The sequence below is a fragment of the Microtus oregoni genome, unplaced genomic scaffold (assembly GCF_018167655.1).
Source record: "Microtus oregoni isolate MIOR12 unplaced genomic scaffold, Mior012 000008F_ref0000371, whole genome shotgun sequence".
Lineage (NCBI taxonomy): Eukaryota > Metazoa > Chordata > Mammalia > Rodentia > Cricetidae > Microtus > Microtus oregoni.
The window spans coordinates 7137110-7358315 of NW_024543067.1; the positions used below are offsets into that span (position 1 = coordinate 7137110).

At 43.1% G+C, this 221206-nt stretch overlaps 1 protein-coding gene across 1 annotated transcript; it reads right to left on the reverse strand.

Moving 5' to 3' along the window:
- Window positions 1-493: 493 nt before the first annotated feature.
- Svep1 (sushi, von Willebrand factor type A, EGF and pentraxin domain containing 1) lies at window positions 494-154979 on the reverse strand. Its single transcript, XM_041657727.1, has 48 exons — window positions 154268-154979; window positions 129251-129506; window positions 125890-126066; window positions 98293-98451; window positions 97170-97349; window positions 91289-91468; window positions 88344-88538; window positions 86198-86316; window positions 79454-79583; window positions 76617-76724; window positions 75595-75726; window positions 74140-74334; window positions 72889-73010; window positions 68837-68945; window positions 67292-67456; window positions 66488-66721; window positions 64349-64510; window positions 63920-64081; window positions 60227-60388; window positions 59531-59622; window positions 58451-58547; window positions 56671-56784; window positions 55382-55495; window positions 54617-54818; window positions 52798-52955; window positions 50316-50517; window positions 47747-47922; window positions 45279-45403; window positions 44073-44196; window positions 42953-43123; window positions 41851-42024; window positions 41110-41229; window positions 40205-40381; window positions 39903-39987; window positions 38363-38554; window positions 37106-37273; window positions 27774-28446; window positions 23177-25935; window positions 21213-21438; window positions 19510-19665; window positions 15384-15447; window positions 13316-13489; window positions 12035-12211; window positions 7075-7245; window positions 6108-6203; window positions 3964-4059; window positions 1968-2061; window positions 494-850 (listed from the first exon to the last, which is right to left on the reverse strand). Exons 1-48 carry the CDS (start codon window positions 154799-154801, stop codon window positions 829-831), a joined length of 10680 nt encoding a protein of 3559 aa, XP_041513661.1. The 5' UTR covers window positions 154802-154979; the 3' UTR covers window positions 494-828.
- Window positions 154980-221206: the final 66227 nt, after the last annotated feature.

The following is a 221206-nucleotide window of genomic DNA, read 5'->3' on the forward strand; positions in this document are numbered from 1 at the left end:
CCTCCCTCCCCCCTCCCTCCTCCCTCCCTCCCTCCCCTCCACCCCCCTCCCTCCCCCCTCCCTCCTTCCCTTCCTCCCTCCCTTTTCTCCCCTTCTTTCCAGGGGGCTCAGGAGCCACCCCTGAGAACTTTTTCAGAGTCCACTCACTCATAAATCGCAATCATTCCACCCCTCACCACTAAAGTGGGGTCTAACCAACTTTCCAATGTGGAAAAGGATCCCCCACGTTCACCCTCACCACCAGGACAGGCTTTTGCAGAGGGCACTGGGTGCGACAGTTGCCCTCTTAATGAAGAAAGAAACCTTTGCAGCCACACACTTTAAACAAGACAGAACTAAAGGAGAGGCCTCCTTTAGTAACTGTTTAATGCACACACTTCTTGTGATCATGTGCTACGCCAGAGGACTAGAAGGGAGTTCACGAGTCCTCTTCTTTGTGCCCCAGCCACCTCAGAGAAACACTACTACCCAGCAAAGTCTTATTTAGTAGCAAAATATATTTTAATGGAAAGTCATTTAAGTAGTTGAATAAAAACGTGTTCCAGGGACTTTCTCAGCGGGCGGCAGAGTATGTACATCTGGTGAGGGTGGAGCAGCATCTGTTTAATGTGACTTCCATATAGAAAACGCAAGCGTATTGAGACAATGGAGACACATAAGAAAGGACGTCACGAAGAGTAACAGAATAGATGGCAAAATGAAAAAGTCCACCTCAGGCTTAGAAAACACACAAGCCCAAGCGCCGTGTTGGTCTTCCTTGCTGTGAGTTCCAGGAGCTACCAGGAGGAGATGACCCTGCTTCCGGAGAGGCGGTGGGGGCGGCGTGTGTTAAAACCCACTTCTCCTTCTCCTGAAGAAAGAAAACAACAAAACCAATGGTTCAAGAGGAGAGATGAAGTTGAGGTAGGGAGAAATTCTGGGATGTTCATGGAGAGGGGACAGTAAATTTTAGCCCAGCAGGCATATCTGTAAAAATACTTGTGAAGGATGAGGTTCATTCCTCAGGAGAAGGAAGGGGCATGGAAAAATCAAAGTATTAGGAAACATTTTTATCAACTTTAATAGTGTTATTGTAGACAAAAATCTCAAACATTGGCTGGGGCGCTCTCTCTCTCTCTCTCTCTCTCTCTCTCTCCCTCCCCTCTCTTCCTCCCATCCTTCTTTGTATTATTTTTTTTTAGACAGGGTTTCACTATATAGTCCTGGCTGGCCTGGAACTTGCTTTATACACCAGACTGACTTGGAACTCACAGAGATCCTCCTGTCTCTGCCTCTGGAATGCTGGGATTAAAGGTGTGCACCATTATACCCTACTTTGCTAGGACATTTTCAATAAAAATATGTTAAATTTATTATTTATTCTACATTTTACGTTTAAGAATATTATTTTTATCATTTGTGTATATTTTTACTGTTTTTAAATACGTATGTGAGTGTGCATATGTGTGTGTGTGCACACGCGTGTGTGCGTGCGTGTGCCTGTGTCACAGCTCATGCCTGGAGAAACGGATACTCTTCCCCTACCGCATAGTTACAGGAATCAAACTCAGGTTTTCAGACTTCACTGAAATCACCTCCACCTGCTGAGCCACCTCACCAGCCCTGAATTATTTTCTTTAATCATGGAAGTCTGCCCCAGGCCTTGGGAGCTTGAGGCTGGAGGATCGCAAGTTCCAAATCCATCACTGTACACAGGGGCCACATCAGCCTCCCTATGGCTCCAGTTTTAGTGTATGTACCACTGAAAAGGCAATACTGTTGACTTTTGAGATCTCGTTTTCTTCATCTATCCCAACTTAATCTTTTCTCGCTTTGGATTTAGTAACGGTTTAGAGAGAATACCTCGATATCCCGTGCTTAACCAAGTTTACACTACAACTGGAGATACCTTCTGGCTCTTGAACTATGGTCGGCCCTGAAATACAGTCCAGGGATTATAGCTCAGCACTTGCTCTGGGCTGTCTTACCTGGAGCAGTCATGTCCTGTCCAGGCTGAGAGACAATGGCACCGGTTTGGTCTTATGCATTTTCCGCCATTTAAGCAGGGAGACTGGCAAGTAGCTATGATAAAAAAAAAAATGCATGGATTCACTTAGTCAATACTTAGACATTCTAAAGATGCCACAGAGGCTCATGGGTAGGACCTGCCCTTTCTTCCCACCGAGCTATCCCTGGCCATCCCTCGCACACCTTACATCTGTATGTGAGATCACCGCCCCTCCAGAGGATTCAGGTTTTCACATCAAGGCCACACACTAAGATCACCTTTACTAATCATGTCAAGTCCACTGGGTTTTATTATTATTATTTTAACGTATGCAACCACTATGGCACTTTGTTCTGAGTTCTAAGTTTTTCATACACTCAGTTAATTTGTGGTTCTCTGTGGGGGTGGAGGGCAGCAATAAACTCTAAAGAATATGTCTGTCACACAGAGTGCCCAGAACAACACATGAGGCTGGAGAGACAGCTCAGTGGTTAAAGGTGCTGGCTACTCTTCTAGAGGATCTCGGTGTGATTCCCAGCACCCACACATTGGCTCACAACCATCTGCACCTCCAGTTTCAGAGGAACTCATGCCTAAAAGGGATACAGATATATGTGCACACAAAACACTCACACACATAAAACAGGTGCCCAAGAGCCCTTTGTGCTTGGCCAGGAGACACATCTCATGCTCTTTTAAATAAAACAACTGACCAACGAACAAACCAGCATAATCAGAATTAGAGAACCTTAATTAGGGTTAAAATTAAAATTATTCACAGATGAGGCCCTAGAGAACATCCAAAGATTGGGCATCTTTTCCACAAGCCCACAAACTAACTCATGTGCACAAGTCTGCTCCTTAAAACACCATGGAGTCTAAATACTGATAGAAGTACATTGCCCACTTAAACCTGTCATGAGGGAAGGCGAGTCCATACGGACCCGTCAGTGGAGAGCTGACCTGAGTTTTACTTTAGCACAGTGAGCCGGGCCTTTTCCTGGATTAAAAAAAGCCCATCCTTCATAAAATACAGTGAATTGTCTGCTGAGTGGGTATCGGGCACAAGCCCCAGGGGTGAAGAGGAGAAGGGAGAAGAGAAGTAAACAGGAGACATTCCCCTGCAGGATCCTCTTGCTAAGTGTGAGTAAGAGAGTGTCAGCAGGGCACACTCACTTGCAATTTAATCAGTGTGGGGAGGATGAGCTAAACAGAACAAAGCCTGGCAAAAACTGAAGCCCGAGTGTTCCAGCCCAAGACCCAGCACCTTTCTGTTTGCTGAGCTGAGAAACCGTGACTCTCAGGAGCACTGCTGGATAGTCCCTATCTGGACACATCGTTAGTGGGAACCAGTTCCTCCTTCCTTCTCGTGCCCATGTGGTCACCCCTGATGCCGCGGTGTGTTCTGTACAGCACCGTTCCTTCCCCCCTTTTATTGACGACATACAAATCCGTCTTCAATCTAGATGTGTCTGCTGGGAACCCACACTATCATGAGTCTGCGGTTCAGACTGCTGTCCTTGTGTGTCCCAGACTCCTCTAGTTCAACTCCGTGTCTAGACACTAAGCTGTTTCCCCTGGCTCAGTAAATGGTATTGGTTTCAATCCCAGAGGCCGAACTGGAAAGAATAGAATCATCCCCCCCCACCACCACCAACCACATCAGTATCAAGTAACATTGATTCTGCCTTTCCAGCTTCTCACACAGCCGCCACTTTTTATTTTAACATCTCTAGATGTTGCTACTTCTTGTGTAGAGTGTACTTATAACTTCCCAGCTGATTCCTTGCTCCTGCCAAAATCACATTTTCTTAAAAAACCCCAAAGCCTTTTAAATATATGGGTGGTTTGCCTGCATGTATGCTGGTACCCTTCTGTTGCAATTTTACCTTTCAGTCCGAGTTGAGTCCATTGGTGTCTCCTGTGGTTTCATGAAACCAAACCACTAAGAAAAGAAACCATGGAAGAAAGCCTACCTGTGTGACAGCGGGACCCAGTCCAGCCTGCCGGGCAGTCACACTGATAAGGAGCCACACAGCGCCCGCCATTCAGACAGGGAAGTATGCATATTGCTAAAAACCAAAACAAAACAGATAAAAATGCGTTGACAAAGGATTTGATCACAGCACGCATGTTCATATCTGCTTAGATGTTCAAAATCCGTTTTGCTGGAGGAGAAACTTCTCATGGTTCACTGAGATCTTCCCGTATGCACTCGGCTTACTAATGACCATTGCCAGGAAAGCACAGCTGGGAGGAAGTCTGAGCCTTACGCAGGTGTAACCAGGGAGGTCAAAAGCACTCTTTCCTTGAGGGCGCTGTCCTGGCTGTTTGCTTGGCACTTTGCTTTCAGTCTTTGCAACACCGGCAAACAAACCCCATTTATCATCATTTAAGATTTCTTCTGAGAATTGTCTAAAACACCGTGAGAGGATTCGGCTGCCTCAGGCTTTCTTCTTGAACTACACGTGAGACTGGGAGGAGGCTGGGCTGTCCCGTCGTCTCTTGTCTGTAATAGTTCAGCAGTAATCGGAAAGCTCACTCATTAGTTCCTAGGAACTGAGGCCTGGCGGTTACAGGGCCAGGCATTACCTTCTATAGCAATCACCTCTCCAGAAGAGGCAGAGGACGCTTCATGTATGTGAGATCATTGCCTTGCGTGAACTAGGAGCTGGTTAGAAGCACAGACTCTCGGGTCTCATTTCTGCTCAACCGAACTAGTCTGTATCTTAAAGCCTCTGCAAACTGACTTCTCTGCAAACTAAAATCTGTGATGCCGAAGGGCCGGCATACGCTCAGCCAGCTAGACTAGTTAATCCTGGCTTATGGCTGGAGTACCCCAGTATCTTTGAACCCTTAGTATTATGGCATTGAAGCCTAGGAGCCAGCCCCATATGAAAAGGAATGAAGACAGAAAGGAAAAAATATGACATTTTTTCCCTTATTCTTGTGAAAACACTTGATTTGATTAATTGATAACAGCCATTATTTATTTTCCTTAAAAAAACAGCGGAAAAAGTCACACTGAGTAAATTTTAGAGTTGGCCTTATGTGGAGGGGGACGAAGGCCCCAACTGGGGCCTTAATTTGACTTCTGTCACAGCAATGACTCAGCATGGCCTATCCATACAGAAAGCTGCTTTATCCCTACACATGAGGACATAGAAAAGGGCAAACTTGCAGCCGGGCGGTGGTGGCGGCGCACGCCTTTAATTCCAGCTCTCGGGAGGCAGAGGCAGGCGGATCTCTGTGAGTTCGAGGCCAGCCTGGTCTACAAGAGCTAGTTCCAGGATAGACAGGAGAAACCCTGTCTTGAAAAACTAAAATCAAAACCATAATAATAATACCAATAATAACAATATATAGTAAAAAAGAGTAGACTTTAGATATTAAAAATCATTTGAAACAACTTATTGAGGGCCACTCAGATGGCTCAGCAGGTAAAAGCACTTGTCTGGCAAACCTGCTGACCTCATTTTGACCCCCCTCCCCAGGTCCACTGGTGGAAGGAGAGAACCACCTCCTCGGAGTTGACCTCTGACCTCCACCTATGCTCTTTGCACATGCATGTACACAAATAATAAAATTAAAAAAATTAAAGTAGTTATTTTTATACCCTCAATAAACTAAGCATAGGTTAAGTAAGAATAAAAATCCTATTCATTTGCTAAGTATTATATAGACTATGACTTCCAATTTCCCCTATTTTCGTAATTAGGAGTTATTCTCTGATAACCAAGAGCCACGGTGGTCTCATGAGTCCCCTGGAAAGCACAGCGCTCTGTGGTGCTGCAATCCTTCCAACTGTAGCAAAGGCTGGCTGGTTGTCACTGAACTGAGGTAAGGGAAGAGAGGGCTGCAGCAGTGATCACAAGCCCCTCCCCTAACAAGGCACGCGAGGCTTTGGATGAGGCAACTGCAAACTCCAAGTCAGAGATACTGTAGCTAGATCTTCTGCAGCCTAGTGGTCCCTGAGAGTAGCCCTGCACACTCGGGTCTGCAGCAAGGATTTGAGGCAACCAACTCTGCGAGATAGCGAAGGCATGCCCAGAACCTCCCATAAGCCAGCAGTGTCTCGGCAAAGGATGGGGTGCAAAGGAACATTCAGAGACAGACTCACGCTCTTCACAGAGACGCCCCATCCAGCCGTCCGGGCAGGAGCAAGCATTTGGACGTTGGCAGACACCTCCATTCTGGCATGGGAACCGACAGACAGCTGGAAAGAAAACAAGGTGAATCCTAATTGAGTGCAGGATTTCTCATTCACAGTGCCTCAGTGATGCAGGCTTTAGAGAGGAGACATGAAACACCGAGAAAGAGTTCCAGCATGTGAGGAGAGGCACATACTGCTGGCTCTTACCCTGACACTCGACCTTGTCTTTATGGAGGCAAAATAGACAATTGCGAACTGTATTGACAACTTAGAACTTGATAGCCTGTTTTATGCGTGTATTATAAAATCAGACATAGTTGAGCTAATTGCCATTTGCTAGCACACATAATTACCAGTTCTTTCTCCCTCTTTTCTTTTCCCTCCCTCCCTCCCTCCCTCCCTCCCTCCCTCCCTCCCTCCCTCTCTCCCCCTTTTATCCCTCCCTGCAAATTGCAAAACTACAACACAATACTGTTAACTGCAGAGGAAATGCATCAGATCTTCAGAACATGCTCACCTTAACTAACTGAAACTTTATATTCTCTGACTAATGTCTATCTGCCTCTTCCCTTGGGGCCTGAATCACACTGCACTCCGCAGTCTCTGAGTCTGACCACTTTAGACTGTCCGTTCAGTAGCACAGTTCTCGATTTTCAATGAATGCTTTCACAACAAATGACACAACTGTGGTTTCCCAAACCATTCGGTTGTTGTTAGGAAAGCAGCAGCTTTAGAGGCGTGTGCTTGGGAGACCTTGTTACCTGTTTCCATTGTGAAGAAACGAGCAGGCTTTCAAAAATGTAAATTAGTTCTGGAAAATGATGCCGCTGTTAAGCCCAATTTAAGGCCAAGCCACACACTGATGGTTGGTCATGTTGACCTCCGTGTACCCATCCCTGCAGCCTCACTTGGGAATGATCAAATAGTCTCTTACCTCTGCAAACAGGAGACGGTGTCCATGTTCCATTTTCTAGGCAGACGCTCCTCAGGGAACCTTCTAGCATGTACCCACTGTAACAGGAGTAGGTGATCATGTCCCCATACTGGTAATGGACACCTCGAGCAATGGCATTTTCTACACGAGGTGGAGGACCACACGAAATTTCTATAGGAAGAACAAATATCAATTGAGCCTGTCCAACTAGCCAAGACTGAGCACAACCTTACCATGGAGACTGACATCAGTTTAAGGATCATAGATAAAATACATAGATGAAATTCTTTCACCTACATAATGTCTAGAATACTAGGAACCGAAAGAATAATCTGCCGTTTTAGTCAAATTAGACCATAATACCACATGGTCTTTGTCCCGTGATTCAAATACCCAGACTGAGCTGTTTGAAACCCAAGGAAGACACGAGGCAGAGAACAAGGAGGAGCTCTCAGACCTTGCCAAAGAGGCGGCTGCCAGAGAAGGTGGAAACAGAATACTTACCAAATGAACACAGGGAGGAAAGGAGCATGGTAGCCTACCATTTCAGAGGAACAACCATGGATTATGAAAGGTTCTGTTACTGTCTAGAGTAACAACCCTACCAGAGCTCACTGTGTATTTAGAGAATGAATGGATGCCAACAGCAGCCTGTGGCTGAGTTCCATGAAATTCAAGACCCCTTCTTGAGACTGCAAAGTGTCTCTGGGCATCTGTGTTAGACTGAGTAACCGTCCTTTCTTCAAGAGTACACGTGCTGTATATTTAAATCAGGATTGGGACAGCTGTTTTCGCTTTGAAGATTTTTATAAGCGGTCTCAAGATCCTTCTGGTGTGTGCTGAGGCCTGGGCTGAACTCAGTATTCTACCATGTACCTAGTTCCTGTAAACCTAACAGGTGCTCAGACCACATGACACGCTTACAAAAGGCCATTTTGTTACCATACTATTGTTAAGATTAGTAGAGGAAATAGGACATCTGTGTGATGTTTCTATATTTCCTTTTCCTTCTGGGCTAGACAAAATGCTTATGAGAAATCAGAGACTGGGAAGAAATAAATGCCACGCTTTGTTCAGATAACTAGGGAAAGGCAGGCACATGGTACAATGAGCCTCCTGTGAGCTGTGCCATAAGAATAGATGGCATGCCATAAAAACATCGAGACAAATATAACCACGCTAGAGCAGTTCAGGTATGGATCACAGGGAAGGTTTCTAACTGGGACAACGGTCTATAGAAAGATCACAGGGAACCAACAGCTGGCTTATAGCAGTTTGATAATCAAAGCGCCTACCTGGGAATCATCTGGGGTTTTAAATACACATTTCTGGAGGTTTCTGCCTTGGGAACCTGCATTTTACATACCCACCCTAGGTGATTCTCATGTGCACTAAATTCGAATCTCTGGTCTGTCGGGATTAATATGAGAAGCAGGTAGTCAGGAGGGGGAAGGATGTGTGGTTTTAATCCAAAGACTTCCTGGCTGATAGAAAACATGAAAGAGGCTGGAGGATTAACAATCAGGGAAACCGTCTCCTCTCCAGGGCAACTCGTGGTTCATGCTAGAATACCGAACGTCATCCGGCATGCACAGAAGGCGCATTTGTAACAAACACACGTCTCTTCCGGCTCTTACTTCCAGTGGTCTGAATGGCAAGCATCAGGGAGCCAAGAACCAAGGTGAAGATGTGTGGGCAGAATGAGGCCACTTGGCCTCATTCCCTTCAGGCAGGTGGCTTTAAACTGGACCAGAGGGTCAAAGAGAAATCCAACGGATGCTCAGTTACTTCTTTCCCTTTCATTAAGGGTAGATTTCGTAAATGTCTGGGAACTAAATCCTAGATAAAAATATAGTGTGGAATTTTCTTGCCTTTTTTTTTTTTAAAGTCTAATGCTGCAGTAGGCTGGCAACTAGCTAAAAATTCTGGGAGTTGGGAGGTCGAGTGACTGGGTACCTCTTCCCATCCAGAGAAACTGCTGATGCAAACCCATGAGATGAGTAGTAGTGTTACTATTAACAAATGAGAACCCTAAGATCAAAGGATGCTAAGGCATTATTGTAAGTTCAGAGTTAGAATTTTGGAGGCTAGAACTCCAGCCTAGTCTTCATGCGCATGTGGCACAACCATATCTGATGGGGATGGCAGAAGTCATAAACTCAGGACAGCTGTTTGACAAAGACCCAGCAGAGCTTAGCCACATGATGGCTGCCACGCCACCTTTGCTTTGCATCTCCACTTGTTGCATACTTGAGAAACTTTTAGTATTTGTACAATTTGGGAATGGAAAATTTCTTATGAATCATTTATGCCTTCTCCCAGGAGTGCTATTTCCAAGCTTCCCCAGCCCCTGCTTTAAGGAGAGATATCCTTATCTACTTGAGGTGTTCCTTCCGCCTTGAAGGTTGTGGCACACTTAAAGAAGCCAGAGGTCTCTTTATGAGGCTATGAGGCATTTTTGAAAAATCCGTCCTTGTACTTACTCATGAACAAGATAACCAAAGCAAAGTAAACTTAAAAAGGTCAACAAGATTCGGTGGACTGGAGGAGCTGGCCACAGTTCAGATCACAAGCCTCTTCCACTATACACTCAGGCGATTATGTGGTAAATACAGAAATAAAGTTAGATTAGCTGAAGTTACCTCTGTCCTATACAGAGACTTATACTGATGGGCAAAGAATGATGTGGAAAGATGATAAAACTATTCTATAAAGATATAAAATATATAAACATTATGTTATGCCAGAATTTGAATAATAAATGCAGCAGTTTGGGCCTGAGGATATTTCTTGGGCACTCTGACCATTAAGAGTTAATAATACACTGCTTGGGACATGGCAGTATGCCCAGGATGGCTTGAAGATTGCTTTGGTCAAATGTCCTTGTAGTCAAAAGGGTAACCAGCCTGAGAACAACTTGTCATATGCCTCTGGATTCCTAAAAATTGGGTTATGGGGTTGATGAGTAAAAATGATAACTCTGTTTATCAATGATGTCAAAACTTGAGGGAAAATGATTGGAAATGAGAACTCTGTTCTGTCATAGTTTATTGACTAAAAGATGAGCAGAAGGAAGTAAAACACATGTCCAAAACCGAAAATGATACGGTCTATGTTTTGGAACAACATAAATGTATCCCTAATTTCTAAATGTTGTATAAATAAAGAAGCACTCTGGCTGCTAGTGAGACAGGCTGCAAGAGTCTCCTGACCATGGCCTGGCTCCCTCCCTCCCCCGCCAACTCCTTATGCCCTCCCCTGGGACCTGTCCACTGTTGGGGGTGGCTCCGGCACGCACATCTGTTGCTTCACTAATCGCAGTACAAGTGTTTGAAGATGGACTACATCTCAGGCAAAATATTCTCATGTTATGTACCCTAGTACCTTGCATGTGGTTAGACCCAAGGAACATTTTCATTGAGTGCTGTTGACAGAGTAGCTTGGGCAACAAGGGAGACAAGACGTAGGATGTTGGATGGGGAGATGTTTAAAGTAGAAATGGGGAGTAAGAGATGCCAGGAGACAGTCACAGTTAGCAGGCTAACTCTCTAGCCTGCAGAAGGCAGGGTTGTAACCTGGATGGATTAACATGGTGCTGGACCAGCAGTTCTCAAGTTACGGCTCGTGGACAGCAGTATCCCTCTGCCTACTCATCACTGTGAACAAAATCCCTGTCAGGAATGGCCTAAGATATGAAAGGCTTATCTAGGCTCATGGTTCCATATGGTTCAGCCCACGGTCGGTGGGCTCCTGTGCTTGGACAGAACCCTGTGGCCATGGTGATTCTTCACCTCACAGCAGTTGACAGTGAGAGGGCCAGGGGCCGGGGGAACAAGGTCCTGCCCGAGGGACCTATTTCCTCCAGCTGGGTCTCACCTCCTAAAGTTCCTAGCACTTCTCAAAATACTGCCACTAGCCGGGCATACAAGACATTTCCTATTGATACCATTAACAACCTCTGTAGGGGACACCCAGGAACTGTGAGAAACTGGTGTTATCTAGCCTCACCTGAGAACACAGAATCAGAAATGGGGGGAGTGGAGCCTGGCTATCTGTGTTCTAGAGAGCTTCTGAAGTTCTACTGACATATGCTCATGATTGAGAACCAGCTCAGGGTAATTTTTGTTTGCATAAAGCACCCGTAGCCCATTAAAGGATAACGTGAAGACTTCGGTGATGTCGAGGGAAATCTGTGTTTTAAACTTAGGGTCACGCTTGTTCTCGGAGGAGCACATTTGACACATCGACTCAGTGAATCCTAATTCTCCTGACCAGGAAGGTTTTAATTTGGTCTGGAAAAGTCATTTTTTTAAAAAAGTGTTCAGTATTCAACCCATATTTTTGTCATTTTTAAGAATCAATGCAGAAGCTAACTAAGAGAGCGCAGAGTTAGATAACTACGAACCAATCAGTGACTTCACAGGGCTAAAGAGACAGTGCAGACATATGTGCATCTACTGCTCCTGCAGACCCAGGTTCCGGTCCCAACACCTGCGTGGCAACTCACAGTGATCTATAACTTCAACTGCAGGGGACCCAATATGCCTTTTTAGGCACCAAAGACACATGATGCCTACACATATGCAAACCACTCATATACATAAAAAATTAAAAAAAAAACATTGCTGTAATGAAAGCAGAATCAAGTATTAATTAAAAACAGAAATAACCCCCTCCCCTGACTTCACATGCCAGGAACCTGGCTCAGCAGGCAAAAGTACTTGCGAAGCATGTATGACAATCTGAACTGGATCCTTTGGCCCTGACTGTCCTCTGACCTCCTTTCCACATGGATGTTTTAAGTTACACCTCCCTTCTTTCTCCTTGCTTCCCTCTCTCCTTCCTCCCTCCTTCTTCCCTCTCCACACTAATAGTAAATAAAATATACGTTAAAAAATATGAGAAATGGAGGAACCTTCCACACTAGCGGGCCTCCACGGGGCTCTGCCCATCCACTCACTTTCACACTTGGCGTTGGTCTGTGTCCACGTCTCATCCGGGTTGCAGGTGATGACGCCGTTGCCTCTGAGCAGGAAGCCTTCCCTGCACTTGACAGACACATTCTGGCCAACGTGAAACTCTCTCTCAGAAAGCAGAGCGTTCTCAGGGATCACAAAAGGGACAGGGCACGGGTTTGCTGTGAAAAGGCGGGGCAGGTGCTTACTGAGATGTCTTTTCTTTCCCTAGCTCATCTCTTTAAAGACAGAATAGGGGCTCGCAGAACAAAGATTCTCAGTGACAATACTAATACAAATATATTTTTTTTTAAATTTCGAACAATCTGATCTCAAACACATGCTCCTCCTGACTCAACTCACCACGCTCAGCAAAACCTTAACAATTCAGAACTGCAAACATTAAGCACAGATTTGCTTCACGCCACATGAAATTATGTGTGCAGATTAAAGGTCAGGCATATAAGAAATCAAGGACCACGCTGAGTATTCCCTCAATATTTGACGTCAACAGCGTGATAAATTCTGCTGAACTCCTTTCTTTTGCTGAACATCCTTCAGAGAAGATGGACACAGAGAGTCATCAGACATCGCTGTGTGAGTTTAGCCTGACTTCAGTACCGTTCTGTGAGGAACAAGATGACAGACCTTCATGTTGTGTTTGTGGCCCACGGTTCTGAGGGACCCACAGGAAGTGACGCCAGTGTGCAGCTGTGTTCAGGCGTGTGTATGCCCCACATTGACACAGGCTTCAAGCTATTGCAGTTTTTTTTCTGATTTTAGGTGGGTATAAAATAAGTCGCACTGAGGTTAAGGGTCGCCTTAATTCTAAAGGCTCCATTGTACACAACAATAGCCAGAGCCTTCTGAAGTTATACTTCATTTGTACTGTTTTCATTGAGGTGGTCAAATTACCTCTATTTACCACATTTATATGTTTCATATCAACATCAGACTTTAACCATATCTTCTTCTTTATCTCTTTTCTTCCTGTCAATAGAATTCACAGTATCTTCATTTCACAATACTTTCACTAATTTGTATTTTTTCTGAATGCCTGAGTTTATAACCAGCCAAGGAGTCTGATAAAAGCTGATTCTTAGAAGGCTGTTATAACATAATACAAAGTAGAGTTTGATAATATCCCATAAAGTTGTGCTTACTGGCCACAGGTGGCCTTCCTTGGATCAATCTCACCAACTAGTGTTTCCCCTTCGTTTAAGACACGTGGGAAGCTAACTATGAAGCCAAATATGATTAAAACAGCTCTTAAAGTCAACACACACGTTTGCAGAGGGGAACCAGGTGACTCCAAGTTCCATTTTCAGTGCAATGGGCCTCAGGGGACCCTTCCAGGGTGTAGCCTCTGTGGCAGGAAAACAGCAGGCTAGGTCCAGATGTGGTGTTGTCCAGGACAGTCTCGCCATTCAGAAACTCAGCTGGAGCCTCACACCTGTTCTCTGAAAGGAAAAATAAAGCCTTGCATTAAATGTTTTCCCACATTTCCTTTGCTTCTCTTACTATATTTGCTGAAGCTATTTTTGTAGTGTGTGTGTAATATGAAATATATACACACATATCCACTATCCACACACACATATATATGCCTACTTATGAATTAAACACAATAATATTTATTGACACAGAAAAAACATACTGTATATTTCTATTGGACTACCATGTGAAGATTGCTATTTAGTCCTATGTATTCCATTTGTCTTTATGTATTTTGCTAATAGTGATGGATGTGGTAGTGGTTTAGATGAGCATTTGCATGAAATAAAGGGATGTTATGGCTGTGAACTTCCTATATGATACCAGTTTTACTATTATGCTTAATAACACTTGGTTTGTAAGACCAGATAAAAACACAGAATTCTCAGATAAATTAGAATGTCCTATAAATAACATACATTTTATCATAAATACTTCTTAAATATTATGTGGTACATATTTATATTCAATTTTTTCATCTGAAATCAAAATTTGATTGAGTATTATATATTTTTTCCTTCCAAATCCAGCAGCAATTCTGAGATGAGCTCAATAACACTTAAAAAAAAAGTGAGTCTCAGAAAAGCTAAAAAACTTGATCAAGACCACGCTAATTTCTTAAGTTATGTGAAGATTTATGGGTTGGATTCTCTCTGTCTATACTTCCATCCCCACAAATATTTGTGGCTTAGAGTATACCTAAAAAAAACATATAATAGCAGATATCAAGAGGTTTTACTCTGAGTGGTGACCTTAAAAATATTTTCCTGATTTGTCTTGTCTGATTTCTTGAAATTTGTATAACTAATAACTTAAAAATGACCACTCATTAACACCTTGGAGAAGTTCGTTGACAGATATGTGGGATTCCTCTTTGTTTCCACTCCTATGTCCTATACAACAAACTCTTTTTGAACATGAGCAGTTTAGATAGCATGCTACTGGAGTTGGGATATACAAGTTCAACACATGGATAAGCTTGTATAAAATGCATTCATATAAAATCCACGCATAATGAAATATAAAATGCAAAAAATTAAGTGATAGATAAATAGAGAATGTTTGTTACTACTCTATATTTTGACATATGTGATTTAATTCAGATATTAATAAAATATACCTGAAGTCAAGAGAAACAAACTGGGATAATTTAAAAAACAAAATGTTATTAAGGACTTCCCCAAGTTAGAAACAAAGGTATTTTTGTGACTTGATATTACTGAATTTTTAAAAATGTTTTCATTATAATGTTTACCCAAGTTTTTGAGAACTAAGAAAAGCCATTTTCTTCATTGAATCACAATCATATAATATTCACTTGCACATTTAAGGTTCTTAAAGACACAGAGTTAATTTTCCTCTTCTACCTCTGCACATATGGCTGAAACAGAGGGAAGAAATGGTGGGCATGGATCAACCCACACACTGCTGGAGAAGCTCGGCCACTCTCAGAAATCGAGTTTCTGCAACACCTTGCTCAACCATGGCTCTCTCTTCGACTGATGTCCCAGCACCATTTAAGAATAATGTCATTAAGGGCCAGTTATTTTATATACAAGCAACAGTTCTAAGCCTTCTATTTTATGCTTATTTTTGGAGAAAATACCACAAAAGTGCAAATAAACACAAGTTTCTAAGCAAACCATGTGCTGTTGCTGAACCAGCAATCTTATGCTATACTCCAGCTAATCTCTGGTCCTTAATTGGTTGGGGCCCTTGAGCTGAAGCCATTAAGTGTTCTCTTGTAGTTTATGTGTTTATTTATTAAGGCACAAATGGATATATAAAGAAAATGGAGACACGCTGTTATCCTGTGTCCTTGGTACTATTTCGGGGACCCTTAGGTGCCACTTAACTCACCTCTGCACACGGCCACCTGCCCACTCCACTGTCCATTCTCCTGGCAGACTCGTTCCCTGGTCCCCTGTGGAGCAGCAGAGAAGGGTCATGAACAGGATGCCAGTTTCATAATAGAGAGACAAGAAGGGACTGTGAAGCCATCTTAACTGTGGCCTTGAGTGACTTAGTACTGAAATGCCGAATGAATCTATTAAATGAATGTACTGTAAAGTTGAGAGACTCTCAAAAACAATTTCACCAGAATTCCTCCCTGGCAGAATCACGTGATGAAGACAGACTTAACTTTATCTTCTATTTTAAGTGCCAGTTAATTATAATCCATACCGAGGACTCACAAAGAATGGGTCAGAAATGTCAGGATGAATTTGTTCAGTACATTTAAAACTATTTTGAGTTGCATTGATCTTTTCAATACTTGATACATCAAATAAAGCATGAGTCCCCATCCAAATTTCAATGATGAGACTTATCTGTTACAACTAAACGTATTAAAGGCCAATGTATTTAACATTTTAAATAATCTGGGGAAAGTCTAAATTTACTTCTCTGCCTTCTGCAATATCTCTTTTTTGAACAATAATTTGTAACTATCTGAATTTTTCAATATCCTGTATCTTTCAGGGCTATGTATCTATGGAACTATTCTTTGATTCCTGAATATAATTTCTGTAGATCCTGTTTTTCTGTTATCTCTTAACAGAACCATCTGTATTCCCAACTTATATTATGTTCCTAATCAACTATGAAACAATCCACTCATTTCCTCCTTAGTAACTGGCAATGTTTATCATGCAGTTTTCCCTTTTACTTTCTCTTTCCCTGCCTTGCTTTTTCTTAAGTGTGAGTTTTCCCCGCTGTTGTATCTAAGTTTCCAATCAACTTACACAGATTCTTGTATGACGCCTTAGAGCCTTAACATCCATTTTATTATTCGCTGGTGGTGATTTTTAAAATAATCAATCCAGTCGCCAGTTGTTTATTTTGATTTATCCTTTAGTTCACTTTAAATATATTTTTCCTAATTCATTTCTTCAGGCATGGTAATTTTTTTTTTTTGAGATTCAAATAGCTCACAAAAATCTATTTGCCTCACACTAACGGGGCCGTATTAACACAGAAGAACACAATATAGTTTATATTGGGTATCTTGATTGCTTTGCCTGCTTTGGGTAGCAATTTGAATCCTGGAAGTGGATGATGATAATCAGCCCGCAGAGACTTGGGACAATCCAGAGAGGATGGTACTTGCCACTGTCATTTGCCTGCAGCCATCCCAGTCAAGGAAGCCAGGAAGCTTCTGAGGGTGAGCAGGTCAGTGCCCCAGGGTCCTTCAGATCCCTCAGCAGAGCAGACAGTCTGTCCCAGAAGTCTGCTGGAACTGATCTGGAGCCACTCTCCCATCCACCAGCCTTGGGGGCCGGATATTGGTTAAAAATGCAAAACCGTTGACCTAGCTTGCTTTCTAGGCCTGTGATAAACCCCATGACCAAAAGTAACTTGTAGGGGGAACAGGCTATTTCAGTGTACAGCTTAGAGTTCATGATGAGAAGTCAGGGCGGGAATCAAAAGGCAGGAACCTAATCTTAGGAACTGATGCAGAGACCATGGAGGGATGCCACTTACTGACTTGCTCCCATGGCTTGTCTATTCTGCTTTCTTAGAAAACTCAGGACCACCTGCCCAGGTGACGCTACCCTGGGGTACGCCTGGTGGGCTGGGGCTTTTCAACATCTATCATTAGTCAAGAATATGTCAGACAGGTGTATAGGCTAAGCTGACGGAGGCATTTTCTCAGCTGGAGTTTCGTCTTTCCTGGTGACCCTATCTTGTGTCAGGTTGACAGAAAACTAACCAGCATGCCTCTACTGAACACCATAACTACAGTAAATAATATGTCATATATTTTTAAAAACCATGCCTTCCTAAACCTCTAGTTCCTTCTGTTTCCCCTGTTCTTCCCTGTCCACGTATGTGTTTCAGGTCTGGAGGTCCTGTCATCTGTTCTGCTGACGTTCCCAGACACACCGCTGCTGCCTGTCTTACATGATGTCACCGATACTACTTAGCAGACTGAGCACTTGATAAGAACAAGTTCATTTTCTTCCTGGAAGGGAGCAAGTCATCGACACATATTCTATCCAGCGACCTAAATGGCTACCATCTCTGTTTTGTGGGTGTGACATCAATAGACACAGTGAATCAAAGCCTAAATCCAGTAGTTCATAAGGATTGCAAATTCTGGTCTTCACTTGGCATCTGGTTATCTGTGTCTGCAGTCTCCTTCAAGGAGCGAATCCTTCCTCTTCAGTTGTGTATTTTCAATACTGGTTTGCACAGCAGCATCTGCTGATAGTCCCAAGTCACTGTGTGTCAGTGTCGTGAAGAGTCTCCTATCTGTGCTGTTTGATGTGTGTCACTGGGTTGGGATGATCACCTGTTTTGCTGTGCAAACGGCTTTCGAAACTTCCTCTAGTTGGCACCATGTTTCCTTTAAAGGATCACTGAGTTATTTTATGTGTGTGGGTGTTTGGCTTGCACATATGTCTGAGCACCATGTGTGTGCAGTGCCCAGAGACTAGAAAAGGGCGGTGGAGTCCCTGGGACTGGAGCTACAGACAGCTGTGAGTCACCATGTGGGTTTGGGGAATTGCATCCAGGTATTCTGAAAGAGCAGCTGCTGCTTTTCACTGCCGAGCTCTCTCTCCAGACCCCTCCAGGTTCTCACTATTTCAGGTGATGAGAGTTTCCAGGAAGTCTTTTCCATCTCTCGCTATACACCCGTATTTGTATTTCTCCAAGTAACTGGGCATAAATCTTTTTGAAAAGACTCAGGTGATTTTAACGATTGGTTGGAATGAGAACAGTTATTAATAAACTTTCAGCTTTGTAGTTAAAGGCAGGCTGTTTATCCCAACATTTTAAGTTAAATTACCAACTTCTTCAAATTTCATGAATTTGTGGTATATTTTGTTTCCAAAAGCGTTAAGAAATTTCAAGATCAGGAATCCCAGGTGAAGAATGTTCCAGTTTCAAAACCAGGAAAATTCTCCGGTCACAATGTATATTAGGTTGCCATCATCCTTTTCATGTTTAGTTTTTTTATCCTTTGAAGAAATAAACTAAGAACCACAGAAATCTGGTTCCAGTTTTTATGGCCCTTTCTTATGACAACTCTTTGATTTTATACACACACATACACACACACACACACACACACAACCAAAACAACAACAACAAAAAAGGGCCGCACCGCACACATTTAGCAGCCGACTGGTAATGAATGCGTCAGGTAGCCTGTCCTCACACACCACTGCAAACACTAAGAGATTCCTGAAAAGCCGGATGACAATCTCTTGTTGTTGACACCAGCCCTCCTAGACAGCGTGGATGGCGAGATAATAATCAGAGAAACCAACCTCAGTGCTCCCGTTACAGCTAATAGGGAGATGTAGGTGCTGCCCACAGGACTATAATACTGCAGTCGGGAGTCACTTAAGGACAAAGTTGGGGTTTTCTTAGGCGAGTTCCGAGGAGTTTTGGGCTAGATATATCACAGGGGAACCTGATCTCAGGTAAGAGCTTGCCAGTGCCTGTGTGCTCGCTCTTGGTCAAGGCCTGGCTTCACTCAAGCACCCCCTTGTTGGGGCTGTGCTATAGTGACGCATCATGGGGCTAGCTGGGAGCTGCCTGACTGGGCGCTGGGAGCCTAACTCCCAACTCTATGAGGTGAGTCCCAATTTGTTCTTTGAACTCTGGATTGAATCAGGAGATGTTAGATTAGCACCCTGCCCCTGAGCCACACCCTCCCTTTCTTTTATGCCTCTTTTTTTGGTGACAGTTGTCCAGGCAGATGTTGAACTTGTCACCTTCCCATCTCTGCCTTTGAGTATCTGAGATCACTGGGGTGAGTCACTACACCTAGCTCATGTTTTTTGTGTGCTTTAAAATTCTAAGTCTTCTTAACTATTTTTCCAAAATGTGTTAAAAGAATTAAAAAAAAAACCCAAAATATAACAGGGTGTTTTCAGAACCGTGTTGGTAAAATGAACTTATTCAAATATTAAAAAGAATCCTAAGCATATCGGAACAGCACATTAATTTTTTGCTGAGCAATTTGTTACTGTACCTCTAATTCATAGCCAGAATCACACCGGTAAGCGACGATGCTTCCAAAGCTGTATAGACTGCCAACCACCGAGCCATGCTCTGGACTTTCAGGGTGCCCACAAAAAACTGGGGTACAGGATTCATCAGAAAATGGTGGCTCCCATGTGCCATCGGGCTGAAGAAGAGACCACAAATTGTATGTCATATTTAGAAATTCATACGTGAGTGTTCTATTCATATGGCAGACTCACCCCAAAGTGAGAGTCTGAGGACCAAAGGCTTCCCTTAACTTTGTTGCTGGTTATCTATCTGTAGTTTTTCAAAGCCCATTGGAGACATGAAATAATTTTATCCTTTCGATGAGCACAGACTTACAGATAAACAACCTGAAGGATGATGTGTTGAGGAAACTCCAAATCTGAGTGACGGCCATCTAACCCACACGCTGGGGAAAAGGGCATGCCTGTGTTATGTAGGCCTCCTCGTCCAGCCCCCAGCCTAACTTCAGCAAATGAAGGGAAGCCGAGGGATTCATTTTACAGACTTGATGTGGAGGCTAGGAGAAGGGGCTCTGCTAGGAAGGCCTGTTATCTGTGGGGCAATTCACATCTTTAACAAGGTGATACAGTTAGCAAGCTATTCAACTATGCACAGAAAGCACTTCATGGTAAACTAACCGCAAACTTTATGCCCAAAAAGTGTCCTGTGTGCACAAACTGGCTGATGACTTTTGAAAGATCAAAGTTCGCAGAAGTCAGGTGTTTCCTCCATCACCGCTGTGGTTTTGCACAACAGTTATATAAAGTAAGTGTTATTTTACACACTTGTCTTCCAATAAGGAAACCTGAAGTATAGATTCCTCCTCCCCCATCTTGTAGCCCAAACTGTCCTCAAACACCCTCTGCAACATCTGCTCCTCAGACCTCCCTCCTAGATTCTGCCTTGCAGGTGGGCATCACCACACTCAGCTTTCTGTGATATGGAGAGAAAACCCGGGGCCTCAGGCATGCTAGGCGAACATTCTAGCAACAGAACTATATCCCTTCCCCAACCCTATAACCTCATAGTCTTGATACACAGCCCAGAGAGGTCTGGTGATCCTCTTGCCTCTGCCTCCTGAGTGCTATGTTAGTACAATGGGCCACCATGCTGGAATCATGGGATTTTCTAAAGTAAACAAACAATAAATTGTGGAGGCAGGATTTGACTACGGTTTCCTGTCTGCTGGTGCAGCTTTCGGGCCTTCCACTGAGACCACCACCGATTGCAATGGATATCTCATTATAGGTGTTTTTTTGTTTGTTTGTTTCTAATATTTTCCCTAACATTGGCTCTTTTAAGTTCAAAGCTGGAAATATTAGGGGGAAAACATGTATTTTTTTCCTTTTTGTTAAAAATTTTATTTTGTACGTGTGGGTATTTTGCCTGTACAATTCTCTGTGCACATGGGCATCAGATCCCCTGACCTATAGTTTCAGACAGTTGCAAACTACCTAGTGGGTGTTGGAAACCAAACCCAGGTCCTCCGGAGGAACAGTCTGTGTTCTTAACCACCGAGACATCGCCCCAGCTCCACCTTCTATTAAGAAACTTGTCAACCCTTCGGGGGCGAATGAAACTTGCGCATTTGTTTTTCTTTCTTGGCCAGCACGAAGTGCCCTTGTTCATAGCTATAGCCGTCACAGTTAGACTTACAGGCCCCACTCAGAGGCAGTATCTTACCTGGCACGTTGACGAGTCCGCTCCTTCGTAGGTAAACCCTTCTGCGCAGGATATAGAAACTTGTTTATTCACCCGGAAGTCGTCTCCGTGAACACGCATGCGTGTTGTGTTTGATGGCACTGGGCATTTTCTAGGACTGCAGGAGATTCTTTCAGGGACCCAATGGCCGTCTTGCTCGCAGGTGAACGTATCTGTATCTGTATCTATCACGTACCCTTCCAGACACCTGCAATGCAGACGAGAAAATGAACCCGCAGAAGGTAGCACGCTGGGCCTGACGTATGCTCAGATTGAAGGAGTTGTCGCAAGGCTCAGGAGACATTTTATGAGAAACCTTAAAACTGGCTCAAAGGTCAGATGGATAACATCACTACACAAAAACATTACTATAACAACACCCAGATTAATTCTTAGTGATCCACCTTCAAGATGAGCAGAGAGCAAAGTTGTCTTAGATGTGGCTGGTTAGTTTCTTTAATTTATCCATTCATTCTAAAACAGTCACCAGTTCAAGAAACTATAGAGAAGTACAATTACTGCTATACTTAGGTACTGGTAGGAATATAACATAGTATTTACGGTTTACTGTGCAACAAGCACTGTATAAGGTCCTGGACTAGGTACTTCTAAGCTTGAACATTAAGCATTGCCACTGCTATTGCCTAGTTTAAACTCAAGTCAAATCGGCTCTAAAGCCCCCGCGACTTAAAAGTGGGTATACTTATGCAGCAAATGGTTCCGTACAATGATCAGTTTCTGGTGACCCCTCCACATGCTTTACACATATCAAGCCATCCAGTTCTCATGTCCACGCCACTAGCAGGTGCCATTAGGACCTTCATTGCCATTTGGCATCGATGAGGTTGGCACCAGAGCGATTAGGTACCTTTCTTGAAGCCACGTAACTTCCTAGTTTGTGTGGGATATGGTAAGACTATGTACTCTAGAGGGAGTGTTCTAGAACCCATGCTCCTACCACTATCACATGCCTCCTTTTAAATCAAACCATTTAATCACTTCATAGTAATCATTGGAGAACACAGTTTAAATTCTGAATATTACCAGGCTAGGTAGGAGACAGAAGTCCTATACAATTGGAACAACCCGATTAGTAGGAGCTAAGTAAAGATCTACTACTCGGTGTCATCATCACACACCAAGGGGAAAACCCCAGGGGAATAACGACAAGCAGGTGACACTGTGGCTCTCAAAATGCCTAATGCATCGACATCCACACGGAAGTCTTAAAATGTACTTCAAAGTCCAGGCGTGGCCCTTTGTTCTCCGTTCTGTGCACAGGCCTCCGCCGCGGTCCGGCTTCCCCACACGCCAGCCTTCCACAGAGTCTATTTTTACTACAGTTAGGGAACAGGAAGGCAGGCTAAAATGTTCACAGCGGATCGTCCCAGAAGAGGAGCTAAATTATCGGTCTGAGGTGTAAATGCCTGGAAGATAGCCCACGGTTCACCAGGATGGTAAACAAAGCCTCAAGACAGTTGAGATGATTTGAATGTGATGCTTACTTATTCCAATAAAAATTCACAGATTCATTCCAAATTTTTACACCCTTCATTTGAATATTTGATAATCCTATCCAGACAGGAGAGTTTCCATTATTGGAGCAACATATACTTAGTTTAAGTAGTACAGGCTGGGTAGTCTCTTTAATTCAAATTGCTCATAGATTCAAAAATGAATGAAGCTAGTTAGGGGACCTTGTGATTTCATGAACACCGTGAGGATTATGTTAGAAACCATAGTCTGGAAAAGGCATACATTTATTTTCGCAGTAAATGAATTTCTACATGACCCTGAGTAATTAAGTCAAATGTTACAAGCTTTGGGCTTTGGAGGGAGGTCCAGGGACGGAGGGTCTCTCCCAAACAGCTCCATGTTGACACCTCACTTCATTTTATAATCCTGCCTACACTCCTTGTATGTTTTATAGCCACCCACGGTCTTACCTGAGTTTCACTTTGCTTTCATAGGTATATGTCTCTCCTGTTACCACTGCGTTGGCAACAGGCGGTGGGGGTCCACAGGACAGGGGCTCACAGACTGGGTAAGGCTGGCTCCATGTCCCTTTCTCTGTACAGATCAGATTTGAACTGCCTTGCATGATGTAGCCAGACCTGCAGCTGTAGGTCACCACGTTGTCCTCCAGAGGACTACTCTCACTGACGACTGCATTGGGTATGGCCGGGAGAGAACCGCAGTCCGCATGCTCACAGAGGGGCAAGCCAGACCACTGGCCATTGGTGTCACAGGTGACTTCAGAAAGTCCAAGGAGCTTGAAGCCTCGGAAGCACTCAATCTGGACTGTCTTTCCACAGGCCACATCGGTTGCATTGACCATTCCGTGCTGAATGAGGGGCGTGGAACACCTGCACAGTAGGCAGGAAGGTGAGCTGCCGCTCCAGGAACCGTTGGCGAGGCATCTTCTTGATGGGTTTCCATGGAGCTTAAAACCAGGAAAGCACTGATACTGTATGCGACCTCCGTGATAAAAGGAAAAGCCATTAGGGAAGCCCTGGGGAAGATCGTCGGGAGGACCACAGGCCGCTGGTTTACAGACTGGAACCTCTGCATCCCAAGTCCCATCTGCCTGGCAGGTCAGTTTAGGAGCCCCGTGTAACACATAGCCCTCTAGACAGCGGAATGCTACTTCCTTCTTGTACCCATAGTCTACGCCATCTGTCACCCCATTTGCCACTTGCGGTGGGGCAGTGCATCTGACAGGCGTGCAGGTGGGAGTGGGACCACTCCAGCTCCCATTGGTGAGACAGACGCGGCTCCTGGCTCCTTCAAGGATGAACCCTTCACTGCAAGAGTACGTGACCTCCTTTTGGAACGTGAACTCTCCCTTCACTTGGCCATTGTTGGGGACTGGGGGTGAGCCACAATCCACAGGAACACACGTGGGCTCGTGCCCATCCCAGTCTTTGTTTTCCCGGCATGTTCTGGTCTCAGTTCCATTGAGCACATAGCCAGGGTCACACTCATAACGTAACACAGCCAGGTATGAGTAGTCGCTTCCTTTGACGAGTCCGTTCCTGAGTGGGTTTGGCTTGCTGCACGAAACAGCTTCACAGTGTGGCGCGGCACCGCTCCACTTCTTATTCTGCAGACAAAGCCTTAAGTGGGAGCCTTCTAAAACGTGCCCCGGCTTGCAGCTATATTGCACAGCGCTGCCCATGGTCGTCTGTGTGAAATGCAAAAAGCCGTTTTCTGGAGCAACGGGCAAATCACACTCGATTGAAATGCAAGAGGGAGCACTCCCATTCCACGTTCCATCTTCCTGGCAGATCAGCACGGGGTTTCCCAGCAGCTCATAGCCGGGGTCACAGCTGTAGGAAACCATGGTGCCGTATAGAAAGTGGGACGCATGCGCAGCAGGGGTTTTAGCTGTTGTTTTCAACTGCTGAGGGCGGGGAGTCAGATACGGGACTTCCATCATGTCATCTTCTTGATCGAAATATTCCTGGCCGTCTTTGACTTTTGTACAGTCTCCAAAGTCTATGTGAGGAGGGAGACCACAGTCTATGGGTACACACGTTGGGCTGGAGCTGGACCATCCTGACTCTTCACAGGTCTGCATGGCGTGACCAACCACCTGAAAGCCAGGGAAGCAGCTATAGATAATCATGGCGCCATATCTGTAATCCGCACCTTCTACGAAACCATTTTCGATGGGCTGTGGGTCACTACAGTGGATGGCAAGGCAAGAGGGGGCATCCATATCCCAGTCACCTGTCTCTAAGCAGGTCAGGGCTTTGGGACCTTCGAGCCGGAAGCCTCGGTCACAAAAGTATGTGATGGTTTGTCCATACTGGAAGCTTATGTAAGAGAACTGGCCATTTAAAATCTCTTTGGGCTCCGGGCATTCAATGGGTTTGCACACTGGTTTTCCTCCAAGCCACTGGCCGTTTTCCCCACAGAGGGTGGTGGCATTGCCCACTAACTCGAAGCCTGGTTTGCAGGTGTAGAGCGTGGTGCTGAGATAGGCAAGCCCTTGCACGTGGATGATACCGTTGAGGAGCTCCTCAGGCTGGGGGCATTCTACCGGGACACATTCGGGCAACGGAGAACTCCAGGTGCCGTCAGCCTGGCAGAGGATGGTTGGATCACCTCTTAAGAAAAACCCATCGACACACAAGTACTTGACAGCGCTTCCAAAGTGAAGAGCGCCAGAAGCAGGGAGGCTGAAGGGAATCAAGGGAGGCGAGGGGCAAAGGACCAACTTACACACGGGAAAGGAACCATTCCATTGCCCGGATGGCATGCACTTCAGGATGGAAGGACCTTGCAAGGCATGCCCCTCTTTACAGGAAATGGTCATCACGCCCACCTCGGAAGTTAATTCCTTTAATACGAGCTGGTTTTCCAAGAGGGGAGGCTCCGGGCACTTGGTGGGGACACATTTTGGGCTTGGCTTCTTACTCCATTTGCCAGATTTCTGGCAAGTCCAAGAATTATCCCCAACAAGCTCATATCCCTCATTACAGAAGAACTGAACCTTGGACCCCAAGTCAAAGCTTTCTCCTTTCATGAAGCCATTCTGGATGGGAGGGGGTTTCCCACAGTTGAGAGGGGTGCAGGACAGAGGGGCCTCACTGTGCCAGTGGCGATTGGCTTGACAGACAAACACAGGACTCCCAGCTGCTTTATAGCCTGGATTGCACTGGAACCTGGCTTCGCTCTCAAAGGTCCTGCCCGAGGCGTGCTGAACAACACGGAGAGAAAAAGTCAGTACAACCCATGGAACAGGCGAGCCAACAGATGGAGTACATTGCTAGCCAAGCAGAACTCAAAAGCCCACATTCACAAGGAATTCATCAGGACGTCCGTGAGTAAAGATTTATGCTGTTTGCGACAGGTCTGTCCTACGTTTTCTAGGAAACAAAATGTGGAAGTAGAACGTGGAAGATCTAGAGAGGTAATTTCCTCTGGAGAAATTCTTTTGGAACCCAAAGGAGAGAAGATCTATCTATACAGGTTGATGAGTTGAAGAGCAATAGCAGCAGAATATATAGAGGACTTGGTAAGATAAAAATAAAAAGTATACATAGATGCTTTAAATCTGCTTCACTCAAAATTTTGGCTATTTATTTATTTATTTTGGTTTTTCAAGACAGGGTTTCTCTGTGGCTTTGGAGCCTGTCCTGGAACTAGCTCTGTAGACCAGGCTGGTCTCGAACTCACAGAGATCCGCCTGCTTCTGCCTCCCGAGTGCTGGGATTAAAGGCATGCGCCACCATCGCCTAGAAATCTTGGCTATTTAAAATGGCACCATGGCCTTTGACTTGGAAGACTAGACTATCTTCCCCTCCTCCTCCTATTCTCCTCTTTTGGTTTATGTGGGCGCATATGTACAGATTCCAGGAGTCAACCTCAGCTGTTGTTTCTTCAGCACCATCCACCTTGCTTTTCTTTCTTTATTCTTTGAGACAGTCTTTAACTACTGCTTGCCAGGCAAGCCAGTGAGCCCTGGAGACCCCCATCTCTGCCTGGCCAGCGCTGGGGTTACAGGTGTGCAGCTCAGTGCCTGGCTTTTCTTATGCTGGGCTTTGGAGACCAAGCTCACACACTCTTCGAGGAGAACACGCTTTCCCCTGAGATACCGCTCGAGCCCTTGCTCTTATCTTCCTGACACACTTACTGGGAAGATACGTTAGCGTGAAGCAGGTCATATTTGTATCATGCCGAACAATTTGTGCATCACGGTGAAATCACCTCTGGGTATCTCAAAAGGGCAATGTAAAAACAGCACCTCACATTCCATTTAAAAATCAGAGTGACAATAAATATCTATGAGTTTCATGTAGGTGACAAATTATATAAAAGCAAAATTTTATTGCAGTTGTCTTACTCTAACTTCATGTTTAAGACTAAGATACGGCTACAAAGGGCCTTGGGATATCTGTAGGTTATTATAATGCAGAAAGATGTATATTAAGGAGGCTGGAGAAAAGGCTCAATGCTTAAGAGCACTGTCTGCCCTTCCAGGGAACTAGGATTGGATTCTCAGGACTCACATGGAGACTCATAGCTGTCTGTAACTCTAGTCCCATGGACTCTGCTGCCCTTTTCTGGTTTCCTTAGACACCAGGGACGCACATGATGTACAGTCATATATGCAGGCAAACATGGATGCACACAAAATAAAAAATTAAAAGATATATATGTATATTGTTAATGTTTCACAATTACCTTGGTTCATTTTTATTCAATACATGCCATGTATAGATTTTAGTTACTTCTGTTTCAGCAATCAAACTGTTGACTGCCGGGGCTGGAGAGATGGCCCAGTGGTTAAGAGCACTGACTGCTCTTCCAAAGGACTTGGGTTCAATTCCCAGCACCCGCATGGCAGCTAACAACTCTCTATAACACCAATTCCAGGGGACCCAACACCCATGGCAAAACACTGATGTATATAAAATAAGAATAAATAAATTAAAAAGAAAGTTCACTGCCTGTACTTCTAAATACTGGGTTAGCCACTGTAGACGGCCCTATGAGTGATGAAATTATTGATCATTTGATAGTTAAATCTCTTACCTCCAGAAAGCCGTTCTCAACCTTAGGTGGTTCACTACAGGATACAGGGTGGCAGGTGGGCATGGGTCTACTCCACTGTCCGGTGGCCTCACAGGTGCTCTTCTTCTCCCCTTTGATATAGAACCCCTTGTGGCAGCTATAAGCCACCACAGCCCCAAAACTATAGTTCGCCCCACTTGCGTATCCATTCACGATGCTCGGAGGCTCTCCGCAGCGCACAGGGATGCACTGGATTGACAAGGGAGAAGGGTGCCACTCTCCGCCTCTCAGGCATTCGATCTTGGCTGAGGTGTTCAGCACAAAACCCTCCAGGCACTTAAAGCTCACTACTGAGCCAGCTGCAAATTTGGCTTTGCTCACGGATTCCAAGATGCTGTAGGAAACAGATGGGGGTTTTTCACAGAAGTGGGCTATACAGCGGGGCACAGCCTGGCCCTCGGGGGGAACCCATTTCCCCTGGGCATTGCAGATGAGCTGGGAATTGTCTGCCAGGCTATAACCATCGGCGCAGTAGTAGAAAGCAGTATCTCCAAAGAGCCGGTGAGCAGTCTCTGGAGAGGCGTGGTCCACAGTGGGGGGCTCATCGCAGGAGACAGCCAGGCACTGGGGGTTACTTGAATTCCACTTGCCATTGGCTAAGCATATGATGGTGTCAGGACCAGCAAGGGTGAAACTATGGGATGGAGGAGAAAGAAAACTCAGTGTAGAATTGAGAAAAGGCATTTCGTCTTCGCTTTTTTATTTTTGCTTTTATTATTTGTTTTTAAAAACAATATTTAGCATTTAAATATTGAGCTTATTGGTCAAATGATTTTAATACTTGATCAGAAAGGAATCAGAGTTAAGACTTTTGCTATTTAAGGAACTAATGATTGTTACAGATGAGTGTGTGTGTGTGTATGTGTGTGCATGCGCGTGCACGCGCAGTTGTACATGTGTAGATGCTTGGAGAGGTCAGAGGTTATTTTACATCTTTAAAATAAAAATGATAAATAAGCTTTGGTCATGCTTGACTCAATTCAATACTAGACCTTGGTAGCTTTGATAGCTTTAGTCTGTTGATTTTAATACTCATATTTTAAAAAAGCTTCAATGAGCCATATTTAGCCTAGACACAGTGTCTAGTTGCGCACTTACATTCAGTGAAATTTAAAACAGTGATTATAATTTGAGGCTCCAGTATTTTCAGAACCTCTGCCCATGTGGTTAGAGTTAAAAAGCTTTGTTCTGCATATGACTACGCCATGCAATGAGTGCATGGATCCGTTTTGCCCAATACCTCCCAGCCTTTCCTTATGTGCCAGGTATTTGCCTATATCTGATGACAGACTGATGATACGTATGCTCCCCAGGGCTATCTCAATAAAACAGAACAAACCAGTAGGTTGTGTGGTCAGTCTCTTAGACAACAGCTGTCAAGGGGTATCTAACATCCACTCAGTCTGTGTTTTGATATTAATAACGAGTAAGAGAATGGAAAGGCCTAATTGAGTCTTCATTAGACATTGTGATGGGTTCAGATGGCTGAGTGGTGAAGAAGACAAGCCTAGTCACTTGCCGAATAGCCCAGCTGTTGGCAGAAGATGTCAGGTCTGAACTTGGCTACTAGATTCCAGGACTTACACATTCCCCACAATGCTGCTTTCTCTCTTTGCTTTTCTTCCTTTCAGACTAGTGAGTTAAGACGATGTGTAGGGGCTAGCTATGGAAACTACACAGAGCTGTCACCGTACAAAATATTTGGCCCATCTTTCGGCAAAGATTCTTAAGTCGTCGGTAACCAAAACGTCCACTGAGGTCCCTTTTAATTCTAAAAAGAATAATCCATTAGAGAAAAACTGGGATTCCATCATCTTCCCCAGAAATATTCATAATATCTCTAGGAGACTGATGGACAATTCAACATAAGTGACATATCTGTAGAAGACTATAATCCACCTTCCCTATGATCATGCACCATGCAACGCTCAGAAGTGGTTTCTACCTAAACACTCCTAGGTACTTCCAAGAGCTGAGTGAAGTGTCCACTTAGGTCCCTCCCAGGCCACAGTTTGGGGAAAACTCAGGTCTTTGTCAGTAGATGTGGAATTAGCAGGTAATTAGATGACATCTTTCTTAACAGTTCCAGGAAGGCACCCACAGCGGTGTGCTTAGAGCATCATCTCATTATTGAAAAACCATCACACCTGGCCTGCTGATCTGCCTGCTCCTGCACAGGACATAGACTGGGTGGAAGGTCGACTTAAGGAGGCTCCTCTTGTTTTACAGCTCAACTTGAATCATTCACACACTTTGAAACCTGCGTCATCACGGTCCCCGGCCCTTTGATGTGGCTGGCACTCTCCACTGACTGAAGTTCACGTGCACAAACCCAGACAGCCCTGATTTATAGGAATCCATTGTACCTAAAGAGTTTCCTTTAGTCCCTGGCTCTAGACGCTCCAAGGCAGGAGCATCTGTCTCTAGAATCTTCCTTACTCCACAGAGCATCTTGAGAACATAAAAACAGTGTTTTATAATTTGGCAGCACTTGGTGGGGGCTCTGACCCTTGACCTCCTGATAACTCTCCACCAATTTTCTTTTTTTTTATTGAGAAAAGAAAAAAAAACAAATTTCCTCCTCCTCCCAGCCTCCCATTTCCTTCCCCCTCCTCCCACCCTTCTCCCCCTCCTCCCACCCATCTCCCACTCCCCCCACTCCTCTCCCCCTCCCTCTCCAGCCCAAAGAGCAGTCAGATTTCCCTGCCCTGTGATAAGTCCTAGGTCCTCCCCTCTCCGTCCATTTCTAGGAAGGTGAACATCCAAACTGGTTAGGCTCCCACAAAGCCAGCACATTACGTAGGTTCAAAACCCCGTGCCATTGTCCTTGGGTTCTCATCAGCCCTCATTGTTCGCCATGCTCAGAGAGTCCAGTTTTATCCCATGCTTTTTCAGTCACAGTTCAGCTGGCCTTGGGTTGGCAACAGACTTGAACCTAGAGTGGCTCCCAGATGCCCAAGCCGAGGTCCCCAGTTAGTTCCTTGGGCAGCTGAGGTTGGGGAACCTGAAATGACCCTATCCTATAGCAATACTGACGAATTTCTTGCATATCATCATAGAACCTTCATCTGGTGATGGATGGAGACAGAGACAGAGACCCACACTGGAGCACTGGACTGAGCTCCCAAGGTCCCGATGAGGAGCAGAAGGAGGGAGAACATGAGCAAAGAAGTCGGGACCACGAGGGGAGCACCTACCCACTGAGACAGTGGGGCTGATCCACCAATTTTCTTAATGGAAAAAAAATACCTCAAACCAGCTGTCTAATAGAATAACAACCACTGAATACACGTTTTTAAGATATATAAATGTAAAGAACTCATTTTTAGAATCTTCAGTATCCCCCAATTTGGATTAAGGCCTTTGATTTTCTTTATGCATGTCAGGCAATACTGATTTCTTCACGCATGACTCTTGGTAGCCAGCTGTGGGCCAGTCACTTCCTTGGGGCATAGACGCTGGACTAGAGAAGTACTTGTTTGCCATGGCCAATGGCATGATGAGGCAGGCTGAGTCCTACTCAGTGGGATGCTGTAAGATACATACTCAGCCTCTGCCGTGTGCTTAACATGGAGTCCCTGAGGCCTTTGCGATTTCCCAAGTGCCAGCATTCCAGGGATTTATACCTCAAGACAGTGTGCTCAGTGAAGGTGAGGCCGGATGATAAACAAAGATAATTTTTTTAATGTAATGACTTTAGAACGATAAAGGAGGATATGTATTCTAAAAGACACAGCAAGGCAATGGCCATAAACTGCAGCTCAGTCGCTTAGCAAAGAAAGCCAAATCGCTTGTGCTATTTAATTCTGTTAGAAGTTTGAAAGTGCATTCGGGCCATAGGGGACATCTTTATTCACTTACTTTCTGAGGGATCATTCAGAGGATGATAAACCTTTTACGGCTGATAACGTGCCTTTAAATGCTGGCTTCCAAATCGAGAAAATGTGAACCTGGGCTAAGTCTGAATTTTGAGGAAAAACTTGGAATTGATGCCAATCTGAATTGAAGGGATACTCACTTAAACTCTTTGTTACGAAGAGTTTTGTATTTTTATTCAAGAGGTCTTGGGGACAATCTTTTATACTTTTATTAAACATCATCCACACACACTAGGTTCCAGGTAAGATGGCCCATCAGTATCCCAAGGATGCCCTAGGACCCTGGCAATACACAAGCGTCCTTTGAAAACGAACAGAATACTTTTCGGATACGATTTTTCAATAGCTGGATTTACACGCCTAGAGGAATCTTACTAGCCAGCATGGGCCCTGGGAGCTTTATGAGTGAGCTCTGAGAGCGACGTCGGATTCCTTCCTAAAAGATGAAAGCAGCTTATTAACAGCTGCAGGTTAATGGCAGAAACAGAAAGCGTGAAGAAGCATCAGTAATTGATATTGTTTCAATTCATAACAACAACTGAAGATCAAAGCTGTTGCCTTAATAGAGCCAATAATTCCACTTAGAAGCTTATATGTGAGAAGAATCAGTGAGATTTTCTGTGACATCATTAACCCTTCCATGCCTCTGAGTTTCACACCAATGAATGTCAACCTAAGGATGAGACAAAAGATGAGAAACAAATGAACACCCGTATATTTGACCGAACAACTGAAGCACCTCACCCCTGGCATTTGGGTGCCGATAAAACATTCAAGAAAGCCGGGCGGTGATGGCGCACGCCTTTAATCCCAGCACTCGGGAGGCAGAGGCAGGCGGATCTCTGTGAGTTCGAGGCCAACCTGGTCTAGAAGAGCTAGTTCCAGGACAGGTACCAAAAGCTACGGAGAAACCTTGTCTCAAAAAAAAAAATTAGGAAAGATAAATGTTTGGGTAAAAGATAAAACTGGGAATGGTGAGTCTGATGAAGCCACCTGCTCCTCTCCTTTCCTGGCATTAACTATTCTACTCTGGTCTCTTGGCCTTCTTGCCTCCTCACTGTAAATGTTAAGACTGTGTTTTGCTCCCATGATTCAGGGAAAGACTCTATCAAAGCTCATTACCAGTATAAAAGTTAAAAGCAATCAACCTGACACAGTCCAGCATCCATCCCTGGCTGAAGAGCTACTGACAGATGCTAAGTGAAGGAGAGACAGCTTTCTTTAAGGGTGCGGTCCCCAGTAGGTGGTCCATGCCTTAGGGGACAGCTCTGTATTCAGGCATATATGGGCAGCACAAACCAGACTCGGTGGGTGGTAAGCAATGAGAGCAAAGCAGAGGCCATGAAGCTGGGAGGAGGGTTTAGGGAGCACGGTTAGATCCTAGAGGAGTTATGGGGAGGAGTGGAAGAATACGGTCAAAGGACATTGTGGGCATGTATGAAATTCTCAAAGAATGAAGAAAAAGAACAGCAGTGACACCAGCAGGAATGTGTGTGTTCATGGCACACGGAGGTCTGGGTGACTTATCCAGTATGGAGGGCAGAGGGAAGGCAGACTTGAGACTCAGAAGGGAGTAAACTCCACTTTCACGGGGGGTGAGAGCATCTCAGGATGTGGAAGGAGGCAGAAAAACAGGCTACATTCCACAGAAGTCATGGCTTGGATATAATGGTGCTGTTCTTAAAGTAACAAGATGCAGGGGGTGTGCCAGACGAACTCCTGAGAGGCGAATGCAAATGACAGAGAGAGGACGGGAAGGGATTCCTGGTTCCGGCTATCAACCCCACAATCTGCAAAGGCTCTCTCAATAACACTTGATGAAATATAACAGACATCATTTTAAACGCATAGCCAAGCTATCCAGAAAGGAAATCTCCATGTTCCCATCAAGAAGCAGAAACTGAAACCAGAAAAGCAAGCTTGCCAATGAACGCTGTGGCTGCTTTTGGATCAGACAAAGAAAGGAACCAGAGAGGAAAAGAAACACCGCCTTAGAACTGAATTTTTAACCGGAGTGTCTGTCAGGAATCCGCATCCTAGAAGGAGGTTTGCTGACACGGTGAACCTTCAAAAAGGTGATCCACCTCTGTGTCTTCAGAGGTGCTGGGCAGAAAACTGAGGCCCCAGCTAATTATAATTCTGTAGCAGATATGGATTTCACACTAGAATTCACAAGACTCGCTTTGTATGCAAAACCTTTCTGACTTACAAATTAATTATGAAGCTGAGGGCCCTGGGGTAGCTAGTAGAAAAAAAGAATTCAGGGTTAGCTCATGAGGGGTTGTTTAGACACAGCCACCCTGAATCTGAAAAGACAAGACACACGGGTGTCTCAGTTAGGGTAGCTATCGCTGTAATGAAACACCACGACCAAAAGCAAGTTGGGAAGGAAAGGGTTTATTGGGCTTACACTCCCAAATTGTTGTTCAACACCAAAGCATGTCAGGACAGGAACTCAAGCAGGGCAGGGAACCTGGAGGCAGGAGCTGATGCAGAGGCCATGGAGTGTGTTGCTCACTAGCTTGCTCCACAGGGCTTGGTCAGCCTGCTTTTTTATAGAACCTAGGACCTCAGCCTAGGGATGGTACCACCCGCCACGGGCTGGGCCCTCCCCCCTAATTAAGAAAATGCCCGACAGTCTTGCTCACAGCTAAGTCTATGGAAGCGTTTTCTCAATTGAGGCCGCCTCCTCTCTGATGACTCTAACGTGCGTCAAATTGACCAAGAACTAGCCAGTAGATGAAAGTGTTTCCCATGGTGAAATGTTCAGCGCACACAAGGAGCTGCCGGAATAGGGCAATGAGATACTAGAAGAAAACAATATACTGTTTTTTGTTTTTTGTTTTTTTTTTTAAAGAAGCTATTGTTAAAGCTTAGAGCCGAATGCTGGGTGTCAGGGACCAGGAAGAGCAGTCTGGGAGGCAGGAGAAGGTTGATGAGAAGGCACGAAGTTACAGGTACACAGAATAGAAGATGAAATCGCAGGTGGCAACCGAGCACCCTGCATTTCAATACGCTACAAGAAGGGGTTTTTGAAGTTTTCAGTCTAAGGAGATGACAGTAGCTGAGAAGAGAGGTATGTTCAGCCTGGTAGAAGCTTTACACTGTGCACATATGGACTGGAGCATCTTATGGTGCCCCATCACGTATATCATCCTTGGACTTTCCTGTCTCAGTTTTTAAAAATACCATTTCAAAATTAAAATATAATAACATCATTTACTCCTTTATCTCCCCTCCTTCCAATCTTTTATATATCCCTCACCTCATCCCCTCTCAAATTGATGATCTTCTTTTCTTTAATAATTATTATTGTTATCTATATATGCATAGCTATATAAATACAACCCACTGAGTCCATTAAAGGCTGCTTGTAGGTATAATTTCAGGGCTGACCACTTGTTAGATAGCCAAGTAGGGGGCTCATCCCTAGGGAAGACTAATTCTCCCTCATTCAGGATTCTTGAATTACCTATAATTCTTTGTCTATGAGTGGGGTCCTGTGAGAATTCCCTTTCTGTTTTAGTATGACTATCGGTATTGTTCTCGTGTGGGTCTTGTTTGGATAGCCACATTGTTGAAGTATTATGGGTGCAGCTTCCTGACATTTCTAGAGACTCAATACCACAGCCAACTTCCTGTTTGCTGCTTCTCATCCGCCTTCCAAAATAGATTTGAAATTCCAGATAGCTGTCGATGGCAGGAACCTCAAAGTTTTCTTGCCAGAAGGTGTTGTCGCCACCTGCTGGCAAGTGCTTGTAAGTTCCACCTTAATCGGGCTGGCAAAGTCGCTTTTTAATTTAGCTGTTTGTACTATCTTGCAAAGCTCAAAATATGAAAATCCCATGATCGTGGTCATAACTTGCAATGTCTAGGCCAGGGATATCCATCTCGTTTCTATATGTGCTGGGAAACACGCAGGAGTAGTCAGTGCAGCTCTGTTTTTATTAGCAAATAAAGTGGGAACAAATGAGCCTACATCAGTAGAGATGGGGGTAATTTAGAGATGGTGCCTGTGCACATGTGTGTGCACATGAGGTGTGTGTGCACGTGTGTGTGTCAGATGTCTTTCTCATGACTTTGCAGTTTATTTTTTGGGACAAGTTCTCTACTAAGCCTGGAGCTTGCTGTTTTGATTAGACTGGCTGGCCAGGGAGCCTCCAGGACCTGCTGCCTCTGCCTCCACAGCCCTGTGACTTATGTTACACTATGCGCCACACTGCTTGGCTTTTCACCCGCGTGCTGGAGATCTGAACAGCAAGCACGTGACCCACTGAGCCATCTCCACAGCCCAGAAATGTCACGTTCTTACGGGGTGTGGTTTATAGCAGTGAGAAAGTAGTTCCGCTCACTAACGTGTATCTGGGAGAGAAGATTATTATTCACATACACACATATACATAATTAAAGATAATGTAGCTATTTAAAGAGAGAAGTCATTTTATGTGAAAATGAAAATTTAAATTCTACTTCTTCAAAGACGCAATATGTGCAAATATACATAAACAGGTACATTAAAAGTATATATTGCCTATGCAAAATGTGTATGTAATAATGGCAAAATTGGCATTGTTTCCTTGAGAAGAGTAGAACAATATTGAGAATGGCTCTCAGGAGAATCTTTCATATCATATTTCTTTCATAAATTGATTTAATTATAGCAAATATTTAACATGTACTTGTTATGGAATATTAGTTGAAGATGTGTTTGTTACATTTATTTTTGCTGTGCAATATTTCCTTAATGATGCAGTCTTTTTTTTTTTGTTTGTTTGTTTTTCGAGACAGGGTTTCTCGAACTCACAGAGATCCGCCTACCTCTGCCTCCCGAGTGCTGGGATTAAAATGATGCAGTCTTTTATGTTGCATTTGTTTAACTCTGTGAAGCTGTGTTACTTTGCCTGTCTAAAACACCGGACTGATCTAATAAAGAGCTGAATGCCCAATAGCTAGGCAGGAGAGGGATAGGTGGGGCTGGGATACAGAGAGAATAAACAGGAGGAGAAATCTAGGGAAGGGGGTGAGGATAGAGGAAAGGAGAAGGGGAGGACACCAGGGACCAGTCACTCAGAGACACAGTCAACCTTGGAGTAAGAAGGAAAGAGATACAGAGCAGAGAAAGGTAAAAGCCCACAGACAAAAGGTAGACAGGATAATTTAAGAAAAGCCAGCTAGAAACAAGCCAAACTAAGCTCAGACATTCCTAAGTAAGAATAAGTCTCTGAGTATTTATTTGGGAACTGGGTGGTGAGCCCCCAAACAGCGAGAGTAAGAGTGAAAAAGTCAACTGCATGTATGCCTCCTCTCTGCTCTCAGAAAATAAGAAAGAGCAGGAAGCTCTCAGGTTTGGCTTCCAGGAAGTTTCATTTGCTGTCCTTGGCTCTCCCTGTTCCTCTTCTCACAGGCTTTACTTACCCCTCTTTGCATGTGTAAGTGACCAGGTTCCCAAAAGTGAAGTTTGTGCCAGTGATGACAGCATCTTTGAGGACTGGGGGTTCTCCACAGGAGACGAGGTGACAGGTAGGTGGTGGTCTGTCCCAGCGACCCGAAGCTGTACATTCAAGAAGGGCTGGGCCCTGTAAGCTACAGACAGGAGAGAGGGCTCAGGTCATCCCTTTGACTGGGTGATTGACCACTGCTGTGGAGAACTAGAACTTGGAAGGAGATATAGGCTACAGGCTGCATGATGAGTTTTAGTGCCCAAAATAATGCTTCTTCACGTTGCACTACCTTTTATGAACGGAAGAGAAATTTCCATCACCCGGACCACTTAAAATAATGAACGACTCAGGAAACATAACAACCACTTGGTGCAGCGTTCAAGTCTGCTGCCCCTGTTGGTGGAACTGGGATGAGAAGGGTTAACAGACTAATTATTAACCGACTGGAAGGTGGACACCTGGACAGGTGATCAGAGCGACCGAGATCAAAGGGCACTGTCTTCCTAGGACCTGGGGTCTGGGTTTTGTAGCTCAAGACTCTGACTGCTAGTGATCATTTGACTTCACCAACCCTGCGAGCGACGTCATGGCTCTCCACCGGTGCTTCCAGCATGACTCTGACAGCCTCGATGATTTCTTTTCAAAAATTAAAAAAAAATTATTTATTTTTTTACTTGTTGGGTGTGTGTGTGTGTGTAGAAGTCGGAGGACAACTTGAAGGAGTCAGTTTTTTCTTCCCATCATGTGGGTCCCAGGGATCGAACTCATATCCTCAGGCTTGGGTGCGAGCACCTTTATCCTCTGAGCCATCTCACTGGCCCTTAATTCTTTCCTTCCTAGCCACACGATCTGTTCACTTCAGAACCTGTTTCATGTCTTTCTGGGTATAGCCTTCTCTCCGATGTTCCTTCTGTTCACACGCACACAAGCAACCAATCAATTAATCAACCAATCAAATGAACTCACAGAATTAAGGCCTTGCCATGCTTTTCCTATGCTATGTCATGCTGCTAATAATATAAATACAAGGTGTGCATATAAGAAAATATCCACGGAAAGGCATTTCCTAAGGTATCATCTTCAACCAACTTGGCTTTCCTCTTTAGAATTTGGATGCTCAAGAAGCACACACATTTGAGAATACCCCGTGTTTGCTTGGAAAGTCAGCTGGTTCAGCCACTCCCGCCTAGGAAAAGCAGGCGACGACAGGAAGCCCCGGCCCATCCTTTACCTGTAGCCGTTCTCGCAGGAATACGACGCAATGGAGAGGTAGGTGAACCCACTTAAGATGTATTTCCCATTATCTATGGTCTCAGGACTGGGACACTTCACCAGCTCACACACGGGGAACGAATGACTCCATGAACCGCTAGCCAGACAGGCTGTCTCCTCATCTCCAGCCAAAGTGTAGCCTTTATCACACCTGGAGAAGACAGAGGAAGTGACGGAATAGGAACAGCTTTATTATGCATACTTTACAATTGTGTGAGCGTGTCATGTGTGTGCATGAGTGTGTGTTTGTGTGTGTGCGTGCACATGCCGTGTCATACACGGAGAGACCGAAGGATAACCTCAGGTATCCGTCCTTGCCTTCCGCCTTGTTCGAGACAGGGTCTCTCTGCTGTTTGCTGCTGCATATGCTAGTTGAACAGGTTTGGCAATTCTGGGGTTTTTCCTGTCTCTGCCCACCTCTCAGTGTGGGGGCATGAGGGTTACAGATGCATGCCCCGGCTCCCAGCTCCTGAGCTCCTGAGCTCTAGGGATTCAAACTCAGGTCCTCCATCCCAGCCCTGTTTTGCATTATTTTATATGTACCAAAACCCTTAAAAAACACAAGGAATAAGTATTTAAAGAACTTTTTCACATTGGAATGATTTAAAATTGTGTTTTCTACAAGGCTGAATGTCGTACGTCTTCCCATAGTAACCTTGGGTAGAAGGCAAAAAACAGATGTTAAGAATTTGGCTTGTCCCCAAATGTGCCATGGGTGATTAGCTGGAAATGGACTATTCTGGGTTTGAGAGTGGTGTGGGCTAAGCCCCTAGACTACAAGGCTTGGACTCTCAACTGGTTAATAATCAAGGTTACCCATTAGTTAGGAGTGCCTTCCATCATGATGCCTCAGGGGGGCGCTATCAGCAACAACAAGCTATTGGCCAGGAGACTTAAGGATATGGCTATCAGTAGGTTATCAGATTTGATTCCTTTACACTATACTGAACCCAATTAATTCTATAATTAATTAATAATAATATTTATAAAACCATCTGGGGAAGCTGGGGAATTGGTTCGGAAGTGAAGAGAGTACACTGCTCTTAGAGAGGACCAGAGTTTAGTTCCCAGCATTTATATTAGCAGCTCAGAATCTCCTGCAACTACAGCTCCAGGAGATCTGGTGCCCTCTGGTGCCTTCATGGGTAACTGTGTACTAGTGCATCTACTCACCCAGACATACAGATGCATAAATAAGAAAATAAAAATAAATCTCTATAAAAGATCTCTGTGATCATTCCCCACCCCCCCCCCCCCACTCTGCTGGCATGCCATTAGCAAGTGTTTTACATCTTTTGTTTGTTTTTTGTCTTATTGCTTTTGTTTTTGGAGACAGGGCTTCTCTGTGCAATAGCCCTGGCTGTCCTAAACTTGCTTTGTAGACCAGGCTGACCTCGAACTCACAGAGATCCTCCTGCCTTTGCCTCCCGAGTGCTGGGATTGAAGGAGTGGGCCAGTGTGCCCGACCTTGCGCTACAGCTTTATGGTTAGGCACTCACCTGTACGTCACCTTACTGCCGAACGTAAACACTGACCCAACAACACCACCATTTTCAGGAGCCGGTGGGGCGCCACAGGAAATGGCTGGAGGGAGGGAAACAGAAAGGGCGGCTTGCTGAGACTCCATGCAGAGGCCTCGGAGACTTCACAGCTTTCTGACTGCATCCCCTTGCGTTTAAACTTGAGCCCAACACCTGGCTTGCAGAACAAAGACTGACAAGACCTAGAATTTACCAGATCAATCATTTTATCTCTCTAGAACTGCCCAACACAGTAACTCCCAGCCATTTTCTCCAAGTACCTTCACAGGACGGTCTGACGTGATCCCACTCGCCGCTCTCCAAACACGTGACTTTGCTCACGCCCAGCAGCTGGTACCCCTCCTCGCAGGAAAATGTGACTTCGGCACCCACCGTATAAATCTCGCCCGAGGAGTGGCCATTTTCTGGATCTTCTGGAGCCTTACATTTTACAGGTTCTTGAAGGAAAGTTTTTGTGGAATATTTGAGTGGTGCTCACACAATCATGCAAAGTCTCAAAGTAAAAGAAATCGACAGTAGCTAAGGGGACTGTAAACATGGGGCAAAGGTTCTCGAAGGAAGAGGCACAAAGGCCAGGGACTTGCTGGACGTTAGCCAGAAGATACATTGGATAACATTTAAGTAGTATTTTTTAAGTCAGTTTGAATGTTTTCAAATGATTTATTAGTCTAAATTATGTGTATCGTCTGTGGGTAGGCACGCTTGAGTGCTGGTGCCCATGGAGACCAGGGCAGTCAGATCCTCTTGGAGTTGTATTTATAGGTAGTTGTGAGCTGCCCAGTGTGGGTGTTAGGAATCAAACTCAGGTCCTCTTCAGAAGCAACATGTTTTCCTAGTCCTGAGTGTGTGCATGTGTGCACGTGTGTGTGCCTGTGTGTGTGTGTATGTACACACGTGCGCGCAGATGCTCGTGAATATACTGTTATTCTTCTACTATGTGACTTACTTTAATATCCCACAACATTGACTCAATTTTGTGCTTCTGAAACTGGGAAGTCAGGGGAAGTTCAATGCCAATTAATTCCATCTTTCATGATTGCTATGTGTCCTTGGTAAGAATGCTATATCCCTTTGGCATTTGAACATGAAACTTCTGTCTTGTTTTAAATAACGCACCCTTAAAATACACACTTGAATTGAGCACCAAAGATAAGAATTTCAATACCTGCACAGTTTTTACCGTCTCCCGTGTATGGTGGGTCGCACGAGCAGATGTAAGATCCATTGGTGTTCAAGCAGGAGGCATGTTTGTTACAGTCTGACCCTACTGCACACTCATCAACGTCTGAAATGAAGACAGATTACACATGGTTCAGTGGGTTTGTTGTTCTTATGTGTCAAGCATTTGGTTTTGCCTCTAGGTCACTACATATCACGTAACACATAGCACTGAATGCATCCATTAATATTCTCTATTTATATTTCATGTATGAGTGTTTGAGTGCTCTGCATATATCCCTGCAGGCCAGAAGAGGGCATCAGATCCTATTATAGAAGGTTGCGAGCCAGCATGTGGCTGTTGGGAATTGAACTCAGGACCTCTGGAAGAGTAGCCAGTGCTCTTAACCCCCAAGCCATCTCTCCAGACCCACTGTATGTCTTTTCATGAAATTTAGATGCACCCATGGTGATTACATTGCAAATAAACAATAGCATCTACTACTTCCTCAGCTGGTAGGCAAGCAGAGAAACAGGGATGGAGAACACAGTCTTAATATTGAACTTGATTAAAACGAGGAACATTTTTGGCTCCTTGGGGAAGAAACAGCCACTTTGCCGTTACCCCCTTGTCCAGGGCTTACTGGGGTGGGGTCAACGGGGATGCCAGGAGAGCCTTGGATTTGTGGTAAATGTTTTCCAAAGACTGTGACCGAATCCACACAGCCGTGGCCAGTATTCATCTCACCGAGACAGGATGGTGAAATGCCATTCCAGCTCCCGTTGTCTGTACAGAACATTCTGGAGTCGCCCAGCAAATAGTAGCCGTTGTTGCACTGATAGGTCACAGTGCTGCCAGCATGGAAGTCCTCAGCTGAATAGAAGCCGTTCTCCAAGGCAGGAGGCAGCCCACAGCGAATACCTGGACGGGGCGGAGGAACACACTGCAGACGGAGCAAAACGCTCAAAGGACAGCAAACCTCTTTTCACACAGCTGCCTGGGACTTTCCCTACTGAACACAGACATTGGCTGGAGAGTGCTCCGCATTGTTGGGGCGACGCAAGGGCTGTCAGCATGTGGCACACTGTCTGGTTCACAGACGCCATGAACTCATTCCTTCTTTAATAACACCCGTGGCACTCTTTCTACCCATCAGGCCCTGTTGTAGGTGCTAGATTTACATCAGGGAGCCAAGTAGAAGGGATCCCTGCTTTGCAGCACTTCTTGTCTGGTGGAGTGGACAGACAAGATGATAAACGCACAGTGTGTGGGCCGAGAGCTGCTCTTCTCTATCCGAGGCAGCAGTCTTGGCCGCACAAATCTCCACACTTCATCCCCCTGGCCCCGCCGCTTGCTTAACTTTCTGGCCTTTATCATTATTCTTCATTATAAATAAACATTACCGTGTGCACTTGCTTATTTTTTTTTCTGCCTCTTCTGCCAGAATGTAAACACAAGGACAGGGCCAGCCTCTCTAGAACATATATCAACGTGTAAATAAGGTCAGTATTTTAAAACTTGGTGAGGCAGTGAACGAGCAGATACGCTCAGCTGAAGACGTGTGCTCCTCTTTCCTCGTCCAGCAAGGGCACACCTGAGGGCGGCTCTCCAGCCTACAGCTCCTTATTTCACTCCTCTCTAGGTCCACGCTACCACCTTGGATGTGTTTGTGAGGGGTCTCTGCGTCCTCATCATTCACCTCCCACATGGTGCCTGGCCTAGTCTCTTACACAGAGCAAGGACTTGACGAATGTTTGCTGGGTTTGCTACAGCAGAGCAGGAGCACGTGCTTATATGGGTCCCCTAACTTTCCAGAGCCACCCAGGTGAGTCGAACAAAGACTGCTCACGTTCACAGTGAGGGAGTGGTTGTGTCCACTGCCCTTGGTTCTGACAGTACTGCACAGGATTCCCGACTATCTGGAAGCCGGGATCACAGAACAGGCTGACTTTGGAGCCCGGCTTTCGATCTCCTGACGCAGTTCTCAGGTGTGGTATGGTTCCTTCTAAAGATGGGCAATCTGAGGACAAAGAACACAGGCACGGAGCATGTTAGCAACACAGCAGCAGGGCCGTGGAGTCAGGGAGCTCAAATTCTCTTTTGCACAGGAGGGAACCAGCTTTACCGAATCAAAACAAGTTTTCATGCACCCCGTCACTGACAAAGAAAATGGTAAGAAAAGATTTTATTTTTATTAAGTAATTTTTTTCCATCCATCTGTAATTTGTCGGGTATTTTTAAAGGGACAAATGACATTGTGGGACAGAAGCACACCAGTAATTGTCTAAAGCCATGAATTCCACAACACTTTTCAAATGAATCCATTGATTTTTGGAAATAGTTTGGATTATCTAGAGGGAATGTCCAGGGTGAGGATGAGGATGGGCATTGATTTATCTATTTCACAAAAGTATTCCCATCTCAAACAGGAACCTAGGGATTTGGCGATTATTATAAACAAAGAGAGGCCTGGAGAGATGGCTTGGTGGATAAGAGCCCTGGTTGCTCTGTAGAAAACCAGGTTCAGTTCCCAGGACCCACACTGTTGTTCACAACCACCCTTAGCTCCAGTGCCAGAGGAACCAGCGCCCTTTGCTGGCCTTCATGGGCACCAGGCACTGGTGTGGTGCATAGACATACACGCAGGGAACACATATGTATAAAAATAAAATTAAAAATCTCGGAAAGTAAAAACAACACAAACTCAGAAATCCCCATCCATCTTTGAAAACTTATTTTATCTTCACCCAAATATCCTGCCCAATTACTTTGTAGTCTGCTGTGCAGAAATAATGTCAATAATCAAAACACCCTTTGGATGAACATGAGGTAGAGGTGAATTCCAGTTAAGCGGCCAGCTGACAGGTGCCATGATGCAGTCCCAAGAGAATTCTGAATTACGTGCTTTCGACAGAACATTCCAGAAAAGCCAAGACATGGCAAAGTTGGTGTAAGAGAGAAATGCTCACCAGAACAGAATATGCTGCTGGAGTCAACTTTCACCTTCCCCGTGATTCCTGACAAGAAATCAGGCCAGGCTAATACATTTCCCCGACTGAGTTCCTCTGGGCAGGAGCTGGCCAGCGACTTCACCTGTGAGTTTAAAACATGCTTTTAGATAAAAGTTCTACTAACCTGCAGCTTGCACATCACACTTCACCCTGTTGAAACAGTCACAGATGGCTGTGGCAGAGGCAGAAACATATTCTCGTCTAGTATGATTGCAAAGGCCACAGGAAATTTCCCTTCTTTATCCAATCCCCACGATTAGGTCTTCCTAGTATTTCTTCCACTTAAAGACTCATGGTTGCCTGCAATTCTGAAATCCTTTGCATAAAGTTTCTTGTCTAGATGTTAAGGTTGGTTAAGCCATAATGTTTTTCAAAAGATGTTACTTATGCTTGTGCGTGCGTGCACACACACACACACACGCACACACCACCTGTGTGCAGGTGCTTGAAGTGACCAGAAGAGGGCATCATATTTCTGTAGTTGGAGTTGCAGGCAGTTGTGAGCTGCCTCCCATGGGTTCTGGGAACTGAACTTGGGTCCTTCGCAAGAATCGCAAGTGTTCTAGACCTCTGAGCTATCTCTCCAGTCCCATCTATCAGCATGATTTTTGAGAGTAAATACTTATCAAACCATAGCTGTGGAATAAACAATCCCACAAGCATGTAGGTGGTCTTTTGTTAATGTTGCCAAAACTCTTTTACATAGATGTCTTTCTCTCTCCTTCATAGTTAAGAAAAATGAAGGATAAGGAGATGGAACAACATGATCAAAGTCATCCCAGAAAGATTGGGTTGAGCTGTGCTTGGATCTCAGGCTGTTTGGATTCAATCCCTACTTGACGTACAAATCTGTTGACATCTGTGAATGTTCTGACACCTGTATTCTCAAAATAGTCTCTAGGCTCTTTCCATCTAAGAAATGAATATTCCACAGGATACACATCCCCATTTAAGCGTTAGAACATCACTGAAAAACTAAAAGGGTCATGACTGGAAATCACTGTAGATAACATCCGCCTAACAGACCACGCTCTCCAAGATCAGTGATAAATCTTGCTAATTAGGAGTTTATGAATATATAAGGTCATCATTAGACTATTTGTGGTTTTGCTAGGTTTGTACCTGTGTATCTCATTACTGTCATACACTGAAAATGGAATTGACCTGCTGTGGAGACAGGACATAGTCCCAGAGGTTGAGTTGGCTTATGGAGCCCACAAAAGACTCAGCTGGGTTGAATCCCTCTCCTTTTTTGTCTTGCTCTTGCCCAAGAACTAAGGCACCACCACCTAGAGAGAGAGAGAGAGAAAGAGAAGGGGGGACGCAGCATGAGAATAAAGAAGAAGAAAACTGGCCTCATGGTTTCTTGTTCCCCAAATGCTAATGTCACGAAAGGATAGGTAATACGACTGTATGCCGGTGTCATTGAAGCTCAGTTATGGAACTTTACTGCATGGCCTAGCAACACGGACAGATTAAAATCATGTTTGTGTCGACGGTCAAAGGCAGTTGGAGGGTGAGCCCATCAGGCTCCCTGCCTCTGATCTTAGAGTTTCTTACATCTTGGATGCCTTTACCGTTTTTCTTGTCTAGCCAACTACACCTCAGCCTTCAGTGAAAGCTCGGTGAATGTGGCAGGCACTTATGCAGCTCCCAATGATGTGCCAGCCGCAACACCAGGGTTGGAAGTGCACGGGTGTGAAAACAGCAGAAAGCTTTTCTGCCTGCGAGACTGTAATTCTAAGAGGTGATATGAACACAAACCCCTTTTCAGTATAGCTCGGGGAGTACAAACATGGAAGTATTCAGAAAGGAAGACCTGTGGGGGTGAGGGAGAGGGGGAAAAGGGAGAGAAGTGGTTATGAAGACATGTTTGACTAAGGGTTAGTTTTATTCAGATAAAAGATGCAGTTTCAGGGCAAAGGAGTAAAATACCAGAAGGACTACAACTATATGGTGTGTTTTCACACACACACATACACACACACACACACACGCACACACACACACACCCCTTATCGCTTCATTCTGACCATGCCTGGGATGACTGCTCCACTTTAAAGGGCATTAACTTTAGGATGAAAACCTCAATTGTTTTCTTTTAATTAAATTATATTTATTTATTTTATATGCCAAATACAGTTTTTCCTCCCTCTTCTCCTCCCATCTCTTCTCCCCACCTCCATTCTACCTCCCTCCCCCATCTGCTCCTCTTCCTTCTCCATTCAAAAAGGGTAAGGCCACCCATGGGAGTCAACAAAGCATGGCGTATCTAGTTGAGGCAGGACCAATGTCCTCTCCCCTGCATCAAGGCTGAGTGATGCATCCCACCACAGGGAACAGGAAAACCTCGGTAGCTAATCTGCCCTACAAAACTTTGTATGGTTGGCCACGACCCTTTTCTACAGGCTCGAGCAGGGCACAAAACATCTTCTTGTCTCATCTGCATTCCAGATTTTGCCATTTGGTCTTCGTTTAGTTCGTTTAATGAAACCTAAATCTCTTCATTGGTCAACATTTGGCTAGCCTTAGGACTCAGGAAAAACACCTCCTTAGCCTTCATTAGCATCTACTCTATCCAGTTCCATGACTGTGGGCTGTCATGGAGCTATGTCCCATTCCTTGACAGTGATTACTTCAGCTTGAACTGCATGGGATTACGGATCCAAAACAATATATCACCCTTCTACCATCATTTAAAGCCTTTTAGAGGACAGTGATGACATGAGTTTTTGCTTACCATTAGATATTCAGTACTTTCATGAGTGTTGACCTTACTTGGGGGCAGGTTCTCAGTACATGTTCTCTATTGTCATAAATAAATGAATTTTAATGCCATTTCTATTATCTTTTAGTATTATAAAGTAAAAAAAAGAAGGGACATAGCTCCTAAAATACAAATTAAACATCTGTTTTGCGGCCTTGCAAAGGCGATCTCATCATGTTTCCATGAGGGTTGATCTTTTGTTATATAATTATTATATTTACCTTGGTTCAGTATAACTTGCTTCTAGAAGATAATCATTCATTTTTAATATTTAAGTTATTTTAGTTGATTTTTATTTTACCTACTGTTTTTAAGTATTGGAAACATGAGGAAAGTGAAGGATAATGACATCTACACAGCTCTTCCATGGCGGTATCTACACAGGTCAACTTTCTTGCCAAGGAAGTTTTTGGTAATTTTCAAATGAAAGCTCCCTGAATATTCAAAGTGACTTCAGATGAAAGAGTTCTACCTGAGAAAGGACACAAAAGCTGGAAAATGTGCCATGTCTCAGCTTATATACACAGTCCCAAAACAAAACAGAAAGTCCCTCAAAAACAGTAAGCAAGCAAGGAGGGTCCATCAATAACCAATCACTTCCTCAGAAGACAGCTTAATAAACACTCTTAGCTCAGCTTGCTTCTTGGTCAAACCAACATCCCCAAAGGCATTGCTTACACAGTCATGCACTTCACTCGCGAAAAGGGTCTGACAGCTACAGTCTAGACAGCTGATGGTTGGTGAGAGACATAACTGTGGATCTTTGTCTGTAAGCATTGACCACAAAGCTGGCCAACGTCATGTCTGTGAAAGCACGGCTGCCTCCAGAGTCTCACACACACGTACTCATTTTACTAAAACATACCAGGTATGGCTTTGCCAATGGAGAGGCCGGTACCACTGTCAGATAATTTCCCATCGATATAGACCCTCCAGACTCCTCCAGTGCTTGTCCATGTGATTGCAATATGATGCCAAGAGCCATCATTTACGGAGGGGCAGTTGGTGATCTTTTCTTTTCCATTCACGTAAAGGACCCAGCTGAGGAGAGAAAGATTCCAGGGAATATAGTCAATGGTCACTCGGTTCTTTCCCTGGGGCATGTTACACTTTATCTCATGTGTGTATTTGTGTGTGGGTGTGTATGCACGTGTGAAGTAACTTGTGTAATCTATTAGTCATTCCTCCCTCCATCTCATAATATTTTAGAAGAATAACATTTGAGTTACTAATTACACTAAATTCTAGCTCAATCAATGTAAACACTGATTAGTGAGAAAAATCTTAGGATAAGCCAAGATAATTGAAACAATTTACTGCCCTTTGGAAAGTCAAGAAGGAGCAGGAGCTGCTGAAATGTCTGAGAGCCTTCCTCGAGAATAGGTGTTTTCCAAAACCAGGAGCAAACTTCTGATATCCATAGGAAGATAGTATGTTTCAGGGCTTCTACTATCACCTGGGTATCTGTGTTCCCTCAAAAACTGTGTGTTCAAAGTCCTAACCAACAATCTGTCAGTATAAGAAGAGAGGCCTTTGGGGGTGACCAGGTCCTGAGCACAGGGCCCTCTGAACAGGATTACCGTAGCTTCAGAAGAGGTCAGAAGGAACCAACCCCTTGCTGCCTCAGCCTTTGAGGACACAGGAAGAACATTCTGGGGAGACTCTGGGAACCAGCAAGGGGCTCTTCCAAGTCACTGATTCCGCCACGACCTTGATCATAGGCTTTTTATATTAGCCTGAACAGACTAAGGCAGTTGTCAAACTGGTCATAAGGAAACCCAAATACATCCACCCAAATAAAAGAACCAAAAGAAGGTTACAGAGACCCCCACCACTCAGGGGAGCCGTGTAAAGACAGTAAAGAGTGGAAAGTGTCCAAAGGCAAATGGAGATGTTGGTGGAAAGCAGAGGGGGAGAATAAGTCTTCTCAGGCACTAGCAGCAGCATCCACAGGAGAGGAATATTCTTGCCACACTCTTTCTGCTCTACATGTTTTCCCCTTGCCTCTCTCTAGCCAAGCAGGCAACAGTTCATCACTTTATGTACATTTTACCTCAAGTGCTGGCCAATGCCTTGATTGTTTTTCTCCCTGAAAGTTGAAGTTCACTAAGAAGACTTGTGTTTGATGAGGTTTCTACCAAAATAATGAGAGTCCCCTAGCTTGAGAAGAAGGAAGGTTCCAGTTGGTAGGGCCCATGAGAAGTCCCACAAAAGACCACCAGTCACATATGGAACAAGCAAAAATGCTTTATTAATTCCAACATGTTGGGGTAGCACGTGGTGACCACAACAGAAACCCACAGGCTCCTTTTAAACCAGATTAAGGGAATTCCAGAGAGGAGAGATTAGTCTGGGGGCTGATTGGTGGGTGGAAATTAGTCTGGGGGCTGATTGGTGAGGGGAGAATAGTCTAGGGGATATAGTGGTAAGGAACTTTCCAGCAGGAGGGTAGGGAAAGCTATCTTTAGTTATCAGGAGACTGTGATCACCTGCTGAGCCAGCAGAAGGTCAAGGGTGCGCCTGTTGATTGGTTGTTCCTGAGTTGTGGTTTTCCTTGAGAACTGTTTGCTTAGCTCCAGCCACCTCCAATAAACCGAAACTAAGGCCTGGTCCCTGGCAGGGGCTATTAGAAACCTGTCTTGGCTGTGATCTGGCACAACGGCCCTCACACTGGGAGGTTCATTAGGCCAACATGATGGGTGAACCTGAGAAGAAAGGGCCCTGCGGAACAAGGGCTGGACTTGCAGCCTCACTGAGGAAGGCAAGTGTGGGAAAGAGTGGAGGGTCTTCATAGGACGACAGAAGCTAAGCCGGGGGGCAGCTCCACATGACTAGTGTGGACAGGCCACCAGTGGTGGGGGCTGTCCAAGTTCGTGGCTCATCAACAAAACTCTAGATACAACTGGAATGACTTTACAGACAGTGTAGAGGGAAGGACTCTGGAGTTAGATTCAATTGCTCTTAAAGGAATACAGAATGCCCGCCCCCTTGGGGCTGCGCGCTGGTTCTTACCCAACACACCTGTCTCCCACAGACAAGTGTTGCTGATGACCCTAATCTTTGGATGTCCTGCTAGGTAAAAAAGAGTATCAGTCTCTTGAGAGTTAGACCTGACCTTCCCAAGAGATGACTTGTAGGGGGCAGGGCATGGCAAATTATTTAGACTTTTTGAAATGTTGTTTTGCTGTTTATAGAAGGGGCAGTGTTTCCTCCGGGCGTTGTTAAGGTAAACTAAAACAATACCCATGACAACACCCATGCTTGTTTTCCCATAGAGCTTGTTTAGGAGTTCTAGCTGACTGCTGTCAATCAATCCTCCAAGTACCCTCGTTCCCAACCTCAGTGTCAGAAGGTGAGCCCTATGCAGGATTCAGTTCTAACCTGGTGTCAGGAGAAGCCTTCCCCGCCACATCCATCCTAACATTTCTGCTTACCCATTATAATCGGTCAGGAGGAAGGTGTTGTCTTTGTCACCATCAAGAGCATAGGAGATTGGCGTCCCATAGTTGATGACGTCAGAGGATCTCATCCAGAAGGCGCAGGTGATAGCACGGAGAGATGGAAGCACTCCATCCAGAATGACATACCCATAGATGCCAGACACTTCAAAATCCAGGTTAAAGCCTGAAGGCTGTTCTGCAACAAATAAGGAGGGTGTGCAGAATGTGGCATTCCTGTGCACTTCCAGCTGTCTGGGGAAAGCAGTGGGCAAGAAGCTCCAAAGAAGCTAACTATGAAGATGTTGAGCAGAAGTGATTTCAAAATTAAACAGAGAGTTCTTATGAAATATATGTATTTAATCTATATATATTTAACTAGTGTGTAGATATAATAACAGCTGTGCAAGGGAGCAGAAGAACAGGGTTGTAGGGGTAGAAAGGCTGAGAGCTGATAAGGGAGTGGACTCTGATGGGAAGGACTGTGGGGAGCGAGGGGTTGAGGCTACAGAGGAGGGAGAGGCTAACTCAGGGGCAGCATCTGCCCTCACGCAGGCGTCTGCCTTTTCCATAGCTGACGAACAGCTCAGTTCTTCCCCTGTTCAGCTCTGCAAAGCCTGCTCTATCACAAAGACTTCTGTCTCCTGTGTGTGTGGGGGGGAGGAGATTAGCATTGATTTATTGCCTCTCTGACCTAGCTGTCTCTCAGTCTTCATTGCCTAAGCCACATGGCTTTTAAAAGTATCCTTTCTAGACACATGGAAGAAATAGAGATGATAATTAGAAGTTCACAGTCTCAGAGATGATACTCGTTTGGTTCATTTGCTTGAGGTCAACTTCATTACATGTTAAATATGGTTAATAACAGCAAACACACAACTCCAGATGGCTGAGAGAACACTTTAATCATTCTCCCAACAAAACATACGAAGCAATTGGGGTAATAAATAAAACTAGATTGATTCAAATATTTTACATCGTATTCATAAGTCATAACGTGCTCTTCATAGTCCAATAAATTTATGTAACTGCAATTTTTCAACTTTCTATTGTGAAAATTCCATTAAAATTAACAAGATTGGGGTTGAGGGGTGAGAGTTTAGTGCAATGGTTCTCAACCTGTGGGTCACAAGGTTGCCTAAGACCATTGGAAAACACAGGTCTTTAATCACGGTTCATAACAGTAGCAAAATTACAGTTATGAAGTAGCAATGAAATAATTTTATGGTTGGGGGTCCCCACAACATGAGGAACTGTATTAAATGGCTGCAGCACCAGGAAGGTTGAGAACCACTGGCTTAGTGTGTCAAGTGCCAGCTTATGCAAGCTTGAGGACATGATTTCCCAACCGTAGCACCCACATAAAAACCCAGACAGGGTGGCACGTCTATAATCCCAGGGTTGGGAGGCAGAGATGGAGGGATCCCTAGTACTCATTGGTTTGCCAGTCTAGACAGTAAGCTCATTGGTTTTCCAGTCTAGACAGTGAGTTCATTGGTTTTCCAGTCTAGACAGTGAGCTCATTGGTTTGCCAGTCTAGAGAGTGAGCTCATTGGTTTTCCAGTCTAGACAGTGAGCCCTTGGTTTAGCGAGAGACTCCATCTCAAAAAGAAATAAAGTGGAAAGCCTTTGACATTGATTTCTGGCTTCTACTCTCACATGTATGCACACATACATGCACACACGCATACACACACCTTCAAGAGCACAAAGAAGGAAGACAAGGAGAAAGGAGGAGGAGACATAATAATTGAACAGCTGGTGTGTGGCAGAGCCTGGGTGCATGCAGAAGGCTAGAAGGGAAACATGGAAGGCTCTGTCAAATGGTTTTCTGCATTTCCCTCCTAGATGTCTAAGCTTCAGTTTCGCCATCCACACTGGTGGGGATAAGGACACAGTACCCAGCTTATAGATGGCCATGAAGATGAAATAAGGGCCAGGTGCTTAGCAGAGCCTCTGGTGTGTGGGCAGTACATGGCATAGGCCAAAGTTGGCCCTGTTCTATAATTATACTAAATAATGCTATCAGTCATTCTGAGTTCATACACACCTGTCTCATGCCCGAGTTCATACACACCTGTTCCATGCTCGAGTTCATACACACCTGTCTCAAACCCGAGTTCATACACACCTGTCTCACGCTTGAGTTCATACACACCTGTCTCATGCCCGAGTTTATACACACCTGTCTCATACTTGAGTTCATACACATCTGTCTCACACCTGAGTTCATATACACTTATCTCACACTGAGTTCATACACACCTGTCTCACACCTGAGTTCATACACACCTGTCTTGCACCTGAGTTCATACACACCTGTCTCACACCTGAGTTCATACACACCTGTCTCACACCTGAGTTCTTATACACTGTCTCACACCTGAGTTCATGCACACCTGTCTCACACCTGAGTTCTTATACACTGTCTCACACCTGAGTTCATGCACACCTGTCTCACACCCAAGTTCATACATACCTGTCTCACACCTGTGGCCTGAAAATCCTGGCCGACATTTACAACTGTATGCGTTCAGCTCATCCACGCAGGTGGCCTGGTTCCTACATGGGTTGGACTGACATTCATTGATGTTCAGTTCGCAGTGTGGCCCCGTGAAGCCTGCTGGGCACTGGCATCTGGAAGAAAATAGAATGCAGCACCAGGAACCATTAGAGGAGCCATTAGAGAAACTGTGTCCCTGTCTTAGGACAACCTGTCTCAGAAGACTTGGAAGACTGAAATGCTGAAACCTATCCTGTAATCCAGAAAGCACTGAAGTTGCGTCTAATTTTCCCTTTCATCTGATTGTGACTGAACACCCTTAAGACACTCTGCATCATAAACAGAACAAAATAAAGTAAAAAGGAATTCTGATCCAAGTGAAATCTGGTTTATGTGAGCTCTTTCCCCGCAGAAATTCCTAGGGATACATGTATAGTTCAGGTCTTATTCTAATGCCTTTTAGTTTATTATGCCAGTTCTGTAGCAATAACATAATGTTGGCATCATTCCCACCATGCCAACGTCACTCCCACTGTGATGACATCACCCACACAATAATGATGTCATTCCCAATGTGCTGACATCATTCCCACTGTGCTGACTTCATTCCCCCTACGCTGACATCATCCCCACATTGTTGACGCCATTCCCACTTTGCTGACGTCATTCCCACTGTGCTGATAAGTTAAAGTTTGCTACGGCAGTTACATCACTCAAGGAAGCACTGCTGTCACTCGGGTGGCGTGGGAGTCTCAACCTCATTCTTACTCTTTGTGGCCACAACCAGTTGTCTAAACACACTCCAATAAAAAATACATCCCATGATGACAAGTGCCGACCACCGCGTTGTGAAACAGAAAGTCTGAGATGGAAATTAGAATCCCAATTTCACAGCGTCAAGGGCGGTTGAGAGCCTGTCCACCAGAGCCCTGTGCATCTACTACACTGCACGAGAGCTGCACATCCTGCATCCTGTGTCCGTGACGACAGCGCTCTAGAGGGACAGATGGGAGAGCACGCCCCGGTACACTCACGTCATGGATACTAAGCAGCCGTTATGACAAACGAACCACGGCAAATGCATCTACTTGACAATACTTGAAAACAATGCTGGGTGACAAGTGACAAATGGTGTGATCCACTTGTCTAACATCTGACACACTGTAGGCTGCTCAGGAATGTGATTTAGGCAATAAATATAAAACATAAGTGAGTTCTATCTGCCTATATAGGAACTTCACAATATTGGTTGACACTAGGGATGAGAACGTGTGTGTGTGTGTGTGTACAAAGTATATCCAATTCTATATTTAGAAAGTATTCCTTAAAAAGGGTACGAATCAAATAAGGTCAACTGCAATATTTGCTAACCACAGAGCTGAAGTCACATTTTTATTCTTTGCAATTTTCTGTGTGATTGGAATACTTTCCTTAAGGAGGTCATATCATCAACACTAGCACATTCACCTAGAGCTGTCTTTGACGATGCTCTGAAGGTGACACATAGACACACACACACAGAGAAACACATAGACACACATACACAGAGAAACACATACACACACACACACACACACACACACCAATAAAGCAACAACAACAACAAAAACTATAGGCTCACATCTTGGCTTAGCTTTGCATTGCAAGTGGTGGTGAGCTTCTACTGTGCCTATCTTTGGGTGGGCATGTGAGGATATCTGACTGGGGGCTTTGCAGCTAATGTTTTTCTGAGACTGAACAGTGACGGCTCAGTCAGGGAAACAAACGAAGCGAAACTCTACACTTGGCCTTTTACCTGAAACTGTTGGCTCCATCCTTACACGTGGCTCCGTTTTGGCACGGATGGCTGAGACACTCGTCCACATTTTTTTCACACCGAGTACCCAGAAATCCAGGTGGGCATTTGCACAAGAACCCGCCAACTTGGTCTTTACAAACTGCGTTATTTAGGCAGGGGCTCGAATGGCATTCATTGATGTCCGTCTCACAGTGCACACCTGGGAGGGGTGAGGACGAGAAAGAGCTCGGATGATTTCCCTCCGGAGGAAAACTGAGCCAAATGGGACTCCTTGGGTGCACCCACAGAAGAGGGGCTGCAGAGCCATGGCCATTAGCCTGCTCATGGTGCCCCTTTGAATAGCCCTGAGTTCGTGGGTCATTTCAGGACTTTGGAGTTTTGATACTTAGCTTAGTTTATCTTCCTTCTGAAACTATGGTTAGCAATGGACATCGAACTGAAATAATGTTTAAAAGGACAATAAATTAGTTCCCCTTTTCTTCGTTTCTTTGAGCTCATGTTTTTCCTTCATTAGCATTTTACCCCTCGGACTTTTTCCCTAAAAATGAAGTACGTATGTCTTTAACCACACTGCCTTCCTAAGTTTGCAAAATATCACATTTTGCATCAATTTACATTCATTGAGTGAACATCATTTGTATGACTTATCTCCAGTAGTGTGTTCATAAAATCCAAGGATAATATTTAGATATTGTATTAGTAGACACACTAATTTTTATTTACAGAATTTCGAGACAAAGGAGAGAACCGCAGACTTCTTACCAGCATATCCCCTCACACAGGTACAGTGGTAGCCGGCCAAGCCATCCGTGCAGGTTCCTTTATTCAAGCAAGGGCTGGAGCTACACTCATTTATGTTTTCTTCACATAGCTGGCCTGCAAAAAATCACAGAATCTCTGAGCTGGAGAAAACATTCAATTTTGTTCAAATAAGCTGTTTAGAATGACAATGGAGTGACCGGAAATCATGGCCAATGAGCCTGTGAAAGTTTTTGCTCTTGGCCAAATACATGGATACAAATATTTACCTTCCATATTTGAATTTCGAAAAACATGTAGCCAGAAATGTAACACATTTGGTCTATTAAAAGGCTGAACAGCCAATAGCTAGGCAGGAGAGGGATAGGCAGGTCTGGCGTGCAGAGAGAATAAGTAGGAGGAGAAATCTAGGCCCGAGAGAGAATAAGGACGAGGGAACAAGAAGGAAAAGAGCAGGATCAGGAGTCAGGCGGCCTCCAGCCAGTCAGACTTGAGAAGCAGCGAAAGACATACAGATGGAGAAAAAGGTAAAAATCCCCGAGGCAGAATGTAGACAAAGACAAACAGATTAAGAGCTAAGATAAGGCCAAGTATTCATAATTAATACGACGTCTCCGTGTCTTGATTTGGGAGCTGGTTGGTGGCACAGAAGAGAAAGGCTGATACACATTCTGTTCCATAAGACTCTATTATCAATACTAGAATCATTATGATGAAATTCAACAAGGGAACTGACAGTGAGGGTGATGTTCTGAACGATTTTAGAGGGAGGCTATGGAAGGGCTGCAGCTCTCTGACGTAAATACGATGCACCCTTTGAGTGTGAGAGTAGAGCCTGTAGTGACAAAAGTGACTGGTCTGGAGGAACAACCACACACACACACACACACACACACACACACACACATAGACACACACATACACAAAGTTCACGATTTCAGTGAGGTGACAGTGGAGAGGTCCTGGTCCTGGTCTGGCATTCCCTGAGGACAAAGTCCCATCTCACTTCCTCATCTCCACTTAGGAACCAGAAAAACAGGCTCAGGGACATTTGGAGGTTCTGAAGTCGCACATGTTGTAGATAAAGAAGGAACTAGGTCTGCCCATTTTAGCATTTTATAAGCCATAATCAGTTTCATATGGACAAATTGATACCTTGTTCTCATAATAAATATAATATAATATAATATAATATAATATAATATAATAATAATGAGCCCTTTCCAAATGTACACACATAATCCAAAACAAGACTCGGCTTATATTGTAAAGACACTGATCTTGCTCCTTACCTACATAACCTGATGGGCACTCACAGGTGAATCCCCCAACTTGGTCTGTACAAATTCCACCGTGGAGGCAAGGCAGTGAGCTGCATTCATCAATATCTGTTTCACACTTTAAGCCTAAAACGCAGACCAAACACTGAATGATAAATCCAAATAAGGGAGTATTAAACATGCGTGATCACTTGAGAGCAATGATCTTCATAATCTAGACCTAAAAGGAAGAGCTACCATCCAGTCATGTTTAATGAAGGCACTTCATGTTTCCACATAGATTTGATTTAAGATACCTTACAAAACTACATGGAAAACAGCTAAATATCTTAAAACATTAAGAGGATGGAGAGGGAAGTTTGCAGTGATTAAATAGAAGCCATAAATTATGATAACCATAAATCAAAACCCACAAAACTATATAGTGCTGCTACCAAGGTCACCTGGCTCAAGGGGTGAGGAGGGGTCAAGTTTCTCTAAATCTTAGCTCATAAACCAGACGCCCTATAGTGCGCATTGTCTTCCCATAGGGTACACACAGGATGTCTGCGCTAGCCCTGCTAGAAACCTTCCCTACCAGGGGACTGTGATCTTCAGCATCAGCATCACCTTCAGACAGAAGAGAAACACTGCATTTCAAGTCATACCCTACACTACTGAATCGGAAATGCTGGCACTGCCAGACTCTGCAGGGCCCAGCGATCTGCAGCTTGGCAAGCCTTCCAAATGACTACGGCATGCACTAATGGATGAGATGCTCTATCCTATACACCTTTAACTACCACTGAAGTGTAGAATTCTCAGATAAAAAAAAACTACCCCCTCCTGCCCTCCCTTCCTTTCTGTCTATTAAGATAGGATCTCACTGTGTGTCCATGGCTGTCCTAGAACTCACTTTGTAGACCGAGTTGGCCCTGAATTCAGAGAGATCCCCTGTTCTCTGCCTCCCAATGCTGGGATTAAAGCCATGTACCACCGTGCTTTGCAAATTCCATATATCCTATGAAACGTCAGAACTTTTTTTTTTCTTCAAGAACACATATACATGAGTCAACTGTGATAAATGAAATGCCAATATTCTTGCTAGCCTCTGGCTATCTTTTGTTTCCAGTTTTCTTTTTGCTTATTACTTTTTTGGTGAATTCTACTTAAATATAATTTTCCATGAAAAACTTTCAGAATTCATTGCATACTTTTTTGAAGCAAAAAACCCATTTAGAGAAAATAAGGGATTGTCTTAAATTAATTGCAATTAAAACTATCATTTATTTTCTCCTAAAATTGTTTCTGAACACATTGGTAAAGTGAACCAAACAGCAAGTAAAAAATAATTCTTACTTATTCCTACAATCTCTAGTCTGGAGTCATGGAGTTCTTCTGAAGCTAGAAACAAAGTAACAATTCTCGTCTATGAACAAGAACTTCCATTCTTGAGTAACCAAGGAGAGAAGCCAGGAATTTGTTCTAAAATGTTTGTGTTGGACAAAGTTGAGTGTTATGCCTTTAATTTGTGTTAGAACAAAACCTTGGACATGACTGGGGACTGTATTCCAATTAACCCCCCCCTAGATATAGTGTCAGCTTTCATAGTGAAGAGTTTCTTCTTTTTCTCCAAACTGTGCACAGAAAAGCTGTTAACTCTGCACACCTTTTACCTTGTTCAACCCAATATTTCTCCTCACAAACATGGCCTAACATGTCTTATAATCTGTGTTAAGTATTTCAAAGTCTGACTCAATAGCTACACCAATTTCACATAAAATGTGTTAAAATTAGCATTCCTTTATGTTACCTGTATATCCGAGTGGGCAGAGACAGACATAACCACGGCCGAGCTGTTGGCAGGTCCCACTATTGTGGCAAGGGTTTAAGAAGCATTCGTGAAAGACCTACCAGGGCAGAAGACATGTATCACAGAAAAGCTCTCGGTTCATTTCAGAGCACCTCTACCTAGGGGCCTTAACGTTGCCATGTGGCTTCCAGGTGAGTTCATTCAAGCTAGCTAGGTCACTGCTGTATCGTAGGAGCTGCTATGCATGGGCTCAAATGATGATACTTCAGTGAGGTCGATGTATGCAGTGTTCCTAAGAGCTGGTTGCATATTGCATGTTGCATGCCAGTTGCATGTTGCATGCTGGTTGCATCTCCATTAGAGATGTCTTTGAAATACAGGAAGTACAGGGCTCAACCAAGGCCAGGTAAAACAGAGCCTCCAATGTGACATCCATACGTTCTTATTTAAAAGTGGCCTGTGGACTCCATCACATCACTACTTTAGCAGTTCCGACAGATGTCTGTGCTCAGCGAGCTCGTTTTCAAATGCGATGTAGGGAGCCCTTGCAGCTTCCTCCATTGGTCTGTAGGAGTTTGGCAGAAGATATATAGTATCATTGGTTTAAAAAAATGTCAGTTGCAAGGGACTTATGACCCTTAGGTAAGATGAATTAAGAGTAATGGCAGAATCTACCCACAATGTCATCTCTATTTAAAAAAAAAACACACACATACATGCATGCACATAGGCACATACACACACTCACATACACGCACACACACACACATACACACACACACACACAAGAAAAGCAATTAGTTTAGTTATGCTAAATACAATAATGGTCCAATTAGTTGGATCAAAGCCTCCCACATCTACATACTGTTGAGCAGGCTTTTCAGGGAAAACAACTCCAATTTTTGGTACTAAATGTTGCACTTTTTGAAAGTGCTTATTAAGAATCATAACTAAATATTCCTATACAGTATTCATAACCTGATGAAGGTTTCACGCACAGCTTTCTATGTTATGTAAAATAGCAAATTAGTTTCTAAGCGCCCCATCAATAACAATGCTCCGTGCAGGGGTCAGACTCGCCTGGCTGCCGACTTCATACTTCTTCTGGGTGTATCCAGGAGCTGCAAGGGGCACTATGCTTTCTTCTGCTGCAGAGAAAGTGGAGCTAAAACCTAACAAGACAAACAGGCAAAACTGTCAGCAGGTGATGGGTGAGGCTCGTAATTAAACGCTCTCCACATACTGAGGGTAAGATCTGGTTGCAGAGTGAGTCACGCCGCAAGTATTCTATTTCAGTACTACTAAACAGGAAAGCAGCCATGGGTGGCATGTCCTTCTATCCAAGACTCTGAGAGAGACACTTGGAAGTTACCAAGTGCAAAGTTTCCAAAATAATTCTTCCAGTCTTGTCATCAAAAAGATCATAAAAGGGGCTGGTAGGACGGCTCCATGAGTAAAAGCACTTGCCATCAAGAATGGTGGCCTGAGTTCAATCCCAGGACACACATGGTGAAAGCTGTAAGTTATGATTCCTGTAAGCTGGTGTTTGCCCTCCACATGAGTGTTGTTGGATACACGTGTTTATAGGCACACATGTGCACAGACATACACATGCATGCGCACACATGCATGCGCACACATGCATGCACACAAACGAGTACGTAAATAATAAGTGTACTAAAATTGATTTACGAGTCCACCTGAGATGGTGATGCTCAGCACAGAAGAGACCAGAGAGGCACAGGCAAGACCCCGGCATAAAGTCTGAGAACTCACTTGAGCAATCCGTGATAGACGTGGCACCAGTGATGGTTGTGGTTCCATAAAAGGGACAAGCTAGGCAGAAGGACTTCCCTGCGTTGGGCTGGTAATAGTCTCGAGGGCATGGATAGCAGGGTGTGAGCCCAGAGCGGGAGAATTCTCCTACTGGACAAGGCACTATAAAGGAAAAAAGAAGATTGTCTGTGTGTGTGTGTGTGTGAGATGACTCTACATTTCAGATAAGTTCCCTAGCTGTTGCTTGTAAGAAAGCTATTGAAACACTTGCATCCCCTCTTTCTATTGAAAAAGGAAGTCCCAGACACCTAGTTCAATTTGCCAGCTGATAGTATAAGACAAAAAATGGAACTGGGTGGTGGTGACGCACGCCTTTAATCCCAGCACTTGGGAGGCAGAAGCAGGTGGATGTCTGTGAATTCCAGACCAGCCTGGTCTACAGAGTGAGTTCCAGAATAGCCAGGGCTGTTGCACAGAGCCCTGCCTCAAAAAATTAAAGAAAGAAGAAAAAAGAAAATTGAAAAACGGTACATCTTTATATATTCAGTAAACAAAGGCACATGTTTTCATTGCAGTATGATTTAGTACATAATATAAAGCTAAACATACATAGAACATGCATGTGTTAATGTCCTGGCCATGGGGAAAGAATGCAGCAATTTCCTTTACTACCAATATTAGTAGTAATATTGATAATAATAAGTCAAATTTAAAACAGTACACCGAAGCCGGGCGATGGTGGCGCACGCCTTTAATCCCAGCACTCGGGAGGCAGAGGTAGGCGGATCTCTGTGAGTTCGAGACCAGCCTGGTCTAGAGAGCTAGTTCCAGGACAGGCTCCAAAGCCACAGAGAAACCCTGTCTCGAAAAAACAAACAAAACAAAACAAAAAAAAAACAAAAAAAAATAAAACAGTACACCGAAATGGCCTGGGAAAAATATTACCTTGCAAATTATTGTTAATTGGTGGTGTTAAGAACAGCAAATACAACCATGGAGCTTAATAAACTAGGCCTTTAAATAAATGTATTTGACACTTGATAATACTGTGTTGTAATCTGGGAAGTACAGAATTCAGAACAGATTTCAGGAGCCACCCCACAGAGACGGTGCGATGCATGAACTTGTTGGACTACAGTGGGCATATAAGTATGATAGCATCATGCCACATGCAACACACTTTAAACACACAAAAATGAATAAAGGAATAAGTTAATATGTTTCCAAAGACAAGGCCAGAGGTCAGTTAATGCACCCTAAAGGGTCAGAGCGAGAGGTGGTATCATTCTGGTCCTCATAAAATATAAATCCTGGTCCTTTGGGGTGGATGCGTCAACAGTGACGACCAGGTGTCGTTTATGGGACCAAGAAATTTCAGATTTTTAGTCACAAGCCAAAGGACATGTATGTAAGAAAAGATAAGACGTATACAGGTTGTATTGTATAAGCATGGTAGTAACGCATAACATACGGTTGTTATAGTGATTATGACCATTTTGAGCAGGCTGAAACAGCAGGTATTTTCTTTTTAAGAAATGTAAGTTAAACTCAGCAAAATACAGAATGACACATCTCTAAACATCAAACAATATAGAAAGAAAGTAATAATGAAAGAGAGACAGATGGAGCGAAGGAAAGACAAGAAAAAGGAGGGAAGGAAGTTGAAACCAAGAGAGAATCTGCGAGGGTCAGTTGTAAAGTACAATAGTGCTGGCCCTAGCCCACAGAGAGAGCTAAGTTATCCCTGCTGCTCGCCCGTGTTGAGAAGAATGTGGCTAGCTGTGCTAGGAACACTTGGAGACACGGGGCATTTCCCAGAATTTCGGCCACATTCTGGGAACTAGAATTGCTTAATTGCAAAGCTGGCACTAGACAAGCCTCAAAGCTTATTTAGAAAGCGAAAAGAAAAGTCAAATACGAACTTGCTTCCCTGCAAAAATTCCAGTTGTTTTGTGGTTGGAGGGTGTTGGAGCAGGGGCAGAATTATTTTCCTGCAGACTTCCTTTCAAAATTAGTTCACATATTAACAAAATCAAAGAGTGTCTAGCAAATCCATTTTAAGCATAATGTGATTCTTTGATTTTTTTCAATAAAAACACAAATTGGAGGTTGCTTTGACTCAACAGGCATTTTTTATGGGATGGGCTTCAACCACGGTCTAAAAAGTTCTCTTCTTGACTCTTGGTGAAAATTACATTGATGAACTCTACTCAAGAAATCTGTCTAAATTTTTTTATCTGCCATGACCCTAGTACACTGAGACAGTTTAAACAAATGGGAAGATGTATAAATCTTATCATTCAACGTCCATTCTCCTACGTCCTATGGCTCTTAACTTCTGAGGACAATGTCTCGTTAGACGCAGCTCTGGCATACCCTTCCACTGCTCCAGGTAAACTGCCCACTTGGCCAGCAGCGAGGAATCTCAGTCTCTTTCTGGTTGCTGTAGCTGTGTATGGCTGTAGCTCAGTAAGAATGTGTGTGCATGGCTTGCTGTGTAGCCTGGAGAACTGGCACAGAGCAGGCTGGCTCTTAGGAACAGCAACCTTTCAATAAGAAACCATTTTCATACTCTCTGGCTTGCCATAAACTTTAGGTTTTTACGCCAGAATAAGCGGGATGGGAGGACGCACTAAGAGCCACCATGCAGGCCTGCTTGCAACTCTGTGTGGTACTGTAGAGACAGCCCTGCAACCTTTCCTTGTGAACACAGCTCCACTAGCATTACAGGGAAATGAACTTTCGGAGTTTCTAGCAACAGGCTGGTGTGTGTGTGTGTTCGTATGTATATACACATTAGTATGTATTCATTTGTAGGTATACATTTGTGTATGTGTTCATGTGTATGTATATATCTGTATGTGTTCATGTGTGTGTATGCATTTGTATATGTGTTCATGCATGTGTATACATTTGTGTGTCTCTGTGTGTGTATCTTCCTCTGTCACTATCCATCTTATTGTTTAAAACAGGGTCTCTCACTGAACCTGGAGATCATCGGTGGATAAGAATGGCTGGCCAGTAAGCCCCAGAGATCCTCCTGTCCCTGCCTCCCACTTCTGAGATTACACGTGTGTTGCCATGTTTGGCTTCTCACGTTGGTGCTGCTGATTTGAACTTAGATCTGCATGCTTGTACAACAAGCATTCAGTGACTGAGCCACCTCCCCAGCCCATAACTGACTCTCAGTTCTGGTTTTGAGATAGTGTGAAGCTTTTAATCTTCTAGTTTTGTTTACATCTCCAGGAATTTCTAGCTGGCTGACTGGCTGGCTGACTGTACTCAGTTGGGGTATTAGACATATTCAAAGTGGAGTGCTGAAGCCAGTGTTTGCCACAGTGTGATCCCCGAACTTGTAAAAGTAGGTATTCCCTGAGTACCAGATAGAAATGCACGTTACACCCAGTGAACCAAAATTCTGGGGACAGCACCCAGAAACCTGTATTTCTATGGTACCAGGAAGCCTCATGTGTATTACTGAGGCCTGGGATAGAAGCCTTGTGCTATACACAGAGAGCCCATTGTTTATCCTGAAGTGCCGAGCAGCTGAGAGAAAAGAACTCCCCACAAAGAGACAGTTATTTACATTCTTCGCATACTGTGGACATTTAGTTTTGTTAAAAGCATCCCACTCCTCCACGCAGAGAACTTAACATGTAAATAAATATAAACATCCGAGGCATCAATGATAACCTCCGCAAGCAGAGATGTCTACAGCTCCTCTTTTTACAGTCGTGGTGGTTTCTGGGCATACGAGGCAGCTCCTGGATCCAAATTCTGGTTGATAAGTACCCAGCGGACACGACTCACAGGTCTCGAGCCCACTGGAGGAGTAGGTGCCTTGCTTACACTGAGCTGGAAAGAAGGGTAGGACACAATGAGCAAACTCATCATCAAACACGGCATGACACACACATTTCCTAGGTTCGCTGTGTCTTCACGTCTAAAGGCTCCCGTGCCACTTAACACGTTGATTAAATCAATGAGCTTGATTGTCTCCTGTTAATTTATCTTTTGATGCAGGAGCCTTGACAAGACCAAGTGACAGACAAAGAAACCTTTCTCCCATTGCAACTGGACACGAAATCCAGCCGGTCTCAGTCCAAGCCTGTAAGCCTGTACCTTTGCATTCGGAGATGCTTCTCGAGTGGAGATACTCCGTGTGAGTCCTGGGGGGACACAGTTTACACTCCAGCTGCCCTTCCTCATCTTGATAGGATCCCATCAGGCAGCTTTCACAGGTGGAGTGCTCCAGAGAGTAATAGGTTCCCAGGGGGCAGTTGACTGTGGAGAAAACAGCCAGGAAATTCAGATCCCTGCACCATGACACCCTTGGGTTCTTTTTTTCTTATGAAGCTTGTGTCTAGGTACTATTATTCATGTGTGAAATTTTACTGTCAGAGTTTTACAGCCATAGTGAGTAGACCTTCCAGAAATATGTTTCTACAAACCCAAGTGGTAGATATTTATTTTGAGGAGATGCATAAGTTTTACTGACCAGTTTTAGTGTTGCTATAACAGGGCTTTAAACAATGGAGGAAAGCTATGACCAACCATAGCATTATAGAAAATACATAGTTAACAACAACAAAAAAAACTGCCAGAAGACAAGGATAAAATAATGAATATTTAGATGAGCTCGTGATGGCTTTGTGATATTGCAAATGTTTTCTAAATTGTCTCTCTGCATGCTCCAGGCTCCCATAAAACTAAACAACATGTCCATGACAGTGTCCTTTCTAGAGACAAGAGACAAGTCGATATGGCAGGATCGAAACAGGTGAGGAAGAGCCTTCACCATGTCTAGAGGAGTTCTCATCCTATGAAGGCATCCTCTAATCCAGGGGCTCCAAGAAAACAGGCCCACTTTATAACTTGTAGTAGCATGGACATTCTGAGGTCAAATAGAAAAACTCACTGATCTGGCTATTAGTAAAGAGAGATGCTTGAACTCTATGCCTGGTGACTTGGGGACGCTCGTGGTTACAACTAGAACCTGGGTGCTTGTTAAAAACAGATTTCTAATTCTCCATCCCCAAACTGCCATGTGCAGGCTATCTGACATGGCCCAGGCTTTCTGACACAGCGCAGGGTGTCTGAAGACCCCACCGAGACGGGAGAAGTAGTAGTCAAGACGATTCCTGCTTATTCTCAGAGAGTGGAAAAGAGACCCGAGTAGGGTCATATTAACAGCTCTGATGAGCTGATTTTGACACACCAGGGAAAACACAAATGACATCAGATGGCAGTAAAAACTGTCAAAGGAGTTTCCCCAGACAGAATACAAGGGCATGATTTAAGGGAGACTAACATGGGATTTATGTCATTGACTGTCTTTGTGTGTGTGTGTGCGCGCACACACACGCGTGCATGTGCAGTGGCCCCTTTAGGAATCAGGCTGGAGTTAATCCAGATTGTGATGTAGCTGTATAGTGTAGGGTTAAGGAGATAGGGAGGAAGAGTGGGGAATGACTAGTGAGGACAAGAGTTTGAAGATGTTCTGAAAGTAGACAGAAGTAATGGTTGCACCCTGAGAATGAACTTAACGCCATTTAATTGTACATTTTTTGTACTTATTTGTGTGAATTTTGCCCTAATTGAAAAAAAGTCAAGATTTTAGAATTGGCTGTGTAGTTTGGAAATCTCTGCTATATCACTTTCTGTGAGTATGTCCTTAACCTCTCTGGCTTCACTTTTCTCATCTATACTGTGTATTAATATTAATCATACACCATAGAGATGCTGAACAAGATTAACTGGAAGAGGTGTGTATCTGATATACAAAAAATGGTCAAATGTGTGGGCTATTGTTGAAATAATAGATAAAATGTCATGAGGCTTTATTTGTTTTTAAGATTTATTTTTGTTTACTTATTTATTTATGTGTGCGTGTGTGTGTGTATGTGGTGTGCACACAAGTGTCAGTGGGACCCAGAAGAGGGAATCAGAACCCCTGGAGCTAATGTTCCCAGTGGCTGTGAGCTGCCAAATGTGGATGCTGAGCCATTTCTCCTGCACCACTATGAGGTTTAAAGAACTAGAGTTGAAAATAAGATTTGTTTCCCCCACATAAAACACTTCGCTTGTCTTCAACAATGGTGCACACTCAGGTTCTTGAGACAACATGGTGTAGTGGCAGCCACACAACAATGTAAAATGCCTGTTTCATATCAATGTTCGCTCTACACACTTGGAAAAATATCTGTGCCCAGCCATTTGACCCTGGGCGCAGTAAACAGCTGGGTCCCAGGGGAGGCTTACCGCACATGCGCCCCCTCAGCACAGATCCCGGTCTGCAGAAGAGAAAGGCCTTCTCTGTCTCCAGGGAATTGCTGTCAGCCACCACCATCTCCGAGGCAAGCTGGAAAGAGTACATGGGCTCCTTATTCAGGGTGTTTTTCAGGCGGTTGGTGATGGTTTCCAAGGTCTTGATGAGTCGCTGCTGATTTGCCAATTCAAGGGTATCATTTCTCTCCTCCGGCAGGGGCACACTAGCTGAGATAAAAACACAACACAATTAAACATGCATGTGCACACACACATTCACACTCACACACACATGCACTCACACCCACGCAAAGGGTCTGTTAGGTGCTAACTGTAATACTCATTTTTGCCGTCAACGAAATCGTATCTTAAAGTCCTTCAGAGAAAGAAATTAATTCAGAATAAGGCCAATCAGTTTTCACTAAATAGGTCACATGTGGGCTGTATTAAGAACGAAATATGTATGTTTGAGTCCTTTCCTGAGACACTGTGTTACCATCACCTGTTGAGGGAACTCATCATGACAGGATGAATTAGTCTATACTCTTACTGTTTAAAACAGGTCTAAGTTCATCCTGTCAACATTCAAGTAAAGCAGGTATTGGTTACTGCAAGGATCAGAAAACGCATCTGTGACCCTAAACCGCAAACCGTGGCCACATTTAGTTGGCCCCGTTCTCTCTAGTTCTCTCCAGGGCCACCTCCTAATAAACACAAGGCACGAAAGAGTTCAGAACGAGCTTCCCAACCCCAAATTTCACTTTCTACTCTTTCGGCAAATGGAAAGTTTATCCTTACCTGTGATGTTAAAAATTAGCTGAATTTTGGGGTCAGATGATGGGGCCGATCTTTTCATCCGTGCCGATCTTGCTTTGCCCACACCTGGAGGTGTTTCTTGTACAACATCCAGGAAGTGATCGTAAGAGTAATCCAGCCTGTTACCTGCACCCCAGCCCCCTGGTCCTGAGGCAGAGAAACAAGAGATCAGACAGGCACATCTTCCTCCGTGTTCAGGTTCTAATGTCACAAGTCAAATTGCCTGCAGTAACTATTCAATTGCCCCCGGCGTACAGTGGATTTGGCCCATCACCTTAAATTGTCATTGTGGGGGTATTTTGCTTTTAATTTAGAGACCATTACCCATTTACCTCTGAGAGTATATAGGATTTCTGGCATCTTTCAGTTCCCAGGTGATAATTCTCACCTCAGAGGGAAATAGGGAGGAGGTACGGGAGTCTCATCATTTCCTATTTCTCTTCTATATCCTTCCTCCATTTAAAAATGGCTTTATAAGCTTAATGAACATAGTAAAAGATCTGCCTCCTGTATTCAAGGTGGGGAAGCTGGCAAGGGCAGCTTGTAATGTTAGTGTCGCTGGAGAAGACATGGCTGTGTGTGACTTGCGAGGTGCCCCTGCTGGCGCTGTGATTAACAGCCAGACACCAGATTTTCACTCCATGAGGTGTGACGCGCGATTGTATAACCTGGGCCAGCTGCTTTCATCTTTCTGAACTCTGATTCCTTCATTAATAGATGGAGAAATGAGCCTGACTTCATTGTCTGTAATAAGATGGGACAGTTTATATGCAGCGCCTGGTTTAATATCTGACTCATTACAAAACCCCAGTGTGTCAGCCAATTAAGTGACATCCATGTTGTCCTGGCCACACTGACCTTAATTATGTCCTTTACAGACTTGCTGTGTTCATGAGCCTGCCACCTAGGGAAACTGTCTTCAAGGATTTGTTTGCTTTCTGTATGTATGTAAAAAGCTGGGGTCGATATTTTAGTGATTTCAGCTACATAGTTCCCCACAACTGCTATGGGACAATTATGGAAAATTGATTTACCAGACTTAGAAACTCCTGGAGAGAAAATTTCAGTCTATTTGGACTGAAATTATGCTTAGACTTAGATATTAGATTTTAATAACTGGATTTTATAACCTGGGTGAGAAATATGGATACGTCTCATGTATAATTATTTTGAATCATTGGCTTACTTGCAAGGCCAATTGGATGGATGCCAGATAAAAATCACTGCTTAAATACTTTCTGACTGTTATGATTACATTATGTGATAAGCCAATTTTTAAATTGCCATCACAAGGTGACCTTTATCCTGAAGCGCTTTGGCTAATATTTGAAAGTGGTTCATTTCATACCAAAATTTATGATATTCATAATGAATTATTACATGATCAAATTATATAGCCATCCTAAAACACTTGAAGAATAAATTAATAAAAGCTAAATTTCTTTTTCTCTTTTTCACCACTCCTATGGAGTAATTTCATTTTGTTGATCCATCCTGCACCCCACCACTGCTACATAATGCCATTACCAATTGCAAAGCCATTTTCATAGTCATAATTATATTCGATGCAGTATTTTTTGGTCTGGTCCTCCAGTCTGCAGTCAATGTCACCAGCATCACTACAAAAGGACGGGACCTGCAGAGGAAGAGGAAGAGCATGGAAATCACATCCCCTCTGTGCTTCTACTGAGCTCTTGGCTCTCCTGGACCTCACTTCCCATTAGCCAGAGAAGAGGAAAGGCCCTTCGTGTTTCCAGAACTCTACATGTTAGGAAAAGTTCTTTGTCTCCCTTCCTCCCTCCCTCCCTCCCTCCCTCCCTCCCTCCCTCCCTCCCTCCCCCCTCTCTCCCCTCTCCCTCCCTTCCCTCCTTCCCTCCCTCTCTCCCTCCTCCCTTCCTTCTTCCTTCCTTCCCTCCCTTTCTTTCTCCTCCTTTCCTTCTCCCCTCCCTCTCACCTACAGCCTCTCACTGTCTCAGGCCATCAGGATTAAACTCAGACTTTTTAATCTCCATTTCTGTCACCCACCAGAGGAAGCCCAGGACTCTGACTTGAGACTACCATGGTATAGATTCTTTAACCCCTGTGCTGGCTAATCTTATGTCATCTTGGCACAAGCTAGAGTCATCTGAAAGGAGGGACCCTCAATTGAGAAAATCCCTTTGTAAGAGAAAGCTGTAGAGCATTTTCTTAATTAGTGACTGGATGGGAGAGGGCCCAGCCCATTGTGGATGCCTCCATCCCTGGGCTGGTGGTCCTAGGTTCAATAAGAAAGCAGACTGAACAAGCCATGATGAGCAAGCCAGTAAGCAGCACTCCTCCATGGCTTCTGCAACAGCTCCTGCCTCCAGATTTCTTCCCTGTTTGAGTTCCTGTCCTGACTTCCTTCAATGATGGACTATATTGTAGAAGTGTAATCCAAATAAACCCTGTCCTTCCCAACTTGCTTTTGGTCATGGTGTTTCTTTGCAGCAATAGAAACCCTAACTAGGCTGGGCCATGGTGGTGTAGGCTCTTCAAAGCTACAGAGAAACCTTGTCTCGAAAAACCAAGAAAGAAAAAGAAAATGAAAAAAGAAAAAGAAAAGGAAAGAAACCCTAACTTAACTAGGGCAACTCCCTTCTGTAAGGTTCTGTTTTCCTCTCCTCTTCTTCCCCAGCTCTCCTTTGTGTTCCCTGAAACTCAGGCAGTAAAAGAAAAGTTGCCAAAGTCATATTTTCTCTACATTCTCTTTATCTTTGCTCCAAATGAAGCACAACTTTCCAGATTTCGGGACTATTTTTTCAGAGGATGGTTCTGGAACCATCACAAACCCACATCTTGCAGGTCTGCAAGTGGAAGCATCGTCCTACACTTTCCTCCTATTTCTAGGTCATCCTGTTCCCTGTTGCCTCCTTGAAGCCTGGAAGGTTGCCAGCTCCGCCCTCGCTGTCCTTTGTAGCTGTGCTGTTGTGAACACCATTTCTTACTCAATCGTTCTCGCTCCTGGCTGCTCTCCCATCCCTTAGCTTCCTCTTCTCGCTTGTCCTCCAGTTGTCTGACGTCACCACTCCTGTGGCCACTTTATGTCACCACCAGCAACACCATCCTCTCCTCTGCTCAAGAATCCAGCACTTCTTTGGCCTCCTTGGAGTTTGTATTGAGTGAAGTCTCTTGCTTTCTCTCTCCCTCAGCCCCTCCCATCTTCCCTTTATCTGTCTTAGATTCCATCCACGGTCCATTCCTGTGAAATAACCCCTTCCTGGGAAATGCCTGCTCACTTGGGTTCCTTCTTACTCTGTTTGCTAAATAACCGTAAACAGGTTGAAGTGACTACTTCCTTTCTCACCTGTTCCCCCCCATCCACCTGTCCTTCCACCCCCCCCCCTTCTCACCTGACTATGGCTTGAGAGAATCTCCAACCTCTGCTTTTTCCAATCCTATCACATTTCACTCAAGGTCAGTTAAGGTCAAATAAAAACTGCCCTGCCTTTCTCTCTCCTCATTCTTCTCCCCTATTCCCCATCCCTGTACACTGGTGATCACTTTTGTTCCACGAGTCAAATGAAAGTCAGTGAAGGTTCTTCTTTCCTTCACTTCCAGCCCACATGGGAGCACACAGCCTACAGCTGTGCTTTTGTCTGTCTGTTCTCTTCCTTTCATAGTCTGCATCCTGTCCCTCAGCTAGATCAACAGAGTCTGCTGATATCCTCCAATGCTCCTATTTCTCGCAATTGTTAATGCTACCCAAGCCAACACCCTTTAGTTTTCTGTGTGATCATCTAACACGCTCCTACCTTCTGCACCTCCTACTGACCGAGGTGGTGAGAAAACTGGCCTATGTCCATGGCTTTCCATCACAGAGTGCAGGGAGTCTTGGCAGTGGTTCCGATGGCTCCCCACAGTCTGATTTTCCTTGTCACTCTTGTTTTCTCTACCTCACATGAACTCTTGGAGCATCTCTTACCCTAACTTGCTCCACTACCCTCGCTACACCTGCTCTTGCCACTTTGAACTCAGTAGGGTTTCAGATTCCCAAACACATTCCTGCCTCAGGGCCTCTGTGCTTGCTGTTTCTTCTGCCTGGCTCAGCATCTTATCCCTTTAATCCTCTTTCAAACAGGATACTTGCTGGTGAAATTTCCCACACTCTGCATTGTTTTATCCTGTAGCACTTGCCACCTGGCCTGCTGCATAGTTCCTCTGTAATTTATTAATCCTCTATTCATTAGGATGTGAAATCTGAGTGCATAAGGCTTGACCAGCTTAATCCCATAAAACATAGACGTTGACTAAATACTAATTAAATGAATGTACATTAATAACACATTCTGCTCCATTTTTACTATCTTTAACCTATTACTGTTTGTTTTAGACAAAAGAAAGCCACTTCGACACAGTCACTTCGACACAGTTTTCAATTGTGAGTTCTATTTATTACTTGAGGAATAGTTTGGGCTAGGGTGCAATGCTGTGAGTGTATCCTTGCCCTGTACTCGCAATGACCAGATGAACACAGTGTTCCCTCTATTTGCTGGCAATTATGTCTATGATTTTCCTATTGGGAATTTGGTTCTACCAACTTAAGCAAAACATTTTAAAACAAGAGCTTGTTAAGTCTATGCCAGCTAATACATTGGACATCTTTATAACAACACTTGGCATTTCGCAAGCTGCGCTTTAAAATGTGTATTAGCAAATCCACAAATCTTCATCCATCCTGGCAGACAAAAGCACGTTTCCTGCCTTCTAGACATTCGATTCAGTTACGTGCATTGCGCTGCTGTCTCGAAACCAAAACCACATAAAATAGAAAATCCTGTTGAATGGGGATGTAGCTCACGTGCTAGAGTGCTTGCCTCGCACGCATGAAGCCCTGGATACAATGTCCATAACACATACTGGGTATGGCGGTACATGTCTGTAACCTTCCTAATGTTGTGACTCTTTAATGTAGGCCCTCATGTTGTGTTGACTCCCAATCACAAAATATATTCATTGCTACTTCATAACTCATTTTTCTACTGCTATGAATCATAATATAAAGACCTGATATGAAGACGGTCTTAGGTTCAACCCCATTGAGGTTGTGGCCCACAGCTTGAGAAATGCTGCAGTGTAATCCCATTCCTAGGGAGGTGGAGGCAGGAAGACCAGCAGTTCAAGGCCAGCCTTGGCTACATAGTGAGTTAGAGGCCAGGGTGGGCTACCTGAGACCCTCTCTCAAACCCCAAAATCAAACCAAAATGCAACAACAAAAAAGAAGATCTTTAAAAGTTCGATTATTCTTATCATAAAATAATATAACATAATTTTGGACATTTTCTATCAGACTTTAAATAATAAGACAAGTATTTTTAAATCACGAAGATCCTAAACTCTTTTTAAGCCTTTTGGTTCATGGTATTTCAAAAACTTAACATTTTAATGCAGACTGAATTCAGAAGTCTAAACTCAATGAGTAATTCTACATACGAATTTGGATCCTAAAGACAGGCACATTCAGGACTAGGAACGACAGTTGCAAACAATCCAGAGAAGTTAAGACAGCCTAGTGGTGTCCTAAGTGTCCCTCATAGAGCCAAGGCCCCCTGGTGACATACCATTTTCCCCAGGGTGGTTTCAAACGCTGCCGAAAACTTCTTAAGCAGATCCACGTCGTCACAGCGAGTTGTTTTGTACAGCATCTCAAAGGACTTGAACCCGTGGTTTGCAAAACGTTTTACTAGAAAAGTTTAGGGGATGCAGCTTCAGTTGGGTAGAGTTTCCAAGACACATGCAATTACTCCCCCCCCTTCCCTTCCCTCTCCTCTTTTCCTCTCTCCTCCCCTTTCTCGTTCTTGTGCTAGATAAATGCTCTATCACTGACCTATATCTCCAGTCCAGAGGTTTAGCTATGAGAAAACGGAATCTAAACCGGGATCCCAGAGGAGGACCAGTTCTACAAAGGGTCATGACATATGCGTGGCAATTGCACAGTGACGGCTAATGTTTTGTATGCCAACTTCAGAAGGATTTTAAAGTTGATTTTCTTTTGTTTCTGACAAGATTTATAAGACTGTGGAGAGGTAGCAGTGAAGGGTTCCAGGCATCCACTGGCCACAGTAAACCACAGCCCGGTGACGCTGGGCTCCTCTGCCCAAATGAGTTTGCTTTGACCGAGTATTCTGTAACCTCCAGTTCTATGAGAAAAGGAGCACTGAGGAGACTAAGAGATCCTTTGATCTTGACTACATCAAAGTTGTTTGCATTGATATAAGTTTTTATCATGTGTTTTTATTTTCAACTAACAGACATTTAAAAGCTTTAACTGTTATGTGTAGTCATAATCTTTGAAAGTATAATTTCTACAGAGGCAACTTTGCTCTTGTAGCAAATATGCATTGTGGGCATTGTACACTGTAGACTCTAAAGTCTAGGATGTTGTAACCCAGGAGTTCGAGCCCTAGCACCCCCCCCACACTCTCCACTTACCACCACTCTTAGAATTAGCAGCTCTGAATCAAAGTTAAATCTAAAAACACCACACAATCTACTGTATTATATCACCTACATTGGATATTAAGTTACATAAGCTCTTTCACTAAGAAACTTCATATTCATGCTTTCACACTGAGAATTTCATGTTCATAAACTTCTTCAAGCATTTTTAAGTAACTCAAAATAGTTCTGCCTGGGCAAGATAGTTACCCGCTCTCCAAAAGACTCTGGTGACTAATATTTTAAACCATACACCTTGCCGATTCATGACACCCTCCCTGCTAATTCTCATTATAAAGCACTTTTTTTTTTCTGTGTAATGCGCAGAAAAGCACACGATGGTGCCCTTGGAAAGATGCAGAACTGGAACTTACTAGCACAGTCTGGCCACTCAGTAGAATACGGCGGTCTCCAGACACCGTCTTCAAAGGCGCAGTAATACTTCTCCATAGAGCCTTCTGTGAAATCATAGCCCTCCCGGCAGCTCAGGGTACAGTTGACTCCAGCACTGTCCTGGGCACAGACAAAGTCCCCGTTTATAGGGGTGAAGGGAACCTCACAGGGAGAACCTGTGTCAAAATAACACTGTATTATTCAGTTATAGTTCTGGGGCAGCATAGTCCAGGAATTAAAGCCGAGCTAAGAACTCCTCCTGTCTCCCGTTAGCCCTAGGAACATTTTCTCAAGGGTCCTCAGCTGGGAGAGTGGCACTGACTACTTTTGGTTCCTTGTATTGTAGGCAGACATTGGATGGTTGTACCCATGTGCAGTGAGGAGTCCTGCACATTTTATGAGAAGGTAAACATATATCTGACCTTACACTGTCATTTCTGGCATAAGTGCTTGAATAAAAAAAACCTGGGTAACATTATGTGGCAAAGACATCTTTGGGGTCTTTTAAGCAACGCTTTGCATTGTCAGGGGGAAAGGTTCAGAAAGCTGCAGTTGGGATGGTGAACCTTGACTGTGAACTTGACTGGGTGGAGTGACGCCTACACTATTAGTAATGTCAGAGAAGGTGACTGGCAAATGGGAGAGTCATCAACAGGGGGAAGGACCTGCCCTGAATACACCAGTCCTGTCCGATAAGCTGGGAGGCGGGGCGGGATAAAGGGAGGAAGAGAAAGCAAGCAGGTAGGTCCATTCTTCCGGAACTAGTGCATCTGCCATTGCTGATGTCACTCCTGGACGCACCCAGGTTCTTTTTTTTTTTTTTTTTTAAATATTTTTTTATTTATTATGTATACAATATTCTGTCTATGTGTATGCCTGCAGGCCAGCAGAGGGCACCAGACCCCATTACAGATGGTTGTGAGCCACCATGTGGTTGCTGGGAATTGAACTCAGGACCTTTGGAAGAGCAGGCAATGCTCTCAACCTCTGAGCCATCTCTCCAGGTTCTTGCAGCCCTCTAGTATCCCAGTGACTCTCTGAGGAACTTCCAGGCCTTCATCACTGGACTGGGATTGCATCCGGAGGATGCAGGATACACCCTCAAGCTTCCAGTTTCTTGAATTGAGCAATGACTGGATTCTCTGCATCACACAAGTGTGCGGGAACCACAGTTGGGCTCTCCAGTCCATATCGTCTAAGACAACTCAAGAAATCCCTTTCTAACTGGTTCTTTAGTTAACACAGGAATTAAGGGCCACCCTCAAAAAAGACCTGTCATAAGCTCAAGGGTGCTAACTGGAAACTTACAATGGGTCACTTGAAGACTCAGCACTCACAGCCTATCTCCCCCACCCCCAAACAGAGGACGGCAGTGATCACACAGACCAAAGGACAGCTAGGCTGGGGGAGGGTCTGGCGGAGAGAGGAGAGAGTACCTTTTATGATAATGTGGATGTCACAGGTTCTGTTATTGCCTGAGGGATCAGTGGCCGTATACCACACAACAGTTTCCCCGTGAGGAAAGAGGTCTCCTTGGGTGTGACTTTTGGTGATGACCAGTTCAGCCCCTAGGATGGGAAGAAAAGGTGTGATTCCTGAGTCTCATCCCTCCACAGTTCTGACATTGCCCTTTCATCTGAGGCGCTTTCGTTTTCAGTTCGTGCAAACTGGCTGAGCAAGCCACTTAGCGTGGCTTGTCTGCTACTAGAGAATACAAAATTTGATACTTGGGCTGTAGCAGAGAAACAATAGACTCAAAAGTCCTACAAAATTAAGGACTTTTGATGAACAGAAGTATCTTTGACTCGCTCTGTTAGAATATTGACAGTTTAAGAAACTGATCCAACTTTTCTTGTTGTCTGAGGGAAAGTTTTCTTTTTTTTTTTGGTTTTTCAAGACAGGGTTTCTCTGTAGCTTTGGTGCCTGTCCTGGAACTAGCTCTTGTAGACCAGGCTTGCCTCGAACTCACAGAGATCCACCTGCCTCTGCCTCCTGAGTGCTGGGATTAAAGGCGTGCGCCACCACCGCCCGACTGAGGGAAAGTTTTAAAAATGAATTTCAGTGACATTTGCTTGGCTTTCCTCCAACCTTCCTATGACCTGTTGTAATTTATTCATCTAACACTTGGGAATGAAAGTGAATACACAGAATTTGACTGGGGATGCCATCAGGAACTCATCTTTTATATTTCCAGGACACCATAGACTCAATTTAGTAAACCCATTAAAACCTGTATGTTCAAAACCTAGCAAAGGTTTAATAAGGCCCAGTGAGTATTAAATAAAGAGACCAACAGCCAAGCAAGATGCTAATGTTCAATTGCATGTGTATCAAAATACGCTAATCGGTGCCATTTCTCATTCTTCTTAGCTGTTATGTATTTTGCCATCTGAAGACATTTTTAAGAGTAAAGTCTGGCCAGCACAGTACCCAGCTGACAAGGTCTGTGCATCCTCACCAGAGTTGTCTGAGAACTGAGGCTCATCCCAGCTGGCAGAGTGCTCCTTCTCTAAGACCTGGATTGGAGGTGGAGATCGGCACCAATCTATGACAGGTGGTTCCACGTCTGCAGAACAAAGAATCGGACAAAGAAGTCATGACTGCTCTTTAGAACAACTGTAACCAGCTTGGTAGAAACGAAGGTCTTCCAAGGAAACCCCTGTACCTCCCAGTTTAGCAGACAGTGAAGTAGCAGACCCTAAAAGTTCCCAGGTAATCTTGTGCTCGGAGAAGGGGAAGGCACCAGCCAGAGAGGGAGCTTGTCTCCCAGAAAGAGATTTCACACAGCGCTAACAATTTGTTGGACATCTTCCAGGATGAGGCCGAAGCCCAGCAAATGATGGGTCAGTGGTGGGTGGGGCCACTCTTTGAAGTGAACTTCTTAGATGTTCAGATGCTTGGTCAATCACTTAAACTCTAACCTCACTTCAGGGCCTCAGAGACAGACTTGGGGGGTTTGCTGGATCTCTTTATCCATCTTTCCAATGTGGCCACAGTGAATTAATTTTTTTCTTTCTGATACTGATCTGACTCCTTTAACTGGCTTATTAAAGATGAGCCGTCAAGCATGGTTGGAAGCACAGACTGTGACCTTCAAGTTCGATTACTACACATTAGAATTCAGATCGAAGGGTGGCATGCTGGTGAGTTTTAACCGTCAGTTGACACAACCTAGCATCATTTGGGTCTCAGCTGAGGGGCCATGAGCTGTGGGCCTGCCTGTGTGAGACTGTTCTGGTTCCCATCTCAACAATGGGGAGACGCACCCTAACTGTAGGTGGTATCACTCCCTAAACAGGGGTTCTGAACTGTGTGAGCACGAAGAAAGCCAGCTGAGCAGAAGCAAGCGAGCAGGCAGCATGGGTGCATTTGCTTCTCTCTGCTCTTGGCTGCAGATGTGATGTGACCAGCTGCTTTGGTTCTCTCTGCTCTTGGCTGCAGATGTGATGTGACCAGCTGCTTTGGTTCTCTCTGCTCTTGGCTGCAGATGTGATGTGACCAGCTGCTTTGGTTCTTGCCTCAACTTCCCTCCCAGTGATTAACTCGTAACCTGGAATTATACTCCAAACAAGTCCTAGCCTTCATTAAATGGCTTTTGATCAGGGTGTTTTATCACAACCACAGAAGTGTGCCTGGAATAGATGACGTTGAGGTAGGATGGGAATCCACGTTTTAAAGTACTGATTGAATGGAGTGAAATTATTATATATATTTATACACACACACACATATATACACACACATATAAAATATATATGACAGTAAAGAAATTTCACAGGAAGGAATTACAATCTGGTTATAGATTTTACATGTTCAAAGTGTTCTTAATTATACACCTTTGAAGTCTGAAGGAGAGAGTACAAATTACTATATTTTTTATGTGAGACATAGGCCAGACAAACTTAAGGAATTCACCTGAGGTTATTAAGTTAATAACTTGTAGTTATTAACTACACTTGGCACTAAGGCCAAGACATTTGGGTCTGTGCATAAAAGCACATTCTGAAATCAAATGAGTTGTACCCCCGGAATATATGTAATTCTGTTTTAACCTATATTTTACATGTAGATGCTCAATTTCTGTCTTTTTTGCTCACTTGCCATTTCATGAGTATAGTAATGTTGGCTTAGGGGTTTTAGATTGCCAATCATAAACCAGCAATTGAGTCCCTTTTGTTCATACGCAAGTCTCCTCTGGACAGCACAGCACCTGGCCCCTAGCAGGCACTCAAAGCAAAGAGCTTAATAAAGCAAAGAAGGGAGAAATGCTCCTCGCAGGTCAGAGCTCTTTGAGAACACCGAGTCAAGTCAACTCCTGGTTAACCGTGGAGTCTGGAAAGCAGTCATCATTTACCCACAAAGAAATTACAAATCAACATTCCGAGATCATCTAAGCGTATCTGTTTTTAGATGAACATTTAAAAATGGAATTGTAGGTACAGAAGGACCAAAGGGTTAGAGAAGAGAAAAAGAAGAATACTTAAGACAAGTGTGTGTGGGGGGGGGAGGGGAGGGAATACCCAGCAAAGACTGACTACAGAGAAGCCACGGGAGAAGAAAATGCTGGCAAGAAAGCAGTGACTAACAATAAACTCTGAGGAAAGATCCTATAAAATAAGAACTGAAAATTGCACAGTCCGAGCACACTTGATCTTTGGATCTCAGGATGACTTTTAAATGCCGCCATCGTGTTCTGTATAAAGTATAATTTCTTTCAGAAAAATATGACAGCATGTTATATAATAAACATCATAACCTTTGACAAGTTTAAAGTATTTTTCAAGTTTGATATTTGTTGTTAGGTTGAAAAGTTAAATGACACCTGAGTAAAAGTACTTCTATAGTGAAATATGTTTGTTTCCCATTAGATTTTTTAAAAATTCAAATAAGCTTAAAGAACCCTTTATGAAGTGATTTCATAAACATCTGTATGTATTTTAAAAAATGATTAAGAATCTCAGATGTTCAACATTCAAACATAGGTCTAGAAGGGGATCACAGGAATGGCAGAAGAGATTGCTGGCAACTTTGGCAATAATACAATCCTAAGGCATAAAGGGAACAGAGTCTAGGCTTGAATGACTGGGGATAAATGGTAAGAAAGAAGAGAGAGGTAGCAGCCATCCGGAACTTTCCAAAGTGCTCACCTGGCAAGAAATAGACACAGTGACAGTTACAGGATACGTAGGGCTTCAGTGAGAAAGGGACCTGATGGTTTTAATTCCAGGAGGAAAGACTGGGCAGAGGACACTGATTGTTTTTGTAAACCACCCGCATGATTTGGAGAAGACTTACCAATAACCCTGACATGGAACGTGCAGCTGGCTTGGTTACCAGATGAGTCGGTTGCGGTATAGGTGATGGCCACTTCTCCAATTGGGAAGAGGTAGGGTGGGGTAAAGGCTGGGTGGACATGGACTGGCACCTGACGGAGACATAAATATTTGACAAGGTCAGCAGTGCAATTATCCTCTTTTGATTTATATGCTATCAGCAAAGGAATGGGATGATACAGTATTTCATAAAGAGGAAGGGGGGAAGGAGGCACTTCCTTGGGGTGTAATTTCTAACTACTCTTTCCACAGTTCATACAGGTGGCATACATACTGCTCCATATGTTTCAAGCATAATACAGTAGACCATTTCTATACTCTCGAGTGATCTCTGGATTTAAGATGGCTTTTAAATACCCCCTCATGTTCTGTACGAAATATAATTCCTTCCAGAAAGATACGTTGAAGAACTTCTAATTTGGGTTCCAAATTTTACTCTTGGAAACAGTTTTTATTTATGTATTTATTTATTTATTAAAGATTTCTGTCTCTTCCCCGCCACCGCCTCCCATTTCCCTCCTCCTCCCCCAATTAAGTCCCCCTCCCTCGTCAGCCCAAAGAGCAATCAGGGTTCCCTGCCCTGTGGGAAGTCCAAGGACCACCCACCTCCATCCAGGTCTAGTAAGGTGAGCATCCAAACTGCCTAGGCTCCCCCAAAGCCAGTACGTGCAGTAGGATCAAAAACCCATTGCCATTGTTCTTGAGTTCTCAGTAGTCCTCACGGTCCGCTATGTTCAGTGAGTCCAGTTTTATCCCAGGCTTTTTCAGATCCAGGCCAGCTTTTATACACCAATTTAAACATATTTTTTTGCTATTTCCTTATAATATCTCTTCAGGCATAGACCTGCCTGACCTCAGACGATCAACATTGTATTAAAATTTCTTTCCTAAAGTGTGGTAGCTTGCATTCCCATTGTCTGGGATGTGGTGTTGGTGTCAGGGTTCTCAGGTCTATGTTAAATAACTTCAGCTGTGCTAAGTGAGAAGGATGGGGCTTTTACCTCAGTCATGTTTTTATTTTAGGGTATTTAATATACTTGTTTTCCATTAGATTTTGTAAAATCTATTTCAAATAAGCTCAGAGAGTCCTTTATGATGTGATTTGGTAAGCATTTGTATGAATTCGATGGTACCTTTTTAATTAATTAATTAATTAATTTTGATTTTTTTCGAGACAGGGTTTCTCTGTAGTTTTTGGTGCCTGTCCTGGAACTAGCTCTTGTAGACCAGGCTGGCCTCGAATTCACAGAGATCCGCCTGCCTCTGCCTCCCGAGTGCTGGGATTAAAGGCGTGTGCCACAGACTCAGATATTCAGCATTCAGTCATAGGTATGGGAGGGGCTTATCACAATGGCCCCTCCTATGGGAGTGAATGTCAGCTGAGGACTGCCAGTGGTCACGAAATCATTGTCTTCAGTGCTGTAGTCACTGGCAAGTTGGCCATGCTCCAGAGGTGGGTCAGGGGAGCTGATGAAACCCAGTAGGTCACAAAGCAAAACAACAATTGCTGGGGAGAAAATACTCCAATGGTGACAAGGGCAGACTGGGCAGTGACCTCTAGGAAGGCAGATTTTGTGAGCGGTCAGTCAGGCTGGGCAGACTTTCTGGTTACACAGCTGCCTGTGGGCCACTAAAACAGTAAACTCTTTTACCAAGCTAGACAGGTAGCATTGCTCCTTTGGTCTCTCCTCGGTGCCCTATTTGGGGGTGAATAAATGTTAATATTCACATCTTCCCAGGAAACATCCGGACATCCTTGGAAATGCAAGTAGAACGAGAAGAGGAGGGAAATACTCTAAAAATACAGAAGAAAACTGAGCTGAAGAAACCGAAGGTATGGCTGCAGAGAGTACAGAAAGGGCTCTTGATGTGTGAGGAAAAATCAATAAAGGGTGACCAGTACCTAAGAAACTCTTAGACAATTCTGTGCACAGTGAAAAACTTCCACAAGACCCAGTGGGGGCATATCACCTCCTACCAAATTCTCTTTATCCTTAATTGTTAGCCTGGAATAAGAGAGCTCTTGGACATGTGGAAGTTCTATAAACTTACTACTGCTCTCTCTCCCTCTTTCTTTTTCTCTCTCTCCCTCTTTCTCTCCTTTTTTTGAAGGAAAGAATTTTAAACACACCAAACAAAAGATGAATCTTAAGCCATCACAAATAAGGAAAGTCCTGGTCCCCTGCTATTAAAGGACTGGCTGCAAACCCCACAACCTCACGACTGTGGACTTTCTCTTAAAAGGGCTCATAACTGTGGCTATGAAACAAACATGAAAAGTTATAATTTTGGGAAGGGAATATACATAATGTGAATAACTAATAATTAACCAATAATGAATTGGAATAAGAATTGCACATTATAACCAACAAAACTCTAAAATGGCTAAGAAGATCAACTAATAAATTTGATTATTTTGCTTGGGAGAGATTCAACCAGTAATTTTACACTTCTTCCCTATTGAGAACTAAATAATTATGGGTTTCTACATATTTTGAGAAGGTTATTTAAAAGACTGTATATTTTTTTTTCTGTACGTGCTTGTAACTAAAGTCCCAGAACAGAGGATTATAGAGACCAAATAGTGCCATGTTCTACAAGAGCCCCTTTGAACAGACAAGCTGGCAGGAGCTGATACTCAAGCTGTCCGTGGCCCGCACTCCCATCAACACACTGGAGCTGAGAGGTTCTGTGGAAACAGGGGCTCGCTGTGGTAGAGTTCTGGAAACTTCTGTTTTATCCACAGGGAGAGTGTCTGCCTCAAATGGAGTGGCTGCTTCAGACAATCCTGCAGAACACCCATAGTGCAGACTGAGCTGTGTGGGCTTCTGCCCTCCACCTATAGATGGAAGCTTGCTGGGCCGTGGAAACCCACGTAGTCTCTCTACTGCAGTGAGATTGGCCTCCGTCTCTTGGAGTTTAGGGACAGATGTGAATGTAGACAGGTGCCTGCTCTTCCTCGGGTGAATGATGCAGGCAGGAGGTTTGGCCGAGCAATGTGGGTGGCGAGGGAGAAAGGACACTGCGGTGGTCACAAGGAGAACTGTTTCCAGAAGCTCAGGTATTTGAACACTTGATCCCAAGTTTGGGAAGACAGTGTAGACTTTCTAGAGGAAGTACATCGCTGGGGGTGGACTCTGAGAGTTCATAGCCTCACCCTACTTCCGAGTCACGCTCTGCTTTGTTGATGTGTTTGAGGATGTGACCAATCAGCTTCGACAATGCCTGTAGAGTGCTGCCATGCCTCCTAACCATAATGGATTCTTATCCCTCTGGAATCATAAGCCCCACATAAGCTTTCCCCCTCCCCGCTAAGCTGCTTTTGGTCCTGGTGTTTTATCAGCAACAGATACAGATGCTAATACAGATGCTAATCACGAGTTAGCCTTAGATCCTTCCGGCATTAAGAACTTGCGAACCATAACACAGGAATTGAAGGAGTGGGCAGACAACATTCTGCTAGAGCACAGTGTATGTCCAGGAACTGTATGAGGCAGAGAGAGGGCACCCTGCAAGGAAGGTCTTCAGCAGATTCTGTGTACTGGAGGGATGAAAGGCAGTAACTGCATGCTCACTTCTCTGAGTATCTCAGTGATATTGAGATGATAACAGCATTAATTAAAGGGGAAAGTGAACCTGTCTCAAAATCGCTCCTCGCTCAACTGTTGCCTATTGTCATAACACAGTCCTTCAAACTCAGTGGCTTCAAACAGCACACACTTATTGCCACGGTCTTAAGAATCAAGATGCTCATAGCTCATAAAAGGTTGAGATCAAGGTTATCAGTAGAGCTGAATCTGGTTCTCTGCTTTTCTAGCACAGAGGCTTCCAGAATGGACTTCCAGAATGGACCCTCCCTCCAGCTTCTAAAGCCAGCGATGCAAACACAGCCCTTCTCACTCCGCATCTTCTAGCTCCTCCTCCCCCAGAACATCTCTTTCTAGCTAGAGCTGGGACTGGTGCTCCTTTCTTAAGGGATGTGGTAATCAAGCAGGGCTCATTTAGACAATAAGAAATCTATTGTCTACTAATGCCTGTAGAATCCCTTTGCCATATAATGAAGCATTCACCGGGTCTGGAGGACAATGACATTTTTTGCATGACCATGATCCTGTCAATTATACCAACTCTGGCTCTAGGGAAGCCCAAGCAGGGGTGGTGACATAGAATAAATAAAAGAGCAACCACAGAGCCAACTTTCCAATCCCCTGGGTCAGCTCTGGGCAACAGCAGGATAAAGCTTTGAAGTGCATATGAGATTCAAATTTTTATTTAGACAGCGAGATTCTTCTTTTTAATCCTTGAGAGTGGATTTTTAACTACAGAAAGAAGTTATTTTTCTATCCCAAAGTAACCAAGCCACCAAGCCTGTGTGTGACAGGGAAAGATAGTTATTTTCTATTGGTATCTGTTCCAGTTGAGTTTGTTCAAGCTGAGTCACACAGTTATAGTTTTGACTGCAGTGTATCTTTAATTTAGCATCCTATGTTCCCACCAATAACCCCCTTTTAAAACTGTCCCGAGGAATGGTCAAGGCAGCAGTCTAGAAAAGGGTTCTCACAGAAGCCTCACTTAGTCCTTCTTTCTTTTACCCGCTTTGAGTTTGTGTCTTGTTGTGCACTGTTACTGTAAGTTCTGGAATTGCCTTGCCTCTGTCTCTCTTTGCTATTCTATATTGCTGCAGAAAAGCCTCCTCACCTGCTCCCTTACGTCTGTTCTAAAATATCCTACTGGTTCTGAAGATATTAACATGACCGTGTAGATTAATCTCGCTAGAGTGAATGATCACTGATCTCAGATCGAACTGAACACTGTCCAATAATCCTGTTGTATTTCTCTGATGGGCGCTATCTTCCTCTCTCTCCTCAAACTTGCAGAATCTCTTCCTCTCTGGCAGACCTTGCCAACTGTGCTTTGAGTCTGACCATTTTCTGACCACGAGCCACACACGATAGCTTTTCCTTGTATACCCAACTTCTCCTTCCAAAAATGGACCCTTCTATTTCCTGTCTCTTAAGCACATTTGAGCTATTCTCCACTGTGGTAGGCCCAGTAACAGTCCCTGGAAGATATCCATGTCCCCTCCAGAACTTGTGAATGTTACTTTACATGGAAAAAGGCATTTAGAAGATATGACTGAATTAAGAATCATACAATGAGAAGATTATCCTGACTCACCAGACGGGCTAAATGTAGTCACCTTACTTCAGTGTCACCAGACAGAATGACGGTGATGTTGAGACCGAATGTCCACAGGGCCATCTTACTACTGAGAGCCTCCTTTAGTGGCAGGAGGCTCTTCTTTGACGCAATGTCTGAATTGCTGAACAGGGGGCATTGAGCTAACAAGCCACAGATTCCTAGGCAGGATTTCTGGTCCTCCGTGCCTCTGAACAGCACAGGATCCTTTGAACCAGGACAGGCACTGCTTTTGTGCAATATCCTGCTTCCTTGGATCCACTCTTCCCGACATACAGAGCTTTCCTAAAAGGACCACACATACCTGGATGTGGCTATCCCAGGAAATTCTGCATGTTCTTCCAGCTAGCGTTTGTTGTAGGAGATGAACTGTCTGACAAGGTGACAATGACTGGGTTGGGAGTCAAGAGTCAGGTACTGGAAGTGATTTGTACTCAACTGTATGCATTGATTATAAGAACATGAGAAGTTATTGAGAAAAACCAAGGTAACACTGAAGCCATCCTGGCTCTCTTGGCAGCAGGGAATGAAAGACAGTGATGTATTGGCACAGCCTTTGAGAGCCTGCTGAAAAGCAAACAGGGGAAATGAAGAGATGCTTCCTGTTGATGCTGGCTGGGCTGACTTTTCTCAGAGACTAACCGATGCATAGTTTCTCCATCTGTAGACACACAGGTGCTACATTTACCTGCAGTGTCTCATCAGATCCTAAAATGCACCCCTTTTTGCTTGGTATTGGTGAGGATGGCGCATAACTGTACGTTTATTAGAAAGTAGTCACATAGTACCCAAGGACATCTCCTTACGTTTAGTCCCAGAGGTCGGAATTTTAAAAGCTGCTTTGAATGTAAATATATTCAATTATATTGTCAGGACAATTATTATTGTCTTGCTTCCTGCCCCCAATATATCCTGCCTGGAAGGTTTACATATATTTACATGCAGCTGTGAAAGCAAAATACTGTTTAACATTATCTGCCTACTTGTGGACACAGCCCAGCTGTAACAGGAGACGGCATTCCTGATTCCTAAATGAAGCTCTTCCCTAGCAGCTGATGGTTGGTCACTGGTAGCCAGTGAGAGTACATATAAGGTTAAAATACCAAGGAAGGTTGGATTTAGGAGCACTCAGTAAGAAACGCTGGCAGCCCACCCTTCAGCTTGGTCAATATGCCATCCATTCTTGAAAAGATATGTCCATGACTAGGAATCCAGGTGGATTCGACAGCTTTCTTTTCTTAGATTTTTTTAGAACTACCCATGGAGCGAAGAATCATCAATGATGGGTCTTAATGGAAAGAACAATATGTCAAACTCAGGGAATGAAAAATTTCTGTCCGATTTTTATCTGATATTTTTATTTAAAAACAACGCTGGCGGTTCTCTCAGATGAGGCACTAGAATTTAGCGTGAACTAGAGAGACAGTACTGTACGTCACTAGGGTACACCAATTTTCCGCGCTTAGAGTCCATTCAGAAGGGATGCGGATGTTTAAGCCAACCTTACCTTTTCTCCAGAGTTGTCTTTAGCTGTTGGGATTTGCCAGGTGATGTTGGCAGAGTCTTGCTGTTCCCCAGTCTTAGCCTCGATGTCTTTTGGACAGCTGATCTGTGGAGCTTCCACATCTGATTCCCCCCCCCCCAAAAAAAAACACAAATCAATTAAACACCACACCCTGACATGTACTTCTAAATTATTTTTAAAAGGTGGTCAAACAGGTTTTATTAATACTTTATAATTTTTAATATGCTGATTACCAATTATTAGGACGGCACAACTACTTTGCATAGTTTATCTTAGGTGGCTTAGGAGCCTCCTGAACTGGGCCCGCCTACATTCGCAGTCCACTGTTGGGAACTCATGCTTCACATGGGATTGCTGTGAGCCCGTGGAACTCTGTAGTCTGCCCTGTACTTGGTCTTTTGCCTTGGTTCTTCTCTTTGTCTTTGCCTGCCTTAATGCCCAACCATATCCTCCCCTGCACCCTGGCCAAGAGCAGCTGCAGGTCCTTTCATCCTAAGTGCGAAAGCTGCCCCTGGCTCTTCCCAACCACCTGGCATGCTCACTCCCTGAGCCCTCATAGCCTCTGTTCTTCCCAAACAGAAAACTCAGCAAGCCATGGCGAAACAGAAGTTCCTCGCCTGTTTACTTGAAGGAAATGAGTATTTCTCTCCATGCTGTTTTATTCAGTGCCTGGCATACAGTAGGAACTTGGTCAATGTTTTGTCTTTTGAATGAAACAGAGAAATAAATGGAAGAAAAAGAAAGCTGACAGGGGCAGAAAGTACACTCAAAAATGGGGCCGTCGATCAGAATTAATTAGCAGCCCCAGAAGGTACTATCAAACAACAAATTAAAGCTAATGATACTTTTGACAATGGAAAAGCTTACACACTACAAGAGCTGAATTAAGCCTGCTAGCATTGAAGTCAACTTCTTGTTATGGGTTAGAATACATCTTTTATTTCTACACGATGGTGAATGAGGGCTGCTCAATTTCCCAGACGGATAGATCTGAATTGCCTATACCGTGTCTCATTTCACTGCCTCTCTGGAATTTTATTCATTTTCTGTTTCCCCTATGAAGATGCACAGCTGCATACCGATAATCTGAAAAAAGAACGACATTGCAGTTTTCATTTCTAGTTAAGTAATAGTTTGATTGGATTTGAAATTTGCTTTTTATTTACTTTCCCCTCATCTCCTGAGGCACGGTTGCTTTTCTCTCTGTAATGTGAATCAGACTCAGCTCTTTGGTAGAGTTTCTCTTTCTGCCTCACAGACTCTGCAACTTAGGCTTTATCCTCAGAGGAAGTTTGTCAGCCCCAATGCTCAGGGGCTTTGCAGGCTAAAGTCCCAGATCTTTCAGGGAGGCTTTTCTATAGTAGGAAGGACAAAAAGGAAACTCATCCCTTTCCGGTTCAGTTTCTGGTTCTCTTCATGATGTAAGCATTGTGCTCCTCGATCTCATTCACAATTCTAAAATCAATCTCTTTGGGTTGATCAGTTGAGGTATTCAAGTTTCTTATTTAGTACTTGTTTATTCCCAAGGGATTTTCAGTTTGATACTTCAAAATAGTGACATTTCAATAATATCCACTCAAGCAGTTATTTTTATACTTTCCCCTCATCTTCTGGAGCAGGACACACACACACACACACACACACACACACACATAGACACACACACACACACATTTTTATTTTGGAGGACTCAATATCTACACTATTTTTTACTTCTCAAGACTCTTGTTTTTAACACTTTTTTTTCACCCTGGGTTGCTCTTGCTGTGGGGTAAACAATAATGTAGCAAGATGCAGGCTTCAAAGTGCTTGTGGCCCATTCCTGTGAGCCAGCACTGTCCAGCAGGCATCAGAGGTTCTTCATACATCACCATCTCCCAAAGGGAACTCTCGGCTGATTCTGGCCCTAGCATCATCTTCATTTTCCTGTTTCTTCCGTCATTCTCTCCCAGCTGGATTTGCATAAATTCACTCTTTGGAACCAGAAGCCATTCTAGTTCTTACATGTTTTTTACCTGCCATTTTACCATGGACTTGCAGTGAAATTCACAGAGGGGCAACCCTATCTGACACTCATATGCCATTATGTAGGAATCTGGTTTTTCTCCTGCCCCATGCAGGCACCTACCTTTGCACACAGCGGTCTGAACCTTGGCACTCCACTTCCCAGATGTGGCACAGCTCACCTCTCTGGCCCCAGACAAAACGTACCCCGGGCGGCAGCTCAGCTGGCAGATCAACCCAGGCTTGGCCGGCTGCTTGCCGCAGCTAGGTGGAGATATGAGGACGCCCTTGGGCTTCTGGAAGGTAGTGCAGTGGCGTTCTGTTGCAGAGAAATGACAGCACATCTTTGGCATGTCCACAAAATAGAAACAACAGTCGTTTTACCTCACCCCCAAGTATAACTGTGCTACCTTAGATTGACATGCCCCACACATAAGTGATTGCGTGTGACACTGTGTGTACAATGTATTAAAAAGTGTGGAACTATCTCTTTGGTTATTTCTTCTTTAATTTGTTTGTGTTTTGTTGTCTTTATGAGACAGGGCCTCACATAGTCTGGGCTGGCCTCAAATTTGCCAGGCAGTTAAGAATGGCCTTGAACTTCTCACCTTCCTGTTTCTATCTCCTTAGCATTGGGATTGAAAGCATAGACTGCAGCTCCTGGTTTTATGTGGGATGAAACCCCAGGTTTCCTACAGGGTAGGCAAGCATTCTACTAACTGAGCTATATCCCCCGACCATCTTTTGTTATTTCTCCATCATATCAAAACTTTGAGGGGGCTGGAGAGATGGCTCAGCGGTTAAGAGCACTGACTGCTCTTCCAGAGGACCCGGGTTCGATTCCCAGCACCCACATGGCAGCTCACAACTGTCTGAAAATGCAGTTCCATGAGATCTGACACCTTCACACCAACAAACATAATAAAGTTAAATAAATAAAAAAAAGTTTAAAAAAAAATCTTTGAAAGTCTCTGTATATGTATTGCTCTTATGGGTTGATGAATAAAGTTGTTTTGGCCAATGGCTTAGCAGAGTAAAGCCAGGCAGGAAATCTGAACAGAGATAAATAGAGTAGACTGAATCAAAGAGACACCATGCAGCTGCTAAAGGAGACAGATGCTCCAGAATCTTACTAGTAGGCCACAGCCTTGTGGTGATACACAGATGAATAGAAATGGGTTAATTTAAGATAGAAGAATTAGTTAATAAGGAGCCTGAGCTAATAGACCAGAGAGTTTTGTAATTAATATAGTTTCTGTGTGATTATTCAGGTCTGGGTGGCCAGGAAAAAAATGAGGACTTGCTGCTTACAAAATGGCACCAGTGTGGGGCAAATCCATCCACATAAAAACTGAGAGAGCTTGGGAAGGAATTCTAGGCACAAAAGAACAGAGTGAAGCACAGCTTCTTGGTAGTCACCTTTTTTTTTCTTTAGATAGGCTCTGTTTGCTGGCAGTGAGCAGAGGTGCTGCTTCTTTAAGAGAAGGCTTCCTGACTCAGCATAAGCAGCAAAAACTGTGAGGCTTTCTTAAAAACAGCTTCCTGGTTTGTGCTGGCAGAATGAACTCTGGCTCTTTTGGGAGGTCCTGCATTTAAATGGGTTTGTGAGCAAAGTGCTACTAGTTGCTTAATGGTGATATAAAACCACTGTGTCCCTGGAGCTAGGGCGGTGAGCATGGCTCATAGAGGTGGTGAATGTATCTCCGCCATGTTGGACTGGGCGGAACAAACAGGCAGGACTGTGGACTTGGTCCTAGCCATACCTGCTTAGCATTAAAAAAAAAGGCACTCCTGGTCAGAAAATGATTACAGATATGCAATAAAGACAGATATAGACAATAAAAGACTTCTGAACAAGACACAGTGTGTTTAAAAATGTACATAGGCTTGGCAGAGATAAAAAAATAATAAATAGTTTTGGAAAACAAAGTCTTTAAAGAGACAGTAAAAGTAATATAAAAGAGTATAGACAGTCATTGATTAAAGGAATAAAAAAATAAGCCACATAAAGATGGAATATACACAAGAGAGTCTTGATTATGTATATATTGTGTTTTCATTAAATGTTTTGACTGCAAAGAGACATTTGATTCTGAAGGCTGCTAAGTTAAACCAACATAAAGGTATTTTGACTTCAAAATTTGAGTCTAAGGATATGTTACTTGGAAAAGAGGTTCTGCTTTTGTTTCCACAGAAGATGAGAACCTGTGGATTTCTTCCTGGCTAATGTGGTTTGATGGAACAAGACCCCCTGAAAGGTATCTGTGTACCCTAAGAATACTTTGCCCAACAAACATCAGGAAGCAGTTTGGAGAAAATTATACCCAAATTCCCAAAATGATTGTTTATAAATATTTAAAGGGGGTTATGATATAGAAATGAATACTTTACATTGGTATGGACTTTGATTTATTGATACAAAGTTAAGGACAATTTTCTAATATGTATATTTTTACTCTTGTTTGAGGTATTGTGTTTGTGCAGCTCACTTAAAAATGTAATGTATAATTTAAAATTACAAATTAATAGATAGTAATTTATAATATCAAACTTGTAGTTGTGTTAGTTAGGTTTCCTAGATATGCAGAGATATATTTCAGTTAATCTTCAACACGTCAAAGACCTACAGAATATGGCATTTAAAATGTTTTAAGAACATAGACTTTTCTCGGCAGTGAGACATGTCTACTTCTGGTAGCACCAATTACTTCAGAGAGGTTGATGGGCATTGAAGAAACTTGTTATGGAATTTGCCTTCAGTGTGACAACGCTAGTTATTTGGGCAAGAAACTGCTGCTGCCTGGACTGTTTGATGGTATGCTTTATGGACTAGACATGCATGACACACAGAAAAGTGACTGCTGAACTTTTCAAAAGATGGGATGATCCTTCAGGATTCCTGCTAGAAGGATTGGAGTGATTTAACAATGTATTTGACAATGCATCTACAGCTCCACAGATATGCATATGCACATGTTCGTATGTTTCAGGAGAATGTGGTCTGTTCCAGTTCCTTGCAGAATCCTGAACAAATGAACTGCTCACACCTCACACCTTCTGGCCACTTACCCACACACCGCGGTTCTGCACCATCCCATTGGGCATTTCCTTGACAGGTGAGCTTAGCACTTCCTTCTAACCTGTATCCTTCATTACAGGTGACCAAACACAGGGTGTTGTAGGACATTTCCACAGTGGAGCAGCTGATGTAGCCATGTTTGGGCTGGCGGAGATGGGGGCATGTCCTCACTAAAGAAAATGTCAACAATGACATTTTACTAAATACAGAGAAAAGCAGAAACTGTTACTTTAATAATGGCTTTGTATAATAACATGACTATTACCTGTTCTTAAGGATGAGGAGATAAAATAACCTCTTTTTTTTTTAAATGAAGTCCTTACAAACCTACATTTTATTTGCACCATTACAAATGTAGTTTGTAGCCCATGGGTGGGGAATTTAACTGTGTGAGGAGTCTATCTCTGATTAGATGAAGACAGCTATGTAACAACAAAGATTGTTTCTGTGCCAGAGCCTGTGAATTACACACTGACTCAATTTGGATTTTTATGGTTGTGAAGAGATACCACAACCATGGCAACTCTTATAAAGAAAAGCATTGGGGCTGGCTTACAGGCTCAGAGGTTTAGAACATTATCATCATGGCAGAAGCACGGTAGCATGCAGGCAGGCATGGTGTTGTAGCTGAGCGTTCTGCATCTGGATTGGCAGGCAGCAGGAAGAGAGTGACACTGGGCCTGGCTTGACCATTTGAAACCTCAAGGCCCTCCTCTAGTGACATACTTTCTCCAACAAGGCCATACCTTCTCCAACAAGAGCACACCTCTTAATAGTGCCAGTCCCTCCGAGCCTATGAGGGCCATTTTCATTGAAAACCACACCCACTCAGTAGCCACTCTTCCCAGCATGACACAGCATCATAATGTGCCCATCATAGTTGCCCAACTTCACTGCCATTAATGAGAGTCAAGGAGATACAGCTGAATTTGGGTGAGACTTTCCAACCAATGGAGTGTTTTTTTTTTTGTCTTCTCTTTGTCCTCTTCTTTTCTTCCCAAATAAAGGCATGAGAGAGACTACACCAGCCAGCTGTTGCGTATTTACCAGCACTACAGGAAAAGTACCATGCATTAGAGGATGGTGTGGAAACATGAAGGAATCCTAGTCTCTGGTGATGGTGGGGTTCTTCCACCAGCTTGGGATTATCTATACTATCTTCCTTTAGGCCACAGGAAAGCCTGAAACCTTGAGGCATTGGTAATTAGAATTTTGATACTGGGAGCTATACACAAGTCAAATTCTTTCTATGCAGTACCAATTTGTTCATTCCCTTTATCAATTCTCCAGGGAAAGATACTGAATAAGAAGCAAACAAAAATACCCTACAAAAGAGCTAAGTTCAGGGTCTAGAGACAGAACTGTGCACAACACTGAAGGCCAGAAGGTTATACAGCAATCGCTAAAGAATCTTCAGCGCAAGGCTTGGAAAGCAAAAATATTGTGTGCACTTTTATGTATGAGCAAGTTTTTTTTAATAGAAGAAATGTATACTTGTTTATTTTGAAAACTTTAAAAGAACAGGAAGGAAAGCTCATGCGAAATATTCAAGTGTGCATTCTACTGGAGTTACTGGCAGACTTTATTCTGTGGGAACACATTCAAATTATATCAGTTGGCAGAGCATAAGTATTAAGTGAATTAAATATAAATTTCAGATTTATTACTCCATAGGGAAAATTCGAGAACTGAATGAGAGGAGAAATACAAAACCGTGTCCTTTGCTATCCCTGGGACAAGTTGGCCTGAAGTCAACTATTAATTAAATATTTATCCAAATGTCTGCCTGCCCTGGGGGACTGTTATTGAAGGAGTCCATCATGTACCGGGTCATGTCAACTGTCTTAGAAAGTAAGGGCAATAAATTCCTCTGACTGAGATACATAAAATGGAAAATCACATCAGGCAATTGCTTTTCATTTCTTAAGCACTCTATATTCTTCTTTCAAGAATAAGTATTTATCACCGGTTTTCATAGATACACATTTAATTACTAGATTCAACTTACAATTTTTTTGTTCCTCAATTTATATTTGTTTCAAAGAAACTCATATATAGTTGATGAAGAAAACAGCAACTTACTCTAATTTGATCATGTCACACTGTATACATGTATTGAATTATTCTACACCATAATGTACACAATACTATGGATAGATTATATAGCAACTAATCATTTAGAAAACATGACTAAAATTGAAAAATAAACACAGAAACTCAGTCTTGTAAAAGCGAACAATCTACGACACAGACAATGACAGACCTACAAATTTGCTGTGGGTTTCATCTTGAACATGAATTGGACTTTTTTCAGATATATGCTTCTTGTCAATGTCCAAATTTTGATTCTGTCTATTACCGGAAATAATAGAGAAAAATCTGATGTAAAATGCAGGCATCTTGCTGTTGAAATGGTTTCTCAGGAGAAACACTAGTATTTCCGGAGTTCATTTACTGTGCTGCCAGGTTTTAGCTAGTTTTTACTGAGGCATCACCTAAGATTCCCTTAGTGGTTTAGAATGACATATAATTCAATGAAAATTAGAAATGACTCTAAGTGCTTTATGAAGGGGAACAAGCGTTCCACTAAGAGAAGCAAGAATGAAGCCTTGTCAATCATCATTCAACATTACATAATATTGACAGTGTAGCATAAAACATGTAAAAGACAATTTCTGCTAATCGCTCTTTCCTGACTCAATTTTACATTTTTATAAAAACAATGATAGAGTTAAAAATTATCCTCTGTTCTTTAAGCTCTATCTATAAGCTACTTGTATATACTACACCACTCCTAGAAACAGAAGCCAGCCTTGCCCAGGAGAAGCATCTCAGAGCCCCAGATATAACATTGTTTATGTGCAGCTACTAAAGCCACACTCATGCCCATAAGGCTGTTTACTGCTGCTGACTCTAAGGTGTGCTCCAATTTTACAGATAATAAATAAGAAAAAACACATTTTAGAGTTGATGACATATAGTATATGTTTTGTTGTATTGGATCTCAAGTAAATCCATAAGGTGTTGATAATATGGTATAGAAAGAACCCAATCTTCATTCAGGGAAACTCTACTTATAGGTGAGGTAGGTAGTGACTTTGGTGGTGAAGCTGCAGGAATTTTAGGACAATCCATGGTTGTGGAATATTATTTTACCGGGCAATGGCGTGTTACATCTGTTTATGTACCGGAATCTTACTTTAACCGTATAAAGGTGTGTTACATTTGTTGATGCTGCATTTATTTAATCAAGTAAAGATGTGTAAAGATGTAAAGATGGAGTCGTGACAAAGTCGCTGATACTCTTAACTTATCTTCTGGGCTTCCTATTTTCAGTTTCCTTCCAAAATTGTGTAGGGTTGGATTCCAACACGAGTTTCTAACCAAATAACATGCATGCATCCCTGAGTGAACCTGACACCACATACGGGCTAGAATGAGGGAAGACTGCAGTGAACACCTTAGGGCCACACCTATCAGACTGAAGAGGTTAATGAGACACAAGCGCTTATGCAGACGGATATCAAAGGCATCATACAAGGCTTACAAAGGAACAGTTTTCCAAGAGGCACCGTGGACTTCTATAGCTGTTAGTGTAGGGCAGAAGGTTTGGGTTTAGACTATAGAAGACAGGGAGTCAAGGTTAGGACCTTTCTCTGAAGGGACGGTGGGCTGTCCACTCTGCTTTCCCCCTTTGAGAAGTCGTGTGGAGAAAGTTAAAATATCTGCTTTCTTCACTGTCCACTATTTGGAGAAAAAAATAGACATTTCACAGAGACCTGGGAACTGCCAGTAACTGGTGGCCTCAAGGAAAATATTTTAGATGTGGTCAGAACAATTATTTTAGTGAGGATGTGTGGGCTTTACTGCTTGACGGAAAATGGCCTTCCTTTGCCTTCACACATCAACAGTGGCTTGAGACTGGAAATCAGTATTCTGAGTCCTTTCTCTCAGAGTCCTACATCTCCAGACATTTTGAATGCCCACTAAAGAGCCTCGGGCTGGTCGGAGCCTCTTGGAGGTAATGATATTTGAAATTAGGAAGCCAATGCTGTTTTGTGTTTTTCTGGGGCATTCAAAAATGTCACTAAGATTATTTCCAGACATCGATCTGTTTTTTATACTCTTTTCTGGCATTCACTAACTGATTTTGAACTAGATTAGAAGGTTTTGGTTGTGCACATTTGTTTCTGAGATCTCATCTTGGGAGTATGTCCTTTGATCTTCTGCTGCAGCCGCTCCTCCGCCCCATCCACTCTCTGACTTCCTAACAAGAGAGGGGCACTTGTAGCGTCTGCTCTTCTGTCAATTTACGCGTTGTCAGAATTCTGTTATCTCTGAAATTATCCTCTACTACTTTCTCAGGTTTTATTTTTCAGTTTATTAATCTGGCTGTTGAGTATGCTTTATTGTGCAGTAGTTTTGACCCCCCCTCCTCACTCTAAGGTTTCGTGACTCTTTGACGTCTCCTCGATTCTTTGGAATCCTAGTCTTACTTTATTTGATGCCATTGCCTTTGAGGCTCAACTCTTGAATTTTTCATGCTTCCCTGTCAGCCATTTTGGCCATAGTTTGTCCTCGACTTTTGGCAGGCTGCATGATAAAGAGCTGATTGGAATACTTTCCTATTTATTACTGGGTTCGGTTTTAGTAGCGAATAAACACAGACAACGGATGTCTGTAGAACTTTCAAATGCTCTTGGAATGCAAGTCAGTGAGCGCCCCTTACGGTTATAGATGCACAGAGGTTCTCAGGAGGCAGCACCCTTTACCCAGTGATCTGGGTGAAACTGTGGCACCTTGGAGAAGTCAAGTCCTCAGTGAAGGACATTGATGATGGACAGAGTAAGGCTTCCAGTTTCAGTCATGAAGAAATCAGTCCACCAAGATGTCCAAATAAGTCTGAACTTCAGAAAAATCAATTATTAAATTTTACATATACTTATATCCCAAATCTAGTACTCTTACAGAGTAGCATTGGGGGCCAGGCAGTTGGAGGGAGTCCTCAAGTCCCTGACTTGCTTTTACCTTTCCTTGGGAAGCCTCCGCCTTCCTGCCTTGTGAAGCTTTTGAAGGCTGGGCTATGTAGTTGTAAGAACTAGGAACTCAGGTAACAGATGGTCAAATTTGGGGGGAGGATTTGAGACACCATTTTGTCCTTGCTGTGGAAGCCATGACTCCCACTGCTGTTCCCACTCTTTCTTACTGGCTTGACTTGGCTCCTTGTAATCTCACCATAACCCGTTCTCCACTTCCTAGAGCTGGAGACATTTGTGTTGAGGTGCTTCCACTGCAAAATTCTGGTGTGACGCAAGTCCTGTCTTGTGGGGGGGAATCCAGCCTTCACTCTGACTATCCCAAGTCTTGGCATCTTTCCTAATGTTCTTCTTACCCCATCTTGACTATGGAAGTTTGAGTAACCTGTCCATTTACCGCTAGACCAGCAGTTTCCAATCCGTGGGCCATGGCCCTTTTGAGGATCGAATGAACCTTTCACAGGAGGCACCCATCAGACATCCTGCACATCAGATGTTTACATTACTATTTATAATGGTAGCAAAATTACAGTTATGAAGTAGCGATGAAAATAATATTATGGTAGGGGTTGCCACAACATGAGGAACTGTATTAAGAATTGCGGCATCAGGTGGGTTGGGAACCACTGCTCTAGACAGACATCTTTGCCTGTTCATTAAAAGACTATGAATGGTGTAGTTGGCAATGATGGGGTCAGTCAAGCTTAGTGGTTCTCAGCCTTCCTCAGTTTTCCCTTTCTTAGGAGTAGGAGCAAATAACTGGCCCATTAGACTCCGAACTGTGAAAGTTGGACAGGACAACCAGGAAACGACATGAACTGGCCGGACTGCATACCTCTACAGAAGCTCTCTGTCCCGGACCACAAACCGTTGGGTTGACACAAATGGATGCTGCTTCCCACGAGGTCAAAACCAGGACGACATCGGACCCCACAGGCTGCATTGAAGTGGTTTTTGCAAGTGTTTTGTATAAAAAAACCATTTTCAGGAGGCTTCAGGGCAGGGCAGTGGACAACTAACAGAGAAAAAACCAAAAGCAAAGTTAGATTTTTGTCTATGTAACTGAATTGCTTCAGTTTATTTAGCAAAGCATGCCATCTGTCCAATGATCTGCCTGTCTGTCTCCATATATACATCTTTATTTCTAGATACTAATTTCCCACAGTCTTCCCGTTTGGCCCATCCAATTTTTAAGTATGTTTGGAACAAGAACCCCTACATAGTAAGTATTACTACCAATTAAAATGTAACATAGGCTGGACACTGTCTTTTAAGCTTCAAAGGGTTTTATTTTTATACTGGTACAGATGAATGTAAGATTTCGTAGACTTTCTCTCCAGCTCTGGTGCTGGACCCCAGGACTTCATGTGTCTAGGCACATGCTCTACCACCAAGCTATATTCCCCAGTCCCTAGTTCTTGACTTTCATAGATCATTAGATATTTTCCCTATTAATAAAGGTAGAATAAAATAATGAAGAGATAAAGAGCCAGGTGTGGTGGCATACACTTTTAATCCCAGCACTCAGGAAAATGTCACAGCTTCTGCCATGCACTATATACTATGTAAATATTTCTACTTTTGACACAATGGAAAATATTTATGAAAAAAAACTTTTTAAAAATGAATTTGAGTACTACCAGGTCCAAGACAAGCTGATTTGCCGTTCAAATTCATTGCTGATGTTGTAGTATTGCTCATTTCTAGGTACTAATTCATGGTTTCTGCAGTTACACTGCTCCTATGAGCTCAGATCTATTCTCTAGATCAGGAAGCCTGTGTGTTTAGTGCTAATAAATGCTATGTAATAGGAGCAAATGGCACCCCTGTCCCTGCAGTGTGACCAAAGACGGGGATGTGAAAGACCACCCTAAATGTATTGAGTGATAACACCACTCTGTACTACAGAGCTCAAGGTCAGCTTTCTATTTCCTGTTTGCTCACAGTAGGTGGCTTACCATGACAGGTCTGACCGGATGTCCGGTACCCCTCTCGGCACACACAGTCTTCAGGAGATGTGCTTCCGGGTCGAGAGGTGTGGTTTTCATCAGGACATGGGATGCATGTGCTGATTCCTCCTGGAGAAGCTTCAGGTTTATACGTCCCTGATGGGCAAGCTGTGGGCAGAAAAGTGGCCATTGAAGTCTGTTTATGTACTATGTCCATAGAAACTTAGAAAAATATAATGGGGTGGAGATAATCATTCTACATAGAAATAATTATTATATATTTCAAGCAGAAAAGAAGCTTTTAAAAAAGATTTTTTTTGTATTTTTATGTGTGTCTTTTGCCTGCAGGCTTGTATGTGTATCACATGAATGCAATACCAACAGAGGCCAGAAGAGGGCATCAGATCCCCTGGAACTGAAGTTATAGATAGCTTTTGCTTGTTGTGTGGGTGCTGGGACTCAAACCCACATCCTTTGGAAGAGCAGCTAGTGCTCTTAACCACTGAGCCGTTTGTCCCTAAAGGCTGACATATTTCATTTGTTATGTGTAAGGTATGAAACCTCTCTAGCCAACACGAGTGTCTGTCATAAAATATGACATTATGACATGTCTGGGTTGATTTTTGGGAAAACTGACACTCCACAGATTAAGCAAATCATAGCAAATAGGAAATACATATTTCATCTCCCCATTCTGTGCAGTCACCCCACCTCTACCCTAAGATCCCTGTGTTCCCTCAGTGCAGATCTGCAAAATCACCCCCATCATTTCCATTGGAAACCCTTGACAAGGGATGAGGAGAAGCCTAAGGGCCAGAGGGAAAACTTAACCGATGGGAAATGGTTTTGTGAAGAAGAAGGAATGAAAAAAACCCTGCTTCTGCCAGGCTCACGGGGAGCAAAGACTAACGGCAGAATCTAACTGACCTTGCTTCGATCGCCCCTCTACACTGACAGTTGTGGCTTTGAATTCATAGCTTCAGCCCTTTGGGGCTGCCCATCTGTAAAACAGCTCAAAAAAATAAGACATTTACTAGCGAAAGGGACTTGGCGGTGTTCAGCTAAGTAATCAAACGAAGCACAGCCATGAGGTGGGTCTGGGTATTGGGAAAAGCCACAACCAAGGAGCATGAATTTCCATGCCAAAGGCATGAAGCAATCACATCAAAAGTAAGATTCATAGTAAAAGGCAGCTATTAGGAAAATAACCGTGGTTCTATAATTCTTCATTACATTAAAAAAATAGACTATCAAACTCCCATGGCATATACTAGAATATTCTAGCTCTGAATCCATTTAAAACTTTAAAAATGAGGGAGACATTTAAAATACTAATAAATCTCTGCCTATGGAAAACAGTTTGGCATAAGGGAAGGAACTATTACTTCAAAGCATTTTTTTTAGTGACCAGTAAGTGCTCTTGAATTACACATTATAACAGACATATCTTCACCCGAACACTGAGCATCAGGAACCTCAGGTTAGTGCAAGGCAGCAAGTCCTCCTTTAAAGAGAAGCTGGCGTTTGCAGGGGAAAGTGACTGAGATAAAGGCAGTCATACATAAGAGCAAGAAAATACGACTGCAAAATGACCCTTGCTACTGGGGATAAATGACAGGAGCAATAGAATTGCAGGACAGCAGAACCAAGCAGGCACAGCCGTAGTCACTATCATGTTATCAAGGCTGAGACTGTAAGATTCACAGCAATATCCAAGTGAAATCAACAAAAGCCACAGCCAGCAGGAAGGAAACACATCACAAGCTTACGAGGAAAATCAATAAGATAGCGATGAGCATCAAGCAGGTCCTTCATGTCTCCAGTGCAAATACAAATTCCAGGGGAAAATCAGCATGAATTGAGGTAGAGAGCTGTGTCAAAGGGCAGTATGGATCCAAAGAGTCAGAACGCTGGGCAAGAACAAGGAAGACATTGAGCATGTACACGGGTGATACACCTCATTCTAGAAAATAAAGACATTTCATTGGCTAATGAAATAAAAATCAAGAACATAGATTGTGAAAAATAGTGTTAAATCAACTGCTTGAGAGTGAGAAACGTGGAACATGTATAGTCACAGTCTGGTGTCACATTAAATAATTGTGAAAACGGAAACAAAAAACAAGTAAAGCTCCCTTTTCTCAAGAAAATACTTGAGCCGGGCGGTGGTGGCGCACGCCTTTAATCCCAGCACTCGGGAGGCAGAGGCAGGCGGATCTCTGGGAGTTCGAGGCCAGCCTGGTCTACAAGAGCTAGTTCCAGGACAGGAACCAAAAGCTACGGAGAAACCCTGTCTCGAAAAATCAAGAAAAAAAAAAAGAAAGAAAGAAAGAAAGAAAATACTTGATAAGAGACAAAAATAACTTTTGCATAATATGAAGAAGGAATATTTAAGATACAAGAGAACCAGGTAGATAAGTGGAAATAAGAAAGCAATTCATTCACATGTACCAATATGATAAAATGGCAAGAAAAAGCAGGTTCCAATTTGTTCATAAAAAATACTTGTGTAACTATGAATAAGAGAAAGAATGTAGGGCTTTCAAGCCAGCAGAGAGAAAAGTACAAAGAAAATCTGAACATGAAACAAACAGAGAGAAGAAACAAGGAAGAATGGGATCCAAAAGGACATAAATTACAGTGGCAGAGGCGAAACCAAGCAGAGTGGTTAGCACAAATAGGTCTTTGCCTTAACCCTGTTGATAAGGGAGAAACCTGAAATAGGTCAGACTCACAGTTTGAAAATAGCATGCTGTTAAAAGATATGTAAGAAAAAATCTTCAAAAACTCCTGGTGAAGGGAACAAATTTCCATCTAATGGAGAAATAGGAAACATGTAACGAACAGTCTGGTGCGATGACACACGCCTTCATCCTAGCACCCAGGAGGCCGTGGTGACACACGCCTTCCATCCAGCACTCAGGAGGCTGAGACAGAACGAGTGTGAGTTTGCAAATACCCTGAACTACATAACAAGTCCCTGAAGAGATGGGGAGTAGGGAGGAGAGAAAAGGCAGCATGGGATGGGTTGTTCAATAACACAAGACAGTTATGAGTATGAGAATAAATAGACGAAGAAGAAATGTACGAGGCCGACAATCCCAGGGCAAACCGTTTATTGCTCAGCACAAGGGGAAAATGAACGGCTGCCTTTTAGTTTGGCAACCTCTCAAATGATGTTAGCACCCCTTGCAGATAGGTGTGTGAGGAAAGGGTTTCTTTTCTGAGCCATAGACAACACGTAATGTTTCTCTAGGGTAAACTGAGGGAATTCACACAACGTCTCACAGTGTGTCTTCCCTTTAATGAGTTTGTCTCTAAAGGTGTTCCAACTAAATATGAGCAAGGATGTACTCTAGACACTTTCGATTATTGCACAACATTGATGACGATGCAAATGTCCACAGAGAAAGGCTTCCTTGAGTTCTTAAGACACATCCAACCAACTAGACAGTCGCCCTAAAAATATAGGTCCTGAGCTGGGGAGATGGTTCCCTTGGTAACATGCTTCCTGTGTGAGTTCACACTATCAAACATCCGTGTGTACACATCTGTCATCCATATGCTGGGGTGTGTGGAGACAGGCAGGTCGCAGGAGCTTGCAGCTCGGCCAGGCTTGTTGAATCAGTGAGCTCCAAGTTCAAAGAGACCCTGTCTCACAACAGACACCAAACTCTGGCCTCCGTTGTTACTACATATACACATCACATACACATGACTATGTGCACACACATTGTCTCTTCTTTCTCTCACTATCTCTCTCTGTCTCTCTCCTTCGAATAAAGGGGTCAAATATTCAGTAATTTTTAAAAAATATTTTTTTTCAAAATTTATTTTATTATTTTTATATGTAGGTGTTTTGCTTGCATGCATGCCTGGTGCTCCAAGACTCCAGCAGAGGGCACTGAATACCCCGGAACTGGAGTGACAGACAGCTGTGAGCTGACATTTTGGTTCTGGGAGTGAATCCTGCCCTCTGGAAGAGCAGCCAGTACTTTTCATGACCCAGTGAGCCATCTCTCCACCCACCATTCAGTAAATTTACAATCAGCTCCCAGCTCATCATTTCCCAACCATGCGTGTGTGTGTGTGTGTGTGTGTGTGTGTGTGTGTGTGTGTGTGTGTTGGGGGGGTATTTTTATCTCATCAACCATGCATGTGTGTGTGTGTGTGTGTGTATTCTCATCAACCATGCGTGTGTGTGTGGGGGGGTATTCTCATTCATCAACCATGCGTGTGTATGTGTGTGTGGGGTATTCCCATCTCATCAGCCATGCGTGTGGGTGTGGGGGGTATTCTCATTTCATCAACCATGCATGTGTGTGTGTATCTGTGTGTGGGGATATTCTCATCTCATATGTATGTTGTAATAAACAGATATTCCAACACTTGGTAAATACCTCCCTCTTTTCCTCCCCTTTCTTGTCCTCCACTTAGCTTGTCTTCGTGTGTTCCCCTTCTGCTAAGCGGACTCCAGTACCCTCCAAGACTCTCACTTGTTCTTCAAAGTTTCCCCAACTCTGTGGACAGTTAACGCCTCTTCTCTTCGGAGTCCCACAGCACATCCCTACCCCTGTGCTCTGGTGCCAGGGTGTGTGATAGCTTAGTTGTCTTTTTCTCCAAGCGGGCAACATACTCTGGTAAGTTCCCAGATTTTTCCAATTCACTGGACTCCACAGCTGTCTGTCCTACTGCTTCGATCAGCAGCCATGCAATCAGAAGAGGGCAAGAGAAAACAGTGGCTCCCAGAGGGTGGAGGCTGGGCCTAGACAGAGGCCATACTAATATCATGAAGAGCATCGCTGGGATGAAATGAAGATGTTAGATTTGGAAGTGAGACTATTGACTCACAGTCTTGGTCTTCCACTCATAAGCTACAGGGTGCTGGAATAGGATTTTTCCTTTTTTCTATTTCTGTAACCTTAGGAAGTTACAGCTAATAATGTCTAAGTTCTTCCCAAAGGTAAAATGTGAAGATTCCATAAAAAGAATATGGAAAAGCCATCTGAAGAAGTCTTCACAGAGTGTAGTCATTTCTGGATGCAGATTTGATATTGTATATCAAAAAGCAATATAACTAGAGAAGAAACTAGCCCTGCATGAGTGTTTGCCAAGCCCCCTTGAATACAAGGGTTTACAATATTGGAGCATAGTGCTTGGGCTAAAAATATCTAAAAGCACATTTGGAAACACGTTGTGAAATTCACAGTGGTGATGGGAACCAGGCTCCGGGAGAACTATTTGAAGGCATTATACAATACTTGGGGGTGATGGGTAATCAATTTCTTGGACTTTCAAGGGAGAAACACATCCCTATCCCAAACTAAGCAGAGGCTGAAAAGATGAAATAAATCTGCGGTTTGAACAAGCTTCTCAAGGCTTGCTAGAGGTGCATGGTCTTGCTTTGTTTTGTTTTCTGTTTAAAACAAGGCGTCCCTGGAAGTAAACCAAATATTATTTCTTAACTCCTTTCCTTGTTGTTGTTAAAAGTAAGCACTTTCTCTTTTCAGAAACATGTTGGTGTCAGTAGCTACAGTTACTGGAAGTGTGAGTCTTGAGGTTGTCATGGTCAAACACCAGCTCTTTCCTCAGCTGGGGTGAAATCATTTGACCGAAGCAGAGTCAAACATCAACTATTTTAGAATCTGTAAAGAGAGAGGCCTTTATGCTCTCTAGTCTGTCGGGCCCATTAACTACCAACATACACTATCCAGGGTGTGTTATGTGTCTGTGTAACACACAACATACAGGGACTGACGCTCTATCTAATTCCGCTTTACACATGTTCTAAGATTAACTTTTAAAACTACAATGGATATTGGAAGCCTCCACCCTTGCATAACTCATCTCTAAAGGCTAGTGGATAATTTTCAGGAGCGCAGTATCTGAGAGATTGCATGAGACGCGTCTGGGGGTGCAGGATGCCCGTTCTGGTAGAGCAGAGTGGCAGCCCGTGGAGCCATGCCACGCAGAAGCCTTCACTTCTGTTCTGCCTATGTAGGTCGACATTAAAACATCACACTTCTTTCCGACCTTATGCATTTGGTCTGAACGCAGAATCTGTTCCTGCAGGCAGTTGTGCTTAGATTTTGAGCATGAGACTTTGTGACTGTAGGAAAGAACCTCCTTCTCCAGTGTCGAGCCGATGCGTTCACAAGAACAAGAACAAGTACACAGAGGGACTTTTTTTCCATCCGTCATGATTTTGTCAGTGAATGAAGCGACCCTGAAGCCTCACATGTCAGTGCTTGTGAGGAATGCGTGTATCCTGCCACTCCCCCAGGAGCTGATTAGCTCATTTGGCTAGAGTACAGACTATTTAAGCAAAATCGTGGATTTGAACCCTGTGGGATGCCTTACCAGCAAATGGTGCCTTAACTGCAGGCTGCGCTGCTTGTGATAGGAAACACCGGTTCAGTCTTACCAGGAGGGTGATGGATTACCAGAACTGTCAACAAAACGAAACCTCGAGCCCTCACAGGATGCCTTGGTAAATTAAAAATTCCACAGATAGAAAGACAGTCAGGCAGGTAGGGAGACAGACAGCAACATACACACACACACACCTTTCCAACTTAAAAATATATTTTTTTTTTAAACTCAAGAGGCATTAAAGTTAAACTATTATATAGCCCCATTACAAGGTTACAGATAAGTGGCTTCTTGTACTCCTTTTTTTAAATGGGTATTAACAGATTTTTGTTATTACTTGATATTATTATTATTATTATATACCCCTGGCTGGCCTGCAACTAAGTACATATCCCAGGCTGGACCAAAACTCAGAGATCCACCTGCCTCTCCCTCCCAAATGTTGGGATTAGAGGAGTCACCACCATATCTGGCAATAATTTTGTAAAGTGTGTGTGTGTGTGTGTGTGTGTGTGTGTGCGCGCGCGCGCGCGTGCGTGCGTATACGTGCACGTATGAGCCTGAGACAACTTCGGGCATCATCCTGAGTAATCTCATCAACTTCATTTGGAGATTAATTCCATCATTCTCCACTGGCATGGAGCTCACTGGTGAAGCTAGACCATCTGTCCAGTGAGCCCTAGGGATCCCTCTGTCTCTTTTTCCCCCAGTTCTGGGGTTTTAAGTGTGTACCAACATGCCTGGCATTTCTCGTGGGTTCTGGCGATTGAATTCAGGACTTAATGTTGGCAAGGCAAGCACCTTACCAACTGAGCTCTCTCCCTAGGTATCAAAGTTATCAATAGTCCCCAATAGTTCATTGTTGTGACTGTGAAATAGGAGGCAGAGGCAGAAGAACATGTGGATGAACCTGGGCCAGGGCTGTCCAACAAAGCATCCCTGTTGTAAGTAAGTGAGGTGCAAGAGGAGGGAAAATTCCAAAGATTACTCACAGATTTCTTCGTGTGCCCTGGGACACATAACTGTCCACACTCACACATGTGAACTTGTGCATGGGTGAACATAGTGCCCATGCATTTGTGCACACAGACGTGTGTGGCTCCTAAATCTTGGTCATGACACCTATTCTGACGTGTTTCTGGTAACTCCAGCCTCATTTCATAGCAAGCTATCTTAAGGCGAGTCCTGTGCCATAATCTTATCTGCCAGAGCACCTAAACTGATCAACAAACAGTCGAAGAAGTCAACGAACAGATTTAAACGACTTTCTTCTGTGGTTTCCATACAACCTCTTTTGGAATGATTGGACCTGCCTGTGTGGTCTGGGCTGCCATTATTGAAGTAAGTCATCATGCATTGTTTTCCCCTTTAGACTTCCATTTTAAAACATCGGACATGCCTTCTAGCTGACATTTGTGTAAATTAAATTGCAAGTACTTTACTTTGGCAACCACAATTCTTTCAACACGCGAGATTTCTCTCTCTCGTTATCTTTCTCCCTTGTCACTCATTAAGAGAGGGTGTGGAAGGAAGGAAGAATTCCCAAAATTCTGATGGTTTTGACGTTTCTGATCCTACATTATATAACTAATTAGAAAGCCATTTCCCAACCCCCTTCAAATCACTCCTGTATGGGTAAGCAAAGCTGTAAACTTAAATTCGGAGTACCTAAAAAGGGATGAAAAGGAGGTTATGGAGGACAGAGTAAACAATTCCATCCTATGCAGGACGTCATCATACACAAACTAATGGGGGGTGGGGCGCTGCAGTAGATGACAACCTGCCGGAAACTCTTAAAGGCATTGGGGCCAGCAAGAGCACAACCAGCCCCAAGTATCAGCAGATGGGACCACACGAAAATAATGTTTCTGCACAGACAAAACCAAGCAGAACACCCAACAACCCAGAAGAGCACCCAGACAACTTCAGGACTAGAGAAACATTACCAGCCGCATCTCAGAGCACTAATACCCACAATCTACAAAGATATGCAGGAGTTCAACACCAAGGGAAAGAAACTACCTCATGGCTAAAGAAATGAACAGAAAAATGTTGAGGGAAGAAGCAGGAATGGCCAATGGCTATTCTTGAGAATGCTCAGCATCCCTAGTCAGGAGGAAAAGGCAGAGAAAAAATATTTAGAGACGCCACCTTCCCCTTCTCTGAATGGCCTCCATCAAGAAACCTGACCACAAATGTTAGAGAGAATGTGGGGGGAGAGGAATGCTTATTCACCTCTGGCGGCAGAGCAAATTAATACACCGTTAGGGAAATGAGTTCGAAAGTTCCGTATGACATATACCCAAGGAAATCCGCATCCTGCTACAGAGATATCAGCACATATGTGATCATTACTGCTCTAACTACTATAGCAAGGAGTGGAAGCAACCTAGATGTCCACCAGCAAATGAATGGATAGTGGAAGAATGACATTTGTGCAAAACAGAATAGTATTCATCTGTACAGAAAGGTGAAATTTGTAGGAAAATGGTTAGATTTGGAAAGCCTATTGAGTAAGGTGGGAGAAAAACACCCTATATTTTATCTCAGATGCACATCACAGCTGCAATGGATGTGTAAACAGCTGTAAATGAGGATATGATGTTTAGAGAGGAACCCTAAAGAGGGTAACACAATGTGATGAGGAAGGAACAAAACCTGTGGTGGACACAAAAGGCAGGAAAGAGACCATCCACCTCTTTTACTTTCTGAACTTAACCTCGATCATAGTTTCTCTTTTGTAGGTAAGAGACTGTAAATGTAATCGGTAAAGAATGTCTAAGACCTGAAATGATGCCCAACAGCTGCAGAGTGGCCATCCTAATGGCATACAAGTTCTCTGAGATGTACAGAGCTCGGGACTGGGCACGTGTCTGAGTGGTTTCCTGAAGTTAGCTATGTGATGCTTGCGCGTTAATTTGAGAAAAGTGATCTTGTTTTTAAAAATTATTTAAAAATTAAAAAAAATTAAGAGATGACAACGAAGGAGGACATAGCCCAGAACTCAAAAGCTGGAGCGTGTTCAGGTGACTTTTGTGAATCTGCACGCCAGCATGATGTCAAAGATGAAGTTAGATCATACCCAGACAAAAGACGTAACCCCTGCATTCCCCAAACAGAAAGACAAACAAAACAGCCAAATAAAATTGCTCTTTCTAGTCAAAAGACCCAAGCAAACTTCGTGTTCATAAATTTGGAGTTTCAACAAAACAAAAGGGTCAAATTTTTACCAAGTGATGTACAGATACAGGGCAGTGGCTGTGAAAATTAGAGCAGCCTTCTTTGTGTATGAAGATAAGATTGTTTAAAGTTTATATGGAAAGATGAAGAAGCTAGAATAGCTGTAATGATTTTGATAGAGAATGAACACAGTCAATGTCAAGACTTAGTATACTATAGGGGTTGACACTGTGTCCCACGGAACAGAGCGCATCTCAGAAACACAGCAACACATCCAACAAGCGCAAAATGAGTTCAATGAGGGAAGCATCACCTTTCCAGGAAACAGTGTGGAGAAACTCGGTCCACACAGGTAAAGCCGCCGACCAGACGTAAGTCTCATACCTTAAGAATAAAATGTGGCATGGATGTCCATATCAATGAAAGGCTAAAATGCGTTTAGAAGGGAACATAAGATAAGATCCTTGGAAGACAGGAAGGCAAAAGAATAAAACACAGATGGCAGTGATGGTGAATGACCCCTCCATGTTCAACAGCATCACCCACTTAAAAGAATGACCCAAGAGCCACATCTCTCACCCCAAACAAAACATTTTAAGACAGATCAGGCATATTCATGTAAGACACGAGACTCTGAAACCGCCAGAGGAACACACAGAGAACACTCTTAAAGAAACAAACATAAGCAAGGACTTCTTCCTCAAAAGGATGCCAGAAGCAGCAAATCTCACAGAACTGACAAACGCATAGAATTCAAAGCGTCTTCACGGCAAAGGAAAAATCAATAGAATGAAGCCAACAGAATTGGGAAGAAATCAATGACAAATGTGCAAAGGATAGGGACTTAACCTCAAGGATCTATAAGGAACCCCCAAAATTAAACACCCAAAATATCACCCAATTGATAAATGGGTTAATTAGTTGAATAAAAAGAAGAAATACAAATGGACCATAAATAATTGGAAAATTGTCCAATATCCTTAGCAACCAGGAAGCTGCTAATTAAACCCACAGAGCATCCACAGAAGAGGCGTCATCAAGACAACCCCCACAAACGCTGACAAGGAGTGGGGAAGAGGAGCTCTTATGCACGGTGGGCATTTGATCAGTAGGGAGGGTCCTCAAAGAGCTAAAAACAGAACTGCCGCATGACCTAGTTGGTCCATGGAGGATGCTGTGTCAGCAGACTACAGAGACACTGAGGGTCCGTGCTGATCACTGCTCTCTTCCCAACAGCCAAGGTATGGAGTCAGATACACAGAGAAAGAAAATTTGAGAAATATACATCATGGAGTCCTAGTTAGTTATAAAGAAGATGGATATTATGATTGTCCCAGGAAAATGAATGAAACTGGAGATAATTGTGTTAATTGAAATAAAACAGACCCCAGAAGAGTAGATTTAAACTTAGTCTCTCTCTTTCTCTCTCTCTCTCTCTCTCTCTCTCTCTCTCTCTCTGTGAAACATGAGCGCACAAAGGTCATTATGAAAGATGAATAAGCAAAGAGGAAATGAAGGAGGGTGACGGAACATATGTGACAAGAGGCAGAAGCAGGGATGTGGGAGGACGGCAGGGGGTGGAGGACATACAATAAAAACGAGACAACCATGTTCTCAGACAATAGAGAGAACGAGAAATAAATGCTAGAGAATGAGGGATGCCGTTTGTGAATTACACAGCTGGCGCAGACCTAGCATGCACAAATACAAAGAATTCTCATGTTCTGAAAATGAACCAACTAGAACAAGGATAAAGAATCAGCAGAGACGGTTCCCCACAGAAGGCATCCGTCACAAACACGCATGCAAAAGGATATCCAGTTTCACTGGAGACATCCAAAGGAAAATGAGATGCCGCAGCATCCCTATCAGAATGACGAACATCAGTAAGAAGACGTGCCGAAAACACACAGAGACACGGAAGCACAAGTCCCTCGTTCTCTCCTTCCCCACTCTCCCTCCTCTCTTCTGCTCTTCCTCATTATTTTATTTTAAAGTCAGGCTTCCTATGTAGCCCAGGCTGGCCTCAGACATGGAATCCTCCTGTGTCAATCTCCTGAGTGCTAGAAGTACAGTAGATATATCCTATCCAGCCTCACTCGTGTGTTTCTGGTGGGAGTGTAAAACTGTGTTGGATATTTTGTTTGTTTTTTAAACTAAGCACATGGGTACTATGTTTCCATACCATCTTACTACTGGACATTTAGCTCATAAATACATGTATGCACAAATGTTTACGGCAGCCTTAGCCATAACACAAATGCTCACCATTCACCCTACCTGCCCATTTTCTTATCCCCCACCCTTTCCAGCCTTCCACTCCCACCCATATTTAGCATTAATTGTCAACTTTGACACAGTCTACAGTCATCTGAGAAGAAGGCCTTGTTTGGGAGTTTTCCCCAATTAGATTGGCCTGTGGGCATGCCTGTTGGGGTCTTGATAATTAATTGGTGCAGGAAGGCCCAGCCCAGTGTGCGTTACACCATCCCTAGGTAGGTAGTCCTGGGCTGAGTGAGAAAGCCAGCTGCACATGTGTCAGAGAACAGGCTGGAGAGGAAGCCAGCAAGTAGCATTTCCCCAAGGTTTCTGCCCTGACTTCCATCAAACGACTGGACTGTGACCTGGAAGTGTAAGCCAAACAAACCCTTTGCTCCCCAGGTCACTTCTGCTCAGGGTGCTTGACGACAGCAATAAGACAACACTAAAACACACCCAAACTGAACATAGCCCAGATGCTCTCCAGCTGCCAGGGGGTCAAACTGGGGTGTATTTCTACTACTAAATAGTCCTTACCCACACAAAGGAACAAACTATCGAACATGCAAGAGGGAGAGCCTAGGGAACCAGGCTGGATGAACAGTGCCAGCCTCACAATGCTGCATGACTCCATTTATAGATCATTTTTGAAACGATATTATGTAATTAGACAACAGATTGGTGGTTTCCAGAGGTGGAGGTGCTAGGAGTTGGAGGAAGTGGTTAGGGCTGTATCAGACAAACCGAGTGATCCTTGTGGCAGCAAAAATGGTCGCATCAATCTCACATCTGTGGTGGTTTGAATGAACATGGGCCCCACAGGCTCATATGCTTGAATACTTGGTCACCAGTTGATGGAACTGTTTGGGAAGGCTAGGCAAGAGTAGCCTTGTTGGCGGAGCTGTGTCACCGGGGGCGGGCTCTAAAATCACAAAAGACTTCACCATTACTATTTAGCTCTCTCTGCTTTATAGACATCTCCAGACATGGACTAGCATCTGAAGAAAGGCACTGGGAGACTAGAAAGGGCAGATTGCAGATTAATACTCACTCTCCCATCCATCTAAGACAGCTCCTCAGGAAGGGCACACAAAGCCCTTTCAGATTCTTCTTAGGAAGTGCATAGATTTCTTACTGCTACTCATGGAAACTTTCTGTTTTTAAGCTTAATGTTCATTCCTAAGACAATTATTGATTTCAAAGTATTTCTCTGACTTCCTTACAAACCTATGCTGCTGATGTTACTGGTTTCCCTTTGATTCCTCTGGATTTTCCAAGGGAGAAACAGCATAACATGCAAATGATAAGACAATTCTTTTCATATTAAGTATAAAATAATAAAATATGTTATTTTGTGATATTTTCATAAAATAATAAAACGTGCTATTTTGTGACATTTTCTCCTTTTGCCATAAATATCCACATGTGGCATGCATTTTTCTCAAAAATTGTTCTATGTTTATCTTCATATAGTATCCCCTGTATTTTTTTTGGCAAGATCTGTAAATCTCATCCTAACAAAAGTCTCCCATCTGTTAGTCTCATGCTACATATGGTAATCATGGTTTGCATTGTGCATTTGCTAGATGTTATACTATGCAAATGGTAAATGGTAAACACGTGCAAAATACCCCGGAATGTTAATGCCTTGTGCTGACCGCTGTATGAATCGAAACTTCATCACAGGCCTTTAAGGCAGGCAAACAAGTGGTACGCAGGTGCGTGTGTGTGTGTGCATGCGTACACATACACATAGAGAGAGAGAGAGAGAGAGAGAGAGAGAGAGAGAGAGAGAGAGAGAGAGAAAGAATCTTTGGAACAAATTTGGAAGCAATCTCACTAACTAAATAACATGAAAGAGATAAGTGTGTGATTAGCCACTTCCTATTGTTGAACTCAGCCTTCCAGATGGTTCCCTTTGATTCTGAGCCAGGGATGTTCAGGGTCAGTAGATTTGTTCACCTCCAATTCTCTATAAGAGGAATGGAAAATTCCCAGGAAACTGAGAACCCAGCAGAGTTCCCATATGCCGTGCTCTAGCATCTAAACATGCAACGCATTTTATTTATTTACTCATTCATTCACTAAAAATTTAATGACCATTCCAAGTTCACATGCCATGAAACATGGGCTATAAAATAATAATAATAAAAAATATAATTATACCCTGAAGCAATTCACAAAATGTAAAAGAAGGCATACCCTAAATAGCAATGCTATGTAGTAAGAAAACAGGGAGAAAAATGAAGGGCACCCCGGCATCTCCATCTGTGTCAGACTGATAAACTTTGGGAGGGAGAGCTAAGAGCCGATACTGGGTCAGAGAAGGATTTTCTGTGAGTACTGGAGAACTGGTGAGTGTTGAACACAGAAGCCATGGAAGATTCCGGGCAAAGGAACTGAGGAGACACAAGCAGGGCCCTCACAACTACAAGCAGCTTGAGGAAGCTGTGGTGTGAGTTTCTACAAAGACACTCAAGCAAGAATTCAACCTTTCCATTGCCACCTGCCTCTGGTAGTTCTTCTTAAACTCTTTACAAAGAGAAATAGCAGTGTTTGTAAATCTCATGTTAGTGCACAGATTTAATTTGTTAATATTGGCAGCGGCTGTCCAGATAGCCCCACTTCGTTCCCAGCCATTGTGAAGGCAAATGCAGGTTATCTTACTCCAGTTTTAATTACTCATATTAACCATCAGTTCACACACATATTCCATTTCTCACAACAAATCTCTCTCCCTTGCCCTGTTCTGTGTGTGCGTGTATGTGTGTGTGCGCGCGCTCTCAATGAGACTATTGCACCTTGTTAATTTGCTATTTGATGAATCCTGGCACCGTGAAAAGACACAGACGTGTTCATCTGTGTTTTTGATGGTGCCTCACAACAGTGTAACCTAGTTTCTTTCCCTTTTGCTGGGCTAAATGCCCTGACAAACGTAAATTAAGGTAGGAAGGGTCCATTATGGCTCACCAGTCTAGATGTCAGTCTACCATAATGGGGAAGCTTCAGCCACAGGAACTTGAGGTTACTGATCACTCTGCAGCCACAGTCAAGCAACAGATGAATGCCACTCAGCTCCCTTTCCCCACCATGGTGTTCAGGATCCCAATGAGGGAACGGCACTACCCACTAGGTATGTCCGAAGGCCTGGCCCCTGCACAATTCTAGATTCTGTAAAGTTGACAATTAACGCTGCCAATCACAGTGTGCTTAATGGATATGCAAGAGGAGTTCAAGCCAACATCCAGAGAAAAATTCCAAATTACATCTATTATAGATCTCTCAGAAGAATGGACCTGGAGCCAAAGGACTATGTCAGGCCTGGGATGAGGGGATCTTACATTCCACAAAGCCCCTGAGACTATTTTCACCTTCAAAAATGGATGGTCTGTAGGACCCCATTTTCCTCCTCTCTGACTTGAATTATAAAATTGTGTTTTCAAACAAGAGCAGAGACAATGGAGGCAACCTGTGTCCCTGACCCCTTTGTTCTGGGGGAAGGACAAACATGTGTCCGTTACATTTACAAATTTCTAGCCCTTGTCTGAAGACTTTCTACAAATTGTAAGATGGCCTCAGGCATCAGGGGAGAGCATCCCAGTTTCCACTTGAACCCCCATCTAAGACCTTTCACTCTGTCTTCACAGGCTTCCTGTTGGGGGGGGGGTGGGCATTAATAAGAGGCCGGGAAATGGAGCTAGTCTCAATCAGTAATTTTCACAGGCATGGCCCAGGGATCTCAAACTATTTGTTACTGAATTCTGTAGCACAACATGGCAGAGCTGCAGCCCAGATCCCTTTGACTCAGACCGAGCTTTGTTCAGGTAGGACTGCCCTTGCTTGCATGACCAAGTCAGTGACAATTGAAAATTAAGTGAGCGCCTAGTGGCTCCCACTAACCTGCCAGAGCAGCACACCGGCCAATCCGGACTGTCCTTCTCATGGCGTGGTCTAGCTTGCTTTGATTTGATGATACAATGCTGACCAACATCAACTTGGGTGAATGAAAGGGTTTATTTCAGCTTATAGGTAACAGGCCATCACGTTCAGAAGTCAGAGCTCAAGACTCAACCTGAAGTTGAGGACCGGAGAGAGACTACCAGGGAGGGAGGAATACCGCTTACTGGCTGGCTTTTAAACTAACAGTTAGCTACCTTTCTTTGTTCCGTCCACACCCACCTGCCTAGGGATGGTACCGCCCACAGTGGGCTGGGCCCTCCTATATCAATTAAGAAAAGACCCCCATAGACGTGCCTACAGGTCAGTTAGATGGAAGCAACTCCTGACCCGTGGTTCCCTCTCCCCAGATACAGCAAGTTGAAAACTAAAGCTACCTATGAAAGTGCTCGCAAGAAACTCGCCCTAAGCATCAAGGCTCTTTTCTCAATTGGAGACTTCTCTGGTCCATTCCTTCATACTACAGACAGCACTCTTTGCTAGTTCACTGCTCTATCAAAGGACATTCCAGAAGTCACCTTTACAAAACTGAGCTAAAGGGTGAATCCACTCACGGTTCGCCAGTCCCTTCCTTCCCTGTTACCATAGTGGATGACCACATGCAAACCCTCTAAAAATCATTAACCAAGACCCCTGGGAGGTGCTCCCTCCCCATCAGGTACTACGTGGCACAGCAGAACTCCAGGATTTACCAGAGAACACTGACAGAAACAGGCAGCCTGGTGGTACTTCTAGTAAAACCCATTGGTGCCTTCTCAGAAATTGAGAACGCAGTGCCAATAATGACACAGTACTAGCTGCTTTTGCAAGTCAAATGATTTCCATTTTTCTAATTCCAATGAAGTTGAAAAGGGACCCAGAGGAATTACCAGCTGATAAGCCATTAAGAGCAGCTTTTTAAAAAATGACAGATAACTGATGTCACCTTTGGCATGTAAGTTGGAAGGAAATCCACAAATTCAGACCCAGCAACATAACACAGCTTGTGACAGGCCTGACAGGAATGAAGGAATTCCACAGAGACACTTGTATCTCAATCAAATTATCGGACTATTAAAACAATAGGCACAGGAGAAATGGGAATTCACCCAGGAATCTCACCTGGGAGAAAGAGAATTTGCCAGCCAGAGGGGAAACTTGTTTTCTCCTGAAAGAGATTTTACATAATTTTAACAACTTGCTAGATTGCCGTGTGGGATAAGACTGAAGCCCAGGTAATGATGAGTCTATGGTGGGCTGGACCACATGCTAGCTGTGACTGCTTGGATGTGCACAGCCGTAGCCCTCTGTTGAAACCTTGATCTCACTCGCTTCAGGGCCTAAGGGCAGACTCACTGGGTTTGTTGGGTCTCTTTGACCCTCTTCCCTTCTCTGCTTTCCACTTCCAGTTCTGCTCTTTTCGCTGGCTTATTGAGAACTGTGGCTGAACCTGACTCAGGGCACTGATTGGGACTCCCAAAGTCAGTAACAAACTCTTTTAAGTCCCAATTATATATTTATATGAAGGACATTTTCAAGGCTAAAGTCCATTAAGATTTTCATTCAGAGAAATAAAGTTCATGTTATATTTTTCAAAATAAAACATTGAGTAGTAAAAAAAAACAAAATCCACACGAACATTCATCATCAACCTCAGGAAGGGATGAATTTCTACCAATATTCTTATAATCAAAATGTATATATGGAAAATCATGTGCAAACAATAGAGACAATTCAACCAATCAGCAATTATTGTTAGAGAACATTTAAAATTTAATTTTAATGTGTATTTACCATGTTAGAAAAAATATCCCTGGGGTCACACAAAGAGACACACAAACAAAGAGAAAGCAACTGGACAAGGTGATTTACTTTTCCAAAAAGATGCACAGCAGCCCAAACCAGGCTAGGCAGCACTTGGGTGAAGGGTGGAACACTTTAGTTTGTATCCTACTGCAGGGCAGTGACTGTGTCTCACCCCACTGCTGAATCTGGGGTCCCAACTTCAGAATCTAACAGTTGGGAAGGGCAGAGTCTGGTTGTACCAGTGTCCTGGAGTTGGTCAAACAGGTATGTGCACAGGTTTTCAAAGATGGTTCATGGAACATTGACCATCTTTAATAGAAAAAAAAAAGTCGGTCTTTACAACAATTTTGGTGGCGGGGAAGAACATCGCTGTACTAGTGGGAGGACTTGAGACATAAGCATTAGAAGCATGTGGTAGAACTGTAAGAGAATTAAGAAACAAAGCAAGATTTCTGTGCTTAAAAATGTGCTTGCTCGCAGATGAATGTGCTGAGTAATTGAAGCAGCTCCTTGGAGGCTGTTTTTGCCGGGAAGCACCAAGTCCCCTGGGTAACTAAGAAGCATGTGGAAGCCAGCCATTGGTGCCCTCACTCTGGGTCTGTCATCTCCTTTGGTGTAGCTGAAAGATAAGACATTGTCTTAAAGCCTCCCTCTGGAGTCCCTGGCTTCCTTCCAGGATTGACAGGCTCCAGGGAAGTTCCCAGGAGACTCAGACTGTGGCCTAGAGCTGAAATAATCATCTTAGAAGAACCTTCTTGTTCCCCCAAGCAATGAGGACCTCCCCCATCTTACAGGGCTGGAGTGGAGACAATGAGCCAGGGGACCAAACCAGGGTTAATTAGGCACACTTTGTGTTTTGTCTCAATTTTTCCTCTGTCTCAACCTAAAGCTCACATCAGTACTCTGAATATGGATTCAGGTCCCGGGGTGTTCCTTAATCCATTCCTTTTCCCACTACAGACAAGCAAACAACTCTTTGCTTTTGACCATTATGCCAAGGCCTGGGATCATTCTCTAAAACACCTGGTGAGAGACTCGAACTTCCTTTAGCGCTTAAATTGCGGTAGCTGTATTTGAGAGTGATGCATTATCTGTCTTAAAATGCCAAGACACTGGAATCAAGCAGGGATCCACAGGTTTTCGATATTTTGACCCATGATCCACACTGCCTGGCAATATGGTTTAGCAGATTTTAAGTGCTTTGTTCTCTTGTCATTGTGGATGGAAAGAGTTGCTGGCAGTGGGGCAGGGGAAGGGAAGTAATGTTTTGCAATGAAAAGTAGAATTCTTGGTGGCAATTCTTCTTGAAATCTTTAGACTGCTGGGTATATTCTTATGCTTATGTCTACAGAGTAATGTACCTTGTCATTAGCGTCTTATGATACATCCCATCAATAGAGGTTTGAATGAGAATGTCCTTGTAGACTCCTGCATTATGCCTGGCTGTCAGTTGGTGGCGCTGTTTGCAGAGGTTATGGATTTTTTTTTCTGGAAGGTACAGCCTGCTAGAAGTTTTTCGCTGGGGTACCAATTTTGAGGTTTTATAGCTTTGCCTTGTTCCCCCCACACCACCACCATACTTCCTGTGTACGGGGCTAAAGGCTAAAGATAGGATCTCCTGCTTCTGCCACTGATTGCCTTGTCTCTTCAAGCCCACACTGCGGACTCTCTCTGGAACCACAAACCAAAGTAAATTAATTTTTCCGTAAGATATTTTTGGTCATGGTATTCTATCACAGCAACAGGAAGGGAACTAGTACACACTAATACATGCTCATGGTCTAACTGTATACATCATTACTATGGAGTAGTGATTGATTGGAAAATGCCCTCAGGGCTGAACACTCACCTCACTGAGTGGAAACTAGAGGAAACCAGCCTGCTCTAGGCAGCAGGTACAAACTTCTCCACTGAGCTGACAGGAAGACATGTCTCCGCACTAGCAATGTTCCCTCATAAAGCACGAAGAGGAATTCACGGCGCACATTCCTTACACCTTATAAATCTATCACTAGGTACCACTGGGGAGATGGGAGGAGGGAACAGTGAAGTTCTCCTCAGAGGACAAGATTTCCCAATGTTTTTGTTTCCATGCAAGAATTTCTAGAATTCTTTGTCTTCTCTTTCTAAAGGAATGACATAATATTTATATAGGCATGTGTGCATGCACGTGTGTGTGTGTGTGTGTGTGTGTGCGTGCATGCTCTGGTGTGTGTGTGTGTGTCTGTGTGCAGAGCAGGGGTGGGAAGTTACATGCATTTAGGTACATGTATAATGCGATATTCCTATATAAATATTTACACATTTCTATTTCTGTATGGTATCCTCCTTTCTGGAAATGTAATATAGTTAGAACTCTGCTCAGGTTATGTAGGGGCCTCATCCTTGGCCCGTATGGAGGTACAATTTTGCTTGGTTCATTTCACACTCACTGAAATGGTCAGTCTCTGGAAGAAGTAGTGTCCTCAAGATGCCTATTGGCCCTGTACTCCACGTCTCTTGCTCCTCTCCTGGGGAACCCAGGACAGCTGCAACCAGTCAGATTTACAAGAATTCCCTGGCTGCTTCAAACTGATTTGATGATCTAGCCATCTTAAAATGGGCTATTCTAGCAAATCAGTTGTACACTGAATTTAATTTGTTGTTGGCAAGGGTCAAGCAAATATAAATGTTTCCAAATATATCAACCACACTGTAACAGAACGTGAGGTGCCACAAGCTTTTGGCTGAAGGACTCAGCAAGGCAGACACGAGAAAAATACAGTTGTCTGAGGTTTCAGTTGGGAGTTTGGTCCAGAAGAGTCTGATTTCAAAGGTAAGTTTTTACCCATTTCCTTTTTCCAGGACATTTTCTTCTTTTTTTAAAGCCGGATATTGAACTCCGTGAGGCTTCAATATTCGATGTTATGATGAGTCTTATTTTTTATTCGATGGGATTTATAATCACCATGGAAACAAACCTCCAGGGATGTCTGTGATGGAGTTTCTGGGCTGGGTAAATTGAGGTAGAGAGACCCACCCTACGTGCAGAGTGCAGCATTTTATGGAATGAGGACCTGGGCTGAATAAACAGAGTGAGCGAGCACAGGGTCCGTCACTGTCTGTATACTGACAGCAGATGCCCTGTGCAGCTGCCTTTAGTTCCTGCTGCTGTAGAACTGATGGACCGAATCTACTCAAGCCAGAGGAGGAAATAACCCATCCCTCCTTTAAGTTACTTTTTTTTTATTTTTGCCATATTGTTTGTTTTGTTCCAGCAGTGTGAAAAGTGACTAGTGCCCTAGGTAGGCACACTATATCATTTTCTTTTGAACCTTTATTTCAGGGTCTGAAGAAAAGCAGGTGGAAATACAGGACATATCAGGAAGCCACTGCCCATCAATGTGATGAAGCAGAAACAAAGACAATAGCTATCCTTGCTGGGAAAAGGAGCCAGGAGCCAAATTCTGAGGCTAAGAAATGAGATAGCATAGAATTCAGAGGAGTGTGTGAGCATTTTGACATTTAGCCAAAGGTGAGAGAGACCTCAAATCATGCAAATCCTTCATACAATGCTGTGGAGATTCTGGAAAGGGACCGTAGTTTAATACGCTAAGCAAGGGTGTGTGGTGTGCTGGCTTGGATCTTCTATATCTCATTCTGTTCTTTTTTGTTCTGGTACTTGGTTGAACCATATGAAGCTGCTATTTTGTGAGTTGAAAAGATCAAATAATGATATTATTAGGAATGAATTAACTTAAAATTAATGTAACATATTTATATTGCATCAACCTTGCTATATAGCCTAGACTGGCTTTAAACCCATGATCCTCCTTCCCTAGCCTGCAAGTGCTAAGATTAACAGCATGTGACATTATGTACACCTTGACACTACGTTTGTAATTTGAGTATATTTTTAAATGTCTATCATTATGATTAGACAGGAGATACTGGAGCCAGATAACCTGCTAACACCTCAGTTCTCATAGCTATGTTTCTGGGGCCAAGCGATCGGACCTCTTAGCTCTTCAGAGAGTTAAATGAGTTGATATAGACCAATGTCTGAAAAGGTGTCTCTCATCTAGTTCTTATTACTGAATATTGTTGTCGGTCATTATGTTGTCACTTTTATGACATCACCATTGCCATCAACATTATGACAGTCCAGATGCCCGTTGAGGGCCAAGAACAAGACATTAGACCGGCAATAGAGTCAGAAATGGAAGAAATAGGTTTCTTTATTTTCTCAGCTAATTTCACAGTCTATGCACATACAATTTGTCTATGTTCATATCTACACATGCTTTCACATAGATATCTATATATCAGTATGAACCTATATACATAGACATACATGTGCGTGTGTGTGTGTGTGTGTGTGTGTATGAGATGGTTAATATTATCAACCTGACAGGATCTAGAATCACTCTAGAGACAAATCTCTGGGTGCGTCTGTGAGGGAGTTTCTACATTAGGTTAGTTCAAGTGGGAGGAGCCACCTTATATGTGGGCTGCAGCCTTCTATAGAATGAAGTCCTATGGGAAAAGCAAGCTGAAGTCCTGGCATTCATCTCTCATGTGTTCCTGAATGAAAGTGTGATATGTGTTCACACTCCTGGAGATGCGACTTCCTCACCATGATGGACTGTACTTTTAAACGATGAGCAAAATCAAACCCTTCCTCACTTCAGTTGGTTGGCCAGGTGTTCTGTCACAGCAGTGAGGAAGTGATTATATAGTGTGTGTGTGTGTGTGCACATGTGCATGCCTCCATGTGTGCTGTGTGTGCACACGTAGCCATAATTAAGTTTATTTTGCAGGGTTAACTTGTCCAAAGTCTCATCCTTTGGTAGAGGGGAACTGACTTCACGAGTTCCTGAGGAATGCTGGCTTTTTCCTAACCAGACTTTGCAGAAATGGAGCTTCCTTTGGACCTGATAGTAATTAGCAGAGTTTTAACTTCAGTCGGATCTTTCTAAATTTTTAAATATTTTGAGCATAATTCCATGTCTCTGGTCTCAGAAAAGCAAGATGTACAAGGGCTATTTTCAAAGACTGGGGAAATATGCAGCCAGACAGCTTAGAAGTGATACAGAACTTGGAGAAAAGCATCCTGGCTTGATTTCTGTGTCCTACTGATGGCAAGGCGAGTCAACCTGATCAAATTCTCATCTTGCCAAGGCCTCAATTTCCTCTTGCAAAATGAGAGGTTTAAAATAGATCATCTCTAAGATTGCTTCTGACTCTGAAAAAGGAGTGACTGGCTTCCAAAAAGAAACGTTTCTGTGAGGACACACGTTGGGCTTCCTAACAGTGAGAATTGGTATCGGCGTCTTCTCCCTTGAACAGAGTGAGCCTCGTTCTTCTTAGTAGAGTGCCTTAGCCTTCCCTAGAGCCTTACTCCATACCATGTGTTAGTATTCAGGCATCTGTACTGGCCTGCCCTTTGGGTCCAGACAGAATATGTGCACCCTAAGCTTCAGCCACTAAGAGTACCTCCTGTGCACATTCACTACATTCCCATTTAAAAGGTGGTCCTTGCCCACCTCCCATCTCTCTATATATACATATCTGTCTCTTTCTCTCCCTCCACATTTCTCTTCTGTCACTCTTGTCCCCAGCTGCCTCCCTCTCCGCTTTTTTCTCTGTCCCTTTTTTCTCCTTTTCCAATACATTTCCAATGTGAGCCCTGTTGCATGGTGTGACTCCTTCCTGCTGTTTCTTTTATAAATTATAACATTGGTTCCCCGAGAAAGGCTCTCCTGCTCCCTCCTCTTCCCCACAGGCAGTCTGAGGTATGCTGGGACCCTGGAACCCAGTCCACATATGAGAGCCTCGCTTCTCCAGATCACTGGGTCCCTTCATTCAACAGTGGCGTGATTGGTGAGTCCCTCCTGCTTCCCCACCTGGGCTCTTTCCCGTGAATGAGGACTTGTCTCTCAAGTGTGGTTTCTCACTTTTTAGCCTCATGAAGCCCTGGATCCAGGTAATCACGCCTCTCAGAGCCCTTAGCCCCTGCCCTTTGCATGATGGCTTACTGGTAGCCTGTGCCTTTCTCGTGCTTTGAACCCCTGGGTCTTTAGAGCTTTGCCCTTTGGCCCCATTCCTTGAATGACAAATCACCAAGCGGCTTGTGTTTTTCTCTCTCGATCCTCACTTGATACAAGCCATTGGATCTTGTTCTACCTCACTCATGGGGAATAAGCCTGCGAAAAATCTGCTTCCTGGCCTTTATATCCTGATATCTTATGGGAACTTGGCAACATTCTGCCAGCGACCCCGATAGATGGAAGGAGGTATATCTCCCTTTCACCCTTTTACTCTTCTGCCTTTTCCCTCCCCCAAATAAACCACTTACATTCATTCTGTTGCATGAGGCATGTTTGCTCAGTGGCAGAGCCCACTGAAAGGTAATCACTTCACACTGGGGCCCTACCCACCTGCAGCAAATCTGCTTCCTCATTCACTGGCAGTTTTGCCTTCCAGTCAGTATGGGCAATTGGGTCTCTGACAGGGCTACCCACCCCTGACTATTCTCCTGGATGAGAGGCTGCATTTCTCGAGCACACTCCTCCCTTCCCCTTCTGACTTTTCTCAAAGTCCTGGTACCATTAGCCACTGCTCTGTGTTTGACAAATCACGGAGCAGCCCGTGTCCTCTAAAAATCGTCTCACTCATGGGAACTGTGTCATGGTTTATACTTCCTCCTTTCCGCTGAGATGTTTTTTGGAGCCCCACTGACCATTCCTAATCAGCTATTGCTGCAGGACTACCAGCTGTTGGCCACAGAATTGGCGGTACAAGACTACGAAACATGTCTGGGTGGTGAGAACCAGCAGCACCCCAGAAGTGCTAACTCTATGACTGCCCTCAGTAAACAACCACCTGTATTTCCTGGTACATTGTGTAGAAGGAGGGTGTTCAGGCGATGCTGTAATGACGGGAAAGGATCGGTGCTTTAAGCCCTAGGGAGTCCACTTGGATCCAGCTCGAACAGGGTTTTGCGGGGTCCAAGTGGCACCTGTTGGTTCCACAGAGCCAGGACCGTGAAGTGAAACAGCCAGATACTCAAGGACATGGCCAGCATCCCAGCTTTCTCAGTTACCCTAAAGATGAATAATACCCCATCATGCCAGCAGGAAGTAGTCTCAAGAACATGGTGTCCTCATCCCCGCCTCACCTGCTACTTCTTTCTAACTCCTCACCTTTTATAATAAATAAAAAAGGAGGAATATTAGTATTCAGGCATCTGTGCTGGCCTGACCTTGGGGTCCTTACAGTCTACATCCTCAGCTGCAGCCACTAAGAGCACCACCAGTGCATATTTGGTACATTCCCTTTTAACCCCCCCCCCTTCCTGTTACTCTTGTCTCCGGGGACCAGTCTTTAACCCCATCTCTGCCCCTTTCTCTGCTTCTTCCTTCTCCTCTTCCTATGTGAGCCCTGTCACATGGTGTGACTGCTCCCTGCCCTTTCTTTTATAAACGATTACACCACAGGCATTTATATTTGGTGGCATCAATTACAGTTTGTAACTGCAAATTGACCCGTGTAGTTAGGGTGCAGATCCAAAGGCAGGGAGTGTGGATTTGGGTTCCTTGGCTGCTCCATGACATTTGTTAACCTAATGGATTCTAAAAGGCACTCGGAGCTCTTGAGTTTTCAGTACTGGCTACTACACACCTAATACTTCTCCCTGCCCTTTGGAGAGACAAGTCTGGCATGGAGTCTTTCATGCTGTAGGAAGTATACTCCAACTATACAAAGTCACAGTATGTATCTTCAAGTTCCCATGCCACTTCCTCCAGCTCTTAAAGACAGCAGCTGAAGATGACGGTGTGCATATTCACAGCAGTGTAACCCCATCTGACTTCGGGCTTGCCTGTCAGAAAGCATCAAATGGAGGTTTGCTAATTCAGGGCACTGTGTGGAGAACTAAGCCTTCTGTGCGTCGTCTTGGCTGGAGGGAACACCAGAAGGCCTCCGATCCCCTTTGTTGACACTCCGATAGTATCCAACCTCCTACACATTGTGGACGGTTGTTCCTTTCAATATTTAGTCTCCAGGGAGGACAGAGGGTTGTGAACTGCCACCTCTTTGTTCTTGCAACTTATCCTGTGGGATGCAAAATTCTAGTCCCCTTGAAGCAACAGGGAGACTGTGGCCGCTGGTGACTGATGCAGCCAGGCAGTCACACAGTGAAGACAGCAGTCTGTTGGCAGGGAACAGTGCAGTCTAGGACCACACGGAAGGCAGACATGCTGACCACACAGCATCAAGCAAAGAAAATAAGATTTTCTGCCTCTGTTTGGTAGGTTAGGACAGGAGGAATGAGGGAAGCGTTGTTGCAGAAAGTGCCAAGCTGGGCTGTTGATGAGAGTGTGGGAAGATTTGAGAAAAGGGAAAAAAATCAAGAGGAGGCTCTGTGCCAGGTAGCAGGCCATTGGGTTGATCTCTTTCCTCTTTCTGTTTAAATAGGGAAGCCTGCTGGGTGGTGTGGAAATGGGGCCAAGAGAGTAGCAGATCTCCTGGGCGAACATGGATGGTCAGACCTGGCAAGGATGTGTTGGCCATCTGGCCTCAGAGCCTGGGAGGCCAGAGACACAAAGAGGAGTAAGATGAAGAACAACAAGAATAAAAGAGAGTGAGACAATGACAAAGAGGCAGTGTCCTACAAGGAGGGAAGGAGAAAGAGCAAAAGAAGAATAGCAGGTACAGAGGGGGCTCCATGTGTCTGTGATGCAGCTCAGGCCTCCCCGCCAATCACTGGAGCAAAATAATATTACACGCATTAAAAAAAAAACAAACAAACAGGGGTGACCCTGTAGCACAGAGGAAAGCAGAGCTCTGCTCCTATGTGGTCCTGGTGGGAAACGAGTTCCATGGGGACACAGTTTTCCAAATAACACGTCACAGAAATCTGGAAGCTACTGTTTTAGATTAAAATCAATATAAACAAGGACACAACCCTATACAGAAAAACTATAGACTATTTCTAAATATTAATTACACCTAAAATATATTGCAACACATAAAAAAACCTGAGGGCATCTCATTATTGAGTGTTAAGGTCTTTTTAGAACACGTGGAGAAGTAAAATTACAAATGTCATTGGAGTGAGTTCTATGTTTCAGGGATGGCATGTTCAGAACCCTTTCATGGAGTCTTGTGACAAGCTAAAACAGCAGGTGTGTGCTGCTGGTTTTGTGATAATCTGACAAGTATTTGTAGGCCAGGGACCTGTTATGGAATAATAATCTTTTTGTACACTGTGAAGATGTATCTTTGCCAAGGCACCTTCTGATTGGTTCAGTGAAACAGCTGACTGTCCCATAGTTAGACAGGAGGTATGGGTTGGGCAGAAAGACACAAAGATGCTGGGAAGAAGGGTGGGGTCTCATAGTCATGAACAGAGGCAGACAGAAGCAAGATGAACCTGTCATGTTGAAAGAATGCACCGTCATGTGGCAGAGGATAGATAAGAAATATGGGTTAATTTAAAATGCAAGAGTTAGCTAGTAACAAGCCTGAGCTGCTGGCCAAGCATTTATAATTAATAATAAGTTTCTGCATGGTTATTTGGAAACTGACTAATAGGGAAGAAAAACTCCACCCACAGGGACCAGAATCCCACTGGCTTCAATCTAATAGACTGAGGCATATTTTAGCTTCAGACACTTAAAAGACAGAGTAGACTACAGATAAAAGACCCCGATTATCCCTCCACATTCTGAGGCTGTGCAAGCTCTCATTCTTCATCCTCCAAGCCTGTCATTACCCACTTCCCCAACAAGTCCAGGATAGCCTGATGGAGTATGAGAAGCCTCATATAAGACAGACTCCCATGTCTCAAAAGATTTTAGATCAGTTCACAGTCAACAAATGCCAAAACATCTCAGAGAACCCACTCAAGATCCTAACTACCTCGTAGCTGATGACAGAATATCTGAGACCAAAGGAGTTACCCAGTAGACTCAAGAGCAACCAGAACTACTTCCAAAACCGTGGAGTTGCAGGCTCATTTGTTACACGGCAACCAGTGACTGATATAGACGGACCCAAATGGAGACTTACCTGTGCATTCATACTGCAGACCTTTCCCGTAATAGCCCTTCTCACAGACGCATTCGAATTGACCTGTGTGTGTCCCACATTTGCAACTGGCCATTCGGTCACAGCAGTCCTTTCCAGCTTCACAGAGATACGAGCAGTGGGCCATCTCCTCTTGGATAAAACTCCCAGAAGGCAGATCTGCCAGGAACATAAGATATCAGGCGATCAAAACAAATCAACAACTTGTTGTTACATTGTCTAGTCATTACAGACCAAGAGCAAGCTGGAGAAAATAGCTTTTCTAACCTGTCTGGTTTGCCCCGGTTCCCTACAACCCACATACGAATGTGTGCTGTTTGCAGGAACACACTCTGGGGGTTAGCACTGGCCAGTTCAGTTACTTCATTCTGGAATCTCATCCTAAGTGCTCGAGGCCACGCAGGGTCAGGCAGAAGTAAAGCTCCGCAGAATCTTCAGCAGCAGCAGGTAATCCACACACTCAGTCCTTCAGCTCATTCCCCTGGCTTCCCACAGCCGCGTTCCCTGACCTCTGCATGAGGTCAGGCAGCAGTAGCCAGACTTTTCCAAATCCTTGTTAAAGTTAAAAATAAAACCCCAATCCTGACCACTGGGTAAGGATGCTGTGGGCTCCTGACTCTAGAATAAATACCATCACATCTGGAGTCATTTGACCCCAGCACGTCACCACATAAATTAAATAACACAACCATAATCCTGTCTGCCTCTTAGTTTTAAGCATAGGAACATGTGTTATGTAGAAAGAGACAATTCTGAGTATCTGCGCCAAGAGATGAAAGAAAGCATGGCAGGAATCCCCATGCAGAGCTGTTCAGAAATAGACTCAAGGCAGGGTTAAGGCCGCAGATGACTGAGCCAGGATGGATGGCCTCGAATGGAGCAAGCGGTCGGTACACATCTCCCGCTGAAGAAGTTAAGAAATCTTAGCCTGAATTCCAGCGCTAGGGTCAGGCTGCTCAGTCCAGATACAGGGATGGGCGCCTAGGAAGAATGCAAGTGGGTGACTGTTGGCAAAGCAGACAGTCTGCAGATGAAGATCTGGGAAGGAGATGAGAGAGGGCCTCAAATATGAACCGTCTGACCTTATGTTAAGTCTGTACTGTAACTAGGGACGAAAATAAGGGGAAGGCTCAGTCTCGAGAAAAGGAGCTCAGCAAAATCAGGCACCACATTAAAACCCCAGCCCGGAGATCACGCAATGGGTGAAAGGTTTTGCACAGTGGTCCCCGGAGTTAGTTCTGAGAAACTGGACCAGAGGTCTGTTGGCCACAGAAGACCTTAGGGAGCAAGGAAAGCCTGGCTACCAAATGTGGTGCCGTAGCGTTTGGGCCAAGGGGAGGAGTAAGAGGGAACATGATGTAACCTGGGCCGCTGCGAGTGTTCAGAGCGTGGACATCAGGCACATCCCTGAGGCCGTTACATCTTTTCAGTAAAAGCAGAGATTCTTCTGGAGAGTCAACCAAAGTGTGACACACTCTAGGAGTGAGTTTAGTGGAGGAGTGTTCATGACAGTAAAACAACCTTTTCCTTGACATTCCTGTCTGCCCTTATTTCTTTACTAACTCTCTTTATGCCGGTCTCATAAGACAGAGGGACAACTGGGCTAGAGAGTCATTTGATATATCATGTATAGATCACGGCATCCGTAACTTCATACTCTCATCTAGCAACACCCACTGTCCCCAACTCTAATCTCCCTGCTCCCCCAGCTAGCATGCCACTTCCTCTAAGAAAGGAGAAGCAAAGGAAGGCACCAGTTACTTCCAGTCACATGCTAGATACTGCTGCCTTGGTAAAACGCAGAGATTTCATTCTCTTGAGAAAACCATGGTACATATTATTACATAATCCCTATTTTGAAAGACGAGAATATTAAAGCCCAGCCTTGATTGCCTGAAGCAATTAAAAACAAATGGCCCACTTTAATAAGCAATTGATAGCAAGAAAAGTAGTTATTGAACCTTTACACATACTATCAGGAATTCTCATTTTTATTGCATTTATATAGTGTATGTGTGTGTGGTCATACATTGGTCCCCTCTTTTCACCATGTAGGTTCTGGGGATCAAACTCAGGTAGTCCGCCTCAGCAGCAAGCACCGTTTATCCAATGTTCCACCTTGCAGGCCTCATCTGCTATTCTCCAGCTGCTTTTTGTGCCTTAGCCTACTTGACCCCCATAGCAAGCCTGTGAAGTACTACTCTATTGACCAGAAACCTAACAAATAATTTACCCCCAAATCATCCATTTAATAGATGATTAAACTGGGATCCAAATGCAAGAATTCTGAATTTTTTATGACCTAACTCTTAAAAATTAAACTTCAGTTATAGGCCTAGCATTTAAATCTAAGCCCTATTTTCCTCCCCACGCTCACTCCCTCCCCACTTCCAAGCCCTCCTCTAAGTCCCCCTCCTTTTTCTAGGACTCTTACCCCCAATAAGCTTAGCTAGGTCCCCCACCCCTACCCAGAGAGTCTAATCCTTTTTACTAGATCCATAGCAATAGCCTTATAGTCCACTGGAAACCCTTCTCTTGGAACTGCACCAGGGCTAACCTGCTTTTCGGTTTGTTTGCTTTTTGAGCCTCACAGGGTGCTTCGGCCTATTGCTATGATTCCCACTTTATGTCAGATTTTTCACTTGGGTACCTGCCAGAATCATGCCCAATTTGGCACACGGCTAAGTCTCCTGTCAGCTCCTCATAGTTCACATTCTTTTCTCCTGGCTCACATTATAGCCGGCGAGTTCATCTAACTGAGAGCTGTGTGGCTAACCCTCCTTCTACGTGGTGTGTTGCACTAACGCATTTACCAATTTTTCTCCCCCTTTAAGACTGACGCTCTTATGACAAAAGCCATTTATCTCCAAGCTGTCAGGGGAAGAAGTATGTGTTAAGTGTTTAGCGTCCTATCTTCCTATTTCTGGAAACGTTCTGATGAGATTCAGTGCTCATGCCTCAGAATGTTTACTTCATCTGTCCAGATAGCTGTAAAGGCCATCTCAGTCAAGGCTTCCCACTCCGTGTGTGGCCTCCAAACACACCTCGATTCAGCCCATGGATCTAGGTGGGGACGTATGGATATTCTAGGCAAGATGCATCACAGATGTTAAGAAACAAAGCAAAACAAGATTGCTGCCAGGTCAGCATGCCATCTCCGGGCAATTCAGAGTATTTCGTGACACCCAAAGCGCTCCTGAGCCTCATGCTCTGCCAAGAGCAATGTAAGAGCTTGAAATCACTTTTCTTCAGGCAACAAGAGAGAGAAACAAAACAAAACAAAACAAAAAAACAAACGAAGACAACATTTCAAGGTGCCTGTAATGCCACTAGCTTCCATTACCTTCATGCAATGCCCTGCGAGCTAGAGCCTCAAATTCTTCAAAACTGTGGAGCAGGTAGCAGTGTTCGTCCTTCGGGGCAGAAGCCATGTCGTTCAGTTCCCGGATATTTCCCTGCCAAATCCCAAACGTGAAGATCTCCACTCCAAAGTCCCGCAGGGATGCTGCAACGGGTCTGGGATCTCCGCCATTGGAATAGCCATCGGTGATGAGAAATATGACTTTGGTGGCATTCTCTCTAGAGTGACGAAGGATTTGCTGTAAGGACACAGGGAAGATCCGAGCGTGAGTGGCGCCGGCCCCTCTGCTTGCTTTCCCAGCTGAGGCAGGGCCTGAGAAACACCAGTCAGTGAGAAAAAACCAGGAACACAGACCGGGATCGACTATGGCTTCACAGACGCTAAATGATCTCAAAACCGTATAAAAAATGTCGTCGTCATCATCATCGTTATAACCACGTCTCCATGATCCTTAGTACTACTGAGCTGGCCAATGAAGAGCAAGGATTTACAGAATAACATTGACTCAATAACTACCACTTCCCGTGGCGCTAATCGTCTCTCAGGTCTCCTCCAGACCTGGAAACATGAACCAACCCGAGTTCTAAGCATCCGCACTGCACCTTTCTCTCCATCGAAACCACCCCCAGCCTAATTAGAGAAATTTATCAGAAAGTGTCTTTTTCAGGGCCTATGATGGCTGACCTCCTGCCTATATTTGTTTTTCCACAACTCCTTCAGAAATGTAGAATTCATCCAATGCTTCATCTTTCTGGACCACCCAGGATTTGCATAAAATCATCAGGTTTTGGCAGCATCCTATCTTCATGAGAAAACACGGCTCCGCTAACTCTGACATTTGAGCTTTATTGTTTTAGGACAGGTCATTCTGTTTTATGATGTGTGGAACTCCTTGGCCATGGACAGAAGCAAAGGGAAGCTTTTAACATTCCATTGCCGGAAAGGCTTTATCAAACCTCAAAGGTACCAGAGCTCCAGGTGTGGATCTAGCCTTGTCAGCCAACTGTCTATTGAGACTTTCCCTTAGAATTGCGTGGGAAAGACAAGGAAGAGGCAGGATACATTTTCTAGCAAGATCTGAGAAGGCAGCCTGGATTATCAGGCAACAATGGGAGAGCCACTACCTGCTTTCTAGAAAGCGGACCAGAATAGCAACAATTATACCCTAGATTTTCTCAAAATAAGATATGATCTGAAAAATTCGATTTTAGTTACTTTAGGGAATAGAATCATTAGTGAGTCTAGATTTTTTTTTCAGATTATAAGACTGATCTCCCAGTAAAGAAAAGTCTATCAATTGATACTCAAAGGATGTCGCTTATAATTGAATTATTCTTACCTAAACTTTTTTATTGTAAGCTGCAACCCAAATTTAAAGAAAATCAAACTGCAAATGACTCCAGAAACCATTAAAAGGGCCAGCATTTTTGGAAGAAGTGTTTAAGCCTGTCCCCACACATCCTAAGGATCAAGCCCAGCGATGGAAGCTAGGTCAGATGGGAGCCCCGAAAGACAAGCACATAAGGTTGGGTGTGTGACAAAACAAGACACACAGTGTTAACAGACTTTCCTCAAATACACACCAGGGCCTTAATCAACAGTCTTTGTGGTCTTGGTTCTTAGAGTTTAAAAAACTGTCCCCTTGGTGAAGGACAGGTGGTCTGGGATAAAGGCATGCCAAGAGTGAGGTTGTCTAATCCCCAGACAAGAGCCTCTGGGGAGAAGGGGAGGGGAAAGGCTAGAGAAAGGAGATGTTCTTCTCTTGTGTGAGACTCGGAGTCTGTACCAATCTCTCTCCACACCCATCGAGTCACAGAAAAGATGACAGATGGACATCCCTTGAGGCACCGAGAGTCACATATCCTCTTCTTTTTGGATATTTGGAAGGGTGATGTGACCATGCATAAGGCCATTGTACAACTCAGAAAACAGAAGTGCGGAGATCTGAGGAGGGACCATTCCCCGGGCAGTTTTGCAGAAAGAGGGAAGATTCCATCTAATAATGACTCAGTTGTCAAAAGTGAAGTACTGGAAACTTCTAGTTTTGAGTTTCTTGGATGCCCATAGATGGCCTTGCTGCTTCGTCAGTTGGAAATGTGGATCAAAGGAAAAGTTCTGGGCTGGGAGTAGAGTATATGGCTAGTTCGACTCACACCTGGGCTCCATCCCCAATACAACACTGAAGAAATGTCCACAGAATATGATTCCACTCAGCATCAGTAAGATAGAGTTTTAAAAACCATCACCAGCTTGTAAGAAAATGTTTTTTCCAACACACAGTTTCTCATCCCAATGGGACCTCGTGGTCCCTTGGGTAGTGAGTAGAGAGTCTCACTGGGACCTCTGCATCTCCACACATTTATAGGACGACAGATGAAGGACAGGGAGGAGAGGAGAAGGCTGCACAGCTCAAGGGTGTGGGTGTTCAGAACGGCAGCCGGGCATTTCGAAGGTAAGGGCGGTTTTGATTGGAAGTGAGATCAGCTGAGGGCAGGCTATTTAAAGTCCTAGGCAGCTGAGCCAGACAGCAATCTCAGTCTACAGCTACCAGTAAAGAGCAGTTCCGCCTTCACTCAGGAGAAGGCCTCAGCGATTGCTGCCTCCTCCTCACCCCAAACCTGCTCAATGTTCTCCTGTGCATTGCAATAGAATTCTTATTTATAAAATTCTTAAATACACTTAGAATTTTGCCTTGCTTTAGTGAACAGTGGAGACTACCTCCATTTTTATTCAGCTAGAGAATTATTTCCCCCACTCTATTCCCTAATCGAGCCTCTCCTTTCTGTTTTATTCTTGTCTGTCTGTCCTTGGTTACTGCAACAGAACTTGAAGTGCGATTGGTTTATAGTCTTTTTAATAACTGGAAAGGAAATTTTAACTATCTTTTTCTTTTAAAAAGTATTTGTGGTTAGACTTAAAGGTTTCTTTTGTCAGCTGAGCTCGAGAATCAGCTCATAAAATTCTTCTCTAAATTCTGTTTCATCCAGCAATTTCACTTCTAGGAATCTACCCAAAGACACACACACACACACACACACACACACACACACACACACACATGCATGCACACAATCAAGGACCAAGCCCAGCAGAAATGAGCTGGCTGCAGTCTCTAAATACCATTGCCCACTAGAAGGTGCCAGAAATTTGTGAAGAAAGTGTTTGATTTCTGTCCGAGGGCAGGAAATGTACAACACAGGCTGGCTGGGGCTTCTCATGACAGAAGACAAAGAAGCCTAAGAACTAGCACAGACAAGACGGGGAAAGCAGGGGCAGCTGCGGAGCCCCCCGCCCCCCCCCCCCCCCCCCGCACAGCAGCGAGGGGCAGCTTGGGTGCAGACGAAGATGAGAAATTGGATGCACTTAAGTACCTCAAGTTTATACTCACGGGGGTGTGTGTTTACATTTGTAGTATGTATACATTAAAGGGGGAAGTTGTACAAGCACAAACAATAATTGGAACGGACTGAAACATCCATATGAACACATACTCAGTACTGTTTCTGGGGGGAAAGCCCAGTTATCTGTTTGAAATGACATGAGGCAATTTGTAAAATCCAAATTTTCCTCCATGTTTGGAGGGCAAGCCTTCATTCCAGCTCTCCAGGAGGCAGGCGGTTGTGTCTGCCTCGCCTTTGCTATCCGCCATGAACAAAGATAGAGATAGAGATAGACACTCTCTTTTCAGTTTCACCCAGAAGCCACAATTGCATCTCCACAGACACTCCATAGTGCTCGTGGTCATTTTGAATGGCCAGTTGATGAGGGCATGGCTGCTAAAGCTGTTAGCAAGACATTGAAAACAAGAGCACAATGACGAAGAGGGAAAGAGAGAAGAGGACGTTTTCTTTTTCACTGTGATCCTTTTGATCATGCTATCAAGAGTAGTGTATGTGTGAAGTATGTGCTCATAAACATTTGTTCAGTGAACCGAGTGGGTAAACTCTCAAGATGCTGGAGTGAGTTGGTCCTGAATAAGTAGGAGGAATGTGAGTGTGTAAACATGTGTAATATTTGTACAAAATTTACTCTAGGAGGAGTTGGAGAGAGGTAATAGGGGGTGGATGTGATCAATAAACATTGTATAAATATCTGAATATTTCGAAGAATAACAAATATTTAAAATGATACTTAAAATTTAATTTTCTTTTTGTGCCTCTCAGAATGAACAAATCCTTTTCTGGAATGTTAGCCTCAGTTGACCCCAATGCCTTTCCCTCAGGTCTGAGTGGACATCGGCACATCCTTCTCACAGTTACTGCTCATCAGACACACAGACCCAAAGCTGGGTGGGAGGCAGAGCTATGGTTCAGTGGCTAAGAGCATTGGTTGCTGTTGCAGAGGATCCAGGCTTAGTTCTCATCCCCCACATGGTTGCTCAAAACCATCCATAACTCTAGTTCCAGGGAATCTGATACCCTCTTCTGACCTCCATGGACACCGGGAACACATGCAAATCAAACATGTGTATACACTAAGAAAAATAAATAAATCTAAAACAAACAAAACACCCACAAAACCTTAAGCTGGGATTCTGCTATTTTCTCTTGCAGAGGCGTTGGTGGGTATTTCCAGGAGCCATCAGCTCTGTTGGCAAGTCAATACATGGAACTGAAGACAGCAAGAATAATGGCAGGACCAGCGGTCCAGGCAAAGAGTTACACAAGATCTAGGTCTGGAATGTGCTTGAAAGATGGACGAGGGAGGATGCATTACTGAAAATGATTTACAGCTCTCCCCATCTTCTTGTCCCATTATTCTTGAATTAAAACACGATTCAATAAAACATTTTTCATACCAAGACTTCAGAGCCAAACGACTCTGCGGTAATGGCCATGGAATGTAGTAGAAGCTTGGCATTTTTCTTTTGTGTTTCTGAAATAGTTTACATCATCTGCTACATATCTGGGGGGGGGGGTGTCCAGAATGCTGAATGAGACAAAGAATTTGCTGCCAAAGAAAAACTGGACATGGATTCTGTATGGCAAAAGGTTATCACCATCTGCATTGTATCAAACCTCTGATTTGCTAGTATAAACAGCTGGCAAGGAAACAGGCTTCCTGCGTCCAGCAATAGTCATCAGAATGATAAAAATGCAGGATTGTGCAATTCAGGTTTAACAGGGAGATCCATCACCCTCATACAAGCTCCCACTGGCGCCCCTACCCAAAGCTTTTTTTTCCCCCTCCAAAGAGCGGCTGCAAAAATGCTATGGAAACAAAAGGAGGTGACAGGAAAAGCAGACAACACTTTCTCCTGAACCCTGATTGTTAAACTACAGGATACAACACCAGCCTGCAACTAGCCAGTACAGCCAGCCTGTCCTAAGGATGCCAACTAGAGAAGGCCATTAGTCACTTCTAATGGTTTCATATGGTGGACAAAGCCACCCTGTGACTGTGTCCAAGGACCTCTTTGCCTTGGAACAGATTAGTAAATCAAATCAGAGTTTCCACATGATTTCCACATGGTGCTTTTTCTTGCTGAGAACCATTAAGCACAAATTGAGTACTGGAAAGTGACATTAGGACTCCCTCACCTTCACATGCCAACTTTCTTTGAGTTCTAGCTGCTATTTTCATTTTACACTGCCTAATGTTCTTTGGGAATTTTTCTTTATGAATATTCTGGAGATTATAGGAAATGAAATTTCCCTGTTGATTCACCATCTTCTGGATGTCACCTATTCTAGGTTTTCCTCCTCCTCCTCCTCCTCCTCCTCCTCCTCTTCTTCTTCTTCTTCTTCTTCTTCTTCGTTTTCATTTTGATTTCATCCTAATACCATCTGGGTCCAGTGGGGGCATCTCAAGTCTTTTCTTGAATATCCTTCAAAGAAGCTGATGCTTCTTTGTTTGTTTAATGATATTATTTTATTCCCTCCTATGCTCCTTAAGATATATATATATATATATAATGATGTTTTCAAAGAATAAATTTTTGAAATGATAAAAGGATTGATATTAGCAATGCACTTTATCTTTCCTGCTTCAACGTTTCTTTCTCTTACTCAGTCCTCTATTTTTTTCAGTTTTTCTATTAGTTTTGTCTTGTCTGTTTTCTGTCCATTTTTCGCCTCTTTAAAGCTGGTTTTTATTTATTTAATGACATACAACAAATGCATGCTAGGATTTAGTTCTTTTTTTCCCCCACAGTAAATTCTTATATTTTATCTACACTCCATCTTTATAATACCTATTAGAGAATAAGAAAGGAAACCAGAAAGAATGCTTGTCTCTCATTTTGTTTATCTTTAAACAAAAATATATGTCTTGGTAAACCATTTGCCACAAACAATAAACATCTGGGAGAATAAAGCGCTTGGAACCCACGGCTATTAATGTTCCTACCTATTATTGTTGTCATTATGGCCATTATTATCTTTATTAAAATTAGCTGATAAGCAATCCACATGAACAGTAGAAAGGGTCATGCATAAGCTACCTGCTGTGTTAGCTTGAAAGCAGACGAGCAAGGTGAGCGCTGCCCAGGAGAACTTTCTGCTCTGATTGGCAGTGGTCCTAGTTAGTGTTCTGTTGCTGTGAGAAGACACCACAACCCAAAGCAACTTTGGGAGGAGGCTTTACCTCAGCTTACAGTTTATATTCTATCATGAAGGGAAGTGGGGCAGGAACTCAAGCAGGAACCCGGAAGCAGGAGCTGAAGCAGAGGCTATAAAGAAACCCTGTGGACTGGCATGCTCTCCATGGCTCACTCAGTCTGCTTTCTTAAAACAAATACCATCTACAGAGCAGAGGGGGGCACCATTCACAAGGGACAGGGCACTCCTAAACCAACCATTAAATTAAAGAGATGTCCCCCAGATCTGCCTACAGGCTAACTGGTGGCGACATTTTCTCTGTGGAGTTTCTCGAGTGACCCTGGTTTCTGTCAAGCTAACAAAAACAACAGCACAGCAGGTTACCACTGTGTCAACACAGTGACATTTGCCACATGTGATTGCTGAGCACTTGGGTCTACTGTAGTTGGGAACCAAACTGATAATTGTCCTTAATTTTAATTAATTAATATTTAAGTAGACAAGCATTGCCAGAGGCTACAGGATTGGCCAGGACAGACCAAGAGAGTTGTATTTTCACTCCAGGCCAAGCAAACACAGAAAATCTAGAGCAGGTTTCTGAGAGCCTATAAATGAGAGGAATGCAAAATCAACTTGAGAATCTAGAAGGATACAACATGCAGCCCTACAGTAAGAAGACGACTAAAATATTCAAAAAGTTAATGAAACTTTCTGCTTTTTCAATGAATACATTATGAAAAATTATATAATTCATACAAACTATATAATCTTAATTTTTTTTTTTGTTTTTTGTTTTTTCGAGACAGGGTTTCTCTGTGGCTTTGGAGCCTGTCCTGGAACTAGCTCTCTAGTTTTTTAATGATGCTTGTCTACTGATTAGCTGTGGTGGTGGGGCATGGACATGCCATGTGCATGTGTGGAGGCTGGATGATAACTCACAATGATCAATTCTCCATTACCATGTGGGACATGGAGACTGAACGTAGATCATCAGGTGTGGTGGCAAGTTCCTTTATCCATTGAGTCATCTTGCTAGCCCTAAATTATTTATCTTGAGACAAAAGTTTGCAAAAAGTTAGCAGATCCCAAGTAGCAAAGGTGATTCAGTTTTTTTCTACTATTACTTAGGATTCTTTTGAAACTTCTAGTGAAGATTCTAAGGCATGTCATTAGAAACTGTTACTTTGTTTTGTTACTAGTCTTCTCTCTCTCTCTCTCTGTATAAATCTCTATCTATCCATCTAATCAACACTAGAAAAGAAGGAACAAACATACACATCATGTTTATTACAACGTTTTACTATCCTTAAAAGATAAAGAAAATTTACAGATATCTAACTAGGAAGAGAAAAGTAACAGGAAACTAGGTGTGTCTTTTGCCCAAACCAAAGGCAATGAATGAAAGAAAAAAAAGAAGGAAGGAAGGAAGGGATGGAAGAGGAGGGAGGTTAAGCAGGCTACTGGTAGAATATGCAAAAATATTTAGTTTTATTAATGCCAAAATATGATAGGTAAAAATAAAAGCATTCTTTTAGACTTCTCATATGGTTGTGGTTATTTAAATATTTTTAAGTTATTAAATATGTGGCAAGGCAGAGACTGATGGGAAAGACACCTGAACCCTGACATATGGAGTATCGTTTGAGAAAGTGATCAAAGTCTTACATTTTTCACACAATTTGCCAGTAAGTACTACAGTTATAACTGTCCTAATTAAATACTCATGGACACACACACAAATAGACAAAAGGGTTTGCATCTCAGTGTAATTTGAAACAGTAAAAAAAATCAGAAACTATTAATTTTAACAAGAAATATCAGTTAAACAAATACAAGGAAATACCACGAATGAGACTGGTGTGCATGCACTGTATTTATGTGAGTATAAGCGTGTAAACCTATGTATTTGTGTAAGTGTGCAAGCCTATGTTTAAGTGTGGTGGACAACACACATCAAACTATTCGACTGCCTCCTGATAGTGGACTTAGAGGACTTTTACTCACTTCTACCATGGAGAGTTGCATCATTTTCGTATTTTCTCTTTTTCCTCTCCTCTGGGCTTTTCCCAGAAAATGTCATTTGAGTCTCACCGGCAAACCAATGGCTCCTAAACCTACACTAAATTAAACTCCAAGACTCCGCCACATGAAGTTCCAAGATTCCCTTCGTGGGCATCTCTACCTGAACGTGTGACAGGGGCTGCAAACCCAGTACGTTCAGTTCATGTACCAATAAGGGTTCCCACCATTTGTCTTCCCTACCTCAAAGAGGGACCCACATCCCCTGCCTTCCGAGACTATCGTCCTGGAGTAACCTATGATGCCCTTGTTCTGCTCTATCACTATTAGTGGCCACCCAAACCAGGGCATTTCACCCACATTACCTGCCTACCTCTTCATCTCATTGTCCCAGCCTCGCTCCAGGTGCCCCTTTGAGCATCTCTAGAGAAGGGACTTCTTCTTTCAAGCCCGTTTTCTGACCTGCCATGAAGGTTATTTTTCTGAAATCCAATGCAATCATGTTTCAGACTTTCAATGTTATTAATCAGTCTGTAAAGTGAAACTCAATCCTAAATAATCCTTTTAGCCACTTCTCTTCCCACATGCCTGCTTCTTTTTGAGTCTTCTATGCCACCTCCTCACTCTGGTTTAGCTATGGTGGCCTAGTTGGGGCTTTTGGAATGGAAAATCCTTTCTTATTGGTTGACCTGAAAATTCCTCACAACTCTTCTTCATTTTTCCAACATGTACCACCCTCTTTTACTAGTCTATCAGTGTTTAGACTCAAAGTTTATCTTGTAGAAATTTCGAATTCTTCTTTCACAAAGCAAACCCACCTTGGTGACTCTGTTCATCTTTCATCATTCTGACTCTATCAGATTAAGGTTGATGCTTGTATGTCGGACTATGTCCTAAAGTAGACTTAAATGTGAAAAATTAATTTTATGTTCTTACTCTCTTGGTGACTGGGAGCCAGGCATGGTGATATATTCCTGTAATCCAGAACAGAAGTAGAAGGATCAGGAATTCCAAACCAGCCTGAGCTACATGAAACCCTGTCTCCAGACTAACATGAAAACCTGCAAATGAACAAGTCAATACATGGTATAATTTTTGCTCTTTATACGTCCAATAGCATAAAATAATAAACCCAAGACACAAAACTGTCAGAGTGAATCTCGTGGAGCTCTTCTGAACCGAAAACTGACAAATATCATCTTCAAGACCATTTCAACACATCTGTATTGGATCTCTATAATATACCAGGCACTGTGTTGAGTGTTTCCTAATTGTGCTTGCTCTTTGGTGAGGGAAAAGAAGCACTAACCAAATTGGACAAAAATGTTAGAAATGTAAGTAGAGTGTTCTACAGTAATGGAGCCTTTCCATTAATCTTGTAATTTCAAATGAATTATATTTAGTAAGTCTCATTTATTATAAGTATTTACTCAACCTTCATAGACTGAAATTCTAGAATGAGAAAAAATGTTGGCTCAGGGAGACTTTAGGCTTTTTCTGATAGTCTAATCAAATCACAGAGGAACAGAAGTTCAGAGGAGAACTTAATCTCAGATTTATGGATCCAGAGTTCATCCACCCACATACATGCCTTAGTTATTAAACAAGGACACGCATCAGTTTGAAATGGACCCATCGGGACCGTACATCAAATTAGAAAGTGGTGTGCACTGGAGTTGATGAGTAGCAGACCTAATCCAACTATAAAACAACAGAACAGGTTTGCAAGGACCAACAATTGCTTACTCATGCCAACCTCCAACATCCATTCCTTCCTCCCAGAGGTCCAGAAAATCTGAAGGGTAAAGGCAGAGTCATCAGAATACCAAATGCCCGACCACAGGCAAGTACACTGCTAACCTATCAATCACAGACAAGCACACTGCTACTATCACAGACAAACACACTGTTACCCTATCACAGACAAGCAAGCTGCTACCCTATTGCAGGCAATGACATTGTCACCCTATCTCAGACAATCACATTGTCACCCTATCACAGACAATACCAAAGTAAATACCAAAATAAGCTGCATTGTTGACGTGGAAATTTTCATAAAACAACTTCAATTGAGCTGGCAAGGTACTTGCTACCAAGCCTGAATTCAGTTCCACCAGGAACCACATGGTGGAAAGAGAACCTACTCCTCCTACAAGTTATCTTCTGATGTCCACACATGAACTGTGGCACACTTAAGCACCACACACACACACACACACACACACACACACACTAGTACAAATAATAGTAATTGATGTATTAAATGCCTATACAATATTATCAAATATCATTTAGTGCTCAAAAACCAAATATAAAGAATTTATTCCTGTGATTCACATCCAAAAATCAAAGGACAAAGACAATCTCAAGTACTACAACTATCATTGGGAAGTGGCCACACAATTGTAATTTGCAAGTGAATTAAAGAATAGAAGAATATTTACTTAATATGACAAATAAAAATGATCATGAAACTAATGGCCAAAATAATGTTTGAAGAGTCCTCATTAAACTCAAGAATGAGACAAAGGTCTCCATTACTGAAGATTGGGAATGCCAGCTAATATGAAGGGGCAAAAACACAGAGGTAAATCTGTAATAAAAAGATCCTACTTCAGATGAAAGAAAATCAAGATAAAAAAATAGAGATGTTGAGAAAAATGTATAAGTAAGTATTTTAATTATAAAATGTTATAGTAACAAATGAACATGAATAGATTAAAACTTCAGTTGTGGGCTAGGGATGCAACTCAGTGGTACACTTGTCTAGTGTCAGGACCTGGGGTCCATCCCCGGGGCTGCAGATACATGAAAGATACACTTTAAAAAGTTCAGTCATGGTTATGTTTACATGATAGCTTATACTTGAATCATACTATTTAGGAGAAGATCTTCTTGTATGGGAAACTGTTCAGTATCCAAATTCAGAAGTAAAAATTAGAAAGTATTTTTTATATATTATATATAAGTACCAATGAATCCACACAAATTAAATAAGAATAAGAATCAAAACTATGAAAGTTGCATTTTCTTGATTCATCTGAAACATAAGTGCAAGTTAATTGAAAAATCATGGTTATCATTGATTTAAAGGTTTTTTATTCTAATAACCTTCTTAGATTGCAGTTTATTAGAAAATAACAAATACTGTGTTTCCTAATTTTCAAAGTCAAATGCAGCACTTTCTTTTTTATCTTAACATTTGCTTCTTGACAGTATCATACATGTATATAATGCCATCTGACCATACTCACTTTTAAAATTTAAAAATTTAAAAGATGCCTTAATCAGACCTGGTGGTCCATAAGGATTGAATGTTTACTTAGCTGGTCTAAACAAAGTGGGAAGTTGTACATAAGAATATTTTTCCCAACCTAAGGTCAGAGAGAAAAACAGAACCCAAGAAAAGACTGGAAGGAGAAACAAGAGGTCTCTAGGAAGAGATGTGGCTCCTCCCCCTTCAGTCTTCCACCTGCTCTCTGTTCCTGGGGGACACAGCATGTTGTGTGTTCCTCTCTGCACGTCCTTGCTTACTTTCCTTACATTGGTGGGACTCCTGTGCCCTGTGTACTGACTCTATATTCCCCAATTACTGGTAAAACAAAGGAGAACTTTATTCTCGTTGGGCTCCTTGTGCCTTAATGCAAATCGCTAGGAGGGAAACCAAAAGGAGCCTGTCAACCTGTGAGAGACTGATAAAGCCAGAGATTGGCAACCTCCATGGGTGGTCAAGTGGGGACGGGTCGTGGTGATTCTCAGTAAAGAGTGTTGTTAGTTGACATGCGTGAAAAACCCACACAGAGAAGAAATGATTTAACTGGTATGCTTCGATGTTTCCAGTAGAGAAGATGCTAGAGAAGTTTACCAGGTCAACTCTCTTTCCACATGGGTGTCAGACTCTGGGCAGCAGGGTGGGAAAGTTTGGAAAACTCAAGTGTATGAATTCCTGAGAAAGTATTATTTATGATGCAAAGTCATTAGGAAAGAAATGATGCATTTTACGAGACATTTTATTAACCAGGAAGGAAAACATCAACAGGTGGTTAGAATACAGGAAAGATGCAGGAATTCTAATTGTTCAATTGAAAATATGTGGGCTTTAACAGCGTTAGTCTGCAGCACTTCACAAAGCCAGGGAGATTTTTTTTTTTTTTTAAAGTCAATCAACTAAGAAATGGGAAACTCAAAGGGGTGAGGATTGAAGGAAGACTTTTAAGTTCATGAACTTATGATGTCTTTTATTTGTTGTAGTTACGTAAATTTATTTTTAAAAACACATTCAATTTGTGACATCTATTAGCATTCCAAGTAAATGATATTTGGAAGTTTGTTGTATTTTTTTCTCCTTTATACTGGCTTGCACAAATAACTACATTAATTAAACATGGAATAAAGTGCTCTGTTTATATCTTTGGAAAGCAGAAATTAAAGTCCTTTAAATGATTTAGTATTGAGCTTTATTTGTGGATTAGATGCTGCATTACAAGTGCAGGATTGCAGGACCCTTAATCTGAGAATCTGACATCCAAAATGCTACAAAACAGGGATGTTCCAGCTCCAAACTGATGTCATGAGCACAAAATTCCAACGATGAAACTTCTGTCCACAAGGAAAATCATTGACACTATTCTATAAAAAGTCTTCCAAGCTATGTGTACATGCAATGTAGACAAGCTTCATGCTTAGACTTAAGTCCCATCTCCATTACACTTGTGCAAATATTCCAAAATTAAAAATAAATTCTGAACTCCTAAATATTTCTGGTTCTACTCAACTGGTGTCTGCATTTAAATTGTCAACTAGGGACTGCTAAGATATTTACATGTGTCATTGTTCAAAGGTATAGACTTTTAAATTATTTTGAACATAGTGTTGTCTCTAGGAGACTAAATAACCTGTACAGTTCACTTGCATGCATACCTTTAGAACAATGACTGCTCTTTAGGAAATGCTTTAGAGACTTGGGAAGATGGTTTAGTGGCTATGTTTTAGAGAATGAGTTTAGATCCCCAGAGCCCACAAAAAAACATCGGATTCAGCAGCCCACATGCCTGGAATTCTAGTGCTTCTGTGGTGAGACAGGAGGCAGAGACAAGACACTCTCCTGAAACTGGATGGAGATGAAACCACATCTCAAGCAAATTAGACGGTAAGGACCAGCATCTGAAATTGTTCCCTGACCTCTACACACACATTGTAACTCATGCCTGCACCGAGGTATGTGTGCGTGCACAACACACATACACAACAGCATGCCCACTTACTAGGGTGCAAGAACACACACACACACACACCAGTATGCAGATGCACACCACCATGTGCATGTGGTCACATACACACACATTTTTTTTAACGAATTACACTTACTTAAAAAACCTAGTTTAATACGTAGAGTACATGAAATACATTTGTGTGTTGAGGGGGGATAAACTTTGAAGATCTCAAATTAGAATAAATAAAATTTAGCTGAAAGACCAATTAAATTTATAAACTTAATCTTGAGCTGCATGATTGATAGTAGGCATTTAGGTGTCTAGTACTAAAAATGTTTAAGTTTTTTCCTTGCATTATATCTTTATCTCAGTAATGAATATGACATAGTGCTATCTTGGATAAGGTAAATCTGAGAATTCAAAAATCTAGACAAATAAGAGAGACTTGGAAAGATACTTGATATGATCCCGCAATGTCTACGGATGACTCTACAGTGACTGGCATGGGAGGTGGGGGGTGGAAGCTGATCCAACTACAGCACATGAAAATACACAAGAAAAGCAATTATCTGGACTGGCAGAACCAGTGAGGACCAATAGGGATTATCAGGCACCTCAGACAGCATCAATAAAAATGGCAGCCTCCAAATGCTAATGGGTCTTGGTTGTGTCTGTTCTATCATTGCCTTTGTGATCTATCTACCAAGGTTTGTAGATGGAAGTTTCTGTTCTGCCTGATCCTGGAGTCATTCAGTCCCAAAGAAACACATAGAGGCTTATAACAACTACAAAATGTTTGGTCTATTAACTCAGACATCTTACATTAACCTATTTCTATTATTTTATATTTTACCACGAGGCTCATGATTTACTTGTGAGGTTCTGGTATCTTTCTCCTTCGGCAGCTACATGGCATCTGTCTGACCCCACCTTCTTTCCTCCTCTATCTCTGCTTGGATTTCCTGCCTTGCTATATTCTGCCTTGCCAGAGGTCAAAACAGCTCTTTTTTTTTTTATTAACCCATTGTAATTAAACATATCCACAGCATACAGAACAGCACCCCACATCCAAGGTTTCTCTCCCAGCTGCCTTCTCCAGAAAGACTCATCAACCAGCATCACCCTCAAACTCACATGAGTACATCTTGCCTGCACTAGACCTCCTGACAATACAGTGTAGACTACAGAGGTAGCTTTGCGTGTAGACTCCCTGGATCTGAATTCCAGTTCACACACTTATTCACAGTATGACCTTGGTCTAACTCACTTCCATTGTGTCCCCTGTACTTTGGGGTGATAACAGTAATATATAACCTAACTGAAGTGTGCTCTTGTGGGGGTTTCGTCACCTCACACAGGAAAAGTGCTTAGAGGGGGACCTGGTAATTACTTGTCACTCCCACTATTTGTAATGATTTAATTCCTACGATGTTGCCAGAACAGACCTGACAAGTGTCAGTTACAATACAACCAGCATTTTATTGAGAGCTGTGACTGCTCATGGAGGCTGATGACACAGAATCAGAGATTCTGGAAAGGTGTGACTCTCCAACAACTAACTGCCCACTTCCACCCGACACAAGCAGGACTTGGCATTGCCTGAATAGGGAATGGAAAAGAACGGCTCCCAAACCCTATACTGATGAGGACCCTAGAGATGGCTAAAGGTGATATTGATGTTGACATAGAGGGGACATGTGCTTCGAAGCTTAAAACATGCAGATTCTCTCTGAGCTCACCACACAACCTTCTCTTTATAGGAGCTGACCTATGATTCCCTAACCAGATTTTAGGAGAAAGCTACAGGGATCCATACCTGTATGCTTCCTCTTGCTCCCACAGGAGGGTGATTTGCTCCAACTTGCTGCTGATTTAAAAAGGGGAGCACCCCTAGGAATCCTAACTGCACCGTTCTGGAGCAGAAGAGAAGTCAGAGAAACGCCAGATTACCCTTACTGTGCCAACATTACCTTACTGAACGTGTCACTGTGCAAGGACCCTGAGACTATGGTGAATGCTATTGCTAGGTCCTGGGGAGATCTAATGTTAGCCAATGAGTGTTCTGAGAGAATTAGCTACTAAATACCCTGGATTATTTGTCCTTACTTTCCCTGTATTATTTGTGGTGATTGATGATTGTCAACTTGATAGGCTCCAGAATCGTGGAAGAGACAAGTTCCTGGCCATGCCTTCTGTGTGGTTTGACTGAGAATGCCCCCACAGGCTCATATACTTGGTCCCAGTTTGTGAAACTGTTTGGGAAGGCTTAGGGGGTGTGATCTTGCTGGAGGGAGTGTGTCACAGGGAGCAGACTTTGAGGTTTCAAAAGACTTGTGGGATTTTTCTCTCCCTCTGCCCTTGTGGTTGTGGAGTAAAATGTGAGCTCTTGGCTCTGAAACCCTCTAAAACTGTAAGCCAGACTAAACACTTTCTTTAATAAGCTGCTTTGGTCATGGTGCTTTATTGCAGCAATAGAAAAGTAAGACACTTGCAAAAGATCATTTTGATCATGCTGGCTGACTTGGGAGGAGCTATGAAAACGTGGGAAGCACCATTCCCCACCGAGGCTTGGGACCTAGATGGGTATGAGAATAAAGATAGCTGTGTACCAACATTCTCAGCTCCCTGCTTCCTGACTGCAAATGCAACGGGACAGCTGCCTCGTGTTCCTGCTTCTGTAACTGCCCCTGCTTGACCGCCTGTGCCCTTGGGCTGTGAGCCAGAATAACCCTGTCCCCTCATGAGTTGCTTCTGGCAGGGGATTTTATCACAGAACAGGAAAAGCAGCTCAAGCGTTATTTCTCCCACATTTTGGAATGTCAAAAGAAGCACTTTGCAAAATTCCTGAAAAGAAATATATTGCTGATATAGTGGCCACTGTTGCCAGATAAGTCCCGTCTTTAGTTCTTTAGCCTTGAAGCCAGAAGAGAAAGAGAATATTGCAATAGAGAATGTGAAAGGAGATAAGGAAAAGTCGTCAGTGGTGCTTTCTGCACTTGTGGGATGTCGACGGCTGGCCCATGATGGGCTCTCTGGAGAATCTTCCAGTCTTTGCTCACCTTCTACTTCGGTAACAATTTTAGGCTACTGTGGTTTTCTTGTTTAGAGGTTGGAGCATCACTCGGGCACAGCTGCTTCCCATGACTCTCCTCCCATGTAAAACCACACATCTTTGTTTTGTGGTGCTGGGGATTGAAGCCAGCGCCTCATGCATGGCATCCGCTGCACCACGGACCCCTAGCCCTAGCCCTTGTCCGTTCCTCTCTGCACCTTTTCCTCCTACCCAGACTCCTCATACCATCGCCCGGCGACAGAGAATTAACCACCGCAGCAACCCTCAACCCTCAGCCCGACATGAGGAGGTCTGAAAAGGCCCGCGATTCCCCTCATCCTCCAGCTGTGATGCTTAAGGCTTGAGGCTTGCATGGATTCTGGCTCCGAGTGTTCCACGGTGCAATTAAACACCAACTACCACTTGTTGTCGTTGGCATCCTTCCTATCCCTGTCTCTCTTCCTTCCTCTCCTACCCGGAGATGCTTGGATCACCTCCCAGATCAGCTACCTCTAACTTCGGATGCTGTTCCTGGGTTAGACTTCTGTCCGATTCTAAATCAAGACCCAGGCTGTATTTCCAGTCACAGAGTCAAATCAAGGCTTTGGTCCAGCTAAATTAACAGCTGGCACAGATGCTGTGGGGCTTCCCTCGGCCCAGTTCGAGCAAGGGAAACACAGAAGACAAGAGATGGAAGAAACCTGGTTTTCTATAAGAATACCACTCTCCGTTAAAATCCAATACCTCCATTCTTGCTCTGTTTCTCTACTTCCTTCTTGCCTGCTTGTCAAGGCCAGAGAAAGGCATTAGGCAGAGGGGAGGGAGGGAGGGAAGGAGGGGTGTGATTGACTATGCAGGAGTGGATCCACACAACGAACTCTGAGGAACATACTCTTCTCAATTGTTAGTGCCTCTCATTAACCCGTGGAATGCACAGGGCTCCTTACTGCCAGCCATGGGTCTTGGCACCGAATCTCGGGCGACAGAAGACAAAATCTCCTATAACGTCCCTTGCAGCTTACTTGCGATGTGAGGTTTTACTAATTAGAGTGACCTGTGTGCAAACAGCCTTAACTCTGGTATCTTTAAGGCCAGAAAGTTCCAAAAACAACTTTCCCCAAATCATTCCTTTTGAAGCAACCCTCAAAAGTCAAGAGTGCATATATTTTCTGGAAAATGTGATTAAAAAGACAAAGCCTAGGTAGAAACGGTGCTGGGAAGGAAGACCCAGAAATAAGCGAATGAGGTGCTGTCTTTTTCTCAAGGGCTCATTCAGAGGCAGCTGGAAGGTGATGCTGTACCACGGGACTAATGAGTGCGGTTTTAGGATGCAAATAGGATGACCTGGTTTGAGGCAAAAATGCGCGAGCCAAGGATGCAAAGAGATGCCCCGAGCAAGCAACAAACATCTCCCCTGATGTCAAGAAGCCAACAGCCCCCCTTGTACTGGACCAAAACAACAAAACTCATAACTCAGGTAAAGCTGGGGAGCTACGGAAGGAGAGTCAACCAAGAAAAATGGATTCTTTGATGTGATGGGTTTTTATGTGGGATAACATCAGATATTAGAAAACATTTCTTGCTGGGCGGTGGTGGTGCACACCTTTAATCTCAGCACTTGGGAGGCAGAGGCAGGTGGATCTCTGTGAGTCTGAGGCCAGCCTGGTCTACAGGAACTAGTTCCAGGACAGGCTGCAAAGCCACAGAGAAACCTTGTCTAAAAAAAAAAAAAAAAAAAGACATCTCTCCTTTCTTCCCTGGAAATGTTCTTTGATGCTCATTATTAGGAAAAATGAGAACACGTGACAGAACATTAGTCACTGACCTATGCATGCGTGACAAGCCAAGGAAGGGCACTGTCTCCTGGCCTCTCACCCAGGGGAGAGAGTCGTTTCTTTCCACTGCAGCCTTAGGACCTGCTGGGTGTCATAGCTCAACTATCAGGTCTCCTTTTTTGCAGAGGTCTCCAGGCACTGAAGAAGCCCCTGCCACCAGTACCCAGGTTGTTATGTGTGTCTGCAGCCTCAATCAAGATCTGGTGTGAATTGCCGGGAGGGCGGGGGGAGTGAAGGACCTTTGGAGTGAGCAGGAAGGCACAGACGGTGACTCCTGCATCCAGCACAGCTTGCAAACCCCCGGCAGACTCAACGCTACAGCCTCAGGCATTTGACAAAGCAAGACTGGAATTTTTTCATTTCCACTTCCAGACAAGAAACTTGAATATCTTCTTGGTTTTGCAAGTAGAGCTGCCCTGTGGGGTAGATACTACATTCTCGTGAAGATTAAGGGGAAGATCTGACATTTACGGGGGATTTTAAGGGCTGAAGAGAGGCCTCATCAATTTGAAGCACTGGCTACTCTTGAGAGGACTTAGGTTTGTTTCCAAGCACCTACATGGTGCACACACATCCTCGCAGCCAGAATATTCACACACATAAAGCAAATAAATATTTAAAGGACTAAAAGCATTTTATACTTGAAAGCAGTCATACTAAGGTGGACCTCTCGAAGTTCCAAAGGTATTGTCCCCTTTTGGTCACCTTTGCTCATGTATGAGATTGATACTTTACTTCCTAGTAAGTTGGATGTGATCATTATAACTACATTTACAAATGGAGGGAAACATATATACTCAAATTGATAAATATGTTCCCTGCAGATGAATACTGCTCATATTCTGGAGGGTTGTTTTGCCTTTTCCTTATACATACGTACATAGTTTGTTTGATACAGTCTCACGTTGCTCAAACTGGTCTCAAATTTGCTACTAAGCCAAGGCTGACCTTGAACTCCTGATCTTTCTGACTCTGCCTCCCAACTGCTAGCTTTAGAAATATATACCATGGCATCTGGGTAATGACAAATATAATTGCCAATAAGATTTCAGTTATATAATAGGAAGTTTTTGATAATACATACCTCTGGACAATTTGCCATGTATTGAGCAGTTTTAAAAACACGATTTTATTGACTCTGATATCCATCAGATATGTCGGCATCTATCTTGCTCTTTCATCTCATTAGTAAAGCTTCCTGAAGCTAAGGGTGGGCATAAACACAAGTTTTCCTCAATGAGACACACAGAAAAATATTATGGGGACAGTGACAGGAGTCCCCTTAAATGGAGTGTGACTGTCTTTGTGTTTTTGTTCTGAGGTCTTTGAATGACTTCCTCATAGTAGCAGAAGGAAAAGGAAGAGAGAACAGAGGAGGAAATGGGAGAGGGGAGAAGGGGGAAAATATCATATTTTATATCTAAGTATGCCCATCAGTGGCTTGCAAAGTTTTTAAGAAAGGCATGTAGGTTTCTGGATGGACAGGGACTGGATCCAGCTGACCTCTGTCTCTCCTCATAACTCAGTCAAAAGGAAGAAAGAGAATAAAGTCAGGACAAAGTTCAGTTAAGAGAAACATTTGAGAAACCTCTGTTTGCTAGTCACGGGTGGCACCAAAAAGAATCAATACATCAGGAACCTGGTTTTGTCCACTCTGATTTCCAAGACAATATGCAGTATTTGGAAGGGGGAAGCCGGAGACAGCGCAAAGCAGGTCTTGAGACGGAGCACTGTGTCTTTGACCCATTCCCCATGTAGGGGTCGGCATTCTCAGAGCTCCAGAGCAAGCCTGGGCAAACTAAAGAGAAGAGTTGGATCACGGTATGGTTTTCCCAGGGCAGCCGTGTTCCCTTTGACAAAGTGGGCAATGGCTGACCTTAATAGAGCCAGTTTTCATGGTCTGAAAGGTACTGGGAGTGGATGGCAGGCCAGGCTGTGGTCTAAAGGGAATTCTGCCTGGTGCAGCTATTTCAATAACCAAAAAGCCATCCCTGTGTTGTTACTTCATGGGGAAAGCCTTTTAAGTGTTATACAGCATGCCAGAAAAGGAAAAGAAAACCAGATTCAACAGATTGATAAAATATTAGGTAGCATTTCATTGTCAGCTTAGGGCCATACTAAGATTTAAGGTGTGTTTGCCAATCAGGAAGAGAAAGAACCACGCCCAGATGAAAAATGAGGGATAAGCCAGGAATGTTCAAAGGTGCATTCAAAAGGAGCAGTTGGAGAACTGGTCAGAGTGTGCGTGGGGGCAGAGCACGTGGGGGCATATTTAGCCTTGATAGTAGGGGAATGCATCCCCTCACACACAAAACCAGGGAGTACTCAAATACTGGCCTGGGCTGGCCACTCTGCACCCTAGTACTACATGGTCACCACACATGGGAGTACAATCTGGTGCCATTTTCTGCTGAACAAGTTGGCACACACATAGTCTCGGATGCAATGTTGTCCCTTCAGAGGTTTGTATTTACAAGATGATCAGAGATGTGGACAAATATATACCATGCTGCTTGTAATAGCCTGCACTTACAAGCAGCATGGTTAGCTATTATTATAGCTAACCATAGGGCAAGAAACCATGTGATCATAAAAGAAACTGATATAGTAGAAGGGAATTTTCTATTATAAACAGCAGGCTGGAAAAAGAGGGGAGGGGGCGACACAGAAACCTGAAGAGAATGGGCAATTCCTTCACATTTAGGTAAATATTATTTATGCACCCATACATATGCACATATATGTACATATTATACATCAACATACTACAGTTTGTTTGCAGGAAACGTTTCTGATTATTTCATATTCTGTGCATTGTTAGTAAAGTACAATTTGTGAAGAGGAAATAAGACATGAGTCTAAGAGACTTTACTAAGAATCTGATTGCTAAGTATGGCAGCACTGGTCTGTAGCCCCAAATATGTGGGATGTTTTCAAGCACCCAACTACATGGGAAGTGAAGACAAGAGAATTCCCTGTTCCCAGGGGTTCAAGAATGACTAGATCAGAATAGTAAGGTTTTCTCCTAGACACACACGTGCAGATGGCAGCACTAACTGGACTTTGCGGATTATAAAAGCCAGGTGGTGGTGGTGCACACCTTTAATTCCAGAACTTGGGAGGCAGAGGCAGTTCGATCTCTGTGAGTTCGAGGCCAGTCTGGTCTACAAAGTGAATTCAGTGTCAGCCAGGACTGTTACACAGAGAAACTCTGTCTCAAAAAACAAACAAACAAACCAAAAACCAAAAATCCCCCCCAAAAACAGAAAACAAAAAAAAGAAAGAAAGAAGCAAACAAATAAATAAAATAAAGATAAAGAAATGACATGACATGGGACATATTTGGAGGTTCGGGGCTAGGGCATGCTAGAGGGAAGAAATGAGGGAAGATATATGCATAAAAAGGAAATAGAGATACAAAAATTAAGAACGTTTTGAGAATCCAAAAACAATTATTTAAAATAAAATGCAAAAGATGGATTGGGCCTCTTGGAGCAGGCCTGTGATCCCAGCTACTCAGGAAGCTGAAGAAAGAGGATCATAAAGAACAAGACCAGCCTTGGCAACTTAATGAGACCCTGCCTCATAATAGTAAAAGTTAATAAAGAAACCTGGGGATATAGCTCAGTGATAGAGTGCTTACCCAGCTTATGGGAGAGCCCAGGCTTGATCCTTGATACCACAATGGATAGATTCATATATAATAATGTTGTATATTGGTCTAAATTTTTAAAGTATTTACAGGAATTTTGAAAAACCACAGCTATTGATTGGTATAAAAAGGTATAGTTGAGCATAATACTGTTCTAAAAATGTAGTAGTTCCCAATCACTTCAATATTTTCTATACTGAAACAAAAAATCTTATTAGTTTTATTGGAACTATATGAGAACAATACAACTTTATGTTGCATCACACCTAGGGAGGGCTGATGAAAAAGCCAAGACCCAAAAGAGATTTCCCACTATCTCACGTTTAAATACATTGTAAAGTTACAGCAACTAAATCATTTTGGTGCAACTTAAAATAAGACAGGATGAACCAGAAGACCAGGAGGGATCAAGTGCCCATGCACATTTACTAGGTGATTAAAGAGACAACCACCTGGGGGATTTAGAGACAGCTCAGTGGTTAAGAGCACTGGCTGCAATTCCAGAGGACCTGCATTCAATTCTCAGCAGCCACATGGCAGTTCACAACTGCCTCTAACTCCTATTCCAGGGGATCTGGCACCCTCACACAGACATACATACACACACAATAAAATAAATAAATCTTTTTTAAAAAGAGAGAGACATTCAACTAACAAACTAGTGAGCTCGGACAATTAACACTAAAAAAAAAAAATGAGACATCTTTGCATGGGACCCCTAAGAAAGTTCCAGGTTAACCAGACTGTTAAGTGGAAAGCGTTTCTCATTTGAGTAGTAAGGCAGTCATTCTAACAGTATAAACAAATAAATTGTTAAAAATTTTAGAAGATTTATTTATAATATGTGTCTGAGTGTTTTGTCTGCACGCTGTATATGCAACATATGCATGCCTAACGCCCAGGGAGCTCGGAAGAGGGTGCTGGATCCCCTGGAACTGGAGTTAAGTATGGCTGTGAGCCACCACCTGGGTGCTGAGGAGTGAACCTGGATCCTCTGCAAGAGCAGCAAGTGCTTTTAACTGAGCCATCTCTCCAAAGTTGCCCAAATTTGGATCTGAAAAGCAAACTTTGATAGACTTGACCAAAAGAAGGCTTGAACACAACACTGTAATAAGCAGGTAAAATACAACAAACTGCAAAATACATTTGCTGCATATACAAGAAGGGTTCCCGACCTCACTACAAAAAGAGTGTATGCGAATCACTAAGAAGAAACAAATATTCCTGTAATAGCAAAAAGGCAAAAGCTATGACCAGGCTGAAAAAAAAAATAAAGACAAATGCCCAGTAGCTACATATTAGCTACATACATAAAATATAGTAGCTAATATTCCTCCTCAAAAATTATAAAATTTAACTTTCTAGAACAATGCCTCTAGCTATCTATCAAGTTAGCAAAATGTTTTTTTTAAATCGTCTATTTGTGTGAACATGACAGATGAATGCAGATTTATAGAGCTCTCCAATGGAGGAGGTGACAATGTGGACTGAGAAGTTTAAAACGTTCATACAGTTTACTAAATAAGGAACTGAAGAAGCCCTCCAAAAGAGGCACTCAAGGAGAGCTTCCCAAATTCCTTATTTAAAAGACATGGATGTGTGCTGCCTATACTTTAGTTCAAAACACTCAGCGGTCCTGAGGCTGGAGAGATGACTCAGGGGTCAGAGCACTGTCAGACAGACGACATGAATTCCCTTACCAGCATCCACATGGCAGTTTACAACAAACTGCTTGTAACTCAGGGGACCCAATTTCCTCTACAGACATCCATGGTCCTGCCTCAGGCTAGTATGAACTAGTGTGCATTTGGGTCACATGCAATGGCTGAAGGATGCAGACTGCAAAGCTCTATGCTAGCAAGTTTGTTGAAATAATATATAAATATACATATGGGACAATATTCAACTGTATATCAACTGGAATTTTAAGGATGAAGAGATGGTTGGGGTTTCTCGCTCCTTTATGTTTTATTTATTCCACAAACATTGACTTCCTGGATTGCCTTAATTATTTTTCTGTGTTCCAAATTATGCTCAGCCATGTATTACTGTGAAGTTAGGAAAAAGACACATTTCTATAAGGGTCTACCACGTGAAACTGACTTTTGCCAGTTGCTAAACATTTATCTACTAAAGACCTGTAGCATAAAGTCTTGGTGGTCAGTGGCAGTCATCCCAGTGCTTGGGAGATGAAGGCAGGAGGATCAGAACTCAGGGACACACTCTGCTATGTAGTAAGTGGAGGCAAGTGTGGGAAACAGGAGAGCCTGTCACAAACAAATAAACAAAGCAAAGTTACTGTGTGCTCTTTCTACAACGTGAGAAAGATTCAGGGCTGTCCTCAGTTCACTGCCTGCCCCTCTTCACAAATGTTTTGGTGAAACCATACCTGTTCCGGCTCAGATACACACAAGTGTGGATGTGAGAGGGAGATCAGGGGTCCCTTCTTCTCAGGATCCGTCAAAGGGATCTTTTGAGAAGCCTGACACCTCACTAAGTATTTTAAACCAATTATCCCTAGGCACTCCCACAAGGACAGCAGGAGAATGGTCCTGTTTGTGAGGCTGGAGAAGCTCGCCTCCCCTCCGGCATGTTGAGCCTTGCTGGGGCTGAACCCCACCGGAGAAGAGGATGGCAGTTTTGGGCGGAAGGAACCCTGGAGCGCTGGCCTGGGGGGTCGGGGTCTTACCGCAGCTTGTTGGAAGGCTCCCTTGGTGTAGGTGCCACCACCGCGGTAGGTGATGGCCGGGATCTCGCGGCTGAGCAGCGCGCACTTGTGGTGGTGTGCCCGGCTAGTGGAGATGTAATCCACGCGCGCCACCACGTTGTTTTTGGACGAGAAAGTGACGATGGCCACGCGCGTGGCCGTGGACACCACGGGAAAGTCGGACAGCAGCTTGCGCACGAACTTGAGCTCGTTGAGGAAGTTGGTTTGGCCCACACTGGACGACTCGTCCACCAAGAAGACGAGCTCCAGGCGGCCACTGAGCTCCCGCAGGCGCCGCACGCGGCTCCGGAACGCGCGGCCCAGACGCTCCACTTTGCTCCCCATCGCCTCCTCCTCGCCGGACGCGGGTGACAAGGTCAGTCTGCCCGGAGCCCCAGGCGAGGCCTCGGGGAACAGGCGGAAGCTGAAGTTGCGTGACGGAGCCAGGGGCTGGAAGTTGGTCCAGCCGGACACCAGTGTCAGAGACCAGCAACAGACGGCCAGGCACCACCACATCGCGCTGGGGACCAAGCAGCGGCCCCAGGGAGTGCAAGGCGACAGTCCCTGAGAGCGCCAGAGAAGAGCCTGATGGTCCGAGCTGTGCAGACGGGACCCGGGATAGTGGCCGCGAGACTCAGAGCCCTTGCATGTGACACTGGGGACAGGATCCAGACTTCTCTGGCAGCTCGGGGGACGGACGGGACTCTGGAGGGACTGGAGTGCTCTGCTCCTTTGGCTCTGGGCTATTTCGTTTCTCTCCTCCTCCCCTCTCTCTCCCGAAGCCTATAAAATGTTTGAAGGAAGGGGGCAGTGAAGCCAGAGTCACTTCCCTCCTTTTCGTCTGTCCTCTCTTTCCTCTCCCTCTCCTTCTCTCCTCTCCTCTCCCTATCTCTCCCCTATCTCTCTCCTCCCCGCCCCCCCCCCCCCTTCCCTGGGATCCAGCTAAAGACTCTTGGAGATTCCATGACACCAGAACCCTTCTCCTGTCATGCTGTCAACATTCCCTCACAAGCGCACTGATTGATCCCATATGTCTGGCAAGGAGCTGCGGAGGAATTCGCTGGAGATGGATCTGGATACCGAGAGTGCCACAGTAATTGGAAACATTGTAGAGAAAAACACGCGGGGGGCTGGCCGAGTTGAAAGAGTGCCTTGAAAATTGCTTGCTCACCTTTTGGGCTTCTTTTCCACTCTAGGAGGTGGGTGGGGAGTGTCTAAGCCGCCCAAAGGGAATATTTGCATAATTCCCCTAAGGGCACAAACTCCTGAGAACCAGTTCAAATCCTGGGCTATTGACATGGCGCCCACCCTGCGCATCACAAATGCAGAATTCCTGCACTCCTTGCCTGCATCTGATAATTCATGCGTTTGTCGGTTCTTTCCTTCCTGTAGCAGTTTGTGATGTTTGATAAGTACCAAGAGGATGAGCAGGGGGAAAACTGACGCGAACTCTGTCCTCTAGGAACTTGTAACAAGTAAAAGTGTTGTCACCATCACCACCAATTCGACATCCACACATGAAATGTATATGCATGATTACATACTTTTCTGTGCATACACATAGATACACATATACTTTGTGTAATTACAACTGACCGTGGTTAAATAGAAGAGCTTGGGAAGACAGATTTGACCTTGGCAAGGGCAGGCAAGCCTTCCATGAGGGTGTGAAGTTCATGGTGAATTCTTAACTATGAATTTTCTTAAAACCCTCTATTTTGATCTGATTCAGCAAATGGGATCTGTCTGGCATACATACACTTGGGAATACCAGCTGTTACTTGGGGTGATTTTTCCAAGTAAGACCTCAAAGATGTACATGCACAAGGCACATACTTATTACATGAAAGGTGGGACCCTTGGTTAAAAGATTCCAGCTAAAAATCAGGAACCCTGTGTGTTTATATAAAACTCCATCACCTCTGGGTTTTGGCCCAGTGCCTACTTTTATTTTGCAATGGGATCAAATGACTCGGGAGTTCTCCTGGTCTCTGACAGGAGTGATTGGACTCCAAGGCTCTTTAGTGAACTGCCTTCAACATGGGAGGTGTCAGAGCATGGAAGCCGAGGTGTTAGGGCTCTTGGATCAATTTCCCTGACATGAAATCCTGGCTTACTATTTATTGATTGTATTGCTTTGCCCATTTGGAAACTGGAGTAATAATAACATATTAAGGACTAAATCATAAAATCGTAAAACTCTTAGAAATATGTTCAGAACACAGCATGTGCTCAGTAAATACTGGCTGCTCATATCACTGCCTTTATTCAAGAATGCTCTCCAAGACCCATTTCCAGCAGCTCTCGCTGACCATTAAGAATGTACCAGCTTACGAAATCCTGAACTAAAAAGGGAGTGGGACTCTATCCTAGTCCTCCCTGTCAGACTACATCAGAAGAAAATGCAGATTTGAAAAATCGTTCCGGAGTTGTTCTGTGTTTACAAGAGGGACAAGGAGCGGGGCGAAGAAAGATCTGGATCTTCTGAGAGGGGATAAGATCTCAATCTACATGGAACTCTTTTAAAAAGAGAGTTTTTCTAGATTTCATCTACACCATGTTATTTAAAGCACATCACTAAGAGCTGGCATTCTGGGTCCATGGTGACTGCTGTATGCGCTATCTTGTGTGTCCTTTACCCCCACCTTCAACAAAACTCCAGGGAGGTAGAGAGTTGCTTTAAGACCTTTTAGTTGCAAGCAATGAGCATCCAGTTCCTCCTTATTTAAACAATAGGAACTTTTGGCTCAAGCACATAAGCTGGGGAAAGGCCTGGGTGGTGAAGCCCGGCTCAGAAAGCCTTGGAAAATGAGGCAGAGTAGAGCCTTCCTGAATATAATAATCCCAGCACTAGAGAAGCTGAGGCAAATGGTTGAGAGTTCTAGATCGCAGGTGAGATCCTGTCACACACACACACACACACACACACACACACACACACACACGAGCATGTGTGGGTGTCAGGGGGCTGGGGAAATGGTTGTGTAAGGTCCCCGGCAAACAAGCCTGAGACACTCAGTTCAGAACCACAGGATCCGTGTAAAAAATGGTGCACGGTGATGTGCGGTTGCAATCAGAGGCGGGCAGATCCCAGGACCTCCTTGTCTGACTAGCTGGATTGGTGAGCTCAAGGCTCAGTAGAGACCATAACTCACAGAATATGGCAGTGAGTGATTGAGGAAGATATCTGACAACAGATTCTAGCCTACACACACACACACACACACACACACACACACACACACACACACTCAGAATCACTTCTGCATCTCTTTTTAAAAAAATATTTATTTATTTATTTATTTATTTATTTAACATCCTGACCACAGTTTTCCCTCCCTCCTCTCCTCCCATTTCTTCCTCCCCTACCTCCCTCCTGTTCTCCAATCTGCTTCTCTTTACATGCTACACCCTTAGTCTCTTTTTTCTTTCAGATGAGATGAGATTCTTGCCTATGAGCTCCAATTTTGCAAAACCTACCAATACCATCACCTAAAGAAATGAGCAGAATGAGATCGCTTTAATTCAGCTTCATGAGAGCAAGGACAGGCCACAGGAGTGTCCTGAGCTCATACACCTACAGTAGTTAATTGTCACCTTAGTCTCTTACATCCAGATCTTCCTCTTTAAGAGCAACCAAGTCCCCAAATTTCAGCTGAGCACAAAGACATCCACATTTCCTAATGTTTCTTGCAGTTGGATATGTCTGCACAACCAGGTTCTGAGTTGGTTTCATGCACAGCTCCCAGAAATTCTCTTAAAAACAAACAAACCAAAAACAGCAGCAACTTTTATCTGTGACTCTTTTCCTCAGTCGGGCCTATAGAACTGGAAGGAGATGGCCATGGAGAGTGTGTTTTGGAGGGGCTGAATCTGACCCTCTCTGTTTCTTGTCCATCTGCTTCCTCCTCTGGGGTGCTCTGTTCAGCACATGCAGCCAAGCCACCACAGGCTAACCTCCCTCCTTAGGCTGTTTCTGTCAAGCGTCTGACACTACGATGGCAAACGGTTCAGAACAAGGGGCAGACTGCTATTACACTTCACCTTGAAAACACTGGGTAGTGTGTGTGTGTCTGTGTATTGGAGAGGGTATAGTCAACCGCATAAAGACTAGGATACAGCTAATCGCTTGAGTGTCCAGTACAGCCTTCACCACGAACAATCTGTCATCCATCTCAACACATGTGTTGTGTGAAGTCAGAGAGAAAGGCTGGCCTATACAAGAGCACAGAGATAGGCTCAGGAAATGATAAAATATTAATACTACGTAGAAGAAGAACCTAAACGACTTGGCAGTATGGAGCTGAGCCGAGGGAAACTGCTGAGGCTTCATCTTGTGAAATAGATTCTCTAGGGAACAACCAATTGCATCAGCGGGCGGGAGACTAAAGGGGCATGCTAGTCTCTCCTGCATCCTGCTTCAAAATCAGCAGAAAAAGATTAGCAGAAAATGGAAACCTCAGGTCCTGTGTACCTACTGGGACCAGTTCCCAAAGCAAGGCCAGCACCTTTGCCATCTGTCCCTGTGCCAAAGCAAAGTAAGATGCTGCGTATGTGTGTAGGGGAGATTGGAGTGGGACTGGAGGCAGCAGGGGCTGGACTGGTCCAGGGAAAGACCCTCTGGGATGGCAAGAACACGTCTAGAAATGGGAGCAGAGGCAGGACAAAGTTCAGTTCCGGTTCCTGCTGGAAATTAGGTTCTGTCTGCTTTGAAATTTACAAGCTTGCTGTTGAATGGCAGCAGCAGGCAGTGGTGATGGGAGGAAGATGCCCTCTTGTGACTTGTAAGAATTTAACAGACATTTCCTGTCATACTTAGGAAAGTACACTACTCTATACTTCATGTAGGTAGAATTACCTAGGGATGGAGTTTACAGTAGAAAGACCCTGGTATTGAGACACCGAGAACTCTAGAGGTTCTCCTAAACTAAGCACCCCAAAGCTTGTGTCTGGTACTGGTGAATCTTCTGTGTGACATTTCGAGCTGGCTTTAGGGTCACAATAGCCATTTCATTTACCTCCTCAGAAACAAACCACAGAAAAACATGCCCCACATGTTACCCGTCTCCTTGGATTTCCCAAAGGCAATGTGTGAGACAGCCTCTCTTTGAGAAGGTCATAGATTGAAGACCTCTCTAGAGTCTCTGACAGCCCTTATGAATGCTTACAGACAGCCACAGATGTACAGCCATGTTTCATCACTTTTAACCTATTTTTTAAAATATATATATCGACATCACATCCGAGGTCAAGGACTGAACCAAATGCCGTTTGTGATCTTAATTACGTCACTAAAGAGTGTCCACTAAAGGTCACTAAGGGTGGTTTGGGAAGGGAACATCCTTCCGATGCTTATCTTCCTGCTTTCACTGCTGTGTGAAATGAGCAAGGGGCCAGGGAGGGACAGTTGATTTCCTAGGGACAAACTCTACCACCACCACTCACTCCCACTGGCAGCACTCTAGCCATGGTTACTTCATGCATTTTATTTTAAAAATTAGGGCCCAACTGAATTATCTTTTGCCCAAGTGGATTTTCATGAATTCTAAGTCCATAAACAGTCTCGCGGAACCATGACCACAGCCACGGTACACCTCCTCTCTATTACACCCTTGCCTCACCCCAACTACTGATCTGTTTTGTGTTCCCGAGAAGGACACAGAATTGGAATGGAATAGCACGCGATTTTTAGAAACCGGCACTTCTTTTTCACTTAGCGTAATAACTTTGAGATTCATTCATTTTGTGTGTGAGCTTAAATTTTCATTTCTGTCAGCTAAATGCCTAGGGATGGGATTGCTAGATCGTATGACAATGAATTTTAACTTCTCACTTGAAAGGTATTTCTCTTCAATGCCTTTGCTGAACGTACAGTTCTAGAAAGAGCGAACCTCCTTTTTCTGCTTTAATGTAAATTGACTATTTAGCTGAGCGTTATGCCATATACTTATATTCAAGCACTGGAGAGGTCGAGACAGGAGGGTTGTGAGGTTGAAACTGGTTTGGGCTACATAGCAAATTTGAGCCCAACAGACTATACAGCAAGACTCAGTCTCAAAAAATATACAACCTAAAATAATAAACAAAACAAAAACCTCACAAAAATCTATATTTTACCCACTTTTTTTTAACTTACTGTATTTTCTTGACAATTTAAAAAATTCTACTTCTATCTTCTCTTCTATTTCTTAGATGGAACATTCTGTTTTCCTGTTGATTTTAAGAAGCATTTATGAACGCACACTGGGAATTTCTGTGAGACCTACCTTAAACTCTGTGATGCGGTTCTGATGGCGTCTGGGCTGTTTTAACTTGTTCATCTTCTGGGGGGTGTTTGCTTTTGGAAAGATGAGTAGTTTTCAGTTGTATCTTGGATATTTTGGGTATTGTGTCAATGGACCTAGAAGTCTTGTTTTTAAAACACACAGAAGGAGCTTGGTGCTCTTCTTGTAGCTGGTAGTTAGCTTCAGATCATAATATCCATCCTGCCTTCTGCGGGTGTTGGTCGCAGGAGGAATTCCAACATCAAATCAGATTTCAATGTTTTGGGGATTTCTCTTGTGGTCAGCTGGAGTCCTGGGTGGAATTCTGAGAATGCAACAAGTGATTGAGAGCAGAATCCTTGCCCGCAGTTCAGAAAAGAGCTGGAGCCGCTGCATCCTTTACTCCCAAAACCGTCTGGACTTCTTTTTGTTCTTCTTTAAAAAAAAGAATTTTATATTGTGTGTGTGTGTGTGTGTGTGTGTGTGTGTGTGTGTCCATGCACATTTGTGGAGGTCAGAGGAAAACTTCTGGGCTTTGGATCTCTCCTTCAACCATCTGGGTCCCAGGGATCTAACTCAGGATGTCAGGTTTGGCAGCAAGCGCCTTAACCCACTGAGCCATCTTGCCACCTCCACTCTTTATTTCCTGACATTCCCTGTTAGTCTTCTGCTCAGAACTTAGGGCCTGAGGTGCTCTGCTATCCTGTGTTGACATGGGTTTCTGTCCCACCCGGCCCGCAGCTATTCAGTCCCAAAGAAACACACAGAGGTCTACATTAATCATAAACTGGTTGGCCTATTAGCTCAGGCTTCTTATTAACTCCTGAGTACCAATTATGGTACGTTAACCATAATTGTTGTCTGTGTTAGCCACGTGGCTTGGTACCTTTTCTCAGCAAGGCGTTATCATCTCACTTCCTCTGTGTCTGGATGACAGCTGCAGACTGCATCTTTCCTTTTCCCAGAATTATCCTCTTCTCACCACCCTGCCTCTACTTCCTGCCTGGTCGCCCCGCCTATACTTCCTGCCTGGCTACTAGCCAATCAGGGTTTTATTAAAGCAATACAACTGATAAATCCTTCCAGGCTACAAGATCCCTGTCCCATAGCAGTCTTGTAAATGTCTATGAATACGCCTGCATCTGTGCCAAAGGTTCCTCTCTCATTGCAGCCTCATCCTTGCCGGCTGCTTTGAAGGGCTTGTCTGGAAGTAGAAAGTAAGAGAAACGGAAAGTAAACACCCAAACAAGGAAGGAAGCAACACGCACATCTGTGCTTGAGCTCTGACACATCTTCCAATGGTCTCTCTATATCAGAGTCTACACGGGGCCTTTCAAGCTATCTTTGATTAGCGCCAGCTGTCCTGGGAGAGTAAAAATGGTAAACTCATTGTCACTTGGAAACTCTGTGAATTCTGGTCTCCCACCAAAACAGCTTGTTACTGTTATCCTTTCTTTGTCCATTAAGAGCCCCTCTCTGCTCTCCGTGCACACCTTAAAGTCCTGTTCTGTGGAAAGGGAGCAGGGGAAGGAACCTACTCCATTTTCCTGAGACCTCAGATTCTTTCTTTCGAATTACAATTTCATTTTCCCGATCACTCTTGCAAGGCTTTCTTTCCACTTGAAGTTTTGTACTCCCCCAGAAAGTTTCAGCCATCTACATTCTCTTAAGGATGTTGTCCTTAATTTAAACCACTGCCAGCGAATGCTCATTAACACCAATATGTTCATAGCATTTATTCTATAGCATCTCTTCTTTATCTAGCCATGACATTTTTAAATATTATTTTTATACCATGTATTTAATATTTCCCCCTCTTGGTTACATTTGTGAACAGCTGATTATTTTATAATTTTTAGAGACCTAATACCTGGGTAGTTCTTAAATACATTAATTTATGCCTTTGCCCTGGGCAATTTATTCTGTAGTTCCTTGACTTCAAATTTCTTCACACTTATTTTTATTTACTGTAGTGTGTGTGTGTGTGTGTGTGTGTGTGTGTGTGTGTGTGTGTGTTTTGGCAGGGTGCCATGTATCCCAGGTTGTCCTTGAACTTACATTGTAACTAAGGGTAGCCTTGAACCTCTTATCCTAGCTCTCCTCTTCCCTTCCTTTCCTAGTGCTAGGCTTACAGGTGTACATCACTGTATCTGATTTATATGGTGCTGGGGATCAACCCAGGGTTCTAGCATGTTGGACAAGCACTTGACCAACTGCACCGCATCACCAGTCCAACTGCTTTTCTAAATGCTGTGTTTTCAAAGTTTTACTCTTGTGTTTATGTCTGGGTTTGTGAATGCAGTGCTCTCAGTGCGCAGAAGAGCTAAAGTTACAGGCGGTTGTGAGCTGCCCGCTATGGGTGCTGGGAACCCAACCCAGGTCCTCTGCAAGAGCAGTACGGGGCTCTTAACCACTAAGCCATATCTTCTGCCTCCTACTGCTTTTCTTGAATTGGGTTTTTCCAGATCCAGCTGTGCACAGAGGGTGACATTAGCTGTGCCTTCTCTGTGGCATTGTTATTATTTTCTAAACAACCTATAATCAGAGTTTTATATTTCTCTTTGCTCCAAAAATTATGGAAGTGTTGGTTTGTTTTATTTTTATCTTGTTATTCTAACTTTGAGGGTTTGTGTGTTTGGTTTGGTTAACCTACATTTGTCTAATTCATTTCTGAGAGCATTCCATGAAGGTTAAAGAGCAGGCATGCACATTTTATGTACTCAACGAGATGTCTCCATGACCTAGTACATGGCGTATGATATGACAAGCCATTAGATTTTGAGACAAAAATAAGCATTTTTGGTCGTGGGCTATAAATTCTTCTGTCTTATAAATCATCTTTATTTTATTCATTAGTCAAAGACTCTGTGTCTCTATTCACTTTAATCTTTTCCAGCTGTAGGAGACCGAGAATGTGTTCAAGTCTGGTCAAGATTTGACAAATTATATTTGTGCTTTCAAGATTTATGCTTTAAATAGTCTTAAATTTTTATTCATATATGCTCATAATAGTTACATAATTTTTGTGAATATTCATAACATTAAGAACATACAACTAAACTTTAGTTATTTAGTGTAGATATTGTAAAGATTTATTTGTATTCATCCGTGTGTGTGTGTGTGTGTGTGTGTGTGTGTGTGCTATGTGAGTGCTGGTGCCCTTGGAGACCAGAAGAAGGCATTGAATCTCCCAGTAGCCAGAGCTGTGGGAGACTCTGAGCCACCCAATGGGTGGGTGCTGGGAACTTAATAAACGCTGGTCTGCAAGAATAGCAAGTTCTCTAACCACTGTGGCATCTCTCCCGTTTCCCATTTTAACATATTTGCCTTGAATTTGTTTATCTCCAGGTGGTGTCTTTATTTCATTCTTCAACAACACTAACACTTTGAGTTTGTTGACATCATTTGTCCAGCGTCTTTAATCTCCCTTTCAGTCTGTCTTTTTATTCTCCCATGTTGGAGGAGGAAGCTGCTTGTTGGTTTCTGGCTGCTCTGTTAGCTTAGACCTGAAATAATCACACAGAAACTATATTATTTAAATCACTGCTTGGCCCATTCGCTCTAGTTCCTTACTGGCTAACACTTACTTTAATTTAACCCATTTCTATTAATCTGTGTATCACCACATGATGGTGGCTTACTGGCTGAAGTTCCAAGTGTCTGTCTCTGGCAGCTCCATGGCTTCTCTCTGACTCCCCCATCTCTTTCTCTCTGTCTCTGTCTCTCTCTCAGATGCCCTAGGGAGGTATCAATGCACCTGAATTGCTAAAACAAACAGTTTTAGTGTGGATTTCCCCATATGTATGATTGTTTACCGTCCTTGTCTCCATACTTCCTTTTCTTGGGAGATTACTCTCTCTGCTCCCCACTGCCATGGTATGGGTCTACCCTCACATTTTCAATTTGAGCTAAACCTCATGGCTTGCTGTAACAAACAAAATGCTGAGAACATGACACAGAATTGGCCTTGAAGTGTATTTCCATGACAAGCCTTCTCTGAAGCCTCTGGTTTTTCACTTAAGGAAAAGATAATGCCTATTTTAGTCTGTTGTTCCCAAGCAGCAGAAGGCAGATACACAGTATAGCACCAAATCCTCATGATAGCCCATGAATCCCCCAGCAGCTGCACCATGGACCCTGACTGAGATGGCCTGGCTATTCTACATGCTTGGGAACCCAATGCCAATTTCTAAACACATGAAGGTTTTGTGGGACTCTGCTCCTATGTTTTTCTGTGTGTATGTCCATTGTGTGTTGATGTGAATATTTGAATCAAATAACACCACCATAAACGTGGACTTTGGACTTCTTGTTCTCCCCAACTCTGTGCTGTCTCATCTTCTCACGCTGTAGAGACTGTAAAACCTGAGTTTCATGTGTTTTTTACCTCTACTTCCAGCATACAGTTCTGTGGTCCAGTTTGACCAAAGAGATGCAAAGAGAAGTTAGCATAGCTTCTAGGAAATATGTCTTTTGGTGGCTAAAAAGAGAGATGCAGTTCAATGCCATGCTTCCGTCAATGTCTGTTCCCCATCCCTGCATGTCCCATGCTATAACTTTCCAGCTGTTGGGATCCTATGATATCATGATGTCATTTCTTTTTAAGCAGGATCTCATTATAGAGCCCGGACTGGTGAGAACTTGTTCTGCCTGTCCAAGTGTGGGAATTACATGTGTGCTCTACTATACTTGGCATCATTCATTCTTGTTCAGAGTTAATTGGGGTGGAGACAAGAGAGAGGCAGAGTAAAGCTACATTGGAAAGTCAATGTTGAAGTTTTCGTTTGGAGCTCCGCAGTTTGTGTCTGTTAGGGAATCAAGCTGAAGACCATAACTCTTCCCATCTCCTCTATCATGTGTTTAACTTGTCCAGGACCCACAGAAATGTCACAGTGCAGGTCCACGCTGAAACCATCCAGATGATGGAGAAAAGTCCTAGAAACGCTGACCACTGCTGGGCTGGAGTGTGCTTTACCAGTCATGTGCTAAGACCAAGGCTACGTTTTACCCGAGATCCCCAGGAAAGAAAGGACAAACTAAACCCACAAAGTGAAGGAGCATCTCCATCCTCCCAGCCTGGCAGTCCTGTGTCAATAGACAGGAAACCATTCCAGTTCAAACTCTTACTGAGGGGCATCCTGTGTCTGGTAGCCCAGAAGACAAAAGCCACCTCCTACCCCATGCAGAGGCTGGCAATTGGAACATCTTTTATTTTCCTGAAAGAAAATTAGCTGTACTGGAGCCTCCAGTTTCCAAGGTTTGTTTGTTTTGTTTTTTTGTTTTTTTTTTTTCTGCCTGGTTTATTTTATATTTTATTTTTTAAGCTCCCTTTCTTGTTCTCTACTCTTGAACATGGAGAATAACTGTCTTTAGAATTGTTTCCTAGGCCTTCTTACCGACATTGCAGGGTCCAACTGTGTGTGGGCTTCACTTCCTGTGAAAGGGAAGTGAGGGAAATCCATGGCCTTCTTTTGCTTGGAGTCTGTCCTTCTGATCATTCCCACGTACTGTTCCAGCTGCTTTAGCACATCTGGAGCCTGGGGATGGCTCGGCTATTATGTGGTCCAAGCCTGGTCCTCAGGGGACAATGGGAAAACAGCAAGAATCCTTCCACTGCTCAAGAGGGCCACTAGGATGCATCACCCAACACGGCAAGCAAAGAGAGTCTTCCACAAACCCTAGGAAGTCAGGAGGTCACCACCCTCTGGGGAACCAGCCTTCCTGCTCCCGCCTCAAGAGCAAGCATGTTCAACCCTGGCTGCATTTGCCTCCTAACAAATATCCATACAATGTCACCATCCCAGTTAAGTGAGGGCCTGGACAGCCTTTGATTTTGTTCAGTTTTTCTTTCTCTTTTTTTTTTGTTTATTTATTTATTTATTTATTTATTTTTTTGATTTTGTTCAGTTTTAAAGTCCCCCAAGTCATGCTACTATGCAGCCACCAGACCTCACTGAGAACCCTTGTCACAGAGCTAAGTTGTTCTCTTGAGCCACCTCCAGAGCTCTTCCTTCTTAAAGAGGAATGGCAGCTCTGGAGGCCCCTCCACGGCTAAGCCTCTCTCTAGTTGCTTGACTACCATGCATTAAAAAATATGGAGCCACCAACACACAGCTCATGTATACAGTCTGTGTGTGTGCACAAAATATATATGACAAATAAGAATCATCTTTGTCCTTAAGATTAAAGTAAAAAACTAGCAGAATGCTTTTTATTTGTTCCTATTTAATGGAAATGAAGCATGACAGCTCTGTAGAGGTTAATGTACTGTGTTGGGTTTTTTCAGTTTTTATTAGTGTATGTTAATTGTACAAAAAGAGTGGTTTTTTTTGATTTCTACACATCACATGTAATGTGTTTTGATCAGATTTACTAACCTTTCTTATCTCTCTTCCCTCTACTCCCTTTTCCCCTTCCATATTCACATAGGTTGGATACCCATCTCTCTTCAAATTTCTTCATATGAGAGAAAATGAACAGCCCTTATCTTTGTAGATCGATTTGTTTCTTCCTCACAAGACAGTCTCCGGTTCTATTTGTTTTCCTGAAAACAGCCTAATTTCACTGATGGCTGGATAATGCTCCATCGCGTACGTACACCACCTTTGCTCATTAGCCCACTAATGGGCACCTCGGCTGAGCCCTAGGCTGCTGTGCAGAGTGCAGTGATAAATATGAGTGCATACTTATCTCTACCCTAACCTGATGTCGAATGTGTGGTGTGCATTTTCAGGGGGCAAGAGGCTGGGTTGTTCTATTGTGGAGTTTTTCAGAAACTTCCATATGGATCTCCGTAGTTGATGGACTAATTTACACTCTACATTCAGAGTATAATTATAACCCCACATCTGCCATCTTTCCTTCCTCCTCTTCTCCTTCATCTTTCTCCTCTTTCTCTTCCTCCTCAGGCTCCTTCTCCTCCTCTTCCTCCTCCTTCCCAGCCATTCTGCCTGGGACATGGAATCTCAGTCATCCAAAGATGTTGAATATTTTTTTGTTTATTTATTTACCATTTGTCTCCTTTTGAGCAGTGCATGTTCAGTTCACCTTCCCATTTATTTACTGAGTGCTTTGCTTTCTTGATTATGTAATTGTTTTTGAGTTTCGCATCTATCTGGATGTCAATCTTCTGCTGGATGGAGTGCATCCTGCAGCTTGTCTCCTCACCCCGTGGCCTTGCTGTGCAGAGACGTCTTCACGCTGACTTTTGTTTCTCTAACCTCAGGACCAGCCCTATCACTGCTTACCTTCTCCTACATGTTTGCGAATTGTCAGGCCAGTGTCCTTGTAGAAATCCTTTTCTTTTTAGTAGGTTAAGAGAGAAAGTGAGTTTGGTCATTTAAAATGTGGACATGGTGCTCATTAGGGTAAGAACATCTTAGTATTTAAAGATAATCAATAATTCTGACAAATCTCCAAAAGTCTAGATTTTTAAGAGATAAAACATGCCCCTTCTGTATGTTTGAAGGCTGTGGGAAGAAAAACAAATGAACCTTAGGTAAAACTAAGCCCAAAGAGCGAAACAATTTGAAGCCAACGGACCGTTTACAGTGGATTAAGTTTTATTATTAGTCATGACTTGGGCATTGCAACATGGTTCTTGTTAATGCTGCTCATTGTGCATTTTAATGGTGGGTGGCTGCACCGGAGAGAGTCTGATGGCTTTCTAACATATAAATCCTTCAGTGAGAGGAGAATCAACATAGTGGGAAGTATAAAATATTGATCTGGCAGCCATCGTGGAAAGCACACAAACACACACACATATACATACATATATACATGTTTCACACACATATACATGCATATATGGACACACTCATGCACATATATATACATACACACAATGCACACATCATACTCATGCACACACATATCCATACACATATACCATATACCATGCATACATATACACACACATCACACTCACACACATCCATACCCATACCCAAATATTATATACCATGCATATCTATATCATCCATATTTATATCCATATATCTATGTATCTATCTATATACGTACACATTTACAAACATGGTACAATTATGGATAGGAAGAGAATTTTTAAATATTTTATATTTTAAGAAATACAAGTTACTGACAATAACTTAAGAAACAGTCTAACTTAAGTAAAAGTTGTTAAATGAGTCCTTCTAAATATATTCATTATGTTATGGCATTTTCTTTTTATAATAAGCAATAAGAAGCAATTTTCAACACACCCTCATGTAACAAAACTTATGAGCATGCTTTTAAGAGGAAAATGTAGTGTCACTGTGGGAATAAATCACAATAAAAAAAGTCAACTTTTAAGGAGAACAGCCTTCAGACCCTCTGGTGAACATAGCGAAAAAGCCAAATCCATACTAATATTCAGTTGCTACAATAGAAAAATGATCCAGAATTTTCTTGGGCTGAGAAACTATGTTATTCATCATCTTACTAGGTTAAAAGAAGCATTGAGTTTGGTGCTTATTGGGGTAAGAAGAGGGTTTGTCTCTGGGCAGGGTTCTCGGTGCGACTAGCTCCCAGGTAAGGGCTGAGCCCTGAATGCATTGAATGAATACATACTGTACTGATGGACAACAGGGTTCAGCTCTCTGCAAAGATGGGAATTTCCCTTCCTCCTGCTACCACTTTTCAATACACAGCGATGAATTAAGAATTCAGTTCCTAACATTAGGAAGTAGAATAAAATGAATCTGAGAAAAAAGGAGAGAAGGAGGAAATGATTTTTTTAAAAAAAAATTGGATCAGGAAAACAGCAAGCAGTTCTTGAATTGTTTCATAGAAAACGACAGGGCTTTAACTGTCGGGAATCTATAAAGAATAAAACGACAGCATGGGCCAAGAAGGCAGACTAGCCTTCCTCAGAGATGTTTCATTTTATGTATGGCTTGCCTGTTAGAAAGGATGATATATAAAAATGCAGGAAGAGTCCTGCAGCTTCACAACTTCACAGTGTTCTGGAGGGAACCAGCAAACCGAAGTTCAGAATGTCAGCCTTGAATGTCAGCACTACTACCACGCAGCCAGGTGCCCTTCAGGCATCAGGGAGGTCTGCCCCCTGGTGGACGGGCCTAGCCTGTTGCTGTGGGGCCGTGAGACTTCCAAGTCAAAAAGGCAATTTGGATTCTTTGTTGGACAGGTGACCTGGATTTAGCTGCTGGATCAGAACCTAAATGACTTAGAGGGTCAATTATTATTGTTGCTATTATTAATGCCATTCCTGGGGCAATGTTTGATGAAATGCCCGAAACAGACACTGGGATGCCAAGAATCTAGACTACTAGGAAAATGGCATTTTATAAGAGTTGAAAATATTTGTTTGACAATTATATTTAGGATGATTTTTAATTATGGAAGAATACATAGCTAGATATCTGAAGGAATTAAGAGATAATCATGAGGAAATTAAATTATGAGTAGTCAGGTGAATGTACAGATGATTATAAGATCATAGGGCCAGGAAGAATGTTTAAACACACAGGAAGGAAAGAACCAGAGAAAAATTATTTATTTGACCACATTGAAATTATTGTTTGGTTCATCAGAAAATGCTATAAGTAAAATGCAAATGGTTAACTTGAAAATGGCAGAAAAAAATCTTATGGTCTTCATAAATGTATAAAGCCCTCTTATAAGTACATATTAGCAAGGGAATTGAAAATGCGGATTTTCTAGAAAAGTGAATCACGGAGGAGTAAACAGAGAGAGACTCCAAGGCTGTGGGAAACCATTAAAGCACACTTAAAGCTACGGAAATATGCATTGCAACAAACGCAAGAACCTTTCTTTTTGCATTTCACATTGGCAGAAGTTAACTAATCTATCTTTAGTTCCAGAGATGGCTATGGTTGGGTGTGTGGACACAAACCATATGTGCTTGCTTCCATCCATCCTTCCTTAAGGTTAAATGTTACCCATTTATCTTAGCTTTTTTTTTTTTCTTCTTCTGCTGTTCCCAGATAAGGTCTTATAGTCCTTCTCAAAAGAAGTACCAAGTTCATCCCTGCTAGTGAATCAGCGCCGGTACCACAGAGAAAATCTAACATTCACGAGCTAAGCTTTGGCAAAAAGTGGAGTTGTTTTACGTGGTTAGCTGTTGATGGAGCTGATTCAATCGTGTATTTATTTTTAAATGCTATGATGATGACCTTATCATTTATATGGGAAAGTTTCCTAAGGTAATAGTGAGAACTGAGCACACATATTTACAAACAGGGATGATTGTACAGCATTAATTATCTAAGTTAAATGCTGGAAATATTGAAAACACCTGTAGCCAATAACAGTAGAGTGGTTAGAGCACAATAGATGAATATGAAGACAATCCATACAGCATTACACCTATGTTTTCAAAACTGTTACATATATATATATATATATATATATATATATATAATAAAAACACTCCATTCATTCTAGTGAGGTGGGAGGAGGCAAAAATATATGTTCATGTCATGTGATTTTTTTTTTGTGGTTTTTCGAGACAGGGTTTCTCTGTGGTTTTGGAGCCTGTCCTGGAACTAGCTCTTGTAGACCAGGCTGGTCTCGAACTCACAGAGATCCGCCTGCCTCTGCCTCCCGAGTGCTGGGATTAAAGGCGTGCGCCACGACCACCCGGCATGTCATGTGATTTTTAAAAAATATATGAGCATAGAAAAGATAATGAGAAGAGATATAAACATATATAATAACTTTACTCAAGCTGCTGTTGGTTGCTTTATTCATTGTATTTTAAGCTATATTATATATAAATGTGTGTGTATATCCAGATAGGCAGGCACATACTGTAAAATATATATCCCAGGGTTAATAACTTAATGCGATCCTTAACTTAAATAACTTAGTGCTGTAAATATCCAGAGAAGTTTAAATATCATATAATGATGCTTTCCTAATTCTTATTTTTAGACAAATAATGGGTATCGATTATCCATTGTGTACCCTACAATTTAATGACTTGAGAAGATATTGTGTTGTTATTTTGTATGATTCTGTCAGGTGAGTGGAAGAGTTGAATGATTCCTGTTTGTGTTTCCCATGAGACTACAGTTAAATGCCAGGTCTGGAGCCATCTATAGACACAGTTCATCGACATCCAAGCCGCGTTTTCCATCCTCTTTATAAAATACAATCCATTTCTGTGTTGCTCTCCTCCCCAGACAATGGCATGAACTTTTTATGTTGCCGTGCAAGGCTACAATAGGCAGAAAGCAGAAGCATACAGACCTACTGAGAGCAATGTGTGAAACTGGAACGGCATCACTTCTGCCATATTCCAATGGCCAGAGCCAATCCGAGTCCAATCTAGATTAGGACTGCAGCAGCCACATGAAGCAGGGGACATGATCCTGCCAGGAACCAGTTGGGAAACTACACTCCGGCAGTCAATATTAGACCCAAGTCTATCACTCTCAGGAATCTCTCTCTTGTTCTTCCAACTTGCTATCTCCTACCAAGAACTTTAACGCACTCATTGGGTCTTAACCTCATGCAAAGTTGAATCATTTAGGGATGTCTCATTCCACTGCTTGATAATGGACTAAGTTACAGTAGTTTAATTAGTCCCCTGGGGCTTTTATCTAAGACTTAGAGTGTGTGCAAACTTGAACCCTTTAGAATATCCTCCGCTAGCTTCTGCTCATCCTATTAATTGGTACCTTGTTTGCCTCCATCCAGATGTTTCTTATATTTAATTCGCTTAACATATTCAGACTAGGAAACTATTCTAGCATTAAAATGATGCACCGAACACACCCACATTTATTTTCCATACCCTTGGCTCTCTCTCAACCTGCTTTGCAGTTTTTAATGTCCTTGATTTCGATTGAACCCAGATGGAGCCTAAATTTGCCAAGGAAGAAAAACAAAGCGTGTGACAGTTTCTCCTCCTTGTTCTGTGAAGAGTCTAAAGGTAAAACACCCCCTTCCAAATTACAGATGCCAGACAAGCAGCTTAAGAATAGCATTGGAAAAAGTAGAAAAAGACAAGATCTCCTGAGTAAATTGGGAGGATGGGGACCTTGGGGGAAGATGGAAGGGGGGAGGGAGGGAAGGGGAGCAGAGAAAAATGTAGAGCTCAATAAAAATCAATTTAAAAAATAGCATTGGAGACAACCTCTAGGCAGCCCCTAACTATCCTGCTATTGTGTAATTCTTTTCTCTTGAATGGAGTGGGCTTTGATGATTCGCTTGGACAAGATATGATAGAAAGTTCTCAGATGACATTTTTAAGATTAAGTTACAAAAAGCCTCTGTTTTCCATATTTGGCATCCCCCCCCCCACCATCATCCTTGTTCATCTGAGGAAAACCTATAGCTGTGTTGTGAAATGCCCTATGAAAACCCATACGGTAAGAATCTTCCTTTGGCCAAGAGCCAACGAGGATCTCACATGTCAATGTTAAGAACTTGACATTGGAGATTCCCAATTCTGTCAATGCTCTAGGAGAGAACCTGGAAGTAGACTTTTTTTCATCAGTCTTGAGAAGACTGTAAGTTCTGCCCAGCTCTGTAATTTATAATCCTAAATCACAGAAAATGTCAGATGTTAAGTGTTTGTTGTGCTAAGTTTTGGGGAACTTGACTCTGAAGCAGCAATACAGGTGTGAAAGATTCAAAAAGGGTGTCTGGTGGTCCAGAGGATATTCAGAGAACCATCACTATTTTTGTCTCTTGTATTTGACACTTCATCCTGAGGGTGGCTTCAGTTTCATAGTTTATGCTCAGAATGAGGTACTTGCATTCTGAGAAATACATTGGCTTTGTAATTAGAGAACCAAGGAAAGGAACCCTAGGGACAAGAGGGTGTGGGGGACTGATTCCCTCATTTTGCATGCAAACTGACAAGTCCTTACTCGGGACCCACGACTACGTGGAGCAGACCCAAAGAGTATAGCTTTGAAAAGTGACCTCCCACCTATATTCCAGAATAGGAGTTGGAAAAGCTTTGGAGATTAGAGCTGCAGTCCACTGAGGAGTGAGGGAAGTTGTGATCTATACCCCACTGGGGTGATTGATGGCTCAAACAGAACCAAACCAAAGACACCTCTAGAAGACATTTAAATAGCAAAGAAACTCACCGTATTCTTGTCAACATTTCCAGGACACAATCCCAAATTATTTTTAAGAATGAAAAGAGCCAGAGAAGCAATCGTGTACCAAGAAAGAAAACAGTGAACACATGCAGACCCTTGGGGGCTGAGTTGACTCAGAAGTCAGGTCACCCCTCAGAAACCTGCTTATATGTGAAACCAAACGTTCTTAGAGTGGATGGAAGAGTGGGGGCTTTGGGGGCAGAAACCATAAAAACTTACCCAAATGCACCTTTAAAACTGCAAAGTACAACCTCTGAGATAAAAAGAAAATCTAGCAGATGGTTTCAGTGGCAGAAGAGAGATGACAGAGGGAAGAGGGGTTCATTGAGCCTGAAACTAGATAAATATAAGCAGTTGAATTATTAAATAAAAAAGAAAGAAAGAAAAAAGAGAAGAAAGGATCAAAAACCCATTGCCATTGTTCTTGAGTTCTCAGTATTTCTCATTGTCTGCTATGTTCAGCTAGTCCGGATTTATCCTATGCTTTTTCAGACCTAGGCCAGATGGCCTTGGTGAGTTCCCGATAGAACATCCCCATTGTCTCAGTGTGTGGGTGCACCCCTCGTGGTCCTGAGTTCCTTGCTCGTGCTCCGTCTCCTTCTGCTCCTGATTTGGACCTTGAGATTTCTGTCCGGTGCTCCCATGTGGGTCTCTGTCTCTGTCTCCTTTCATCGCCTGATGAAGGTTAATATTCATGAGGATGCCTGGCTTTGGGGGAGCCTAGGCAGTTTGGATGCTCACCTTACTAGACCTGGATAGAGGTGGGTGGTCCTTGGGCTTCCCACAGGTCAGGGAACCCTGATTGCTCTTAGAGCAGATGAGGGAGGGGGACTTGATCGGGGGAGGGGGAGGGAAATGGGAAGCGGTTGCGAGGAGGAGGAGGCAGAAATCCTTAATAAATAAATAAATTAAAAAAAAAAGACGTGCACCACCACCACTCGGTTTCTATGGCAAACTAGTGTGGCTACTGGGATTAAAGGTGTGTGCACCACTGCCTGGTCTGTAAACCTGACCAATGTGACTGTTTTGTTCTCTGAACTTCAGGCAAGCTTTATTTAGTAAAATACAAATGAAATATCAAAAAAAAAGAGAAGAAAGGAAGAAAGGAAAGAAGAAAGGAAGGAAGAAAGGAAAGAAAGAAAAGCACAGCTGTAGGGGAGGGGTGGGGAGTGCAGGGGTGCGGCAGGCTGTCTTTAGCATCAGGAGAGTGATGCTGAAGATCTAACACTATACTTTAGAGTCCTAGAAAGAGAAGAGAGAGCGAGAGGTGCCATGCGACTTTGAAGGGATATAGGGCAGCATCACTAAGTCGTGCGGCTCTAAGGAAAATATTCACCAGAGCAGCTGCTTCTGAGACTCTCGTGCAGGATAATATCAAAGACACCAAGTCCAGACAAAACAAAATCAAAGTGCAGCATCAAAGACGTCTCTCTTTTTCTCTCAGTTCTTAAGATGAAAAACCAAAAACAACAAAGACAAAAATGCCAACCACACCAAACCAAATAAAACCGGAGGAAACTGGAGAACTCTAGAAACAAAAGCAGCAGAAACCGCACACATGAAGGTAAACATAATGGCCTCGTCTTGCCCTTTAAAGTTCTTTAGCAAGCGTAACTATCAGATGTGAAGGTTAAAACGTTTTCTGGTTATATTTTGAAGGTAACTAGAAAAGGATATGTATAATTATAATATAAAAAGGCACACATAAGGGGAACTATTTATATAAAACTTCTATATTTCTACATGTGCCAATAAAAAAGAAGCTGACATACTAGAATATTTTTTAAACTCAATGCTATGATGACTATAAGAGATCAGTTTTAAATCCAAGGATAGATCAAAGAAAAGCCAAAGATACTGTGAAAATTCCACTTAGAGGAACTTAGAGTGACTATGTTCATATCAGAGTAAAAGTCAGGGCAAGTAAAATTAGCAAGAACAAGGAGGACCATTGAATACTGACAGAAATCTCAAAAAAAAAAAAAAAAAAGACATAGCTGCCGTATAGCATTTGTCCCTGACAGCAAGAATCAAACCACACGAAGAAAGAGAAAAAAAAAAAAAAACTGAAGAGAATGTAGGTAAAGTACAAGCCCCACTGGGGATGTCTCTACTCGATAGTTAGAAGGGATGAAAGGAGGGAAGTGAAAGACCAAAACTGACCTCTGCGCTCCATCCAAGACCATATCCTGACACAGGAAACAAATCTCACGTGATTTATAAAAATGCATGCTCCAATCATAATGGAACTCAATGAAAAATCAATGAGCAATGTATCTAAAAGCTCTCCAAATATTTGGAAGTCAGAATTATCTGCGGGCCAAAGAAAAATTCTCAAGGGTAATTAGAGCACATGTTAAGCCAAACAAAAATGTAAATATATAACAATTTATGAATGTAGTTAAAGGAAGTAATTACAGAAAACTTTATAGCATTCATGCTCACATTAAGAAATCTTTATAGCATGAAATGCTCATGTTTCAAAAGAGGAAAGACCTCAAATTGATAATTTAACCTCTTAAGAAGCTAGTAAAAAGGAAAAAGAAAAGAAAAAGAACAAATTGAACTCAAAGCAAGGAGGAAAAAAAACTGTGTGCTTATGAACTAAAAAAAATGACCAGGAAAGGAGAACAACAATAGTTAAAAGTCAGTGAGACAAAGAGGTCTTCTGATGAAAACACTAGCCAACCAGACCTTGGAGCTGGGAGGAGGCACAAGAGGGGGAAAAAATCAACCCAGGACCAAAAAGTGCAGTGTCACTACAGACCTCACAGGGCACGGAAATAAAAAGGAAAGCACATACTACAAACAACCCACATGAGTCCATTTGACAATTAGATCCAATGGGCTAATATCTTGAAATCCACAGGCTACAAGAAGTCGCTCCAAATCAAAGTGAGGTGTTTGCTTCAGGAGACTCTCCAGAGTTCAGTTAGAACCATTGGCTGCTCCCATCAGAACTTACTTCTGAATCTCGGCTGATCTGACCTTTCCCCCCATAATCCTCTATTTCCATCTCCCCTCTTTCCCCAGACTGTGTTCCTTAGGAGTGAGGACTCCTGCAGCCTTCAGGAACCCCGTGCAGCTCAGCTTCCTTCAGGAACATGTGCGACATGATCTGATTAGTCCTTCCATCTGGAGTCCTCCCCTCAGTGTCCTCCTGAAACCCTTCTACATCATCAGAGGTGCACTGGAGGCGTTGGACCATCTCCCTCGAATCTGTGCTTTCCTCTCTCTTTTCTGACTCAGAGCAGAACGACTCTGAGTGATTTTTCTGCGGTGTGATCACTGTTAACAGCACGACACACTCCTTCTTTGGGTCTTGCAACACTGTTTCCCCGCTCAACCAATTATGGGGCGCACGTGGCTTGTCTCATGAGCTTTATTTTCCTGCTATACGTGAAGCAACAGCGTTCTCAGAGGAGCCAAGTTCCTGCCGGAATGACTGTGGCAAGGCTAGGACACAAACAAAACATCTGCTCCAACTCTCCTCTAGGCCAGGGAAGAGCACAGTGTGCTTCATACAACGTTCGCCTGCAGACTCAGTGTCTGCATAGACGGCTCAAACCTGCCCCTCTTTTCAGCTTTTGTTAGTTAGTTTATTATGAGAAATTTATAGCGAATATAAAGTTCTCCTCTCTGCCAAAAATGTGTAAGTAGTTCTTTAAAAAAAAAATCAAACACCATTTTTTTTTCTTATTTTGATCCAAAATAGTGTTTTACTAAATAGTTCCTGCAATGGAAACTACAGACTTACAGGCAGATTTTGTTAGCAGTGGGGGAGGCATGAGCAGATTGCATCCCTGGCCGTAAGAGAGAGCAATAGATTCACCAATTAAGCAGAAAAGTTATAATGTTTGAACCTCCCAAGAGTCACTCCCATATTTAATATGGATTTCTTTAAACCACCAGACTGGGCCTCCTCCCTCTCCCACATACTCCTTGAAAATTCCGACTCTCGTCCAAGACTGCCACAGCAATTTAAGACCAGAAAGACACGGTGTCTGTGTGCCATCTTCTACACCGAACTCGTGCTTTTAGTTATATGGGATTGTGGTCACATCCACCTGGGAAGAAGGGAGCAAATGCCTACTCGAGCCAGAATGGGAAGAACTGACAGACCTAAGTGGGGCCACCAGTAGAGCCCAGCTTAGGGAACCAGTGAATTTATTGGGATGAGGGGTTACACACAGGAGCAGAATGATCCAGAGACAACTACCAAAACCCAAAGCCAAACCCATCATGGATGGTGGTTCAGGAAAGCCAGAGACCCGGAGCTCACTGTACAACCAACCCGAAGGCGGTCAGTATTGGTGAGTGTCTTTTCCAGGCAGCTCTGTAGCTTGGCAAGCTTCGACAAATGCCCTTTCAGCACTACAGAGATAATTATGTGCTTTCGATTCTTAACTGTGTGTGTATGGAGCAGTTCATTGACTGACACAGGTTAAACCGATCCCTGTGTCCAGGATGAAGCCCACTTAGCGATGTCTGTCTTCTTAATCTGTCCCTGAATTCAGTTTGTGGGTGTTTTGTGTGTGAGTCTTCAGCAAAGAAACTAGTCTGTAGTTTTTGTTGTTACTGTTAACTGGTTTTGGTATTAGAATAATGGTGGCTTCATAGAATAAATTTGATAAGTATTCCTTTGCTTTCTATATTTTGGAACAGGAAGATTTATTGTAAAATCTTCCATAAAAGTTTCATGAAATTCAGGTTCCATACTCTGGGGCTTTGCTTTGAGGTGGGGGGGGGCTTTTTATTACAGCTTCAATCTCCTTGCTTTGGGTCCTTTTTATCCCCTGGCTTAAATTTTGATAGATCCTATGCACTTAGAGACTCATCCATTTTCGTCTAGGTTTTCCAGCTTTTTTGGAGCAGAAGCTTGCAAGTATTCTCTAACGAAGGTCTGGATTTCATTGGAATCTGTGGTGGATGACTGTTTAGTTCTTTGTAATTTCTGGTCATTCCCCCTGTGCTGTGCAAACTTGTTACCTTGGGCTGTTCTTACGGGATCTCGGCATTTCCCTACCCCTGATTAGTTCAACAGGACCAGCTGGAGCTGCTTACTTTTAGTCCAGGGCCAAAGGCTGAACAGCACCTGTTTCCTTGGGCTCTTCTTGTGTCTGCCTCCTTTGGGATAGGTCTGTGTTCTTCTCCCTTGGGCTACATGTGTACTAAACCTGCATCCACCACTAATGTCTTCCTCCTTTGGGCAAGGCCTGCGTCTCTAATGGTTTGTATGAGTCAACCCATCAGCACTGATTGCCCTCACGCTGCCTCTGCTTACTCAGTCTTCTTGGGGACAGAGAGGTGGTTATGTATATTACTCAACATACATATGAGATATATATGATATCAACCTTCCCGCTTCTGAGGTACTTAGACTGATCCCTCCTGCCCTACTACCCTACCCTTCCAAGCTAGATGACGAGAGTTCTTCACTGTTTAACAGTCCTATTCAATCCAGGCAGACCAGAGGCCTAGTGTCCCCTCATTACCTTATCGTTCTGTACTGGATGACTGTGAGGCCTGTCTTTAATGTTGAATCACAGAACTTTCTTTTTAAATTAAAGTTCTGACCTAAGGGACATCTTCCATTGTTCCTGCCCTGTAATTGTTCTCTTCGCTCACAGATTCTTCCCATGGGTCCAAAGCTTCTGGATCTAGTAAGAGGCTCATTAGTGCAGACCTCACATACTCCTGTGTTCTTGCTCTTGTGTACAGCATCTCCATCAATCCTCTATTAAACATCAAATCCCACTGAGCGGTCATCTCAGCCTTAGACACAGCTTTTGCTACACATACAGTGGCCTCTGTGGCAGTGTGCTGACCCTCTCCTCTCTTAGATAGTACTGTCGTGGACTGTGAAATTTAGGGCATCTCTATACTCATACATCAGACTCCACTTACCAAGCAGGCAAGCTTCTCCATAGCTTATAAAGACAGACAGCTTCCCTGGGATTTATCCCACAGACGCCCCCACCTAGATTTTACTACTGAGTGGAGAACTCAGTCTTGGTTGCCTGTGTCAGCAGCCATATTAAGGGTCCTATGACTGCTGACTTAAAGACAAAGGCACCATATCACATACCATATTGGAAAAGGTAGCCCTATGGGGTTTTCTTCTATGGACTCCTAACATAGACTTTTCCCCTGGAGAGAGGATTAAGTCTGGGCTACATGTCTCAGTCTCCACAGTAAAGGCCACATAATCACTGACATGGCAAGAAGGCACATTATCTATCCTATTCCATGTAGGGAAATAAAGCCATATGGGATTCGTCCTCTGCCCCCAAGGATGCTCCAGCCTTGGGCTGCTCACCCTCAGTTGCATGCCTGACTACTCATGACCAGGACCATGCAACCACTCCTCCCAGATTCATCTTTGCTTCTGCCAACTTGTCTTCCAGCACCAATTATGTCATGTGACATTGTTTAGGGGGATTATGCACAAATGTCTACTCAACCCAGACTGGGAACCAATGGCAGGCAAAATAAGTATACCCACCAAAGTCCAACTTGATGAACCAACTAATTTAATGGATTTCTTACAGAAGCATGTGTGTGGGGTGACTTACAGAAGCAGAAATAACTCTAAAGCACATACATCACCAAGAGTCCGCCCAAAGTGGTGACAACTTACGAAAGCTAGAATTGTAGTGCTTACAGCACAACTTGCATGTTAGAGAGTCTTCTCTAAGCAGTTCAACTGACCAGAACCTCGTCTGGGAAGCTTGGCTCTTCTGAGAATGTCTCTAGTAGTCCTTATTGCTTACACATGCTTGGCGCTTGCCTGCAGATCAGAAAAGTAAAACAGTCCACTGGTCAGCCTTACAGACCAGGCAGCAATGACACACACCTTTAGTCCCAGTAGACACACTAGTTGCCATAGAAACCAGGTGGTGTATGCCTTTAATTCTTGTGGTGCACACCCTCAATCCCAAACTAGAGAGTATTATAAGACAGGAAGGGTTGAAGACTAGATAATTGTGATTATTTGGCCAAGATATTTATTATACAAGACTTAAACTCATGAGTCCCTTGATTTGATTGCTAGAATCACACAAACAGGCTATAGTGGTACACATCTGTAATCCTAGCACTTGGGACATAGAGGCAGGAAGGTCAAAAGTTCAAGGTCACCCTTCACTACCTAGTGAGGTAGAGGTCAGCTGGGATGTCATTGAAACCAAATGAGGCAAGAAAAAACACTTTTGGTTTTGACACATGAAGTTCATGAGCTAGAACTTAACCTGAGGTTAAGTTGTAAAGGTTTATGGTCAGGCAAGCCACCTTAAGCCTTTAACCAATTGGGTTGAACAAGTTGTTTCTGAGTCCTGTCAATCACCTGCCTTACAACCCTACCCTCTTTCCTGATGATCTTAAAGATGTTGATTCTTGGTTTGCAAACTGTGGTCATGGGGACAGGAATAGAGGACGTGCAGGTATGGGAAATACCTCAAATGAAAGGTTATCTACTGTGGGAGCAATCTGGCTGCTCTGTCTCTAAGGATAAGACAAAGGCTCTCTTCACTTTTGACCAGCTAGCTCTGGATTCCCCAAAGAGCCGTGACACCATTGTGCTCACTGGTCCTTGCAAGGGCCAAGAAAGGCACCAGCATTTTGACAAGGTATGGCGAACCCTCCACGGCCACCCCAAATCCCAGCCGACTCTGAGAGCCAGAAATTCAAGTGTAACCAGAATGTAATATGTCAGCCACCATTATAAAAGCTAACCTAGAAACTTATTGTTACTAAAAAAAAATGTAGATGCTGGGGGAAAATCTAATAGCATTGTATTTGTGAATAATTACTTTGGGGCCATTTCACAAGAGGTCTAGTTTTGTCTCTGCTGACCTCTTCTAATTCTTAACTTTTTAGGGTTAAATTTAGTGACTTCATACTTTTGTATTCTTCTAATTTACAAGCATTTATTTCTTCACAAATGACAAATTATTTATGAATATGCAGCTTGGCTTAGTGTTCCTGGGGATACCATGAAGAGCGAGGGTCTTACAGTAGAATTGGCGAGTCTTAGACTTCCTCCTGGATCTTGGAATAAGTTGTCAACATTTTTGACCATTGTCAGCTCTTCCAAATTCTCTTTTTTTCTGTTTATATGCAGAAATATCTATCAGTGTGTAGGAGGATACATGTAGAAGCTACTGTCTGCTTCTTATTTATTTTGTACCAAGTACTCTGATGAACAATTCAGCTGAGAAGTCCCTTTCATTCAAGCAAGTCACAGTGAGTAGTGTTTCCTACTGAAGACATTGAGAAGGGGGCACCTTTCAATTGTCCCACAGACTCCAGTGTGGCAGGAACAGTTTATTTCATAAAGCAATACATGTGTAGAACACAAATCAGATTTGTTATGAATTCACTTTCACTGGTCCAATAATTACTGAAAATTTCTTCCAGAGTCTAGCAACAGCTGTTTATCTTCAGTGTGCTGTTTTGGATTGCTGTTATATCCTGGCGTTCATTGTTTCTCTCTCTCTCTCTCTCTCTCTCTCTCTCTCTCTCTCTGTGTGTGTGTGTGTGTATCTGACATCATGTATATAGGTCATAGGACAATCTCAGACGTTGTTTTTTGGGCACCTCCTCACCCTTTTTGTTTGAGACAGTCTCTCACCGCCATGGATTTCACAGAGTAGGCCAGGATAGTTGACCTAAAACATTTTATGTGAGGCAAGCATTTTATTAATTGAGTCATTGCCCCAATACCATTGCTGTTTGAATAGGATTGCTAGACATGTTGAAGTGGGGGCTGCTAGTCCGAGACTGTTCTAACCAACTTGTATTACTTTGCTTTCTGTTGCTATGAAAAAAAAAAAGAAGAAGAAAAAACCTTGGAGAAGAAAGGGTTTATTTGGTTTACATGGTTGCCTCATAGTCCATTACTGAGGGAAGTCAGAGCAGGAGCCTGAAGGCAGGAACTGAAGCAGAGATCATCCAGTACCTCTTCTTACTGGCTTGCTCTCCCTGGCAGTTTGTTTTCTTATACAATCCAGGGCCACCTGCCTAGGAGTGGTCCTGCCCACAGTGGGCTGGGCCCTCCCATATCAATAACTAATCAAGAAAATGTCCCCACAGCCATACCCACAGGCCAATCTGAAAGAGGCCTTTCCTTACTGAGGTTCCCTCCTTGCAAGTGACTTTGGTTTGTGACAAAACTAACCACCACAGTCCCATCTACAATTATGGCCAGAATTGTCATTCCATGGCCTTCTGGGGAACACAATACCTGAGTTATAATAAAAACTTTGTTTTATGTTCTGTTTCCATTCAATTTTATTTTATACTAAATATGAACCCATAACTCCCATTTCCAGAGGCTTGGATGAGGTTCCTGGGTCACCTGCCATACTAATATGAGACACATCATGTCATTTTTCTTCTCAGACCTAAATGGGACATTTATGTCAACTCCTGTCCCCAAGGCTCAGGGACTATCATGGAAGAGGGATGGGAAGAATTTAAAGACAGAGGGGAGGAGGAAGACTGTGAAATGACACAGCCACCGTGCCCATCAACAAACACATGCCAACTGCCATGACCTGCCCACCATCAGATCAGCATCAACAGACCATGCTAGGTGCACTCAGTGGCTCCTAAGCCCCAAACAGAGAGCATGCAAAGGGGCAAAGCGGGAAGGCTGGTGGTATCTGGGGAGAGGTGGAGTACTTGTGATGCGCTGTTTACCTGTATGAAATGTTAAAGATAAATAAAACTCAAGGAAAGGAAGCTGTCACCCTTTTAAGTGGAAGAATTTGAAGAGAAAACAGTTTTGGTGACAGCCATCTCTAACATCCAGACTTACTTGATACCTATCTATAATTCCTGTCCGTAAGTAATGAATTCTGTTTCTAACGTAGCCACCCGCCATCTCTGTCTGGTCTCGTAGACGTCTTCTTTTTCTTCCAACCACATAAGGGTTCTTCATGCAGATTCCTTTTTATATCTTCCCACTTCCTCTACTCTCAAATATTCATGAGAAGGAAATCTCTATTTCTAGCCCAAATGTTACTCCATTTTGTTTAAACCTTCACAATCTGTATCCACCATCCGCTGGACTGTGGGCATCTCGGAGATGATGTACACAAAACTGTAGCTGTCATTCTCAACGATCCATCTACCTCCTGATCTATTCACTTCCTGCCCACTCCGTATCCATGGGTCACGTGATGATTTAACTCAGTAAGTACATGCAGCTTTAAAGAATAATCCCCACTGTGTCAGTAGGGACTTTGCTGTTATTTAAGGCCTTTTCAAATGCATTTTCATGTAACTAAGTTGGAGGTTGCTTGGAATGAATTTAGATGCATAATAAAATCTTTTCCAACCTACAGTATTTATTTATTTTTCCTTTTGGCTTAGACAATATTGATAATTTTATTCCAGCTATCTGTTATAGGAAATATCATGTGTTTTTGATAATTATATGGCAACAATTATTATTTACATCTTTCAACATCACTGAAGGAATGTTGTTTGCTTAATTTGTTTCTTCCTTTCTATATCTTCCTGGCAACTCATTACAGCTAGCTTGTAACTCAAGATAAAAGTTGGCAAGGCATTCTTAAACACTTTAAAATGAACATCACAGATACCAAATGATCACACTGAAATGCGAATATCTCTAGACCAAAATATTTTCCCGACTTACTGCCTTTTATTTTAATGTAATTTCTTCCCAACTTTAAAAAAGGAAAATCAGTCCATACCATCTGCTTCTACAGTATTTTGGCACTTTCACAAAGCTCCCCCTTCCAGACTCTGCACTTCTGAAGTTCCTTCGGGGAAGCTTGTTAAAGAAAATAAGCCAGACGAATTTCCGTCCTTTCCGGCCCGCTTCTTAATAAACAGCAAACGAATTAATCGAAATGTACACAGCTGCACAAATGCACCCTTGTAATCACATTTCCCTTCTATTTTCCCTCTAGACCCTAAGCTTGCCATTTGCCCACAGAGAGACTATTTTAGGCACCATATGTACAACCTATGCACGATTTTTCTTTAAAACATACAGATATGGTTTGATAAGCTGAATTACAAACTGGAATGAGCCTCTTCATCATCTCACGTATTTCATTAGTAAGCAGAGGGTCAGTAAATGGCCAGATAAGCAAGAGAGGTTTTCCCAGGGAAAGTCATAAGCAGAAGCGGTTCTACCAGTCAAATAATTTTTATGTGCCCGAGAGATGGTTCAGGGCTTTAAGGGCAGTGGCTGCTCTTCCAGAGGACCCAAGTTCACTTCCTAGCACCCACATGGCAGCTTACAACCATCTGTAATTCTAGTTCCAAGGATTCTGACGCTCTCTGCTGGTCTCTGAGGGTACTGTCTGCTTGTAGAACAGGCAAAAACCCATATATGTGTGTGTGTTTCATATCCACCTATTGGGTATGTCTTTGCCGCATATATATTATGTATATGATACTTTTTTAAATTTAAAATTTTCAATAAATTAAATGTTTTCCTATCTGAAATTGAAAACTGTCATACAAAACCCAGAGATTTCTATTTTTTTTTCAGCAGTAGTGAAAACGTGGTTTGCTTTTTGAATATGCATTGAGCTTGTAGAACTCAGAGTCCGGTTTATTTTGCAAGGAAACATAACTGAAGTCTAGACCACTACCGGCCCTGACACTGTGGGTGATTGGACAGTCTCCCCAGGAAAAGTCCATATGGAAGAGTTAGCTCTTTAAGATTGCGTTCACCTCCAAAGTCGCCGTTTTGAAACATATTCAACATCTGCCAAATCTAGATTCTAAACAGCTTCCCTAACGGATCAGCAATTTTAATTTCCCCATCGTTTTAGCGATATGCTCAGTCTGTCTCCTCCAATCCTGGCCCGCACGAGTCATCTGTCCTGCGCACTGGCCACAGTTGGCGTGGTAAAGCTAAAACGGAGCTGCAAGCGTGTGCATCCTCTTCCGGTTCCTGTGCCCCTCTCTACAGCCTTGCCCTTCCGCACTCACACACTGGCTTTTGTATCTGTAGTTCGGTCCAACATGTTTCCTCTGTTCTCACTTATCCTCCTTCTCTGTTAGTTCCAGGCTTGAATATCTTCTTAGCATAAACTCTTGGAAACAAAGGGTCGTTCAGGTGAGTCCCTTTGATCCCTCCCATAGCATCTACATTTTCTACCTTATAGTCATGCGGCCCCCTCCCCATAGAACAAGCTACGCACTTCTTTGTCACTTACTTGACTGCATACCTTTGAGGACCAGAAAAATACCCTGTTGTTGAATTCTGAATCTATCAGATAATATTTGACATAACTTAATGAATTTGGCGAGCCAGCTGTGCACTTATGCTTTAAAGACTATCAATTAGCCCTTGACTGAGAACTGGTTCATTAAAATCTTGCTTCTGCTGCCCTCCAGTGGTCGATCGGCTTAGGATCTGAAAGACTTCAAAAGAAAAGACGGAAAAAGGGAAAAGAAACAAAGCAAAAAAACGGGTTCTCATTTGCGGGAAGAGTGAATGCTCATGTTTGTAACACTGATATTTTCCTTGGGTAGAGTTTTGCATTTTCCTCTTAGATATTAACTTTCTAATTCAAAAGCAGTCCCCCAAGGTCAAGGGCTTTTCCATTTCTTCTATCTTCAGTTCCAGTTTATCCTTCGGTAAGCTGGACTCATAATATGGGCACAAACTCACAATGGGCACGAACTGTCCAGTCGCATTTGTAGGGAATGTTTGTGCAGGCCAGTGTTAGGAGCTCTTGGTGAATGGGGTTTGTGCTCATAATGTCTGTCCTTTCTTTGGAAATGTCTCTTGGCCCTTGGCATACAAAGTGAATGACCATGTTGGTTTTTCTCATGCTCTCTTTAGGGTAAAAAGTTACATAAGCGATACATCTTATCGGCAGCCCAGTATTCAGAATCTCCACGTCTGAAAAGCTCAGTCTGGTGCTGCAGGAAGATGCGTACTCCACAGTAAACATAAAGAATCTTTGCAAGCCCGTGTCAGAACTGTGTGCCTGGGTCTGTGAAGTCATGCCCTGGACTCATCTGGTCCTTCCCATGGTGTGAGCACAAACCTTCCTGACATTCACTGACTTTCTTGTAGCTCAGATCTCATCTCAGGACTTTAGGTCGCGCTGCTGACCTGAGTCCCCATGGCTGAGTTATGGTCTACCCCACCCCCACCCCGTTCCTCTGGAATGCTGCTTTGCTTTAGCAGGTAGTTTCTCAATTCCATCCTAGACTGCGGCTCCATCCCATCTTATGGTGTCTTAATGCTTAATTTCCTTTCTTACTCCGTACACCCCATTTGCCCTTCACAGAAGTGAGCTTTGTATCTTTCTTATTCTCAGCATGACTACTAGAATTTGAAGTACATTTTAAAAACATTTGTGCACACATGCACTACAATATAACACATTGTTTTTCTCTAAAATACCCGCTTGTTTTATTTTACGTTTTGAAAAAATAATTACAAAATGTCTTTTAACTACACCTTGATATCCTATAGACTTGTCATCAAGTGAATAAACAATATTTAAAGAATCTTAGCTTGAATAATCATTATTTTATGATGGTACTAAATTTGCATAATATAACTCTCATTTGCATTTATTTCTTTATTTGAATTAACTTGACTTTCTCATGTTATAAGAAAGCTTAAGTGAAATCATGAATTCTGATGCTCCCAATTATGTATGTGACTGTAGGTGCACATTTTGCTCACTAGACACGGGATGTCACTTGCATTTCTGTCACACGGCAGGCAGGTGTGTCCTGGTGCCACCACAGGGAGCGGAAGACTGGCTTGGGCAGAGTTATCAGTCAGGAGAGTCAGAGGAAACCTGTGGGCGTCACGGGAGTCCTGCTTCTTGGCTGCAGGCTGCTCACACCTTTTGTGTATGTACTCAGAGCACATCCGAGTATGGATTCAAAGCTATGCCTTAGTGTTCGCAAAGGTGGATTCACTTAAATTGATCTGGAAAAGCTTGAGTGGGGATTAGCTCTGAAAGAATTTCTTTCTGAAATAATTTCAGTTTCTTATTAATTAAAACTAATCTGTAAATACAAAAAAAGAAGGAAGTGATATACAGTGTTCAAACAACCCAAGGATTTATGAGCACACCAATAAAAATTCACAAACTCTCCCCTTTGTAGAGCTTTCTTTAGTCACACTCCATGAAGGAAAGCTTTCGGGACAACCTCCTCCTGGGTGGCTTTTGCTTTTCTTTAGAGGATGGAGAGGGACGTGTGTCCTCTGATCCGTTGATCTCCTCTTCTCATGGCTCCTATACCTCCCAGGGTTTGCTTCTTTTTCTCATCCTCAAGGGGAATTTCCAAATACAGCCTCTCTTCCATCTCTTTATCATTTGTCTCTTTGAAAGACTTGTTCTTTCTCAGTTGACTTCTCGCATCCATTGCTAGGTTCATTTTAATATCAACACTTTCTTTCAGGATTTTATGCCCCAGGCCAGTTTTCTTTTGCTGGGAGTAATTTCAGTCCACTCCAGAGCCTGCTGTCTCATTCCTATTCACTATTATGTCCACTCAAGCAGAGTCTTACATCTCTCTTGGCCTAGAAACAGCATCCAGACTCTTCATGGCTTGCATTTTATGTATTCCCAATCAGCGTGTGCTGCCCAGTTGCTTTAGGATAGACAGAGTGCCCTGCAGCAGAACCACATGTGTGAGGAAAGAAGTACCACACGGAAGTGCTCCCATCCTGCTGCTTCCATCTCTCTGGTCCAGTTTAAGTGACATCCTTAAATTAGGAATATCAAGGCTCAGCCTCACCTGCTAACAGCATCATTCATTCATTCATGTTAAATTCTTTACTTGCTTATTTTATGTGTATGTGTGTTTTACCTGTATGTATGACTCAGCACTACATGAGGGCCTGATGTCTGACGAGTCTAGAAGAGGGGCATGGGTTCCCTGGAACTGGGGTTATAGATGGTTGTGAGCTACCATGTGGGTATCATGGAAGAACAGCCGTTGCTCTTAACCCCTGGATCAACTCTCTAGCCCTGGGATTATATACTTTTAAAATATACAACTCCACAGAACTGAACAAGATAGTCCTTAGTAAATTCGGCCTATAGGCCATAGACACAAACCAGGCCTTTAGGTCATATTAATAGATTGGGTGTATGTGAGCTAGCCTACTCTCTGCCTCTGTCTCTGTCCATCTGTCTGTCTCTCTTTGAGACAGAGGAGGTCTGATATATCCCTGGCCTCAAACTCACTTTGTAGCCAAGGACCTTGAACTTCTGATCTTCCAGCCTCCTCCTGAATGTCTATGTCACCATCATTCTTAGCTTGATGCTATGCTGGGGATAGAACCCAAGTCTCCATGTATACGAGGCAAGTGCTCTGCCAACTGAGCTAATGTTTCAGTCCAAGACATACCCCTAATGCAGGTTTACACTCATCTCTGCAAAGGAAATAGCCACCCAGCTGAGGATTCAATGACTGGAGGCACCAGTGGGCAACTAGATCAAAGACTGTGCTAGTGAGGGGCCAGAATCACTGACACCTAACGTTTGGAGATCTCAAGGTGACACAAGATGGCACATACATACTTATGTTTAAATTTTCCATAAAAATAAAATGTGTTATGTAGGGCAATTGTAACAACTATGACTTTGGTAAGGCTGTAAAATGAATGTCAAAGTTGGTATGTCTTAGTCACTCTTCTGTTGCTGTGAAGAGACACCATGACCATGGCCACATATAAAAGGAAGCATTTGATTGGGAGCTTGATTACAGTTTCAGAGGTGAGTCCATGACCATCGTGTTGGAAAGCATGGAGGCAGGCAGACAATGGCGCTGGAGCAGTAGCTGAGTGCTTACATCCTGATCTACAGACAGCAGGCTGAAAGAGAGTGAGGCTGGCCCTGGTATGAGCTTTTGAAACCTCAAAACCCACCCCTAACGACACACCTCCTCCAACAAGGCCATACCTCCCAATTCTTCCCAAACCGTGCACAAGTTAGGAGCCAAACATTCAAGTAGATGAGCCTGTGGGGGCTGCCCTCTTTCAAACCTCCACAAAGCTCTCACTCACTGTTGACTAGACACATTCATTGCACACTAGTGCGAATACATTAGCTGCACTGGTCTTCGTTTGCAAGACGGATAGGTTTGGGAATTCCTGTAAACATAGTGTACCTAGAATTGAAAAGGTATTTGGCAAATCACTTATTATATCTTTGTGGACAAATAAAAATATAGGCTACCTCTAATAAATAAGGAGTAATAATATCTCTTAATTATTTTCCCTAAGCTATTAGCATGTAACTCATCAGTACGTTTTCTCCTTATACGTACCGAGGAATCCTCCTCATTTGTGACCTCACTTTTGAGCCAATTCGATCTCCACCCCCAATCTCATTTATTAGGCTGCTTCACCTGATCTTGACTTTGAATCCACTACCCACTACAACTTGTTCTCTCACTGTGCTCTTGGCTACCGCTCACATCCTCTCTTTGACAGCTTCTACAGAAAGGGGTGAGTGGGGGCCTCAAGATGATCCAATAATAAGACCCAACAAAAGCATAAAAAGATGGAGTTTGTGCTTCAGTGTTCTGAGGCATTTCAGTGGTGCTCCATGCCAAGATTAAACTAAGTAAATCTTCCATAGGATTCCTGCCTCTACCCTACTTCTCTTCTTAGATATTTTAGTTTGGTTTTGGTAAATATTGGCTTCCTTTGTCTCTGAATTTACATGTACAAGTTCATCAGCAGATGGCACCGCTAGCCTGAAGAAACCATAGTAGCCTGCACAAAAATCAGATATATAATTTTTAAATGACTAACAGTTGGTAGTTCCACTGCAAATGTGGGTTGTAAAATTTGAGAAAATAAAATATAATTTTATAAGAAATAGATCTTAACATTTTAATATTGCCAAATTTCATATAAATGTATTTGATAAGAATGCAATCTGCAGTAATTTACTAAGTGGACTTTAAAAAACACTCATCTATTATAAACAGATCACTATGCAATTACATCTTTCCCAGCGACATGATTTATTAAGGATGTATAAATATACCATAATTTAATTAAGAAATACGATGTTACAGGAATCTTAGGTTATTTCCAATATCTTACTCTCCTGAGCATCCTTCTGCTTATTCCTGAGCTGTGAGGCATATATTTAATAGTCCCCATGGGAAACATTATTAGAACTTCTATATCAAAATAAATTTTAAAGTATTATTTTCAAATTGATCACAAGAAAGGACCTTGCAATTTGCACCTTCCTTTTCCCTTTGCATTGTATACACTGGACACTGGAGAGCCATTTATCATACTAGAGCAGTGGATGCTAGCACCCACATAAAACAAATCACAGCTGCCTACACTTCCAGTTCCAGAGTATTTGACGGCCTCTTCTATCCTCAGCAGGTATCTACAGGCATGTGGCACACACACACACACACACACACACACACACACACACACACACAAACACACTCTAAATAAAATCTAAAACCTTTAAAAAGAACCATTTTTCTCAAAATAGGCACAAAATATAAATTTAATTTAAATAATTTATCTCTTATTAAAGACTCTTTAACTCCTTTACAAATAGATTTATTCTATTATCACTCACATACAAAGTTATTCTTGTCATTAAAACCATTCTAAGAATCTTAATACCATACATTCAAATGTTATTTATGAGGGCTATTGTTTTACTTTAGAAGCAATGTACCTGTTTTTCTTTTTAAACTGTTTTAAGCTCTTTAAACTATTTTTATGATTACTTTTTTAATTAATTAAAATTAATGTTGTCTCTCCTGGGATGATTCGCTCAAACTGTGAGCTAAGACAAAACGTGTGTGTGTGTGTGTGTGTGTGTGTGTGTGTTTTAAATTGCTTCTGGTCTGGTAGTTGGTCAGAGCAAGGAAAAATGTATGACAATCAGATCCATAAAGACAGAGACTACAACAGGGGATAATCAGGTATTTGCATGCCTCCCAGGGTATATGTGGATCAGTGTGCTGCTGTATTTGTGTGAAGTAGGACACAGTTTTGCAACTGTGATATTTCTGAGATTTCTTAACAATGTCGTGTATTTTTTTTTTGGCCTCTTGATTTTTCATGGAGAAGGATAAAATCTCAGCAATTATATTTCTTCCATTTTCCCACGTATGTTTTATTATTGGGTTATTCACTGCATTAAGACTTGTAATGCGGTTTGGGTAGTTTTCCTGTTCCTAGAACACATTCTGCTTCAACAGTTGTCTTTTGCTTTTTAAAACTGGCAGATTTACTTTTACATGTGGATGTGTGTGTGTGTGTGTGTGGTATGTGGATGCATGTGAGTAGGTACGTTTTCACGTGTGTGAGCGAGCACATGTACATGAAAGTCTGAAATCAGCATCAAACATCTTCCTCCATCACTTTCTGCCTCATTTCCTGAGATGAGGTTTCAGCGAGCCTGAAACTTCCCAACTCCAGTTAGTAGAGCTGGATTGCTTGCTCCAGCAACCCCGTATCTTGTATTCCCAGTGCTGGGATTACAGGTGGCTGCCAAGCCCCGCTGGCTTCCACATGGGTCTAAAGATCCAAAATGTCACCCTCACACTCATGTAGCCAGCCCTTCATCCACGAGCCATCTCTCCAGACTCTGATTTTCTTTCCTTAGCTCAAATTATACACAATGTATTTCTTGGCCCATCAGTTTATCGATCACTATCTAATTTAATAGATGTTTTGAGGTCAGCCAGGGCTATGTAGTGAGACCCTGCCACCAACAGACATGTCTAAGTGATGTATTCAATCCCCACCCATGAGTGAGGGCCTGGCCATGCCATTGATGACAATAATTATCTTTAGAATACTTAGTTTTGTTTGTTTGGTTTTTTAAAGGAAAGCAGGGCATACTATATTTATTTAGCCTGTCATCTAGAACAGGTGTCTCTCTGGGGTAAAGGAGATTGGTGGTGCAGCCAAGGACCAAGGCGTCTCTCCACACATCACCTCCTTTTCAATGAAAACAACACCTCCGCCCCCCAGGCTCACTGTCTACCACCCTTGTACACATCCAGCCACTTACTCGAGTATCGGGATCCCAATGAGCAACCAGACCCTAACGCTGATGTGACTTGGCTCCTCACTTGAGCCTTCCTAAGACGGTTCTGGAACCTGCTGCATCACCAACTCAGGAGAACAGAGAGTGGTACCCACAAGCCTTGGTGTGTATCTCAGAGACATCTACGGATGGAATTTAGGCACGTGCACAGCTGTGCTTCAGAGTCCCATAGGGCGTGGCTGGCTTAGCTCTACAGGCCTCCTGGCAGTTCTCTTGAGAGTACTGGCTCATGACAACCAGGGACAGACGAAGGACTCCAGCCTTTCAATGGTTCCCTTCCTTAATCAGCAGTCCTGATTCTGTAAAGGATGAAGGTTATCAACCCATTCCTGGTAACCCCGGACACAGTAGCGTTTCCCTAGGGACCCAGATGTTCCTAATAAAACTTGGACGCGGCTGGGCAGGACCAAGGCTTCAGTTTGCACCAGACCCTGATAATCCTGTGGGGCGGCCCCTGAGCACACAGGCACCCTGTAGGGTCTGCCAGGAAGACTCCGGACTAGTTTTTATTAGCGCTTTCCCTTTAGCTTCCTTGTTGAGATGGAACTAAAGAGCATTAGAACTAAGGCATTCCTTTAATCACTAGTAGTCGCTTAGTACCAGGCTCCTGGTAGCTTATCACAGAAGTAGCTGCTAATCTCTCTTCAATTCCCTAATACACTCCATTTCTATGAGATTTAGTATTTGCTGTTTTCTGAGTGCTGAGCAACTAAAAGAGTTCTATAGTTTTCAGGCCCTTTCTTCTTTCTGTTGAATTTTCTTTTTTTTTCTTTGCTTAATTATTACTTTAAATAATCTTTCTGTGCACTGTAGTTAGTAGCCAGTTGCAAGCCCTACAACAAATATTTGCCCTTAAATTCTGCTAGATAGGAAACAGGTCTATCTCATGCCTGATGTTTACATATAGGCTTTATTTGCATACGAATCTTGCTTATTCTCCGACCCTGCTATCACGAGAGAAACACTGTTATCCTATTGAAATGTTTGGAATGGAATGTCTGTTTATGTGTGCACAGTACATACATGAGATATCACATATCCTGCTTATTACTTTGCTTGAGTTCTGTTTTTCAAGTTACCACAGATATAAATTTCTAATCTAGTAAGAACAGTATGATACGCTAAGGCACGTTATAATTTAATGCCAATTTCAACTATCAAGTTTGTAAACACACGTTTAAATCAATGTTCTGCAGCAAACCTTCATTACTCTATATGTGTGTGTGGGGGGCGGGGTTAAATGCTGCCCTGGGTATGAGCTGAAAGTCTCCTTACTGCCTATGAGTCAGGCTGTGGACTTGACCGTGCCACCAGCTGGCTTGCTGCATGACAATTGTCTCCACCAGCCACAAATTACATCTGTCTATGCCTTTATTTGTTAGACAATCTGGCACCAGGGACAGCTGAGACAAAAGATTTTAAAACAGTTCTCTTGATTGATATGTCTAGAGCCTTTTCGAAATCCAAATAAAATGCTAAGTGCTATCAAGAACATGTAAATCAAGCCTGTCCCTTTTTGAGCCCTGGCAGGCTCTGGCTAAGGCTATCTGACACCCACGTGTGCAGTCGGCGATTGACTTCTACTCAACAGTACAATCAAAACTTGTTTGGTCCATAGAATTACATAGGTCACATTTGAAAGCTGGTTCAGTGGGGAGGTGGTGTGCAAGGCCCAGCATGTAACCATGATGCGATGAAACTCAATGGTGGGACTTAGGGATTTCGATCAGGAAAACACAGTATCTGTTATGGATGCAGAAAGTGGTTGATGTGGAGGAGGCTCTAGGGAGATCACCTGTGGCCAAGGAGTGGGCATCCTACATGGTAGCTAAATGCCAATCACTAGGGCTTCCCTTTGGGAAGAACCCAGAGCTGGGCCTTCAGGAGATACAAGAACTTTCCAAGTTTTATGTCTGTGAAAAGTCTATCCATGATGATGGGTCAGGACTACATTGGGTGGAGCTAGAACCAAACAAATGCGAACAACCCATTTTGTTATCTGATGTTCCCGTTGTCACCAAGAAATGCCAGCTCTGCTTGATGCGGGCCGTAAGGAATGTACTAGAAGAGTGTGAAGCTCAAGAAATCAACCACCAGCCTGCAGACTTAAACTAGAAACCCGAGTGAAAGGCAGGGAGGTGGGCAAAGTCGCTGTGGCAGATTGAGCCCAGGAGCTTCTGGACTCTGTGGCTTCTTGTCACCAGGGCCACTCTGCCGGACTGCTTCTGCCATGCACCGTGTGACAAGAATGACGGAATTCTAAAGCAACATTTTGTTTTGCTTTTGCATGAAGAATCTGATAGGCCCGTTATGGTCATGTGACCAGGTGATTTAATTGCAGGGGAAATAGAATCTGGACGCTTCAGTATCTTTAATGATAGGCAGGGCTTTGATGCCCGAGCAGGTCCTGAGCGTGGAAGGGTGAAGGGCGTGGAGGTTGGGTGTGTGTGCGTGCACACGTGCAAACACTCTGTACAAGCGGTGAATTTTTGGGTCAGAAACTTGAGTTTTTTGTTTACTTATTTACTTATGCTAACAAAGATTTTTTTTTGTTGTTGTTGTTACTGGAGATTGAACTCAGGGGCTCATAAACACCAGACAAGTGTCCTACTCCCAAGCCAATAAAATTAAGTCTGAGAGTAACCCATGTTACATGCAAAGGGATGTGGAAGCTGACGGTCATGTCACATTAGCCTCTCTGCTGGAGTCTCTCAAGGCTGTCTCTCACAACTTGCATCCTCTGAGATCTCATTCCTATCGTCCCCCTCTGCCATCGCACTTAGCACTCTGAAGTTGGTGTCCTAACCCTGTAACACCCTTGCCAGCAGCGCTGACCTCAGCCCTGGTAGAGCTGTCTATGATTTGGGCCTTGTTGGAGAACTGCTTCTGAATCCTGTCCGGTTCCCCCAGGCAAGGGCTGCAGTGAGGTCTAGTGGGGGGCGGGGGGTTAGGAGATAGGCCTTCATCTAGTGGAACACGCCTAGCGCAAAAACCCAGCATTCAGAATGCCTGAGATTTGAAATGACTTGCTCTCTAAAGCAAGTGATTTGGAAGTTCGTACTGGCCAGCCTCCCCTCTGCAGGCCTCTTCAACCCTGAAGTGACAGGGATTCCCAGATCTAGATGACTCTTTCTGTCCTATGTGAATGTAGTTATTTTGCTGTTTTCTGAGTCAAGTGCCCACCTCCCTCCAGCAGTCAAAGTGGTCCCATCTGTTCTATCTCTTGTTTTGCTTTGCATCTTTGACACACTACTTTCACTTGGCATCCACAGAAAGGCACAGAACAAAAGACAAAAGAAAACTCAGGGGAGAAGAGCTACATTCTCATAGGACAGAAAGAGTCATCTAGATCTGGGAATCCCTGTCGCTTCAGGGTTGAAGAGGCCTGCAGAGGGGAGAAGAGCTCTTATGTCCCCGCACCCTATGGCGCCCCCTCCCTGGGGATCCAGTCCTCTCCCTGACCTCCTATCTACCTAGTTAATGTCTGCTCAGCTCAAATGCCATCCTCTCTGAGCATCCTCTCAGATTGTTCCCATGTTGCCTGGCTCCCGTGTGTTCTCAACACACCTTTCTAACACTTAGTGTCCTCTCTCCCTTCTTTCTTCCTTTCCACCCCCACCCCAGCTGCCTCTCTGGATAGGGTCTCATGTAACCCAGGATGGCCCAAACTTATATAGTTAAGGATGACTTTGACGCTCTGATCTTTCTGTCTCCACTTCTTCTTGCTAGGATTACACATGTATATGTAGACCTGAAGACAGAATGCAGACCTTCATGTATTTTAGACAAGCACGCTGTCAATTGAGCTGTGGCCCCAGCTCACCAAAGTCCTGGGTAATTTCTAGTGCTGTGGGTAGAACTCAGAATCTTGTTCTCACCAGACAAGCACTCACTCAACCACTGAGCTAAATCCCCGTGCTCATTCCTAATAGTGAATGTCATTACGTATCTCTGGGACTTACCCATCCCTGTAACCCAGAGTCAAGCTCAGTTACTTGAGTAAATGCTCCTGTTTGGAAAAGAGGTAGGGAAGACCAGGGATAGATTTTTCTTACACCCTCTACATTTTTTCCAATGTGAGACATTTCTGTCTTGCTTTGTTCCTCCAATTTGGAGAACAAAAATAATAAAGAACTAAATTCAACGGAGCCACTGATGATTTTTATCTGTTATATTAAAAGTTAACCAGCTGCTTGGAAAGAATTAATAATAGAAAACAGCGATATAAATGTATCTTTTCATGAGAGTTTCTAGATAATAGCCACTTGTTAATAATGTGGTATTCTGTACTGGCAGAAAAATGAATTGTTGACTGTGAAAATACTACTCAGTCATATCCCTGTCCCTAAACAATATACAATCTCATCTTTCATGGCTCGCAGCTGTGCACTGGAAGGCACTTTAGACACGAGTCAATGTTCTACATATAGCAAATGTTCAGTAAAGGCACATCAAACTCCAGTTGGATGGAGTTTACCCCTTCTGCAAAGGGCACATAAATGAATAAATACAAGGAAATCCCCTCCCATGGCACACACACACAGAGGCACGCACACATCCCTCAGAGCAGCTGGGTTGTATTATAAGTCGGAGGACTTTTGTTAGTTCAAATGTTTCAGGTCTGCTAAGGCACTCTGAAGAAGAAGTAAATATTATGAGTAAGTCTCATTTCCATGCTGGCCGTGGGGAAACACCAGCAAAGTTTACTACAGTTTTCTAATAAAACAGTCTCATGAAAGAATACCAGCGTTAGTCACCCAGCACGTGACGGCGAAGGCAAGATGGTCTTTGTTGTCTTCCCTCAGTATCCCAAACATGATTTCATTCTGACTGGCTTCCAGATGGACTCTCTTTTCAGTAAACACCATCAAAATAATCATGGAGTGTGTGCTCACTGAATCCATTATTAGAAAAAAAAACATTCTTTTAAATTAAGTATGACGTATTTATAGAACCTCACGAGGAAGAGTGAGGGCGGTCAAGATAGAAGTGTTTGAACTAGGGAAGGGAAGGCGGGTTGGAGCTGGGCAGGAACAATTCAGAATCCAGACCATTGCACTTGACAAACCTGATAATTGCAAGACAGTGTGCTCAAGATTGGTAAAACATGAATTTATTAATTTTCAAGGAGAAAGGATTCTCATAACAAACAAAAACACCAAAGGTTTTGTTCAATAAGCACATTTTCCTTTATTGCCAAATTGTGTGGGAAGCCAGTTAGTATCTAAAACCAGATATGGTACCAGATATGGTACATATAAGTAAGACACAGAGAAAGTGATTTTTAGCGGCCCAGGACTAAGGTGGATGTATGCCCCTGTCTCTCTGAGAGCTTGTCAAGGGATTAGAAAACCTTCCGCTATGCTCTTCCCAAAGCCTGGTGCATTCTTTCCTAGTTCTTCACCAACTTTTACTAATCTGCCTAATCCTACCTTAATTATCACTTCAACAGAGAGACCTTTGCTGGCTGTCTTATCTCAGGAAGGGCCCCTCAGAGCACCCCACAGCACCCTGTCATTTCTCTTTATAGCAATTACCTCAACTTGTGCCTCTGTATTTATTCCTTGCTCTTCCTACAGAACCCAAGAGAGCAGGTGGTGTTTGTTCCGGGCCCCACTGGTCTTTCAGCACCTAGTACCTAGAACCTAGTACCTAGCACAGTGCGCAGCACCTTTGCCAACACCCAGCAGATACCTGTGGAATGGATGAGCGGATGCATGGGGAATGGCCAGACACAAATGCGGGGTTCAGGATGACTTGACTGCAACAAAATCAACCTCTTCATTGGTGAAATGAGGATACGATCGTACCCGTCTTGCAACATTCTCTTGAAGATGAAATGCACACACAACACACACACACACACACACACACACACACACACACAAATGTAATAAAAATGTAGAAAGGGAAAACAATTAGTATACCTATCTCCTTAACAATAACAAAATAAGTGATAATCATGACGATTGTCTCACAAGTTTTAGTGACAAAGACTGTGTCAAAACACTTGAACTTTATGTTGTAAGGGAGATTTTGCATGGTTGTTAAGAGACATTGTCTTCCACAGCCAAACATCAAGTGGAGCTTGGGAAATCCTGCAGAAGAGGGGGAGAAAGGATTGTAGGAGCCAGAGGGATCAAGGATACCACAAGGAAACTACAGCATCAACTAACCTGGGCTCAAAGGAGCTCACAAAGACTGAACTGACAACCAGGGATCCTGCATGGGACTGACCTAGGCATTCTATATAGATGTGACAGTTGTGTAGCATGGTCTTCTTGTGGGACTCCTAACAGCAGGAGAAGAGGCCATTTTTCACTGGCTTTTGGGAACTTACTCCTTATACTGGGTTGCCTTGCCCAGCTTCAAAACTGGGGAGATGCTTAGCTTTACTGCAATTTGATATGCTATGTTTTATTAACATTTTCCAGAGATCTGCCCTTTCCTAAACAGAAACAGAGCAAAAGTGGATGGAGGGGCGGTGGGATGGAGAGGAGGGAGGATGGGAAGGGCTGGGAGGAGAGGAGACTTCAGCTGGAATATATTTGTCCTAGTTAGGGTTTCAATTGCGTGAAGAGCCACCATGACCATGGCAACTCTTATAAAGGAAAACATTTAATTGGGGTAGCTTACAGTTCAAAGGTTCAGTTCATTGTTGTCAGGGTAGCATGCAGGGAGACATGGTGTTGGAGAAGGAGCTGAGAGTCTTACATCTTGCAGGCAACAGGAAATGATCTGTCTCACTGGGTAATAGATTGAGCATATATGAGACCTCAGAGCCCTCCTCCACAGTGACACATTTCCATTTCCTTCAACAAGGCCACACCTGCTCCAACAAATCCACACCTCCTAATAGTGCCACTGTCTTTGGGTACCCTTTTCCTTCAAACCACCATGGTCTTAGTCTCTGGCTCATTCATTTAGCATGTACTGATATCAAACGCACCAGGCATCAAGAATATTTCACAAAAGGTTAAGTTTCATATTAAGAACATATTAGCACAGGCTGTTTTTTTTTACCAGTTAATTTATTATCAATAAAGTCACCAATGATAGTGTGATAGAATACATGTGGACAGAATACTTATGATAGAATACCGGTGAAAATACTCGAAAGGAAATTTGGTAACGTGGGCACAGGGTCTCATAAATACAGACTTTGACTAAGTAATCCAAATTCTGTGTTTGCCAGCAGACTTCAAGATGACTTAAAAAATAATAAAGGGTTACGGAGAGTTTATTCCCCACAGTTAAACTGCAAGTCAAAATGAATGAGAACAGAGATGATGTCATATCTGTTTATTAAAATAAAAATAGCATCATCAGTGAGAGCAGAAACGTACATGAGACCATATTTAAGGTACTCTGATATTATTGGACATATTTTTTATGTATCCTAGGAAAGAGAATAATGTACATATATGGCAATAATATTGTTTCCTAGATATAGCCCCACTGTTAAAAGATGGTTGCTAAAACAAATCACTGTTTTCTTCTTATTAATGCTAAATCTAAAAATTATTTTTCAAAAGAAAAATATGAGAGAATAAAAATTGACTAAAAGTCTCATTAGCTTACTGCAGTCTCCAAGTATTTCTTAATCCACAGAGACCCAGCCAATCATGATTTCACCTGGCCGATGCCAGAAACAGTTACCTCACTCATAAACAGAGAAATCCACGGAAATCATCTTTCTGAGTGTGCTGTATAATTATACACAGAGGGCCACAGATCACTCAAAATTTCCACGGCTTTCTCTGGTCATCAGTTCAATCTGGCCCTTGCCTGGGCTAACCCAACACAATCTCCAGCCTGGCCCGCAGGGCCACACACTCAGGCTTTGAACAAAGGCCAGGAGCGCGGTTGGCTTGCCGACCCTAGTCCGACTGATTACTAGGCCATTACAAAAGTAAGTCTTATCTGTGGTTTTATATTTTAATTAAACTGAATCTCTAGAGCGTGTCAGAGTGATGCGTAGAATGCATTTATTTATCTCTGCATCAGCTCGAAGGGATTGTTGCAAAAAATAGACTATGAATAATTTGACCATGACATGTTGATTGGCTCGTGTGGTACAGTTGTTTTAGAACTGCTTTGTGCTGTGACTTGTGAAGAGGCTAAAGCAAAGGTTGCTCTTTCCCTGAAATGGTCTACTTTCCTAGACTATAAAAGACCTTTCCAGGTACTCTGGATGCTGATGTTGTAAAATTCTGAGCCATCTTGACTCAGCACGTTGCCAGTGTGTTGCACAATGTTAATAGATGATGCTAGATGGTGTGGATGATGCTAGAAGGTGTGGATGATGCTTGAAGGTGTGGATGATGCTAGAAGGTGTGGTAATAGACACAGACAGAGTGTTTTTGATGGTTTGTGTACACAAATGGAAATTGTTGGGCAAGGAAGGCAAGATGGTGTATTTGTCTTTTGATCTTTCAAGCAGCTGGCAATGAAAGGGCTGGTACTTTGGGAAGATAATCTCTATAGTTCTAATGTTCTATGCTCCCCTCCCTTCCTGCAAAATGAAGGCTCCACTGGTCAAATGAAATCAAACTGAACATGACAGATTCGGGGCTCTCTGAAGTGCTTGTGGGGAATGTTTCTAAGCTGTGCTTTGATTTCAGGGTAACTCTCAGATCTGCGGTATGAACTAGCCTGTTAAGCTTACTAGCTTTGTAGATCAATTACCACTTCTGGGTCCTTAGCCATCATCATCAACAGCAGTGTTTGACCAAGCTGGCCTCTTCTTCCCTCTTCAGAGACTTTTTCTACTTCTGCCCACAAGAACGAGAGTACCTGGGCTTTCTTCAACTTCCCTGGCTGTTATAACTCACTCTTTGCTGTCTTTGAGTGCACACATGTGTGTGCACACACGCATACACATATATGTTTCCTGTGGATACATGTATGTGCATGCGTATATGGAGGCCTGAGGTCAACTTCTGGTATCATTCGCCAGTAGCCAGGCACCTTGGGTGTTTTGAGACATGACCTCTCTTTGGCCTGGCACTCACTGATTAGGCAAGGCTGTTGGTCAGTGAGCCCCAGGGATGAGCCTGTCTGTTCCCTAGATAGATGACAAGCAGGCGCCGTTATGCCTACCTTCTTTTTTGTGGGATCAAACGCAGTACCTCATGTTTGCAAGCAAGCACGCCTCCCATCGAACGATCTCCAGCCCTCTTTTGCTTTCTCAACTTGAGCTTTCTTCTCACAGTCTCTGAATGCAGGCCTGGCTAAGGGCCACACTGCACTTTTGCTCTGACATGCGACCTCTGCTGCTTGATGGTAAAACCTCAACTTACTGACAATCCCAAATTTCACTCTGCAGCCCAGATTTTTCTGTGTATTCAAGGGTGAACTTGACCTGGCATTTCTACCTCTACCTCCCAGGTGCTAAGATTATGGGCCTGCACCACCAAGCTTGACTTTATGGGTGGTGGTGGTGATTGCACTCAGTGGACACTAGGCAAGCAATCTACCAATTTAGACCGACCTTGTCCCGAGAACCTTTCAATTTTTAGATGTTTCCTCTTATCCAGTCCTCTGCCTCTTAGTGACGCCACCATATCCATCCAATAACCAATCCAATCATCCACCACTCTTGTCATGGTAACACCTACACGGAAGCAGCAATTTTTTTTTTTATAAATTAATCTCAGAAACGACATGCCAGGAATGTCTCTGGCATTCTGATTCTGAGAAGAGAGTCATTGTGTCCAGCTTCCACTCAAGAAGAAGGGGTTACATCAGGGTCACTGTAAGGGTTACTGATCACATTCTATTACTTTGAGGGCAGGAGTGCCGGGGAGTATTCTCATCCTTCATTGTTCTCTGCCTTGCCAAGAACATCTCACACAAGGCCACACAGCCTGATGGATGCAGTTGTTCATGTTGCTTTTGGATTGCACTACTGGCTGAGGGCCTAGCTGTGATTTGCTGTACTGAGTTGAATTGCACAGCTGTAAGCCACAGTCAGAACATATAAACAGTGCTAACGGCTGGGAGTAAATTGAGAAAGAAAGAAAGAAAGAAAGAAAGAAAGAAAGGAGACGTCAAACTCGTGGTTGGTGTGTTTCTTTCGAGGATGATGTAGCTCAGGCTTTTATCGTTGCTTTCCTCAAGGATTTCCAGTTATGGCTGTTTTTGTTTGGAGATGGGGTCTCACCATAGAGCCCACACTGATCTTGAACTCATAAACAAAAGAGATCCTGCTGCTTCATCTTCTGGGTACCCAGGATTACAATCACTTCTCTCCTGTCTGATGCCTGATCACTTAAGGAATGTGTTATCTTTAATGTGGAGCACCCCAGCTAAGGAGAAGCAGGAGGAGGGCAGTGGGGAGGGATGGGGGGAGCTTTGATGCTCCTGTAGGGCAGTTTCCAGATCCCTTTCTCGGTTTGTCCATTAACATCTGAGGAATTTCTAGTTAAGATCTAGAATTCACAGAGGCAAAAAGAAATGAGGATGCAGAACGGATGCTTATCGGATACTCAGGGACCAGACAGCAGCTGGGTTATAAAAGGAACTAGGCAACATAATTGCTTAGCACTGCCCTTCTGACTCCAAATGACAAAGGTTGGGGAAAGTCCAAATCATTCTTTTCCTATATAAGGGATATGCCCAGAATTCCAGCCTGGTATTTTTTCCCCCCGAGAAGCTAGATAAGTAACAATTTCCTTTGACTGTTACCAAAAGTACAGATTTTAAGTGTTCACCACCGACTTCCTGGTCTTCCTTTCTCTCCCATCGAGAGAATCTCCAACAGTCACACACCCAACCTGTAAGACACAATTTTGGATGTTTCATGTAGCTGCACTCCCTAAATAAACCTTTGCGGAAAAATTCGTGTTCAAACCACAACACTTGTATGGAGACATACTGAGAGGGAGACCCCTAGGTTGATGTTACGGTGAACAGACAACCAGTTCATGAGGCCTTAAACCAGGCAGCAGACGGTGAGGAAGACATGAATTCAGCCTTCCGCGTGTAATGTAACAGGATTTAGACTGAAAACAGAGCACAGACATCAGCACCGGGCACCACGCTCAGCATGAAGACTTTGGAAGCTGAGGAGAAAATAATGACACACATTAAAGTCAGAGATTAAGCAACTTCCAGGGTTTGGGGAGTATAATGAATTTGTTATTGGACATGCTGATATTCCTGGGACCTAGGGCCAAATCCTCCTGTTCCATTAAGTGTCTTCAATATTTGGTTAATTAAATTAATACATATTCTTTGTGTTGTAGAAATCTAGACTCAGGTCTGAGAAACCACTTTCCCAGACTATCCATACTAGCTTTCCACTTTCTTTAATAATTTATTTATTTTTATTGTATTTGCCTCAGTGTTTTGCCTGCATGTATCTCTCTGTAAGGGTATCATATCTTGGAGTTACAGAAAATTTTTAGCTGCCATGTAGGTGCTGGGAATTGAACCTGGGCCCTCTGGAAGAAGAGTCAGTACTCTTAACCACTGAGCCATCTCTCCAGCCCCACCACTTTTATATAGGAATTGGGGCAAAAGGGAAATAAACATTGACATGATCTTGCTTAGGGATCCAGAGAGTTGTGTGAGAGCTGTCTAATAGTCTCCTGAGGAGTACTCTAACATTGGGAAAACATGTTTTGGAGACCAGCTTAAGCCGTATCAACTTGAACATTCATATTTATTTCTATTTTTGCGCATGCACACACATGTGTATTCATGTTTATGGGGTGCATAAATTGTGCACATGTGTACAATTGCATTTGGAAACCAGGGGACAACTTGAGGGATCACCCCCCAAAACACCATCTACCTCCTCTGAGACAGGTCTCTTATTGGGCTAGAACTCATCACTTAGGTTAGGCTGTCTAGATGGCTGTCTTCGTGACTGTCGTGTTGCTGTGAAGAGACACCATGACCAAGGCAACTCATAGAAAAAAGCATTGCTAATGGGTTCACAGGGTTAATTCATGATCACCATGGTGGGGAGAGCAGTGGCCTGCAGGCAGGCATGATCCTGTTCCGCAGCTGGAAGGTAGGGGGGAGGGAGAGAGACAGAGACATAGAGAGACAAAGAAGGAGGAAGAAGGGAGGGAAGGGAGAAGGAAGAGAGGGAAGGAGAAAGAACCTGCAAGCCTACAAAGCTCACCCTGAGTGACACACCGCCAACAAGGCCACCACGCTGCGGGAGCACACTCCTTCAGCCAATAGCCTTTAAGATTCCAGCTCACTGGGACGCGGTCTCTTATACTTTAAAAAGCAGCAGAACCTTGCATGAGCGCTCTCTCTCTCTTGCTTCTGGCCCTCATTCGGGCTTCTAGACTCTCTGCTTCCTGTTTGCGACAAGAGGACTGTTGTTTGGGACGGTGATCTGTAAGTTTCCCCCCTCAAATCAATAACCTTTTTTGTTATCCATAATTCTTAACTGGTGTGGGATTGTTCTGCGGCTTCGGAACACCTCCTAAACCTTTCTAATCCCTTAATCCAAGCATTCTCATAAATCAGTCTATGGGGGCCAACCTCATTCAGTTCACACATCTACCTGGCTCCCCCTTGCCAGTGTTAGATCACAGACTTATGGAACCACGCATATGTTTCTCTATGGGTTTGGGGGATGAAATTTAGGTTCTCATGCCTTCCAGGCAAGCGCTTTACTAACTGAGCCATGACCTCACACACCTCAACTTGAAAACTTCTGAATTTACCAGCAATTTGCATGTGTTAAGCACACAATCATGAAACATGTTCTTGACTAGTATACAGTATGTGCTGTCATTGACCTCCCCAAGAGCAGGCGGCACAGGGTCCCAGCTCTTCTCCTACAGTTAAGTGAATGGGATCTTGGAATTAGGTCCAGCATCAAGTCATGTTAGTCTCAGAAGGATTTTAGTGCAATGATTTGAGTTGAAAGCTGAGCAGAGACAGGACCTATAAATGGCATTCTGTTTTAATGAGTCGGGAGAGAAGTGAAAAATTGTTTCTGGTCCCCACTGATCTCACTGCTAATTTAGTTTAAAGTCTTACAAAGATTAATTTAAGGTTGCAAATCAACAGCTGGTTTTCACTGGCCTGCAGCCGGCCAGATGTGCAACGCCTTTAAGGACAGATTTGGAGGCACGGGTGTAGGGGTGGTGCAGCTATAGATGCTGTCTACTGCCAAAATGGTTAGAAAACAAAACACAATTTTTGAGTGTGTCTCAAGTGGTAAATAGCAACGCCAAGGACTTACCACTGGGGAAAACCAAGAACTAGATTCTGTGTGGGGGAAGCTTTAGGAAGAGAACAAAGCCAACAATGAGAGCATCAAGAAAAGCAGGAAGGCACCGGCTCAAAGAAGCTGGTTAGAAAGAGCCTCAAGCAATAGCAACAGAGACAGCCGGTAGTGTTACACACCGAGGGAACTCGGGCGATGTACACACCGAGTATTTGTTAGCGGGTTATCTCATTTCTATTTGACTTTTGGCAAACACATTTTGCTAGACATGATACTAAAACTTGACTTAGGAGTTGGGGGATGTGGTAGGTTGCTTGCCTAGCATGCACAAAGCCCTGGGTTCAATCCCCATCACCACATAAACCGGGTGGCACGTGCCTGGGATCTCAGCATTCAGGAGGGAGATTCATTAGGGCTAGCTCTTTAAGGCCGTCTTTCATTGCATAGTGAGTTTACAGGCAGCCGGGAACATAGGAGACCCTGCCTTAAACAAACAAAACTTTGCATTGTCAAATGTATTCATTCTTATGTAATTTTTAAATTTTGTTTCATATTTAAGACTTTCCCAATAAGATCGCATTTTCACTTTTGTGCCCCTGTGATGGTTTGAAAGAAAATGGCCCCCAAGGGAGTGTCTCTATTAGGAGGTGTGGTATTGTTGAAGCAAATATGGCTTCCTTAGAGAAAGTGTGTCACTGCGGGGGTGGACATTGAGGTCCCCTTTGCTCAAGCTTCCCTCAGTGTGACACTCACTTCACTTCTTGTTTGCTGCGAGATGTACAACTCCCAGCTACCTCCTCAGCCCCATGTCTGCCTGCATGCTGTCCCATTCCTAGCCACCATGGGCTCCTCAGTGATGATAATGGACCGAACCTTTGAAACTGTAAGGTCGCCACTCCAATTAAATGTTTTCATTTATAGGAGTTTCTGTGGTCCTGGCATCTCTTCAGAGAAACAGAAACCTTAACTAAGACACCCCCCCCCCACACACACACAAGTCTCTTCTAGTACTTCTGGTCTGGAATTTCACTTTGGTGGGATTAATAAGTTTCAGATGCATTATTTCAGGATGGTTAGTCACTTTAACTAATAACCTAGGGTTTCCCACTAACTCCAAATTCATCTTCTGATTTATTCAGTCATCTTGTGCTCTTTACTGATAGTTGGGTGCACTTGGCAGAGAAACAGAGGGCTCTGCTTTCTCAAACATGTAAGATTGGTCTCTCTGTTACTACTTATTCAGTTTGCTTGTTCAGTTTTCGATCGGCAATAAGCTTCTTTAGTTCAGAAACATAGTCCTGGAATTTGATGTGTTTACCCAGAGGATGAACTATACTGACTCTGGAATGGGAGTTCTGACACAGCCACCAACAGCCACTCTTCTTCACGCGCTATACTGAGAACTGCCCGAGGCACTGAAGTACAAAGTAAATCTAACTTCAGGTGACATTCGGAGTGTCTAGACCTCCAGCTCTGAGAAAAATCGTAAGAACTAAGTCTACAAATAATAGGTTAGGATAAAACTGAGATCTGAGGCAAAGGGAAATTTATTCCTCTTTTTGTGAAGAAGGCAAACAAACTTTAACAGTTGTCCATAGCTTGCATACTTGCCCAACATTTTAGGCTCTAATAGACAAAGATAACTGGGTCCCTTGAAATGTCACAATCTAATGGTCATCTCTAAAAACAAATACATATGAGTACACTAAATAGACTCAACAGGGTATGTGTGTGTGTGTGTGTGTGTGTGTGAGAGAGAGAGAGAGAGAGAGAGAGAGAGAGAGACAGAGACAGAGACAGAGAGAGAAATAGAGAGAAAAACAATAATAATTAAAGAAGAAGAAGTCCTGAATTTGAGAGGGAATGAGAAGGGCAGTGGATGAACTGGAGTGGGCTAAGTGTGGGGGTGGAAGTGATCCTGATATATGAAATTCTCTAACAACAACAACAATAATTATAATAAAGTATTAAAATCTTAAAAGGTTCTGTTTGTGGTGGCACACTCCAGCACTTGAGAGGCAGAGGCAGGCAGCTTTCTGTGAGTTCTAAGCCTGGTCTACAAAGTGAGTTCCAGAATAGCCACAGCTACATAATGAGACCATATTTCACAAAACAAAAAACAACTGGTGCATAAGTTTAATCCCAGCACTCTGGAGGCAGAGGCAGGTAGATCTCTGTGAGTTCAAGGCCAGCCTGGTCTGCAAGAGATGATTCCAGACCTACAGAGAAATCCTGCCTCGAAAAACCAAAGCAAGCAAGCAATCAATCAAACAAACAAAAAAACCGAAACCAAAGCAAGCAAATAAACAAACAAAAACAAAAAATAAAAGTCCAATCAAACAAAATTTTAAAAACATACAATATAGTTATATTTTAGTTAAGTTACATAGTTAAATAATATATTCATAGGCACAGAGGTGGAGCGGCGCCAGACGCCGCGGAGCAACATCGCATACAGGAAGAAGCTTTCGGGGACCAGCACAGCGGCAGACCCAAGCGGCGAGGACAGGCGTGCAATACGGAGAGCAGATCGCCCTACTACAATTGAATCAAAGAGGTAGGCCTTTGGTTGGCCAGGTCACTGGCACAAGGGGAGCCTGGTCCTGTCCTGAAGATCCTTCGGAGGGGTGAGAGGGTTCTTGGCCTGCAGCAGGAACCACGAAAGAGAGTGAGGGCATTTTGTAAGCGGAGCCCTTGGCCAGCAGGGAAACCTGATCCAGTTTCTAAAGGACCCATTGGATAGGATCAATAGGAGGAGATGGGCAGGCGCCAAGGCAAGAACTCACCCAATAATCCGAAAAACAACATGAAAACATCAGAACCCAATGATCTTACAACAGAAGTATTTGAACAACCTAACACAGAAGAAGTGGAAAAAATCGACTTTATGAAGATAATAGAGTCCCTTAAACAACATGTAAAAAATGCCCTTATAGAAATGGATGAGAAGTATAACAAAAAGTTTGAAGAAATGAGTAAATACGTACATGATACCCTGGGAAACCAAGAAAAAAACCATCAAACAGGTAATGGAAACAGTTCAAGAATTGAAAACTGAAATGAAGGCAAAGAAGAAAATACAAACTGAGGACCAGCTGGATATGGAAAATCTAGGCCAACGAGCAGAGTCTACAGAAATAAGCATAAGCAATAGAATACAAGAGCTAGAAGAAAGACTCTCAGATGCTGAGGACACCATAGAGAAAATAAACGAACAGATCAAAGAAAACAGCAAAGCCAACAAATTCTCAACACAAAACATTCAGGAACTATGGGACACAATAAAAAAACCAAACCTAAGAATAATAGGAATAGGAGAAGGAGAAGAGTCACAGCTCAAAGGCCCAGAAAATATTTTCAACAAAATTATGGAAGAAAACTTTCCCAACTTAAAGAAAGATATTCATTTAAATATTCAAGAAGCATACAGAACACCAAACAGACTGGATCAAAGAAAAACATCTCCTCGCCATATAATAATCAAAACACAAAATATACAGGTTAAAGAAAGAATATTAAGAGCTGCAAAAGAAAAAGGGCAAGTAACTTATAAAGGTAAACCGATCAGACTTACACCTGACTTCTCGATGGAAACTATGAAAGCCAGAAGGTCCTGGATAGAGGTTCTGCAGAAGCTAAGAGACCATGGATGCAAACCCAAACTACTATACCCAGCCAAGCTATCGTTCACTATCAACGGAGAAAACAAGACATTCCAGGATAAGAACAAATTTAAACAATACGTAGCCACAAATCCAGCCCTACAGAAAGTAATAGAAGGAAAATCGCAACCCAAGGAATCCAACACTGCCAACACTGCCTACAATAACCCAGGCATCTAATGACCCTTCACAAGCACATCTCAAAGAAGGGAGACACACAATCTCTACTACCAAAAGCAATAAGAATAACCGGAGTAAACAACCACTGGTCATTAATATCACTTAATATTAATGGGCTCAATTCACCTATAAAAAGGCACAGGCTAAAAGATTGGATACGAAAACAGGATCCAACATTCTGCTGTTTGCAAGAAACACATCTCAACCACAAAGACAGGCACCTACTCAGAGTAAAGGGTTGGGAAAAGGTGTTTCAAGCAAATGGTCCTAAGAAAAAAGCAGGTGTGGCCATACTAATTTCTAACAAAACTGACTTCAAACTAAAATCAATCAGAAGAGACCGAGACGGTCACTTTATACTCATAACAGGAACATTTCATCAGGAGGACGTCTCAATCCTGAATATATATGCCCCCAATATAAAAGCACCTACTTATGTAAAAGAAATATTACTAGAACTCAAGGCAGACATCAAACCACACACACTAGTAGTAGGAGACTTCAACACACCTCTCTCTCCAAGGGACAGGTCAATCAGACAGAAACCTAATAGAGAATTAAGAGAATTATTGGAGGTAATGAAGCAAATGGACTTAACAGACATCTATAGAACATTCCACCCAAAAAGGAAAGAATATACCTTCTTCTCTGCAGCTCATGGAACCTTCTCAAAAATTGACCACATACTCGGAAACAAAGGAAACCTCCACAGATACAAAAAAAATATCAGTGTCCACCTGTGTCTTATCAGATCATCACGGATTAAAGTTAGAAGGCAACAACCACGCTGCCCCCAAAAAACCGACAAACTCATGGAAACTGAACAGTCAACTACTGAACCACACCTGGGTCAAGGAAGAAATCAAGAAAGAAATTAAAGTCTTCCTTGAATTTAATGAAAATAAAGGGACAACATACTCAAACCTATGGGACACAATGAAAGCAGTGCTAAGAGGAAAGTTCATAGCACTAAGTGCCCACTTAAAGAAAACGGAGAATGCATACATTGGGGACTTAAAAACACACCTGAAAGCTCTAGAAAAAAAAGAAGCAGACGCGCCCAGGAGAAGTAGAAGACTGGAAATAATAAAACTGAGGGCTGAAATCAACAAAATAGAAACACAGAAAACAGTCCAAAGAATCAATGAAACAAAAAGCTGGTTCTTGGAGAAAATCAACAAGATCGACAAACCCCTATCCAAACTAATTAAACGACAGAGAGAGAACACGCAAATAAATAAGATCAGAAATGAAAAGGGGGACATAACCACAGACACAGAGGAAATTCAGAGAATCATTAGATCTTACTACAAAAGCCTGTATGCCACAAAACAGGAAAATACAAAAGAAATGGACATTTTTTTAAATAAGTATCATATACCAAAGCTAAACTAAGACCAGGTGAATGATCTAAATAGACCGGTTTCTCGCGAAGAATTAGAAATGGTTATCAAAAATCTCCCTTCGAAAAAAAGCCCAGGACCAGATGGTTTCAATGCAGAATTCTACCAGAACTTCCAAGAAGAACTAATACCTATACTCCTTAATGTATTTCACAATATAGAATCAGAAGAGTCATTGCCAAATTCCTTTTATGAAGCTACAGTTACCCTGATACCAAAACCACAAAAAGACCCAACCAAGAAAGAGAATTACAGACCGATCTCACTCATGAACATCGACGCAAAAATTTTCAATAAAATACTGGCAAACCGAATCCAAGAACACATAAGGAAAATTATCCATTATGATCAAGTAGGCTTCATCCCAGAGATGCAGGGCTGGTTCAGCATACGCAAATCTATCAATGTAATCCACCATATAAATAAACTGAAAGAAAAAAAACCATATGATCATTTCACTAGATGCTGAAAAAGCATTCGACAAAATTCAACACCCCTTTATGATAAAGGTCTTGGAGAGAATAGGGATACAAGGGTCCTACCTAAATATAATAAAAGCTATTTACAGCAAGCCAACAGCTAACATTAAATTAAACGGAGAAAAACTCAAAGCCATCCCACTAAAATCAGGAACACGACAAGGATGTCCACTCTCTCCATACCTCTTCAATATAGTGCTTGAAATTCTAGCAATAGCAATAAGACAACATAAGGAGATCAAGGGGATTCGTATTGGAAAGGAAGAAGTTAAGCTTTCGTTATTTGCAGATGATATGATAGTGTACATAAGCGACCCCAAAAATTCTACCAAAGAACTCCTACAGCTGATAAACAGCTTTAGTAATGTGGCAGGATACAAGATCAACTCCAAAAAATCAGTTGCCTTCCTATACACCAAGGATAAGGAAGCAGAGAGGGAAATCAGAGAAGTATCACCTTTCACGATAGCCACAAATAGCATAAAATACCTTGGGGTAACCCTGACCAAGGAAGTGAAAGATCTACTTGACAAGAACTATAAGTCTTTGAAGAAATTGAAGAAGACACCAGAAAATGGAAAGACCTCCCTTGCTCTTGGATTGGGAGGACCAACATAGTAAAAATGGCAATTCTACCAAAAGCAATCTATAGATTCAATGCAATCCCCATCAAAATCCCATCAAAATTCTTCACAGATCTGGAGAAGACAATAATCAACTTTATATGGAAAAACAAAAAACCCAGGATAGCCAAAACAATCTTATACAATAAAGGATTGTCTGGAGGCATTACCATCCCTGACTTCAAACTCTATTACAGAGCTACAGTATTGAAAACAGCTTGGTATTGGCATAAAAACAGAGAAGTCGACCAATGGAATCGAATAGAAGACCCTGACATTAACCCACAAACCTATGAACACCTGATCTTCGATAAAGGAGCTAAAAGTATACAATGGAAAAAAGAGAGCATCTTCAACAAATGGTGCTGGCAAAACTGGATGTCAATCTGTAGAAGAATGAAAATAGATCCATATCTATCACCATGCACAAAACTCAAATCCAAATGGATTAAAGACCTCAATATCAGTCCGAACACACTGAACCTGATAGAAGAGAAAGTGGGAAGTACTCTACAGCACATGGGCACAGGAGACCACTTCCTATGTATAACCCCAGCAGCACAGACACTAAGGGCATCATTGAATAAATGGGACTTCCTGAGGCTGAGAAGCTTCTGTAAAGCAAAGGACACTGTCACTAAGACAAAAAGACAACCCACTGACTGGGAGAAGATCTTCACCAACCCTGCAACTGACAAAGGTTTGATCTCCAAAATATATAAAGAACTCAAGAAACTAGACCGTAAAAGGCTAATCAACCCAATTATAAAATGGGGCACTGATCTGAACAGAGAATTCTCAACAGAAGAACTTCAAATGGCCAAAAGACACTTAAGGTCATGCTCAACTTCCTTAGCGATCAGGGAAATGCAAATCAAGACAACTTTAAGATACCACCTTACACCTGTCAGAATGGCTAAAATAAAAAACACCAATGATAGCCTTTGCTGGAGAGGTTGTGGAGAAAGGGGTACACTCACCCATTGCTGGTGGGAATGCAAACTTGTGCAACCACTCTGGAAAGCAGTGTTTCGGTTTCTCAGGAAATTCGGGATCAACCTACCCCTGGATCCAGCAATACCACTCTTGGGAATATACCCAAGAGAGGCCCTATCATACAACAAAAGTATATGCTCAACTATGTTCATGGCAGCATTGTTTGTAATAGCCAGAACCTGGAAACAACCTAGATGCCCTTCAACGGAAGAATGGATGAAGAAAGTATGGAATATATACATATTAGAGTATTACTCAGCAGTGAAAAACAAGGACTTCTTGAATTTTGCATACAAATGGATGGAAATAGAAAACACTATCCTGAGTGAGGTAAGCCAGACCCAAAAAGAGGAACATGGGATGTACTCACTCATATTTGGTTTCTAGCTATAAATAAAGGACATTGAGCTTATATTCATGTTCCTAGAGAAGCTAAATAAGGTGAATCCAAAGACAAACACATAGGCATTCTCAGGAATATTAACCTTCATCAGGCGATGAAAGGAGACAGAGACAGAGACCCACACGGGAGCACTGGACAGAAATCTCAAGGTCCAAATCAGGAGCAGAAGGAGACGGAGCACGAGCAAGGAACTCAGGACCACGAGGGGTGCACCCACACACTAAGACAATGGGGATGTTCTATTGGGATCTCACCAAGGCCAGCTGGCCTAGGTCTGAAAAAGCATGGGATAAATCCGGACTAGCTGAACATAGCGGACAATGAGGAATACTGAGAATTCAAGAACAATTGCAGTGGGTTTTTGATCCTACTGCACGTACTGGCCTTGTGGGAGCCTAGGCAGTTTGAATGCTCACCTTAGGAGACCTGGATAGAGGTGGGCAGTCCTTGGGCTTCCCACAGGTCAGGGAACCCTGATTCCTCTTTGAGCAGATGAGGGAGGGGGACTTGATCGGGGGAGGGGGAGGGAAATGGGAAGCGGTTGTGGGGACGAGGCAGAAATCCTTAATAAATAAATAAATTTAAAAAATAAAAAAAAATTAAAAAAAATTAAAAAAAAACAAAAAATAAATTAAAATTTCCTGGTAATAAATGAAAATGAAAATAGAACATGAAGTAAATGAAAAACCTCTGAGATGCATCAAAAGAGTCCTCAGAGGGATTGTTATAGCTCTAAATGCCTACATTTAAAAAGATCAGAATGAGCACAAATAAATAATGCTGCATCTCAAAATTTTTTTAAAATATTTCTTTATTTATTATGTATACAATATTCTGTCTGTGTGTATGTCTGCAGGCCAGAAGAGGGCACCAGACCTCATTACAGATGGTTGTGAGCCACCATGTGGTTGCTGGGAATTGAACTCAGGACCTTTGGAAGAGCAGACAATGCTCTTAACCACTGAGCCATCTCTCCAGCCCCATCTCAAAATTTTTAAAAATAAGAACAAAGCAAACAAATCTAGTCAAAATAAAGAAATAGTAAAACAAGGGTAAAAATTAATAAAAAAAGAAACAAAAAAGTCACAAATCAGTTAATCTAATAGCTAGTTGGTTGGAAAGATAAAGGGGATTGACAGACCCTTGACCAAATTAACAAAAGGAAGAAAGGAGGCCAAATTAATAAAATTAGAGATGAACAGGAAAACATTACAAGAGACACCAAAGAAATTCAGAAACTCACAAGGTAATACTCTAAAAACTGATAGATAGTCCATTAAACTGAAACCCTAAAACAAATGGATGGATTTCTGTATACACCCAAATAGCCAAAGTTAAAAGAAAAATCAACAACTTAAACATAGCCGCAGCAAATACAGAGAACGTGATAATAAAAAGTCATGGCTGGAGAGATGGCTTAGCAGTTGCTCTTTCAGAGGACCAGGCTTGATTCCCAGCACCCACATGGCAGCTCACAGCTGTCCATAACTCCAGTTTCAGGAAATCATATGCCCTCTTCTGGCTCACAGGCTTTGCATACATGTGGTACACAGACATACATGGAAGCAAAGGACCCTACATATAAAATAAAATAAATCTTTAAAAATAATAAAGTCTTCTGACAAAAATAATACAATATACAACAACAATAACAACAGGTCCACATAGATTCACTGTAGAATTCTACCAGACTTTCAAAGAACTATCAACAATAGTTCTCAAATTGATCCAAAAAGCAAAAACAGAAGTAGCACTTCCAAATTCCAACTACAAAGCCAGGCAAAGATATCACAACAAAAGAGAGCTGTAGACCAATATTTCTGGTGATCATAGAAGCAATAACTCTTTTTTTTTAAATTTACTCTTTACTCATATATTGCATCCCAACTATGGATTTTCCTTTTTTCTCCTCCCATCTCTCCTTTCCCCACATCCCCTTTCTCCTCTCTCCTCCTTTTGACTCCTCTACCTTTTCCTTCAGAAAAGGCCAGGCCTCCAAGGGATATCAACCAAGCATAGCACGTCAAGTTAAAATAAAACTAGGCCATTCTGGTGAGTATGTGGAGAGAGAGGAACACTCATCCACTGCCAGTGGGAATACAAAGTTGTACAGGCACTGTGGAAATCAATATACCTCAATATACCCAGCTATACCACTCCTGGGCATATGCCCAAAGGATACTCCATCCTACCACAAGACAAAAGCTCTTAATAAAATTCTTGCAAGCCAAAATGGAACTCAGACATGACTAAACTGATTTATCCTAGAGACACCATGATGGTTCAAAACACATTAATCCAATAAATGTAGTAAATCATATAAATGAATTTAAAGACAAAAATCACATCAGCGTCTCGACAGATGCAGAAAAGGTCTCTAACAAAATCCAACATGCTTTCATGATAACATTGTGTCAAGTGGGTGCCCCCCATGAACAAGCAAACACACAAAATAAATACATAATGAACAAATAAAATAAGAAAATGTATTATGGTGATAAATATGAAAAGTAAATTTTCGTATATTTTTAAGGTTATAGAAGAGTAGTTAACACAGAAGTAGCATAGAAGAACCTAAAGAGATGGGTAACTTTCATCTCTGTTTTTGTTAATGTTTGAATTGTGAGTCTACATTCGTATATAAAATAATCAACCCTTAGTACCTGAGACTATGAGCTTTCTTGGACAGAAGATATTAAGAGGGTGATTAACAAAGGCCTTTTTTACATGGGACTTATCCAACATGAGGATGTCTATGACAGGTGCAACCAGAGCCTGAAGAACCCAAGGTGCCAATATTACTGCTCCTTTGAGCTTGGACTTCCAACCTCAGAGTTGAGAGAAAATAAAACCTTTGTTGTGTAAATCAAAAAAAATAATAATATATTCATAAATTAAGATATTTAAGTACCTGTATTATATAATGTCATATTAGAAGAAAAATATTTTTTTCAAAAGAAGCTGAGAACTGCTTATGATTTATTAAGAGGTCCATATGGAATGATAATGACTTTTGAAATATATTACTTCATATCATGTGTAAGCATTTTGAGAGTTCTTGAATTAGTGTTCTAAGTGCTATTAATTCTGGTATTTGTACTCTTAATTGCCTTTTGCAGTTTTTTCTTATTTTCTTATTTTTATTAAGAATTGTTTAATACACTCTTTTCTCATTTTACATAGCTATCCCCATTTCCACTCTGTCCCCTCTTCTGATTCCACACTTCCTTCCACCCCACCACCTCATTCACTCCCCTGGAAGGGTAAGGCTTCCCAAAGAGAGTCAACAAAGCTTGAAACTTCACTTCGAGGCAAGACCAAGGCCCTCCTCTCCTATATCTAAGCTGAGCAAGGTATCTCTCCAAAAATAATGTGCTCCTAGATACCACTTCAAACACTAGGAATAAATCCTGGTCCCACTGTTAGTGGCCCCACAGACTGCCCAAGCCTCACAACTGTCCACCATAGTCAGTGAACTTAGTTAGGTCCTATGCAGGTTCTCCTGCTGTCAGTCCAGAGTCAGTGAACTCTCACTAGCTCAGGTCAGCTGTTTCTGTGGGTATCCCCATTATGGTCTTGATTCCTTTGCTCATATTATACATCCTCCCTCTCTTGGACTGGTCTCCCTTAGCTTGGCCCAGTGCTTCACTGTAGACCTCTGTATCTGCTTTCATCAGTTGTTGGTTGAAGGTTCTATGATGTCAATTAAGGTAGTCATCAATTTGATTACAGGGAAAGGTCAATTTAGGTGTCCTCTCCACCATTGCTTAGAGTATTAACTGGGGCCACCCTTGTGGGTTCTTGGGAATTTCCCTTTTGAAACTAAGAAGTTTCTGTAAGGCAAAGGACACAGTCACTAAGACAAAATGGCAGCCTACTGAATGGGAAAAGATCTTCACTAACCTCACATCAGAAAGAGGTCTGATCTCCAAAATACATAAAGAACTCAAGAAACTAGACATCAAATTACCAAATAATCCAACCAAAAAATGGGGGTACAAATAGATCTAAACAGAATTCTCAACAGGAAAATTTAAAATGGCCAAAAGACACTTATGTAATTGCTCAACATCCTTAGCCATCAGGAAAGCGAAAGCCAAATGACTCTGAGATATCATCTTACACTGGTCAGAATGGATAAGATCAAAACCAGCAAGGACAGTTTATGCTGGAGAGGATGTGGAGTCAGGGGAGCACTTCTCCATTGCTGGTGAGAATGCAAAGTTGCAGCCACTTTGGAAATCAGTATGGCAAATTCTCCGAAAATTGCAAATCAGTCTTCCTTGGAACATAGCAATACCACTCTTGGGCATACAACCAAAGGCTGCATAGTCACATCACAAGAACATGTGCTCAACTATGTTCATAGCAGCATTATTTGTCATAGCCAGAACCTGGAAACAACCTAAACTCCCCTCAATTGAAGAATGGATAAAGAAAATGTGGTGCATTTGCAGAATGGAGTTGCTCACAGTTTTTAAAGTATGAATTCTGTGCTTTGTAGAAGACAATGGAGCGTTCCAGCAAATTTTCAGTTACTGGAAAGGTTCATGGAGAATGGAATATAGCTAAGGTCTTTAAGCATGGAAAAACCCACAATCAGCACTGAAGGCAGCAGGCTGAACAGGTTAAAATCAGCCATATAATCTTCCTCTCACTACTCTGTGGGTGTTGAAATCAATGGGCCAACATGATGAACAGATTCATGAGCTAAAGACTCCTGTTCCGGGATCCACAGATACAGAGTCTGCCATCTCAAGCTCTTGCAGGAAATCATGATTATTTATCTCCATTGATAACTAGAATGACCTTGAGGAAGGTAATTTTGAAGGCATTGGGTTCTGAGGCTTTTCCATTCACTGGACACTTGGAAGCAGAAGGAAGAATTTGCTTAGATAAACACCCTGTGGGAAGTGCCTTATTCTGTGACATTCAGGAGCTGAACTCTATCTACTGAGGAAGCTACCACATTAGATTCTAGAAGGAGGTCACTAGGACCAGGAGCCTGACGGACCTCACCATGAGCCCTGTGCACACAAAGCAGGACCATCTACATCTGACTAGAGGTTGCCAAGTTGTTTATGTCATTTTGTAGAGAGACCTGTAAGTCAGCCACAGATGGCAAGCCTCGTCCAGGATGACCTCTGGATAACACTTTCTAGTTCGAGTCTCCTTTCAGCACCACAGGGTAGCCATATTCAACATTTCTGAGATAGTAACAGTACATGATAGTAACTGAGTACAACTGAACGTGTTAAAGAAGGTAAAGTTATCTTTGATGAGTGTAGGATCTAGACCGACTAAGCTAGCCAATGCCAATTAAAGCATGAGGTCTGTGTGTGCGCTACAGATGGAGTGAAAAGCTAATTCTCAGAAGTCAAATCTACATTGGAGGTTGACCTCTAATAGGGAGAATCGGTTTGTTCCAGGGACAAAGCCCTGACAGGTTGTCCAATCCCAATTCCAAGTGACCAGCCCTAAACACATGTACATACAAGCAACACTAAAAGAACTCAGTAGGATATATGTTATATATTAGTATATTGTAATACTATATTAAATATAGATTATTAATAATATACTGATATATAATTATACATAAAATAGTATATAATGTGTGTGTAACTAATAACTAAAGAAGAGGTCATGAATTTGAGAGGGAGTGGAGGAGATGTGGGAGGAGTTTGGAGGTAGGGGGAGGAAGGGATAGAAATGCTATAAAAATACACTATTGATGTATGAAATTCTCAAACATTTAAATTAAAAATAAATTTACCTGTATTATTTAGTAATTATAAGAATCTTGGCACAGTTCATGATCTTTAAAGCCTTAACTTTTATAAATGCAAAATAGATATTGTTGCATATGTTGTTACATGCATTGTTGCAACGGATAGAGAGTAACTTTGATTAATTTAGGAAAAAAATAATTTATTGAAAGGCTATTGGCTAGCTTATGGAATGCTAAGAAACCCAAGAAAGCTACCCAGGAATGAAGGTCAGCTGGTGTCTAGCACAATGGCCAAGGTCTCCTAAGAGGGACAGCTGACTCAGGGTGACACAGCTCGGTTACTGAACACAGGACACAGACTCTGTCATCCCTGGACACTGGATACTGTAGAAGGTGCTGCCAAGACTGTGTTCTGCTTATCACTGCCTCTGGAATGAATCCCCACTTTCCCTTCTTTCATGGTCCAGATTCCAAGTCCCTGAAAGGTAGCTGACCATCTGAGCTCAGGTAACTTATCTGTACCCAACCATCGTGAGTGAGAGGAGCCGGGATTTGCTTTTCTTGGCACCTGTGGAGAGCAGCATGTAAATATAAATAGAGATTCAAGTACAGGATTTCAGAAAGAGTTCACTGTCAAAGACAATGACATCCGTGCACGGATTTGTTTCCCCCATGATCACTACCTGGTCATAGAATGGCATTCTATTCCTGTTATATTTTCCAGTGTTGCTCTTATTTAGATTCCTACCAACAACGAGTGAGGGCTCTCTTTTTTCTCCATATTCTTGACAACACTTGTTATAAGTACTTGCTATCATTTGGGACGGGGACAGAGTGAACAGGGAAAGTGTGAAGTTAAGTTTTCACTATGCGCCTGCCTGTATCATATCATTTACTGTTTTTCTTTATGTAGGATGTGGACACACTATATTTTAGATTGTTTCACAAAGGGAAAGTTGGGATGGGAGCTTTGCCTTTGTTGCTATGGTTTTGCAGATGTAACGGTTAATTTTTATTCTCATCTTGACCCGACTTGTAGTCACCTAGGAGACACACCTCTGTAAATGTCTGCAAAGGTGTGCCCAGAAAGGGCAAGCAAGAAGGGAAGAGCCACCCTGAATGTGGGTGATATCATCTCATGGGCTGCAGCCCTGGACTAAATTCAGAGGGAGAAAGAAGAAAGCAAGCCACACGCATCCTTCGGTGTCCCTGCTTTCCAAAGATGGATGCAATGGGACCAGGTGCCTCAAGCGTGGGTGGGGTCTATTAGAGTTCTTCCTCTTGCAGAAAAGTGGGACTTCCCCACTATGATGGGTTACACCTTAAACTCGAAACTGGAGCAAGCCTTTCTCCTTTAGGTTTTTGTTGTTGCTGTCGTCAGCTATTTATTTGGTCACAGCAATGAGAAAAGTCATGAAGGCAGCTCCTGAACGTTACTTCAGTCCCTTCTTAAGACTGGGTCTACTGGAAGAGCTGGCACAGCCTGCTTTCACACTTTTGGTAGGTGTGTTTTCATGCCCTCTCCCATGGGTTTCAGAAGAGGTCTGCCTTCTCATCAGTTAGGGCTACTTGGGAACAGGGCAATGTTAGCAGGTCTTCAAATGATATAAAACAATAAGAAGCATGGACCATAACAGATGAGGCTAGAGAGACAACCAGATACCAGCAAGTCCCCCTTCATCACAGCAGGCAGGCTTGCATGCAAGAAGTCTCTGCAGGCTTTGGGCTTAGGAGGGAATAGCTCATAATAAGATACCCAAGGGACTATAAGGACTGTAAGAAACAGGTTAGGGTCACA

Coding starts and splice junctions, on each gene's coding strand:
- Svep1 (XM_041657727.1), bottom strand. CDS start 154,801: ATGTGGTGGTGCCTGGCCGTCTGTTGCTGGTCTCTGACACTGGTGTCC. Junction 73,011..74,139: donor TGAGTGGCCAGACTGTGCTA/GTAAGTTCCAGT, acceptor AAACTTTTCTAG/TAAAACGTTTTGCAAACCAC. Junction 21,439..23,176: donor GAAAGCAAAGTGAAACTCAG/GTAAGACCGTGG, acceptor TCTGCATTGCAG/GTGTCTGGAAGGGTACGTGA.